This window comes from Anomalospiza imberbis, chromosome 17, assembly GCF_031753505.1.
Source record: "Anomalospiza imberbis isolate Cuckoo-Finch-1a 21T00152 chromosome 17, ASM3175350v1, whole genome shotgun sequence".
NCBI lineage: Eukaryota > Metazoa > Chordata > Aves > Passeriformes > Viduidae > Anomalospiza > Anomalospiza imberbis.
Genome location: NC_089697.1, coordinates 15,713,992 through 15,969,508, shown reverse-complemented (window position 1 = coordinate 15,969,508; position 255,517 = coordinate 15,713,992). Strand labels below are relative to the sequence as shown.

Here is a 255,517-nt window from a genome sequence, read left to right as displayed (position 1 = left end):
GGCATTGTCCAAGGCCAGCCTGGACAGGGCTTGAAGCCACTTGGGACAGTGGAAGTTGTCCCTGCCCATGGTTTATCTTTAAGGTTCCTTCCAGGCCAAACCATTCTGGGATTCTAAACAGTGGGAATTCCCAGAGATTGTTTTTCAAGAGTCAGTGTTGGGTGCCCCAGGCCAGCCAGGACAGGAATTCCTGTGGGACTCTGCCCTTATTGTGCCATTTGCTCACCCCCTCCATGACCTGGCTAGAAGCTGGTGAGCTGACTGTCCCAGGAGCAGTGCTGTTAGTGGTGGGAGTTCCTGTTGCTTCCCCAAGAATCCCTTTCTGTGTGTGCTGGGAGGGGGGAGCTGCCCATGCTGCCTTTTTGGGGAGGGTTCCCATGAGCAGCGTCCTCAGGGGCTTCAAATCCAATTTTGCTGGTCAAATTTGGCCGGCCGGAGCCAATGCTCGCTGCAGAGAGGGAATGCTGCTGTGTGCAGAGGGGTGTCAGAGCAGGAGAGGGACCTCTGGGTGGCTCCATCCTCACAGGTTTGGCAGTGGATATTGGGATTTCTGCATCTGAGCTACAGGAACGTCTCTGTGCTCCTGGTCTGTCCCTGTGAGTTCAGCAGGGAATCCTGGTGCCTGCCTAATACAGCTGGCAGGGGACAGCCCCACTGCAGCCATTCCAAGGAATTGTTATCCCGGGTGTGCTGTCCTGTGGCTGAATGCACGTCCTGAGCGTCCTGGGCATCCCAGCTGGGAGCTGGTGCTTCCCACGTGCCCCAGTTCCTTCTGGGGGAAGTGTGGAACCCTCCAGGACTGCCTGGTCCGTGGGCACCAGGGTGTTGGATCATACCCGAGATCATCCTCGAGACAGCAGCATCGCTGAAGGTCACAATGCTGGATTGGGAATTTCAACATCAAAACCACAAGAAATCTCACCCTTCTCATGAGACTAAAAATAGAAGTTTTTAAAATGCCTCTCAGTTGCCTCATCTCTGGGTCAGAAAAGAGAATAATCCAGACCAGGGCAGGCTTTGCACCACAGCCCAGCAAGAACCTGCATTTCGGGTCAGCTGCTCCCTCCGGGAGGAGCCCGACTGCTCCCAGTGACAGAAAGTGAATTATCCTTTAATAAGGTTTGATGGAGGGTTTTATGGGGCCACATTAATATGTATTCACCCAGTGCTGAAACCTTCTCTGGGTAGGTTCTTATGGCCTTCAGAGCGGAGTGAGCTGCTCACACACATCCTGTGGGATGGGATCCCCTGCTCTGCCACCTCTGGGCTGTGCCTCGAGAGCAGGGCAATGACACAAGGACTGTCTGACCACCTCTGTGACATCCACAAATGTCCCTGGAGTGAATTCCTGGCACCCGGGCAGAAGGGGGTGGAGACAGGATGAGCTGGCAAACCTTGGGAGAGGAGAGGAGTCAGGCAGAATGGCTGGGCGGCCCCTTGGGCTTGATTTTTCCCTTTGTGTGAAGCACAGCCTCCTGTCTGGGGGCATTTTTGTTTTGTTTGTCAGACAGCCACTTCAGGGTTTAAAAAGCATCACTTGAGAGTCTGCTGAGCTCCACAGACTTCTGAGAGACCTTGCCAGTGCAGTCAGTGCAGCAGGGAGCAGTTAAACACGTCACCCAGCTGTGCTGCGTGGTCACTTGGGGCCTCTAATGGCTTTATTTCATTAGCACCAGCTCGCTGGGGAGGGCTCTGCATGCTCAGCACTGCTGAAACTCCTCACTGCCCAAGAGTGTTCATTTAATGGACTGAATTTCTTAACAAGACCGATAACCAGTGTACCTAATGTTCCTTCTGGGGCTCTCACTCGTTTCATTCCTCAGCAGAATCGGGTAGGTCAAGAGCTCTCCTGCATTAGCAAAAGATGTTCCACCTTCCTTATTATCCACTGTTCCCTGCAAAGGTTATTTTAAACTCCCAAAGGAAAAGTTACCTTTGATTTACATTTTTTTTCCTTCCTCTCCCTTTCCTTCTTCAGTGGCAAAACATTTATTGCTGCTTCAAAAGACAACTCCTCTGATTGTGGCTGGGGTCCTCACCCAGCTCTAGTGAGACTCAACTCATCAGCCTCTCCACACCTGAGGCCTGGGAGGACATGGAAGGACATGGAAGGAGGTGATGGAAGGAGATGGAAGGTTTTGTCGTGTACCAGCAGTAAACCGTTTCTTTTCCCATGGTCACCACCCAGTTATCACTGAACCTCCGGGAAAAACAACAACTCTCCAACCACATTTTCAGTGTAAGAGGATCAAGACATTACTTCATTCTGGCCAGGATGTGCAACAGAAATAATTGCATCTACACATTGCCTAGGTGTGCAGAGGAAATCATTCCATCACACCTACATTTTACTAGAATTTTTACATACTTACACAGTCAAAACCCATAGAAATTCATTAGTTCAATGTTCATTGCTCCCACATTGCTCAATTCTCAGTATTTGGTTTCCTATTGCTTATAAATCTCTTCACTTTTGATGTTAATTAGGTTCTCATTCTTGGTTTTCTTATCTCTCTTTTCCCGGACCAGGCATCTCTGACCAAGCCAGGGGTGATGTTCGGTGTTGATGGTCCTTAATGGTTGCTAATGGTCATTATCTTTTGCGTACCCTCTATGCTACTTCCAGTCTGTTGAGTTTTAAGCTCATCAGACCTCGACTGCTGGACCAAAAGAAAGTCCAATTCCCTTCTCCCGAGCCAAGGGCGAACAAAACCTGACTAAAGCTATCAAACAAAGCATATTAAACTTGGTATATTTTCCAACACAGTGAAAGCATCTTTTGGTGGCTTTGCCTGTGGCCCCGGGAAGGTCGCTCAGCGCTGCAGCGAGGTGCTCAGGAAGGGCAGGTCCCGCGTGTGCCTCACAGCGCTGCTTTGGCTTTGGGCTCAGCTTCTCCCCCTGGTTCCGTCCAGTGCCCTCAGAACCTCCCCTCTCCTTCGTGCCCCTGCTGCCTGTTATGGATACATATTATAATACTGGCTCTTTGCAAATATTGAAATGGATTTTATATGTGTGGTGGTAAAGTAACTTTGCTATATAGTTTTTATTTCTGTTGTTAATTAAGCTTAGACATAGTAGTGAAATAGCTGATATCAGTGTGCCTGTGTTAAAATGCCTGCTGGGATGGGATAACATCCCATGAACACAGGATGAGGACACTGCTACAGATCTGCCAACCATCAGCACTCACCGTCTGAAGGCAGTGTGGACCAGGACCTAAAAACTGGAGCTGATAAGAATGGACTAAAACCACAGCCAAGGAATGTGCATGCTCTAAAAAGGCAGATCCAAGGAGCAGATATGCTAAACGGGTCTTGGAACACGTAAACTAGTTTGGGGGAAAAGTTTACTATGCAGAGGAGTTATGAATATGCAACAGGCTGATGTAATTAAAAGGTATTTAAGGGGTGTCCTCGAAGGTGACAGAGTGCTCCTGGCTGAGTGCCAGGATGCACCCGGCCATAACAACCTTTGCTCTATGGTCCTGTCTCCTATTGTCCTTTATTAAACTTTTTACGTTTTCACAGGAGAGTGAACGTGTTTTTCACACGGGTGAGGAGGGGTTCGAGTTGTTTCTGCTCTGCAGGGCGGAGGGGGAGGTGTTGGAGAGAGGAATCCCTGGGAAAGGCTCCGGGGGCTCTGGCTGCCCCCCGCGCCCCAAAGCGGGTGAGCAGTGCTGCGGCTGATGTGCCCAGGTGTCCCGGATCCAGAGCCGGCCTTGGTTTAGGTGTGAGCAGGGCTGGCTGCACCCAGCCCGGCTGCCGGGACAGGACCTGCTCAGCCTCCCTGTGCTGATGGTGACAAAGCCTTGTGGCCACCAAGAGACGCCAGCAGCTCGTCCTGCAGGGAGCGGGGCTGAGGGAAGTGCCCAGGAACGGGATGGCCCAGGCAGCTGCTGCCCGACCAGCGCTGTGCACCCTTCCCTTGTGGCTGTGCCTGGCTTCCAAAGCTGTTCCTCCCCCGCCACGGCCCTGGTTTCCCCCTCTGCTGCTCCTCCTGGCCCCTCCTGCTCCGTGACCCATGGGAGATGCAGTGCTGAGAGCTCTGCGTGCCCCCCCTGCCCCGGGGTGACAGATGAGTGATGCCAGGGTTGACTCCACAATTAAAGGCAAATATCATGTAGATGTGTTAGGAGAAGTTTTATGGATTTATAGTGATGTTTTACCCCCTTGTGTCGTTATCAGGGGTGCCCTGGGTTTGGGACATTTGGGAGGGTCAGTTTGTTACTCTGGCAGCAGCTGACCTCCAGTCAGGATGTCAGGAAGTGATCTCCAGCACTGGACAGCGAAGGAGGAGTCGATGGAGAGAACTTTGGGAGGGGCCAAAGGGTTAAAAGGTGAAACCTCCATGGTGCGGGTGAGCACATGGTGGGAAAATCCTTTGCTCCCGTTGCTGTAATATTTTCCCCATTCAGTTTTGTGCCGTATTTTTGATAAGGTTTTAATGAACCTTTTAAATTCCTGGAAGTGAGTATCATTTTTATCCCACCGGCCTGGCTGCCTCCCAAAGGGAACAGGAGTGGGACTGGAGGCTGTCCAAGGTACCTGCCCTCATCCACTGGCCCCTGGTGGCATGGTGGCTGCAGAGACCTGGCCCAGGCCATGTGCCAGGAGCCTGTCCTGTGAGATGGGACCCAGACGTGTGCCCAGCATGGTGCCACAGCACCCCTGGAAGAGCCCTTTGCCCCAGAGAACCCGCGGAGGCCACGGCAGCGATGGGGGCACACATCAGATCTGCCTCGCTGCAGGTTGAGGTGTATGGATATTCTCAGTTCAGTCAGAGAGAAAAGGAGAGAGATTTCTACCGGGCTAAGCCTGGGAAAGAGTCCGAAAGGAATGTAAACAATTTATTATCTCTCCTTCTGTTCATGTTGTTCATAGATCTGTTCTGCCACCGTGTGCTACTCAGAGTGCACCAGTGGTGTGAAAGGTTTTCACTTTGAGACCAATCATATTTCACCTTAGCAATCCTGGTTATAGAAATGAACGCTGCTTGTTAATAAAGCTCATTCTTGCCTTCTGACGATGGAGTCTCATTATTCCCATCCTGCCTCAACAGCGGCAGAGGTGCTGAGGACAGGAGGGCCCACGAGCTGGCCTGAGGAGGTGCTGGAGGTATTTTGCTCACTCCCAGCTTTGGCATCCCTGTGTGGCACCAGCAGCCCAAGAAAACAGCCAGTGGGATCTCCAGGAGAGCAGAGCCCCTGCAGGTCTGGGGAGCAGAGCAGTGCCTTGCTCTGAAGACCTTCCCAGATGGGGATGGTGGCACCAGGACCAGGAGAGGGTTTGAGGAGGTTTGAGGAATGCAATTGCTTGGATTTAGCAAGAAGACACGAGGAAGGCAGTTTTGGGGGATGTGTGAGGGGGTGAGGTGGGATGGGGACCTGTGTGGGCAGTGGGATTCGGGGCAGGCGAGACAGGGGGTGTCTGGCATGAGGAAGGACAGCAAAACCTGACAGGGCTGAATGAGGGGATCTCTGCCTCCAAGCCCACAGCTCTTCCTTCCAGGAGGTGCTGGGACAGGGCTCAGCACCGGGGCTGTGAGCAGCCAGGGAAGGGTCTCTGCAGCAGGGCCAGTACCAGGGGAGGCCCCAGTGCCACCCTGGGGATGAGAAATGTGCTGGTGGGAAGATGATGTGGGGAGCCAGGATCTCCCCCAAGGCACACACCATGAGGGGGGCTGGGAGCCTGTGCCGTGGGTGCAGCCCTGGGCTGGGGCAGAGCACCAGGGACATGCCCCTGCCAGCTGGATGTGCTCTGAGCTGGAGGTGACATGTGTGTAAGGAGTGACCCTGCCCCGGGGACACCTTGATGCTGCCCTGGACTCCCCTGTGTGCTGTGGAGGAATTGGGTGCCAAAGCAGGAGCAGCCCATCAGCGCCACAGGCTGTGCTGGGTCTGAGGGGTGCAGGCTGCCCTGGGGGCACCTCCTGGCAGGAAATGGGGGCGTTGGTGCTTCCCTGTGCCCTCCTGGTGGGCAGCAGAGGCCTGTGCAGGTGCCACGTGCTGTGAACACTCCAGAAATAATCTTTCCTGTGTCCTTCCCAGCAAGGAGAGCTCATGGAGAGGACAACAGGAGGAGCTTTTCCTTGAGGTGACCTTTCCTGGAGTGCTTCTGCTGCTTTCCTTCCATCCTGCCTGGACAACACCTGGTGGATTTTCTGTCTCTTCCAGCAGTGCCTGACGCTGCTCCTAGAGGAGTGCTGTGCTCTGGTGATGCTGATTGAAGGCAGCTCCAATATTTGAATGTGAGCTGTGCTGGCTGCTGTCCTCAGCCCTGTCCCCTCCCCAGAGGCCAGCCTGGCTCATGCCCAGCCCTGTGGTGGATTTCTCTCAGTTCTCCAGAGGAAAGAACTCTATGTGGTTTCCAAAATATGGGCCCTGAATCTCACCACACTTCGTGGGATATTGCCCATGGGGCTGCCCAGCATTTCTTTGGACTTATCTCAGGCTTTTTATCATCTTCCTATTAACCCTGCTAGTGGGAGCAGGCTTGCTATATCTGACAGAGAACATGTCTACCGTTTTAGAAGAGCTGCAATGGGAGTCGCTCTCAGCCCTTTTCTCCTCCATCTCTTCTCTCCTGCCCTCGCAGCCAAAATCAGCAGCAGCCGCTTTCATGTTTGGACTTTGCTGATATGGATGACTTCCTCCTTTGTCACCCAAACACTCATCACCTTAACACAATTGGCCACTCTGCGTGCAATTTTCTTCAAGAGCTAGGAGCACGGGTCAGCATGGATAAATCAACTCCTTCGCCGACGACAAGCATCAGATTCCTGGGATACAGGATCATCACCTGGAGCTTCCGGATGAACCACGGACTAATCTAAGACCTGTAATAAAGAAAATCGAAGGAATGAAAATATTAAAGGAATGAAGATTAAAGGAATGCTCCTCACTCGCAGCCCTTCAGCACGTTCCCTCCTTTCCCTGAGCCCCGGCCCCAGGCAGGGCGGGATCCAGGGCCACCCAGCAGGGCTGGGACAGGGCTCCTGCAGGGGGATCAGCAGCCCCAGGGCTCTGTTCAGAGCAGGGACTTTGCAGCTGTGCCTGGGAAGTGTCCTGGAGTGTCCCCAGCACTAAAAGCTCTGTTTGTCTGCAGCTGGCAGTGAGTTACACCTGCATTTCTCTGGGGACATGGGGTGACACCATCTCAGCTTGCACAGAGTGCCACAGAGCCAGGAGGAGCCCTGAGGCTCCTTCCAGCATCCTCCCAGCCTCTCCTGCCTCTGTCCCAGCAGCGCCCCAGCCGGGCTGTGTCTGACCGCTGGGCACCTCTGGCACTCTGTCTGTCACACTCGGGGCGTCCCGCTCAGGACGGGGGTGGCAGCGGGGCCGCAGGTGTCCTGTGGCCCAGCAGTGGAGCTGCTGGTCACTTCCAGACTCCTCAGTGTCACATGGGTCCGGGAGGAGCTTGTGGCCCTGGCCGTGCTGTGCTGCCAGCCTGGCACAGCGGAGGGTGTGCGTGTCCCCTGCCCACGTGTGGCAGCCCCAGGTGCAGGGGAGTCGGGGAGTCAGTAATTGCTGTGTTCCAAAAGGAGAAATCAATAAAGAGGCCTTTGCAAGACGTGTAATCTCCTGGGGAAGAAATTGCAGCTCTGCTCCACCCACACCATGCACGAGTGGCCTTGGAGCACTGACTCATTCCTTCCCTTCCCGGGACCGTGGGCAGGGCTGGGGGGCAGCAGGGCCAGCACCAGGGCTCCCTGCCCTGTGTGCCTGCGCTGGGCTGCCGGGGCAGCAGGGCACCTGTGGGGCCTGCAGGGCACCTCGGCATCTCAGCTCGGGGGGACTGTGGCCCTCCAGGAGCTCTCGTGACCACTCCTGGTCAGGTAACCCAGCTGGCCTGGACAGTGCCCTCAGTGCCGTCAGTCTGTCTGGCTGTGTCCCCCCCGGGGACCCCGTGTGTGCCGGTGTCCCTGCTGCTGCTCTGGAGCGGCTGTGGGGGGGATGGAGGGGGTGTGCCTGTGTCTCAGGTACCACAGGCACTGCTGAAACTGAGAAACCAGAGAGGAGTGGAGGAGAGGTGGGACCCGGAACAGCTCCCATGGAGCTGCTGGGGAGCACCTGGTGGCCTCGGAGCCTCCCTCCAGCAGCCCCAGGTTTGCCTGGGAAGCAGCTCCTCACAGGGTGCTGTAAAGACCTGAGCTATGGGAGAGAAAACTGCCAAGAGCATTGGGCAAACACCTGTGGCTGAGGAAACCCCCATAGGTGGCTGGCTGGGGAGAGTGCAACACCTGCCTTGTTCTTGTGCTTGGGGGGTCTGTGGGTCTGGAGATGGCCCTGGTGAGTCCTTGCCACCCTGCTCTGTGCTCGGCCAGCTGCAGGAGCAGGAGGACAGTCTGGAAGGTGCCAGACTGGACAGCCCCTGGGGACCGAGCAGGTTCTTCTGGATGCCTCTGTCCCGCACAAGGCTCTTCTCTTCCCTATTTGGATATTCAGGTAGGCAACTGTTCCTTGGCTAAAGGGGTTCTGCTCCAAGTGTGGCACCTGGCAGTGCCCTGGGAATTTGGGGTGAGTGGTAGAGGCCAGGCTGAGGCTCCTGCCCCAGTCTGTCTCTGCTCAGAACTGGCACCCTGCAGGTCCCCAGCTGTGCAGCCCCTTCTGTCTCTGCCTCCATCTCGTCCCAGGTCAGGAGAGGAGGGAGCTCCAGAGCCCTTTTGTGGCACCTGGCCCAGCTGGCAGGGTGGGCAGCCTGGCTCCAGGGGGGCACTGGGACATTCCAAGGGTGCTTTGCTCCCTGTGTAATGTGTCCTGGTTCTGGCAGCCTTGAGTTACACCAGGGGAGGTGTAGATTGGATATCAGGGAAAATTCCTCTGTGGAAAAGGTGGTCAGGCACTGTCACAGGCTGCCCAGGCCAGTGGTGGAGTCACCATCCCTGGAAGTGTTGAAGAAAGGTGTGGATGTGGCACCTGGGGACATGGCTTAGTAGTGGCACTGGCAGTGCTGGTGGAACGTTGGATTCCATGATCTTGGAGGTCATTTCCAGCCTAAACAATTCAGTGGCCCCTCCCAGGTACCCCTCAGGGACACACAGTCCCAGTGATGGCAGGAAGGGGAAGGAGCAGAATTCCCTTTGCTGCTCCTGCTGCTGGGCAGCACGGCCCTGGCCCTCAGCTGTGCCCCGAGCAGGGGCCACGGAGCAGAGCAGCAGTGCCCAGAGCCCTGCCCAGGGAAATGCCCGAGTGTGGCTGGGCAGGGGGAGCCCCAGGGAGGCCCAGGCCATCCAGCCCTCCCGTGTGCAGAGCAGGGGACTGGGAGCACGGGGAGAGGGCGGACAGGAATACAGGAATGCTGCTATGCTGGTGGCAACAGGAGCTCACAGCTCGCTCCCGACGGGGACAGCGTGTACCAGGAAATGAGGAGCTGGGCAATGACAGCAGGATGTGATCTGGGCTTGTACCAGCAGTGACAGACACAGCAGCAGCATTCAAGGAGCAGAGCCTCTCGTGAGAAAAAAAATAGACAGGGAGATATGGGAAGGAGATAGGGAAGAGTGGATCTGGCTGTGGTGGGATTGGTGTCTCCAAGTCAGGGCTAGGGATTGATCCATCCCTGGAGCACTGCATCCAGCTCTGGGGAATGGCTTCCCTCTGCCAGAGGGCAGGGCTGGGTGGGATATTGGGAAGGAATTGTTCCCTGGGAGGGTGGGCAGGCCCTGGCACAGGGTGCCCAGAGCAGCTGTGGCTGCCCCACCCCTGGAAGTGTCCAAGGCCAGATTGGACAGGGCTTGGAGCAACCTGGGATGGTGGAAGGTGTCCCTGCCATGGCAGAGGGTGGAACGAGATGATCCTTGAGGTCTCTTCCAACCCAAAGCATTCTGTGTTCCCATGGCAGAGGGCCCCTCCCTTTGGCTCCTCTGTCACACATGCAGGGAGGTGACAGTGCTGCTTGTCCCTCCTGCCAGACTCTGCTCTCCACTGGCAGGAGGGCTTGGACTGTTCTCCTGTTTGCTTTGAGTTTTGTGTTCTCAGCAGAACGAAGCCCTTAGACGTGCAGCCCTGGCTGTGCCAGCAGGTTCCCGCTGCTGCAGTGCCGCGGTGCCCGGGGGTGTTGGCTGGCAGGAGCAGCAGGGCTGGGGGATGCCACACACGAAAGCCCAGTGTGCAGAACTGACCCAGCATTGGCATTAACGATCAGCTGTCCTGGGTTGACTGTATGATGTTTTTATCCCCCGTCGCCTGTTCTGTTTATGCTGAATAATAAGTTTTGCACCTTTAAGACTTGTTCCAGGAGTGAAGGGGGGGAGAAGAAGCACGGAGTTTGTTTCCAGAAACTGCACTCACTCCTCCACGTTCCTGCTCCGGACTGCGTTGTCTGCGGACGGACAGACAGCGAGACAGAGCTCTCCTTTGCTTTTTAGTTAGTTTTAGCTAGCTGAGGCAAGGAAGTTCCCTGGACTGTGGCTTTTCCTTCACTTTGGAGCTGCTCAAACCTGCTCTGGGCTGAACACCCAGAAGAGCAGAGGCAGCTCGCACCTGTGGCTCAGCGGGCCGGGCCTGGGCCGCAACATTTCCACCGCCAGAAAAGACTAATAAAAGACTGAGTGAGCCGAACTGCAGCCCAGAGGGGAATTCTTCTGAGTTTGTCTCTCTTTTAGAGCAGCAAGAAGTTTTATTGTTTAAAATTCTTCAAGTTTTCTTGTTTAATAAACAGTTTTTTCCACTTTTCCCCAAAGAAGTATTTTTTCCCAAACCAGTTAGAGAAAAAAAAACTATTAAATCTGCCTTCTAAGGGAACCTCTTTGGGGGTTCTCTCCCAAATTTGCCCTGAACCAGGACAAATGCATTTATTGGCGCCCAACGTGGGGCCTAAGGAAGTGGAAAAAACCTTTATGGATTGCATGTTGGTTGTGCTTGCTCTGTAGTGGGTTACAGCAGTCAGCAGCCATGTTGCTTGAATTCGTAATGTCTCTTGGGGTGGAGGCCTTCATGTGGCTCTGGTCTCCAGGGTTCTTTGAGGTTTTAGTACTTTTTTGGTCACTAAGATTATTGTCCCTTACACGTAGTTTTTACAGTAGAGGAGCACAGATTAAAATAGCTACTGTGCTAGGCTTAGTGATAGTGACTTACAGGACATTTACAAAGATACTGGAGTTTAGAGGTTCTCTCCCAAATTTACTCTGAACCAAAACACCAACGGAGCCCAACCCCTGGCAGAGACAATGAGCACCAGGACTGCCCCTGGGGCTGCTGCAGGGCTCCTTTCCTCCCCTCATTTCCTTCCAAGCACCACTGGGGCATTTTAATTTTTTTTTTTTTATTTAAAGTGTATAATGTCACATAATAAAAAACTTAAAGTTTTAAAATATAGTAATATATATAAAACAAAATGGAAGTTTTAAGACAAAAATGTATCCTTCTTCTTTACCTTCTTCTTCACCTTCTTCATAAGTTTAAGTAGTATTATATAATTAAATTTAAAAATCCACATTACAGGAAACAAATAATTAGTTGTTGAGTTAAAAATAAAAATAATTTAAATATAATTTCTTAATTAAACAATTTAGCCTTAAAAAACCTTATAAAAATACATCTCTATTTTTACCACATTAGAATAAAATACTATGAAACTCACAACTTATAAAACTATAATACAAATAAAAACTAATAAACATCTAAATCCAAACCAAAAACAATACCATCTCACAATTTAATCCCAACCTTAACAAAAAAACCCCAAAACCAAAACCATTAGTGGTGCCAGTCTGGGTGAGGGATGAAGGCACCTCTGGACAGCCCCTGGCTGCTCCCCAGGGCTGCAGGAGCTCAGCCCAGCCCCTGGACCCCCTGCCCTGCCTTTCCTCCAGACACTGGGGGTGATTTCCACAGAAGTGGCTTTGGGACTGTATTTTCTTTTTTTCTCTGTTGGTTCCAGCTAATCCTGGTGCCTCTTTCCCTCTGTGGTTGGGCACCCCTGTAGTTCCTGCCCAGTCCCTGTCCAGGTTGGCTCGCTGGCACAGGAGGCACCAGCGGGGCTGGGTGTCTCCTGAAGGAAGCTCCATGCCCAGGTTTGGCACTATCCATGGACTGCAGCCCTGAGCTTACCCCAAAGGAGCTGATCCCGTGGGCATGGAGCCCGGGTCTGACCCCAGAGCTGTGCCACCAAGGGCACAGTGCCCTTTCTTTTGGCTGGAAAAGTCTTTAAGATCCTTGAGTTCAGCTGTTCCCCCAGCACTGCCAAGGGCACCGCTAACCCCTGTCCTCAGGTGCCACAGCCACACCCCCAGGGATGGTGACTCCACCGTGCCCTGGGCAGCTGTGCCAGTGCCTGAGAACCCTGTCTGGGAAGAAATTTCCCCTAATTTCCAGCCTAGATTTCCCCTGGTGCAACTTGAGGCTGTTTCTCTTGTCCTGTCACTCATTACCTGGGAGAACCATCTCCCTAAACCCTTTCTTTATTACTTCAAATTGTGGCCACTGTTGGAGGCAAAAACATCTGAGGACTTCTCTGAGAGCATCTCCAGGGAGCCTGGAACTCTGAGCAGCCACAGCCTCAGGGGCTGAGCCCCTGCCGGCACCTGAGTGCAGCACCCAGGAGTTTGGGAAACATTCCAAAACATCTCCCTCATCCCCAGGGATGGGGGCTCCCAGCAGGGCCAGGTGGCACACACTGTGGCATCCTCGGGGTCTGGGAGTGGCTGGCAGTGTGGGAGGAGTGGATGGGAGGGAGGGACTCGGGGAAGGAGGGCAGAAGCCCATCCCAGAGTGGCACTGCGAGGTGTTGCACACCTGCGCATCCAGCAGCGCCCCGGGCTGGGCTTTAGCAGGGCCCTGTGTGCAGAGCAGGGTTTGCCTCTGGGTTAGAGGTGCAGAAAAGTTGTGTCCCCTTGGCACCCCTGCTCTGACCTTTCCCGTCCTTTCCTCTGCAGACACCTCGGCCTTTTTTCCTAGGAATTCTTGAATTGTTTTAACCAGAGCAAACCTTCCAATTTTAGGGCTCGGAGGCAGGAGCTGCTTTCCTCCCTAATGGCTGCACTTGAGCAATCCTTCCTCCCAGAAAATGGGAGACTGAATGGAGACCATCAGCCCCTAATGCAGCCTTCCTTTCTTCTGCTAATGCTTCCCGGGGAGGAGGGAAGCTCCGGCTCCCGCCAGCCAAGCCCTGCACTTGTCATTAAAACCCTGAAGCAGCAAAATGCTGAAGAATATCTCTGAGGTGCTTTCCAGAGCCTGGAGTGAGAGCTCCCAGCTGCAGCACGAGATGCCTGGAGGAGCTCTCATCCCCAGCAGATGGGACAGGCAGGGACAAGGACAATATCTCCTTCGCCTGGGGACAGGACACATCCCGGAGGGCCCGTGGGAAGGGGCTGGGGAGGTGTCTGTGTGTCACTGCGTGCCCTGACAAAGCTCACCACGCACCTGGGCTTCTCCATCGATATCCTGAGGTTTAGAACCAGGCTGGGGGACACGTCTGGAGTGTGATGGTGCAACTGGGGTCCCTTGCAGAGAGTTCTTACCTTTCCTTGAGGAAATAAGGATGGTCACGTGTAGGATGTCTGTGGGATGTGCTGGGGCCCTGCTTCACATTCCTGGCAGGGTTTGGAACTCCCTGGGGGTGTGAGAGCCAGAGCACAGGACCAGGGGCTGTGGCTGCTGTGCCGGGGGGGCTGCACCAAGCCCTGGTGGGAGCGACTCAGGGACCCGCACCCAAGCCCCTGGGCATCTCCCTGCACCCCACAGCTCTGCTGCAGGGCAGCAGGGGAAGCAGAGCTGCGGGCAGCCCCTCGCCAGGCCCTGCCGTGCCAGGGAGGGGACGGGGGCTGCGGGGGCATCGCCTGTGCCTCGCGCCGCACTGCATCGCTCATCCTCTCCTCCCTGCTGCTGCCCTCGTTTGGCTGCTTTTTGTAGATGAAAAGTGGCCTTTAAAATATAGGACAAGGTCACCCTCCGCTCCCCGGGCGGGCGGCGCAGCCCCTGCGCAGAGCCTGGAGCCAGCAGCGCTGCAGCCGCTGCCGGCAGGCGCCGGGCTGGGCACGGACACCGCCCCGGAGCCCAGCTCGGCCTGGGCTGCAAGGGACCCTGGAGACCACCCCAGTTCACCCCTGCCATGGCAGGGACACCTCCCACTGTCCCAGGCTGCTCCAAGCCCCGTCCAGCCTGGCCTTGGACACTGCCAGGGATCCAGGGGCAGCCACAGCTGCTCTGGGCACCCTGTGCCAGGGCCTGCCCCCCTGCCAGGGAACAATTCCTGCCCAGTGTCTTATCTAAACCTACTCTCTCTCCATTTGAAGCCATTGCCCCTTGTCCTGTCGCTATTTGCCCCTGTAAAATCTCCGTCTCTCTTTTTTATAAGCCCCCTTAGGCCCTGGGAGGGGCTCCAAGAGCTGCCTGCTCCTCCCAGGATGTCCCCAGAGCCATGGCACCAAGGCAGGTGGCTCTGGAGTCACCCCTGGCCCAGCCTGAGCTGCTGCAGAGGAGAGTTTGTTTTCACATGAGCAGGAGATGTTCCTGCTGCTCCTCTGGTGCTGCCAGGTTCTCCTTCCGTGGTGTGAGCTGGTGAAGGGACTGGCACACCAGGAGGGTTGGTGGAGCCAGTGCAGTGCCAGAGGGGCACTCGAGGGTGCTGTCACCTGCATCAGGGTGGCCTGGGTCCATTTTATTGCACCTTCCTGCTCCTTGCCCTGCCACAGACGCTGTGGTCTGACCACCTAAACCCTCCCTGCTCTGACTGTCCAGCCTGAGCCAGCCAAGGCCAAGTGTGCAAAGGAACTTCCTGGGGAAGCTTCCAAGTCCTGTGCCCTCCTTCCAAGTATAAATACATGGAATATAAAAGGTTTGTTATTTCGAGGGGACCCAGGGGTCTAAGGCAAAGCCTCCCAGGAGCAAATGCTGAGGAGCAGCAGCCCTTCTTGATGAGAAGTGTCCTCCTGACTGTCCCTGATGGCTTTCCAGGTGGATGCCAGCACTCCCATAGTGCTTTTTGCTAATGGAGAAAGATAATCCTGATGTCCTGGCCAGCACTGTGTCTGTGCAGTGCCCAGGGCTGTCCAAGCTGCTGATGACTGTTCTGTTCCTTTGACCGCTGTGTCCTGCCAGGATCTGCTCTCTGGCTGCAGCCCCTGGTGCCCCAGGAGAGGACAGACTGCCACCCCAGGCCCGGGGACCATCCTGTTCTCAGGGGTGCCCCAGCGAGCAGGGGGGGCTGAGCCAGAGGTGAGGGGGCAGGAGGCCAAGGGCAGCCCTTGCAGGGGGCTGGCATGGAGCCTCCTACCTGCGGCCCTTCCATGCCAACCTCCTGGCAAAGCACTGCTGTCGCTGGAGAGAGGAGGCAGGTGCTCAACCCAAAATAACCAGATGGTGCTGGGCCTCTGAATGTAGGACAGGGGCACCTGTGGCTCCCACTGCTCTTGGGCAGTGTCTGAAGGGCTCAGAGATCTGAACAGAAGTGCAGGAGCTGGCCTGGTGCTCCAGCCCCTGCTCCAGAGAGGACCTGGGGAACACAGGGACCCGCAGCCATGCTGGGGACACTGGTGCTGCCCCAGGGCTGAACTCAGGCAGGCCCCAAGGAGCTGTTCCTGCACAGAACACAGCAGGGATGGCTTTGCTCTCTGGACTGGGGTGATTTCTATGCTGATTTCCGAGGAATGGAGCTGCATCCATGCCCTCACATCCCAGAGCCTGAGAAGAAAGGAGAGGTGGGCACCACAGGCTGTGAGTGCTGGTGGCACTGCAGCACACCTGGCAGGTGTGCTGTGACACCCATGTGGGTGTCCCTGTCACAAACCTGCACCATCGAGGGGAGCCAGATGAGACCCTGGTTGATCATTCCCCAGCAAGGACCCCCTGCCTCTGGCTCTGGCCGGCACTGGGAGATGCTCCCAGTCCATCTGGGAGATGGCGGCACAGTCCTGGGTGACTGCCCATGTCTAAGAGGTGCCTACGTGACTCTGCCTCGTGTCATTCTCAGGATGCCTTTGGTCCTGCAGCCCAGAGGCATTTGCCATGGACACCTTTCAAAGCCAAGAGCTCTGAATTCCAGAGCTGTAACTCCAGCAGGGCATTCTGTTTGCAGCCTTCCTCCTTTCCTCTCAGGAGATGAACCCGTGGGAAAACGTGTGTCCCTAAATAACTGCGGGTGTGTGCTGTCCCCTGGCAGTGCACAAAGCAGTAAAGCAGTGCTCCTGGCTTGTCCCCCAGCTCGGGCTGGGATTCCAGCTGGGGAAGGGAAATGACTGCCTTGCCCCTTCCCCACCCTCCTGCCATCTGGCTTGATCCATCTCAACTTGGAAATGACAAGGCTGGTGCCATATCTGAGCCCTGGCTGGGGTTTGTTATCCCAGGAGCTTCCTGTGTCCCGAACAGACGAGCTCTGAGAGCCCTTGGCTCCCAGACCTTACTGGTGGCTCTCAGATCTCAGCCATGAGGTGCCCAGGAAGGTTCTTCTCCTTGGATCCCATCAGACTGGGAGTCTGCCATGCCTTAGTGGAAAGCCCAGCCCAGCCTGTCTGACGTGGTGTGACAGGCTCCAGACCTGCTCTGGGTGTGCTGGGAGCAGCCCTGGGATGCCCATGGGCTGTGTGCCCATGGATGGGCTGTGTGCCCATGGATGGGCTGGAGCCTGGCCCGTGGCTCGTGTGAGGGAGCTCCTGAGGCCCTGAGTGGCTCCAGGCTGGCCTGGGGAGGTTTGCAGCCTGGATCCAGCCTGGGGCAGGGTCCCTGTGCTGAGGCTCTGCTCGGGCAGTGCCAGGTGCTGACACACTTGCACTGGCTGCAGCAGTTTAGGCTCCCAGGGGAGCACTGGTACACCCGGGCAGGGCCTCACTGGGCTGTGTCCTGTCCAGTTGTGTTGGCTCTCCCCACCAGACTCCTCCTGGGATGTAGGGACAGCATTTGCCTGGCTCTCTAACCCAGAGCAGCTTGGCTCAGAGCAGAACCCGAGTGTGTAAAACCCAGAGCACAGCTTTTCACCATGCTGACTCATTTGCACAAAATACCCACGAGTGCCCAGGATTTTCTCTGCTGTCTCAGGAGCACAGCTGTCACGTGGCTCACCAGGACTTGTTCCTCATGCTGACAGATCAAGTGAAAGAGGCAGTGGGGACGAGAGCTGCCTCCACCAGGGAGTCTGCCAAGGAACTCTGCTGTGAAGTTCAGGCACCATCAGCCTTTATTAAACAGCATTAAACTCATCCCCGCAGACTGACAACATGAAAATTTCATGTGGCTTTTAAGTAAGGCTGGGTGGAGCTCTTTAAACATCTATATCTTGGGAACAACAAGGAGAAATCTGTGCCAGGCTGGGATATGGGGAAGGAGCACACTGGAATCCAGCAGGAGCAGTTCAGGGCGGGAGGTGACCTGCAGTGCACTGCCTATGGCTCAGCCAAAACCACCTCGTTTCTTCAGCATCTACCTGATTTTGGGGCAGGGATTAGAGGCAGCAGCTGCTTGCTGCAGATCTCTTTGCCTTGGAGTGAGTTCAGAAGAGGCCAAAGAGCTGCTCCCAGGGCTGGAGCCAGGCTGGGAGAGCTGGGGGTGCACACCTGGAGAAGAGGAGGCTCCAGGGAGAGCTCAGAGCCCCTTCCAGGCCCTAAAGGGGCTCCAGGAGAGCTGGAGAGGGACTGGGGACAAGCCATGGAGGGACAGGACACAGAGAATGGCTTCCCACTGCCAGAGGGCAGGGAAGGATGGGCTATTGGGAGAGAATTGTTCCCTGGCAGGGTGGGCAGGCCCTGGCACAGGTTGCCCAGAGCAGCTGTGGCTGCCCCTGGATCCCTGGCAGTGCCCAAGGCCAGGCTGGATGGGGCTTGGAGCAGCCTGGGACAGTGGGAGGTGTCCCTGCCATGGCAGGGGTGGCACTGGATGAGGTTTATATTCCCTTCCAGCCCAAACCATTCCATGATCTGATGATTCTGTGATCTTGGAATCTCTGACTCAAGACGATCCTTTTGTTCCTGTACCTGTGAGGTTGGGGATTGAAGGTAAAGGGTTTAAAGGACACTTCTTGTCCTGGTCCCAGTGCTGCTGGCAGGAACACTTGTAAAAACAGGAGCCAGTCCATCACAGAGGGAATTCTGTCCCTGTGGGCAGGTGAAGGCCCTGGTCCCTCTCCATCCTGTCACTGACTGTCGATTCCATGAAATGGGACAGACCAAACCTCACAGCAGAACAGAGCTCCTGCCACTCAGGCCAGCATGAGCTGTGTTCTGCCTTCTGTGAGAGCTCCAGAGCTGAAAGGGATGGGTCCAAACTCCTCTTCTGGTTTCACAGCTCCCACTGGCATTGCCAGCCCTGAGTCTTTATTGGAGAAAGAGCCAAAAGCTGCCATCCCTCAGAACTGTCAGCCCCAGGTAAAATACCTGAGCTCAGGGCTGTTGTCAGAACTCCTCGAGCAGGAGGGGTTCACACCCAGCCCACAGGCAGGGCTGCAGGGGGGAGTGGGAGCCATGGGGGTGCTGAGCGGGCTCAGCTCCAGCCTGGGAGGAGAGCAGAGCAGCACAGTGGGAGCAGCTCTCTGATCACAGCAACAGACAACTTTCCCAGGCCTTTCTGGGATAAGTCTGTGAGAAGATCAGAGAAAAGAATGAGAAAAGAATGAGAAACAATTTTCAACTGGCTGCACCTGTTGTTGGGCACATGTGGAATGTGTCATGGAGATTTGTTTACCAAAGGGTGGTTTCTTAATTAGCCAGTGGTGATGGTGTTTGGATTGGAGGACCAGTTAGGTCCAGTTGTATCGTAACTGTCTGTAAAAGAGCAATGGGTTTCTTAATAAAGATTATTATTGATCAGCCTTCTGTAATACATGGAGTCTCTACTAATTACCCATCCAGGGGCCCGTCGTTGTGACAGGAGCCCGGCCCAGGCCATGCCCAGGATCCCCTTGGCTCTGGCAGCCTCAGCCAAGGCAGCTCCACAGCTGCTCCATCCTGATCCCTCCTCATGCACTCCAAAGCCTCCTCGGTTTGGGAGGATCTGGAAGGATCTGCTGCTTTGGCCCTGGTCATGCTGGCCCTGGGCCCCTCTGGAGGGCTGTGGGGACAGTTCCCCCACAGCGTGTGTGGCCTCATCTCCTCCAGAGCTGGGACGTGCTGGGCTCCCCCCAGGGTTTGGCACAGGGTGGGAAGTGGGGGAGGAAAAGAGAAGCTGTCTGGCCCCTGGTGGCCTGTGGCAAATGGCCCAAGTGTTCAGTGCCCTCAGACTGGACAGGTCCTCCAGACCCCAGGGAGAAGGAGAGGACAGTGCCCCCCCTGCCACACACCCCCACGGAGCTCCAGGGCTGCAGGAATGTCCTGGGGTGGGAGCTGGGCTGTAGGAAAGTTCCTGGGTGGGAGCTAACTCCAGTGGAAGTTCTGCCGAGTGCCAGAGTTGGGGGTTGAGCTGCCACCTGTCAATAATTAATGCAGCACTTCCTCTAATGAGTGCCACTAATTGCAGAAGCTCACCCCTTGTGTGTCAGGGCAGCCCTGCGGGTGGCCTGGGCTCCCCAGGTGGCACTGGGTGACACTGCCCTGTAACACAGGGGTCTCACAGAGGGTCCCCCCTGCAGCCCTGGAGGGGAGCAGGGCTGTGCTGTGCCCCAGCCCTGGGGATGCCACGGGAAGGTCACTCCGTGGCAGTGGCACTGGTGGATCAGCTGGTGCTGATCTCTGCAAGCACATTTGGCCTCTCCATCCCAGGAGCTGCCCCTTGTGGCAGCAGCTCTCTGGCCACAGAGAGAAACACAGCTTTCCCAGGCATTGTCCTGGGGCAGGCTGTGAGGAGATCAGAGAAAAGAATGAGAAACAATTCTTATCTCCACTTGTTGCACCTGCTGTTGTGTGCATGGGGAATGTGTCCTGGAGATTTGTTTACCAAAGGGTGATTTCTTAATTGGACACTGGTGATGGTGTTTTAATTAAAGGACCAATCAAGTCCGCCTGTAGCAAAGTAGGGTATAAAAGCACGAGTTTCTTAATAAAGATTATTAGTAGCCTTCTGAAATACCTGGCGTCTGTGTCACTCATTACCCGTTGTGCTGACAGCCCCTCACCCATCCCTGGCCCTGAGTCCTGTTTGGGGCTCCCTGGGCCTCTCTGGGGTCCTCCCCCTCCTGGGGCACCGGGCCAGAATCCCCAGCTGTGGCACAAATGCCCTAACGTGGGGGACAGAGAGGGTTTTGGCATTTCAGGGACAGAGCCAAGTTCCCCTTTAGGGCACAAGAAACAGGGTGAGACCCTCTGAGCACAGTGGGATCACTAAAGAACTCAGAGGAACAGGGAAGAGCCTGGGAAACAGGAGAACCTCTTGCAGATGTGCCTTCCTTTCACTCCCTCTACCCCTATCTCCTTGCCTGTGGAAAGCTCCCCAGAAGGTAAAAATCACCATTATTTGGTTTTTCCAGCCTGAGCTCTAAAAAAATAAATATTCCTGGTGCCGCAGTTGTTTCCAACAAAGGCAGCACACGGCTCCCGAGGTCCTGCCATGGGGTAGGGATTTGTGGAGGGCAGGAAGCCATCCTGCGCTGCCTTCAACATCCTTGCCCCACTGCCTGAGCTCAAATCCCTGTTTCCTCCAGGCCAAAGCTGGACAAGGCTGTTAACAGCCCTTGGCCGGACCAGGACCTTGTTGTGCCCCCTCCAGCCCAGCCTGCAGTGGTGCCCCAGCAGACCGTCCCCTCTCTGGCTGGCACTGAGGTGAGCAGAGCTCCAGGGCTGGGGGAACTCCGGGGGTGGCAGCTGATGGAGAGGGGAAGCAGGAAAGCTCCAAGGAGGACAGCCCCGAGGAGGGGGTGAGGGCTGCGACCCCCCAGCTCTCTGCACCCCTTGCTGTGGCCATCAGCTTCCTCCCTGCCCGTGCTGGGGTGGCACCTGCCTGTCCCTGTGCCCTCCTGGGGGGCTGCCCCTCACAGCCCCCTCCAGCTGCCATGCCAGGGCCCATCTCCTCCTGTACTTCCCGGGCTGGAATCCCCTCGGTTCCAGGCATTTGGAAATTCTGGCCTTGGCCTGTTCCTGCTGCCACCTGCTTCCCCCCCTTGTGCCCTGGGGTCACTCGTGCCCTGGCTCCAGCACCGGTGGATTTTCGTGTCCTCGGCAGAGCAGGTTCAGTAACTCCCCCTCAGAGGGACACGGGGAGGGAATCACGGTGCCCCTGGGGATCCACCAGGTTCCTCAGCCAAGGAGGGTGGCGGGGAAGCCATCGGTCACCCCAGTGCTGCTGCGAGCCCAGTGCGGATGGACAGGGCTCCCCGTGCTGAGCTGGTGGGCACAGGGGGTTCCTCGGGGAGCTCCTGTCCCCTGGCACCCCCGTGGGACCGGGCACCCCCCAGCCCCAGGGGGCAGCCCCTGGTGCCGCCGAGCCCCGCAGAAGCACGGCTGGGCCGGGGGGGTGTTCAGAACCCCCCCGGCTTCACCTGCTCAGCCACAACAGCCCCAGACATGCTGCCTTCCTCCCCTGCCCTCCGTGTGCCAGTGCTGCCCCTCCCCTGCCAGGAGCTGCTCACGGGCGGTGCCAGCCCTTCCCTGGCACGTCAGCCTGTGCCGGGGGCACTGCCGGGGGTCGGGGGAGGCTGCCCGGGCTGGAGGCGTTCGGGACAAGCAGCCTGTGCCCTGTGCCCTGTGCCCTGTGCCCTGTGCCCAGCCACGGGCAGGGCTGTCCCAGCTGCTGGCAGGTCACAGCGGGCTCGGAAAGGTCCTGTACCCCCTGCAGGAGCTCTGCCCTCCTGCTCCCGGCCTGGCACAAGGGGGATCCCACCCCAAAGGGATGCTTCTCGCCCAGGAGTGGGGCTGCCACCTGTCCTGCCTGCCCAGCACACAGCTGGGGACGTGTGAGCTGAGGGAATAAGTCCCCTGGAGGTGACACCGATGCCAATACCACCAGTGAGAGGTGATGGAAACCCTGCCTGTGCCTGGGAGGGGGTGCCCAGCTCCCTGGCAGCCTCCCTGCCTCAGTTTCCCCAGTTGTGCCATCCCTGGCTTTGCTTTAGGGTCCCACAATAATCTGAATTTTCCAAACCTGGGAGCAGATGTGATGTGAGCCCCCATTCCTCTCCTCAGCCTCCTGCCAGCTCTCCAGCTCTGTGCTCCCATGGCAAACCCCAAAGCTTCCTCCTCTTTTCGCTCTTCTCCCAGCTGCCAGAAGAGCCCAGTGCCCTGATCCAGGACCTCAGCAAGCTGGAACTGAGCTGGGCCTCATCTGTGCCTGTGCTGGGGCTGGTGCTGTGCTGGTCCTGCAGCTCCCTGGATGTGGGGAGCCAAGGGTCCCTGCTGGCCCTCCCCTGAGGGGAGGTTATTTTCTCACCACATCTCACTCGTGTTGAGCACCTCCCTCTATTCGTGGACCTTCTGAGCATCATTTGCTTCCCAGGCATTCTACCCCCACCCCCTTTATTTTTAAATTAAAAAGAAAAAAAAGCCATGTTTCCATAGGAACTTGGAGAGAGGCTGATCCCGACCTCATTATTTGCTCAGTGAAAGGAACTTTATTTTTATCTGTTTGTGTACATTGTCAGATTTTGGCTAAACCTACTTTCCTGACTTTGTACAGTGAGTTCTTTTAATCTTCATTTCAGATGCATTCATCCCGGGGCTTAATTTATCCTGTATTGTGATCAAATTTAGCTGAAAGCGATCTGCTTTGCCAATCCTGAATATTCATCAGCTGCCTCATTCATTCACTGGAGCGAGCCCTGCCCGGCGCTGCCCCAGGTGCCACCGGAGCTGCTCCCGTCCTGTTCCCGCTCCCAGGCTGCCCTCCCCAGCTCTGGCACCGCTGGATGTGGCCCTGGAGGAGCTGTGCTGGGCAGGGACAATCACAGGGATGCAGAGGAGGGAGGATGGATCATGGAATTCCAGTGGTTTGGATTGGAAGGGATCTTAAAGCTCCCCTGGTTCCGAGGGCGTTCTGAGGTATCCCTGGAGCCTTCTCCTCTCCAAGCCTAGCTCTCAGCCTTGCCTCAGGGGAGAGGTGCTCCCAGGGCCTAAAGGGGCTCCAAGAGCATTGAAGAGGGACTTGGGACAAGGGATGGAGTGACAGGACACAGGGAATGGCTTCCCACTGCCGGAGGGCAGGGATGGATGGGATATTGGGAATTAGGAATTGTTTCCTGGGAGGGTGGGCAGGCCCTGGCACAGGGTGCCCAGAGCAGCTGTGGCTGCCCCTGGATCCCTGGCAGTGTTCAAAGCCAGGCTGGACAGGGCTTGGAGCAGCCTGGCCAAGGGGACCCAGCAGTGCCAGGGGCAGCACTTGGCAGAGGAGCAGAGCACTGGTGCATCCCCTGCCTCTGCAGAAGGGCTGGGGTGAGGTGTCTGGAGTGAGCCAAAGCAGAAATTTGTGCCTAACACTACCTCCAAGCCTGCCATGGAATCCATCCCTCTGCATTAATGTCACTTTGCAGCTCTTCCCTTGGAGACTGCAGAGATTACTGGCAGGGAAGCCCTGGTGCTGTGTCCTGGCCCCCCAGCCCTGGGCCACCCCCACCCCCTGAGCAGCTGCACCTAATCTGGTTTAGCCAATCCAGCCCAGCAAAGCCCCTAAGTGGATTGGCTTATCTCTCCTCACTAACCCAATCTGCCAATTGGATCTGGCTGGGTTTGCCTGGTCTACAAGTCTTTCCTGGATTTATCCAGGAGATCTGCACAGATGCTGCCTTGGAGGCTCAGTGCCCTCCCTGAGCCCTCTGGCTGCAGCCCCCTGTGCCACCACTGCCAGGCCTTTGGGAGCACCGTGGGGTGCCAGTCCTGGGCTGCTGGGCATGGTGACATGGCTCTATCTGCCCCATCCCTGCAGAGCCACAGCACCTCTCAGCATCTCCCTTGGCTGGCTGCAGCCAGAGGAGCAGCAGGACGAGCCCCTGCATGGGTTCATTCCTGTCTCTGCAGCCTTGTGCAGGCTCACAAGCCTCCAGAGCCTGGGAATGCTGCAGGAGCAGCTGGGCTCTGCTCTGGCACTCTCCAGGACGGGGGGAGAGGGAGGGGTCAGCAGGGTCACTGCAAGGTGGCTGCAGACACTGGTCTGGGCAGCAGAGCCCACGAGTCTGTCCTGGTGGGATGTCCCTGTCCTGGTGGGATGTCCCTGTCCTGGTGGGATGCTCCAGTCTCTCCCACCCTTTGAGGGACAGGGCTGGCAAGGAGCACAGCCATGGATGCTCCCAGCCCTGGGGACAAACACCCAGCCCTGCCCCACCCTCCCTTTGCTCTGGCACCCCAAGGTTGCTGGGATGAAGACAGGGGGCAAGGGCTCCATTTGGGTCAGAGACCCCAGGCTGGGCCCCTGCAGAGGCACATCTGAGCCACAGTGCTGTGCCCATCAGCCCTGCAGGGCCCTGGCAAGGACAGAGTGACACGGAGCCACCTGCCACCACTGCTGCCGGCACGGCCCGGCAGCAGCCCTGTCACAAAGCCAGACTGAGGCAAAACATCCTGGACAGAAACCCACAGTCTATGTAAAAAAAGAAACTGCAGCTCAAAGCATTCTCCCTCCCAAGGGAAATGGGGAAGGAGGGCTCCAAAGCCCCCGGAGTCCCATCCCACCCCATCACTGTTCTGTCAGGGAGCGAGGGCAGGAGGGAGCAGGGATGTGCTCCCCGCTGTGTGCCCGTGATGCCAGGGACACGCTGGCACTCCTGCGGGCAGTGTTGTGGCTCCCAGCCCCTCTGATCCCTGGGCTCATTCCTTAGTCATTCCTGTCAGTGGCTGGTGCTGGCTTTTTGATTTCCCAGGCTGTTTGCTGGGCAGGAGCACATGGCTCACTGGAATCAAGTGAGTTGGGTTTGCTCCTACTGGGACAGACCCTTTCCTGGGTGTCTTAAAAGAAAAAGCTTGCAGAGACAGGTTAAAGATTGCTCAGCTCCTCAGGGCCTCAATTTAGATCAAGACTTTTTCTTGCTCTGAAGGGAAAGGTCAGCAGGGAATAGTTTCTGGCCAGCCCCTGAGAGCCTTTCTCCTCCCAGACGTGGCACAGTTCCCGTGTGGGTCGGGCTGCAGGTGCAGCTCTCAGCACAAGGGGCTGCAGCAGAGGGGACTCAGCCCTGCTTTTCTTCTGGCGGCGCCGGAGCCCACCGAGAGCCCTGCTCCAGGGGCTGCTGCTCTGAGCTGGGTGCTCAGGGCTGGCACAGCTCCCCCAGAGACCCCCGGTGCCCCGGCAGCGCTGCTGCTCCTGCTGTTGTCACTGTCCAGCGAAGCCTGAAAGCGGGGCTGACACACCTGGGGCCCACGAGCCTCTTCTGCAGCAAACCAGGGCTGGGGCAGCGCTCAGCTCTGACTCCCGGGGCCACCTGGGACCTCTGCACCTCCCAGCAGGTGCTGAGGTGCCCTCGTGCCCGTGTGCTCGGTGTGGCACGGGCAGGGCCCTGTGCTCGCTGCTGCCCGTGCTAACAGCAGGGCACCGCTGCCCTGACGTGATGCTCAGTGGCAGAATGAGGCAAGTGCTGCGCTTGGCAGGACCTCACCTGCCTTCCTCAGCAGTGCTGCGAGGAGGAGGAGGCACAGGAGGTGCAGGGGGAGGCACAGGAGGTGTCTGCTGCGGGCTGAGCACCCTCCCTGGCTGTTCTGGGGGATGCAAGAGGGAAGAGAGCTCGTGGCACACTGGTGGTGGCAGGGGTTTGATGCATCGTGGGACAACTAATCACAGCAACTGCCAATATTTAGTGATTGCCAGGGATTCGGGTGACCTTGCAGAAGGAAAGCACAGGAGGGTTCCAGGGTTCAGCCTGGAGCTGGTGCTGTGTCCTCTGGGGGAGCCAGTGCTGGGCAAGACTGTGGGGCTGTGATGGCTCTGAGAGCTCCTCCACTCCTGCGCTGTCCCTGCACGAGTGCCACGTGCCCTGGGCACCCTGGCATCAGCTGGCCCTGCCCAGGGCAGTGACGGGTGACACGTGTCCTCAAACACGCAGATCCTGCCACACGCTGCTGGGCACTCTGTGCCCGTGCCGGCTCTGGGGGCACGGGCACCGTTCAGTGTCAGCTGCTGAAGGACAGGAAGGCTTTGGAACAGGCTCCATCAATCCCAGGAGTGAAGTGGCCACCTCAGCCCCTCAGTGGGTCCTGTGGGATGGGCCGTTTGTGCCACTGCTCTGCTCAGGGTGGCTGTCCCGGTGCTCAGAGTGCCCCCAGCCCCGAGCAGAGCTGAGGGGCTGTTCTGGGGCACGTGGGGATGGAGCAGCTCAGAGCAGCCCCTGGCTGAGGCTGCAGGGAGGGACCCAGTGCCAAAGGCTTTGCTGGCCCGTGCCCCCATCCTGCCTGCCCACAGGGCATCCATGTGTCTGGCGTGGGGCTTCCAAGGCTCTGGAAAGGCTTCCCCCGGTGCAGCAGGGCCCAGGATGCCTCCCCTCAGCCCACCCCAAACCCTGCTGCTGCTGCAGGGCACTGCAGGGTCCCCCAAAGCAGGGGCTGACCCCAAAGCAGGGACTGATCCTAAAGCAGAGGCTGACCCCAAAGCAGGGGCTGACCCCAAAGCAGAGGCTGACCCAAAGCAGGGGCTGACCCAAAGCAGGGGCTGACCCCAAAGCAGGGATTGATCCTAAAGCAGGGGCTGACCCCAAAGCAGGGACTGATCCTAAAGCAGAGGCTGACCCCAAAGCAGGGGCTGACCCCAAAGCAGAGGCTGACCCCAAAGCAGGGGCTGACCCCAAAGCAGGGATTGATCCTAAAGCAGGGGCTGACCCCAAAGCGCAGGGGCTGACCCCAAAGCAGGGGCTGACCCCAAAGCAGGGGCTGAACCAAAGCAGAGGCTGTCCCCAAAGCGGGGGCTGACCCAAAGCAGGGACTGATCCTAAAGCAGGGGCTGACCCCAACCAGGGACTGATCCTAAAGCAGGGGCTGACCTCAAAGCAGGGGCTGACCCCAAAGCAGAGGCTGACCCCAAAGCGCAGGGGCTGACCCCAAAGCAGGGGCTGACCCCAAAGCAGGGACTGATCCTAAAGCAGGGGCTGACCCCAAAGCAGAGGCTGTCCCCAAAGCAGGGGCTGACCCCAAAGCAGGGGCTGACCCCAAAGCAGAGGCTGTCCCCAAAGCAGGGGCTGACTCAAAGCAGGGGCTGACCCCAAAGCAGAGGCTGATCCTAAAGCAGGGGCTGACCCCAAAGCTGGCACTGACCCCAAAGCAGGGGCTGACCCCAAAGCTGGCACTGACCCCAAAGCAGGGGCTGACCCCAAAGCTGGCACTGACCCAAAGCAGGGGCTGACCCCAAAGCAGGGGCTGACCCAAAGCAGGGGCTGACCCCAAAGCAGGGGCTGACCCCAAAGCAGGCGCTGACCCCAAAGCTGGCACTGATCCTAAAGCAGGGGCTGACCCCAAAGCTGGCACTGACCCAAAGCAGGGGCTGACCCCAAAGCAGGGGCTGACCCCAAAGCAGGGGCTGACCCCAAAGCTGGCACTGACCCAAAGCAGGGGCTGACCCCAAAGCGGGCACTGACCCCAAAGCAGGGGCTGACCCCAAAGCAGGGGCTGACCCCAAAGCAGGGGCTGTCCCACAGGGCTGATGCAACGGCGGGATCACCCGAGCAGGGCCAGGCTGCACTGCCGTGCCAAGCCCGGTGCCAGGGCTGATCCCGGTTCCCAGGGGCTGCAGAGGTGCCGGGGGGGCAGGGAGCTGGCACAGGCCTGGCCAAGGCGCAGCCCCTCGGGAAGGGCCAGCTGGGGCTGCCTCTGGGTCTCTGCCAGGTGGAGAGGAAAGGCTCAGGAAGGAGCTCCTCACCTCCCACACGGAGCACAGGATGTTTGTGATGCTCTCCATCAATCTAGGCGGAGGAAGATGATCATCACGGGGAATTATGGAAAATTGAGGAGTTCTGTGCCCTTCAGAAAACCCGAGGAGCTGGGCAGCACCTTTGCCTGAGTGCAGAAATCAGCATAGAGAATTTGTGGCTCTTGCGAGCCTGAGGAGGGAATGCTGCCAGGGCTGATGGATTCCTCAGAGGAGATGAGGCATTTTAGAAATTCAGAGATGAGGGAAAAGCTCAGAAAGCCACCAGAAGGACACAGGATAAACCCAAAACGATCAGGATTCGTTCCCCAAAGGTAAACACAAAACTGGCTCGTGGAGCATGAGTTGCTCCAGTGCTCCTGACCTGGCAGAGGATCTGTTTGTTCCAGAAAAGGACACGAGGTGGGAGTTTGCAAGGAGCAGCATGTGGGGCTGCAGGGGCTGCAGACACAGTGATGGATGGGAAGTGACTGGGAGGGGAGAGAGGGGGAGAGCCCTGAGGGGCTTCACATGAAATGGTGCATTCAGGAGAGCAGGGCAGGGCCCGGGGGCTCCGCTGGGACCTTTCCATCCAGAGGCAACCATCAGAGACACCACCACCCCACAGAGTTCTGGGAAGAGTCAGGAGGTGCAGCGATGAAAGCATGGAGTCAGTAAATAACATCTCTGGGGCGATGCTGGGCACAGTGAGGTGCCAGGCTGGGCTCTGAGCAGTCACTGGCAAACACCAGTGACATTAGTGACACCAGTGACACCAGCACAGGGAAGATCTGGCACTGGCAGAGCAGGCTGTGAGGGTGGGGACCTGAGGGATGTCCCCTCGTGTCCTGCACCTCTCCTGGCTGGTGCTCGCTGGGAGCTGGATCAAGAGTGGAGTCAGAAAGGGCAGGACAGAGCCAGGGCACCAACCCTGAGCTCTGTGCATTTCCAAACGTGCCCCCGCTGCCCAAGGTGCTGCCCTATGCCACCAGCCACCCCCAGAGCCACCTTTGGGGTGCCAGAGCTGGGTGCACTCCCTGCCCTTACCCTGTCACTTCACTGGGGTGGTTTCTCAGGAAGGTTCTGACAGCTCCCCAGGAGCTGCTGCTGCTGCATTAAAACCATTGGTCTTGAAGTAAAAACATTTCACCTGATTGCTACACTGGACTTAGGTCAGTGTGGTAGAACAGATCTATAAACAATGTGAATGGAAAGCAAGATAATAGATTGTTTACATTCCTCTCAGACTTTTTCCCAGGCTTAGCCTGGCAGAAATCTTTCTCTTTTTCTCTCTGACTGAACTGAGACTATCCACGCACGCTCACACACAGGGCGAGGCGATGGCCGGTCCTGCACAGGCTCCGGGAACGCGAGCGGGGCGAATCACCAGGAACACAGGCTGGATGAACACGGGGGCAGCGGCTGAGCACGGGCTGGAAGAGCCCTCCAAAGCCTCTCACAGTTCAGCTTGTGAAAAACACGTTCACTCTCCTGTGAAAATGTAAAAAGTTTAATAAAGGACAATAGGAGACAGGACCATAGAGCAAAGGTTGTTATGGCCTGGGTGCATCTTGGCACTGGGTCAAGACCCCCCTGTTATCTTCGGGGATCCCCCTTAAATACCTTTGGCTCCTTCTCTTTATCACTTCCAGTTCGGGCCTTGGTCCACACTGCCTTCAGACGGTGAGTGCTGATGGTTGGCAGATCTGTAGCAGTGTCCTCATCCTGTGTTCATGGGATGTTATCCCATCCCAGCAGGCATTTTAACACAGGCACACTGATATCAGCTATTTCACTACTATGTCTAAGCTTAATTAACAACAGAAATAAAAACTATATCTTTATAGCAAAGTGACTTTAGCATCACACATATAAAATCCATTTTTATATTTACGAAAAGACAATATTATAATATGTATCTATAACAAGCTGGAGTGCAAAACACGAGCCTGTCCCTGACGGAGGGCACGTGTGGGTCTGCAGGAGCTCAGGGATGCAGCTCCCACATGAACCCAGCCCACGCCGTGTCCCCCAGAGCAGGTGGCACCAACCCTGAGCCAGGCGGGCAGGGGAGGGCAGGAGCTCAGCTCCGCACTGCTCCTCCACCTCTGAGATTTCTGCTCTTAAAGTTGAGCCTTGTTGCCCTGATTTTTAAAAGAGTTAAGTTTTCTTTTATAGTTCTATTGAAAGTTTTAAAGTTCTCATAAAACTTCTTTAGCCTTCTGATAATGGTTCCATATTTCTACTGGAGTTTTCTTACACTTTTCATGTAAATAATGATTGTTTTGCATTCTTCTTTGTGGGAGGAGAGAATTGATGGGCTGTTGGTTTGACCAGTGTGGTTGGAGAGGTGGCAATTTCGTCCTCCAATCCACTCTCACTTTTGGAATTCTGTATATTGCGAGGTCAGAAATAAAAGTGGCTCTTTTTCTCTCTTGAACTCACCAAGCTTCTGTGTACTCATTTCGTGTCCAATAGCGACAGAGCCTTTCTCTGAGAGTCACTAAATGGGTATTTTCAGGCTGAGGACAATTTAAATTGTGCTTAAAATTTTTCATTTCTTTTCTATGCTTTTCCCAGGAATTAGAGAAACTGACAATTTTTAGTGAAAATATTTGTAAGATTTTGCAAGTATGTTGTGGAAACAGGATTGTTGTGTTCCTAGCAGGGGATGAAGAGCCTGGCAAAGAGCATCTCCATGTTCCGCTGCATGCTGGGCACTTCAAGTGGCAAAAAGGGACTTTTACAGGTGTAAAGGCAAGCAGAGAAGTGGACATAAAGGAAAAAGGGACAGGTGAGGGACAGAAAAGGGGAGAAATAGGGCAGAATTTGGGCAAAGCATAAAAACATTTAACTGGGGAAACAACAATTACACTCAAAATGAATTTTAATTTCAAGCCTCTCACTGTTGTTATTATTTTGATACTGGACTAGCACACGGATCCCATCCAAAGCCTCATCCCAGTGTATACAAGCACTGCTGGTAAATCCTGATGGAATTGTTCTGTAGTGAAATGCTTTGACATTTTGAACAAGATGGGAAGACAAGTACACAGCAAGTTTAATGAGAGGACCAGCAACTCTCAATATATTCAATAATGATTTCCAACAAACACAGAGCTATTGTGTCAAAGTATTTCATTAAAGCACAAAGCAGCACTTTGATCTGGAAAATAAGGTGTTTCAATCAACACTGAGTAAAAGCTGTTCTGAATGTTGTAAAACAAATACGGCAATGGGAATAAATTAATGGAAGAGCAGGAATCCTCTGCCCCACCATGTGCCTGGTGCATGTTACACAGCACTGCTGGGTGAGAGAAATGGAAAGAAATACCATTTGCATCCCTGGGAAAGTGAGGAGTCAGCACTTTATTCTAAATTTTGTGCATTTTATCTTAAAACGCAATTTGCACTTTCGTTTTCCCAATTATATCCATTTTGGAAATGCTCTCTTTATTGAACAGTTTTCCCCCTCGGCTGGGATTGAGGCAGGTTTCAAGTGGTGACAGTTCCTTATGAGATGCAGTTTCCAAGTCTCAGCCCATCAGGTGCAGCTGGTGCCACCCCCTTCACTGTTCACTGCTGTCCCTGAGGAGCTGGGGGTGTCCCTTCCTGCCAGCTCTGCTGTGACGCCGCTGTGGCATTGACCCTGGGCACATCCCCCTGACTGTGATTCACAGAAAGACTCTAAAATTCAAAGGCAAAGGAGTTATAAAGTAGGTATGTATTTTCGGCCGGGCGCATGCGGGATACCTCCGCAAAGGCATGCGCATCTACCCGTTCTCAGCGTTCTTTTTTATCCTCTAAAATGTTAAATATACATTAGATTTGGCAATACATCAATGCATGTTTATTTCCTGGCTCCACCTTGTCCCGCTTCATATGCTAATTATCTTATCAGTCCCTTGCGCTTGTGTCCTTGTCTCTGGTGGTCGTCTTGGGGGTCCTTGGGGGTCACAGGGGGATGAAGTAAGTAGTCTTCATCAGAGCTGACCTTCTCACTCCGTCTTCTTGCACATGGTTACTGATCCTTTGGTCACAGTCCAAACCATGAGGTTGGTTTCATCTAGCTGGGGGTTCTGAGGAGCCTTGTTATCTTGGTAGCCTTGTAACTTTGTCCTGTTTGATGAGCATCATCCTTCCCTTATCACACATCCCTGCACTCTTCCTTGTTGCTCTTGCACATATACCCTGTACCCCATGTACACCCTGTTATCCCTTTACAGGCAGTTAGCACAGTAAAATGCAGCAAATATTAAACAATATTTCATCTAAATACCTATTTTTAATCAACACCCCTCTAATTCCTAGCCCCATGTCTCAATGTGCCCAGCTGCCACCGCCTTACCCCTGCCACAGAGGGGCTGCAGTGGGGGTCCCTCCTCCCTTCTCTTGCAAGGGTGGGAGCACACGGGGGTGGAGCAGGGGCTGCTCCACATTCCCGGGCTCCTGTCCCAGCTCCGGGTGGGCTCCTGCAGCCAGAGCTGTTTGGGAACGCTGGGATTCCCCACAGACCCTGCTGCTGTTCAGGCAAACAGCATCCAAGGGAGCCGTGCCCAGCCTCTGCCATTCCCTCTGGACCCTAATTCTGTTCCTGGCTCCAGAGCCCAGGCCCGGCTCCACCAGGAGGCCCTGGTGCTGTTCTGGAGCTGGGGAGCAGGAGGGAGCCGCGTGTCCCTCGCTGTCACACGTTCTGCAGGAGCAGCGGGCAGCTGGGGCGGGTGGCGTGGCATTCACTCACTCCTGGCTGCTCTGGTGGCTCCTGGACATCCACAAAATCTCCTGCCAGAGCAGCTGTGGCTGTGCCATCCCTGGGAGTGTCCAAGGCCAGGCTGGATGGGGCTTGGAGCACCCTGGGATGGTGGAAGGTGTCCCTGCCCAGGGCAGGGGGTGGAACAAGATGAGCTTTAAATTCTCTTTGAGTACAAGCCATTCTGGGATTCTGGCATTCCCAGGCTGCAGGGTCACAGCTCCCTGTGCCCTTGCTTTCCCCCAAGACACAGCTCTGTCACTGTCCCCATCCTGAGCAATGCCATGGCCACTGCTCCTGTCCCAACACCTGCAGCAGCTCAGACAGGCCCTCACGTGGACTCTGCACCCAAAATGTCCAGGCCTGGCGTTTTGTTCCACCCGTGTTCCATGGAGGTGCTGAGCAGGTGGTGCTGCCAGGGGAACAGAGCCCATCCATCCCCACATGCTGGGATCTGTCCCTGCGTTCCCTCCTGCTTGGCAGGGTTGTGCCAGAGCCTGCTGGTGACACCTGGAGCTGGGAAAGTGCCCAGAGGCCACAGAGGTGTCAGAGGAGAGCTCTGATGGCCAGACCTGCACACAGGGAGGCAGAGCTGAACCTCCTGCACGTGAGCCCAGCCGGGCTCCTCTCTGCCCTCCCTGGGTGGGTGCCAGCCTGGGCACTACCTCTGTCCTGCTCTCTCTCCCAGATCTCAGCAGAACCACCCACAGGGGTGCCAGCCCGACCTTCCCTGCCCATGCTGGCCTGGCTCGAGGCAGGGAGCTCCCACAGGGGCAGCTGAGAGCCCAGGGCACAGGGACACCCCTGGCAGCCCCCTCGCAGCGTGGCACTTAAGGTGCTGCTAAAACAACCTTTCCACCTCGGCAGCAGTGCCTGCGGGGTCCCTGTCACTGCACAGGTGCCCGTGCAGGGCAGCAGCAATCCCTGTGCCCATGGAATGCCCTCAGGGCCATCCCTGGCTCCATCTGCAGCAGATGGGCACAGAAGGGCTGCAGCAGGCAGGCTCCCAGCTGGAGTGGCTGCACCCCCAGGGAAGTCCTGTGTGTCCTGTAGTGCCCTTGGAGGACAGAGCCACCTCAGGCTGTGCCCAAAGCCCATGGCTGCTGCCTGGCTGGGTGCCCCAGTGCAAAATGCTTTTGGCCCCACTGCTCCCAGGGTCACTCCTGCCTCACTGCTCACCCCCAGAGCCATCTCTGTGAACTTCCATGGGCCTTGGGCCAGGCCCTGCTTCTCCACAACCAGCTCAGGAGGGGCTCTGGGATGTGCTGAGCTGCTGCCATTGATGCACCCAGGGAGCAGCAGCCACCAGGAAATGCATGGAATATCAGTAAAGGAGAACAAATGGCTGGCAGGGAAGAAGTGTATCTGTCACAAAAAATGGCAAGGTAATTTAGGAAAATGTCCTTTGTGTCCTTTGGCTGTAGCATCTTGTTGGTGTCAGCACCTTGAACACAGAGTGGGGATTTCACAGAACAATAAAATCATAGAAGTTGTGGGCTGGAAGAGACCTTAAAGCTCATCCAGTCCCCTTCAGCTCATGGACTTCACAACACAGACCTGGTCTCTGGATATTCAAGACCAGGACTTAATTTATTGCCCATGGATTTAACTTCAAAATTATAATAATTTTGAGGGAGAGGGTTTGCATTTTCCATTTCAAGGAAGGCTCCTGCCTTCCTCAGCAGACACCTGGCTTTTCAAACCAGGACAGAAGGGCAGCAGGGAGCTGGACACAGGGCCAGGAGTCAGCCCCAGCTCCCAGGACAGCACAGCTTTTCCTTGCCTCCTGCTTGGCCTTCCTATTCCATCCCCAAAATGTGCATTGTGTGTTTTCTGTGCTTGAAAAATTAAAAAAAAAAACCCCAAACAAACAAACAAAAAAACCCATGGCATCTCCACACTGCAGGGAGATAATTAGACTAATAATGATCCGTGTTGTAAGTGATTTTAAAAACAAAGCACAGCTATTTCTATTTCTATTAGGCTTTTATAAAGCCTTTATAGGCTTTTATGAAGCTCATAGTTGGCTTTTTTGGATAATTAACTCCAGGCCTGTGGGATGCTGATGCTGCACCTGTGAAGCAGCCCTGTCCCCCCCATCCCATCCTGCCAGAGGACACCCCAGCATCCCACTAACAAATCCTCAGGAATAATGCTCCCAGATTTCCTCCTGCACTGGGGTAGGGCCAATTGCTCTGGGATAGTCCAGTGACCCCACTTGCTGTGTTTGCTCCTTACAGCCCCTGGAAATTCAGCTTCTCTTGAGGGAACTCCAGCCTGACACCTGGAAGCTGCATTTTCCTTCTCTCCAGATCTTTGCCCAGCTGTTGTTTCCCAAAAACCCTGTGAAACAAGGAGAAAATGCTGTTTTGTCTGTGCTTCAGCCAGGAATGGATTTTGAGAAAGAATTTGGAGATTTTAGAAAGGCCAGGAAGTGCTGAAGAATGAGAGTGGAGCAAACCCAGGATTAACTAAACCTGACTAACTAGGTTTGTCCTTTATGCACATGATGGAAAAAAGGTCCCACTGTTAACTATGGAACGCTTTGGCCTCACTAATTAAAGGATTATTTTATGGCATAGGGGATGTAAGACCCTGGGGGGGAAAAAAAGTTATTCTTGGTCTATCTATCAGTTGGAAAGGAACATAAATCCCAGGGATTTATGGGGCAGGGACACCTGCAGTAGCCCAGGTTGCCCAGAGAAACATCTCCCACCCTCCCCATCCCAGGGCTCTGCTCTCCACCTGAGGGAAATCAGGCAGCGAGGTCCTTTTGATAAGAAAGTCTTTTCCAAGGAAACTGGGAAAACTTCAAAGCAAATGTGTTTGGCATGACCTGCCAATCAAATGTCTCCTGAGATCAGCTGGAAGGAGACAAGGGAGGCAGAGGATGGCAGAGATGAGCCTGGTACCACACTGATCTGACAGGGTAAGCCCCCCAAAAGGGTCAGAGCTGCTGGCCAGGCTGTGCCCTGAGGCTGCTCCAGAGCCCATCTCCTTTGAACACCCCCCGTGGGCACTGGGCAACCACCAACTGGGCAAACTGGAGGTTCCTCCAGTCTGAACTGGGAAACCAACACCCCCAGCCATCAAGCAGCTGGAGCTGCCTGCCCACCCTGCCTGGCTCCATGGATGACAGTTCCATCGTTTTTTGAGCATTTTGGTTTGAATTCAGTCAGGTTGTAAAAATATTCATTTTATCCCTAGCTCAGATGTGGAAATTGAATGTCACTTGGAAGCAGAAACCCAGAATTATTCTGTGAGAAAATGCTAAAAAGAGGTTCTGCAAACTTCAAAAAATAAACTGCCTTCCCCGGTGAGGCTGTTTGCTTCTGTGAGCCCAGTGGTGGCCACGGCCTGCTTGGCAGGGGGGCTTTACTCGGGGGTCCCAGTGCCTTTCCTCCCTGTCCCTGTCATTCTCATGGAGCAAGAGCGTAGAAATACAAATGCTAAAGGTGCAGATACTATAGCCAACATTTGAATTTTTGATCTCCCCAAATTTGCAATCCAATGACATGGATTTAAAAAACTAATTTCCTTATTGCACTTTTCAGTTGGGTTTTTCATGCTTGGACTTTACCACGGAGTTGCTTTCTCCTTCCTGGAGCCACAGGGGCTGGATCTGTGTGGCCCTGCCTGAAGCAGAACCAGGGACCAGGTGCCCTGGGCAGGTCACTCCACCCTGAGACCCAGCTCCCAGTACTGCAAACAGCACTTCCCACCAGGAACACCAATTGGGCAGGGATGGATGAGATATTGGGAGGGAATACTCCCCTCTCAGGGTGGGCAGGCCCTGACACAGGGTGCCCAGAGCAGCTGTGGCTGCCCCTGGATCCCTGGCAGTGCCCAAGGCCAGCCTGGACAGGGCTTGGAGAAGCCTGGGATAGTGGCAGGTGTCCCTGCCATGGCAGGGGTGGCATTGGATGGGCTTTAAGGTCCCTCCATCCCAAAATATTCTGAGATTTGGGGATTTCCAGGCATTACTGCCCAGCACAGGCTCCAGGCCCCAGGGGACATACGGGTCCCCAAGGAGGGAATGTGGCCAGGCTGGCCCGGGGTGCTGGCAGTGCCCTGGCACAGGGGCTGCCTGCTCCTCGGTGGCCTCATCCCCACGTCCAGGCCCCAGCACTTCCATGTGCCACGGATTCCCACCCCACTGCCCTGGTTTCTGTGCCTGGCACCCTGGCACCCTGCCATGTGCTCCAGGGGAGCCTTCCTCACTCCTGTTTCTGGGTCACATCTTCTATCTCCCTTCTTATCAGCTGGCATCTGCTTTTTTTAGCTGGATGCCCTCCTGCTCAGGCCCTCCTGTGCCTCCCCTGGCCCCTCCCTGGCACAACCCCGGCTCATTCCCAGGTGCTGGCACACTGGGTGATATTGCTGTGCCCCCCCAGCTGAGAACAGGGTACAAAATCCCAGGCTTTGAGGGGGGTGTGCAGATTTTGGGTGCATGGTTTTAATTAGAAATTGACATTTCTAAGCCTGTGGCTGCCAAGCAACGAGCATCCAGCAGCTGATCTCTGCTGTGAGATGGAGGGACCCGTGTTCCCAGCCTGGGGAAGGGCCAGCCTGTCCCTCCTGCACGGGCACTCAGCCCTGGCAGTGGGCAGTGGCGCTGGGTAGCACGCAAGGCACAGTGGTGACCCAGGGCTCCATCCCCCCGGCACTGCTGGAGCTGCACAACTCAGTGTTCAGTTGGGTGGGGGTGAAATTCCCCAGCAGAGAAGCTCCAAGCCTGCAGTCTGATCCCCCATAAAGGAGCCCAGGATTCCCAGAGCTGAGGATCTTGGCCCTGGTTCAGGGGGCAAACAGGAGTGGGGGGGCTGTGCTGCCACACTTGGAGCCAAGGGGACAGGGCAGGACTCAGAGCACAGGGAGGTTTCTGCCATCCTGCTCTGGCCCCACCCTTACACAACAACCACCTTCCTGCTCATCTTCTCCTTCCAGGAGGGATTCCTGCCTCACATCAGCCACTGGCTCACTGCACTCCTGGCACTGCCCTGCCCTGGCACCTCCCCAGAGCGCTCTGGCCAGGCTGGCAGCACAGGGAGCACCTTCAGCCAGGCTCCAGAGTCAAAGCCCTGCAAAGCTCTGGTACTCAGGGCCATCCTGCAGGTGCTGATGGGCACAGCACGTCCCCCTGCCCTGCCCTGGTGCCCCTGGCCTGCCCTGGCAGGGAAGGGGCTGCAGCTCCTCAGGGAAGCTGCTCCCCAGTCCACGGCTGGGCTGTGCTCTGACTGGGGCAGCACCGTGAGCTCCTGAGCTGTGCATGGAAGACTGGAGCTGCCTTATTCATTTCCTTCTTCTTTTCTGGTACAGGCTCATTTCTCACAGATGCCACATGCTCCGGCAGCTCCTGAGGGGCATCTGGACAGTGTCCAGCTGTGTCCTCGTGCCCAGGTCATGGTTTCCTGCTGTAAAAACCTGCAAACATCCCACTGGAGCAGACTGGTGCCCTGTCTGCACGTTCAGCAGTGGTTCATGGCAAACAGTCCCAAGGAAGTCCTTAAATACACTTTAAGTTCTTCCCCCAGAGGGTGCTGGACACTGCCCAGGCTCCCCAGGGAATGAGCACTGCTCCGAGGCTGCCAGAGCACCAGGAGGGTTTGGACAGCGCTGCCAGGGATTGTTGGGGTGTCTGTGCAGGGCCAGGAGCTGGACTGATGGATCTGCTCTGGTTCTGGTGGGTCCCTTGCAGCCCAGGACATTCCTGACTCTGGGTTGCAGCCCTGCAGCCCTGCCCTGAGGGGAGGTCCTGGCTGCAGCAGGAGAGCTGCAATCCCTTCTTTGCTTCCTCCTGGGGCCTGACGTGGCTGCAGATGCTCCTCTGCTCCCTAAGCACCTAATCTTCCTCCTGAGCCTTCCTGAGCTCTTCTCTGCAGTTCTATTCCATTACTCCTCACTGTTCCTCCCTAACCAGAGACACTCCAGCCCTGCTGTGCTCGCTCCTTGGCTCATCGTGGCTGGAACTGAACATTTCACATGAGAGAGCTGGACTGGCTTCTATTTAGTCTCTTACCCTGCTGGGTATTCAGCCCTTGCTGTGCCCTATTTTGTTTGTTTTGTGTGTGCTCCAAGAATAGGGCACAGGACATTTTTTATTCCAAGATCTCATCAGCTGGAGATGATGCATTTTGTCTGCATGGAACATGTCTGTCCTCAGTAGGGCTGGTGGCCTCCAGACAGGGCAGGAGCCCCTTGATCTGCCCAGAGCTGCCCACAGAATAAACTCCCATCTGTGCTCAGAGGGAATTTCAAACCTTCAGCAGAGCCACATGGCCTAGAATGAGCCACTACCTGGTCAGGAGGAATTTTGGGACAAAGCCTAGCAGAGGCTGCTGTGGCAGAGGGTTCCTTCCTGTGGAACAGGCTTTGGAGGGGCTGCCACGTGGGAGTAAGGCAGGGACAGAGGCACACTGAGGTTCTGGGCACCAGGCTGCATTAACAGGCTGCTACTCACCAGTGTTTGACTGCAGTGAGGAGCAGAAAGGGCAGGATTTGACTTGTGAGAGATTTATGGGCAGGAGAGCAAAGCAAAGCAGGGCTGTGCTCTGCCTGGTGGGGAGGAGGGGGATGTCTGCACCCACCAGGCACACATCCCTCATCTCTTACAGCCCACCTCAGATTTTCTGCCCTTCCACCCCTCAGTGGTCTCCAGAGGTACCTGCAGCTCCCTGAAGTGCAGAAGGTTGTAGGATCTCCCTGGAGGGGCTCAGAGCTTGCTGAGTCTGGGGGAGCCAAGTGCTCAGTGCACGTCCCTGGTCCTGCCCCTCCGTGTGCTGGGAGCTCTGGGCCCTGGACCCTGCTCACCTGCCGTGCCCTCACCTGCCTTCACTCACCTCCTCCTCGTCCCCAGCTCCTGGGCCAGCCCTGGTTGTTTGTCCCATAGACCCCGCAGCCCCAGCAGTGCCTGGAGCATGCTCAGCACTGTATCCATCCCTGGGCACTGCCTCCTTCTCCTCTCACCTTCCACTCCACACATTTTCCCCCAGTCCCTCCCCAGCTTCCTGGATGGAGCCAGACCCATCATTTCTCCTGCTGGCATTAAAGATCTGGCCCGTTATAACTGAACTGGCCCCTGGCATGTTTGACCCACTCTGTCACCCCTGGAGACAGCAGCAACGCAGTGCCAGGGGAACTGTTCCTGCCTCAGAGCAGAGTGACACCCACAGCCTGTCCTGTGGGCTGCAGAGCCACCACCAGCTGAGCCCTGCCGTGCCAAAACTTGAAATAGAAGGGCCTTGGTGTGAGCAGGGGGTCACACACTCCCAGTGCCCATGGGGCAAACCATAACACAAGGCCCCAGCTAACTCCTCAGCTCCAAACAGTTCCTCTGGGATTTGCTTCCATCTCCTCCTCCCTAAAGGACCCTGTTCCTCTCAGCCCTCCCACACAGCATCCTTCATAAGGGATGCAAGAGCCTCTGAGTTGTCAGCCCTCACCCTCTTGTGCTGTGCCCTGCTGCCGTGGTGGGACTCTTCTGGATGCCTCTGTTTCTCCTGGCAACAGCCTCAGCTCCCAGCCACGGGGACAGCCTGATCACACCTTCCTCTGCTCTGCTCTGCTGTCCCCATAAGCAGTGCCAGGGCCCCTCAGGTTTGCAGCACAAACATCTCTAAGCCTGGAGAAATCCCCTTGGATTGCTGCCCCATCTCCCAGGCCTTCTCTTCTCCACCTCCACACTCACACTGTCCCTGCCTTCTGTCCCACCTGCTCAGCAGAGTCCTGGCCCTGTGTTTCTCCCAAAGGTTTCAAAGCTCTCTGATTTTTCTCCTGCTCTCCACACATTCAGCCATGCTTAGAAAGGCTTAGAAAGCCTCTCTGATGCCCTTCCCTTGCTTTCTACGTGCCTCTGTCATCCATGCCTGCCTTTGGCCTGCCTCCCTGTCCTGCTGGGTGCCCAGAGCCCGCTGTCCTGCAGCCCTGCCTGTCCCCTGTCCCCTCTGGCAGCCATGGCTGGTGATCCCCAGCACCCCCCTGCTCCAGCCACTATCACTATGGTGACTCTCAGCTCCACCGTGCTGTGCCAGACTCGTCTCTTCCTTCTCTCAAAAACCCAGCCAGCCCGGCTGGCGTTTCCCGGTGCAGGGGCAGCCCCTCAGCCCAGTTTTAGCACAGAGTCACTCACCCTGGCCCAAAGCCTCTCTGATCCCTGTGAGGACACGTCCCCTTTTCTCTCTGTCCCGCAGGTCTTCATGAGGGACAGCCCTGGAGCCCAGAGGGACACACGGCGCTCAGGATGCTGAGTCTGGCCTAGTGCCCGAGCCCAGCAAGCTGAGAGGTACGGGATGGCCCCAGGGTGGCTTTGGAGATGGCCCCAGGGTGACTTTGGTGATGGCCCCAGGGTGGTTTTGGAGATGGCCCTGCGGTGGCTTTGGAGATGGCCCTGCGGTGGCTTTGGGGATGGTCCCTGGGTGACTTTGGTGATGGCCCCATGGTGGCTTTGGAGATGGCCCTGCGGTGGCTTTGGTGATGGCCCCAGGGTGACTTTGGGGATGGCCCCGCGGTGGCTTTGGGGATGGCCCCAGGGTGGCTTTGGAGATGGCCCCGCGGTGGCTTTGGGGATGGCCCTGCGGTGGCTTTGGAGATGGCCCTGCGGTGGCTTTGGGGATGGTCCCAGGGTGACTTTGGTGATGGCCCCATGGTGGCTTTGGAGATGGCCCTGCGGTGGCTTTGGTGATGGCCCCAGGGTGACTTTGGGGATGGCCCCGGGGTGGCTTTGGGGATGGCCCCAGGGTAACTTTGGGGATGGCCCCAGGGTGGCTTTGGAGATGGCCCTGCGGTGGCTTTGGAGATGGCCCCAGGGTGACTTTGGGGATGGCCCCGGGGTGGCTTTGGGGATGGCCCCAGGGTGACTTTGGGGATGGTCCCAGGGTGACTTTGGGGATGGCCCCAGGATGACTTTGGGGATGGCCCCGGGGTGGCTTTGGGGATGGCCCCGGGGTGGCTTTGGGGATGGCCCTGCGGTGGCTTTGGGGATGGCCCCAGGGTGACTTTGGGGATGGCCCCGGGGTGGCTTTGGGGATGGCCCCGCGGTGGCTTTGGAGATGGCCCCAGGGTGACTTTGGTGATGGCCCCAGGGTGGCTTTGGAGATGGCCCTGCGGTGGCTTTGGGGATGGCCCTGTGGTGGCTTTGGGGATGGCCCTGCGGTGGCTTTGGGAGTCCAGAGGGGGCCAGGGGGCACAGCCCCGGCTCTGTGCTTGTGGCCAAGGGGCAGTGGAGCTCCTGCAGGAGCAGGCTGGGGAAGGGAAGCTGGGAGGGTGATTCAATGACAGCCCTCCCTCCATCTCCTGGTGAATCCTGCAACTCGCCCCTTGCAAAATAAAGTTATGAAATCTCCTGCCCGTTGTCCATCCCTGCTGTGCAGACACTGCTCTGCTCCACCTCGAGCTCAGCTACGCCTGAGTCCCTCCTGTTGTCCCCATCACTGCTGCCAGGTGTGTCAGTTCCCCAGGACAGCACTCCCCTGGGCTCAGGGACATTGCCATTGCACTGGGGCTGCCCTCAGCTCCCCGGCCTGGCAGGGAGCCAGGGCTCACCACACCAGCTCCTGGAGAGATCATTTCCCCTCTGCCTCGAACTGTGTCACCCTCGATTCTCCTCCCTGGATCACCAGGAATGAGAGCCATTTGTCTTCACTTGGAGAAGCCTCTGTAGCTGCCCGTGGCTTTCCTGCAGGTGTCCAAGCCCCCTCTTGACTCCAGTACAGCTGAGAAATGAGGCTTTGGGCTCTTTCACTGAAAAACCTCCCCAGCTGCCCTTCATTCATAGAATCCCAGAATTCCAGAATGATTTGGGTGGAAGGAACCTCCAAGAACATCTTTGTTACCACCCCCTTGCCATGGGCAGGGACACCTTCCACTGTCCCAGGTTGCTCCAAGCCCCGTCCAGCCTGGGATCCAGGGGCAGCCACAGCTGCTCTGGGCAGCCTGTGCCAGGGCCTCACCACTTTCACAGGGAGGAATTTCTTCTTAAATATTATAAAATAACTTATTCCTAAATGTCTTCCTAAATTTCCTTCTTCTCTTTTTCCTTCACATGGCCTTTGTTGGGCTGCTGACTGAAAGCCCAGCAGGGGCTCCTGCAGCCTGCCAGGGCTGCTCCATGCCCGCGGCACTGCACCTGCCTGGCCTGCTCAGGACACCGAGTGACTTTCCTGAGGAGCACCAAGACGCTCACGGTGAAATCAGCAGCACACATCATCACTTGTGCCTTCATTTCAAGCCCTTTCAGCCACTTGGAGCTGCCATGAGGTTCAGGAATAGGCAGAATGATGGCAAAGGCATTGCTCCTTACAGCCAAAAGGTTCTGGGCTGCCTGGTGCCCGTGCTGGGATCCCGACCCTCCGTGCCCTTGGCAGGGCTGGAATGCCCTGTCCCCCTGGAGTGCCCTTCAGCACTCACCCAGCTCCTGCTTTGGTTGTCCCAGTGCCTCTGCCCCTCAGGCTCCATCATGGACAAATAACCTGGAAAATTACAATTTAAGGGGAAAAAACGATACATTTTGAAGCTGATAGGTTTTCAGAGAGGGAGGGGTGGAAGTATGAGGAAAACCTTCACTGCCCTGCAAAGAGAGCCAGGCACCCCTGGAATTTGGGAGATGAAAATGCCAGGGTTGAGAAATACTTTGGAGGGTGCTGAGAGCACTGTGGGGCTCGTTGTTCCTCTCGCTGGGCCATTTCCCCTTAGGGATGAACTGAATGGTCAATTCTGTATTCAGGACTGGGAAGGCAGCTGCACTTTTGCTGAATCTGCTACAGGAAGGAAAAAAAATCTGTATATTTCCATTTTCCTTAGAGAATGAAGCCTCTTCCCCAGAAAGCCAGCTCTCCATTTGCAAAAGCACCAGGGCAAAGGGATAGGAAAATCCCCATGGTTGCTGCTCCCACACCGTGCTCACCCCTCAGGCCAGGCTTTAACACAGGGACTGCAGAGTTGTTTCACAGAACTGAGCAGTCCTGCCTCTGATCACCTCACTCCCACGGGGCAGCCCTGGCCAGGCATCCCAAAAAAGCAAAATCCATGGATTCGTAATCACTTCTGAAACCACCAACACCTGGATCAATACCTGGATCGCCCGAGGTCAGGCTGGGAATCCCTGGCAGAGGGAAATCCAAGAGCTCCTGCTCTCTGTCCTGCCTGGACCCATGAAAGCTCCTCACCTGCCCTGCACACGCCTCTAAAGGCAGCCAGAGAGAGAGAAGCTGTTCCCCCAAACAGGCTCCTCAGCCCTCCCGAGGACAGGACTCTGTGCTCTGAGCATGGGAATTCCATCCCGGCATGGGAATGCCATCCCACCAGGAGCAAAGCACCCTGAGATCCCAGAGCATGTCAGAAGCAGGCACTGCCCTGCAGCCCAGTGCTGGCAAGGTCACCGCCAGTCCATGGCAAGGTCACCCCCAATCCATGGCAAGGACATCCTAGCCCATGGCAAGGTCACCTCCAGCCCGTGGCAAGGACATCCCAGCCCATGGCAAGGTCACCTTCAGACCATGGCAAGGCTGAGCATGGGAATGCCATCCTGCCAGGAGCAAAGCACCCCCAGATCCCAGAGCATGTCAGGAGCAGGCACTGCCTGAAGCCCAGTGCTGGCAAGGTCACCCCCAGTCCACGGCAAGGACACCCCAGTCCATGGCAAGGACACCCCAGTCCACGGCAAGAACATCCCAGTCCATTGGAAGGAAGACACACATGCACCAGAGTGACCAAAAGCCCTGAGCAGAAAAGGAGCAGGAAGTGAACAGTTGAGCCTAATTTGTGCGAGGCTGTAAATGAATTTCACTGTGGCAGATGGTCAGTGGATTATTTTCCAGAGGGTTAGGCAAGACCCAGATTAGGAAAAGCTGAGAAATTTTGATGTGGCGTGCAGGACCTTATCCTGGGGCTCAGGACCCTGGTGCGTTTGAGGGGGTCCTGACTGTGTGTGAGGGTCAAGGGGTCCCGTCTGAGCAAAGCTGGGCTCTGCAAAAAGGGCAGGTGTGGGGCCAAGCGTGCAGCCCCCAAACACCAGGTTGGCAACACCACCAAAAGGTGCCCCCCGAGCTTTCCATGTCCTTAAAGCAAAGCTCCTGGCTGGGGAAGTTGGTGTCCCCCGTCTGGGTCAGCCCCATCTCAGTGGGGACATCTGGGTTCTGTAGGGGGACCGTGCCCACCGCCCGCAGCCCCCAGCCCCCGGCTTGGCATCCCCGGGAGCCGGGCTGGGGCTGCCGTGCCGGGCTGGGCGGGGGGTGCTGCGCCGGCCCCGCTCCGCTCCCTGCCCTGATTTCCTGGTGGAAATCCCAGAGTCTTCTCCAGATCCAGCTCTGGTTTTGGGGGCAGCCATCTCCCTCTCCCTCTTTCCTCTTCCCTCCTTCTGCTCTCCTTCCTCCTCCTCTCCCTCCCTCCTCTCCGCACTGTGCTCTCCGGGGGCTCTGGGTACCGCTGCAGCATCGCCAGCCCCCTCCATGCAGGCGGCTGGGGCGCGGGGCGGAAGGGGAGGGCTGCGGGGGCCAAGCTGAATGAATGGGCATCGCCTCGGTGCCGCTCGAGCCTCCGCATAGGGGCGAGGCGGCCGCACCGCGCCGCGGGCAGGGGGGCAGCGGGGCCGGCCAGCGGCCGGGGCCGGGGCCGCGGCCGGGCCGGGCCGGGCCGAGCCGAGCCGGGCCCCCCGCCCAGCCCGCCGGGGCGCTGCGAGCAGCGGGCGCTGCCCCGCCGCGGGACCCGCACAGCCGGGCCAGGTGAGGAGGGGCTGCGGGGGACCGGGAGCGGGGCGGGAGGGCGGTGCGGGGCGCGGGGATGGACGGTGCGGGGCCAGGGTACTGACGGTGCGGGGGACGGCTCGGACGGTGCGGGATGGAGGGATGGAGGGATGGAGGGATGGACGGTGCGGGGTGAAGGTCTGAGAGGTGCGGGAAGGAGCTGGCGGATGCGGCAGGGATGGCCGGACGGTGCAGGGTGTGTGGCCGGACGGTGAGGGCTGTGTGGCCGGACGGTGCGGGAGGGATGGCCGGACGGAGCGGGGTGTGCGGCCGGACGGTGCGGGAAGGGGCTGGCTGGTGCAGGGCTGGGCTGGCTGGTGCGGGAACGGGCAACAAGGAGTTAAGTGGCTGCGGAGCAACCGGGCTCAGAGCGTGTGTGTGTGTGTGAGTGTGTGTGTGTGAGAGACATCCCGCACCCCGGGGGCGTGGCTCAGCCCACCCCACGCGTGTCCGTGCGGGGCAGCGGGCGGCCGGCTGCCGCTGCGGGCTGCGGCGCGGCGGGGCCGCGGCTGCGCAGGGGTGCGGGAGCCACGGCAGAGCCCGGCCCCGCCGCTGCCTCGCTGCTCCCGCATCACAAATATCACAAATATGTGCGTGTGCGGGAACCCCCGGCCCGGCGCGTGTGCGGGGACCCGCTGCGGAGCCGCGCCGGCTGCGGGACCCACGGCGCGGGGCCGGGGTCGAGCTGCGGGGCTGAGGGTGGCCCCGATTCCCGGTGCGTGCCCTCCGCAGCGAGCCGTGGCGGAGGAGCGGCCCCAGCCCGGGCGTGCGGGTGTGCGCGGCCCGCGCCTGCGTGTGCTCCGTTCGGGGTGCGTGTGTTCCCCTTGGATATGTGTGTGCTCCGCTCTGGGTGCGTGTGCACCTCTTGGATGTGCATGTGTTCCCCCTGGATGTGCGTGTGTTCCCCTTGGATATGTGTGTGCTCTCCTTGGACGCGCGTTTTTTGCCCCTCTGGGGTTCGTGTGCCCCTCTAGGGTTCGTGTGCCCCTCTGCGGGTGTGTGTCACACACACGCGTGTGCAGCGGCCGCTGGTGATGTCCCTGCGGGTGTGCAGGGCGTGGGGCTGGAGGTGTGTGCCAGGGAAGGCACGGGGCTGATGGAGGGAGCGGGCACGTGTGGGGAGCTGCGTGAGCACACCCGTGCCGGGGCTGCCTGCTCCCACCGGGCCCAGCCTGGCTGCAGCCGTGGTGGCGTCTGGGCACCTGTCCCCATGTCACGCGTGGCCACTGGCACTGAGCATGGCCCTGGCCTGTGTTAGCTGTGCCTGGGATGTGCTCTGTCCTTCCCCTGGACCGGGATGTTTTGCAGTGTGCGGGCAGAGCTGCCCGACCCTCACCCCTCTGCCCGACCCTCACCCTTCTCCCAGCGGGTTTTCCCGTGTAAAGGTGCTCCAGAGCCAGTGGGGCTGTGGGCAGTGGAGCCGGCAGGGAATGGAGCTGGCTGGCAGCGAGTGGCCGCACCTGGCAGGTCAGTGCCTGCTGTCCCTGTCCCCGTGTGCCACCCCGGTGCCTCTCCATCTGCACCAAGGGCCGGGATCAGTCCCGGGGTTGTGGTTGGGTCATTGTGCTATCATCAGACTTTTGCAGGGGCAGGCAAATGTCCCCTCCCCGTGCCAGTCTCTGCCACGTGCCAGTCCCCTCCAGGAGAGAGGACATAACAAACTCTGCTCTGGGCCTTTGCTGTGATGCACTCGGAAGCTCCGCTCCAGGATGAGGCCCGGGCAGGAAGGGGATTCAAAGCCTTGTTGCCACCATTTCCATTGGAGCTTGGCACCAACATGCCTTTGAGGAGCAGAGCCTTGCTGACCTTCCTGACCCCGTGCCTGGTGTGGGGCCGGCACCCGCGGCGCCAGGAGCAGCCGTGTCCGTCCAGAGGCATGGGGCTGGCATTCCACAGGACCTGGGCAGCTTGGAACATTTCCTGCAAAATGGACTCTCGGGGCCTCGTGAATCCACCTCCACTGCTTCTCCTCCGAGGAAGCAGAGCACAGAGCCAGCCCAGGGGCTTCTTGCAGGAGGCTGTCACCTGGTAGGAGCTGCCACTCCTGCTCTGGGACACGGGGCTGCCGTTTGTGCTGGCAGGGAAATGGGGCTTTTCCAGCTGTGGGCTTGGCAGATGTGGCTCCGGTGTCTGCAGCAGCCCGGCTCCCTCACTCCTCTCCGTGTCCGTGACGCACGGTAGGGTTGGAAGCATGGCTGTGAGTGGTGAGGAACACAGCAGCTCCAGGGAAACGTGCCACTCTGCAGCAGGAGACTCCTGCCCCTTCCCACACCCTCGTGCTGGGCCCAATTTCACCCTCGGAGCATCAACATCTGGTGAGCCAGAAAAGAAATGTAAATCGAATAACCATCAGGAGTAATTGGAGACCCGTTTGGAAATTGGTTTGCTACCTGCATGCCTCCCAGGCAAGCTTTTCCCTGTTAACCATTGTGCATCTTTGCATGAAAAACGAGGCTTTATTTCCAGCCTGGGTAGCGGCAGCGCAGCAGGATGGGGATGAGCACGCTGTGTCCCCTCTAATCTGCCCACAATCAGCACCGAGCACTGCTGCCACGCCGCAGAGATGGAGAGCCCTGGATCCAGATGGCAGCTGCCTTCCCGCATCCTCCCCGTGCCATCCGCAGCGCAGGGCAGCAGCGCAGGGCAGCAGAGCAGGGGGCAGCCCGCCAGGACTGGCCCTGGCAGGGCTCTGTCCCCGACAGCCACCTGCGTCCCCCATTTGCTGCCCGGCTCAGGCCGGGGCCGCCAGCCCCGGGCGAGGCAGCCCTGGGCTGCCAGGAGCTGGGCTGGCTCCCGTTTGCTCCTGGACGGGCTTCAAGGAGCTGTTTCGGAACTCGGCGGGGTTTTTCTTGCCGTTTCCAGGGGGAATCCTGCCCAGGATCCACAGCTGGCTGTGCTTGGCCCGGCCATGCTGGGCTGGGCAGCCCCCAGCTGCAGCCCCACAGCCCCTCTGGGAGGGAGGGGGTGTGCTGGGCACCCGGGGCAGGCTGAGCACTGCCCACCTCCCACCAGGAGCCTGTTGGAGGGGGCCTCTGGTGGCACTCACTGAGGCAAAGAGGCTGCAGGAGATCTCAGGCTGTCACTGGGGTGGTCAGGGGCAGTCATTTTGGGCACTGAGGCTGCTCTGTAATTCTCATTTTGGGGGTGTGTTTAGCTCTGTGCAGAATAAACAGAGGTGAAGGTTCTGCTCAGGTCTGTGAGGGAAGCCCTTGGCTCAGGGTTTGAGGTGCTGAAAGCTGGGTCCCTACAGCAGAGTTTTGCTGAAGCCATGCTCCGGGGGCTGGCACCAAGCTCCTGCAGCCCAGGCTTGGCCTGTGCTGCTCTCCACGGCAGGGTTTGCAGATGTCTGTGTACCCCACCTCGTACCTGCCCACAGCTCTGCTCTGGGCGGTCCCCTGGGTCCCTCCATGGGCACAGATGGTGGCTGCACCAACCATGCAGCTCCCAGTGGACACTGCTGTGGGCTCTGTGTGGGACCCCCTGGTTTGGGTGTGCATGAGAAGGTCCTGAGCCTCTTCTTGCTGCAGAGACGTTGTAGAAGGAAGGTTCCAACCATGCTGAGCCCTCCTGTGCTAGCTCTGGCTCTGCTCAGGAAGGCTCCCATGGATGTCAGCCTTTCCTGTGCTTGTCTGGTGGCTCTGGACCATGGGTTGTCAGGAAAATTGTCTTTCCTGAGAGCTTTGCCCAGATGAGGCCTGGCTGCAGCTCTTGGCAGGAAAGCAAAGCTGCTGCAAGGAGGCACAGCACAGCTTCCAGAGCTGTTGTGGAGATCTCGTGGCCGAGGGTTGGAACTAGATGATATTTAAGATCCCTTTCTACACAAACCAGTCTCTGATCCCATGATTCTGTGGTCTTGGTGGGTTTATGCCCTCTGGGGGAAAATGGGATGGGGGGCAAAGGGACAGACAGCCCCAAACCCACACTGTGCTGGCTGTGGGCCAGTTTAGATGTTCCTGGGCCTGGCTTCTGTAGTCCCTGGGATATGTGGACCCTTCTGTACATCTCTTGATCGACTCCCACAGGAAAGGACCCCATTTCCTCAGGCCTCCAACAGCTGCCTTTGGGTTTGGTGTCCCCTGTGTCTCCCATGCTGTCCATAGGGCTGCTGCTGAGGACTTGGAGGAGCCGAGCTCTCTGCAGGAGCTCTGAGGTGGCACTTGTGCTCAGGAGGAGTGGTGAGGCCTGTGATGAGCATCATGAGAGTCCCCTTACGTCAAGTATTTAATATCCCGATCCCTGAGCTGTTTGTCTCCGTGTGTCTCCACAGGACAGGGACCACCCACACCATTTTCCCTGGCAGGTGACAGACAGGTGACAGCGCTGGGCTCCAGTCATTCCGGGGAGGGGGGCTGAACAGCCTGCCTGGGGGCAGGGAGGCTTGGGTTACCTCCCCACTGCTTCCCTCTCCGCTGGGCTGAAGGATTTTCTTCACCGGGTGTCTCAGGGCCTTGGTAGAGAGAGGAGCAGGTGCTGGAGGTGTCACTGATTCCTCACGTTGGTCCTAGGCTGGCCCAGCTGATGGCCAGGAGTCCACAGGGAGCAGCTTCCCTCCACTGAGAGTGCTGGGAAGTGCCTGCTGCGAGTGTCCCTGGGGTGTTCAGGGCATCCCCTCGTGCCCTGAGGAGCCTCTGTTGGTACCTGCTGTGGTGTGAGAGCCCCCTCTGTGCCTGGGCTCCCCATGGGGAGGCAGAGATGAGCTGGCTGTGTGTCAGAGCAGAGTCCTCGGCTGCAGCCACGGGCACCCTCACGGTGTGCTTTGGGAACATCCTCAGAGTGCCAGTGCTTCCCCTCATTCCCTTACCCCCGTGCTCCTGGGCTCAGCTCCGTGCCCCTGCGTCCTGCCCAGCTCTTGCCCCGTGCCCACTGACCACCTGCCGGGGTGGCACAGCCCTGCCGTGCTCTGCTGTCCCTCAGCCTCAGGCTGAGCCTTCCCGGGGTGGGCAGGGCCGTCCCGCTGCTCCGGCAGCACAGCAGCCCCCCTGGTATTTATAGGCACCGAAATGTTATTCCCCTGCCAAAGTCACGGAACAGGCTCAGCGTGTGTCACAGCAGAGAGGATTTAATGGCACCGTTCTCACTGCGGGAGCGAAGGTGACGCTCCCTCGCTGCTTGCCTTGACCGATTCCTCCTCCCCGTGCTGGAGCTGGGATGGCTGCTCTGGGGTTTCGGCTGGGGTGCCGTGGGCTTGGGCAAGTCCTGGACGTGGGCACCACAGCCAGATGGGACAGGGACCTGCTGCCTTCCCCCAGGACCACCTCCCTCCTGGGCAGATCTGCTGGGCAGCCGGGGCTCGGGGCTGAGGTTAGGCCTGACCCATTTGATGGACAAGGTCCTTTGTCCAGTGGTTTTCTTGTTCTGAACAGTTTGAGGCGATTTTCTGAACAATCAGAAAGGGCTGGTTTGGCATTTTCTAAATATCCCACCCTCCTTCAGTCTCAGCTGGGCACTGCTGCTAGTTTGGGCAGAGCTCAAGGCCCAGTGACAGCGCTGGGACGTGCCAGGTTTCAGCTGGCTGCAGAACGGAGCAGTTCTCAGCTGTCCCCTCACAGCCACTGGAACATTCCCTGCCTGCCCTGCCTGCTGCGGGGAAAGCCTCTGGGATGGGAACACGGATCTCGTGGCAGGCCAGGGTTTGGGTGGTGCTTTCCAAGCAGGGTGCTGGATCTATGGAGGGACATGGAGAGCCAGAGCTTCACAGCACAGCGCTGTGTCCTGCCCTGCTGAGCATGCAGTGACACTCCCTGAGGGGGAGCTGCTCATGGAAGGGATGATGATCCTGGTAGTTGTGTGCCCTGAGGAGGAGGCAGAAGGGATGGGCAGGGATGGGGCACCAAGCTCTCCATGAGCTCCTCAGTCCTTTCCTGGCCCTGGGCAGGCTCAGGAGTCCTGTTCCCAGCCTGAGCTGGGGCTGTGAGCAGGGGACAGCAGGTCCCCGCTGCCCCCATGGGAGCAGTGGAGGCCCAGGTGGGCTCAGAGTCCCCTGTGTGACCTGGGGACAGGAGGCTGCTGCGCACTGGGGCTCCCCAGGTTTGGGGCCCCAAGGAATGGAGCGAGGCCTGAGAGCTGCAGGAGCTTCTGCCCATGCGCCCCGTCACCCGTGTGTCTCCTGGCTCTGCCCGGAGCTGTGAGCTGGGATGGAAACCTTCCCCTCCTGTGGCACTGCCCCCTGAGGAGTGGGCAGCTCCCGGGGCTGCTGCCCAGCCAGGGCCGGTGGCCGGGGGGCAGTGGCTCCCTGCAGCCCGCTGGCCACGCTGCCCGCAGGCACGGCAGCCAGGCCTTGCCGAGACAGCTCGGGAACTGGGAACGGCTGATGTGGAGAAAAACGCTCTTCCCACTCAGCCCAGCCTGTCCTCCCCACTCGCTCCTCCCTGCCAGGGCTGCTGTGAGGAGCTGCAGCTCCCTGCCGGGGGCTGCTGCCCTGCGGGATGGGCACGCCTGAGCTCCAGAGGGTGCCATGCGTGCCCACAGGTCCCTTTGCCTCCTGCCCTTGGGGAGAGGGAGCTGCGCTGGGACTGAGGCACTGGGGCTGAATTCCTGCGCGCCCCTGCGGGGCTCCCAGCCCTGGCTGCCTGCCCTCGGCCCTTCCCCGGCGGCCCTTGCCCTCTCGGGTGGCTGCTGATCCTGAGATCAGTGCTGAGCGCTCTCCTCCTCCTCCTCCTCCTCCTCCTCCTCGCTGCACTGTCCCTCAGGAGGGACCGTTCAGCCTGCTCCTCCTCCTCTTTTTCCACTTCATTAATGAGTCTCTTTGCTCTAAGAAGTCGTGATAGCTGCCGAGGGACCCGGGAGGGCTGCGCAGAGCAGCGGGGAGGCCACAGCCCAGCTCCCGGCGTTTAGGATGCTGGGCACTGGGCTTGGGATGCTGCGGGGCCGCCTTGGTGCTGGCTGAGGCCCTGGCTCAGCACGAAGGGGGTGAGGGAAGAGGGAGGGGACAGTCGGGGCTCTTTTGCCCACATGCAGTGGCAGGAGGCAGAGAAAGCATCTTGGGGCAGCTCCAGCTGCTCTGCCATGCTTCTGTCCCATTTCTGGCATCCATGGTGTTCCTCACCTGCTGCAGGGCTCCTCCTTTGGGGCTGCCATGGGCAGGCGGTGGCCAGTGATGCTCCCACAGAGGCCTGTGGATCCCACAGGAGATTCCCATGGCCCTGATGGGGCCCGAGGGCTGCACGTGGCCGAGCGTGGGGGTCCTGGGCAGTCCCAGCCCCGCGCCCAGCGCCCGTGCCCAGCACGTGCCCGCTGGCAGCAGCAGTGTGACACCTACACGTGGTGCCTTACCAAAGAAGCTGGACTTTGCAAACACGTTCTGTGGGCATTGCTTTAATTTCCCAGCGTCTCAACACTCTCCCAAAGCTGAGAAGCTGAGATGGTTTCTCCTCTGCGGGGAGGGAGGCTCCTGTTGTCGCACTCTCACATACGCACGCATCGCACACTCAGAGACTCTGATTCCTCTCCCTTCCCACTTTCCTCCTCCAAATGACTTCAAACACTTTATGAAAATGTTATTTTCTCCCAAACTGTTGCCTTTCTGCCTTGCTCTCCTGAGAAGCCTATTGGCTTTCCCTGGGCTCCTAGTGTGCAGGGGTAGTGATGGCCCTGCAGAAGGGGGATGGTGCTGGGGGGGAACACCAAACCTGCCTGTACTTCCAGTGGGGCTCATCTGATCCTTCAAAGTTGCTCTGGATTGAATCACTGAATCCCAGAATGGGATTGAAAGGGTTGAAAAGACCTCACAGATCACGCAGCCCCTTCCATCTGCCTGCCACAGGCAGGGACACCTTCCAATAGATCAGGTTCCTCCAAGCCCCATCCATCCTGGCCTTGGACACCTCCAGGGATGGGGCACTGCCAGCTTTCTCTGGGCACCCTGTGCTAGGGCCTCCCCACCCTCAGAAGGAAGCATTTTTTCCAAAAATCCAATGCAATAGAGCAAGCCCCTCCTGCAGGGCAGTGCAGTGAGGACACAGCTCAGAGGTGCTCTCCACGCTGCTGTGGGGGTCCTGTTCTCCAGGAGCACGTGGGAAGATGCCCCCAGCCCTGTGGCAGCCTGAGTTCCCCAGGCAGGAGCTGTTTGCCGTGCCCATGGCAGGTTCTGCTGCCAGAGGGGCCCCTGGCACGCTGGGCCCGGCCAGGCCAGGGAGCTGCAGTGAACCCCTCTGCTGCCGGTGGCAGGGGCTGACTCACGGCGCTCTCCAGTCACAAGCAGATGGATGATTTGATCACCTAGCAACCAAAATAAGTCTCAGATTAAACCATCATCCCCCCAGATGATGGGGCCGGGCAGCCCCAGCCGCTCCCCGGCCCCTGGGCTTCCCTGAGAGGGGCTCGGGGCTCTCTCCTGGCAGCCCTGGGAGCAGGACCACGCCTGCCTCCCACACCCCAGCAGCAGGGGCTCAGCAGGGCTCAGCTGGGTGCAGGGAGGGAGGGGGTCCTCTAGGAGCAGCTCCCAGGGAGGTCCAAGGGGCATCTCCAAGCATGCACAGAGGGACCAGGTCTCTGGCACCCTTTGGACAGGCTGCTGATGGTCTGGAGCATCCAGAGAGCCTCTGTCAGGAGAGAGAGGCTTGTGCCAGGACTTCCAGAGTGAAGTTTCTGGGAGATTGAACACAGAGGACTTTGGATGGGATCCACTGCCCCCTTGTCACCCCCTCCACCACCAGATCTGTGCGTCCTTGGCTCCAGCCCAGTCCCTTCCTGGTACTGTCCAAGCCAGAGAATGATCCCAGCAGAGTGTGTTCATTGCAGTTGTTCCATCACAGGCAGGAGGGTTTTGCTCCTGGCAAAGCCCTGGTGCTGCCTGAGGCTCCACCTCCTCCAGAGGATCTTGGCACAAGGCTGCTATCCATGCCCCATCCCTGGAAGCATCCAAGGCGAGGCTGGATGGGGCTTGGAACAGCCTGGGACAGTGGAAGGTGTCCATGCCATGGCAGGGGTGGCACTGGATGGGCTTTAAGGTCCCTTCCAACCCAGACCATTCTGGGATTCTGTGATCCTACCACAGCCCTGAGGGGGATAGGCCCTCCTGGGGCACGGGCTGAGCTGAGCTGGAAAGCGAGTGCAGGGCAGGGAGAGGGGCAGGAGGAGGTGGGAGGGCACTGTCAAGTTTGGGGTGCCCATGGCATCCGTTTGGAGCCAGGGGGTCCCTGTGCTGCAGAGCCCTTTGTGGCTCCAGCAGCAGTGCCTGTGGGAGGTGGGCACTGGGGACACGCCTGCCCTGGCCACAGACTCCAGGGTCCTGTGGGAGGGCACGGCTGGGCTGGCTCCTGGCCCATGGCACCACTCTGGTGTCTGGACCTTGTGGCACTGTGGGATCACTCACAGCCTGTGGGGAGCCCAGCGTGAGCCAGGCCGGGGTGTGCAGGGTGGGATGGAGACCACCAATCCACCCCAAGTGCCCCAGAGCCAGCAGCCACCTCCTGCCCAGAGGGAAGCTCCATCCAGGCTGTGCCAGGCCGTCCTGGGTGCGGAGCTGTGCCGCTCCCTCCTGCACCATCCCAGTGCCAGGGCTGGTGCCAGCGCAGCGCTGCCGGCCCAAAGGAGGGCTCAGGAAGTAGGGCAGCCCGGGTGCCAGCTGCTCTCTGTGGGACACAGCTGATATAATTAGATGGGACGCCCTGTTCCGTGCCCCGCAGCCCTACTTTGGTGGCACTGCTCGTCCCAGCCAAGGTGAGCCACTTCCAGCTGGGAGCCCTGCCTGCTGGGCTCCTGGCTGGGGGCCACGTGTCCTCTCCTCTGCTGGGGTTTGGTGGCTTTGGGAGACCCTGTGACCTGCGGGAGAGGGTCAGGGAGGGGGTGGTGGGAGCTGGGTCAGACTCTCATCCCACCTGGGCTCATCCCACTTCCCTGTCAGGATTGAAAGGGTTGAAAGGACCTCACAGACCACCCAGCCCCATCTGCCTGCCCTGGGCAGGGACACCTTCCAGTAGATCACATTCCTCCAAGCCCCTCCATCCTGATCTTGGACACTTCCAGCAAAGGGGCACCCACAGCTTTGTCTGGGCACCCTGTGCCAGTGCCTCAGCATCCTCACAGGGAAGAATTTTTCCAAAAATCCAATGCAATAGAGCAAACCCCTCCTGCAGGGCAGTGCAGTGAGGACACAGCTCAGAGGTGCTCCAAATCCAGTGCCTGCCACAGCTCCAGGACATGGGACTGGCCTTGGAGCTAAAGCCCCACAGGCAAACCAGGGATTGGAGGGATCACTCTGAGTCAGGCTTTAACCTCAAAAGAAAACACCCCAAACTGCATCAGCTCTGCCTCTGGAGAGCCCTGTTCCATCCATCCTGGTGATCAAGAATGCCCATGCCTGAGGCACCCAGCATGGCTGTGCATCTCTGCTCCAGAGCATCCCACACATCCCGGGCTGGACCCTCCAGGACTGCTCATCCCCATGAGGATGAGCTGTAGTTGTTTGGGAATTACTAACAGGAGCTGTCAGGTGGGTTTAGGTTGGATCTCAGGGAAAGGTTCTTCCCCCAGAGGGTGCTGGGCACTGCCCAGGCTCTCCAGGGGATGGGCACGGCCCCGAGGCTGCCAGAGTTCCAGAAGCATTGGGACAGCGCTGCCAGGGGTGCCCAGGGTGGGGCTGTTGGGGTGTCTGTGCAGGGCCAGGGGTTGAACTCAGGATCGCAGTGGGTCCCTTCCAACTCAGGATATTCCATGGTTCTATAGGAACTCCTGCTTTGTGAGTCATCAGATCCATCAAACCCAGCCATTTTTGCCCCTGCCAAGAAGGCAGGAATGTGTTTGGCATCCCCATTCCTCCAGCCACTCCCACAGGGATGGGCTCAGAGCAGCCAGGTCCATCAGGATCCCTCTGCCAGGTTCCATTGTGATCTGGGGGGGATCTGGGGGTGCTCCAGGAGATCCCATGGCCCGTGGCAGGAGCGGCCATGGCTCTGTGGACAAAGGCAAATTTCAGAGAAAGCTAAGAGGAATTTTATTTCCACAAACATCTGTTTACACTGAGCTACTGGTTTCCACTGGGGCTGGGAAGCTGCTGTAACCTTCCCGCCTCAGAGGGGTGTGAGGGGACATTCCGTGTGCCTGGGGCTCAGGGCTGGGGGCTTGCAGCTGTTCTGGCAGGGAGAGGGGCAGCAGGGAGAGGAGCAGCTGCTTTGACATCTCCCCCCCACCACCCTGAGGGGTGCCTGGGGCAGGGGGCTCATGGGGACATTTTCCATGAGGAGAAGTCACAGCACATCGTGGCCTTGGGGGAGTTTGGTGGGAGGAGGAGCCCTGGGTGCTGGCCCTGCGCAGTGCCCTGAGCTCTGGGGTGCAGCTGGGGGCATCCTGCCTCACTGCTGGCACAGGAGGGGCCCTGTAGCAGCCTGTGGTGAGGCCCCAGGGTAGGGGGGGGTGCTGGGAACCTCCCAAGTTTTTCTGAGATCCACTGGGCTGTGACAGAGCTGTGGGAACAGCGTGAGAGGAGCAGGGGTGGCAGCAGGGTGGGTGCTGCTGGGGGCTCCCAGGTCACGGGGCATCTCCTGCCCTGGCAGTGCTGCCAGAGGCCAGGGCAGGCTGGAGGGAGAGGCAATTTTGGTTGGAAAGACAGAATGGTGGAGAGCAAAGCACCAGTGTGGCTAGAGAGGACTCGGCTGTGCCCTGGACCCCTCAAACGGGGTCTCAGTGGAGGCTGTGTGGGCAGGGACAGTCCCAGGCCATCCCCCATGCAGGGATCCCTCATCTAGGCCATCACAGGAGCCCTCAGAGCCTGCCTCTCCTGGGGGAAATCTGTCCTGTCCCTGGACATGTTGGAGCCTCCAGAGCCATTCCTGCTCCTCCCTCGCTCTGCAGGTGGGATGGGAAGGTTTCTGCCCAGCTGGACCTTTTTGGGGAGGTGGCTGTGTCTGTCCTCCCCTGCAGGAAGGAATGAGCAGCTCCCCAGGGGGCTACTGGCACTGAGACCTGGGCTGGCATTGCTGCATTCCACAGGATTCACAAGGAGGAGGGAGGAACAAATCCGGACCTGTGGGTTTGAGGAGGTCATGCCAGGTTTAAATTCAGCTCCAACTCTCCTGTTTTCCCCAGTGGTGGGAAAGGTGAAACTGGAAAGCAGCCAGAGAATCAAACCCAGGGCACCTGCAGCCTGTCCATGAGTAACAGGAGATTGGGAAAATGATCCTTAGCTGGCAAAGCAGGCAGGCACCTGCTGGAGGCAGCCCCAGCCCAGCCCCTGCTGAGAGAGCCTGGCTGGCACCATGGGCTGGGATGGGAGCAGGGGGGACAGGGAGAGCCCAGGGCCGGGGGGCTGTGCTGGGCAGGAGCTTCTCATCACCCCTCTGAGCACCTCCTCCTGCCAGCACCATCTCCTCGCCAGCTGAGAAAAGACAATATCTATTTTTTCACTGAAATTCACTGTTTTTCTAACTTTTATCATAATGAGAATGTAGAATCTTGCTTTTCCTGGAAGGCCATGGATTTCCACGTGTAACTGGCACAGTGGAGGGGCTGCAGCCTTGTCAGGGGATGTTCTTCCCCCAGCTGCTTTGCTGGGAAATAGGTGGCTGCAAAAACCGTGCTCAAATGCTGTAAAAATGTGGCTGCAGGTCCTGTTCTCTCTCAGTTCATATGTTTGTGGGCATAAAGAGCTTTTAGAGGTAGATTAACTTCATTAAAATGGAAAGCATTCATTAACGGCACTGTAACTCCTCTGGTGGTGGCTGGGCCAGGCTCTGTGCTGAAGCTGCTCCTCTCTGGGTGCCTGTGCCTGCACCCGAGGCTTCCCCCCCTCCCTCTGCCTTCCAGTGGCTGTGCAATCCTGTGCTGGGTGATGCTGTGCCAGGGCTGGCCCAGTGCCCAGGGGCAGCAGGCTGGGAGACCCCAGGAGGGTCCCAGTGGGCTGGAGGGCAGGGGGATCCCTGCCCTGGTGCCCTGGGGATGTGGTTATTCTGCTGGCTCTGTGCTCTGTCCTGTGAAAAGCCTTGGAGCATGTCGGGAGGGAGCTGAGCCGCCTGTGCCCGTCACTGGGCTGGGGTTTGGAAGGGCTCTGATGCTGGGAACTGGTGAGTTTTGGGAAGGCCAAGGCTGTAGAGCTGTTCCTGAGGTGTTCCTGGGTCCTCCCGGGCTCCTGCCTGACCCGGAGCAGATTTCTCACCCGGGAGAGAGGAGCCTGGTCCTGTAGGAGCTACAGGGGACACAGGGAGGGCTCTCCTGGGCTGGGGCAGTGTCCTGTGCCTGGGCACTGCCTGAAGGAGGGGTCCAGAGCAGCCCCCGCACACCTGGCATCACCCAAACCCTGCAGGCGGCTGCCCCCGTGCCATCAGGCGGGCACAGGGCTGGGGGCTCCTCTCGGAGCTGTGGCCATGCCTGGCTGCACCCCACGACCCAGGGCTCTTGGGGAGCTCCAGCCCAGCATGGAGCTTTGCTCTTGGAGTCCTTCCCAGCCAGAGCCAGCCTCTGTCACACAGCAGGCCAGGATGCCAAGGAGCTGGAGTGCTTCTGCTGCTGCCCAGCCCCTGGAGGGACTTCCCAGTCCCGGGAAGGAGGCTCCATGTGCCCCCAAGGCCGCTGGGGTGGCCCCAGCCCGGCGCCAGGCTGCCCTTCCCCGGCAGCAGCAGCAGCAGATCCGATTTGCCTGCCCTGCCTTCACCGGCCCCACTAAGCTGGGTTTAATTTCGTTAAATAAATACAGAGTAATGGCAGCGGGGCTGGGAGCCAAATGGCCGGGGGGCATCCTTGGGAGCCAGGGGGACTCTGCAGCGGGGCTCTGCAGCTCTGGGAGCGGGCATGGGGTCGGGCAGAGCTGCTGGCAGCAGGGCTGCTCCTGGGGGGTGCCGGGGTGGTCCCGGGCTCGCTGCTGCAGCAGATGTGGCCGTCACCGTGCGGTGCTCGCGGCCGCGCTGCCTTCCGAGCCATTTCTAAATGGCTGCTAAACAGCGCTGTCAGAAGCACACTCATCTTCCCGTCCTAATTAGTGGATCAGACAGTAATTTGTAATCCGTTTGAATAGGAGGATCGGAGTGTCTCGCCCTGGAGCCTGGGCAGGACAGTGGGGGTGGCAGCATGGAGCAGGGCAGGGACGAGGGCTGTGCCCAGGCTCCTCCTGGTGCCCGCAGGAATTGCTCTCTCCTCTCAGGCTCCATGAGCCTTCTGCTTTCTTCAGAGTTTTGGCATTTTCATTTCTCTTCGTGGTGCCCAGCACAGCATCCCCAGCAGCAGGGTCACAGGTCCTGCTGTCCCCGCGGTGGTGGCAGTGGCAGGGCACTGTACCTGGTCACCAGGGCCCTTTGCATCCCCGGCAAACCAGCTGGATAGGGCCACACTGGAGCTGGGATGGGCTTGGGCCAGGGTACCTGCCCAGGGCAAACCCATCCCAGCAGGGCTCTGCTCTTAGGTGTGATTGTGTTCTCAGTGCTGAGGATAAAATGAGACCTGGAGCAGAGGGGTGGAAAAAAAGGCAAAAAGTTGAAAAACTAGAAGTGAAAGAAGAGGGGGTGAGGGTGTGAGGTGCGCAGACAAGGCAGAGATCAGGAGCAGCCCCGGCTGGGATGGGCAGGGAGAGGCTGAGCTGGGCTGGCCAGAGCAGCCTATGGAGCAGGAGTTTGGTGTGAGCCACGGCTGAACCGTGCCAGAGCCTCTGTGTGGGCCTAGGACAGAGCTCAGGAGCACGGCAGGGCTGGGCTTGGAGCTGGGCTCAGGGCTGGGCATGGAGCTCCCAGGGCTGGGCATGGAGCTGGGCTCAGGGGTGGGCTTGGAGCTGGGCTCAGGGCTGGGCATGGAGCTGGGCTCAGGGGTGGCTCCCAGGGCTGGGCATGGATCTCCCGTGCCTGTGGTGGTGCTGGGCTCAGAGCTGGGCATGGAGCTGGGCTCGGGGGTGGGGATGGAGCTGGGCTCCCAGGGCTCCCAGCATCTCCCCTGCTCTGCAGGAGCAGTGGACGGGACAGTGGCTGTGGTGAGGAGTGGGCCTGAGCCCGGGGAAGGTGGCAGACAGTGGTGACAGGGTGGCCTCGGGTACTGGGCTCACAAATAGCTCTGGGCTCATGGGCAGAGGTGACAGGCAGCGTCAGGCTGTGACAGAGCCAGGGCAGCAGCAGTGGGACAGGGTCACGCTGCCCTCAGCAGGGTGGCACCGAGGAGCTCCGTGCTGGCCGTGTCTTTAGCATCAATTAGCTGGGGAAAAGCACAAGTGTCCTGCATGCATTGACCTTTAGAAACGCCGGGGTCCAGGAGCCGCCGGGAAGCTCAGGGGAGTGGGGCAGGCACGGCTCAGGGTGTCAGCCCTGGGGACACGGCCCTGGGGACGGCCACCCGAGGCAGGCGGGGGACAAAGCCGTCCCGGGTGGCAGCGCAGAGATCGCGGTGGAAGGCAGCAGCTCAGGCAGTGACTTGAAGGAGCAGCCCTCTCCCGCTGCATTTCCCAGCCTTTAGCAGTGTGCTAATGGCAGCAGTGACTCACCGCGCTTTTCTCACCGCTAATGACGAGCAGGGCTCCGGTGACTCCGGCTTAGATAAACCCAGCCTCTCTCCCACATTGCCATTAACTGGGCAGAGCTGTCTGTCTGGGGCGCTCCGAGAGGGCAGGTGAGCAGCACGGACAGGGAGAACATCATCTTGTCCGTGCTCCCCCCAGTCCCACACCCCCACATCTCCCCCGATGCTGAGGATCTGCACCAGAGCCAGAGGGAAAAGGAGAAAGGGAGCGATTTTGAGGGAGGCTGCAGTCACTGGAGCCTTCAGGAGACACATGCTCCAGTTTTGGAGCTTGTTCTTGTAACCCACCCCACAGCTGCGCCCCAAGACAGTGACCATGGAGGGGGTGGTGAGAGCCCCCAGCTCCTGGAGGAGCAGCAGGAGGTGTCTGTGGGACGGAGGGACAGCATGGCTGGAGCAGGGAGTGAGGAGCCTCAGGAGCTGCTCTCACTGCAGTCCCTGCTCCTACAGAAAGTTCTGGGTCAGGAGAGGAGAGCTCCTTTGGGGGTGAACTGGAAGACAAGCCTCGAGACAGGCCTGGCTGTGGTGGCTTGCAGGGGACAAAGTACAGGAGCCAGGTCACCATGTGGAGCAGGGCCACAGTGGAGCAAGGTCCATATCCAGAGCAGGGGCATCATGGAGCAGGTCTCTCTCCAAGGAGCAGGGTCACCACATGGAGCAGGGTCACTGCGTGGAGCAGGCTCACCACGTGGAGCAGGATCACTGTGTGGAGCGTGATCACTGTGTGGAGCAGGGTCACTGTGTGGAACGGGGTCACCGTGTAGAGCAGGATCACCATGTGGAACAGGGTCACCACGTGGAGCAGGATCACCATGTGGAACAGGGTCACCATGTGGAGCAGGGTCACTGTGTGGAGCAGGATCACCACGTGGAGCAGGGTCACTGGAACAGGGTCACCGTGTGGAGCAGGGTCACCGTGTGGAGCAGGGTCACCACGTGGAGCAGGGTCACCGTGTGGAGCAGAGTCACTGTGTGGAGCAGGATCACTATGTGGAGCAGGATCACTGTGTGGAGCAGGGTCACTGTGTGGAGCAGGATCACCACGTGGAGCAGGGTCACTGTGTGGAGCAGGATCACCGTGTGGAACAGGGTCACCACATGGAGCAGGGTCACTGTGTGGAGCAGGATCACCGTGTGGAACAGGGTCACCACATGGAGCAGGGTCACTGCGTGGAGCAGGGTCACCACGTGGAACACGTGGAACTGTATGGAGCAGGATCACGGTGTGGAGCAGGATCACCACGTGGAGCAGGGTCACTGTGTAGAGCAGGATCACTGTGTGGAGCAGGATCACTGTGTGGAGCAGGATCACCGTGTGGAACAGGGTCACCATGTGGAGCAGGGTCACCATGTGGAGCAGGGTCACTGTGTGGAGCAGGGTCACCATGTGGAGCAGGGTCACCATGTGGAGCAGGATCACTGTGTGGAGCAGGGTCACCACGTGGAGCAGGATCACTGTGTGGAGCAGGGTCACCACGTGGAGCAGGATCACTGTGTGGAGCAGGGTCACCCTGTGGGACAGGATCACCGTGCAGATCTGGGTCATCACGTGGAGCTGTGTCACAGTGTCACATCACCCCGGAGCAGGGTCACTGTGTGGAACGGGGTCACTGTGGAGCAGGGCCTTTGTGCCTGTCATTCCTGGATCCAGAGAGAGGATCAATGTCCAGCTCTGTGGCAGAGCCTGTGCCAACAGTGTGCCCAGCTCACTGCTGTTCGGTGCCTTCTGATGGCAGAAGGTCCCAGCCTGACCCCCGTGCCTGGGTGAGTGTCCCCCACACCCCACAATCCCCCCCTGCCAGGGCTGTGAGTCATGGAGCCGGGATGAGCAAGAGCCTGAGGCAGTCACACGGAGCCTCATCACTGCCGTGGGCTCGCCTGCCAGCCTGCCACGCTTGTCACGCTCCCCGGGGACGAGTTGGTGGCCCCAGGCATCACTGGCTGCTTTAGGCAAGCAGGGGCCGGCCCAGCGCAGGTCCTGCCTTTCCTCCCGGCGCTCCGGTGCGGCGGGAGCGCTGACAGCAGCATCGCCACCGGCTCGGATGGTCCGGGGGTGGGTGGGATCGGACTCCTCCTCCATGTGCTGCACAGGCAGCGCACGCAGCTCTGGCTCCTGCAGAGGGGCCTGGGGAATGGAAGGGGTCAGGAATGTGCCGGGCTGGTTGTGGAGCCACTGCAGGAGCAGGATGTGAGCGTGGAAATGGAAACGGTGCTGGGCTCGGAGGGGAGGGGAAGGACACTGAGCTCTGCCTGCTTTCCCGGTGCTGCTTCCCACAGGGTTAGGGGGCTGGAAGGGCTCCTGGGCCCAGCAGGGCTGCTCTGTCCATCCTCCACAGTCACAGCACGCCCCATCTGCAGTGGGGTGTGACCCTGCTGGCACCCAGGCCAAGAGCCAGGGGAGACCCGAGGGTGTGGGAACAGAATTCTGTGTCTGCCCATCAATCTTTGGATGCTGGATACATCCAAAGCACTCCTAGGATGGCTCCTGCCTGTGCTGATCCCAAGCTGTGTGGGATTGGAGGGGTCAGGGCTTGGTCCCCGGGGCTGGGGAGGTTTTTGGAGGCTGGAGCCAGGGCTGCTCCCATGCTGGCAGGGCAGGGCAGAGCAGGGGCTCATCGTCCATCCTAACCAGGAATGTGTTGGCTCACTTGGATCAGAGAAACCCCTCCTCAGTCAGAGGGGCTGGGCAAGGGGAACACTGGAAGGTTTCTGGGGGCTCCACAGGCACTGGAGCAGGGCTGGAGAGGGGTGTGGGATGTGGGGGTGCCAGACTCATCAGGACAGCCCTGGCACCTGCCCTGCCAGTGGGTGAGGGCTTCCTGTAAATCCATCCTCATGCTGCCTTAGGCCAAACCTGGGGTGGAGCTGCTTGGTTTGATGTAAGGGGGCACTTGGCAGCTGCCCCACACTCTGCCCAGGCTGCAAGGTGGCACTTTTGGGCACAGAGACCTGCCAGGACTGTCCCCAGGGCTCAGTAGGCTGGGGGTCAGTGGGACCCTGTACATCCCTGGCATTGGCCACCTGGGGGGCCCAGCCTGCCCAGACCAGCTGTGTGTGTGTGTTGGACAGCAAGAATTCATTTTAACATGTCTTTTTGCCCATTTTCCCCCTGAATTAGCAGATCTGGGACAGAGCTGGCTGGTGGTGTTTGTCTCACACACACACACACACACACACACACACGGCTGTCTGTACATTACCCTGACATCACAGGGATGTGTGACGTGTCTCTGGCAGCGCAGGCAGGAGGGGACATGGCTTTGGGAGACAGGAGGGTGTCATCAAAGGGTTACAGACAGCTCCTGGAAAGGAGAATGAGGAATAAGGATGTAGAGCACAGAGCTGGAGCAACAGTGAGGTGCTAGAGAAGCAAATTTTCCCCTGGTCTTTTCATCTTCCCTCTATTGCAGCAGGACAGGAGCAAGCCCCTCACGGCAGGGGCTTGGTTATTGTTTTTAGGCAAAGGAATCTGCAGATGTGATCGATGTCGAGAGATGGGGGTTGTTTGGGGAGGAGACTGAGGGAAACCCCCACACAAACACAGCTGTGCCACGGTGTGGCTCGAGGTGAAGGCAGCAGCCAGGCAGGAGGAGCTGCTGAGCTCCCCAGTGTGGGGACACACACAGTGACCTGTGTGGCACTGCCCGAGCTCCTGCAGAGCCCAGCACCTCCGCACCGGGCAGCCCAGGCCTTTGGAGGGGGCATTTCCCCAGGTGCCACAGGAGCTTGGGAAGCTGCTGAGCCTTTGGCAGGCAGGTCAGGACAGGAAGGTGTGAAACACCTGGCCAGGCATTGACCCGGCCCTGCCCCGGCTGAGGATGGACAGCCCCCGGGATCCCCATTCCCTGGAGTCTCTGAGCGTGTCCAGCCCCCAGCTCTGCCTGTCCTGCCCTCCCTCCCAGCAGGGCAGGGTGCAAGGTGCCGGAGGCATCCCCACGTCCCCTCCTCTGCCACAGGAGGGGATGCCCAGCTCGTTCCCACGCATGTCCCATCACTGCCCATGACCTCAGCTGGACCCAGTCCCTCTCTGGGGCCAGCCAGCCCCGCCTCCAGCCCCAGGCTCTGCCTGGCAGCCGTGTGCCAGCTGACAGCTCCCTCCCATCCTGGGGAGTCTCCCGGGGGCTCGGGGCTGTTCTGTGTGGTGTTCCCAGGGGCTGCCATCCCAGAGAGCTTCTGTGTCTGCCTCCTCTCTGCTCCACCTCTCTCCACACCAGGGAAGACAGGCTGTGACAGTGGCAGCGATGCCACCCCCAAGTCCCTAAGTACCCCACACCAAGCCCTTGCTCCTCCTGAAGCTCTCTACACTGAACCCCCTCTCCATGGCACGGCTGGCACGGGGATGCAGCCAGACCTGGCTCAGGGCTGTGCTGCCACAAAACCGGGGTGGGAAACTGCGGGAGAAAGATTTCCAAGCCTGAAAGTGGGAATTTCTGCAGGGAGGCAGTGCTGGGGGTCCTGGGGGAGGTGACAGTGAGCCCCAGCATGGGAGAAAGCCACAGGTCGGTGCCCCCGAGCAGGGAGAGCAGAGCTGGCAGCGGGGCTGGAAGGGCTCCTTGGGGCTGGAAGTGTTCCTGGGGCTGGAAGTGTTCCTGGGGCTGGAAGGGCTCCTTGGGGCTGGAAGTGTTCCTGGGGCTGGAAGTGTTCCTGGGGCTGGAAGGGCTCCTTGGGGCTGGAAGTGTTCCTGGGGCTGGAAGTGTTCCTGGGGCTGGAAGGGCTCCTTGGGCTGGAAGTGTTCCTGGGGCTGGAAGGGCTCCTGGGGCAGGAAGTGTTCCTGGGGCTGGAAGGGCTCCTGGGGCTGGAAGGGCTCCTGGGACTGGAAGTGTTCCTGGGGCTGGAAGGGCTCCTGGGGCTGGAAGGGCTCCTTGGGCTGGAAGTGTTCCTGGAGCTGGAAGTGTTCCTGGGGCTGGAAGGGCTCCTTGGGCTGGAAGGGTTCCTGGGGCTGGAAGGGTTCCTGGGGGCTGGAAGTGCTTCTGGGGGCTGGAAGGGTTCCTGGGGCAGGAAGGGTTCCTGGGGGCTGGAAGTGTTCCTGGGGCAGGAAGGGCTCCTCGTCCCTCCCACTGGAGCATCCTTGTCTGCCTCGGGGGAAGCCCGGGAGGCAGAAAGGCTCCTGCTGTCCCCTGAGCAGCCAAGGTCATTTCTGGAGCCAGTGCAGATGCCAGCTGCCACGTGGTCCGTGCCCTCAGGAGCGGGGGTAATTAGCTGGAAAGACGTTCAGGCAGCATGGGAAATGGGAAATGGGAAATGGGCAAGGAGAGGAGGGAAACGGTGGAGCCGAGCCTGGACTCTCCGCTCCAGAGGTGCCTCTCTTTGCCGAGGCCTTCCCCCCTGGGGCCATGGGGAGGTGTGGGCACGGGTGAGGTGTGGGTGGGAGCTGGCACTGGGTACCCACAGCACCCCGCGTGTCCCCACACCCTGCCCGTGTCCCCACACCCTGCCCAGCCTCCCAGGCCAGGTGGGGTTTGTTCCAGCTCAGTGCCCTCGGTGCTGTAGAGGAGGAGAGTCAATCTGATCCGACTGGGGGCATGGAACAACTACGCTGAGGGAGGGAACAGCCAGCGGGTCCGACAGCCATGGCAGTGCCCCTGCCGTGACAGTGCCCCACGGCCCTGGCAGTGCCCCGCAGCAATGGCAGCATCCCTCAGCAAGTACAGTGCCCATGGCGATGGCAGTGTCCCTCAGCAATGGCAGTGTCCCTCGGCAGTGGCAGTGTCCCTCAGCAGTGGCAGTGTCCCTCGGTAATGGCAGTGTCCCTCGGCAGTGGCAGTGTCCCTCAGCAATGGCAGTGTCCCTCAGCAGTGGCAGTGTCCCTCGGCAGTGGCAGTGTCCCTCAGCAATGGCAGTGTCCCTCGGCAGTGGCAGTGTCCCTTGGCAGTGGCAGTGTCCCTCAGCAGTGGCAATGTCCCTCGGCAGTGGCAGTGTCCCTCGGCAGTGGCAGTGTCCCTCGGCAGTGGCAGAAGTGGCAGAGCAGCTCCCTGGCGTGGTGCCACCTCCGCTGTGTCTGTGCCCGGTGGTTCCTGCCTTGCTGCTCCTCCAGCTCTGGAGTCGTCCTGCCCTGGGGCTGGAGCTGCCCTGGCATGCAGGGCTGGTTGTGCCCTGACCCTTTCCTGGTTACATTTCTATCAGGTTCCAAGGGCACTCTGGTCCAGGGGGCTCCACTGCCCTGAGACTCTGGCAGGGGCTGTGTCTGCCCTGGAGGGTGATTCAGACACCAACACCAGTGTCCCCAAGCTGGGCACGCCTGGTGCTGCTGTGCTGCTGTGCTGGCTGACTGGACTCCTGCAACATTCCAGCCCAGACTGTCGGTGCTCCGGCGGTGGTTTCAGAGATCCTGGGCATGGTGATCCTGGCAGCTCTGCTCCACGGCTGGCTGGGGGCTGCTGCCCCTCTGCTGTGGGCACCTCACTGCCCAGATCGTGCTGGGCACGGCCCAGGGCGTTTCTCCAGGTAATGATGCTGCAAGCCTGAGCACTGGAGATGGAGGCTCCTGGGCTGCTCCGTGTCCTTGTCCTCGTGTGTGGGATCAAGGGCCATGAGCCAGGGCTTTGGGAGAGCCAGGCACTATCCCTGGCTCTTCTCTTGGCTCTCTGGGATCTCTTTGGCAAGGCCTCACCCCTCTATGCCCCATGATGTCTACCTCCAGGCAGAAGTAGTGCTCACTGGACATGCTAGAGAAGGTCTTGGTGCTGATGACGTGCAGCGCTGGGATCTGCAGCGTGTGGGGGCATTCACAGTGTGTGGGGACAGCCTCGTGCCACTGTCCCCAGAGTGCCCACTGAGATCAGTCTGCTTGTGGCTGTCAGTCTGGGAAACCTCCTGGAGAATGCTCTGGGGTCTTGTGGGCACCCGGGGCATCCAGAGCACTGGAGCAAACTGTTTTTTTAAGGAAACCAAGTAGGACAGTGACCTGCAGGACCAGCTGAGTTTCAGAGCTGGCAGAGAATGGTTTGGGAGGCTCTGGCTGACGTTCAGGGATGAGGGAACAGGAATTGCAGCCTGCTGGAGATGCCTGGATCCTGAAAGAAAAGGCAGCAGAGTGTGGAGAGATGGTCCCTGGGCTGTGCTGGGAGGGTGTGGAGGTGTTCTGGTGGTGGCCTCATCTGGGTAGAGAGGGTGGCACAGCACTCTGTGCCTTGTGATGGGCTCCAGTGACAGCCACGGTGAGGCTGGCAGGGGGAGGGTCACAGAGGGGGTGTTGGGGTGGTGGGGCTGTGATGTCCTGCTCTTTCATGTCTGACCCTCCTCAGGTGGGCTCACCTTGGCTCCTCTGCTCCCCCCCACCATGGATGGGACCCATCCCAGGGCTCTGCCCAGGCTGCCTGGAGGAGCAGCCCCTGCTTTGGGTGAGGCTGGGTCTGCTCAGGCTATCGTGCAGATGGAGCAGTTGGGAATTCTTCTGTCTTACAGGAACTCAATTTATTTTTTTTCCCGACCCAAATGTCTTTCCCACCTTGCCAAGGAAGCATCTGATCAGCAGCAATTAGCAAAGCAAGCAGCAGTGATGTCTGGGCAGTGCCTCAGGGAACACTCGGCAGATGTTTGGGAGCTCTGCAGGGGCAGGGGCAGGCCCTGGCAGTGCAGGGGAAGAGGCACCTCTGGGGAGGCAGCACTGGCACCCGAGCACTTCTCCACAGGCACAGCCTCTGCAACCAGGGGAGGGGATGAGCCTGGGAAGGGCCCAGGGGCGGCTGAGGGAGCTGGGGGGTCTTAGCCTGGAGAAAAGGAGGCTTGGGGGCACCTTCTGGCTCTCCACAGCACCCTGACAGGAGGGGAGAGCCGGGGGGGTTGGGGAAGCAGCTCTGCTCTCAGGGAACAGGGACAGGAGGAGAGGAAATGGCCTCGAGTTGCACTAGGGGAGGTTTAGATGGGATATTAGGGAAAACTCTTCATGGAAAGGGTGCTCAGGCACTGGCACAGCTGCCCAGGGCAGTGGTGGTATCACCATCTCTGGGAAGTGCTCAAAAAACTTGTGGATGTGGCACTTGGGGCCATGGGTTAGTGGTGGCCAAGGCAGTAGTGGGTTAAGGGTTAGATTCAATGACCTTAGAGGGATTTTCCAGCCTTTATTTATCTGTGATTCCAAGCCCCCATGGCTGCCCAGGTTCTTGCATGGTTTGATCTCAGCTCACCTTGCCTTGCTGCTGCTCACCAGTGCATCCAGGGAGAAGCTGGACTCGGGCACTGCTTTCCCATCCATCAGCAGTAATTCTCTTTTCATTTACTTTTTGGGCTTCACCTTTTTAATCCAGCTGTCTCCTGCCTTACAAATGTTCTTCCCTCGATTACTTACACCAGGCTGCATGGCTGGTTCCATCCATCTCTGGCTGAGCTGGCGGAGCACAGGTGGAGCCACCCCAGCCACTGTCCCCTCATCACCAGCCCCTACTGGTGTCCAACTGGTCACCCTGGCAGGAGGGGCCTTCCCCCTGGGCTCTCAGCACTGAGCCCATCCCAGGTGGCTCCTGCAGGTGTGTGGGAGCAGGCAGCTCCCCTCAGCCTTCCTGGGGATGCAGGTGGACACTTTCCCTTCCCTGTCCCCCACTGCTGCTGTGGGGATTCTCTCTACAGGGACACAAGGCTGGAAAGGTGCCTGCCTCTCCCAAAGAGCGAGCTGGAGAGCAGGCAGCTTCTTCCTGCCTTGCTGCAGCAGCTCCTGTCCCATCCCCGGACATGGGCCGGGCTGGAGGTCACCCAGGGGAGGGTGGCTCAGAGGGAGGAGCAGAGCCCTGCCAAGTGCACTGTGCCTCCCGGCCCACATGCCAGGGAGGTACTTCCCGGAGAAGGGGATCCAGTGGCTGCTTGGGCTGAGGTGCACTCGGGTCTGGAAGGTGCCAGGTCCCCTCATGGAAGGAGGGGCTGTAGGACAGATCCCACCCTGCCCCGAGGTCCCACTGAGCACGGTGCTGTCCTGCCAGGCTCCTGTTACGTGGATGCTCTGTGTGCTGTGCCCTGTCCTGCAGCCATGGAGAGCTGCTCAGGTGTGGCAGGACGTGTGGCACCCTCCCAGGTGCCAGGGCATGGCACAGCAGTCTCCCTCTGCCAAATCCCAGACAAGGGACCAGCCGGACCATCCCCGCACCAAGGCTGCTTCATCCCCTCGTAAAGCTCTTATCTTGAAGGCTCCTCTCAGATTAAAGCCCCAGCAGCCAGTTCCCTCCCTGGATTTATTGCAATGCAGTTTTCTTCCCCTAATCTGATCCGGGTGTAAGCTGCTCTTTGGGAAGTGCATGGGGAGGACAGATGTGCCTGTCACTGCTGCAGCAGCCAGGCTGGCAGAGAGCAGCGGGGAGGTGCCCTGCCCTTCTTGGTGCCATCTCTGGCTCTTCTCAAGTCTTGAACCCCATTTCTCCTCAAAGTGCTGACAGCAGCTCTGTGGAGCCCCAGGTTGCTTTGGGCCCCTCACAACCAAAAAGACCTTGGGGGGCTGGAGCATGTCCAGAGAAGGAAACTGGGCTGGGGAAGGGGCTGGAGCACCAGGAGCAGCTGAGGGGCTCAGCCTGGAGAAAAGGAGGCTCAGGGGGGCCCTTCTGGCTCTGCACAACTCCCTGTGACAGGAGGGGACAGCTGGGTGGGGGCAGGCTGTGCTCCCAGGGAACAGGGTGAGAGGAAATGGCCTCAAGCTGTGCCAGGGGAGGTTTGAGTTCGGGTATTAGGGAAAATGTCTTCATGGAAAGGGTGCTCAGGCACTGGCACAGCTGCCCAGGGCAGTGATGGCATCACCATCCCTGGAAGTGCTCAAAAGGCGTGTGGCTGTGGCACCTGCGGACAGGGGCTAGTGCTGAACATGGTGGCAGTGCTGGATGACCTTGGTGATCCAAAAGGTCTTTTCCAACCTTAACAATTCTCTGCTCTGAGACAGGGTAGACACTGGGGTGCATCCACAGCTCCATGGGCTCACATGTGTGTTGTCCCTCCTCAGCCTGAGGCCCCCGGTGAGCGCGGTCACCGAGCTGCCACCACCCACAGCCAGCGCATGGGCCACCAGCGTCCCCCCGCCCCCCGTGGATGACGGCAGCGTCCTGCAGCAGCTGTGCCACCCGCGAGAGCTGTGCCACCCGCAAGAGCCACGTCCAGACTGTGAGTGCTCAGGGCAGGACTCCGGGGAAGGACACGGGGTGGCTCCGGGAGTTCCGTGGGTGAGGGGCACAAGGAGGCCGTGGATGCTGGGCATTGTGTCCTCTCGTGGGGTGCTGCTCTCTGCCCAGTGTGGCAGCAGAGGCACTGCTGGCAGGGCAAGGGCACAGGGCTGTTAAGGGGACAGGGCTGAGCTGCTGTGAGGTGCTGGCAATGCCCCAGCCTAGGGACAGAGGGTGGCTGGAGGACACTGCTGTGGACACTGCAGGACACTCTTATAGGTGTCCCTGGGGCAGGGAGGGCTGTGAGCAATGCCAGAGACCAGGAGCAGTGGGAGCAGAGCCCACAGGGAGCCCCAGGCATGAGCCAGGTGGGGAGCAGACCCACACCCCCAGCATGGGCTCCCTGGGGCTGCCCTGGCCATGGTTTGCCCTGGGCTCTGCACCCTCAGCCTAGGATGTGCTCCCTGAGTTCTGGGCTCGCTGTGGGCAGGCTGGGCACGAGCAGGGTGCAGCACTCTGACTAGCCAGAGGAGGCTCCTGCAGGGAACTTGCCAACCCACTGGAAGCCTGTGTTGCCCCTCAGGAAAGGGCAGGGCTTTGCATTTGGGCAGCGCTGTGGCAGCTGCTGGTCCTTGGGGAAGGGATGTGTTCTGGAAGCAGCAGGCAGGGTGGACACCCAGGGCAGACCTGCAGAGGAATAAATCCCATGGCTTTCCCTCATCAGGAAAGATTTCCCGGTGTGTTCTAGAAAGTGATACCAGCTCCATCAGCCCAGCCAAACCCAAACACTCAAAGAGTCTGGATTTGGCCTTCCAAGGGGAGAAGATGGGCAGAAAACCCAGTGAGCATCCAAAGCGTGTCGTGGGTTTGTCCTTCACAGCCTGGCAGTATCTGTGGGAGCCCGAGGGGTGGGAGTGGTGCCCTCTCCTGCTGTGGGTGCCCTGTCCTGCTGTGCCACCACCCAGAAGTAAAACACAGCTTCCCCAAAGAGCCCAGTGTTGGGAGCTCAGGGTCTCCCAGCACGGCACTTCCTCGCTGCCGCTGCTGCTGTGAGTTGTGTCACAGGGAAATCCATGGGGGTTTTAGCCAAGCTGATCTCTTTGCCCCACTTTGGGCCAATCAAAGGGGGTCTTTGTAGCCTTCTGGGCCGTTCTGGAAGAAGAGGCCCCCAGTTCTCTGCAGGCTGGATTCTGGAGGGCTCTCCCAACATCAAGGCCCTGGCAGTGGTGCAGGCCCGAGAAGGAGATTTGGGGATGAGGATGGGGGTCAGACATGCATCCATGGGGTGGCTGATGTGCTGGGGTGAGGATTCAGGTCCTACCCAACCCAGTCACAGCCCCTCTGTACTGCAGGGAAGCCTTTCCTCAGCCTTCCTCCTCCTCCCAGCAGCAAAGGGCACCAGTGTCAGCTGGGCAGTGCCTGGAGAAGGCTGGGCCACAGCCACACTCCGGGCAGCACCAGGGACAGGGACAAAGGACAGGAGGTCAGGTGGGTGTGGGTGTTCCCTGGAGGTGACATCAAGAGGGAGCGTGAGACAAAACTTGCTTTGGGCTTTGGGAAGGAAGACCTGGGAGCAAATGGTCCCAGTCCCCGTGGGGCACAAAGGTGAGAGGTTCACAGGGCAGTGATGTCCTTAGGGTGGGTGAAACCTCTGGGAATGCCACTGGGTATTGGGGGATCCCCACAACCCCTGGGGAGGACTCCCTCCCCTGGGGGATCCGAACACCATGGTGGGAGCAGCAGCCCCAGTTCCCTGCCCCCCAGCAGTCATCAGCTGCCTCCTTCCCTTCACTGCAGCTGCTGGATTTCTCTCTGGGCTGTTTTTTTTAATGTATGTGACACATGTTTGGTTTGAAGCGCTTAATTGCCTCTTGGGATGCATTTCATTTATTCATTAAGAGAGAAATTGGAGTTGCTTGGTTTGCTTTATTTTGCTATTTTTTCCTTCTGTTTTTTTCCTCTTCTCTATCCTGTAAAGAAAGGGTGAGGAAAAAATCTCCACATATGCCTCCAGCATGTGTGTGCCCAGCCTCTTTCCTCTGTGCCCCTCAGCCTCTGTCCTCAATGCCTTTCAGCTTCTCCTGTTGCTCCTGACCAGGAGAGTGGTGATCTCTCTCCAATCCCTCTCCACCTGGGACGAGAGAGGACAAGAGCCCTGGAGATGTCTTTGCTCATGCTGCTCAAGGGTCAGACCAAGGCTGTGTGCATGGGATGTGCTCCTGCCCTGCCCGTGCCACGGGGATACCCCTGTTGTGGGAATGGTGGCATTTCCTGCTTTGGAGCCTGGGTAAGGCCAGGGATGTTAAGGGTTGGTGTCTGCTGCCCTGGGCCATGCTTTCAAAGCAGTGTCCATGCAGGCAAAGCGCTGCAGATCCATCTTCTGGCTGGAGCCAAAGCAGGAGTCTCACAGCTTCTGCCCTGGGGAGAAACCCCCAGGCACACTGGAGTGGATAAACGGAGATTCTCTGGGATAAGCACTGATCCACACAGGCAATGGATTTGAGTCATGTGGAGATAAAAGAGGGATAGCTGGAGGACAGAGGCAGGCGGGGATGGAGGATGGATGGATGGATGGATGGATGGATGGATGGATGGATGGATGGATGATGGATGGATGGATGGATGATGGATGGATGGATGATGGATGGATGGATGGATGATGGATGGATGGATGATGGATGGATGGATGAGGGATGATGGATGGATGATGGATGGATGGATGGATGGATGGATGGATGGATGGATGGATGATGGATGGATGGATGGATGGATGGATTTGTCCTAAAGAGCTGCCTGAATCCAGAAAGATGAGGTGGGGGATGCTGTGGTGGGAAGATGGGGCAGAGCCAGACCAACAGGCTCCACTGAGGGCAGGTGGATCCTGACCCCACACATCGCTCATGGCTTCTTCCCAGAAGGTTTGGTGCCTGGAATCCTCCCCCAGGACCCTGCCCCAGACACGGCTCTGCTACCAGGGGTTGCTGTCCCTTGTTTTTAGCCTTTGATGTTTTATTCTTCCTCCTCTTCAGCTCTCATCAGCATGAACATTCCCACTAGGAATGGGTGGGCTGGGCCAAGCCTATGGAAATTTTCTGTCCCTTGTGAGAGGCAGCTTCCCCCTCCCTTCATCCCCTCTGCTCAGTGTCCCAATGCCCAAAGCAGGAGGAGCAATGGATTTTAGGGGCAGATCTTCTCCTGAGGGGTTCCCTACATTTCCTGAATCTGGGCTCCACAGTGCTGCTGCCCTGGGCTGAATCCCCTGAAGACTTCTCCCCTGGCAAGGGCCCGAGGACACAGTCCCTGGATTCCTCCATCCACCAGTCCCTGAGGGGCACAAATCCAGTCTCTTCCTGGAGAGTTGTGCCAAACATTTAGGTGGCTCCCAAACCCCTGGTAATGGGGGACCTCGTGCACCAGCGGATGTGGGGGTTGTTTTCCTGTGAGTTCTGGGAAGATGTCCCCGGCCAGCAGTGCCACGAGTCTGGGAGGAGAACGAGCTACCAGCGTCTGGCATTGTGGGGCTGCATCAGTAGGCTAGGATTGGCAGTGGATGCTTCCAGCATGGAATCAGAGCTCTGGGAAGGGGCAGCCCTGCTCCTGGGGGCTCAGCACAGACCCCGCCCTGCGCAGGTGAGCATCTTGCCCAACAATAGATGCCAAAATGGAATAGATCCCCCCACCCCAAGTCCAGGATCCTCCAGTCCTGGATCCATGTCCCCGTGGCCCAGAACCCCTGCAGTACCTGGCCCGTGCTCCCAGGGATGCTCCCCCCTTCCCAAAGCCCTTGTCCTGCTTCCAGCCAGCTGCCGCAGACCAGGGAGCCTTCTTCCCTCTGCCTTCTTCTCCTCCTCCCACTTCCCAGGTCTGGAGGGAGAGCTCAGCTGGGGCTGTCTGTGCCAGAAACAAGCACAGGGAAATGGGAACGGCTGGTGCTGCTCCCACCAGGCTGCTTGCCAGGGAAGCTCTGGCTTTATCTCCCAAGCCAGGCACCCTGGGAACGGAACCAAGGCCTGCCTGGGGCAGGAGGAGGTGCTGGTGCTGCTCCAGACCCCTGGGCTCGCTCCAGAGGGGTTGTTTTCCTTCCAGGCAGCACTGCAGCACTCACACGAGAAGGGATTTGCAATGCAGAGGAACCCTCCCACCCGCCACGCGGCAGCGTGGGCAGGGAGCGGAGCCGGGAGCGGCTGTGCTCCCACGGGCTGGGCTCCACACCCCTGCCCTGCCCCGTGCCGTCTCCTGGGCCAGTCCTGCCTCTGGCACCCTCTCCCTTCCAGGTGGGATCATGGACACCCTCTGGTACCGTGCCCTGAGGATGGGGCTCTGCCCTGGGACCATGGAGGTGATGCTCTGCTCCCCGCTGGTTTGGGGCTTCTGCCTTCTTCCAATGCTGGATTCCCTCGGCCCACTGAGCGGGGACGGGGTGGCTGGCACAGCTGGCATGGCTGGCATCACTGCGTGCCTTTCTTGGCGTCCTAGGCATGGAGAGCACTATGGGGAGGCAGTGCAGGTGTAGGACAGGGAGTTTGGGGTGTGTGATCCAGCAGATCCGTGTGTGACCCGTGGGTGGGTGTTTGGCAGGAGGAAGGGCCCCGAGGTGTCGCAGGTCAGTCCCACGTCCAAAGGCAGGACATGGCTCCTGGTGCCCTCAGGTCTTGCTGGGAGAGTGAGGGTGGCTGGTGGAGGTTGGTTTTGGAGGGACGGTGTGTGTCTGGTCCTGACTGGACCAGGAATTCCACATAGGACTGGTGGGAATTCCCACAGGCTGGGTGGGAGAGGGAACCATCCCCGGGTTTGGGGATGTCAGTCATCCTTTCCTGGGAAGGCCGCCACGCTCTACTCCCTGCAGAAGCTTCGGTGTCACCCATGGGGAGAAGGACCCCCCTGCCAGGCCCAGAGCAGCTGTTTGTGCCCTCCTCAGTCCCCTCATGGGGCAGGAAAGGTTTGGGTGATCCCAAGGCCACCCCTTTCCTGAGGCTGGGCTGAGGGACATCACAGTGCTTCAGGCTGCTGATCTTGGGAAAATGGTCTGTGGTGACTCCCATTGCTTCCCTCTGAGCTGAGGGGGGATGTGGGGTGATCTGTAGGGAATGCCTTGGAATTTCTGGACTCTGGGTGTCTTGACCCAGGCAGGACATTCATCCCTTCTGCAGGGTTAAGCAAGGAGTCCAGAGCACATCCCCATCTCCTCCCACTGTCATTGCCCCCAAACCCTGCTGAGCAGGGAGCCTGAGCCCCATCCTGGGCAGTGGAGGATGGCCTGCTCCCTCCTGTGCTGTCACCTGTGCTGTCACCTGTGCTGTCACCTGTGCTGTCACCCGCCCGAGTCAGAGTGGGAGCTGCAGGGACCTGTGCTGGAGCACTGGGGTCCCACTGCTGGGGACACTGCAGGACACCTTTCCATGGAAGCCTAGGGAGATGAAGGGGCTTTCCCTGTCCTCCTGGTTTGCCAGCAGCTGCTGGGCTGCTTTTGTCCCTCTGGACTGGATGTACATGGCAGGGGCTGGAGCTAGATAAGTTTTAAGGTTCCTCCCAGCCCAAAATATTTTGTGATTCTACATCGGGAGCTCTGCTCCCTCCCAAAGGTAGGTTGGCAGGAGGGGAGGAATTTCTCCAGCTTCTGAGAGGAGGCAAAGCCCCCCTTTGGAGAGCCCTGGGGAGCTGGGACCCCCGGGACTGCTCGGGAGGGCTGTGTTTTCCTGCTCAGAGCACAACTGTCAATGGCAAAGTCTCGGCACAGACTTCAGCACTGAGAAACACTGTGGGCTGGGACATTTTGGAGAAGATTTTTAGCTGCAGCAAAGAAATTTGGCAGCTTGGAAGCAATCTAATCATCCTCCTCCCATATGCTTGGTGCTATTTAAAAGGGAGCATGTACCCGATTCCTTCCGACCAGCACGCTGACATTTCCACTGTGCGTTTGGAAATAAATTTGGCATCCGCTGTCAGATCCTCAGCTTGAGCCCAGTGTGGCTAATTTGGGCTCTGAGTGCCTCTGCAGAGCACCTTTCCCTGCTCGCAGATGCCCAAGGAGCCACGGCAGGGTCTGCTTCCCAGGGGCACCACCAGGCTGTGGGGAAACAGGAGATTGGGGGCCTGGCTCTGGCTCAAGCCCTTTCCAGCAGCCCCTAAAGCTGAGGAGGCTTGGGGATGCTGGCTGTGCTGGCTCTCCTGAGGCACAGCACAGCACAGAGGCACATGGAGCTCTGAATGCTGGAGCTCATCCTGAGCCAGGGCTCTGTCCTGCCCGGGCTCTCCGGAAACCTCTCTGAAACCTCTCCTGCCCAGCACTCAGGCCATGGAGGGGCACCTGGGGGGCGTTTAGCGTCCCCCCAGCTCCCCTCTCCTGTCACACAGCTGGAGGGTCAGGAGATGCCTGAGGAGGGTGAGGATGGCAGCGCTGCCCCAGCTGTGCTGGGTGCTCCGTGCTCAGCTCCGGCTGCCCAGGAAAGGGGCAGGAAAAGGGGGCTGCTGCCACCTGCCTTGGGGGGACACGTGTGGGGACCCAGGCTCGACTGTCCCCATCCCGCAGGTGTGACAGCGAGGGGCGGCTCTGTCCCCATCCCGCAGGTGTGACAGCGAGGGGTGGCTCTGTCCCCATCCCGCAGATGTGACAGCGAGAGGCGGCTCTGTCCCCATCCCGCAGGTGTGACAGCGAGGGGCGGCTCTGTCCCCATCCCGCAGGTGTGACAGCGAGGGGTGGCTCTGTCCCCATCCCGCAGATGTGACAGCGAGAGGCGGCTCTGTCCCCATCCCGCAGGTGTGACAGCGAGGGGCGGCTCTGTCCCCATCCCGCAGGTGTGACAGCGAGGGGCGGCTCTGTCCCCATCCCGCAGGTGTGACAGCAAGGGGCTGCTCTGTCCCCATCCCGCAGGTGTGACAGCGAGGGGTGGCTCTGTCCCCATCCCGCAGATGTGACAGCGAGGGGCGGCTCTGTCCCCATCCCGCAGGTGTGACAGCGAGGGGCGGCTCCAGTTATGCGGGACGTTTGGAGGGCTGTGTCCAGTGTCCTGCCCGCCTGTCCCCGTGGCTTGGGTCGGGGTAGATGGGCTGTCCCTGGAGATTACACCAGGTGCCACATCTCTGAGCAGGAGCTGTCCCCTCCCCTCATCCAAAATCCCAGGTTCCCTCGGGTCCCCCAGCCCTGTCCTGGCCAGAGCTGGGACCCGAGGGGATGCAGGGCTCTGAGCCCACCCAGCCCAGCGGACAGCCTTCCTCCCCTCCTCTTCCTCCCGAGGGTTTCAGGGTCCCCCAGTGCTGCACTGGGGTGAGGGTGGAAGAGGAGAGCAGGTTGGAAACATATGGTGGGATGGATGGGAGTCCATGCCTGGGAGCCACCCGCGTGTCCCGCTCTGTGCCATTGGCCTCGTTAGCGCCGCTGGAGTGGGGATCAAACCCAGTGAGCCGTGAGCTGCGCCCGCCAGAGCCCTCTGAAGGATTCGGGTGAATTATGTAGATGGGAATCAGGCAGCAATCCAGGCGTGGACAATGTCTTGAGGGGGTGGCAGGGCTGGAGTTTCGCAGTCCCAGAGGTTTCCTGGGATCTAATTAATGCTCAAACAGCCCCTCCCGGACGGGGCTCTGCTCCCGCCCTCACCACTCACCTCCGGCTCTGACCCCGGGGACAGGGGACACGGGGTGGCAGCGGGTCGGGGCCATGGACACAGCCAGGGAAAGACATTAAGGCAGGAAAAGAACAGATCCCTCTGGCCCCAGGTAAGGAGGTGGTGGGAGCTGATGTCGCCCCAGCCCAGGCTGAGTACTGGGGCACAGGGACATGCTGGGGACAGGCTGGGGACAGGCTGGGGACAGACTGCTGCCCCTGTTCAGTGCCTAACAACCCCTGGAATGGGCGATGTGCTGGACTAGGAGCAGCAGTCCTGGTCTGGAGAGGAGCTACGAGTGGGGCAGACCTGCCCTGGAGCCCCTGGAAGGGCTCCTCCTTGTCACCTGGGGGTGACAAAGACCAGATCCTTCATTGCAGGGAAGAGTTGGAGCTTCTTTCATGGTCCTGATGCAGACCCACCACCTGGTGCAGGCCATCCTGGCCCAGCCCCTCAGGGTTCGTTCCCATGGACCAGGGCAGGCTGACACGGAGTTCTGCGCGTGGATCTCTCTGGGAGCTTCCTTCTTTCCCATTGCCCTGCAGTGAGATGCAGTGTGGGATGTGCTGACTCAGGAACAGTCCCAGCAGTGCCCTGACCCCATCCCATGGGCCAGAAGCACCTCAGCAGGGGCCCGCACCCCCCTCCTGCACCCTGGGCTGCTCTGTGCAGAGGATCCTGGCAGGTGCTGGGAAGGCTCCCCCAGGGCTGGGGCTGCAGCTGAATCCCTGCCAGGAACCAAAGCCAGTCTGGGCTGGAATGGGAGGATCCTGATCTTGGCCAGTTTAGTGTGTCCTTGGCTGAGGAACCTCTGCCAGGGCTTTGCTTGTGCCTCAGGACAGGCCTGGGAGCAGGCTAAGTCCTTCCTGATCCAGGAGGCATCTGAGCAGGGATTCAGCTGCAGCCCCAGCTCTGGAGGAGCCACAGCTGCTCCTCTGGACTGATGTCTGCTGGGGAAGCTGGGGCAGCTGCCCTGGAGAAAAGCCACCCTGGAAGGGCTCCCTGGGGCTGATCCCTTTGTCCTGCATCACCCCTGTGTGGGGGGACATCCCTGAGCATCCACACACCTACAGGACCCCTCACCCTCCACCCCCCTCTGCCCTGCATGGCTGGTCCTGAGCCCTGGGAGTGTCCCAGTCCCACCAGGCATGGCCCCACCTGCCACAGCAGACACAGCCACAGCCCCTGGGACAGCACAGGGGGCTGCAGTCACCTGGGGGTCACTCGTTCCCCTTTTTTTTCAGGTTGGCTGAAAGAGTTCAAGTTGCAGAGGAGTGATGAAGGAAAGTGGAGAATCAGGGAATTATGGAATCCCCAAATGGTTTGTGTGGGGAGGGATATTAAAGCTCATGCAGTTCCACCCCCTGCCCTGGGCAGGGACACCTCCCACTGTCTCAGGCTGCTCTAAGCCCCGTCCAGCTTGGCCTTGGACACTTCCAGGGATCCAGGGGCAGCCACAGCTGCTCTGGGCACCCTGTGCCAGGGCCTGCCCACCCTCACAGAGAACAATTCCCTCCCAGTATCCCATCTAACCCTGCCCTCTGGCAGTGGGAAGCCATTCCCTGTGTCCTGTCCTTGCAGGCCCTTGTCTCAAGTCCCTCTCCAGCTCTCCTGGAGCTCCTTTAGGCACTGGAAGGGGCTCTGAGGTCTCCCTGGACCTTCTCTTCCCCAGTCTGAACATCCTGAGTTCTCCCAGCCTGGCTCCATAGTCAGGGGCTCTGAGTAAGCTGGCTCTGGAAATGAGGTGGTGAAGCCCTTCATGTGCAACCAAGAAAAACATTGTGGGTCCAGCTGATCCCTGTGGGTGGATCAGACTCTGGTTCCTCATTTTCCCATGCCCCTACACCCTCTGCAGTGACCTTGGAAGAGCATCCTGCTCAGGTCTGTGGCCTCACACCAGTCCTGCAGGCCTGTACTGGGCGGGGTTGGGTGCCCTGGGCAGGGCGGGAGCTGTGCCCAGCTTGGGAGGCCCTGGCACAGGCTGCCCAAAGAAGCTGTAGCTGGCCCTGGATCCCTGGAAGTGTCCATGGCCAGGTTGGATAGGGCTCCAAGACCTGCCCAGCCTGGTCTGTTGGAAGGTGTCTGTGCCCATGGCAGGGGGTGGAACAATATGATTTTTAAGATCCCTTTCCACCCAAACCATTCTGGGAGCCCGTGGTTCTGAGGTGCCCAGCGGGTGCTGCCCTGGCTCCGTTCACAGGAGCCCAGCGAGGGCAGGGCAGTGAGGGCACAGCTCTGAGTCCTGGAGCCATGGAGCCCGAGGAGAGCCTGGGCACGCAGACACAGACGGGGCACACTGCCAGCCCTTCCCAGCTGTGTTACCCACACTGCACTGAATGCATCTGCCAGGATGCAGTGAGCACTGACACCTGCCCTGTGCCCTCATTCTTGTCACTGCTGGGAGCTGTCTGCCGTGCCCAGGCACTGGGGTGCTCCCCCTTCCCTGGCTGCTGGCAAAGGAGCCAGCCCCGGCTGCTCTTTGGGGGTACAATGGCATCAAAGCAGAGGGGAGAGCAAAAGCTGGGCTGGGCACACCCCAGTGGGGAAGGCCTGGGTGACCTGGGTTGTTTAACAGGCCTGGGTAGAATCGAGTGACAGATGTGGTTTCCATGACGACCCACAGCTGGCTGGGCAGGAGTTCCAGGGGCAAGCAAAGCCCCTGGAGGTTTCCCTCCTCCCAGGAACCCAGGTAATTCCAGATGCACTCAGAAATATGCATATCCAGGCGTGCTGGTGTTTTCAAACCTTTGGAGATAAGCGGATATGGGATAATCATCCCAAAGGCTGATCTGCTGGAGCTCCTGCCTCTGGCAGTGTGTGGCCATGGTCCTCCAGAGCTGGGCTGGTGGCTGGGGATGGAGGAGGAACAGGGGAAGGAGGAGGAGGAGGAGGAGAAGGAGAAGGAGAAGGAGGAGGAGGAGGAGGAGGAGGAGAAGGAGAAGGAGAAGGAGAAGGAGAAGGAGAAGGAGAAGGAGAAGGAGAAGGAGAAGGAGAAGGAGAAGGAGAAGGAAGGGCTGCCACTGCCAGCACACAAATTCTGTGGTTTGTGCTGTGTTGCTGCAAACTGGGGGGACAGGAACATGCACCAGGCTCAGAGCCAGGTAACAGCTGGGAATCCCAGGTAAATCCTAAAATGGCTTGGGTTGGAAAGGACCTTAAAGCCCATCCAGTCCCACCCCTTGCCAGGGGCAGGGATACCCTCCACTAGCCCAGGCTGCTCCAAACCACATCCAGCCTGGCCTTGGACAATGCCAGGGATCCAGGGGCAGCCACAGCTTCTCTGGGCACCCTGTGCCAGGGCCTGCCCACCCTGAGAGGGGAGAATTCCCTCCCAATAGCTCATCTGACCCTGCCCTCTGGCAGTGGGAAGCCATTCCCTATGTCCTGGTATTCCAGACCCTTGTCCCCAGTCCCTCTCCAGCTCTCCTGGAGACCCTTTAGGCTCTGGAAGGGGCTCTGAGGTCTTCCTGGATCCTCACCTTCTTCAAGCTGAACACCCCCCACCATCCTCCTCGGGAGCACCATCTCCTGATGGAGCTCTGCTCCATGGCTTCCTCCCAGCTGGAGCCCCAGTCTGAGGGATTCCTTACCCCGGGAATCCTTCCCGAGCTCTGCTGAGCTCTGGGGCAGCCGGCACAGAACCTGCCCCACCTTCCCTGGGGAGGGAAGGGGCTCACCAGCGAGGGGAGGAACACACAGGGACAGCCTCTGCAAACGCCCTGTGCCTGTTATTGCTATAATAAGTCTCAGTCATGTGTCTGGAAGGGCTGAAGGGAAAATCTATTTTTCTCCTGTTTCCCGGCTCTGCCGGCGACAGGGGCTCTGCGGGCACGGGCTCTGCGGAGCCGGCGCCGGCTTTTCCTGGTGTGTGTGTGGGTTTGCACATGGCAACGGCAGAGAGAAAAGCTTTTTTTTTTGCTTTTTTTTTTTTTTTTTAAGAAGAAAAAGCAAATGTGATTGTGAAAAGCAGCTCGAATTTGCAGGGAAGAACTGGGAGAGGGGCAGAACATAGACAGGGATGTGAGTGCGCTCTGTTCGGGCATTGCTGCGGTTCCTGCCCGTCCCACACAGCCCAGCCTGGGGGCTGTGCTCCGAGGACACCCAAAACCAGCCTGGGCAGGTTCCTCATGGCCAAGGGGAAGCAAGTCAGCCTCAGGCTGGAATTCTGCAGGGAATTTCTGTGCTAGAAAGAATTCGGGTTTTCGATGCCTCAGTCCTCAGGCTGTGCCAGGGAAGGTTTGGTTTCGGTATTAGGGAAAATTTCTTTGTAGAAAGGCGTTGGCACAGCTGCCCAGGGCAGTAGTGGAGTCACCATCCCTGGAAGTGTTCAAAAACCGTGAGGATGTGGCACCAGGGACAGGGGTTAGTGGTGGCCTTGGCAGTGCTGCCTTAAGGATTGAATTCAATGTCTCAGAGCGCTTCTCCAACCTTGATGATTCCATCCTTTGGGAAGCTGTGGTGGCAGAGGGAATGGAGAGGTCAGGCTCTGCTCGGGCCCCTGGAGCTCTGTGCTGAGCCAGCAGGAACAGCACCTCAGAGGTCTGGTCACCACTGGTCACTGCTGGGGGCTGTGGGGACAGTGCCACCACGGCCTCCCAGCTGCGCCAGGGCCACCAATTGCTCGTGCCAGTCTGCTCCTTCCTGCTCCTGCCCTGGAGCCCCCCACAGGCCCTGGCAGCCTCCCTGCTCCTGCCCACAAGGCTGCAGCAGCCCGCTGCTCCCTCAGGAAGCTGTTCCCAGCTCCGGACCATCACGTCCCTCCCACGACTGCTGCATGCGTCACTTTTTTCCCCTTCCTCACACAAGTGCCCTTTAGATATTTATACAGTGTTATCCTGTTCCCCTGCAGCGCTGGCTTTCTAGGCCATACAAATGAGATTCCCTCAGTCTCTGCTGTAACTCATCCTCCCCAGCCCTGCCTCCCTCCGGCTGCGGCGTCGGGCTTTTTCCTTTTTGCTTCTCCATGCCTGATGTCTCTCTCCCTGTAAGAGCCTCCCTGGGAATTGTAGGGCACGCTCCTACCACGGCATAAAAATAGGATTAGGAGCTGTTTTGTCCGGTGAGGGATTGTTCTGGGCTCCCACCTGCAAACCCTTCTGCGCTGTGTTCCCACGCAGATTCTTCCAGCTCTCCGTGGTTGCTCCGGAGCCAGCCGTGCTCAGCTCAGTGCCCACCTCCTGCAGCAGCTCCCGGGGCATTGGGGGATCTGTCACCCCACAGCTCTGTCCCTGTCACTGACCCTCAAGGGCCGAGCCCAGTGCTCCATGACCAGCTGGACAGGGAGACATCGCTGCCTGCTCCACTTGTGCCTCCAGTGCCCCACGCCATTCCTGGGCAGGCCCCACCCCAGGACAGCTCCCGAGCCTGGCTATGGTTCTTGTGCCCTCCAAGTGCACCTTGACCCCTAGATATGAGTCACAAAACCCGTCTGCCCCACATCTGTGGGTGATGGTGTCCCTTCAACCCTCATCTGTGGGCCCCTGCACCCCTCAGTCCCACACCTGTGGGGCCCAATGTCCCCCTGACCCCTATCTATGTGTCCTTGTTCCTCCTTAACCTCACATCTATGGGTCCAAACACCCCTCAGACCCAGTCTGTGGGGCCCAACGCACCCCTGATCCCCATCTGTGAGGTTCAAACCCCATCTAAGAATCCAAACCCTCCTCAACTCCCCACTTATGGATCCAAACACTCCCTGAACCCCATCTGTGAACACAAACAATACCCCAAAGCACATTTATGGGGCCCAAGCACCAATTAATGTGTCTAACACCCCCTAAATCCCCACTTATGGGCCCTGACCCGCCATCCATGCCATCCTTACGGCTCAGGCTCACCCAGGCCGTGTGGTCCCCCGGGTGGCACCCTGTTACTCAATGATGTTGGGGTGTCACAGCTTCTGCAGGGACTTCACCTCCTTGTTGATGTGCTGCCACTTCTGTGGGACAGAGCTGAGGGACACAGGGAGGGAAGATGTGGGGCCTGGGTGTGGGGTCTGTCCGCCTTCCTGGCTGGAGGGCCTTGGTGTGGACCCCAAATGCCAGTGTTGGTGTGCAGCCGTCGGGAATTCCTGCCTGCATCTCCCAGGGTGCCCTCCTGGCTTGAGGCAGCCCCAGGTGGCCCTGGGGTAGTCCCTCACCTGGGCTGTCACCAGGTGTGCCAGCATCCCCCAGTCAGTGTCTGGCACCCGGGGCACAGCAGAGGCTCCTCCCTTGTGCCAGACACCCTGGGCTCCGTGACCCTGGGGGGCTTGGGGCATCCTGGAGCCACAGTTCCAGACAGTTTGCTTGGAAGCATTTGGAGAAGGGAAGAGCTTGTGGAAGACAGGGCTGCAAGAGGCCAGCTGTGCTTTGGTGTCCCTGGAATGGCAGGGATTCAATCCCTGCACTCCCTGCTCCAGCCTCTGCCCCATGCTGCCAGTCTGGGGCAGTGGCAGGAGGGAAAGCACAGGAACATCCCCCAGCTCCGTGGTGTGACAGAGGTCACAGAGCCCAGCGAGTGCTCCCCAGGGGCTGAACCCATTCACACAGCAGCCACATTTGATTCCTATTTTCCCTGGAAAAATAGATTCCATCTCCAGTTGCTGCTGCTGTTTTCCCCTGGATGCGGAGCTGAGTGCCCTGTGCTCCTGGGGTGCCCACAGCAGAGCTGGCAGAGCTCCCTGCCTGGCACAGATCCCACCACTGCTCTGGTGGCCAGAGTGACCTCTTGGGAGAAATTTGGGCGTTCCCATCAATTGTAATTCTTGCATCCCTAATTCCTGGGGTTTGTCCATGTATTCTGACAGGCTGTGATTTCATCCAGGTCTGCTCCTGGGGAGCTGTCTGGGAGCTTGGCTGGTGTTATGGAGAAGGAGATGAGCTGGGGTTTGCACCCACTGTATCCCTGTCCCTTGTCCTGAAGGATTCTGCTCTTCTCCGGTGATGACTCCTTCTTCTCTCCATACCCTTCCCTCTGTGTGTGAGCTCAGGTGTCTCGTGGCTGTTGCCTGCAGGGTGTCCAGGCTCTGCACAGAGCTCTGGGGGATCACTCCACCCTTCAGCACCCTGCAACATTGCTCTGTGAGCAGCGACCCCAACCCTGGCACTGTGGGGCTGGATGTGATCACACGGACAGGACAGCCCTGGGCAAGGGGAGGACGTGTGGCCCAGCCAGTGCTGTGGGCCCTCAGGAGTCCCAGTGCCAGGTTCTGAAGACTTGTTCCAAGGCTTCCCCCAGCTCCCAGCAGGCAGGGAGGGCTCACCAGCACTCAGACCCTGTCACACCCCCGGGTCCCAGGGCTCAGACAAGGCTCAGGGTGCCCATGTCCAGCACTCCTGGTCCTGCCAGCACCTGCCCAGCCTGGCAGGGGCAGCCATGGACTCAGCACCAGCCTGGAGGAAGGGCTTGGTACCCCCCACCCCAGCACTGAATGCCCCATGGTGCCCTGGGCTCCCACACCATCCCTCCCCATCCCTTTCCAGCCCAGCAGCTATCAGGAGTGTCTGGTGCTCTGTCCCCTGAAATGCCACCATGTTACTGCCTCTCATCCCTGGCATGTCCATGTGTTCCACCTGGGAAGGGTGGAGATAAAGAAAGAGCCTCCCCTGAGGCTCAGGAGGGGACTGCAGAGGCTGGGTTAACACTCAGCTCCCTGTGCAGCCTCCCTTGGAGCCAGATTGGACTGGGCTGAGCTGCCCAAACTAGTGGGGACACGAGGGACACACACAGAGCAGCTCATGGGGCTAGGACAGTTTATCAAGGTGTTGGGGCAGTTAAGTGCTAATTATCTGAGATGCTCCAAAGTGTGCCTGTCACAACAACCTCGTGTCCCAGAGCCTGACTGCCTTATATTCCCTGAATTCACCCACCATCCGGGCAGCTGCTCCGTGGATCCACAGCTCGTGTTGTGTATTCAGCCCGTGGGCTGATGGATCCAACGGGAACGTGTGGATTTGGGGAGGGGCTGGAGTGAGTTTGGCAGTGAAGGGTTGGTTGAGCCGAGTGGGAATACAGGAGGGCACTGGTGGGATCCCAGGGCAGCACCTGGCTGTCCTTGGGGACACCAAGCACAGCCTGTCCCCCGTGGATGCTCCAGCCTGATCCCGGGGCCAGCAGACTCCCCTCCCATGCCGGGTGTGGCTCTGGGGTGTCGGTGGGGACAGACTTTGTGCCGTCCTTTGTGCCCGCAGCCCCACCTCACTCCTGCTGCTCTCTGCCTCTTCGGACCCCTGCAACCCTCGTGCTTCCATCCTCGTTTTCCTTGAAGGAGAAATCTCTGAAGGATTTGTCCTCTTTAAATCTGACAGGGACTCTGCTGGGACTTGGAATGTCTCTGCCTTCCCCTGGGTCTGACAGGGCCTTTGATGTCTCTGTTTAATTCCCTCAGTGATGCTGGGGAGGTTCCTGCCTGCTGGAGAGGGAAGGGTTAACCCCTTGATGGCCGTGTAAGCCTTTGGGAAGCCTTTGGAGCTGGGGACATTAATCCTGAAATGAAAAAACCTGCGTGGACAGGGCTGGCTGGAAAAGGAAACTGATGAACTGCTGGGAAGGCAGTGGAGCTGGGGGAGCACATGTGGGGCTGGGAGCCCAAGAACAGCACGAAGGGGATAGGATGTGTTTTCAAACTCACTGATTCTGATCTCAGTGTAGGATTCCACTTGGCAGTGAGGCTCCTGGGTGATCCCTGCCATGCCAGACCTGAATCCCTCTGGGTTTCCAAGTTGTGGTTCAGATTTCTTTCCCTGGCGCTTGTGCATTTCTGCTCCAGGAATAAGAGCAAAATGAAATCCTGTTTCCCAAGCTCTGGCAAAGCTGTCAGCAACAATGGGAAAAGCACCGTGTGAGGGCAAGGAGCAGGAGCCTGGAGACCTGGGCTCCAAGCTAAAGCAGTGCTCGGGCTGGCAGGGCACAGCAGGGCTCTGTGGGCAGCCTGGACAAGCACAGGGACACATCCTGTCTGTCAGGAACAGCCTGAGTGGGAGAGTGGCTCTCCATCCCTTTGGCAGCACAGTTTCACCATCCCTGGCCTTTTTTGGACATAAAGCATCACTCCCAGGAGTGGAGAGCTGGAGCCCATCACTGCACACACACGGGAAAAGGGATTTTCTGCAAGGCTGGTGTGGGATAACAAACAGTTCAGTCATTATAAACTGATCTGTGCCCCTAGGCCCCTTCCCAGCAGGGACAGTGTCCGTAGGGGCCTGAGCCTGTCCCCTCACCGTGGTGGCACCACAGCATCCCATCAGGGGCTGTGAGGTTTTCCAGATGTCTGGAGAAGGCTCCTCTGGGGAGGGAATGGGGACTAGGAGAAGGCCAAAGGCTCTCCATGGAAAACCTCAGAGAAGTCAGGGATATGTCCCAGGAGCATGCTCCTCCAGAGGCTGGTGAGAACCTGCCCCATCCATCAGGTGGTGGGAGAGGAGCTGGAGGTGGGCTCTGGAGGTGAGCTGGGCAGCTCTGTCCTCTCCCACACTGATCAACCTCTCTGTGCTCCCAGGATATGGGGAAGGGGCTACCAGGCTGGGCACAGCTGGTAGCACAGGCACAGCAGCCTGAGCTGACTCCTGGGCAGCGCTGGGAATGCTGGAAGGGACAGCTCTCCAAAGGCTGAGCGCTGGTCAGAGAAACCCTTCTCCTTGTCAGAGACAGGAACTGCCCTGCACTAAGGCCAATTAAATTTTACAGGCATCTAAAAATTTAATTTGAGTATAATCTCCTTTGCAAGAGCCACAAGTCCCTGATAAATATTTTATTTTCCTCCAAGTAAAGAAGCTTTGGGATAATTAAAGCAAACAATGAGTCCTCCTCTCCTGTGAGCCAGGGCAAGGCCATGGCTTGTTCCGTTCCCGGTGTTCCAAGGCAGGAGATGCTCCCTGCACTCTGTGTGCTGTGTGCAGCGCCTGGGAACACAGCTCCTGGGGAAACGGCAGAGTTCTGCTGGTTGCAGCAGCAGTAGGAGAAGAAGGAGTGGAAGGCAGGTGAGGACATCATAGCCTCCACTTCTGAGGATCCATTTTTCCATCAAGGGAAGAAATCGCTGCTTTCTCAGCCCCATCCTGTGTCCTTCGTTGGTGCTGCTCGCTCTCCTCCCAGTGGGACATTTAAACAAGATTCTTTTCCAAGCTCATTGCTGGTGGGAAATGCAGCAGCAATTGGAGATGCCATAGGTGGCACTTCAGACAAGGAAAGCTCTTCCCACCTGGCTAAGGCAGGGAAGGGTTTTCTGTGCACTCACAGCCGGGGTTCCTTGCCAGATCACTGAGCAGCAGTAGCTGCAGGAAGATGGATGTGGGAGAAGCAGGTGTTCCAAAGGATCCGTGTTCCTGGCCTTGGCACAGCTGGGCTCAGTGCAACGGTTTTCTCACAAACTGAGTGGCTGCACTGAGCAGAAAAATGGGGTTGGCAGGAAACACCATCAGGAGCCAGGCTGGGAGAGCTGGGAGTGTTCCCTGGAGAGGAGAAGAATCCAGGAAACTCCAAAGCCCCTCCCAGGCCCTAAAGGGTCTCCAGGAGAGCTGGAGAGGGACTGGGGACAAGGGCCTGGAATGCCAGGACATAGGGAATGGCTTCCCACAGCCAGAGGGCAGGGTCAGATGAGCTATTGGGAGGGAATTCTCCCCTCTCAGGGTGGGCAGGCCCTGGCACAGGGTGGCCAGAGAAGCTGTGGCTGCCCCTGGATCCCTGGCATTGTCCAAGGCCAGGCTGGATGTGGTTTGGAGCAGCCTGGGCTAGTGGAGGGTATCCCTGCCCCTGGCAAGGGGTGGGACTGGATGGGCTTTAAGGTCCCTTCCATGAATTATTCCACGATTCTGTGATTCTGTGAAAATATTCCACTCACCCGGGAGTCTGATTGTGCTAGAAAGGGTCAGAGCAGGATGGCAGGGATGGATGGATGGATGGATGGATGGATGGATGGATGGATGGAGGGATGGATGGATGGATGGATGATGGATGGATGGATGGATGGATAGATGATGGATGGATGGATGATGGATGATGGATGGATGATGGATGGATGGATGGATGGATGATGGATGGATGATGGATGGATGGATGGATGGATGATGGATGGATGGATGGATAGATGATGGATGGATGGATGGATGATGGATGGATGGATGGATGGATGGATGGATGATGGATGGATGGATGGATGGATGGATGGATGATGGATGGTGGATGGATGGATGATGGATGGATGGATGGATGGATGGATGGATGGATGGATGGATGGATGATGGATGGATGATGGATGATGGATGGATGGATGGATGGATGGATGGATGGATGATGGATGGATGGATGGATGGATGGATGGATGGATGATGGATGGATGGATGGATGGATCGATGGATGGATGATGGATGGTGGATGGATGGATGGATGGATGGATGATGGATGGATGGATGGATGGATGGATGGATGATGGATGGATGGATGGATGATGGATGGTAGATGGATGGATGGATGATGGATGGATAGATGGATGGAGGGATGGATGGATGGATGGATGGATGGATGGATGGATGATGGATGGATGGATCGATGGATGGATGATGGATGGATGGATGGATGGATGGATCGATGGATGGATGATGGATGGTGGATGGATGGATGGATGGATGGATGGAGGGATGATGGATGGTAGATGGATGGATGGATGGATGATGGATGGTAGATGGATGGATGGATGATGGATGGATAGATGGATGGAGGGATGGATGGATGATGGATGGATGGATGATGGATGGTAGATGGATGGATGGATGATGGATGGTAGATGGATGGATTGATGATGGATGGATAGATGGATGGAGGGATGGATGGATGGATGGATGGATGGATGATGGATGGATGGATGGATGGATGGATGATGGATGGATGGATGGATGGATGGATGGATGATGGATGGATGGATGATGGATGGACGAATGGGTGTCAGGGATGGCCAGATGGACCCCACTCTCCCCTCCCCCTGCATCAGCCAAACTCAGGACATGGAGCATAGGCAGACCCTGCAGGCAAACCAGGCAGCCAGCCCCCAGCTTCCTCCACCTCCAGACCTTCCTTTCTTCCCACCTGCCCCTCTCAGCACCCATCCATTGACATCCCCAGAGCTGTCACAGCCCCCAGTCCACATGGAGGGGCTGGTGATGGGGACAGAGCCCTGGCACTGTCCCCCAGGGCAGAGCTGAGGGTGGCACACTCTGGTCTGTGGCTGTGCAGAGCCAGCTCTGTGCACTATGATGGGGCTTTCTCTTTCAACTTTTTTTTTTTTTTTTTGGCTCTCTAGGATCCAGCTTGTAAAAACAGCCATAAAGAAGTTAAAACGCAATGTGCTGGCTCAGAGGAGTCGTTCAATATCCTTATTAAAGATCCGCAGTGCTGGAACTGGAACAGCTCCTGGCGCTCTGAGAACACCTTTCATCTCACGAGTTAGAGGCACTTTACAAGCGCTAATGAATTAAACTTCATAACAGCCCTGTGCACAGAGCCCCACACACCAATTATTCATCTGGGGGCAGAATGCGGGCATTAAATAAAAATAATAAGCTGGTTAATTCTGCCTCTGCTCCAGCCTGGGGATTGTCTCCAAGCTGATTTCAATTCTTTCCCATTCATCCAGTGCTAATGATCCCTGGCTCTCCTGTGCAGGGGAAGTGAGCAGGAGCTGGCAGCAGATTTGGCACTCGGGGTCTGAGCGGGGGCATCGTCTGGGCTCTGCTCTGCTCCAGCCAAGCACCAAACCTCAGCTCCTCACCCTGGCCCAGGAGAGCTCTCAGCAGGTGAATCATTTCATGTGAGCCCTGTGGGTGTCCTTTGCAGGGCCAGGAGTTGGACTCAATGGCCCTTGTGGGTCCCTTCCAGCTCAGGAGTTTCTGTCATTCACTGAGTTTGTGATTCTGTGATTCTTCCCTCTTGCATTGGAGCAGATTCTCTGGGGCAGTGCTGTTAGGGGCAGAGGGAGCTGGTTTGGTTTGGTTTGGTTTGGCAGCTGGTGGGGCAGACAGAAGGCCCTTGTTCCAACTCCTGAGCTCGAGGAGGGTGGTGCTGGCTCTGGGAGGAGGGACCTGAAGGCTGAACACAGTGGGGACATGACTGGGCAGCTCTTACCACAAAATCTGACAGAATCATGGAACCATTAGGGTTGGAAAAGCCCCCTAAGATCATTGAGTCCAATCATTACCCAGCACACACCCACATCCCCAAGTGCCACATCCACGCATGTGTTAAATCCCCTCAGGGATGGTGACTCCCCCCTTGTCCTGGGCAGCCCATTCCAACGCCTGGTCCTCCTTTCCATGAGAAATCTCTCCAGCTCCAACAAAGAATCCATGAACTGTCTTGACTTAGCTGTCACTGGTCCAGCTGAGGGTGTGACAGTAATAACTGGAAAACTGCCCCAGCAGTGCTGTACTGAGGTGTCCCCTGCCCCGTGTCTGTGTCAGCCAGGAGAAAGAAACTGGAGAACCAGGGAGTGATGGCAGAGGGCCCTGGTGGCACCTGGCGCCAAGAGCACAGGGCATCAAGGGCACAGCACATCTGGGCCAGCCCCAGGGGCTGTGCCACCCTGGGAAATGGGGAAATACAAATGGTCAGTGCCTGCCCAGGCCCCTATTCCTGGCACACATCAGGCTGTGCTGGAAGCTGGGATGGATGAGCCACAGCTGGGAGGTTGCTGGGATCTGTCCTTCCTAGCTGGCACAGGTTGGTGGGGAGTGTGGATATCAGGGATATCTGCCTGTGCAAGCAGGGGCTGGTGGATGTGCTCCAGGGAGGGCAGAGCAGCATGGGTCACAAGCCAGAGGCAGCAGTGAAGGGCTGAGAGCACAGCAGAGCTCTGTCAGCCCAGGCCAGGCTCAGGCTGTGCCCTCAGGGGCACTGCTGCACACCTGAAGGAAGATGTCCTTGCCCATTGCAGGGTGTTGGAATGAGAGGAGCCTGAGTGTCCCAGCCCAAACCATCCTGGGGTTCTGTGACACATGGATGTGCTCTGTGGTGGCCTCATGGTGTCCATGGATATGTGAGAGGTGTCCCTGCTCCATCCCCTATGGCAGCATCTCTGTGGGGCCAGGGTGTTACCCACAAGTAGCAATGGCAGCTCTGGGGACACAATTGCCCTGTCCCAGGAGGATGGCCAGCCCAGGCTGGCAGTGGGGTGGCAGGACCAGCCCTCTGTGGCCACAGGATCCCTCCTCACAGCTAGACAGAGTCTGGGTCCCACTCTCAGAGCCACCAGGGTGATTCCTGGGGACACTGGGTGTGGTCTTTCCCATCCCTTCCTGAGCATCCCCCCTTTCTCCTGGTTTCCATGGCAAGTTTTTGGGCTGTAATTACGAGGAGGGGGATTCTGAAGTCAGCGCTGTGTTCATTTGTGCCAAGGGCGCCATCCTCACACTGGCCATAATTGTAGCAATGAACAGCCAATAAAATAAATCTCCAGTTGGACCCTCAGTCTGGGGACTTGGAAGGGAGAAAATTAGAGGCAGAAGATCCCAGGAGCTGTCTGTTTTGCAGGGATGCGGGATACAGAAATGCTTTGTCTGGTATCTGCCATCTCCCTGTGAGCTGGAGGATGCAAGTGTCAGATTCCTGAGCAGTGTGGGAAGGAGGGACACGGCAGGGTTTGGATTTCTGGGTGTTCCCATTGCCAAGCCAGCCAGGAAGCACATCCCAGAGGGATGGTAAGCTCCACCCCAGAGGTAGGAGGCAGGAGCAGCAGCCCTGAGACACCAAGAGCCAGCAGCTGCCTTGGGATGGAGCAGATGTGTGTTCCTGGGCTGCTGTGGGGCCAGGCATGTGGAGGGAGTTGTGACATCACAGGGCTGTGCTGGCCCACGGGCAGCACGGGCTGGGGCTGGACACCTCTGCTCTGCCCCAAAGGATTTAAGGAATGCTGGGGAGCAGAGCCTCCAAATTGCATCTTGATTTTGCCTGGTCATTTCCGTGTCACTGACCAGAAACCAAAATCATTTCTGTGCCATTCTGAGCATTAAAAAGTGTTTGGGAGCCAGGAGCAAAGTGGGAGCAGAGGGTGAGTGAGTGTGTGTGGAAATAGCGAGAGATTAATTACAGGAGCAACAACTACGAGTGTTGATAAATCCCTCCCGTCAGGAGCGTGCCCGTGGTCCTGTAACTATCTGCCATTCTCAAGCTGGGATGAATGAAGCAGCTAATTGTTCGCTGTGCTGAGAGCAATCCCCAGGGAGCAGCACATGCCATGGAATGAGTCAGCTCCATGCTGGCAGGGCTGTTATCAAATATTAGAATATTTAGCTGGGCGATCTCTACCCAGGCTCAGCAGCTATGGGGAAGGGTGTTGTTTTCGTCAGCGTGTAAAGAAAGAAGGAAAGACATCAGATACTGTTTGTTTCCTGAGGAGTGGAGATCTGGCAAAAAGCATGATCGTTTCACTCGTTAGTGCACTTGTGAAATGAGTCATGTGTGCTTCAGCACTGCTTCCAGAAACTTAATTGAAAGTTCTGGTGTCTGTTGTTGTACAGGGAGAACCATATGCTAGTGAAAGACAGGGCTTGTTTTTTATAGTCCAGAACGATTAGAACTGCATCAAAATCCCAACTGTCGTGGCAAGGTGTGGGGAGAGCAGGGATAAATCTGAGAGGTTCTTCTGGAAGGATATCAAAAACCTGAACACAGCAACACAAGAGCGACTGTTTGTGAGAGCCCAGCTTTGCTGGGTGTGCGGTGCTGGGAATGGGCAGTGCCAAATGCCCTGTTCAGGGGGTGGGACACTGCCCCAGGCTGCTCAGAGCAGCTGCGCCTGCCCCATCCCTGGAAGTGTCCGAGACCAGGTTGGACAAGGTTTGGAGCAACCTGGGATAGTGGAAGGTGTCCCTGCCCCTGGCATGGGGTGGGACTGGCTGAGTTTTAAGGTCACTTCCAACCCAACCATTGCATGGCTCAGTGATTCAGGGCAGCCCCTCCAGCAGAGGATGGGATGTGGGACACAGCCCTGTTTGCCAGGTGCTTATGCTGCCAGCAGCCCAGGTGCTGGCCCATCTTTCACAGTCCTGGTTAATCATCCCATGTCATCCCATTCATCCTGTTTTATTGCTACTTGCAAAGCTCTTTTGGCTGGAGGATGGAGTCAGTGAATAACAGGCTAGGAAACAAACAGCCTTGGTGATGCCAGGCTCCAGCCAGCCATGGCTCCGCAGAGCACAGCGCTGGGAACACTGCTCCCCAGGAACTCATGGAAAAGCTTCCTGCAGAGGAGCTGGGGTCCCTCTGTGACCATCTCATTCCAGGCTGCCTGCAGTCTCTCCACAGAGCCTTGCAAGCAGCCCCTGCACCTTGATTCCGTGGCAGCAGCATGGAATCCTGGTCCTGGTATCGAACATTCCAACCCTGCCATGTGTGGGGTGGATGAGGACAGCAAAGAGGGCAGGGGGGATTTGTGCAGCCCCATCCCAGAAAGACCCAGCCCTCTCCCATCTCTGGGGTGGCCACAGGGACACAGCCTGCCAAGCATAAGGGTCACAAGGTGCTCATTCATCTGGCTGGGAAGGAGGTACACAGAGGGTTACTGATTCTTGGAGGTTTTCCCTGAAAGTGTTCAAAGACAGGTGGGTGGGACAGGGCTTGGAGCAACCTGGCATCCTGCCCATGGCAGGGGGTTTGGAACAAGATGAACTTTAAGATCTGTGGTTCTGTGATTTAGTTGGGATTTCAGCCTGGAGACTACTGACAGCTCCATCACTGTCACCACGACCCCCTCACATCCCACAGCTCTCCCATGGCTCCTCCACCCACTATTCCATGTTTAGTCCCTTCCGCCTGCGAGTCACCTTCAGCAAAGCTCTGACACAGGTGCAGGATCTCAGGTCTCTGCTGAAACCCCGAAAGGGCAGCACTTGCTTAGAGCACATCCCACACACAGTGTCCTGGGAAAGGACATTCCCATAGGGCTTCCCGGGCAGGATGGGGAGCTGGAGTGGCTGCAGGACCTGTCTGCAGGATGTGGTACAGGGGAGAGTCTTTGCAAGGCCCTAAAGTGGGTCCAGGATTAGGAACAGCCCTGGCAGCAGAGGTGACCTGCAAGAGCGCAGCCTTCCCCTAATTCTGTGTTTCCCTATTTATCCGTAAGCTGCACATTGCCTGTATCAGACATAAGTCCGTGTGGCATAACAATTTATGACATATAACTTGAACACAGGGTCCCTATGGTGAGAGATTTCTTCTTTCTTCTTATTTCTTCCTCTTTCTTTTCCTCCTTTTCAATATTAATGCAACCCAAAATCCTCACTTTCCACAAAGAGACAAGGCACTTGTGAGGCTTTCATTGAAAAATTGTCCAAGAAATTAATACAATGAGTGAAACTGGGGAAACCTGGCCAAAGGGTTTCAGCTTCCACAGAGGGTGATAAAAGAGAATACACTGCTTTTTCAGGAGGCACAGATGACAGACATCCTCAGGATACAAACCCCATGGAAAGATAAATGGATGCTCAGCACTTCTTTTATTTTGGGAGGATGTTTCTGACACTCAGAGACTGTTGCACTTGGTCCTGAGGTTATTTTAGGTACAGTTCACCTGTCACCTTAATAAGTCACTCTGAGATCTTATGGGAACTAAAAGGCTGCTGGTGTTTCTGGAGCTGGAATAGGACACCCAGCTAGGAGGGAAAAAGTTGTGAGGTTCTACAAGTTTTTGTCTCAGACAGAGGAGTAAAATGTCACCTCTGAAGGTGGGACTCTGGATCCCTGTGCTCTGCGAAGGTGGGGGGGCCTCAGGACCTCCTGGGATGGGCTTGGCAGGTTGAGTGATGACCAGAGTAGAAGAGAGAGTAACAAAAGCCAGGTCTGGCCCCGAGGGACAGGGCTATGACCCTGCAGGCTGCTCTCAAGGCAGGAGAGGTTCTGCTGGCTCTGGAAGCCCCAGATGCAGTTCCCAAGTACAGCTTTGGGAGCCATTGACTCCCTTGCTCCGCTCCTTTCATCCCATCCCTGTCATGCGCAGTGGCCAGCCCTGGCAAGGCCCCAGCTGCCATGCTGTCCCCCAGGCTGTCAGAGGTCCTCACAAATCCATCATTCTCCTGGGAAATCGAGCTTTTCCTCTTCTCATGCTGCCACAGAAGGGCTGGGAGAACTCATCTGCTGCCCCTGCCCCTGTGAGAGCAGTGGGAGCACCAGCAGGCCCAGAGGCAGGTGAGGAAAGCAGGGTTGTAATGACCTGGTGGGTCTCTGATTCCAAATTTATATGTATAAATATATATTACTGCCATCCTGAGCCATGGCAGTACTCTGGGAGCAAGGGAGGCCAGGGAAGAGACTGTCTGACCACCTGCCAATTTGGAGATCTCCCCCTGGGCCAGCTCTGTGCTGCTGCTGACCCAACAGATCACAGGAGTTTGGGGAGCTCAGAGGGGCGTGGGCTGCATATCAGGAAATCTCCCCAGGGAATGGACATGGCCCCAAAGCTGCCAGAGCTCCAGCAGGGTTTGGACAGCACTGCCAGGCATAGGGTGGGACTATTGGGGTGTCTGTGCAGGGCCAGGGGCTGGACTGGATGATCCCTGTGGGTCCAACTCAGGATATTCTGTGATTCTGTGATTCAGTCTGTGCTCCTCTGGAAGCACACAGAGGAGTGGGACCTTTTCAGGAGAGGTGCCAGTGACATCTGGCAGCTCTGGAGGTTCCAAGTGCTGCCAGGACTCCCATGGAGGGAGGGAGTTCTGTCCAGCAAGAGCCATCAGTGCCCTCCTGAGGAGCACAGGTGTGACCAGGAGCAGCTGAGGGAGCTGGGGGGGCTCAGCCTGGAGAAAAGGAGGCTCAGGGGGCACCTTCTTGCTCTCTACAGCTCTCTGTGACAGGAAGCTGCAGCCAGGTGAGGGTCAGGCTCTGCTCCCAGGGAACAAGGGACAGGAGAGGAGGAAATGGCCCCAAGCTGTGCCAGGGGAGGTTTAGGTTGGATATTATGGAAAATTTCTTCATGGGAAGGGTGGTCAGGCACTGGAAGGGGCTGCCAGGGCAGTGGTGGGCTGAGCAATCCTTTGTCCATGGTGCCAGGGCTCTTTCCCTCACTGCTTGGTTTATGCTTGTATCTTACAGTGGCTAGAAGGGAAAAATGAGCCCAAGTCCATCAGGAAACTGACGAGGTGAGAGTTGTGAAGGCCACAGGTGATCATTTCCTTTGCTGTTTACCACCCGTGCATTTCCCCCAGAGCTTCAAGACGATGTTCTTGTCCTTCATCTCTTTTGTGGTGAAACACTGAGAAATCACAAGCTCCAGCATCTCCTTGCTCTCACTAAACCTTTCCTGCTGTAGCTGATGCACACACAGCTCAGGGCAGAGGTTTATTGGCCATTTGCTGCAGGATCTATGGCCACTGTGATCTCTGGGTCTTGCTGGCATGATTGCTTGGTGGATTTGTGGAGGAGACCTAAGAAAGCAAAGTCCCTGGGAGAAATCACCTGGAATGAAATTACTGCCCATAGACAGCAAGGCAAAACTGCATTTTTGGAGTGGGTGGAGCAGGGATTGACAAGGAATTGTGTAAGGTAACGTTATTCAGTGATCAGCAGTGATGGCACCTGCCATCGATCCCACTGATCCCATTGATCCCACAGTGTTGTCCAGAGGCAAAAACACCAAATCCCTTCAGCAAGGTGTCTGTGCTGGGAACCCAACCTGGGAGCCCAGACAGGGCTCTGTGCCTGCCTGCAGCCCCCCAGAGGGCTGGGACAAAGCGTGGGACATGGTGCCATGGGGTGGGCTGGCTCTGGGGATACCTGGACCCTGGCCAGCTGCGAGCACAAGGCCAAGGTTTCTCTTCACTGCAGGGACTTTCTGTGGCTCACCAGGTGTTATGGATCTGCAGAGAACACAAGGAAATGCAGAGACCCAGGCACAGCTGCCATCAGCTGGGGCTCCTAGGAGGGAGGTCAAGCCAGAGCCTAAGCAACACTCCAGCACCTCCATCCTCTCTGGAGGGAGGTGGCCGTGGTTGGCAGGAACACTGGTGGCACTCACAGGCTGCTCTGGGGACACCTGAGTGCCTTGCTGGCTGTTTCTATGAGCACTGCCAAGTCCTGATCAGCAGGGTCTCGTGGGGATTGAGTCGTCCAGAGGAGCTCAGGGAGTTCTCCCCATAACCAGGACAGTGCAGGGCTCTGCCAGAGCTGCCCAAGCTCTGTCCCTGGGTGTTTGCTTGTGTTTGCTGCTGCCTCCTGCAGTGGTTTGAGCCCTCAGAAGGTCTGGCACCAGGTGAAAGTGTTGTGGCGTGAGCTGGAGGACCAGGGTGGTTATTTTTAGCTCTGTGGAGTTGCTGCTGTCACATCCCTGTGCCCCCTGACTGGCAGGGGAAGAGAGGCTCCACTCCAGGCTGGGCAGGGGCTGAGCTGGAGCCCACTCCTGGCCCTGTGTCACACAGCACAGCTGGCTCCCACTACAATAGTGCCTTCTGCTCACACTGGAACAGGCAGGGAGGGGCATTCCCGATGGAACAATCAGGGTACACCTGTGCCAGCAGGGCAAGTTACCAGAAACAACCAAGGAGCAGCTCCCTGGTCGGTCAGCACTGGGAATGAGGAGTGACTGCAGCTAAATGTGGGGTTTTCTTCCCATTTGTGAGAATAAACAGAAGTCCCTGAGCTCCCTGCTGCAAACTGTGCAAATGCAGACCTCGTGTATCAGAGCCTGTGCCTCTGAATGTCAGCAGACGTCCCTGGACCTGGTGAAGGATCAGAGGTTCGGGAGCCTCCGGCACCTCCTGCCCCCAGACCCGTGCAGTCCCTGCCTGCTCCCAGCAGCTCGGGAAGGTGACATTGAGCACGCTGTGACCCGTGCAGCTGGCACGGGCACTGTGGCATCCCGGGGACTCAGCAGGCAGGACCCTCGGGCAGGCAGCTGGCCACAGTCCCAAACGCAGCCAAGCAGGGAGCTAGAGCTGACAGGGGCTGCAGGGCCGGGAGCCTCGGGAAGGAGCCCCTCAGCCATCCAGGGAGCTGTCGCCAGCCCTGTGGCCTCTGGAGACTCCCAGGGCGGCTCTCTCCATGTGGAATGAGTTCCCAGCCATGCCGTCCCCTCGGGCTGCTCCTGGCATGTGGCACGTTCTGCTCTGGGGAGTCCTGACTTCTGCCCCAGTGCTGGGACTCAGGGATACAGCCCACACCTGCTGGGGAGCGTTGGGGACCAAGGATGGAGTAGCCAGAGGTGAGCAGGAAGAGCCATGAGAAGGTAAAGGAGAACTGGTGGTGCACATCTGGAAGGGCACCCTTGTTTCTGCTCCAGGAACATCAGGGCCAAGGCAGCTCCGTAGGGAGCTCAGCACTGTTCTTCTGGACCTGTTAATCCAGGGAATGAGGAAAACCAGGGATTATGAGGAGAGGCCAGTGCTCAGGACCAGCTGAGCGGAACTGGAAAGGAATCACCAGTTGTGGGAGAATTTGTGGCCAAAGCCTCAGCAGCTCAAAGCCACCCCCTCAGCAGGGCACTGGGTCTGAGGGGGCTGGAGGGGCTGTTCCCATTCCTGTGATCCCTCCGTGCCCTGCCAGTGGGAACAGAGGTGCTGGGCTCAGGATGGGATTCCTGGCAGCTGGTGGTGGCACAGAGCAGTGCCCATGGCACCAGTGCTGAGCCCGTGCCACTGCAGGATGCCAGAGACCCCGGGGCAGGAGCTGGGCTGAATGCTGCTGCAAGGGAGAGCAGGGCTGCAGGACTGGGGCGGGGCTGCAGGATCAGTGCAGGAATTCAGGATTAGTGCAGGGATTCAGGAACAGTGCAGGATTCAGGATGACTGCAGGGATTCAGGATCAGTGCAGGATTCAGGATCAGTGCAGGAATTTAGGATTAGTGCAAGGATGCAGGAACAGTGCAGGATTCAGGATCAGTGCAGGGATTCAGGATTAGTGCAGGGATTCAGGATCAATGCAGGATTCAGGATCAGTGCAGGATTCAGGATCACTGCAGGGATTCAGGATCAGTGCAGGATTCAGGAACAGTGCAAGGACGCAGGATCAGTGCTGGGATTCAGGATCAGTGCAGGGATTCAGGATCAGTGCAGGGATTCAGAATCAGTGCTGGGATTCAGGATCAGTGCAGGATTCAGGATCAGTGCAGGGATGCAGGATCAGTGCAGGGATGCAGGATCCATGCAGGAATTCAGAATCAGTGCAGGGATTCAGGATCAGTGCAGGAATTCAGGATCACTGCAGGATTCAGGAACGGTGCAGGGATGCAGGATCAGTGCTGGGATGCAGGATCAGTGCTGGGATGCAGGATCAGTGCAGGGATGCAGGATCAGTGCTGGGATGCAGGATCAGTGCAGGGATGCAGGATCAGTGCTGGGATGCAGGATCAGTGCAGGGATGCAGGATCAGTGCTGGGATGCAGGATCAGTGCAGGGATGCAGGATCCGTGCAGGGATTCAGGATCAGTGCTGGGATTCAGGATCAGTGCAGGAATTCAGGATCACTGCAGGATTCAGGAACGGTGCAGGGATGCAGGATCAGTGCTGGGATGCAGGATCAGTGCAGGGATGCAGGATCAGTGCTGGGATGCAGGATCAGTGCAGGGATGCAGGATCAGTGCTGGGATGCAGGATCAGTGCAGGGATTCAGGATCAGTGCTGGGATTCAGGATCAGTGCAGGAATTCAGGATCACTGCAGGATTCAGGAACGGTGCAGGGATGCAGGATCAGTGCTGGGATGCAGGATCAGTGCAGGGATGCAGGATCAGTGCTGGGATGCAGGATCAGTGCAGGGATGCAGGATCAGTGCTGGGATGCAGGATCAGTGCAGGGATTCAGGATCAGTGCTGGGATTCAGGATCAGTGCAGGAATTCAGGATCACTGCAGGATTCAGGAACGGTGCAGGGATGCAGGATCAGTGCTGGGATGCAGGATCAGTGCTGGGATGCAGGATCAGTGCAGGGATGCAGGATCAGTGCTGGGATGCAGGATCAGTGCAGGGATGCAGGATCCGTGCAGGGATTCAGGATCAGTGCTGGGTCACTGCAGTGCTGAGAGCATCTCCTGCACCCTCCCCGTGCAGGTCCTGCCGGACCAGGAGGGGTTGGCAGCTCTGGGACAAGGCCCAGCCCTGGCCGGGCAGGGGAGGGCAGGGCAGGACCTCACAGGGAGCAGCGGGTGCCAGAGAGCTTTGTCACCTCTGAGGGCTCACGAATGGCTGCTGAGGGACTGAGAGGGAGCTGTGCGCCTCTCTCTCCTGTGCCAGGCAGCAGAGGAGGCTGTCCTGAGCCATCCCCGCTGAGTCCCCCTCCCCTGCACACCCCCCACCACAGAGCAAACCATGGCAGAAAGTGATGCATCTCAGGCAGAGAGCTCTCACCCAGACCCTGAGTCTCCTCTGGAATGCCAAGCTGGCCTCCCTGTCTGGAGAGCTGCTGGAGCTTCCTGTGGGACACCACCCTCCCACCTGCACTGCTCCTCTCAGGAGCTGGGCATTTTAACAGGGATCCAGGACATTTGGTGTGAGAAAAGTATTTTCTACAGGAAGGAACTTTTAAAGCGCTTTGAGAATGAGGGTTGTTGGGCACTGGCAATGCCACAAACCTGCTCAGTGCATTCCTGTATGCACAGGCACAGAGAGCCCCAGGAGGCTGCTCTGTGCTGCAGCTGGTGCTGCACACCCTCCCAAGCCTGGTGCCACTTGACCCATTGCCACACCTCTCCTCCTCCTGGATCACAGCAGGCACAGGCAGGGATCCCACAGAGCCAGAAGCAGACCCTGGAGCCATCCCTTCCTGTGGTCTTTGGGATGCTGGTCCCTTGTTCCTCAGCTGAGGCCGAGGGCTGCCCCGCATTGCTCACCTCCCTGCCAGCCAGGTGTGTTCTGGTGCTGGTGGCTGGAGCCCACCTGTGCCACAACAGCCGTGGGAGCAGCCTCGGTCTTTCCCACACAACTCTGTTCTGCTCACTCAGCCCGCAGTGACAGGGACATGTCCCCAGCCCTGGCAGAGAGGAGGGGATGGGCTGGGCAATGTGAGCCTGGCAGGGCTCAGCCATAGAGAGCGTGGAGGTGCCAGACTTTGTCTGCACGAGGAGAAAAAGGCCCTTCCTGGGCCATGTGCTGGACAGGCTGGAGGCAGAGCTGGGGCTGATGGAGGGACTGGGCCTGACAGCAGGGACAGGGCTGGTGGCAGTGCTGGGGCTGATGGCAGGGACAGGGCTGGTGGCAGTGCTGGTGGCAGACTGATGGCAGTGACCCCAGTGACCCCTTTCCTGAGGCCATGTGCCTTCTGGGGCAGTAAGGGACCCCACAGGTGCCAGCAAACGTGGTGTCCCAGAGGGTCCCAGCACAGTGCCAGCCCAGGAGTGTGTGTGCTGCTTGGATTGAGACAGACGAGCACTGCAGAGTCAGCTCCAGAACAGGACCATCTGCAGGGGCCCTAATGGCAAACCAGGTTCCTGCAGGTGCTGAGTGATGCAGTGAATTAAACCCAGGTTGGGCTGAGGTTCTTCGGGAGAATTACCTTCTAAAATCAGGGCTCTGATGTTATTTGGAGAGAGGGAGGTGTTTACTTTCCTCCCGCCTCTTCTGATGCAGCTCAGGCACAAAGGCACAGTAACCCTCAATGCCCTGCCCTGAGGAGATGCTGCTGGGGGGCAGGGATGGCTCTTCAGGGGGCCCAAATTGCACATTCAAACCCTGCTCCCAGTCCTGGCAATTGGGCAACTGCAGGAGAGGCCTCAAGGCTTGTGCCAGGGGATGCTAAGCCTCAAGGCACTTCCTGAGGGATGCCGATTCTCAAGGCATCCCAAGGGATGCTGCTCCCCTTCAGCTCCCCATGAAGGCAGAGGCTTGCTAGGCACTAGAGCTCTGAGCAGAGGGTGGCTGCTGCCCTGCTGCTGTGCTCTGCAGAGACCACAAACCAGAGGAAAATTTAATGTATGAACTGGGGTTCCAGAAGCTCCTGAGTGATGGTGACACCAAGCCCAGGGCCAGCTGTGTTCACCCAGGCCCCAGCTATGTCAGATGTGGCACCGGTGTCTCTCTGGGATGGGGGCCCTGAGTGGGGGCTGTGTGGAGCTGGACTCAGACGGAGGCAGTGCTGCCTCTCCAGGAATGATGCTCTCAGGCTGCCACTGAGTTCAGCCCTGTCACTTCTCTGCCTCCAGTTCCAACATCAGCTTCTTCAAAAACCCCCCAGCTGATGGGGGTCACAGAGGCCCCCAGCCACAGCCCTTGGAGCTGGGGACAGGATGAGGCTGCTGGGGAGGCAGAAGGAGACGAGGGGAGGAGTGACTGCATGTCCTTGCCCTTTGCACTTTTGCACACTCCTGGTGCTTCCGACCGCCTTTGGCCATGCCTGGTGCTGGCAGCTGTTCCTGGATAACCCAGATGGTCGGGAAGCTGAGGCAGCTGCCAGCACAGACATCCCAGCTCTGCCCAGTGCTGCTGTTCCCCTGGTCCTGCTCTCCATCCCACCCGAGCTGGAGGAGACCAGGCAGCTCTGATGAGATGGCCTCACTGCCAAAAAACTACTTCATACTCTTGGTGGGAAAAATAATTCTTCCGAAGGTGCCTTCCAAAGAGTCAGGCAGTGTTTAGAGTGGGATGTAGTGGTGGGGTGTACAACTGGGGACACAGCCTGTCCCATGTCCTGGGGATGGAGCACACGTGTCCCCTGTGGAGGGAGGCGGTGGCTCTGTCTCGCTCATCCTGCAGATGGTTTGTTCGGGGCTTTTCGCTGATCAGGCACTCCTGACCATGTGTTTCCGCAGAGGAGCTGCATTAACAAGTGCCACAGGCTTTGCCTGTGTCCCCAGTGGGCTGTGAGAGTGTTCAGCAGGAGCCCAGGCTGCAGCAGGTCTGGAAAGAGGCACTTCGATATCTGTGGGTCAAAGACGAAACAGGAAAAGGAAGAAAGGACAGCTGGAGAGGTGCTTCTGAGTGGGTGAGAGCTGAAACGTCCCCTGCCCTGAGCGTGGCCTCCCTCTCACCTTTGCTGTGTTTCTCCATGCTTGGCACAAGCCCCACTCCCAACCCTCTGAGGGGAATAATGGCTCCATACTCAGCACAGGCCCCTCTCCCGAACCTCTGAGGGAATAATGGCTCCATACTCAGCACAGGCCCCTCTCCCGGCCCTCTGAGGGAATAATGGCTCCATACTCAGCACAGCCCCCTCTCCCAACCCTCTGAGGGGAATAATGGCTCCATACTCAGCACAGGCCCCTCTCCCAGCCCTCTGAGGGAATAATGGCTCCATACTCAGCACAGGCCCCTCTCCTGGCCCTCTGAGGGAATAATGGCTCCATACTCAGCACAGGCCCCTCTCCCAGCCCTCTGAGGGAATAATGGCTCCATACTCAGCACAGGCCCCTCTCCTGGCCCTCTGAGGGAATAATGGCTCCATACTCAGCACAGGCCCCTCTCCTGACCCTCTGAGGGAATAATGGCTCCATACTCAGCACAGGCCCCTCTCCCAGCCCTCTGAGGGAATAATGGCTCCATACTCAGCACAGGCCCCTCTCCTGACCCTCTGAAGGAGATGATGGCTCCATATTCAGCACAGGCCCCTCTCCCAGCCCTCTGAGGGGGATGCTGGCCAACCGTGCCTGCTCCGGCCTGGGGCTCCTGCTCCAGCCCGGGGCTCCTGCTCCAGCCCAGGGCTCCTGCTCCAGCCCAGGGCTCCTGCTCCGGCCCAGGGCTCCTGCTCCAGCCCGGGGCTCCTGCTCCAGCCCAGGGCTCCTGCTCCGGCCCAGGGCTCCTGCTCTGGCCCAGGGCTCCTGCTCTGGCCCGGGGCTCCTGCTCGCGGCTTCCTGGCACAGGCTGTGGGAGCCCGCAGCGTCACCCGCCCGTCTCGCCGTGCCGGTGACACTGTGGCTGCTGTGCCCACGCTGCAGGAGCTGTTCTGAGCTGGCTGTCAGTGCTGCTCTCCGGCAGATGCAGGCACAGACGCCCAGCACTGCCAGGAGCACATGCAGCACTGCAGAGAGGAGCAGCTTCCACCCTCCCAGCCCCTCCAGTGCCCAGCAGGACACCGGCTCTGGGATAGCTCCAGGCTGGAGGCGGGGCTGGACCTGGGTATGGGGACATGGATTTGCCCTCCCAAGTCCACCGGGTGCTTCCTGCAGGATCCCAAATGAGACATAGGCTGCTAAACCTGGGCAAAGGCAGGGTGGAGCCTCCTGCCCTGTGGGGGAGCTGGGAAAGGAAGATCCTCAGCAGTGGCGTGTGATGAGATGCCACATGAGCTCCCACAGGAACGTGGTGTCTCTGATCATCTCCATGTCTGCAGGGGCAAGGAGGACATGGTCAGGAGCCATTTCCAGCTGTGCTCTGTGGCATCCCGTTGTTAGCCTGGCTCTGGAGGTGTTCTTGGTGATGTCAGTTCACCCTGTCCTGCACTCCCAGCCAGCAGCATGAGCTGCCGTGATGACAAATGGTTCCAAAGGCAGGACTAAGGAGAGCTCAATAAATTCTCATCTTACATTCGCTCATCACTTCGAGCAGCAGCTTGCCTGGCCTGCTCACAGGGCTGCTGTGCCAGCCCTGTGTCACAGCCACAGCTGGGACAGTGACACCCCTGAGCTGCAGGACTCTCGTATAGCACCTACCAGCCCAGCACTGATGGGCTTCTCAGCCTCTCCTGCCCTAGGGGTGCCTGAGCATGTCCTTGGCCAGGACTGTTCCGAGTAGTTCAGTGCTGTGGGCTGAAGGTCCCAGGGATGTGGTTGACATAAGGAATCTCTTCCCAGCGCTGTGGCCAGGTCCCTGCTGGGCACGCACCCACAGCCAGGGCAGGAGGCAGACAGAGGCAGCAGGAACAGGCCCATCCTGCTCCTGAGGCTCACAGCTCAGGGAAAAAGTCTACCTGAGACTCCCTGGAATCTGCTCCCAGACCCTCAGTCTCCCCAGAATCTGACTCCAGCACAGCCTGCTGCACTCACAGGCCACACTGAAGTTCGTGACCAGCTCCAGATCACCACATGGGATGCAACAGACAGGAAAACAAGAAGGCAGGAGAGACTGAGTGCTTGTTCCTCCCCTTCTACCAGGATCCCTCCCTTTCCACACCTGTAACAAGTTTTGCACAATCCCCAGATTTCCCCAGGAGGCACTTGGTGCATCAGCCCCAGTACCCTCATCACCTTTTTGGAGAGTTTCTGCTGTTCCCCTGGGGGGGAGGAGCAAAGGGGTAAATGTTCAGTTGTGATATTTAGAGTTTTTAAGGTCTGAGGGTGGGTGTTTTAGGGGTGCCTTAGGGGCAGCTGAGGCCAGCACCACCTCGTTTCCTCACGCTGCTCTCTGGTTATTCACATCCTTACACAGCTATCTCTGGAGGACAGGCACATGGACACAGCAGGGGAAGTGTGAGAGGAGGGTGTTTTTAGGTGACCATCCCTCTTGTTTGAGGTGTTGTGCTTCTCCACAATGTAAATATGTGTGAACACAGGAGCACTGTAGCCCCCCTGCCTTGGAAGGGAGTTTTTCACCCATCCGGACCCCTTAGCAAAGAGTCTGTTGTCAGAAAATGGCACGAGGTAAATGGTGTCTGTGGGTGCCTGAGCTGAGCCCACCAGCCCTGTTACATGGGAATGGATCAAAATGACAAGGAGGCCTTGGAAGTGTGTGTGGTGTCACCCCTGCTCCCCTCCCAGCTCCAGGCACAGCAGCACAAAGCATCAGGCTCTGCTTGCCAGACACAGCGCAGTGAGCACATTAGTCCCTAATGAGCCCGGGCCCCACTGTGCCAGGCAGACAGAAATCCATATCCACAGACTTTTCCAGCCCTGCAGGGCTTATGAGCTCTCCCAGTAAGCCAGGCAGAGGAAATGGGATAAGCCTTGCTTTACCAATGGGGAACTGAGGCACCAAAAGGTTTAAGTGACTTAAAAGGGATTTGGAGAAGAACATCTCCAGAGCCCAGGTGCAGAAGCATCCCTGGAAGAAAGCGTGACCTTTTAGTGTCCACCTCATTAAAAACACCGAGTGGCACAAGCAGGAGGTGGCAGCAGCCTCAGAGGAGAATTGCTGCTGCCAGCAATTCACTCCACTGCTCCGTGTGCCCCCAGCTCCTCCGTGTGCCCCCAGCTCCTCCGTGTGCCCTCAGCTGCTCCATGAACCCCCAGCTCATCTGTGTGCCCCCAAGTCCTCCAGCTGCCCCCAGTTCCTCCAGGTGCCCCCAGCTCCTCCATGCCATGAGGCTGGTGGGGTGCAGGCAGCCCCTGGGCTGTGGCCAGGCAGGCAGCTGTGTCCCCTCCTGCTCTGCTCAGCTGTCCCTTGCCCCGTGCAGGGACACACAGGGACTGGCCCACAGGGCAGCAGCGGTGTCTGTGCCAAGGTTAGGAAAGCCACTGTCCTGCTGCCATCAGTGGCTTCAGAGGAGCAGCCCAGCCACCCCACAGCAGCTCCAGGAGCCACTGGAATGTGGAGGAGAGCTCTGGAGAGGGAGCCATGCCATCCCAGAGAGCCTGTATGCCAGGGGCTCTGTCATCCTGCGTGTCCCCAGCCTGCTGTTGGCACCTGAGCTCTCCTGGGCACTTGCCAAGGGGTTTGTCTCCCTCTCCTTTGCTCCCCCTTTTTGTGGGCACTGCGGTGGCTCTAGCTCTTTGTCACAGCCCGGGGAATTGTGTTAGCAAGTGCCCCATGCATGTGCCCATGTTAGCAGGGGTGTGCGGGCATGGGCACACGGGTACAATCCTGGATCCTGGATGCCCAGCAGCATCCCTGCAGGGTATGGCAAGGGCTGGGGGGGTGAGGGGCTCACCTGGAGCACGGAGAGTGCTGCCAACCGGAGCAGGGTCAGGCTGTGTCCCCCAGGGATCCATCCCTGCTGACATCGGGGGCAGAGCTGTGTCCCCAGGGACTGGCCATGCAGGTGGCTCTGGCTCTGTCCTCTCTGGCACAGCCCAGCCCTGGGCCCAGCTCTCCTGTGCTCTGGGAATTCAGGAGTTGCTCTGCAGAGGGGCACTGAGGTGGGTTTGGAAATGGGCACAAGACAAGCAGTGCTGGGTGCTGAGGTGTCACGTTCGGCTTTCTAGAGAGCCAGAGACTGAGGAATTTGTAAACACCATGTCGGGGTTTATTTGCTGCCTTCTGACTTTCCAAGCTGTCCGGCACCCCGTGGGAATGCTGGGATCAGGAGGCCAGAGCATTGCTGATTAAATACAGGACAGCAGGCTGGGGTGACCCCAGGAGCTGGGCATGGGCACCCCACACTGAGGGTTCATGCACCAGAAAGTGCTGTGGGGAGGAATAACCTGAGCTCTGAGCTGCAGAAAACGTTTGGCAATTTCCTGTGGAGGTGCAAAGTGGTCTTGCAGAGTGTGGAGCATGGCTGGAGAGAGGCTCCTGGCTGGCCTCAGGGGAGATGCTGTGCCCTGCCGAGGGGTTTCTGCATGGACTCGGGGTGTGGGGGCATTGCTGTGGTGCCCCAGAGGGGCTCCTGCACCCTTGGGTCTGAATTGCTCTGTGACAGAACAGCCCCTCTGCTTCACCCCTGCCCAGGCTGGGCAATCTGGAGGGGTCTCAAGGCCCAACAGCATCAGGCCAGGTACCCCCTCACCTGTGCAGCAGCGGCCAGCTCAGCTTTGCAAACCAGAATTTGCAAGCCAAAAAAAATATAATTCTGCTGCTGTTTTCTTCCTTTCCTTTTTTTCTGAAGGCCAGGTGGAAGGTGCTGTAGCAACAGTGGGGACAGGAGAAGTGGAGGAGTTGCTGAGAGCAGGTGTGCCAGTGTAGGTTGGGGCTGTGAATCCTGATTCTGAGACATTGTTGGAGGGATTTGAGGCACATCTGTTACAAATTTGGGGTGAAAGGGCTTTGGTTGTTTATAACCTGCCTGTCCTGTGAGCAGTCAGTGTCTCAGGTGTGTCTCAGTCTGTGGGAGCTGTCCCTGTCCTGTTGGGGTGAGCCCAGGGCTGTTTCTGACCACCCTGTCCCGTCCCTGGACCCAGTGGATGTGTGCCTGTGGCTCTCCATTGTCACTCACGGGGCTTTGGGGCTGGCCCAGGGCCTCCCCCAACACCTGCCTGATGTCGTGACTCCGGCAGAGCAGTGCCAGCCCTACAGGCAGGAGTGTCCTGCAAGCAGAACCTTGGGACACTGCCCAGTGTTCGAGGAGGGACCCCAGCAGAGCTCTGACCCCCAGGAACAGGGGAGGATTTGCCTGAGTAGAGGAGTTTTCACAGGGAGCTCCTGAGGCCCTGGGAGCTGGGCATGGGTGCAGGGTGCCCACAGACATGCAGGGCAGCAGCAGTGCCAGGGAGCCCTTCTGCCACCTCAGCAGCATCCCGGGACTCAGAGTCACTGTGCCAGGACTGTGCCAAGCACCCCGAGAGGAGAACCTCCCCCAGCTCCCGGGACAGGCTGGGGATGAGGGCTCACATGAATCCCGTGTGATTTATGGAGCTGTGTGCATGCTGAGACAGCTGCATCCCTCCTGCATCCCACAGCCTGTCCTCCCACCTGCACCTCAGCCCCGTCTGCCTCGCCCAGTGCTGCAGAGTCCCCGTGGCTGTTCCCAGGCTGCTGGGTGCCCACCAGTGGCTGCCATCAGCCTGCCCTGGCTGCCAGGGCTGCATTCCCCGGGCTCTAGCAGAGTGGGAGCCTGGGGGCTGGGGCTGTGATGCTCGCGCAGGCAGGCAGCAGTGGGAGCAGGTGACCCGGGGCACACAGCCTGCCCGCTCTTGTGCTCTGGAACAAGGAAAGCCATGGTCCAGAAAGGGCTGGTTGAGGTTCTGTGGCAGCTGTGTCACCTGTGGGCCTGCTGGCGGGTTTGTGACATCTGCAGTGATGCCTTCCCACAGGAACTGCTCTGGCTCCAGCCAGGGTGGCTGTTTCCTGATCCCCAAACTGGAGCAGAGGGGCAGGCTGGAGCCACCTGGGCAACCCAGACCTTGGGATTGTGGGCTGCCCACCTGGGGATGGGGGCACCGATGCTCAACCTGTGTTCCCAAAGCATGGAGGGGTCTGCAGAGGCTGCTGACGTCCCCACATATATTTTAAGACAGGAAGAAACTACCTCAAATTGTGCCAGGGAAGGTTTAGGTTGGATATTATGGAAAATTTCTTCATGGAAAGGGTGCTCAGGCAGTGGAATAGTCTGCCCAGGGCAGTGGTGCAGTCACCATTCCTGGATGTGGCACCTGGGGACATGGGTTAATGGTGGGCTTGGAGGAACAGATGGACTTGATCTTAGAGAGCTTTTCCAACCCTAGTGGTTTTGTGATTCTGTGACTCCATCCCCTCCCCAGATCACTCTCCTGCAGTGAGTAAGTCAGATCTTTTTCAGCTGCAGAACCCTGGGCTTTCCTTGGCCTCCCACCTGTGGCCTCAGCTCTGCTCCACTATGAGCTGCAGACACTCCAGGGGCTCCACTGCTGGTGCACCCCACAGCTGCATTTTTCCCATTACCTGCCATATAAGAGACTGAAACAGAGACTTCTGTCATCCTGGGCTGGCAGGACAGAGGCACTGAGGGAGCTGGGAAGCTGCACACCTGCATGCAGCACTGCAGACCTGTCTGGGTTTGCTGCTGTGCCTCAGTTTCCCCCTCTGTGGTGGGGGGACAGCTGTTCCCAGCTGTTTGCAGGAGGCATTGCTGCCACACAGGCACCTGGAGCAGGGGCTGAGCTGAAGAGAGGCAATGACAGACTGGTTTGGGTGGGAAAGGATCTTAAAACCATCCATGGGCACAGGCAGGGACACCTTCCACTACCCCAGGGTGCTCCAAGCCCCGTTCAACCCAGCCTTGGACAGGGATCCAGGGGCAGCCACAGCTTCTCTGGGCAGGTTGTGTAAGAGCAAATGGGTGACTTGGGCACTCCAAGTCCTTTGTAGAGGCCCCATGACCACACTGGGAAAGGCTCTTATTTTCCTGTGTCCCCTCCCAGATGGGACAGGGCTGGTGTGGGAGCAGAGGGGAGCCCCAGCACTGCTCTGCTGCTGAGCCCCAGCCTGGGCTGGGCTCTGCCCAGGTGACACAAAGGGGCTGTCCTGGCTCTGGCTGGTGCCTGGGGACCTTGGCTGCTGGATCTGGGTGTGCTTCGAGGCAGGAAATGGTAAGAATGGGATCAAGCTGCTAAAAAATGTCCTGTCAGAGAGAAAGGAGAGCCCACAGCTCCCTCAGAAGGGCCTCAGGTATGTGGAGCCTGTGTGCTGGGGATTTTCCTGCAGCCAGGGTCCTTCCCAAGAGCTGGCTGTGGGATTGCTGGATGCAGGGCACACCCTATGGATCAGGGAGTGGGATCCTGGCACACAGGGAGCTCCCCGAGGGTTTAGGGATGGAGGCAAGGAAGCAAAAATGCAGGATTCCAGAGAGGCCAGTCATGAGGGATCACAGGCAGGCTGCAAATCCCGGGGATGCCTGCCTTGTGTGAAAGGAAAGGGCTGCAGCAGCTGCCTATTGATGCATTCCTGGGTAAACACGGGGGTGGAGAAGAAAGAGCTCAGCTGAAGGACACAAGAACTGGTGCAGTGTTTGGGGATGTTCAGGCTGGAAACCCATGGTTTGATTTTTCAGATCCTCTGGGGAACTCACCTGCCGAACTGACCAAGCCAAAATCCATTTTTTAAAGTCAAAGTGCTTTCTCTCTACTTCCCTCCAGGATGCCTCAGCAGCAGAGTCAGAGTTTCCTTCCATTTAAGCTAATTTCACAATACTTACAAAATTCCATCAAAGCTGGAATTGGAAACAGAATGTCTGTCTGTCTGTCTGTCTGTGAGGACAACAGGGCTCATCTTCTTCTTCCCATTCTCATCTAGTTTTACTGTCTCTCTTATTTCTGCCACGGTCCCTGCTCTGTACTGCTCCCCTCTCCTCTGTGGCTGTGCCCCCTCCATCCCGGAGCACAGGATGATTCCTGGCACGTCCCCTGCCTGCCAAGCCCTGCCAGGAGCAGCAGGAAGAGCAGAGGAACTCCTGTGACCTGCAGGTTTTGCCTGTCTGGCATCTCTTCCAACCACCTTTTGTGTTTATCAGGTGTCTAGAACAGAGCCCTGTCGATGTCTCTTCCTCCCGAGAGTGTTGGGAGGATTAATTACTTGATGTTTGCATAGTGCTTTGAAGAGAAGAGCCAGGTGGGAGGGTGGTAGGAGCAGAACTGGATTCCTTCCTCCCCTCACTGATGGTGGCAGCCCCTGTGCCCTTCCTGTGCCAGCTCACCTGGGGGGACAGGGCTGCTCCATGTGCAGGCCAGGGGAGGGGACAGCCCGTGAGGGAAATCACTGATGGAGAAGAGATGAAAGAGCAGAGAATCATGGAAAGTTTGGATTGAAAGGGACATAAAGCTCATACAGTTCCACCCCCTGCCCTGGGCAGGGACACCTCCCACTGCCCCAGGTTGCTCCAAGCCCTGTCCAGCTTGGCCTTGGACACTTCCAGGGATCCAGGGGCAGCCACAGCTGCTCTGGGCACCCTGTGCCAGGGCCTGCCCACCCTCACAGGGAAGAATTTTTTCCCAATATTTCATCTAACCCTGCCCTCTGGCAGTGGGAAGCCATTCCCAGTGTCCTGTCCCTCCAGACTCTTGTCCAAAGTCCCTCTCCAGCTCTCCTGGAGCTCCTTTAGGCCCTGGAAGGGGCTCAGGGGTTCCCCTGGATCCTTCTGCCCTCCAGGCTGAACACCCCCAGCTCTCCCAGCTTTCCTCATGGGTGAGGTTCCATTCCTCTAATCTAATGTTTCACCCACAGGACCTTCTTTTCTTCTTTATTCCAATCTATGCAAAGGAAAACAAACTCCAGTTGTTTCACCAACTTCCTTTCAGTTGTCTGTGCCAGCTGTCCCCAAAGCAGCCAGTTCTGGGGAGATCCAGCAGCTCTCCCCATCCTGGAGCAGAGCTTTCCTGTTGGAGCAGGGCAAGTCCAGCATGCTGGACAGCAGGGCTGGAATTTCCAGCTAGAGAATTCCCACCAGCCATGGCCAGCCCTGGCTCCATCTCATTGTACATCAGTAGGGGCTGGCCTGGGCTGGGCAGTACGTGCTGGAGCTGGTGATGTTAATTAAGAGGTAACGAGCCTGATGGAGATTTATTTTCAGGCTGTGTACTTGGAACTGATTATGCACAACTGGGAAATGGAAAATTGACCTCCTGCTCATTTTCCTGTCTTCTTCACAGCAACAGTTAATTATTGTGGTGGGCAACACTGTCTGGACAGGCCTGGCAGGGAGCAGCTCTCCAGCCCAGCCATGGAACCTGGTCCTCAGCTCCCTCCCTCCATCCCACACCCTGATCCAGGCAATCCTCCCCTTCCTTGTCTCTTCCCCACTCCCAGCCTGTGCAGCCTCAGGGAGAGGGAGGCTGAGCGTGGATGTGGAGATCTTTAAGCCTGGAAAGGGAGGGCTGTGGTCAGCCTGGCAGGCAGGCGGGGCAGCTCTGGACTCTGCTCTGGGTGCTGGGTGTGCTGTGCTGCATCCCTGGGATGCATCCCTGCATCTCCTTCCCCAGCTGGGACCACGGGGGCAGGCCCTGGCAGAGTTCAGCAGGCTGGAGCTCTCTCCCTGTCTCCAGGCTGACCTGCCCCATCCTATGCCTCGATTTGCTCTCTGTGAAGCTGATATTTTGAGCAGGGTGATAATCTGAGGGAAGGTGGTGGGTTTTGCATTTGCTGGAGTTCATCCCTCTGCTGCAGCACTCTTTCCAGAACCAGTGGCTCCAGTGGATACAGGGTGCTCTGGTTTTCCACATCTGTGCAACGTGAGCCAGTCCTTGTCGTGTTTTCCTCCATCTGGCCTCACACACAGCCTTGCTCCCCATCTCGCTGCCTTGTGCAGCAGCCTGGAGCCACTGGCTGCCTGCATGGACCAAACTGGGCTGTGCTGGGAGCTGCCCTGGGTTGGTAGTCCCTGGGCTGGGACCCCTCTGCACCCCACACTGCTCCCTGCAAGGAGACAGATGATGTCAGAGGGGTCCAGGCCCCAGAGGAAGCAGCAGCTGCCTGGACAAGCAGGGAAGGGCTCTCCAGCCTGGCTGGCAGTGCCTCGGGGCTCCATCTGTGCCCAGCCTCAGCCAGCAGAAGACTGGGGGGAGAACAGGCAGCACTGGGGGGCAGCTTTAACCCTTGAGTCTCAGGTGATCTGCAAACACAGCCCACAGCCCCAGATAGCCCTCAAGTGGTGCTAGAGCCCAGCACAGCAGTCACCTGTACTGCTTTTATAATCTGCTTTCTTGTCCATGACTGTTCTCCCAGGAAAGGGAGGGGGAGGCATGATTAATTTTCATTAGCCTGGTAAATAATAAGCTTGCTTCCGCTACTCTTGCCCTGTAATTAGGGCTCTGGTGCCAGGGCCCTGAGAAGGAAGCTGGGATTTGCTGGTGACTCATGGGAAGCTGGGCCAGTCTGGACATCCTACCCTGGGCAGGAGAAGGGAAGAGGCTGGGGCCCCTCCGAGAGACAGAGCTTCCCTCCCTCCGGAGGGCAAAGGAGCAAGGGACAAGGTCCTCTGAGGGCAGAGGACAAAGGCCACCTTGGGAGACGGAAAAACCCACCCAGGAAGAGAGAAAAACACACCCAGGGAGAGGGAAAACCCATCCAAAAGTAGGCTATTGTTCAAGGGAAAATGAAAGCAAAGATTTTGGCCCAAGAGCTGGATCCTGATATAGATGTAGGATGAGCTCAGGAGTTCGGTGATGTGGAGTTGAGGAGGGGAAGGAGCACCAGGGTGTTTGCTCTGAATCTGGGGCTGGGTGACCCACAGCCAGCAGTGCCCAGGTGTGCAGAGCAGCAGGGAAACACCTGCACCATGAACAAACCTCTGCAGGTGAGGGCACCTTTGTGTCTGTTAGAGGGGCTGGAGCTGGGAAACAGAGCCTGCCCCACACAGGGAGCTGCTGCTTTGGGGACTCTGTTCCCTACCAGGGGACAAAGCATCCCAAGGGGATCAAGGTGGGATCCTCTTCCACAGGCAGAATTCCCCTGTGGAACTTGCTGCCCTGAGATACCAGAATCACAGAGCTAAGAACGTTTCAAAGGAGAAATTGAAAAGGCCAAAAGGGGTGTGGATGAGGAGGGTGGCCTTGCCTGCAGGAGGGCTGCTGGAAAAAGCAACGTCCAGCATGCCACCAGCACAGGACACCTCCAGGAATGCTTCCATCTCCGCAGCAAGGGGCTTCCCAAGGACGAGCAGGACCTGCGCCATGATCTGCACGTGAGCCCAGTCCCAGAGCTTCCACAGGAGGAAGCTCCTGCCAAAGAATGAACACACAGCCCCATCAGGGAGCAGTGTTTTCCCAAGCCAGCAGATGCAGCGAAAACCCTCGTTGAAAGAGCTGTTTGCTAAGGAAAAAACAACTGGCACGCTAATTAAAAGCGACTGATTAAAGGGCTGAAAGGGAATTACTCATCGTAATCGTTAAAAGCAGCACCTGCAGAGCTCTCCCTGCTCTCAGAACACGAGCATCCTCCGCACTGCCGAGGGGACACGGCAGGGGCACAGCAGCTCCGCGGTGACGGAGCTGGGGCAGCCCCGATGGGCACGGCACGTCCCCTCCTCTGGCAGGCACCAGCCCTACCCTGTGGCCATCAGCCCGACGCTGTGGCCACCAGCCCCGTGCCTCCCGCGGAGCTGCCGTGAATTGATGTCCGGCAGGCAGTGACATCGCTGTGACAGCAGCCAGAGCAGAGAGCCCAGCCCCAGAGCACAGCCCAGCCCAGCGGGGCGGCCCTGCCCTGCCTCTGCCGCAGAGCTTCTCCTCGGTCCATCCCTTGTGCCCAAGATGCAGCTGGTGGCCACCTCAGCGCGGGGCTCGGCCATCAGCACAGAGCAGGGACCTGCTCCAGGGACAGCCGGGTGTTTGCAGCTCCGTGGCACCCCGTGGGTGGTGCAGGTTCTCCCAGGAGTTACACCGGGAGCTTCTTTGTCCCTTCCCTGCCAGAGCCAGAGATGGAACACAGCTGAGGCTTCTCAGCACGACTGCACGAGCGTGGGGCTTTCTGACACTTGTGGTGGTGTGTCTGACCTGGCTTAGGGATTTTTAATTGAATTTGGTGTAGTTGTGTCAGGTTGTGCCCAGCCTCGATGAGAAATGCTGCCCTTTGTCCCTTGTCAGCAGACAGGCAGTGTCAAGGACAGGGAGTGAGGACAGGGAGCAGGACAGATCCTTCAGGGGTTCCTGCCACAGGAGAGCAGGTCAGTTCCCAGCATGGTCAGGACATGGGCACTCTGCAGACCCCAGGCAGGAGCAGGATCCAGGATTCCCTGGATCCTGCCACAGGAGAGCAGGTCAGTTCCCAGCATGGTCAGGACATGGGCACTCTGCAGACCCCGGGCAGGAGCAGGATCCAGGGTTCCCTGGGGGGGACAGACTGTGCCAGGCCTCAGGCTGGGGACAGGCTGGGCAGCACAGGAGGAGGCTCTGAGCCAGCACCTCTGGCCTTCTGTTCTCTCTGCAGCCACACTGCAGCTCAGACTGGCTGTCCCAGCCCGGAGTGCCCTGGCTGTGCTGCTCAGCCCAGGGCTGCAGTAAGAGCCAGCAGCGCCAGGGACAGTCCATGGCTGGGTGTAGGTGCAGCTGTAGGACTGGAAATAAGCCTTTCTTTGGCTTTAGGTCAATGTGCCTCCATTCTCCTCCACAGTCACTCAGACTGGATATTAGGGGAAATTCATTCACAGTGAGGGTGCTTGAGGCACTGGCACAGCTGCCCAGGACACTGGTGAAGTCACCATCCCTGGAAGTGTTAAAAAACCGTGTGGATGTGGCACCTGGGGACGTGGGTTAGTGGTGGACCTGGCAGTGCTGGGTTAAGGGTTCCACTTGGTGATCTCAGAGGGCTTTTCTGATTTTACTGACTCCCTGATTCTGTGACTATCCTCCCAGACACCAAGCTGCCATAAACGGACTCTCTTTTCCAGTAAGGCACTGTGGGTGCCACACACAGACAGGCCCTGCTCCTCGTGCCTTCCCTGGCTGAGGCAGGGTCTCACTTTAGCCATGATTCTGTACAGATGTGTCCAGCTGTTGAGCCACCATGCCCTGCACATCCCTCGGTGGCTCACCCTGGGATGCAGTGCTCTGCACAAGTCTCTCCCTTAGCAAGGGAACCTGTTTCCCCTGCAGATCACAGAGCTGCTGGCAGAGCAGCTGCCAGGCTGGGGAAGGCCCTGTGCATTCTTGCACCTTCTTCTGCCTCTGCTGGAGCAGATCTGAGAGCTTGGCAGGTGGGTATGACTCAAACTGCTGACCTTGCCTGCCGTGACATCTGATGTCCCTTTGTGCCCTCATTCCTCCCTGAAGTGTTGATTTTAACATTTGCTGGTTTTAACACTCCAATTATGTGATGCTCCCAGTCATATTTCAGGAGCACAGCTAGGTCAGATCCTTGTCCCTGTGTGAGCAGAGTGTGTTATCAGGCTCCCTGGCATTGGTGGGAAGGCACTTAGAGAATTTCTTCTCTCCAAGTCCCTTGAATTGACCAGTTTTATTCTCCACATCATGATGTCACTCAGGTGAAGGCTCCCAGTCCCTCCTGTGTGTTCTTCTCCCTCACTTTCAGGTCCTGTTGGTCTGTTCCACACACCCCTCAGAGGAAAGTCTTCCACCACAGGAAGCCTCTCTCGGGTCCTTGCAGTCCCGGTCAGCTCTGCCCCAGCAGAGCCTCAGGTGTGCCCTGCCCTCTCCTGGGGGCTCCTGTGCAGGGGTGTGGCACCAGTGCAGGATCCCTCCTCACAATTCCAGGCTGCCCAGCTTTACAGACACCCTCTCATGGGCCCTGAGGAGGGGACATGCCACCCCACTGAGGTCCCTCCACAGGAGCATGTGTCCTCCCTGCTGGGGGCACAGGTCTTTCACTGCCTGGAGGGAAAGGCTCAGCTCTGCTCCTTCCAGCTCCTTCCCCCATTCCTACACCAGGGATCTCAGGGTTGTTTGCTGCTGTTCCCATGCCAAGAACAGAATACCCCCACCCACAGTGCCCTCCCCTGCCCCCCAGGGCTGCTGGCCTGGCCATGCTCCCATCTCACAGAATCCTCAAGTTTGGAAGAGACCTTCAAGATCACCAAGTCCAGCCATCAACCTAGTCCCACCATAGGCACCCCTAAGCCACATCCCTGTGTGCCACATCCAGGTGGCTCTTGAACACTTCCACACCACCTCCCTGGGCAACTCATTCCTGTGCCAGACCACTCTTTAAGTGAAACTGTTTTGTGCAATATCTAATCTGAACCAGCTGAATAGAGCAGAGGTTATCTCAGTGTTCATTTAGTAAATTGGTGGCAGCAAATTTAATATAAGATCTTAGCAGAAGGGAGGGTGATGTTTCTTTCAAATGAAACATTTCAGGCACTCAAAGTCACTCTCTGCAAAGTCTTTCTCCTTTAGGAAATGGCTCCAAGGTCTAGCAGGTCCTCCTGTGTATAGAGTTAAAGGAGTGCTACTGTCAGGTCCCCACTCTGTCCCCAAGGTTCCTCTCAGTTGACAGTGGTGTGGGGTTTGACTTCTGGGAGTCATCAGGGTGGATCTTTTGCCTCAGCTTCTTGATGACTTCAACTTCCATCTTCGGCAGGATCGGTTCATGTTGTCCTTGTGTTCTACTGTCGGGAGAACAGGGAACAGCCCATTGTAACCTCATTTCCCTGCTGCCCTGCCCCAACAGGACCCTGCTGACAAGGCATCTGTGTGGGAGCCTTCTGGGCCTGGGGAGGGGAGCACTTTCCTCACAGCTCAGCAGGACTTCCCACCCTTCCCACCTTTGCTCAATTGTTCCCTCTGGTGTTTTCACACACATATTTTTCCTTCCGTGCCTCCTCAGAAGGATCTTAATCCTGTCTACAAACCTCCTCCCTTATGCTCAGCCATACCTCACTTGTGCTCTCCTCTCTCTCCAAGCAGCTTCTTGTCCCTCCCTGGAGGGGCTGCTCCCAGTTCAGCCCCCAAACATCCTCCAGGGTGATTCTTTCTGGGACACCCAAAGGAGCTCAATGCATTTGTTTTACACAGAGAAATGGTGCAGAGATTACAAGAGCACACATATATTTATTTTCATTAGTTCTCTTGCTGGATTTGCACAAAATGGTGTTATGGCCTGTTTCAGAAGGGTTGGCAATGTCTGTACCTGATCTTACAGTCTGTAAATCAGAGTGTCTAGTCTGGAGACAAGAGCAGGAGGGGACAATAGCAGTAGGGGTGACAGCAGGAGGAAGGGGCCCTTGTTCAGCAGCCCTTGCCAACACTGGGCATCTGCCTGTCGGGCTGTGCTCTGCTCCTCGCCCTTTCCCCTCTGCCCCTGTACCAGGCCTGCTCATCCCCCCATCCCTGCTGTGCTCGTGGGATCCCACAGGGACCCTCAGCCTTTTCACAGAGCTCTGGGTCCAGCGCTGGGCTGGCTGCCACGTCACTGTGCTTGCTCCCTGGAATGAGGGCTTCATCTCCTCTCAGGTTTACCAAAAGCAGCCATGGGTGGTTTGCTGAGGCTTGTCCAAACATGGAGGAGAAGCAGGAAGGAGCAGGAGGTGACAGCCCAGCTTGGGAGGGACCTCTCTTCTCACAGAGACCATCCCAAGATGCTGCTGTTTGAGCCTGTAACATTCCACTGGATTTTCCCAAGAATTAGATCCCAGCACACCTGCACCTGCCCAGCTCTGCTGGCCTTGCTCTGCTCTGGCTGTGACCACACCAGTGTGGCCCTGGACAGGCAGAAGGGGAAGGACCACCCTGCCCTCCTCATCTGCTCACTGGGCTGAAACCTCATTGCCTTCGTCAAGAGGCCCCAGCAGACACTGATGCTTCATATTTAATCACCAACCTGCAGCCACCTCTGAGGTTGGACCAGGAGCACCAGATCTGTCCTTTCAAGGCCTTCTCCAGCCACACAGAACCACCCAGGCTTCAGCAGGGCACGCTGTGGCCTCCTACCTTTGACCAAGAGGACAATAATCACCAGCTGGTTCTCCAGTGAGGCTTGGCTGTAGAACATCTGACTCCCCGTTCACCAAAATTGTCTTGAAGGGGCATCAGTTCATCAGCAAGACACCCCTGAGCAGAGAAGGATCCTGGATGGACCCTTGACTGCTTCCTCTGGCATCCTGTGCCCTCATTGCCTGGAAAATCAGGGCCCCAGCTTGGCCCCTGCTCCCCCACCCTTCCAATGGTCTGCAGACCCCTTCCCTGAGCTTACAGCCCCTCTCCTGTCCTTCCCTGCATCAGCTTCCATCCCACCCATCCCACCCCAGCCGTGAGCAACTTGCTCCTGAGAATGGCAGGGAGAGGGGGACAATGGAGGCAGGAGGAAAGGGACAATGGAGGTGTCTGGATGGTTGGTAACATCAGGTGGTTGGGCTGGTGACACAACTGTTCATTTGCATTTCCTTGGGCGTTGATGCTGATATTAATTAAAAGCAATTATGGTGCCATTTTCTCTGTGCAAGAACAGCATGCAAAGGGAAAAACAGTGTTCCACACCAAAATGCTTCTTCCCCTGGAGCTTCAGTGACCTTGTTCAGTTGGAGAAACCTGCTGGGTGAAGGGAGGCCTGGCACCCAGGCCCTGCTTCTCCCACCCATTGGGTGTGCCAGAGGGTGCCAGGACTGGCCTGTTCCTGGGGGCCCGAGGCACCCTGAGAGTGCTGGTGACACGCACTGACCTGACAGGTGCTGCCAGCTCTGGACAGGCACTTCCACCCCTACAGCCACCGCTGCTGCTACAGGTGCTGAATGCTTGTGGTAGTGCTTGTGCAGCCAGGAGGGTGCTGGGGGCATTCCTAGAAGGTGCTGGTGTCTTCCATGGTGGCCATCAGTGGCTTCAGTGGTGCTGCCTTACATCCCAGCACTGGTGGCATTAGAGCAGGGCACAGTGACAGTGGGTCACACAGTGGGTGACAGAGACAGGTAGGTGCTGACACTGGGGGCAGCACTGGCCATGGATCCTGGCTGTGCTGGTGTCTCTGCTGTCTGGATCATGGGCACAAACCCAACACAGCTCCCAGTGCTGGAATTCCCTTTCCCATGGGGAGTTGTGAGAGCGCTGGGCAGTGCCAGTGCAGTGCCAGTGCAGTGCAGTCTGTGGCACCTGGCCCTGCCACAGCTCATCCTGGCACAGCCAGGTCACAGTGCGGTGACTGCCACTGCAGGGACACCCCTGAGCCCAGGAATGTCTGCTTTGGGGTGGGGAGGTGTCCCTCAGGCTACAGCAGAGGCCTCCTGGGCTGGGTGAAGCCACATGTGCTTCACGTCTGTCTCAGCCATGGGCTCTGACCTCACAGCCCAGCAGCAGCAAGAAACTCAGGAGAGAGAGGGGTGTTTGGTGTAGGAGACAGGGGAGCTGTGGGGACACGTGAACGCCTTGCCTGGCTGTCCTAGGACACATCCCTTTGCTTTAGCCCTGCTGGGCCACGGAGCTAGTGGGAAGGTGATGAGGGTTTGTACCCAATTTAGGAGGCCAATCTGCTGACCTTCCCAGGCTTTCCATTCTTCTGTCTGTTAGGATATCCCCCTTGAGGGCCTTGGAGTGGACACAGTCCTCTTGTTCTCTGCCTGCACTGTGCCTCTCCATCTCTGCAGGCTTTGCTTCCCTGGGACAGGTTCTAGGAGGGCTGCTGGGCATGTCTGAGGAGAGCACAGTGCCTCTGCCACTGCCAGGCACCTGGGATGTGTGTGACCCCAGGCTAGAAAAAGCCCCTCTGTCTGGGTGGTGGCAGGTGGCACAGCGGGGTCTCAGTGCCCATCTCTCCATTCTTAGGACAAAGAAGTGCTGCCTCATCACTGAGCACCAGTTTGGTCATCTTCTGCAGTACCAGGGTGGGAGTCAAGCCCAGCACCTGGATCTGGCTTTCCTAGAAAAATTGCCGAGGTTTTTGTCCTTGTCCCAGCCTTCCATTTGAGCCAAGAAACTGGGGTTCACCTATTTTCACCCCTCTTTGAGTTCTCACAGACCTTCTCAAACCCAGATGGCTTCCTCCATTCAAGGAGGAATGAAAAAGCTGTCCTAGGAAGGCTAACTCCTCTTCTTGTTCCCATGCCATTCCCAGCCCTGCAGCAGGAGCTGCCCAGTTTGCCCCAGCAGCTCCCAGTGCAGGACAGGCTGTGTGTGCACACAAACCAGCCTGGGGTGTTCATCAATGCAAACCCCAACAGCATTGATTAGATAACTCAGGCCGTGTTCTCTGTGGGGTCAGTAGGGTTTTGGGGACACTAGGAAACATGGTGTGAGGGTTCCCCATATTTATTTAGCTGGCTTTTCACAGAGGGAGCATTTTTCCCGTGGTTTGCAGCATGGTTGAGTGGCAGGGAAAGAGGAACCACCAGGCTTTAGCTGCAGCACAGTAGCACCTAGTGACCAGATGGGAGACGTTGTGTGGGAGCTGCCGTGAGCAGCGCTGGAGCTAACGCTCAGAGCAGGTTCTGCAAGGGCAGTGCTGGGACACAGCAAGGGGAATACCAGAGGTGCCATCTGCCACCCTGGGCAGGGGGATTGTCCCCAGGATTGTCCTTCCTGCCTCCCCAGGCTTGGCTCAAAGGGGCCAGCCCAGAGGGTGAAGCACAGAGGGTGGCAGCCCCTGCCCAGACCAGTGGCTCCTGGCATGGCCACGGAGCGCAGGGGAATGAGTCCACGATAAACAAACAAGGGAAGGAAAGACAAACAGCACTTTCCCACAAAGGGGCTCTGCCCAGCCCTGAGCCCCCAGCAAGGAGCATTTTGGATGTTCTCCTCCCCACCTGGGTGGTCTCCAGCTCATCCTCTCAGTCCCTGTGACACCCAGAGGGATAAGGGGCCCACTCCCACATCTTTCCCTGTCCTGTTGGCACTGCCTCTGCCTCACTCTCTGCCATTTGCCTTTGCTGGACACAGCCTGGGTATCAGGCAGAGCAGTCAAGTGTTTGCAGCATTGGGTTGTGGCCTGGGATGTTTGTCAGGAACAAACTGATTCCAGGGATCACAGATGCCTCTCTGATCCCTGTGAGGACACGTCCCCTTTTCTCTCTGTCCCGCAGGTCTTCATGAGGGACAGCCCTGGAGCCCAGAGGGACACACGGCGCTCAGGATGCTGAGTCTGGCCTAGTGCCCGAGCCCAGCAAGCTGAGAGGTACGGGATGGCCCCAGGGTGGCTTTGGAGATGGCCCCGCGGTGGCTTTGGGGATGGCCCCGCGGAGACTTTGGGGATGGCCCAGCAGTGACTTTGGGGATGGCCCAGCAGTGACTTTGGGGATGGCCCTGAGGTGGCTTTGGGAGTCCCGAGGGGGCCAGGGGGCACAGCCCCAGCTCTGTGCTTGTGGCCAAGGGGCAGTGGAGCTCCTGCAGGAGCAGGCTTCCCTTCCTGCAGGGAAGGGAAGTTGGGAGGGTAATTCAATGACAGCCCTCCCTCCGTCTCCTGGCGAATCCTGCAACTCGCCCCTTGCAAAATAAAGTTATGAAATCTCCTGCCCATCGCTATAGTAACGCCACGCCTCCACCTGACCCACTTTGAGACAAAGGAAGTGTTCCCGAGCTCCGAGCGTGCGGAGCTGCGCACGGGCCCAGCCCGGGCTCCGAAGGGATGGCACAGGGAGCTGCTGACTTTTCCCACCTGCTCCTCTTTGCCCCGGGACCCTCAGGCTACAGGAGCTGCTTTGTTTGAGGCACTGAGCAAACCGAGTGCCAAGAGCATCTCCACCCTGCATCCCGAATGCAGGCAGGGCCCTGCCTCGCTTCATGGGGACATTCAGGCAATGGGAACATCTGCCCTGGAGCACAGTAAGGTCCTTGCTGAGCTGGTACTGCAGCAGTGACAGCCACGGCCTTTCAGAGCATCCTGTAACTACTCTGCCACAAACATTAAGGGCAAAGAGACAGAGAATCATGGAATGAGTTGAGTTGGAAAGGACCCACAAGGATCATCAATCCAACTCTGGCCCTGCACCTCCACCCCAACAGTCCCAGCCTGTGCCTGGCAGCACTGTCCCAACGCTCCTGGAGCTCTGGCAGCCTCGGGGCCGTTCCCATTCCCTGGGGAGCCTGGGCAGTGCCCAGCACCCTCTGGATGAGGAACCTTTCCCTGATCTCCAGCCTGAGCCTGCCTTGGCCCAGCTCCAGCCATTCCCTGTCCTGTCACTGGACACACAGAGCAGAGCTCAGCACTTTCCCCCAGTGAAGACTCCTGTGAAGTTGACCTCAATCTCCTCCTGTCCAGGCTGAAGTTCCTCCTCCTCAGCGTGGTCTTTGTGCCCTGGGAGGGGCACTGGGGCCATGGTCCCAGGGCTGCTGATGGCTCTGGCAGCACAGAGAGGCAGGAGGACTCAGTTTGGGCAGGGCGGCAACACAGGAGGCCAAGCAGAGTCTCTGCCTTGTCTGGGTCCCACGTTCTCAGTGCAAGGGTGGACACCTCCATCGCTGGGAGCCAGGACAGAGGCAGCTCAAGGGCAGCCGTGTTCAGGGCTTTGCATCCAGGGCCTTGCATCCCACACTCGCTCCATAGGGGCTGTACAGGCACTCCCTCACCCCCTCCAGGCCCCTTGAACACCACTGGCCAGAACAGGTCAGCTTTGGGCCAGAATGTTCTCATTAGCTGCTCTTCCAGCCAGCCAAGCTGAAACATGCCCCATGTGGTCACCAGCCTGTGCCCCAAGTGCTCTGCAAGGCAGCAGAGGCTGCAGGTGGGTTTCAAAGACAACAATCCAGCTCCCTGCCCTGGTCCTTCCATTCCAGCCACTTCATCAGCTGTCCTGCTCCCTTCCTGAAAATTCCCTTTCTTATCTGTCTCATTTGTCTCATTTGACCTACTTAATGCTTTGCAGTTCCTGATTCAGAGCAAATCCTGTCTCATGGAGAACTTTGGGAAACTTCTATTTAGGGATAGACAAATAGGTTGCAGAATTTCTGAGGTTTTGCTCCCTGGAGAGTTGATTATATTACCAGTGACATCTGCATGGAAATAAGTTCTCTGTCTCTCTCAGGAGTTCATCTGCTCCTCCAGCTTAGACAACACCTAAAGTCAAAAATCTTTGTCATATCACAACCTTTGACTTTCACAGCATTTGATTTTGCTGGTAGATTAAAACAAACAAACAAACAAACAAACAAACGAGGTAGTATTTAGAGTTCTTAAGATAAATTACTCCTTGTCATTTTGGGGTGGTGCTAGTCAGATCCCATCTCTCTCATCACCCCAGTGGGCACCAGTGGGCAGAGACACCCCTTGACCTGAAGAACAAGCAGGAGACCACTGGTGTTCAGCTGTTATGGGGCCTCAGGAGCTGTGTGTAGATCCCACATTCAAAGGGCACCAGCCACGTATTCCGACATGAGGAGGGATGTGGGGAAATCCTTCCTCAGGGACACAGCTGAGGGATCAGACTGCTGAGCTCAGGCTGGCACTGGGTATGTTTCAGCTGGCGATGGCTGCCTGGCAGGGCAGTGAGGATGGGCTGGGTGAGCCCCTGGACACCCTTAGGCAATGGGCAGACCAGCCCTCTAGAGGACTCCCTGTCCCCTAAGCAGGGATCCCAAAAAGGTGACACACTTGGCTTGCTGGAAGCCACTGTCCCCTCCATTGCTGTGCTTGGTTCTCCTGGTGGCACTGTCACAGTAGGTGGCATTAACTCTTCCTCAGGAGCCCCTGCCTTCATCTCAGGACGGGCAGTGCTTTCTGCTGCCCATCCCTGGGGACGGGCTCTGCCCCAGGACGGAGCTGTGGGGGCATCCCGGGAGCAGCGTGGCGGGAGGATGCTCTGTTGTGTAATGAATTGTTCCGAGCAGCAGCCAGCTATTTTTATCGGCCACGATCAGATTGTGAACTCTGAATCATCATTAATGCAGGGCTCTGGCAGGCAGCGGCCCCCAGCACCACATCCAGAGCTCCTGCTAATTCAGGGAACGCTGGGCTCTGCGTGGGCAGGAAAACGTCACCTGCACCACAGCTCACAGATCCTTTCAGCTTCCTGCAGCAGGAGAGGGGAGGCATTTTCCCCCTGCAGGTGGCAAATCATCTCTCCAGATTCCAGCCCATTGTTATCGTGCTGCTGGTTCCAGGTAAAAAAGCCTCCTCTGTGTTTGCAGCCAGCCTGGATGGCTGGGCCGGGGTTTGCCTGGGGGATGTGGAGCCCTGGAAGGGCTGATGGGCAGAGGGCAGGACCAGCTGACCCCAGAGGGTGCCCTCAGCCCTGTCAGTCCGGGACTTGCTTCCTCCTGGGGGATGTGTGCTCTGGGCAGTCCCGTTTTACAGGCTGCTGCTTCTCCTGATGTGGCACCAGCCTCTCCTGAGCATCACCCAAGGGGCTCCTAATCCTTTCTGGCCAGCCCTGCCTCAGTAGCACATGGAATCAGGGAACCAGAGAATTCTGGAATAGTTTGGGTGGGAAGGGACCTTGAACCACCCAGTCCCACCCCCTGCCAGGGGCAGGGACACCTCCTACTGTCGCAGGTTGCTCCAAGCCCCGTCCAACCTGGGCTTGGACACATCCAGGGATCCAGGGGCAGCCACAGCTTCTCTGGGCACCTTGTGCCAGGGCCTCATCTCCACTTGGAGAGCTCTTCAAGTGTCCTTTTCTGGGCCAAGGCATTGCTCAGCTGTGGCAGCCGTGGCTGCATGAGCAGAGCCGGGTAGCCAGGGAGGGGACAGGGAGTCCTAGCATGGCACGTGTGTGCCAAGGGCAGGGGCAAAGGCAGCAGGGAGGCAGCAAAGAGCTGCCTGTGGAGGGTGAAATGAGCCCCCAGCCCAGCACTCCCTGGTTCTTCAGGACCCCTGTAACACCCTGTAACTCTTCTGGCTACAGTCCCAATGTGCACATCCAAGGAGCAGAAATCTGGGTGAGTGTGGGGTGCTCTCAGAGCTCCCTGGGATCTGGCAGGCTTGGTGAGAAGGACTGAGCCCTGCCCAGGGCCACTGCCATGGATTGGGCAGGCAAATGCCAGCCAGCTGCAAAGAGAGATCCTGGAACAGATGGGAGCAGAGAGCAGTGAGGTGAGGCTGTGAGGCTCGTCCTGCTGGCCCCTCCTTGCTGAGAGAGGGCCGGGAGTCTGCCCTGTTCTCCGCCTTATCTGTGCCCTCAGGATAAACTGGTCCAAGGTGGATTTGCAACATTTAAGACAATAGCAATAGGGCAGCATCTCCTGAAATCCTGTCCACTCCAGAAGTTGAAGAGGAGGGGGCATAGTGGGCAATGGCATCAGTTTGCCCAATTCCCCTGTGGTGCAGAGCTCCAGCACAGAAGCTGATCACAGCCAGTGGTCCCTGTGGTCCCTGACATGGCTGGTGACCCATCCCTGGAAGTGTCCAAAGCCAGATTGGTTGGGGCTTGGAGCAACCTTCCAGGTCTAGTGAAAAGTGTCCCTGCCCATGGCAGGGGGTGGGACTGGATGGGCTTTAAGGTCCCTCCACCCCAAACCAGTCAGGAATTCTGTTCTGTGGTTCCAAGCCCTGCCTGGTGTCTGGAGCTGCTGGAGGTGCTGCTGGAGGTGGGTTGGGTGCAGCTCACCCAAACCTGCAGGCTGTGAACCAGGCCCAAGAACCTGCCTCTGGCTGGGGTCTGGTACACACAAAAGTGCCATAAATCAGCTCAGGTCAGGTCAATTCATCCCCTCTGAGCATCAGCAAAGCCACTGGGAAGAGCAAGGGCAGTCCTGAGAAAACAGACTGAGGGGAACAGATGTAATGGGGTGAAATCAGTCCCTTTCCATGCGTTCAGCGGTCCTGTCCTGGCTCTGGCAGACCCTGCTGTGACCTTCTGCTGGACAGGTCTTCTCCTGGTGCCCTCCCTGTGGTGCAGGGCTGACCACCCCTGCTGGGGTGTCTGGCTCAGGGCAGGGTCCCTGACACAGCAGGGACACTGGGCAACTGTCCAAGGAGACAGCCCTTGTCAGTCTGTGAGCTGCAGGATCATGGATTTGGGAGATTTAGTTTCAAGCTTTTTTCATCAAGATGGTGGGGAAGATCTTGCTGGACTCTTCCCTTCCCTGACCCCATGTCTCAACAAAGTGCCAGGGATTGCAGAGAGTAATTGAAATGTAAGAAAACCATTTAATTCATCTTAGAGGGAAACCAGCTGACAGAGGAGGCAGCAAAGACAGCGTGGTGAGCACTAGCACGTGCCCAGCAGCAGGGATGCACCTCACACCTCCCTTGCTGCCAAGGGAGGTGTTGGAGTAGGCAGGACAGGCAGGAGGATCAGCCCCTGTGGTAGCCCCACAGGACAAGGGAGCAGTGAACTCTGCCATAACAGAAGTGAGTGTCCACCCTTGGCAGGGGGAAGCCAGTCTGGGAAAGAGGGAGCACCCTGCCTTCCCCTGCTCTCACCTTCCCACCCTTTCTGCTCCTGCCCCTCCAAAACTTTCTCTTCTCTCTTTTTCCACTCATCCCCCAGCCCCTCAGGGTTTCCTCCCTGCCCCTCTGCCTCTCCAGCACCTGGAGCCAGCCTGACCCTGGCCCTTCTCCTCCTCCTGTGCACACTAGATCTTCACTGCATGCCATTGATCTACATTTCTTAATTCCATTTCATTTCCCTACTTCTTTTGATTCCTAAGGTAGTTTATCTGGAGCCCAGTAAGCACAAGGCTGCCTTAGGAAGAGATTCCTGCTTCAAATATCACCTGCTCTCAGAAGGCAAAGATGTATTTACTATCACTATCCAGAGACATCCCTTTGTGATCAAATCAGGGTGTGGAGTCTCCTCGGGGAGCCTGGTTCCTGTGAGCCTGGTCCCGCAGCGTCCCTCGGAGCCAGGATGGCCCTGGGCCCAAGGGAAGGATTTTACTGGGATTCCAGAGCTGGGGCAAGGAGGGGAGGGAGAGTGGCCGTGGCAGACAGAGCTGAGTCTGGGTGGTGTTCAGGGAGGATTTGAGCTTCTGCCTCCTGCAGGGCTTCCTCTCCAAGGTGTGCAGGTGGAGCTTGGTCATCCAAAGCCATCTGGAATTCAATTTCCTACACCCCATCCTTCCCTTCTGCCTGGAGGGTTTCCTCTGGGAACATCACCTGGGGCTCTCTGTCACTGCTCTGAGCACTGTGGGTGCCAGCTGGCACATCCTGAACCTCACTGCTGGCACCTCCCAGCCAGTGCCACCCCAGATCCACCAGCCCAGTGGGTCCCATGGGCAGGGGACTCCAGGGGGCTGATGCTGCTGGAGAGCACAGCGGGAATTAGGATTGCATCCACAGGGGAATTAGGATCGCATCCACAGGGGAATTAGGATCGCATCCACAGGGGAATTAGAATCACACTCACAGGGACCAGAAGCAGCTGAGCCCCAGTCAAGGCTAAGGCTGCATTTGGTGTTTGGGCAGAAAGTTCAGGTCTGGTGTCAACACTTCCCAGCTCAGGCCATGTCCCCATCCTCAAAAGGCCTGGGCACTGTCTGTGTGGGGGAAAGGAGCCAATCTTCGCCCCCAGAGCAGCACAGCCGAACAGGGGCAGGGCACAGCTTGGAGGTGGAGGCAGCCGGGGCAGCTCAGTGGCAGGAGAGGAGGAGCCACTCCCAGGGACCATGCAGCCTCTGCAGGGCCCGGGTCAGGACCGGACAAGCCCGATGGGGCCCCGGGATGCCCGGGAGCAGTGCTGGGAAGTTGCCATGGGTGCAGGGGGCTGTGGGCAGTGCCCCAGGGCAGGTGGGCTGAGGTCAGAGTGGGCAGGACCCTCGGAGCATGGCTCAGAGGAGGGGGACTGCGGTCTCCCTTGGGGCAAGATGGGAAGACCAGGCTGTGCTCGCTGAAGCTTTAGAAAGCCCAGCTTGGCTCTGCCAACCCACTGGGAGTGACAGTTAAATGGAGACTGCAACGCCCATCAAGCCATGGAATAAATTCCCCTTCGTTTTGGTTTGTTTTGGTTTGTTTGTTTGGGGTTTTTTGGTGTTGTTTTTTTTTTTTTTTTTTGGGGGGGGGGGTGGGGGCGGGGGTTTGTTTGTTTTGGGTTGTTTTGTTTTGTTTTGTTTTAGGGTTTTTTTGGGGTTTTTGTGCTTCCAAACAATTATTTAAAGCTCTGGCTGCTTTTCATTATAATACATTTTTCCCTGAGTGAGGAAGGCAAGCCTGTCGATTCCTGTCAGCCTGCAGCGGTCACTGACTCCACTCCCACACCACTTTGGCCACACTGCACATGGGGGACAAGTTCCTCGAGGAGACTGGAGACCAATTCATGGCTAAAAGGGAGAAGCCAGGAGCACAGACTGCCAACCCTGCTCCCCGCAGGGACATACCATCTGCATGTGTTAAAAGTCACTCTCTCTGTTTTGAGCAACACTCAAACTAAATCAAAAAGGAACTAAGAAACTAAACTATAAGGTAACAGGAAATAAGAGTTCATCTATACACTCTGTGATTTTAAGTGGGTTTTGAGTATGGAAAATCAACTTTTTGATTGACAGCTCAACTCATGTAAATGTTCATTGATTTTTCTTTTAAGCGAACCCAAAAGGTTTGTCATTTTTCCCTGTATAACACAGTAAAGATGAGGATCCCTCTGAACCGAGCAGGATGGGGCAAGACCAGTGGGGAGATGTTCAGTGAGGATCTCTCAGGGGATCCCTCTGTCCCAGCTGCCTTTCCACCACCCACAGGGATCCCGTACCTGCTGAAAGGAAGGGACCAAGCCCAGCCCCTCACTGTGGCAGAGGGCACAGAGGGGCTGGCTGGGAGGGTGGCACAGGTGACACAGCTCCCCAGGAGTGGTGAAGCCCAGCAGGAATCATCGTCTGAGCAGTCAACAGCTTCCCAGGTCAGGCCCTGAGTGCTCAGAAACACCTCAGCTCTTATGGAGCTGCTGACACACTGTGCTCCAGGGCAGAACCTGCCAGGAGGGCAGCACTGGCTGGAGAGGAGCTGTTTGCCATCATGTCACATTAGCACAGCTGTGGGAGCTGTGCCAGCCCCGGGATCTGTCACCTCAGTAACACCAGGCACCCTGCAAAGCTGGGGTGCTCAGCTCCAGACTGGCTGGGCTCAGCAGGACCTGCTGGGCTTTCACAGCAGGCTTTCCTCCAGCTCCCCGAGCAGATGGGACAGAGCAGGGACCTGCTGGCAGTGCCTCTGTCACGCTGTTCAATACCCACGTGCAGCACCAGAACAGCAGCAGCAGTGTTGTTGAGCAGCTTGTGGCTGAGCACTGAGGCACACGAGCACTGCAGCTGCAATGGGAATGTGAATCCTGCCCCTCCTCTGCTGGGCCCTGCTCTCTCCAGCCCCTGGTGTCACACCCCTTCTCCTCCCCTCCTGCCTCTTCCATCCTGCTTCTCTCATTGTCCCTTAACCGTGGTGGCATTTGCTTTCAGAGGGGAACAGGGATGTGCCCCCAGGGAGGAGTGGGCTGCCAGAGGGGCTCCCAGTGGACTCTCAGCATCCTGTCTCTTCCTCCAGCTGCAGGGAGGTCTGCGAGGGCTCTGCCACACCGTCCCTGAGCCATGGTCTAGGAAGCACTGGGACCATGAAGGGCTTAGGAGACAACAGGAGCCGCCATCTCTCCGAAAACCTGGACTCCCCTCAAGACTCTCTTTATGCCCCCCAAGACAGAAACCCTTATCTCCTCAGCCCCACCGACTCCTTCACCATGGATCCCCGATTCCCGGCCCAGAACACCGTCCATGGCGACTGTCTCCTTCCGCTCAACAACCAGATCTCCAACAGCAGCACTTTCCCCCGCATCCATTACAACTCCCACTTCGAGGTCCCGGATGACAACCCCTTTCCGAGCCATGCCCAAGCCACAAAGATCAACCGCCTGCCTGCCAACCTCCTTGACCAGTTTGAGAAGCAGCTGCCCATCCACAGGGATGGCTTCAGCACCCTGCAGTTCCAGCGGAGCGACGCGAAGCACCGGAGCGAGAGCCCGGGGCGCATCCGGCACCTGGTGCACTCCGTGCAGAAGCTCTTTGCTAAGTCCCAGTCTCTGGAGGGCCCCACCAAGGGCAACGTCAACGGGAAGAAGGGGGCAGATGATGCCAAGCAAAACCGGAGGAGCAAGAGCAAGGACCGGGCGAAGACCTCCGAGCCCAAGCGCAGGACCAGGTCCAACATCTCCGGCTGGTGGAGCTCCGATGACAACCTGGACAGTGACACCTGCAGCTACCGCAACCCCATGGGGCTGATGACGCTGGGCCGGCAGCCCGACCACAGCCAGCCAAAGTACTTCATGCACGCCTACAACACCATCAGCGAGCACATGCTGAAATCCTCCAAGAGCAATAACGACCTCAAGGTCACCCCTTGCACCAATATCCCCATCAACAACGACTCCAACTACATCAAGCGGGGCTCCTGGTCCACGCTGACGCTCAGCCATGCCCGGGAGGTGTGCCAGAAGGCCTCCGCCACCATCGACAAAGCCTTGCTCAAATCCAAGTCCTGCCACCAGGACCTGGCCTACCACTACCTGCAGGTGGGTGCCGCAGGGGAATACGGGGTGCTCTGTGCAGGGAGAGCACAGGAGATCAGGGACATCCTCTCGGTGGGCACCCGTGTGACCTTATCAAACATCTCCAGATGGTTCAGCTGCCACCTCGGGTCTCACTGCCAGGAGAGGGCTGGGGAGGGTCCTGGGAACAGGCCCCTTCTCCTCCTGTGGGGACACGGGTGCTGATGGGGTCTATCTCCCACAGCTGCAGCACAGTCCCAGCACCCCCACTCCCACAGCAGCATGTCCCAGTCCCTGTGGAGGGGACATGCCACCCCACCTCCTCTGCTGGGTGTGACCCCATTTCCTGCAGGCCTCCCACATGTCCCCACTGCCTGCCCAGGCCCTGCAGGTGCTGGGGGACACTCCTGGGCAGGTGGGGATGTAGTTGCCCCATGTGGTTTTTTCCCCTGAGTGCCCACACAGCCGGGAATGCTGAGGGGCTGTGAATGCTGTCCACGTCTCACTGGACACAGCTCCCCAGGCTCCCACGGAGACCCCTGTGCCATGGGCTGAAGGTCAGCAGCGCTAACTAACGCTCCCCCCTTATCTCCACGCATCGCAAGGATGTGCCAGCGTGCCCGGTCAGCCCCGCTCTGCCTGGCTTCCCCGGAGCACTGGTAGGACCCGCAGCCACCTCGCTGCTCACCCGCGGGGTAGGGCTGGGGCAGCAGGGCAGTGCCAGCCCCGCTTGCATGGCCTGCATGGCTGATGCTGGTTTGGAACCCCGGCACCCACAGCTCCCAGTCTGCGGCAGGCTCCAAAAAGGCGCTGGAGCGGCGTGAACCTGGTTGTGCCCTAGAGAGAGGAATGAAAACAAATAAGCCAGGCCTGGATGGGGGGAGGAGGGGACCAGTCTGTGCATGTAAATCTCTAGCAACCTTTTAGTGCAGAGGTGCCAGGGGCTTCCCTGGCTGTGCCCAGCAGAGTTAGAGGCTTTAAAAACTGATGAGTTATTGAAGCATACTCAGCTTCCGATACCTCACTGGCCACGGCTGCAAATCAAATTTCCAAGGGACCGAACTGACTGCATCAGGAACACCAGCAGGGAAAATGATCTTGGCCTGGTTTCTTTTTCTTTACCCCTGCTCCTTCCTGTTAAGCATTTGAGGTTAAAGAGCTGCAGCCAAGCTCTCCAAGGACCCTGTTCCCTCAGGCTGCAGCACCAAGCCCAGCAGGCAGCCCCGACAGCCCCTGGGCTCTGGGGGGCAAGGCTGCCCTGCTCCTTCCCCCCATGTAATGAGCCTCCATTTCTCGACAGCCTGACGCAGGGCTGTGGGCACAGCTGGGTGGCACGGGCCTGGCCAGCAGCTGGGCCGCCCCACCGCTCGGCTGGGAGGACACAGCTGCCCTGCGGAGCTGGGACCAGCCCCTCAGCCCTGGGCCGACCGACGCAGGCAGCGCCCAGGTAGGGATCGTGTTTTGAGGAGGAGCTTTTGCCCAGTTCCCTCCTGCTTTGATCCTCCTGGGACCACTGGCCGGGGGCTCAGCCAGCACCACCAGACTTGGAGCGGGCAAGGAGCAGCCAACAGCCACAACGGGCATGGCAGGAGGGGCACAGTGGGAAACCGGGGTGTGACCAACATCCCCAGTGCCTGGGGCAGGCCTCGTGCTCGGTTCACCAGCAGTTCACCACCAGAACCAAGACCCTGGGCACCCAGTCCCAATAACATGATGCCTGGTGCCCTCACAAGCTTGGGCTCAGGTGCTTGGGCTCACCTTGTCCCCAGGTGTCCAATGTCAGCCCCAAAGATCAGGACACAGGGCTCTGGCACCTCACAGGAGGATGGGGTCATTGTATCCCAGCCCCTCCTTAGCACAGGAGAGGCGATGGAGAAGTCACCTCTGGAGCCTGTGTGTGGGGAATGTCTTTTTGCAAGGCCACATGTCCCCTTCTCACACCTGGGGACAGAGCGAGCCCACTCCCTTTGTGTGCCAGGGGGAGGAACAGCAAGGATCTGCTTCCCAGTGCCTGGGGGACACGGGGGCCCTGCCCTGCTGCAGAGGGGGCTGCTGCCAGGCAGAAATGCCCAGTGGGTGCCAGAGGTGCAGGGACATGAGGAAGGGTGGGAGTGGGATGGGGACAAACAGGACACCCCAGCCTCCAATGCTATTCACCTCTCCTGCCCCATTTGAAAGGTCTGGGTATTTTGGGGATTCATCAGCAACTACTGGGGGTCCATGTGATGTTTCCAGGCCCTGGAATCATCCATACCCAGATGCTGTAGCTGGTGATTGCCTAGTTCCAGGTCCAGCCCTGTCCCATCACGGTAGGGGTCTCTCGGATCAGTCCCTAGGATGACACAGCTCCATCCTTAGAGTACAGTCTCCAAGGAGGGAGGCTGTGCTCCCCATCTCCTGTCCCCATGTGCCCCATATGCAGCTGAGAGCACAAGGAAAGAGACTGAGAAGCTCCTTGGAGTGGGAGATGCCCCAGGCAGGAGTGAGCAGGAGCTGTGGATCTGCAGACAGCACTGAAGGGACGGGCAGTGTGGTGGCTCAGAGAGGACAGTCACCATTAACCTGATGCATCATCCAGACCAGTCTCCCCAAGCCCACCTACAGTCAGACCACCCCAGAGCTTCCTTAACCCCCAAGGAGCCCTGAAAATAATTCATCATTCAGAGTGGGTGGCCTGTTCAGTGCCAACAACTCCACAATGCTGAGTGCCTCACACCAGCCCCACCGAGCTGCCATGGACCAGGAACACAGACCAGGTCCTTCCCAGAGGGTGCCCTGCCAGAGGGACAGCCCAGCTCCAGCTTGCTTTCTCGAGGACATGGCTGAGCCCATGGCTGAGCCCATGGGACAGCACAAGGGACATGGCCACCGAGGGAGCAGCACTGTGCCCGCAGCAGTGCAGCCTGTGCATGGCCCATGCAGCCCTGCAGGGCTCAGCAGGGCGTTCCTGTGCTGCATGTCTGTGTGTGCGGGGCTGGGCTGCATGGCAGAGCTGGCACTTGTGTGATGGAAACCCTGTTTGCTCCTCGAGTCTCTTCCCCGTGACCTGCCCCGAGTGGAGGGAGCGCTGCAGCTTCTGCCACAGCCCAGCAGTGGAACTTTCCCCATCCCCCCCTCCCCATTCTGTTAGGGCTCCAGGGACTGGGGGATGCCCCCAGGGAAACCTCCCCTGTGGCCCCTTCCTTTTTCCCTCCACGCTCGGCTCGGCTCGTGGCAGGAGAGCAGCAGAGCCAGGCGGTGCTGCTGGTTGGTGACTCTGCAGCACCTGGTGACAGCGCAGTGTGGTGGCAGCCCAGCTCCAGGGGTGGACACGTGCCTGGATCCCACATCCCTGCACCACGTGGCACCACATGGATCTCAACTGGGCACAAGGAAGGACCTACATCCTGCAGCCCCCAAGTTCCCCATAAAGTCTCCAGACCTGGGCATTCTCTTACTCCCGCTCCTTCCATGGCACCCAAAGCACGACGGGCAGAGCCAAGGCCGCACCTGAGAGAGCAGCAGGAAGGGCAGCAGAGCCCCACCACCTGTGAGGAGCTGCTCCGTGCCTGGCCTGGGTGCCCTCATGCCCACGTGGGCATGATACACCGTCTGTGCTCAGAGCCCCAGGTGTCACCTGCCAGGAGCTCTGCTCCCAGGAGGGGCTGCACTGGCCACTGTCAGGTCTGTCCTTGATCACAGAAGCTGCTCTGGGCTCATCACCCCTGTCACAGACCTGCAGACTCTGGGACAGGCTCTTCACATCCTCCTGCAGAGAAGCACCCCAGAGGACCCCGAACAGGACCCAAAGGATCTGCACTGCTTTTGCAGGGCCCCGAGGGCACCTGCTTGTCTTTGCAGATGTGACACTTAGGAAACACTTGTCCTGCTCGCTGTCCCACGGGAGTGAGAGCTGTGGCAATCCCAGTGGACAGTGTACAGGCAGAGGTGGGACATGCTCTGAAGCGGGGCAGTGGATTCAGGGGTGTCCTCCCAAGAACCTTCCTTCCCTTGACTGCTGAGCTGGAATGCAGAGCACCTTGAGAGCAGCTCTGTGTCCTGCTGCCCTGCCAAGGCACAAAGCAGAGGAGAGGCAGGGAAAGCAGGATTAAGGCAGCTTGGTGAGAGCCATGCACTGTTGTGATGCCCCAGAAATGCTGTTCCTGGGAGAGGGACAGGTCCCAGTGCGGCAGGCAGTGCTATGGCTGCACCAGCAGAGAGACACGCCCTGGAACTGTCTTTGTGCCTCTGTGCCTAGAGAACCCGAGGCCAGGGGGCAAATGCAGAAGCCATGGCAGAACTGAGCAGCCCCCAGCCCGTGCCCTCGAGCAGTGGCAGCAGAGCAGCTGCAGGATCCTGAGGTCTGAAAGCCCCCACTGCCCCACACCATCCAGCACTGGCCCTTCACAGGGACAGCCAAGCAGTCCCTGTCCTGCAGTCCCTGTCCTGCATGGCACATTTGGCTGCTGACTGGCCCTGCCCTCCTCAGCCAGGGGCTGCAGCCAGCCCTTCCTGCCCCTCACCAGCCCGGCCTGCCCACTCCAGCCCCATGCTGGCCCAGACCCCACAGGCAGGAGCTGCAGCTCAGCCTGAGGAGAAGGCAGGCAGCAAAATGCAGTCGCCAGTCAGAGCTGACACCAACGTGATCAATATAAAAGTGATTCTCAGAGTCCTTTTCTCCTTTAGAATGGGTGAGAGCCAGGCATCCCAGTGACCTGTGAGATCCTCCCAGTGGCAGGACTCAGCTGGAGCCAGCAGGGTCCCTCCTGGCCCCAAGACCACCAGTACAGACAGAGGCAGCACTCCACCCTGCAGGGAAAGGGTTCTCAGCTCTTGCATTTAGCAGGACCTGGCAGATGACAGCCACAGCCCCTGAGCTGGACAGTGCTGCGAGCTTGGCCTGGGAGTCAGGGCCAAGCATAAAGATGGCAGGAGCAGAGTGGAAAGAGCTGGGAGAATCCACACCAGCAGCAATGGGTCCAGGGAGGCCTGGCCACTGTGTGTGCCTCACATGGGAGACTCATTCCACTTGGGTCCCAGCTGGATCTCACACACCTGGATCAGCCCAGGCTCCGTTCATGCCCCCAGGAATGTGGGTGCTGGGTCGTGGGCACACTCCTGTCACCAAAGCAGCCCCAGGGGTGCTTTGGGGTCTGTTCCACAGAGTGGACACACAGAGCAGGCTGGTGGGACATGGGCTGAGTCCCTGCTCCTTCGGGAAGGAGCAAGTCCTCGGCTGTGGGCTGTGGATTGAGCCTGCACCTGGACACAGCCTGCAGCCTGCAGATCTGAGCCTCACCTGGAGGTGCTCCAACCCAGCAGCATCAGACACAGCCTCAGACTGGCTCTGGCTCCCACGGAAGCCCTGCTGGGAGCAGGGATGGGAACAGGCTCCTCACAGCTGCAGCACAGCCCTGCATCCCCAGAGCACTGTGTGAGCTACGGCTGCTCAGCCCCACAGCTCCCTGGGCAGCAGGGCAGGTCCAGCAGTTCTGTCCAGCACAACCAAGGTAGAATCTCATGTCAGCACAAGCTGTGCTCAGCACAAGAGCTGCCACTGCTCCCCATGATATCCCAGCTGCTGCCCCAGTCTGGGTGGCCCTGGGCTGCCCTGGTGTGGCATGGACATTGCTGCATCCTCACGTCTGACCTGGCTGCTCCTTGGCCATGTCCTCGAGGGCAGGACAAAAGCCAGCAGCAATCCAAGTGAGCCACAAAGCCAAGGCTTTCTCCTGGAAACCTGGACTTCCCTATCTTTCTCCTGACTTGTCCCACACCACATGTGGCTCATCCTGGTCAGTCCTGGGCACCTTGGCTCTGACTCTGGTCCCTCCCAAACCCTTCACAGGATGGGCAGGCAGGGTGGTGGCTACTGTGGCTGCTCAGTGCTTCAGGCCTCCCGTGGGACCATCAGCTCACTCCTGTCTAGTGAGGGAACAAGAGACTGTGTCTGCCTTAAATTAATTGTGCAGTTGTCATCTTGGTGAGGTTAGAAGTGCTTTTCATGCCCAAGGTGCTGCTCATCTCTCTGCAGAGGGGCCAGCACAAGGTCTGTGTGCCCAAGCTGCTCTAGAGGGACTGGTGAGAGCCTGACTTGGTTTCAGAAAGTAACTTCAGCCACTCAGAGTCACATTCAACTCAAAACCTTAAAGAGCCCATGAAGGTCCGGGCTCTGAGCCCCAAGCCCTGCTCCACAGCAGCACTTTTATATTCAGTGATGTGGTCAGTGCGGAGAACACCCAGGTCCAGCCCTGTCCCAGTGCCCCACACAGGCCCAGTGAGACCATCCCCTCCTCCCCCCGTTACGCCTGGCATCGTGCAGCTTGTCCTGGCTGTGTGAGCATGTCTGGGATGGAGGTGTCCAGCAGCAGGGAATGGCTGTGATGTGCTAAAACAGAGGCCAAGGGCTGCTTGGCATGAACTGGTAAGGGAGGGTGGTGAAGGAATTGTGTTGCTTATTCCCACTACACTACAGCAGAAGTACAACAATCTCCCCAGTTCCCCATGATCCTGCTGGTCCCAGGATCATGGGCGTGTGCCCTCCCTCACATCTGCTCATGCTCCCATTCCTCCTGCAGGTGCCTCATGGGGAGTGGAACAACACGCTGTCCCGGGACAAGGACAGCGAGATCCCGTGCCGGCGCATGCGGAGCGGGAGTTACATCAAAGCCATGGGGGATGATGATAGCGAGGACTCAGAAACCAGCCCCAAACCATCCCCGAAAACTGCAGCTCGGAGGCAGAGTTACCTCAAGGCCACCCAACAGTCCCTGAGTGAGCAGAGCACCACACAAAGGTAACGCTGGAGCTCCTCCGGGAGTTTTGCACAGGTCCTCAGGGCCACCCCTGGAGCAGTCCTTGGGTTGCAGCACCCCACAGAGTGTGGCATCAGAGCCCAGAAGGGCTCCTGCACCCCAGATCTAACAGAGAGATGAGGAGACAAGCAGAACAGGAGATGTGGCACCCCATCCTCGTGATTCCCAGTAGCCCTGGCATTAGGAGCTGCTTCAGGTCCCTGTCCCCTCAGCCATGGGGAGAGCACTCCTCTGATGGAGCTGTGGGAATTTCCTCTCCAAGCATCATCTGCTCTGGGGGAATGCAGAGATCCCAACCCCAAGAGGCCCCTTGGCCATGGAAGCTGCTCACCCAGCATGGCTGAGGTCACTCTGCCTGCTGGGGCTGTGCCTGGAGCTGCTCTGCTCCAGAGGTGTCCAGGTGTTCCACCTCTGGAACAGAAAGGTGGCACACTGGGCTGGAGGATATCCTGAAGAGCTGAGAGGTTCAGCACCAGGTATTGAGGGAGGAAGACCCACAGTGGTTTGAGCCAGACAGACAAAGCCAAGGGATCAGAGCAGGAGCTTTGCTGGGCCAGAGGCTGGTCCTGAAGGAGGGGCTCTGCATGACCCAGGCACTGATGCTGTGCAGTGTCCTCAGCACCTGCTCCACATCTGAGGACAAGGCACCTGGGGGCTGTCAGTGCTCTGGGCACAGCTCGGGCAGCTGTGGGTGGTACAGAGGGGCAGGGAGAAGCAGGAGCCGCTGGGGATGAATTGCTGAGGCTCAGCAGGCAGAGGGAAGTGGGGTGCAGGCAGTGTGGGGACACCTCAGAGAGCCTTTGCATTGAGACCAGGTGCTGCTTTCTGCCGGGACATGGTGACAAAATCAGCTGTGGGAAGTCCTGGAAATGCCTGCTCTGGATCCATCCCTCTTCCGAGCCTTCACATTCACCTCAGGAGAGCAAGGTGGGGTCCTGGAATCTCTGGTGGAAAACACCCACATAGAGAGGCTGGGGCTCCTTCTGCCCATCCAGCATGTCCGTCGGGATGTGTCCTGCCCTGAGCCGGGCCAGTGCTGGGGAAGATCTGGGGAGCGCGGCGGGTCAGGACAGCAGGGATGTGGCTGTGAGGGCTCCACGCAGGGCTCGGCCCTACAGGAGCTCTGCGGGACCCTGTCCGGGCCGGAGCCGGCAACGGAGCCGGAGCTGGAGCTGGGGATGGAGCCGGGACTGGAGCCGGAACCGCGGAAAGAGCCGGGCTGAACCAGGGACAGAGCCGAGAATGTAGCCGGGACTGGGGCTGGAGCCGGCAATAGAGCCGAGGGAGCCGAGAATAAAACCGGGGACGAAGCCGGAGCCGGGAATAAAACCGGGGATGAGGCCGGGCCCGGCCGGGGCCGGGAATAGAACCGGGGATGAGGCCGGGCCCGGCCGGGGCCGGGAGCGGAGCGCGGCCGCCACCTGGTGCCCGGCCCTCGCCGCCCAGCGCAGCCCCGAGCCCCAGCAGGCGAGGGACCCCGGGCTGGGGCTGGGACGGGGGCCGCAGGGCCAGCCAGAGCCAGGGTAAGGCACAGAGCCGTCCCTCCGCGAGGGTCTCCGCCCCTCCAAGGGCTGCTGGCCGCTCTGTGACTCGGTTTCCCCGTGGGCAGGCGGGGTGAAGGCCGGTGGGGTGGCACAGGGACGCTGCCCACCTCAGGACGCGGCTGGCTCATGGCATGAGCTCACGGACGAAACCCTCAGCGTGAGGGACACCCGGCAGTCAGCAGAGAGCCCAGGGCTAGGGATGTCACACGGCCCTTGGTCCCCAAGACCAAGGGGTGTCTCCTCCATCTCCCCTGGCAGAAGGGACAATTCCCCGCTCCCATCCCAGCCCGGGATGGACGCTTCAGAGTCCCTGTGGGATGCCCACATGCTGCACAGGGCCTGCCGTGCCCTCAGCTCTGCTGTCCCCAGGCAGGTGACATTCAGAACTCTGTACCCGCGGCCCTGGCGGACGTGGGGGAGGCAGCACCATGAGGGCCTGTGTTGGGATCACAGGCCATTCCAGAGGGAGAGGCCCCACAGCTGTCCTGGGCCACTGCGGCTGGCGATTCCCCCGCTGTGTGCACCCAGCCTGTGCCTAGGACTCCGTCACACAGGGTCTTGTGGTGGAACGGAGCCCCATCCTTCCCCATCCCCCCCTGCCCCAAGCTGCCGGGGTCTCAACTGAGGTCTGGGCTGGCTCAGGTTCAGTGAGAGCCCTGCTCTCCTCCTGTGCACAGCCTCCTGCTGTGCCCCAGGACAGAGCGGCATTTTCTCCAAGCAAAGCTGTACTGGAAATACTGATCTCCTGCTCATGCAGCATTCATTCCAGCTAGGTTCCCATTGGACTTCTTCCAGATAGTCTTTTGGGTTCCAGTGTACAAATGTAAATATACGTATCTTGCAGTTGTTTCCAATTGCAAAGTCCACAAAATACAAATTAAAAGTAGTTTTTCACCTTGCCTCTCCCCCCTTTTCCAGCAATCCAGGCAGTGCTGTGACTGGAGGCTGGCACAGATCCCACATGCTCCCTGGGGTTCTGCTGGACTAACTTGGCATCTGCAGTACATTTCTGGGGGCAGCAGGACCCAAAATTTTGCCCTTCTCCTTCCACTGCACCCAACAACACTTTCCCTGTGTGCCATGCCCAGCCAGGGGCTGGCAGGGTGAGGAACAGTTACCTTCTCCAGGAGCCGAGCAGTGGGCACCGTGCCCAGCATCACCTCAGTGCTGCCACACGTGCCTGTGCCTGTGCCTGGCAGAGGGGCCGTGGGCAGGGGTGATCTGGCCGTGGGCAGGGGTGATCTGGCCGTGGGCAGGGGTGGTCTGGCCGTGGGCAGGGGGGGTCTGGCCGTGGGCAGGGGGGGTCTGGCCGTGGGCAGGGTGGTCTGGCCGTGGGCAGGGTGGTCTGGCTCTGCTCCAGCACTGCCCCAGAGCTGCCCCTGCCATGGGGACACCCTCACACCCTCTCTCTGCTGGCAGGAGCCTGGACCGCCTGGACTCTGTCGAGATCCTCCTACCTCCAAAGTTCCCCACCTGGGAGGAAGAATACAACCAGATCTCTGACAGTGCCAACGAGTCCAGCTGCATCAACCAGGTGAGGTGCTGAAGTGCTGACCCACTGTGCTGGCACAGGCAGCAAGGGAGGAGGCCAGCTCGGGGGGAAGGAGCATCTTCTTCCTTCTTCAAAGCAAGGCACTGGCTGTGCTCCAGGAGCTGCACAGGCTGTTCCCTGGCAGCTTTACCAGTGTCATGGCCAGCTCTTTAATCAGGATTCCTATTAGACCTCCTTCCTGCAGTTTTGCCTCCTCTCACACTGCTGGTGCAGCCAAAATCCCTCTGTCACAGGTGTGGTAACCCAGAGGATGCCCCACAGTGCTGGGGGAAGCTCAGGGCTGCTCTGGGTGCTGGGTCTCTCTGTGTCACCCCCCAGAACCATCTGCAAGGCTGTTCAACCTTGCTGCAAGCCCCTCATGCCCACTGGGCTTGTCCAGAGCCAGGGCCAACCTCTCCTGCTGGTGTCCAGCCTGGGACCCTGCAGGTCCACCAGGGACAGTCACCCTGCTCAGCTCAGGACCTCACCCCTCGTGCAGCAGCCTGGACACAGGAACAAGGAGCCCATAGCTTGGGAGGCTGTCCTGCCAGCCAGCTGATGATGTCTCTTTTGGATATTCCTGGGCACCATGGCAAAGACAAGGATGCCTGTGAGATGCTGGCAGAGGGTGGCAAACCCCTTGCCACAAGGTGGGCTCATGCCCCAGCTGCAACATTTGGGATGCAGTTGATGCAAAATGGGTCTAACATCCCACACTATGGTCGTGGGATTGCTCTGGAGCTCCCTGGGGCTGGGATTGCTCTGGAGCTGCCTCCCAGGCTGGGAGATACCCGGTGCCAGGACAAGCCTTTGCAGAGGTCCCATGTGCTCATCTCAGCCCTTCCAGCGCAGGGCAGCGATGGCCCCACAGCCTTGCCCAGCGAGCCCTGTCACCCCAGGTCTCTGTCCCATCTGATCGTGTGCGTCTGCATGGGGAGCACCCCCACAGCTGCTCTGTGTGTGCAGGGGGCCCAGAGCAGCGGGGTGGGCACCAGAAGCCCTGTGGGAGGGGGGGAAGGGCATGTCCTGCCTGTGTTCCCATCCAGGTGTGGGGAGCTCTGAGCCCCTTGGCTGGGGTCTCCTGCTGTCCCAGAGCGGTCGGAGCCCTTGCAGGGGAGTTGGGGGGAGCAGGGGCGTTGCTGGGCATTCCTGTTCCCTGTGGCCAGTCCTGTCCCTTGTGCAGCAGCAGCAGCAGCAGCAATGTGCTGGGTGTCTCAGCGCACAGCAGGGTCAGGACCGCCATGTCCTCGTCCTTTGCGTGTCAGTCCGTGCTGAAGCCTCTGCAGGAGACCCTGGCTCTGTGCTCTATCCATGTCGAGAGCTGCTTCCAGGAGCTGAGTGCAGCACTCCCACGGAGACATCAGGAGGGTCTTGGATCTGTAGGGTCTGAGCAGCCCATGATGTGCCAGGAGCTGCACAGGCAGCCAGCCCAGAGCCAGGCTGGCGGCACTGGGATTGCTGGGGACACAGCGACTGCCACAGCACCCGCTCACACGGGGGGCTGCTGCCATCATGTGCACTCTGCCACTGTCCCCTCAAAACCAGAGAGCTCAGCTGCAGCTAGTCGGGATTGAGAGGCCTCCCACAAACTGCACGTCTGTTGATCCGGGATGGAGCTGGTTCATCCACCAGTGCGTGCTGGTCTTATCCATCCCAGTGCCAGAGGTAGTTCCTGCCTTGCCCTCACTTCGGTGTGACATCCACCACTTTCCTTATGTGTCCAGCCAGACACACGGTGTCTTCCCACAGGCAAACACCTCCAGCTCTGACAGACAAGTCCCCTCTACTCGATTTTGTCCCCACCCAGCTGCACCGTGCAGCCCTCTGGCAGTCTGGGCATCACCAGGTGCATGTGTCAGCGCCCCCTGTCAAACCAAGGGGGACAGAGCTGGTGACCCCAACACTGCCGTGACCCACCATGGGCTGTGCCCTGTGCAAGAGGGCCAGACCCTTTCCCAGAGTCAAGCCTCTTCCCTCAGGCACACTTTGAACCTGGATTCTCCCCAGAGGGTCATCCCGTGCAGGTGGTGCCAGGCAGAGGCCCAAGGGTGGAGAGGAGGAGGAGGAGGAGGAGGCGGTAGCCATGCTCCCGGGCAGCGCAGTGTCTGTCGGGGCTCTGTCAGTACGCTGAGTGTGTGCCGTGGCTTTGCTCTGCTGGGGAGGCAGAACAGCTTCTGTGTGGCTTCTTCTGGCACGGGGAGACAGCAGCGAGGTGGCCAGGCCAGCCCTGCAGGCTGCAGGACAGCTCCCCCCACACGGAGCACTCGGGCTGCCCACTGCTCTGTGGGCTGTGAGGTGCTGGCCAGTGCTGGGGGCTACCCAGAGGTGCTCAGTGGGAGCCATGGCCACCTTGTGCAGCTGCCCCTGTGTGCAGAGGGGTGTCCCAGCACGGTGTCCCCAGTGTCCCCTGTGGGTGTACACAGCAAGCTGAACGCTCAGCAGCTTCTCCCGTGGTTGAGGTGTCCTGTGGAGCTTTGCCGTGTCTGTGCCACTGTCAGGGGCCTGTGTGGCCTCGCTTGGCATCTTACGAGCTCTGCAGTTTGTACTGAAGTGTCAGCAGCAGTGGCCCCAGGGGACAGCCCCCTGCTCCCCTTGTGCTCAGTCCCTGTGCAGTGACTGTCTGTGTGAGGGGCTCCCTGTTCTTGGCCTTTAACCTTCTCCAACTCTTTCTTCCAGATCTTTGGACCCCCCTCACTTATCCCTCAGATATTTACCCATGGAGAGCAGGTATTGTCCCGCTGGTGTTTCTCTCATCCTTCCTCAAGGAGCTTTCTGGGGACAGCCTGGACACCCATGGCACGGTGTGACACGGGCTCTGGGGTCAGCCCATGCCCAGGCCAGCAGCAGGAGGAGAAGGAAAAGACGAGGAGAAGGAGACAGCACTCCTTACCCAGGCACTGCAAGGCAGCTGGAGAGCTTGAGTCCTGGGCCCAGCAGGGGCTTAGGGACTGTCAGTTTTAGGGGGAAAGCAGATGAACTTCTTGAGCCAAACCTCCTGGAGCTCATATGCCAATGCTGGGCAGAAAACGTGTCCTTGTGTGCCAGGAGAAAGAAAGGGCTAGGAGAGATGGATGTGAGCAACAGGGCCAGTGTCAGCATCTCTCACCTATATTTCAGAACGGTCTGCTCTGGGCTGGGTCTGGTTTGACCTGGCTGAGCCTCTCCCAAAACCAAGTTTGCCCAGCAGCTGCCACAGGAGAGCAAGGCAGTGCTGTAGGCAGGAAGGAGGAAGGTGGGGCAGTGGGAGAGCTGCCCCTGCCCTGCTCACCCCTGGCCACAGCCAAGCCCTCTCCTGGCACTCACCAGGGATGGGGCTGGGGTGGATTCCGAGACTCACCCTAGGCATGTGTGAGGACGTCTCCCCATGCTGGCCCCCAAGGGGCAAGCGTGCCCTGGTGCGCTCTCACACTGAGGCTGGGGCGTCCCAGCTGTGCTGGGACAGGGGCCCTGGCAGAGGCTGCACTGGGATTTTGGCCACATGTGCTCTCTGCAGCAGGACTGGGCGTGTTCCACAGGCACTGCACTGGTAAGTGTCCACTACTCCACAAGCTGGACTCCCTCGCCTCCAAGGAGGGGCCCCTCTTCTCTCTCAGCAGAGAGCCCCGGGCACCCTGTGCCCAGCAGCACTGACCACTGGCTACTGACCACTGACCAATGTACCTCCCGTCCCCTCTGCCGTGAGCGGGACTTCCAGGAGTGGCTGGAGGGCGAGGAGGAGGACGAAAGGGAAGGGAAGGGAAAGGAAGGGCGGCCGCAGGCAGGGGCTGACTGAGGCCGCCCTGTCCCCGTGCAGGCACCCGAGCCGGAGCTGGGGGAGCAGTACGAGCCCGTCTGCGACTCCACCTACAGCGAGGCCGAGTCGGCGGCTGCGGAGGTGCTGGACCTGCCTCTGCCCAGCTACTTCCGATCCCGGAGCCACAGCTACCTCCGCGCCATCCAGGCGGGCTGCTCCCAGGAAGACGACACGGGCTCCGTCCGCTCCATCTCCCCGCCGCCCACGGGCAGCCTCAGCGGCAGCAGGACCCTGCCCACCAACAGCAGTGAGTGCAGCGGCGTGCGGGGACGGGGACGGGCCGCGAGGCCGGCGGAGACGGGGGACACGGCTCTCACTGCCTGGGGGCGGTCGAGCATGCAAGGCGCTGGGCTGGGGTCCCTGCATCCCCAGCCGTGGTTGTTCATGACTTCGTGGGCGTGTGGGAGCTTGCTGTGTGCCTGAGAGGATGGGCAGCAGCTGGATGTGGGTGCTGGAATGGCAGACTGGCTCTGGGTGCTGGGTCAAAGGAGGTGTGACCAGCAGGTCAAGGGAGGAGATTCCCCCTGCTCTACTCTGCTCTCATGAGACCCCTCATGCAGAGCTGACTCCAGCTCTGGGGTCCTCAACACAAGAAAGATGTGGAGCTGGTGGAGCAACTCCAGAGAATGCCATGGAGATGATGCTCCAAGGGCTGGAGCCCCTTTGCTCTGGAGATAGGCTGAGAGAGGTGGGAATGTTCAACCTGGAAAAGAGAAGGTTCCAGGAAGATCTTAGAAGTTAGTGAGGTGCTTGCACAGGGTGCCCAGAGCAGCTGTGGCTGCCCCATCCCTGGAAGGCCAGGTTAGAGAGGGCTTGGATCAACCTGGTCTAGTGGAAGGTGTTCCTGCCCAGGACAGGGGGTGGATGAGCTTTAAGGTCCTTTCAACCCAAACCATTCTGTGACTCTGTGATGACACATAGAGAGAACCCAACATCCCTGGCTGTGGGGTACAAACAGGTTGTGCACTGAGTTTCAAGGCACCAACAAGCCTTCCCAAGCCCCAGAGCCCAGCATCCCTGTGCTGAGCAATGGCAGCATTTCCGTGATGCTCCAAGTCACTTGATCTGCATCACTTTGCATCATTTTCTCCAAGGCAACCTGTTCCCTTCCCGGCTCTGGCCAGCCCTGGTGCTCCAGGTGGGGCTTAGGTGTAGCACAAGATGTGAGGAGCTGACAGGTCCCATCCTGGGGATAATTTTGGGAACTGGTTAGCAAAGGTGATACCTTGGTGTTCCTGAACATGGTGGTGCCTGTTCATGGTGCAAGGCGATGCCAGAGCAGGCAGGAGGAATGCAGAACCCCCCCAGGGCTGTCTCTGGAGGCAGCACATCCCATCCCCATGGTCAGGCCCAGCAGAACGGTGACTCTCAGCACCAGCTCTGGCACCAAGGGAGGTTCAGAGCACCCTCAGCTCATCTGCTGTGGGCAAAGCTGCTACAGCACTAGGGTAGGATGGGATGGGATGGGGTGGGATGGGATGGGATGGGATGGGATGGGATGGGATGGGATGGGATGTCAGTGGGAGACAGCACATCCCAGCTCTGGGTAGAGTGGGGAATGGGGAGGAGACACTGCAGCCTTCCTGCCTGGCTGCAGGCCTTCCTCCCCAGGAATATGGGCATGGAACATCTCCCTTCAGTGGTCTGAGCTGCAGAGCCAGAGCTGCAGAGCTGTGGACCCAGTCAAGGTCCACAGGATGAGGCAGGAACTGGAGGACATCCCTGGGAGGGATGGGCTGTTTGCTCAGCCCTGTCCCTCCTTCCTGCCACCCTGTCTCCTCTGTTCTGTCCCACACTCCTCCCACCTGGCTCCCCCTGTCCCACAGCCCTCTCCTTGCTGGCTCAGTGCTGCTGAGCTCAGTGCTGCCACAGGTCCAGGCTGACACCGGGCAGCAGCAGCAGGCACAGCACAGAGGGGGCTTCCAAAATGCCTGGGTGCTACCTCTCTCTGACATAACCCAGCACAGTTCTGCTGGTTCCCAGAGCATACCCCAGCCCTTCACGTTGGCTGCTGGGCCTTGGGGAGGGAAAGAGTTTTGGTGGAGGATTGAGGAGCAGAGGGGAGCATCTGTGGTTGTGCATGCACAGGATGTGGGAGGCAGGAGACACATCTGGACAGCACTCACACCTCTAATCAGCCATCTGGACTCAGTTCCCTTGCAAATCATGGAATTATTTTGATTGGAAAAGACCTCTAGGATCATTGAGTCCTACCATTAACCCAGCACTGCCAAGCCCACCACTAACCCATGGCCCCAAGTGCCATATCCACAAGTTTTTTGAACACTTCCCATAGATGGTGACTCCATCACTGCCCTAGGCAGCCTGTGCCGGTGCCTGAGCACCCTTTCCATTAAGAGTTTTCCCTAATATCCAATCTAAACCCCTCCTGGTGCATCTTGAGACCATTTCCTCTCATCCTGCCACTTGTTACCTGGGAGAAGAGCCTGATCCCCACCTGGCTGCACCCTCCTGTCAGGGAGTTGTAGAGAGAGGTCCCCCCTGAGCCTCCTTTATTGCAGGCTGAGCCCCTCAGCTTCCTCCTGGTGCTCCAGCCTCTTCCCCATCTCCGTTTCCTTCCCTGGACATGCTCCAGCCCCTCAATGTCTTTCTTGTCACAAGGGGCCCAAATGGACACAGCACTTGAGGTGCCTCACCAGTGCCCAGCACAGGGCACAGTCACTGCCCTGGTCCTGCTGCCACACCATGGCCGGTACAGGCCAGGTGTCATTGGCCTCTTGCCCACCTGGGCTCATGTTCATCTGCTGTCAGCCAGCACCCCCTGGGCCTTTTCTGTGCATCCCTGAGGCTCTAAGTGGCTGGTGGTGTAGGAAAGGGGCCTCCTGAGCAGCAGGTGCCAGCTTGGTGGCATCAGCCTGGACACCTGGGGAGAAGTGGGTGCACTGTCACCTGCAGATGTAATGGTCACTCACAGCGTCTGCTCCACGCAGGGCTCTGGGATGACACCCTTAAGAGCCCTGACCCAGACACATCCCAAGGACATCTTTCTTCATCCAGCATCCATGCACCAGCCCAGAGGAAGGGGGACCATGGTGCTTTTGTCTGTGTAGGGACACATCCTAAAGAGGCACCAGCAGCAGCAGTTCCGGGGCCAGCACAGGTTTCTTGTTCCTTGAAGGCCATGTGGGGGTTGGGTGCTGAAGCAGAGGGACTCGGGCACTGTCAGAGGGCAGGAGGAGGGGCAGCGAGCTCCATGCGGGGTGTGTGGGGAGCACGGGGGAGCGCCCTGACAGCTGTCACGCCCCTGCCACGCCAGTTCCTCCCACTAATGCCTGTGTCACTGGCACGTTACAAGGCAATTAGCTCCCGTTTGACAGCCAGCGAGACAGATGATGAGCTGCCCTTGATCAGCCTTAAACAAAGCTTTATGCCTTGCACAGCTGGAGACTCAAAAGCCCCAGTGGAACCTATTCCTCTAATTGCCAGGCATGCAGTGACAGCCGAGCCTGCTCCCAGCACCACAAAGGGCTCCCCAGCCCCTGCTCCTGCTTATTAGAGGCAGCTCTGGGAATTGCTTGTTTAATAGACTGCTTGCAATGCAGAGCAGAGTATTTGATGTCCAGGGGAAACAGGAAAGCAGAGGTGAGCAAGCAAATACAGCAGGGAAAGCTCACACCAAGCCAGTTCTACTCGAGCTCTTCCCAGTCCTCCTTGTGCCGTCTGGTAACATCACCCTTGCTCAGAGCATCCTGCCCTGGGATTCAGCAGCCTGTTCCCGAAAAGCTCAGGTGTCCAGCTTCTTATCCTGTGTCCAGATCTCTTGCAGGGAGGCCAGGGCTGCACACACCTTGTGCCCTCCATATACCAGAACTTTTCCAAGCCCAGGCTGGGCAGGAGAGCACTACCTGGGAGAGATACTCCCAAAGGTCGGGATAGAACAACTGCCCTCTGTGTCCCACCTGCTTCCTGTCTTCTTTGTACTGCTTTTGTTTCCCTGTTTATGACTAAATTAGAGAGCTGGCTTCTGGGCCCATGGCTGTGCTGGGGGAAGGCACAAAGTCCCCTGGCATTGATGCTCTTGCAGGGCTGTGCTTAGGAGGAAGGACAAAGTGCCTGCACCACCAAGGGCTGGCTCACCGTGGGACGAGTTTCCACGGCTTCTGGGAAAGTCGTGTATCTTCCTCCTCCTTCTCCTCCTCTGTGTGCCGTGATCCCGGTCTCTGTGTAGGCAGGCCATTTCTGTTGCACTCCTCTTGGCTGTCATGGCCTTCTCTCCTGTGCGGGGAAGCAGCAGCGATAGGAAGGCACAGGGAGCTCACACCAGGCCAGGAGCCATTGCTGAGCCGGGGGGTGAAGCACCACTGTGGCCCCTCGCTAATCCCATCGGCCTGAGCTGACCCCACACGGCCTTTGGGAGGGACTGCTATCATTCCCTTCAGATTTTCTCCTTCTTTTTGACCTAGATTTCGCGTTCCAGAAATAGCTTTCTCTGACATACAAGCAGGAAAGGGATTAGAGGGAGAGCGTGTGTGTATGTGTGTGTGTGTGCCAGGGAAAGATTTCTGTTGCATGCTCCATCAGTGTTTGCAGAGGAAAAAAGGGCACGTACACACGTTCTGTGATGTATTCACGTGTCTGTGGGACAAAAAGAAATTCATGACAGCTGTTTCTGTCCACATTTGCCAATTCATTTTTCACCTCTGATCTTTCCCTTGTTATTATGGAAGCTCCACCACCGCCCTGTGCCCAGCCAGCGCTCCCTTTTCCCCCGGAAGCCATGCCATGGCCACAGCCCTGCTCTCTGCTCCACCCCCAAATCCAAACCATCCCTGTCTTTATGTGCCTGGTGCTCTTTGCTGCCAGGTTTCAGCACTTCCATGGGCAGCACCTGGCTGTGAGCTCGCTGCCTGCTGCAGGCACATGGCTGGCACGCAGAACCAGCTGCAATGGGTTTGAGCCCACAGAAATGCCCAGGTCCCTGGGAAGGGGGGAGCTGCAGCCACACTGTGGGATGCTGTGCTGGCACAGACAAGGGAGATGAGCGCAGCTCCAAGGTCCTGGCCCAGCCTGCCTTCTCCCAGCAGGGACCATCTACAAAGAAGTAGAAACAAAGGCAGCTGCCAGCATTTCCCTTTGCTGACATGGTCAGAAAGACAAAGGGAGTTGGTGCTGTCCTCGTGGGAGAGGAGAAGCCAAAGCACCAAGGGGTGCCTCAACTTACTCAGAGTCTCTGGGAGGGTGGCACTGGGAGTCCGTGCACAGTGTTGTGCTCTGCCCGTGAAGAGAGCTGGCTGGAGGGCAGTGTGCCAAGTACCCAGACTCCTGAGGTCTCTCCTCAAGCCAAGGGGCCTGGTGGGATCCCCATGTGCTGGCCATCCTTGTGACCCAGGTGGGCACAGAGCTGCCCTGACACCAGTCAGTCACAGGTGCCCCTTTGTGTCCCCTCTGCTGGTGATGCTCAGCCCCTCTGTGGCTCCCCATAGCCACAGGGCTTGTGCCATCGCTGGGGAAGTCCCGGCAGCAACCAAGGACAGCCTTAGCTGAGACAGACACACATGTGCCAGGAGAGCAGGGCTGGGTGGGGTTGAGTGAGGCTCTGAAAACAGCCTGGAGCATTTTCAGGATGTCAGACAGTGCAGGCAAATGAGGGTTTCTCTGTGTATGTCTTGGTTTGGGTTGCATTTCTTCTCCTTCATGCTTTCCCATTATCTTTTCCATCTACTGAGCCATAACCTGGGTATTTCTGAGGGTTCAGGAAGAGATTAGCAATTCAGAGCTACCTGGGAAACCCTGAACTGAAAACAAGTTTCCTTTTTCCCTTGGTAGACAGCGGAGTGGGGAGGCCCTAGGCTGAGGGTCCCAAGGCTCAGGGCTGACTCTGTGACCAAATTCTCCTTCAGCCCCATTGTGCTGCTGCTTCCAAGAGCGGAAGCAGCAAATCCGCAGCGATTCTTTTGCTGAATGCCGAGGGCGGCGGCGGCGGCTGGGTCCTGCCTGCGGAGCCGGCAGCATTTGAGCTCAGCGCGCTGTTTCCCACGGCGCTTTGATCGCTCCCTGCTGCAGACCAGCCCTTCTCCGAGTGCTGGGAGCCGAGCGAGCCATCAATAAATCCCAGCACCAAGAGTGATGGTAGCAGCGAGGGGCAGGGGCAGCACACGTTCTGCTGGCAGGGGCCACGCGGCAGCACCGGGGCTCGCACGGCCACGGCCCTGCCCAGGGCCCAGCACCGCCAGTGCCCGCACCACGCTGGGCTGGCGGGCACCCGCTGCCCGTCTCGGTCAGATGCCACACAGAAGCGACTCCGGCCTCGCAGAGCTGACTTCAGCCCCGGTCCAGAGGAGCCTTGTGCTCATCAGCTCCGTGTGTCAGTGCAGGATCTGAGGGATAGAGCTGGATGCTCCTGCAGCACCCGGCGTGGCTGTGCCCAGGGCGCAGACCCTGGGGTGGCTCTGCCCAGCAGGTTCTTCCCGCAGCCCGCACGCTGTGCCAGCCCTGCTCCCCTCCACACCTCTATCCTCCATCAGCCCTGCTCTAGCAGCCCTAGGGGAGGCACAAAACACAGCCCCAGCTCACCGCCCGCACCCGCTGAACCTCCGCTCCCTCTCCCCATGCCCAGCGGGGCAGAACTCCACCAGCAAATCTGGGACCAGGGGAAAACACCCACAAGGGAAACCTCCTCGTCCCACTTGTTCCTTTTCCATGTACATCCCTCTGCCCCGGAGGGTTCCTCTCGGCGATGCTGCAGGAGGTGCGTGGCGGCAGCGCTGCGCCCCTGCACCCGCCGCCCACGGGGGTCCTACCGCGCCCGCTCGGGGGCTGGAGCGGCCGGAGCGAGCGGGGAGAAACGGGACGGCTCTTTCAGCCAAACCCGCGTTTGCACGTGGGTGGGACCGCGGCCGCGCTGGGGAAGATGTCATCGCGGCTGCCGCGACAAGGAGACAAAGCTCCCGCGTGGGGTGGGAGCGACGCCCGCTTTGTTCAGCAGCGCTTGGCTCCCCCGCGGCAGCGGCGCTGAGGCAGCGGCCGCCGCCGCCCGTGTGCCCTCTCGGTAGTGCCGGGGGTCCCGAGGGTCCCGCCGCGTGTCCGGCGGGGCGGAGGGACCCGCGTGGCCGTGGGAGCGCGGCGGGGCGGGCCCGGGGCGGTGCCGGTGCCCGGGCGCGGGGCGGGCCCGGGGCGGTGCCGGTGCCCGGGCGCGGGGCGGGCCCGGGGCGGTGCCGGTGCCCGGGCGCGGGGCGGGCCCGGGGCGGTGCCGGTGCCCGGGCGCGGGGCGGGCCCGGGGCGGGGCGGCCGTTTAATGCGCGGCCCCGCCCGGGCGCGCGGCCGGAGCGGCGGGTGGGCGCGGTGAGTGCGGTGGCGGCTCCGCGCGTCTCCTCCCTTCTCCAACGGCGGCCGAACGAGCAGCCGGAGCGGCCCCGCCGGCGGCTCGTCCTCCTCTTCCTCCCCTCCGCGGGACCCAGGCCGGGCCGAGCGCCCTCGCCCCGCGCCCCCCCGGTCTCTCCGGTCCCCTCCGCCCCTCTTTGTGTCTCCCATGGCTTTGTGTCTGGAGCTCCTCAGGCAATGTGAGTGACCGCGCGAGCGGGGCGCCGAGCCGGGCCCTGCATGGCTGCGGGCGGGGGTGCCGCCCCCTCCCTCCCTCCTTCCCTCGCTGCTGCCGCTGCTCCGCCGCTTGCCGGGCCCGCCGCCCCTTCCGCTTCCCACGCGCGTCCCGGGCCTCCGTGGGAGCGCCGAGGCCGCCCCGCTCGGCTCCGGGCTGGGCTGGGCTGTGGGAGCCGCTCCATCCTCCTCCCCCGCATGCCGCCTGCGCCGCGGGGAGCCGGGCCCGGGCGGGGGTGGGCGCTGCCCGGTGCCAGCCCCGCTGTATCCGTCCCCGGGGGCCGCGCGGGGTCAGGCCGGTGCCCGGCCCGGTGCTTCAGGCCGTCACGGAGTCTCTGGGTGCCGCAGGGAGGGAAGCGGCGCTTCACGAAATGCGTTCCCCGCCGGAGGACACGGGCCCTTTCTTTGGACAGGCGTTCGGATTCTTCCTCCCCTGGAGAAGAAAAGGGAATTGTCTGGGCGAGGCACGGAGCTGAAGGCTGACATTTCGCAGCGCAGCGAACTGGCACCTCCCGGCCAGAGCTGGCTCTGAAAAGTCTCTTTTTTTAGCCTGGGAGAACAGGTCCTGGCTGAAGGTGCCTGGTGTGGCAGCCCAGCCTCGAGCTGCCCGCCGTGTGCAGGAGTTGAGGCTGAACCCCTCGAGATTTAACCGCAGGTGCAACCCGGCTTTAGTGTGCTTTGCAGGACGGTGAGGATGTTGCGGTTGGTTGTGAGTAGTCAGTAGATGTAGCTCTTAATTTCTACTCCAGTCTTGATTGAGAGGCTCAAAAAGTCGGATTGTTTGCAGGATGCTGTTAGTAGGACTAATATTCTTCAAAGACCTTGACCCCAGGGTGTGCGGGAAATGTCTTTGAGATGAGAATGGAATTAGGACCTCTGAATTCTAGGCTGTAGCTTGTCACTTGGGGGAGGAAAAGAAGAAAAGGGAGGAAGAAAAAAAACCCCACAGCATGTGGCATTGAATCCTAAAATAAATTCCAATCATGTGGGATGATAACAAGCCAGATTGCCAAGTCGTGTAAGTTGGCAGACTTGATTCCAGAGGGTCCAAATTACTTTGCTGGTAATTGCTCTTCCAACAGGCATTTGGTGCTGTGAAGTTACATGTTCTTGAAGACATGGAGAAAATTGTAACTATTGATCAAATTCAGTCTGTTTGGCTTTCAGATAAGTATTGCTGTGTGTCTGCACCCAGATATTTGGAGGAGGGTTATCTGCTGAATTTATCTGTTGTTGGCAGGTGTGGAAAACCTAAAAACTCATCTTTAAGGTGCAAATGCCAAACTGCCACATGCTAATTTTGCATCTAGTTTGCTGCTTTGTCCCACTACTGTCGTGGCAGTGTAACTTTGGGGTGTAGCTGAGGGCCCCAGGATCTGTAGTGTGGCCCTGGAAGTGCTACAGTATAACTGCTGTGCACTGTGCCAGCCTGGAAAGGACAAGGAGACCCAGGGCAGCAAAGGTGATAAGGGAAGAACTTGGTTTCTGTGGAGTGTGGGTTGTCTGGCTGTACAATCCAGTGGGATCTGGCAAAGAACAGTGTGCTGGGGGCCCCACAGGTCCCTGTGTGGAGATGTAGCCGGTGTCCCAGCACACACTGTCAGCTTGTTTTGGTCCCAGCTCTGTGTGTAGTGGTTGGGTGCTTGATCTGTGTGTGCAGTTTGGATTTGTGGACACTTCTGACTGCTGAGCTCACGGTTATTCTGCTGCTCCAGCCTGATGCACGGCAGTCCTGCTGCTCTGTGAGCGCGTTCCTGGCTGTGCATGCTGCCAGAGCAAGAGAACTGTGAAAGCTTTTAACGGGTAACTAACGATGGCCCGGCATTTACAAACAGCTGTGTGTCAGTTCTTGTCTCCTGTATGGATTTTCTTGTTGTTTGAGCCCAGATTGGGATGGTCTGGAATGAGCCAGTCACTGGACTGCATGAAAGTCACTGTGACACTTTAATTTTTCTCATAACCCACTTCACGCACACCTGCAGAGGGGAGCCTGCAGAGCCACAGTACAGCAGGGCCTGGTTGTACCTCTTCAGCTGATACTCCTGCTCTGTGCAACCTGCACAACAGCCTCAAATATTTTTTAGTGGATTGAGGAGGTATAATTGGATTCAGAGCAGTGCAAGTTACAGGGACATATGTGAGTTGGAAGGATTAAGGCTGTGCAGGCGGGTGGCCTTGTTCAAGAAAAATCCCCTGTAATTTCTGCAGTGAAAAGTTGTCAGTGTGTTTTCTATCAGAGCAGATTTAAAAGGGAGGGGAGCAGTGCTAAGTATGATTGCTGTTTGCTGTGAAAGGCGATTAGAGTTCAGGCGCTGGATAAAGTTCTGTGAAGGCTGGAGTTGGGAATGGTGAATTCGGGTCTCTCCAGAAGAGCTTATGGAAAAATGAATTTCTTTCCCTTCTCTCCTGGTCTCCCACCTGGAGAGAAGTAGTGTGGTGCAGAATGACACCAGGGTTTAACATAAGCTGCCTTTAAACGGGCAAAAGTTAAACTATTTGTAGATGGGCCAGTTTAGGAGAGGAGAAAATATTTAGGAATTCTGTCCACTTCAATTTGCCTTGCAGAATTAATTAATTGCTGGCCCTTTGGTGCAGATCGGTGCATTAAGTAACAGCCTTCCGTCCCCTGGAGAAGCAAGAGGAAGCAACTTCTGCTCTGCCAGGGTCTGGCTGGTGAATGCAAAAGGCACCACTGCAAAACTATTTGTGATTTTCACTGAAAACAGTGAGGTTAGTGCTCAGATCCATCTGCCCACGTGAGTCTAGTCTCTAATTAAATGGGCAGCATTAGGTAGGGCAGTCCCAGTGTTTACATAGCTCAATGTGGCTGCTAGTCCGCTATCACAGAAGGTGACAAGCATTGCTGGGGGAGTTAATGGTCCCTCAGGACTGGAGACTGCTCCATTTCTCTAGAGGACAGGGCTGTGGGTTATGCACTGCCAGGCCTCTTCCCAAATTTCTGTACATCTAGGAAGACAGCTGAGTTCTGATTCTCTCCTCCTCCCCTTCTTGGTGCTGAGCTTAGTCTTGCAGTGTGAATTGCCAGTAAAGGCAGAGGGGCACGTGCACCTGCTGGGACACAGGCAGGGTGCTTGATGCACACACAGGTGCTGCAGCATCACCTGAGCAGACAGTGCATGCAGAACTGGGTTATCCCCACTGCTCTGCTGGGTCTGGGGGAGGGGTGAAGTTTGTCAGTTTCTCTGGGAACACCAAGAACATGAAACCAGTCTCTAAGGGGACTCACCCGAGCCAGGCTGTAGCTTGGTGCATCAGACAGCAGTACTTGAAACAGTGAATGTGCATGAGTTTGAAACCTGAGCACGAGTATTTACATCAAGGGTGTGTTGATAGTCAGTCTTGTGTATCCCATTTAGTACTCTTCATTAAGACATCCAGGTTTCACTGCAGTGAAAATCTTTTCTGAACCTACTTCCAAGAGATCAAAGCTTAAGTTACTGCTTTGTGTCTCCAGTTTGAAGTTTGACCAAGAAACTTGAGTGGTGAATGTTTCAAAGGTAAATTCTTACCTGTGGTGCTGGTCTGTCAGAGCTGGAATTAAAGTGGAGATCAGAAGTTGCTTATGCCTTTCTGCTGATGTGCTGTCATAGTGCAAGGTGATGTTTGATGAAAGCTATTTAAGAGTTCATGAAAGGGAATTTTTATTACAAGTTGTTTTCATAAGATTAGTCAAACTTCTAAGTATTATTTGTCTTGTTTTGTTTCTATTCTGGGAGTGGTTGAGATCCACCTGAACAGGGCCCAGCCAGGCATCTGCTGTGTGCAGGAGAGATCTCCCAACCTAAACTTCTTATCCAGAGTGGGCATATCTACAGCTGCATTGAATTAGAAGCTAAAGTTGGGAAGTTGAAGTGTGGATGCTGCATCCCTCTTAGGCCTTAACACATAAGCCAGCTGCCTGCATCTGAAGCCAGAGAAGGTGTCCCAAAGGCTGCTGTGGGGTTGTCCCTGATGGAGTGCCTGGGCCCTCCTGGAGGCCCTCATTAGGAGCCGTGTCCGTGCTTGGCTGCCAGCCTGGTCAGTGCTGCTCTGTGGAGAACAGCGTGTGCGGGACAGCTCATGGGCCGTGGCAGGGCTCTCAGGTCACTGGAGTGGCTACTGTGCTGGGATCCCTCCTTTCCCTTGTTTGAACCCTGAGGCTTTTCAGTCCCTTAGCATGCCCCAAACGTGGGGTCCCGAGTCACTGCATTTCTGTGCAGGAACTCTTCCAGGCTTTGGTGCGCTCCGTTGAGCAGCTGCCAGTGCTGCCAGTCCGAGCTGCCACTCCAGCAGCAGGCCCAGACTGGGAATTCTGGCCTCTCAGCACTGCTGCAAGCTCCCTGGCAGTGCAGAGCTACTGTAATGCCCGGCCTTGTACAGCCTGGAACTTTCCTGGGGAGGAGGTGGCTTTGGGGAGATGGATACAGGTGGAATGGAGCTGGAAAACTTCTCCCAGTGCCTGAAACGGTGTTTAGTCTGATCTCTTGGAAGTACAAGGGTGTTGGGCAGTGCTCGCACCTCCTGAGCAGCTGGTTCTGGACAAAGCAGCTACTTTATTTCCGAAGTATTGGGTTTCAGTGATGCTCAGGTTTGCAGCGTGCCAAGCGCCGGGCCTTGAGCGGGGAATCCTGGATGCTGGGAAGCAGAGCCCTGCTCACCAGCAGCCTGTTGCCTTGGCCACAGTGCTGCTGCTGTTGGTCTTTGTTCTTGGCACAGGTTCAGTGTCAGCGTTGCTGTCACCCTGCAATCTCCTCGCTGCTGCCCTACCCGCAGTGTGGTGCCACACATTAACTTTTATCGCTGCTCCTTTGAGGGCCCTGCTGGAGATGAGTGCTGCACAGCACCCAGGTGCTGAGGGGACGCTGCCAGAGCAGCCCTCCAAGGCCTGCTCCCTGCCAGGAGCTGTTCTCACACGAGTCAAACACTGAACCAGGCTGACTGGGGCGATCGGGGCTTTGGGCAGGGCAGACAAAAGGCCCGATGGAGCTGTGGCTGCTGTCACCGTGCCCAGGTGGGTGCTGCTGTCAGTGCTGCTCGCTGTGACAGCTGTGTGAGGGTTTGCTGAACACACAGCTCTGACAGTCACATGTTCCCTGTGTGTGCCCAGCCAGAAGGGTTCCCTGCATTTTGGGTGTTCATGTGTGTGATGCTTTAATTCCTCTTTGTAGTGCATCAGGACTGATGAAATGTGCAGGCTTGAGAGATAAAAGGGAGAATGGCTTGAGTGGCATCCTCAGGGCAGCAGGGCAGGGACCAAGGACCAGCTTCTGCTCCCTGGCAACCAGCAACAGGGTGAGAGGACACTGTCTGTCCTTAAGCTGTTTAGGTTGGACATTAGGAGGATTTTCTTCACAGAAAGGGTGGTCAGGCACTGGAAGGGCTGCCCTGGAGGAGGCCAGGGAAGGACTGGCTCTGGCACCCATTGCTCTGGGATGGTGACCAGGTGAGGGTACATCACAGATCGGATTCGGTGGTCTCGGAGATGTTTTCCAGCCCAAGTGATTCAGTGACAGCAGGAGCCAGCTGGGCCCCGGGAGCCGTGAGCTGGAGCTGGGAGATGCCCAGTGCCTGCCTGCGAGACGGGCCTAGAGCGGGTTTCCCACGGGTGCACGAACACCGCAGGGAGAGCTGTAGCTGCTCCGGGGGCCGCAGCGGGAGCGGGCGGGGCGGCCCCGGGCGCTGCGGGCCGGGCCGGGGGGGGTGTCCCGGGGCCGGGCAGGGAGGGGTGTCCCGGGGCCGGGCCGGGGGGGGTGTCCCGGGGCCGGGCCGGGGGGGGTGTCCCGGGGCCGGGGGGGGTGTCCCGGGGCCGGGCCGGGGGGGGTGTCCCGGGGCCGGGCCGGGGGGGGGTGTCCCGGGGCCGGGCCGGGGGGGGTGTCCCGGGGCCGGGCCGGGGGAGGTGTCCCGGGGCCGGGGGTGGCTCCCGCTCGGCCCCGCGGCCCCGGGCGCTGCCTGCCCGCCGCCCCGGGCGCGCTTTGCGGCCGCCGCGCTTTGCAGCAGGGCCGTAGGGCGAGGTGAGCGCCGGCCGGGCCGGGCCGCTCCTGAGGGGCTGCCGGCGGGGCCCGGAGAGCCGCGCAGGGCCCGGGGCACAGCGCGGCCGGGGCCGGGTGAGCTCCGACTGCCGCTCCGAGAGCGCCCTGTGCTGTGTCAGCGTGCAGGGACACAGCCCCAGGCTGTCACCCCCGTTGTCCAGGGAAGGGAATGGGGCACCCGGAGCAGCTGCGGGGCTCAGCCTGGGGAGAAGGATCAGGGGCCTCAGCCGTGGATTACTCGACAGGATGATGTTCGGTCACAGGTCCAATCTCATCCATTCTGTACTACGGTGTGCTCTCCAAGGGGGACGGAGGCGCTGTCCTTTCCCCCGTCCAGGCTCTGCTCAGACCCAGAGGTCGCCGTGCCCGGCTGGCACCATCTGCCGTGCCCAGCACGCGTGGGTTGGGTGCCCTGAGCTCGCTGTGGCACAGCAAAGCAGAGCCCAGCCTAAGGAGGCTGCCTGAATGGAGCAGAACCAGGCCAGCCATCGCTGCTGGTGGCAGCAGTTACTTTGAAGCACTGTTTGCCTTCTCCTGGCAGTGCTATCTGGGCGCTTACCTTTGATTTGTGGTTTTTTTTGAACGGCTCCGAGTATCTTGGGTGTTGGGGGAGGCAGCTCTAAAAATAACTTTAGAAGCTGGTTATTTCCAAAGCCATTTTTCTGCCTCTGCCTGTTTCTTTCCCTTCTGCAGCTGATGGCTTTTTTTACTGCTGCAATGCCTGGTTCACACAGAAAATCATGTTTTCTGTTCTGTGCTGGTTCTTGCTCTGTTAGCAGACATGCTCTGGTGTGGCTGATGGTGTGTGCAGCAGCAGGTGCATGTGATTGCAGATCTGGGTGAAGGAGCTGGTAAAGCAGGAGCACGGGGTCCAGAATGTACTAAAACATGAACACAAAGGTCTTGAAGGGTCTCCACCATTTGGAAATTGGAGCCACTCGGGTGCAGTTCTGCAGAAGCCGTGTGCCAAAAGGTGTCTTCTTTTTGAACCAGCTGTAGTCAGAGGTGACAGTGGCTCGAGGAAGTCCCGTTGTCCCGTTTCTCAGGCGTTTGCCACAGGATGGCTCATTTTTAATGGTGAATCCCAGCAAGAGCCCAAGTCACTGTTAGTGCCTTACCTCAGGTTCTGCTGCTGCATGTGAAATAACCTCACCTGACGGATGCAGGGGCTGGTGCAAGGGTTGTGTACAAAAACTCTCACTTGAATGGATTATGACCAAAAATGCTTCTGCAGAGGTTGTTGAAAGCACCTGTTAAATCTAATTTTCCTAATTCTTATGGTGTGATGCTGTTCAGCTTTTTTTTTTTTTTTTCCTAAGGTGGCTCAGTTTTGGGCAGCTGTGCCTTTATCACAAAGCAGCTGCCAAGCAGATTGCTGCCCTGCCTCCACATGCTAGAAGTGTGCCAGTACCAGGGACCTGTGTGCTCTGCCTGCCCTGGCAGCATTGAATGCCTTGCTTTCAGTGGAATTGCAGGAGAGGAGCACAACAGGGCTGCTCCCAGGAGCTGTGGGAGGCAGCATTACCCGTGGAGGTTTAACTTCCAGTGTGTGCAGAGTGGCTTTGTTGGCTACTGCTCTCCTTGTTTCAGCTGCCCTGACTTTGTGCTGTGCCTCACACCTTCAAGCTTCCTTTCTTGGGAAGTTTGTGCTCAGCTGGTTCTTGCCTGCTGCAGCTTTTAGGCTCGATTGAGAAAATAAAAACATGGTGAGTGTACGGCATGTCACTGGTGTTTAATGGGTTGAATGCATGGCCACAGTGGAGGTGCCTCAGGCTGACAGCCTGACTGTGGAGCACTCCCAGCAGCTGCTCTCCCTGGGGAATTCCTAGAGCTGTGTGTTACTTCTGGCCACTCTGGAGCAATGGAGCAGCTGCCTTGTCTCTGGGACTGCAGCAAGTGCTTCCCGATCAACCTGTGCTGTAGGATGGGATATGTGGATCAGCTGGAGTCAGACTTGGCACTGTCATGGTGCTACTGGCTCTGGATGAGATTGCTCCTATGTGTCTCTCAGTTGAAGGTTGAAAACAAATGAGAGTAGATATTTAGAGGGTCCAGATTTTGTTCATGTCGTCCATTCTAAACCCCGAGTGTGCTTCATCCCTGAGGGTGGAGCCTTAGCTGCTGTGAGTCACTGTGCATTGCTGGCCTGGGGTTGGATTCTTTTGTGTGTGCCCCCGCACACGTGTGTGTGCTAATTGTGGCAGCCTGAAAGGCACCTCAGCTTGGGTGCTCTGCTGGAGCTCAAGGGCTGAGCAGCCTCCTGAGCATGTGAGCAGGCTCCTGTGGAGAGGAGAACTCGACATGAGGGGAGATGAAAAGTGATCTCTTGGATCTAGGCTGTGCTCAGCGTTCTGTGGACCTGGGAATGCAGCTAGTGATACCATGGGTTTCCTGGTCTAGAAGGGATTTTACGTGTAGATATGGTTCGGGGCTCACATAGCAAGCTAAAAGCAAGCTTTTTATTGTTACAACCATGTCTTTTTTATAACGGCTTCCCTTATTTCTGCTAATTACTATGGTTCCAGCCACAAAAGAGCTTTCTTGTTCTAATTGGCCTCCTCCTGTTTCAATTCAGTTGTGTTGCTGTGTCACCATGGAGACAGTCGTGATGTCACGAGATGTGGCATCACTGAAAAGTGGCTGGGAGGCAGTTGCTCATGTTTCCCCTCACCCCACCCACCCCAGTAATCAATAGCTGGAGCAGAAAGCAGAACAGCTCAATAGACTTCAGGCAAGATACAGAGCTTTGAAATGAGCCTCAAATACAGCTGTGATTTTAAGGCTATTACCAGAGTCGTGGTGGCAGAAAAGATCTCATATGCCCTCCTTCTCAAAACTGTCTCCATCTTCTCGTGTGTTGTTGAGCTTGCTTAAATTAATGCCTGGAAGCCCCAAATGTCCAGCAGTTGCTGTGCTGCTGCACTTGGGCCCTGTTGTCAAATGCTTGTGGTGCTAAAAACCCAGGCACCCACTGGGTCACATCCTGGGCACAGCACCACGCTTGGGGCTGCTGGGCTGGGGGACAGGTACACCAAGCTGTGTCAGCTCTGATGTCAGTCAGAAAAGCTGGTGTTTCACCAGGGTGTGACTTGGAAGAGCTTTTCTGGGGCCTCCTGCCTTTCCAGCACTCCTGAGACAGCTGTCTCCTCTGTGGAAAGCACCCAGTGGGGTGAGCTGGGTGATGAGACCAGGAGAGCCAACACAGTCTGTGTGAACTCAGCAGAGGCAGGGACTTAGCAGAGAACTGGGCTTATTTAATGGCTTAATTCTACTCTGCCGAAACGATGGGAACTCGCTGTTTCCTGAAATACCATGATTTGTCACCAAAACACTGTACAGCCTTTGCTGTGCATTTGTCTTCAGCTTTATCTTGTTTTAATTGTTTTGTAAGGAGTCTAGTTGAGAGCATGGCACAGTGTACTCGATCCTCTGTCTTGAGCTGTAATAGCCTACTCAAATATTAACTAACTTCCTCCTGATTAATGGGAGGCAGGATGGTGTCAGTGGCTGGCCTGGCAAGCAGGGAGCTGATGCTTTCCAGTTATTTCTTGTTTTTGATAGCGGGCTTTGTCATACCCATCACAGAAGCTTGTTTCCTGTTACTGTTCTGTTTGTAATGTTTGATACTGAGGGGTGGACAAGCAGATTCCCTCTGTTTGTGGGGTGTCTCTGGGTGAAATTGGGGTGCTCTCCTAGTGCTATGTGCTGGTCCCACTGCTCAGCAGGGACCTGTGCATGGCACCTGTGCAGTTTGCCTGGGGCTGCTCCGGGTTGCCATCTCTCAGGGTTGATGCTTCCTTGGCAAGTGTATCAGCTCCCTTGGAGAGCTTTGCTTGCTTTAAGCCACCTTGTATTCGGGCAAAAAGGACAAAACTTCGTGTAATATGGAAGCTCAAACAAGTTGACTTTTTCAATGTGAAAGAAATTTTTGTCTTTTCCTGAAAAGATCGGAACTATTTTCCAGCGGTTCTGCTGACAGATTCACTTTTTTTTTTTTTTTTTTTTTTTTTTCTAATTTTTCTTCTGGGTTGCTGGGTCTTCAGGATAAAAGGCTACAACAGCTCTTAGCATGAAGACAGAGGTTTTTTCACCTTGTCTGTTCCCTTTAAATATATGATACGTGTTCTGTTTAGGGGAAAAATGACTGAAAGGCCAGTTGCATTTGAATCATATTTATAGTGCTGCTGCTTTTAAAGTAGCTGCTGTCTGGCTAAAGATGCTAAAATCTGCTTAAATAAAAAACAGAGGGTAGGAGATGTTTTCATTCTCTCCTGACACTGGTCACATCTGTCCTGGTGGCTGCAAGGCCATTCCAAGGCTACTTGACTCTGACTTGAGCACTCAGGTTACTGTAGAGGAGAAAATAACTGCACAAACGTCTGGGATTGACACTGTTTATGGCTGCAGTGGGCAGACAGAGGCTGTTCAGGAAAGGAGTAAAAACCTCACCTACAAACTGTGCATGGTTTGTAGGTTTAGCTATATTGTAGCATGTTTTCCAATTTCAGTGTGTGTAGAGATCTACATTCATGGGGAAGGATGAGGAAGTTTGCCTTAATACAGCAAAACAACTAATTCCCAAGTATTTGGAGATTTCCACGAAAGGCTATGAGTAGGTTGCTTCCTGGAAGGAAACTAGTCCTCCTGTCCTTACTCATGGACTTGTTTAAACAGTTAACCTCATCAAATTCCTTTATTACATGAACAACTGTGAAATGGTTTATTCTCTCAGAATAAGGCTGTGTGGAGTTCCTTATCCCCCAAATTTGAGCCCTAGAGGATTAGCTGTTACCTGCTTTTCTTGCAGGACTGCACAGACCCCCCTGGGCTGCAGTGTGTTTTACCCTTGCAAATGCATTGGGTGATGTCCTTTCCCCTGTGCCAAACCCCTTCCCTCAGGACCTGCCCATTCCTCAAACCCTTCAGGTGAGCTCAGTTGGCCTCTGAAAAAGGAAAAGAAGGAAAACCTGAGGTGCCAACCAAGGCAGGCTGAGTGCTTGAGGATGGGAACAGAATAATAAAACCTAATATTCTGCAAATTAATGTGGTGTTCTGCTGAGTTCTCTGGACTTCAGACCTGTATTCAAACAACTTTTAAAATATGTCTTTGTAGAAGAGGGTCACCTACAGGGTGGTAAACAGTGTCCAGACTTAAAAGGGAAGAGTGAGTGGACACTGACAGCGCTTACAGAATAACTAGATATACAAGATACAAGGGAAAATTTTGTATACAAAAATATACAAGATACAGGGAAATGGTGTTCTTGCCTGAAAGATAAAGTGGTGAAAATTACTACAAGTCTCTCTGGGCATCTTCCCAGCACTGAAGTTTCCAGCATTCTTGCAGCAGGAACTGGTTCGGGGTTGTGACACCGAGTGTTTGTTCAGATTGCAAGTCAAGAGGAGATTGCTTGTCTCCAGGTCCTGGCTTGCAGCAGGCATCAAATTGTTGTGTATGATCTCTGATAAAGGCTGTGAAACCAGAGCTGCCTGATCCTGTTGCAGCCATGGCCTTGTGTACTCATTGTCCTGGTTCAGGGCAAATTTGGGAGAGAACCCCCAAAGGGGTTCCTCTAGAAGGTAGATTCAATTGGCCCCTCCCCCCAACCAGTTCTGGAAAAAATACTTCCTTGGAGAAAAGTGGAAAAAACTGTTTATTAAACAAGAAAACCTAAACAATATTAAACAATAAAACTTTTTGCCACTCCAAAAGAGGGACAAACTCAGAAGAATTCCCCCTGCCCCAGGCAGCAGCTCAGCTCACTCAGTCTCTTCTCAGTCCCTCCAGTGCGGCCCAGGCCCGGCCCGCTGAGCCACAGGTGCGAGCTGCCTCTGCTCTTCTGGGTGTTCAGCCCAGAGCAGGTTTGAGCAGCTCCAAAGTGAAGGAAAAGCCACAGTCCAGGGAACTTCTTTGCCTCAGCTAGCTAAAACTAACTAAAAAACAAAGGAGAGCTCTGTCTTGCTGTCTGTCCGTCCGCAGACAACGCAGTCCAGGAGCAGGAACGTGGAGGAGTGAGTGCAGTTTCTGGAAACAAACTCTGTGCTTCTTCTCCCCCGCCTTCAGTCCTGGAACAAGTCTTAAAAGTGCAAAACTTATTATTCAGCATAAACAGAAGAGGCGACGGGATAAAAACATCATACAGTCAACCCAGGACACTCATGTACAGGTGATGGCTCCTGCAAGTATCACCCAGAGCTGGAGGTTAACAAATATGGATTTGTGCTCAAAGCAAACAGAAGGACAGGCTGCAGAGCTGGCAGATAAGTAGAAAAGTGAAGTTACTGAATGTGTGGAAGCCTCAGGTTCCCATCTGAGCAAGCTGCCACACGGAGCAGGACTTTTCCCTTGGTGGCTCTTTACCTCTTGGTAACTGGTCAGTGAGTGGTAAAAGGCAAGAGAGTCCTTCCTGCTGCTTTGGAGAGAAATGCATTTGCTCTTTGCATTGTCTGCGCTTCTCTAGGCCCTCAGCTGAAGGAAGATAGTTCAGTGAGCCATGGTACCTATGCCTGAGCTCTGTGTGCTGATGTGGGGCAAGTGCAGAGTGGGCAAGGGTGGCACTTGGTTGCTTTTCAGTCTTAAAGATCTCCTTGTCCAGCCAGTGGCAAACTTCAGGCTGTGAATCACTTGTGTGTCAGTAATATTTGCATATTTTAAGCAGACTTGCTGCACTGTGTGTTGTGCAACACTGTGAGAAACTTTGGAGCTTGGAGGGAAGCACAGCTGGCAGTGCTGTCAGACACCTCTGTGCTCCTGGTGCTGAAAGCTGAGCTGACAATTTAACTCTCTTTGGGCTGACTGGTGCTTAATCCTCTTGGCAGGATTGCCAGAAATTGGGAATGGCTGGTAAACTGGAAAGCCTGCACACCTGGCCACAGAGGCAGAGCAGCCTGGGCTAGTGGAAGATGTCCCTGCCTGTGACGGGGGGGATGGGACTGGATGATCTTTATGGTTCCTTCCAGCCAGATCTTTCTGGGGTTCAGAGTAACCTCCAGAAGCCATAACCCATGCTTACCCCGTGCCCGGGTTTTCCAAGTGCTTTGAGGTTTTCCTGGAGAGGGAATGTATTCAGGAGGAAGCTGGTCTGTGCTGGTTTGGGAATACCTGTGTGTGCTGTGCTGCACCGTGGGCACACCTGAGCTCAGCTGTTCTGCACGTTCTCACTGTGCACTTGGCTTCAGGTTACCAGCAGATTTCTTTATTTGAAGGGTTGGTGGCTGCTGTTCAATTGGCTTCTTGTGCTGAGGTTCTCTGAGCCATCCATCTGTACCACAGCTGATTCCTGCCAGACCTGGCCCTGCTCTTGGACCATGGTACTTACGGCTGCCTAGATTTGGAGCTGGCCTTGTATAACGCATCAAGGTCCAGTGCACAGGCTTGGGAGGCTGCCAGTGGAGTTCTTTTGCTGGGAAGCACTGACTGCAGTTCTGAACTCTTGGTTGCTGTTTTCCTCCATCTCTAAGTGGAGAAGATTAGAGTTGGGGTTTTGAAGCCGCTACAGTCAGAATTGTAGTAAGGAAATAGTCCAGCAGGAAGCTGCTGAAGGGGGAACTCTGCATGTTCTGCAGTGGAACTTGTGCATATGGGGACTCTGACCTCTGCACAGTTTCTGCATGTTCCAGTGACTAAAAACTGAAGGTAAAACTCCTTTTTCCTCTTGCAGATGAGATCTATGAATAAACTTCTTAGCTGGCTTTATGGTGAACTCTCACTGATAAGACAAGCAGGTGAATTTCCTTAGTAAGGAGTTCTGACTGGGAGGTCTGATTTTTCTAGTATTGATAAAACATAGTGCTTAACACCTCTGAACTGCTACCTGGTATCCTGTTAGGCACCAAGGCATGAAAATCTGGGCCCATGTTCTCAAATGGGAAGTGACTCTTCATGTGGTGTGACCTGCTCCTCAGAGTGCAGCTGCTTTACGGTGTGTGCTGGTGTTGTGGTTGTTTCTGGTCTTGAGGGGCAGCAGGTGCTTGTTGCTCACCTTGGTGGGCTGCACAGAGATCCCCACAGTACTCATTGGCTGGAAGGGGAGCAGGGATGGGTTCTCTTAATGGAGGGAAGCCTACACTTAGTAGTGGTTGGGGAACTTTTGAGGTGTGCTCTCTCTCCAGAGTTTCAGGTTGCGCCTTCTTGTTTGCTCAGTTTGTCTTCTTGTTCCCTGGTACCTTCAGGGAGCCAGCAGGTCAACATCCCTCATCCAGGGGGATGCCAGTGGAACATGGCAGGACAAAGTCTGACTGAAACATGGCACAGCCAGACTGAAGGCTTTCACACTGCAGAATCAATTATTGTTCCTTGGCATTGCTCTTTGCACTTTATTGCTCTTACACCTAACAGTAACTAAGGATTGTTCTGACCCTTACAGAGAATATACAGTGTATGGGGAAATCTAAATGTCAAATAACTTGAGGGTTTTGAAACTCCTGGCATCTGTTGTACAAGAACCAAAGCCTAAAGCACAGGTTTAGGCTGGCAGAGGCTGCTGAATTAAACCATAAAGCAGTTCTCTGCTTAGATTCCTGAGAGCATTATTCCTCTGATAACAGCCTGGATAAGGAAGTGCAGGATCATTTGCTCACGGGAGCCCCTCTCTAGCTTTAGGAAGTGCTGTTGTGCCTTCCTCTGTGTTCAGGGTGCTACATGTATCGAGGAGGTGGGGCACAGGCATCCTGGGATGGAACTGAAGGAAGAAAAGGCAGCTGTGAATTAATACCCTGTTAAAATTTCCCATAAATCATGTTCGTGCTACAAAATCACGGCAGAAGTGAGCAAAGAGAAATCTCAGACTGAAGTCTGTAAGACAAATTCCAGAGTGCTTTTAGTTTAGAAGGGGGCACTCAGCCTCCCAGTCCATTCTTGACCACTCCCTGAAATGCTGTGTGCGTATCCGTGCCCGCAGAACTGGCGTGCACTGGTGCTCCTGTGGAAAATTTACCAGCTTAGCCAAAACTCCCAGCAGAGTTGTATCGAGATGTTTCCTTCAGCACTGCCATAGCACTGAACTCTGTCCCTGAATTCTGAACAGGGAGCACTTCTGAAACACTCCAACTGAGCAGTCCTGGGGGAGACACTGTTGTGCCAGGCACATGTCCTGCCAGACAGCAGCCTGAGAGGGTGTGCTGGATTTGAGATGTCATCCTGGCTTTCAGGACAGCTGGTACTTAACCTGACACAGTACTGATATTTGTATTGTAAATTGGAACACGCTTGCTTGGGTTCCAGACCTAGAGAAACCAAAAGTTACCTGGATCTTCTGTCCTTCATGAGTGGAATGTTAACGGAGCTCAGACCTGAGCCCCCCGTGGCCCCGCAGTGGGGTGGGGCTGTGTGTCCATCTGGCACCTGGGCATGGGCAGTGGCTGCTCAGCCCTGAGGGGAGTCAGTGCAGGTGGGAGGAAAAGGGCCTTGGCTCTGCTGTTCCCAGTTCTGCTGCTGTCCCTGTGGCTGTGACACTGGTGTGGCAGTGCAGAGTGCAAGCACAGTTTTATGTTCTGGATTGTGCCACCCTAATCTTGGGCTACTCTTTCCATTTTTTCCTTTGAGCTCAGCAGTTCTGACTGCACTCCTCTGTCCATGGATGCCATCAGAGGAATGCTGGCTGTGTTCCCTTTTGCAGAACACCCCTGTTGGTGCTGATGCCCTGCCAGCACTGCCTGCCTGCTGGGAGCTGCCAGGGCAGACACATCCTCCTGCAGCCAGGACGCTGTGCTGGCACCAGCTGTGGTGGCCTGCTGTGGCTGTGAGGTGACTCACTGCTGTTACACCCTCTCCCCACGGATAAGGCATTCCTGCTACAGGGAGAAGGAGACCCAGCTTCCACCAGGCTCTAGAGCAGCTGAGTCAGATGTCTTGTCAATTAATGTAATTAGCAATTAGCTGAGGAAATACCTCCTGTAACTGTCTCCTTGGTTGTGTCTGTAAGCGGCCAGAGTAGGAGGGGACAATCCTGTGGTACCCAAGGGAGGTGGCACTTCACGGATTCTCCCAGGCGTGTTGCAGCAAAGCTGCTGACATTGCAGTGCGTGGAATTTTCCTGATGGAGATGATGCAAACTGCTGGGAGCTTGCAGTGAAATAACCCTGCAAGTGCTCTGCTGCTCCCTCCAAACCTACTCACGTCCATGTTCCCACAATTAGATAACTGGCCACGCATCTGTTTACAAAGCAGTATCCAAAATGATGTGTTGCTGTTCTGTTTCCTCTGCTGGGCTGTGTGTCATAGTTACAGCTAAAGAATAGAATTGAATCTCTTGCTAAAAGGGGGTTGTTGGTGGGTTTTTTCCTATGGCTGCTTTAATGCAAAGCTGTCTTCCCCATCTCAAGCCTTGGGCTTGTAGGTATGAAGCTTGTCTGCTGTCATCTCATAGGCATCCTGTGTCTGCTGCATGTCTGGGGCAGGAATAGAAGCACCCCTGAGAACAGGATTCGTTAGTGTGATGGTGCTGCTGGAGGCACCAGCCATAGCATCTGGAGAATGGCCACTGTGGGAAGGGCTGGCCAAGCTGCTCTGCCTCCCTGAAAGGCCACAAGAGGCTAATCCTAGACCAGCTGGCACCTCCAATGGGTTTGGGATGTTCCTGGAGCAGGTGGAGCCCCACCCAGCAGCAGCGTGGGGGCCCTGTGGGGCGATGGCTGCCAGGCAGCAGTGCTTTGGGCCCCCCATGTTTCTGGGGCACACCAGCTCCCTCAGCCTGGGGTCCAGGATCTGCCAGCTCTTCACCAGTTCTGTGCCATTGGAAACAAGAGAACTCAGACATGAAAATTAATGCTCTTATTCGTTGATGTCCAACCTCTTTGCCTCCTGCATTTTACCATTAATTTATCTTCAAAAGCATTTGTGGCTGGTTTTGGCCTTGGAAATGATGTTGGAGGATAAAGGATTTTTTTTCTCTTGCTATCATATAGTGACGGAGCTGAGAGCAGACTTTTTTAGGTGTATTGAGGACAGTTACTCCTGCAGTGTGAGCTCCAGGTCTCCAGTAACCTGGGCTGCAATGGGAGTTTAAGCCCTCCCTCTTTCCAGCACTGGACTGGACTTCTCCCTGCTGGATCAGTGTCTTGCTGACAGCAAGTTCACAGTATTGGTCCTGCCTGGCTGCCAGAGCCCTACAGAGGAGTTGTCTGGTGGAGTCATCCTGTTCCACTGACCTTCATCTTCAGTCAGTATCTACTGTGTCTGTCTTGAGGCTTCTGACACGGCCCAGATCCAAGAAACTTGACTGGGCAGCTCTTCCTCTGAAACTGGGCCTCTGCTACGTAAACAACCCCAGTGTTTCCTTGAATGTGCTTTCCAGGAAAATGTAGCAGCAGGGATTGGGTGGGTTTTTTTCCCAAGGTGGTGTCCCAGACATCAGAAGTGACCCCAAGTGCACAGTCTCTGTACAGGTGACACTGGGACCACTGTATGTGCTGAGGGTCCATGCCTGGATATGCTCTGTGCTTCCCCCTGCAGTGACAAGGGCAGAGCAGTGTCCTTCGGTCCTTCCCAGCCACATGCCCCCCCGGTGGCATCGTGTCCTGCTGTATTTTGCCATAGTCTGATGAAGAATTCCTTCTGGCAAACAAACCCCTGGAGCAGGTAGTTGGAGAGCTGCTCCTTGATGCCACCCTTGTATCCCACAAGCTTAGTGCTGCTCTGGGGCTATGTTAGTGCTCACTGTTGGGTTATTTTTGGCTGGTGGTTCTTATTTCAAGAGGCCACTTCAGGTGAAAGCACTCACTGGACTCACCCCAAGTAGCTGACACAGTCAGTCTGTCCTGGGAGGCCACAGGAGCTGTTCTCAGCAATGCCTTGGAGCTGAACACACAGAGGCCGAGCTGGTGACTGCCCTGGAAAACCCTGCATCCAAAGATTGGCATTTCGCTGTTCCTAGGAATTTCATCCTCCAGCTGGTCTGGGGGTTGGACAACTGGCATGACAAGGAGTGGCTGCTTGAATGCAGTAATGCATTCCAAGTCTAAAATTGTTCCCTGGCCAAGTGGAGGAATAACTCCAGCCTTGGGCAATCTTTGCAGTTTGGCTGGGATTTTCACAGAAGTGTAAAGATGGGATTTTTCCTGGAGAACTGATGGCACCGTCGTTTCCTTGGTGTGTCAGCTCTTGGTAGGCAGGTTTTAGAAATCTTGAGCTGGTTCTTTCCAAAGCCATCTTGGCCTTGGTTGGGTGAGGAGGTGTCTGTAAAGAGCAATTTGCTTTGTTGCCTCCATCTGCCCTTGCAGGAAGAACTTGCCCTGTGTGCTTTGGAGCTGTAGCAGCTGCCAGAGCCCTGGGACCTGGGCTGGGAGCAAGGGAGAGGATGGGTATGGAAATGGTTAGAACGTCACCAGCCTGCTGAACCTCTCAGCTCTTGGGCAGGGTTGTAACTCTGAAGATCTGTAACGAAAGCCCCATAAATTCTGATCTGGAACGTCCCTTGGACTGATGTTTTCTGTTACACTGAGTCCAGCAGATCCCACATTTTTGCCATGGCCCCACTGTGCTTCCTGGTTAGATCACTTTAGAACTGACAAAGGCACTTGTTTGGAGCAGGGGTTTTGCATTCCTGAGAACCCCAGTGCTCCTTGTGGTGCTTGCTGTGGGTCCAGGTGCCTGAGAGCACCTGGAACGTGATGAGAGGGAGAGCTGAAGATGAGCAGGAAGAGGGAGCATTGTGGATAGGCTTCTTTCAAGGCTGCTCTTGATCTGTTTAGAGCTCCTTGGACTATGGAAATAGCTGGGCTGGTGTGTTTTCCAGCAGGCTCTGGAGGCCCTTCAGGCTCTGGGAGACCAAGTGAGCACTGTTTTGTGGGAAGGTCCCATGGCTGTGCTTGAGGAAGGAGTGTCTTCTTCTGAAGACACCTCTAATAAACTGTCTCTTTCAGGAACACTTTCAAAGCAGTCTGCCTGGATCATTCTCATCATCTTTCTTAAGCAACTCTAAATCACTTGTTACCTGTTCCCTATGCTGCCATTCACCCTCTACCATCCAGTGTCAAGCCACTGATCAGGAAAAGCCAAAATGTCTCTGCTTACCTGCTGGTTGGTACTTGGTGTTTACAGGTGAAGTCCTGGGAGGAAGCTTTTTAGAATATCCTGCAGAACACCCTTAGATGTCTGAATTTGGTGTGGATGGTTTTTATTTTGTAGCTGGAGTTACACAACTGCCAAGTTGAAAAGAGTGGAGGGAGAGGAGATCACTCATTTGGAAACAGGAATAAATATAAGCAAGATGGGAAATTAAGCCAAGAAGGCTTTTGGTACAAAACTTCCAAGGCAGGAGAATGATCTGTTCCACAGTGAGCAGGTTGCTGAAAGCAGCAGGGAATGCTCGGTGAAGTTTAATGCTGTTGCTGGAGGCTGGGCTTTACTGATAACCCTCCTTGGAAGGCCGGGGAGTCATTGTCACATCCTGAATTCCAGACAGACAGGGCACTGTCCCAGTGCCGTGGGTACAGCATGACTAAGCCAGTGCCTTCAGCTCTGTGGCCTAGAACTGAGTCTGTTCACTGGTGGTGAACAGAGCTGTGCTCTGGCCTCTCCCTCGTGTCCCTTCCCTAGCTAAGTCTCAGATCCTTGGCATACCTTCATGGCAGGTTCTGCAGGCTGGGGGGGCCGGGTGTGTGGGCAAACAGGTCCTGCACCCCTGAATCCAGACTTGCTACCCATATTTGTGGCTAAGTGGTGGTCTGGGCTCTGAACTTGAAAGCTTATGGCAACTCTTCAGGCCTGTGAACCAGGAATGTGGTGTTTTGGAGCCTGCAGGAAAAGCAGAGCGAGCTGTGAAGATGAAGATTTGGTGGTGGCTGGAAGCTTTGTGGGTCACAGATACTGGAGCCCCAGAAGAAGGCTCTGCGTGCACGCCTGGGGTCTGTTGTGCTCTCTGATTTCAGAGCTGGGGTTGCACAGTGGCTCTTTTGTCAATGCTTGCTCAGTTCCTGAAATGAAGTATTCCAGAAAGTGCCGGGTTTGCTCCGGATGCCCCCTCCCTTGGGGCATCCATTGTTCAGGGACTGCTTGTGATACTTGAAATTCTTCGGTACTCGGAGCCGGGGGCTCTTGGCCGCTGGGAGAAGGGTGTGAGCAGTGGCACTGGACAGCTCTGTGCTCTGCGGGTCCGTGGGGTCCGTGGTTAGTTCGGTGGGAGCCCTTGGCAATCCAAGCAATGAACACAGCTTTCCAAAGCTTCCTAGCACCCTACCCAAAGGGAATAAAAGGTTGGAATATTTGCTTAATTGCCTGCTCTGAGGACTTCCCTTCCTCTCCAGATCAGACCAGACTGTGCTGCAACAGCTGAACCACTGTCAAATTTAATGCTAATGGAGAGGGAGCAGTCTGCTTCATTTTTCTGTGTTTGTTCATGTGATTTTTTTTTAATCTTATGGATAATGCCATGTTAAACAATGAAATAGAATATGGAGTAGCTTTCTCTAACATGCAAAGCTTGTCCTGTGCCTCAGCCAACAGAAGTTTCCCAGCAATTTTGACTTTGATTCTTCAGTATTAGCATAATGTTGCCACATCTTGGTTTGTACATACTTAAGGGAGGAAATAGCTTCAACTGAATCTGGCTATTAAAACCTCTTGATGATTGTAGCTTTGAAGATGTAAATCTTGGATGCTGGCTGCCTGACAGCCACTGTCCAAGTGGAAAGAGTGTTGACTGAAGGCTGGAATTTTTCACTGTGAGATGAGTCCAGCCTAATGTCTTCCCATCTCCCGGGTGCAGAGACTGTTCAGTGCTGTCTCCTCAGCTGCTGACACGTGTGCTTTCCCTGGCCCTATGGCTACAGGGTGGGGTTTGTTTTCAGCTTGCAAAGAATCCCTCGTCATCTGGGTGTGGAGAGCGTTTTTCATAATGTCCTGGGAAAACCACTTCTGCTGTTCCTGGTGGCATCACTAAATGCTTGTCCTTGCCTAAAACAGCAGAATATCTTCCCCTGAGCAAGGGAGAGTAGCAGATTCGTGCATCAGGTGAAATTTGGGATACAGTAACTGAAAACTGTGGTAAAAATCCTGATGCTGAACAAAGTGATGGAGAAATTAATTCTTACCTTGAGGAGTGTTTTGTTGGCAGTGATGGTGGCAGTTTCTCAAAATTTTAGGTAGGCTGCAGAATTGTTGGTTGCTTGTGTTCTCGAGGATGCAGCAATTCCCTGGGAGCCCCATTTGTGCTGGGGAGCTCAGTGATTACTGCCATCAGCACAGGCCTGTTCCTGTTATCATGCTCTGTGCTGACAAGCTGCTGGCTGCCATCAGTGTTTTCAGCACCCTCTTGGCCAGCTCTTCTGTGAACAGTGTTTAGTGGCACACTTAAAATCACGGTGACCTCTCCACCCTGCTTCCAGGACTGTCCATAAGCGGGAATTGCCAGTAATGCCTCAGCAATTGGGTAGTGTTTGCAAAACCTTCCGTGGACCACGCTGTGGGCTTGGTTGTCCCAAAGCTTTGGGGGTGATTCTGCTGTAGGGGAGCAACTCCTTTTCCTGGAGCTGTTAAAAAGTCCTGGGCAAAGTGGTTCCTGGTGGGCTGGGGGAGGTCCCTGGGCTGAGAGGGAGGTGTGTGGGGAGTGTCAGTGCTGTTTTGCCATGCTGGACTGACACACTCACCTTTCTGAGATGGCAACACTTGGGATATTGCACTTACTGTTGTGCTCAAGGTGCATCTCTCTGCCTGTGCATGGAGAACTTGAGATATGTCTCCTGTGACACGTGAGCAGATGCTTGGGAGTGACTGGATTTGGGACTTCAGCAATCAGCATAACATAAATAGCTTGTTTTAACTGCTGAGCTCTGACACAGATAAGAAGAGATTCAGTTTGCTATGGTTTCCAGCCATTTCTGGCCATATGGATTTTGACTGGCTGTGACTTTGAGGAGGTGTGTTGAGATTCCCTGGACTTCTGCAGTGGTAGGGAAGCGAGCTAAAAGCATCCACATATGCCATCCTCCAAGTGATGTGGCAGTGCATGAAGTGAAGTGATGGTGAAGGGAGAGGATATTTCATGCAGTGCATCATTGGCTGGTGGAACTTTTTTCTGCAGGAGATTCTAGAAACTGCTAGCTTGGAGAAAAACTAAAAAGACCTCCCTAATTACACTAAACTTGGATGATTAATGCTAATACCCTCGGTGCACTTAGGAGTGGCTGCAGTACTGGGTGCATGGAGGATTTGCCATCATTCCTTACGTGTCTCCTCCCAAAACATCCCCTCCTCCCTGCAGTTTGCTGCTTTGCAGAGCAGCTGGAAACCATCCCACATGGAGGAGGGATAGGGGAGCAGCCTGTGACCTGGTGGCACTGGCTAATTCCTGTCTGGTTCACGTTTATGCCCTAATTCCATGTCTGTGCTGGATAACCCTGAGCAAACCTTGCAGAAAAGGCAGCATTTAACAGGGAGAGGGACACAGGAACTGGTCACTGCTGTGGGACAGGAATCCTGTGGCATCCAGTTCCCTTCCCCTCTCTGCCTGTTTTCCATGGTCTGGCATGTCCTAGAGACACTTGGGGCTGCAGAGCCCAAACGAGCCCAGACACAAAGCTGCAGAGTGCAGTTGGCAGAACAGACCCTGCAGTCCCAGAGTGACAGCGTCGACATTTTGGGACTGCCACTCAGTGTTTAAAAAGTGTTTAAAAGCAAGGAAGGATGGGGCCTGCTTGCAGTAAGTGCCCCTCCTGGGAGATACTCTCTGGAATGCAAATCTCTACATCTCTTCAGTTGTGTTTTCCCTCTCATGTTGTGCTGAGGTCCCTCTTGTCTCTGACCTGCTGACTGGTGGTGTTAGAGCTGCCCTAGGCACTGCATGGTTGTGCTGCTGCACTGACCACCTGTGTGTGTGGTCGAGTCCAGTGGACACTTCCTTGTGCTGCTGCTGAGCTTGATTTGCCACATCTGGATGAGATGCTTCAGTGCATCAGCTGAAAGGGTTGCTGCTCTTGTTGTGGCAGCACCTTTCAGCACAGCTTTTCTCACTGTCTGAGGAGCTTTTGGCTGATACGTGGTCACTGAGCTGTGGTCCACGTGGTTCTGAAGTGGTCCTGGTATCTCCTGGGAGTGGTGGGTGCTGGAGCTGCTGGGCAGGCTCTGTGAGGTGCCGTGTGCTCCAGTCTGTCCAGTCTTGTGTTCTCTTACCTGCCCCTGGCTGCAGGAAGGTCCACATGACCTGTTCTAACACCAGGGGCTGATGGAAGTGCCTGCTCTCTCTAGAAATCCCCTGTGGCATGGATGGTTCAGGGCTGACCCCCTTCCTGATGGCCCTCTGAAGAGGACTGGCTACTCTGTGCAGACGTGTAGGCAGGACATCTGCAGGGCTTCCTTGTCTTCTGCAGAGGCAGGAAAAGCAGCAGTGTGGCTTCTCTGTGTTCCCTAGTCCCATGTTCCAGTTGTGTGCACAGAAAGGTTCCAACCCCTCCATCCTGGCATCCCCACTGCTGCAGCCAGGGTCCTGCTCCCTCCCCCTGTGCCTGCATGGCTCAGGCTGGGGTCAGAGCCCTCTGGAGCTGTGGGTGAGGAGGGCCTGAAGTGAGGAGGAGGAGACTTGTAGCAAACAGGCTGCTGGGTGATGCAGCAAGTCCTGGGTCTTACAACTTGGTGGCTCCTTGGTACCGTGGGACCCCATTTCTGCACGAAGGCCAGCAGAGAGGAATGGTGTGGCCTTAAAGCCCATCTGGGTTCCTGTTTCCCAGAGCTTTCTACTCCTACAAAACCTGCCATGAGATCAGAACTGCACTGGCCCTGCTCCCATGGCCTCTGCTCACCATGCTGTGCTGCAGGGTGCCCGTGTGCAGGGGTCTGCCTGGGGAGGGGCTGTGCCTGGCCACCAGGACTGAGCTCCAGGCCTGCCTGGGTGGGCTCTCAGCTCCTCTGGCAGCCCTGGCTGTGCTGGAGGAGCCAGGCAGGATCTGGCAGCAGGAGGAGTCACTGGTGACTCTCTCGTGCCCAGCTGGCAGGACAGTCCAGGTGCTGCACTGCTGCTGCAGGGTGCTGGGCTGGGTGCACACCAGGAGTGCGGCTGTTGATCAGAGCTGCCTGGGCTCCCACTGTCTGTGCTGCTTCACCTCTTCGGTGTGAAAAGTCTCAGCCCTCATTAGTGAGAGGTTTTGAGGGGATAAGCCCATCCTGAGGCCCAGCACAGAGCAGAGGAGCACTGAACTGATGGAACATCCCTTCAGCCCAGCCCCTCTGTGGAGGAAGTGTGTGCCAGCACTAAGTGGGCACTGAGCTGGCAAGGCACCCCATCCCTGGGGATCAGGCACTTCCACCCAGAGATGCAGTTCTGCTCCTTCTGGGACTGGGCTCATGGTTTTTCTCCTCCCAACTGGTGACTTCTTGAGGCAGAATGGTTGGGCTTGGGGCCTTGGTGGTTGTTGTTGAATTAACTCCTGGGGCAGGGAATGCTCCTTTGGGCTGCTGCCCTGTGCTGGCTGGGTTGGAGACCTGTCTGAGCCCCCAGGACAGAAGGGACACTTGCAGGATGTATGGCTGGAGCAGGGTGGTGCTGCTCACCATGGCTTCAACTTGTTTAAAAACCCCTGACAATCACTTTGGGGAGGGTGGGGAGAAATCACAGTGTCTCCTGTAGCACACACAGCAGCCCCAGTGACAGCTGCTGCAGCTGGGGTTTGGGAGTGCCTGTGGCTGGCGTCCCCTGCAGCATCTGCTGTGTCCCTGCTGACTCTGCAGCAGGCTCTGCTGAAAGGAGGGATGGCCAGATCAGTCAGGAGCCAGCAGTGTGAGGTACCCTATTTTTAACCCTCAGCATTTTTAGGGGGGGGGTCTTCTGTTGCTTCATGCCTCTTGTAAATTGGTGACCTACAAGTGGCTTTTTTTTAAAAAAAGCAACCTGGCTTGCCTTCCCAGTGTAATAGTTCTCAGTGTAACAGTGCTTATTATCATTTCTGAGCTCAGGAATTCCAAATTGGAGCATCTCCATGATGCTTAAACATTGAAAAATAATAAGTCCCTCATGTAAAGAGTTCACAGCCCTCAGCCTTTCCTTCTCTGGTTAAATGTTCCCTCCCAAAGTACAGGGACTGGATCTGTGATTGGAGCTGGCTGCTGGGGCTCATGCAGCCCTGAGTGCCCCTGTGGCTGCCCCAGGCACCCCTGGCCACCTTGTATGGTGGCTCTGAGGTGAGCAGGGCTGCAGCTCTCACTGAGGGCATCTCGGTCACAGCTGGCCAGAGAACACAAATGGTTGTACAGAGCATTTTGTGGTGCATTTCTGGATGGGAGCTCTACTGTTAGACTATAAACACACAGCTGATGTTCAGAGGGAGCCTTTGCTTCTGCATTTGCTTCTGACTGCAGCATTTGAGAGATGCTCCCTTGAGTTTGAGGTCCTTTTTCTGCAGATAGGTCCAGTTCTTTCATTCCAGTGATATGCAGGAACGTGCCGTACTTGGAGTAGTCGGGCAAGTGCAGGGCAGTCCCTTTTTTCCTGACACCAAGTACCAGATGGATACATGCATGATAAAATACTGTCCTGCCAGCAGAGCCTTTGGGGTGTGCAGGAGTGCTGTGGCCAGGGTGAGCTGGACAGGAACAGGAGCAAGGGGTAGCAGACCTCTCCCAGCTGTGGCTGTGTGCTCGCTGCAGCAGCACATGGAGGTATCTCCCAGCTGGGCAGCAAAGACCTATTGGCACAGGTCTGTTAATGCTGGGACAGCCTCTCTGCCTGCTCAGGGAGGGCTCGGAGGGGAGGGCATTTGCTTATAGCTAAGAAGTATTTCTTTGTGTAACGAAATGCCAGCTTGCTGAAAGGCAGTGTGCGACCCCGGTACCGGCTGTGCCGGGGGAGCTGCAGCGAGGGGCTGGGTGGAGGCTGCTCCCAGAGGAGCCTCTGTGGGAGCAGGGGTACTCAGGAAGGGCATCTCCCCTCTCTGTGCTTTTCTCGCCAGTGAATTGATGCTGTTCAGGGGGAAATAGCCACTTCCCATGGGTCAGGAAAAGTGTCTGGGGTGTCATTCTGAGTGAGGGCTGCTCATCTTCTGTAGCTGCTGGTGGGAACAGCTGCAGTGGTTGGAGTGCCACTCTTGCCTTGGAGGGTCAGGGTGTGACCCCAGCCTTCTGCCCCTCACCTCTCCTCAGTCCCTGCTGCATCCCTCCTGCCCTCTGCTGTGCTCTGACACTGCTGGGATTCTCCTGCCTCTGCCTGCAGTCCCTGTGTGGTGAGGGTGTCCCGTGGCAGAGCCCAGGGCCTGGCTCTCTGTCCTGGGAACAAGAGGATTATATGGTGGGAGAAGTGACCAGCCTGCAGTGGTCCCCTTGTCCCAGCTGCCATTCCAGCCACGGGAGCCAAGCACTGCTGTTCTGCCTGAGCTGTGCTGGCGCTGAAAGCTGAGAATGAGGAATGTTGAATTTCTTCTCTGACCTTCTTCAGAAGTACTCAAGGTGATTTGGGTGTCTGGGCTGGGTTTATGCAGGGCTGTCACAACAGGTGAGAGGGCTCTTGCCTGGTGCTGCTGCCTGGGAGGAGCTCCTGGGGAATTCTCTGTCCATTCTCTATCCTCTGACTCACAAGCACAGCCTGGTTTGTGTGTGGGCTCTGTGACAAGCAGAAGCAGCTGGTGAAGTGTTCATGGTGTTCCTCGGGATCATCTGAGAGTTAAAGGGCTCTGCTGGGCTGGTCACTCTGCAGGGCTCCATGGGCACCACCCCAGAGGTGGCACATGCTCTGGGGAGCTGCTTATGCCAGGATGCTGCTGCTGTTGGGAGTGAGGGCTGGCAGGAGAGCCCACAGCCCTTCCCTGGCTCCCACAGCCCACTCGTGTATGTCTCTTACCTCGGTGTAGTATCAAGGTGAGATTTTTAGTTTTTCAAAGATCACTGCTACTGAGATTTACAAAGGCAAAGCACTGAGGTAGGAGGTATTTAGAGCATTTCCATAAACTGCCTCTCTGAACAGATGCAGTCACTTGACTTCATTTTCTGGGAGTTGTTTTGTTTAATCACTATAAAACCTCTTTTAAATCTCCTCCAGCTCTCTGAAGACATTCTGTCAGAGCAAGAGGTGGCACATTCACAGGCATTTCCCATCGTGCCTAGATGGAAATATATGGGACCCATATGACTTTTCACATGGGCAGATAGTGATAGAACAAGCATAAATTGTTTTAAAGTGAGATTTAGATTAGATATTGGGGGGGAAATCATCCTTATGAGGGTGCTGAGGCCCTGGCACAGGGTGCCCAGAGAAGCTGTGGCTGTCCCACCCCTGGAAGTGTCCAAGGCCAGGTTGGATGGGGCTTGGAGCACCCTAGGACAATGGAAGGTGTCCCTGCCGTGGCAGGGGTAGGAAAAAGATAAGCTTTAAGGTCCCTCTAACCCAAGCCTCTATGATTTCTGACTTGTATGATTTTCCTCTTGACTAACAAAATTTGGGTAGGCTTCTCAGCAGTGCCTCTAACTGCTGCAGGTATCTTGACTTTCAGTGTGCAGAAGGAGAAAAATCAGGTATGAAGTGATTCTTGTGAACCATAAAATCAGTGTGTCCATATAATCTTTGGTATGAATTGTCACTGGGGCTCATTTTCACTTGGACTTTCTACAAATAAAGCATCCTACAGTTCATTACAGCTCCAACCTTGAAGTGTTCCTCAAGATGATGAAAATCAGAGGTCAGGTCACTTGGAATGCAGCTGTTCCAGTTCCCTTTGCTGTTGGAAACTGCCTTCCAAAGCAGCTCCTTACAGCCAGGACACCCTGTGGAAAAGGCCAGCCCAAAGCCCTGCAGCTGGAATCTCCAAGGGGATAATGCCACTGATGCCATTTGCTGCAAGATTATTCTATGGCTGTTTTATTTAAAAGGCAAATGAGCTTGCCTTGTAGGAGAGATTATTTCAGAGTGTTCTGCTTTCTGTGTGAGGAAATTAGGTCGTTCCTCCAGCCCTTCCCAAGGGGAAAGGGGGATGTATGGGGAAGGACAGCATCCAGCCCTGATGTTTGAGGGCAGGGGAACTTGCCTCCACAGCTGACTGTGGCAGGGATTTAACAAAAATAAGGATGGTCTGAGTAGGTCTTTGAAGTTCCTGGAATGATTGGAAATGTCGCCAGGCTGTATTGAATCAGCAATAGCAGCAGAACACTGGCACTTGAGGCCAGACACACTTGTGGTGCTTAAATCTGACCCCAAATACCTTGGCTGTGATCCTGGTGGTGCTGCCAGGTACTGAGCAGGTACCAGCCTGGTGAGGGGAACAGGGGCTGGGTTTCACATTCTCTTGTGACTCTACTTTTAGTCTTCTGAGAAGCAAAGGCCTCTGGAAGGAGAGGGAGGGGATCCAGCATGCCCAGCTGGATTTTGAGGGTCCAGAGGACTCTCCAGTATAAGGCTCTGCAAACAGCTCCTGTGGCCAGGGCTGCATCCATGGGGATTGCCCAAGCCCCTGAGGGCAGGTGCAAGGTGCTAATTTGGAAACATGCTGCTTTCTAAAAATAATTACAGGAGCAAGATTATAAACCAACATCCTCCTCCCCAAAATCAATCATCCACAGCGTGCTGTGAATTCCAACTGCTTGCTGAAATAAGCCTTAGAAGATCCTGTGAGCAGGAAGAGCCTAGTGCTGCAAAACTGGAAGGTTAAGCATGACTTCCATACTCTCCTGTTGTTCCACACCTTTTTGGAGCAGGGATGATGTTCCAAGCAAACTGAGCTGATGGTCCTGCTTCAGTGCCCACAGGAGTTGTAGTTCTACGTTGCAGCAAAGCTGATTTTACGATATAAAAGGCTGTGACCTCAGCAAATCCAGAGCAGATCATGCCTGCTGAGCTGTAGCCCTTTGGAGGAGTAAGTCAGCAACTGGAATGCTCCTGACTGGTAAGATTGGCCTCAGAGGCAGGAGGGAATGCTGCCTGCTTCTCCTGTGGAAACACTGGGATGTTCTTGTCTTCCTCAAGATTTGTCTCCTCCTGCAGATGCAGGAAGCACTGACCCTTAGTTCAGTGTTGTTCTGAGGGCCAAGGACAGACTCTTCTGGATGGGCTTGCTCTGACTTTGGTTTTTGAAGCCCATTCTAAGAAGGTGTGCTTTCTGAGATTGCTGGGCAGTCAGAAGTCTTGTTTTATGCTTGCAGAGGACTTCAGTGGGGTTAATTTGCCGCTGCACTAATGCATCCCCAGTTCTTCAAAGCTCTTGATCCTTTTGTGCTTGTCATTTGCAATATTTCTTAGAGCCTTAGACCTAGTTTTATAGCTCAGGCAGTGAACCCTTTGAGCACAGGTACATGAACAGGGGTGTGTTTTGTTGGTGCTGGGTCTTTGCCTTCCAGCAAAGCCTGTGCTGCCCCTCAGCCAAGCCAGGTGGCACAAAGGGATCCCAGGACATTGCCAGGGGGACACTGTGGTTTCCCCTTTACCAGAGCAGCACAAACAGTTTTCGTGCTTTCTGTTGGTAAGTGGACAATGACTTTGGGTCTGGCTTACTGGCCTGGACACCACTGATCGGCCCCAGAAGCTCTGTGCTGCTGTGCCCTCCCCAGGCTGTTTGATGTCAAATAGCCATCAGTGTCCTTTCCCCAGTCCCAGTCCTGGCAGTGCCCACTGCAGCTGGGGAGCTGGGCTGGGCTCATGGTGGCCGTGCTAGCCAAGCCACCAAGGGCTGTGGCCAGTCCAGCTCCAAGCAGGACGGTGTCACAGGGGCTGTGGGTAGCAGGACACCCTGGGCACTGTCCCTGGAGAAGAACAGGGGCCGTGTGGAGGGATTTAACTGAAGGGACATGTGACATGCTTTCACCTCTGCCGGGTGGGGTGACTCTGGCTGCCCTGGCCAGTGGCTGCTGTAGACCTGGTGCAGTAACAGGAGTAACCTGTTGTTTTAGGGTGTAGGCACAGCTGATCCAGGGCTGCCTCTGCCATGGCTCTGGTCAGGCTGCTCCTACACTGCTCCACTGAGATGGGTTGTGTGAGTCAGGCCGTGAGGCTGGGCCAAGGAATTCCTGTTGGAGATGATGTTCCATGTCAGGCAGCTCTGGCAGGAGGCCTGTGGTCACCCCTCACCCCTGTGAGGCAGAGAGTGATGGGTCTTGCTCTCCAGCCATCAGGACACTGTTCAATTTGTGCTGGACTTGGTGTAGTGGCTTGAGGGAATTGGGATGCATTTGGTGCTTTATTTGGTGCTTTCTGAGCTCCAGAAAGCTCTGCTTTCTGAGATCCAGGCTGGAGGCAGCTGGGTTGGCAGCCCTGCACAGGCCTCTCACGTCTCTTCTGCCAGCAGCACCATTATGGTGCTGCTTAGCATCTCTGGGCACAGAAATGCTGCTGGAAACACAGATCTCCTCCTCAGTAATTCCTCCCTTTTAGTTCCTCTTTTGAAGTGGAGCTTTAGCTCTTAATATGGTAAATAGTGGGATGTGTAAACGTAGGCATGTCTGCATACTGTTAGTAAGGCTCCTGGGGCAGCTCTGTGATTGCCCCACAGGGAAGGTGCCTCCCAGGGATGCTCAGAACTGGCTCTGGCTGCGTTGGAAATGGTGAGGCAGGTGTGGTGTGGAGAGTGACTGCAGATCTCTGGGACTAAGGAGGCCGCTGGCAAGGGCTAGGATGTGTTGTCGGGTGCAGGGGGAAAGCAGTTTAGGATTGCACAGGACTTAATGGCAGGAACCAGAGGTAGGATAAGAAAGAGAGTGTAGTGACCTGGGGAGGACCGGGAGTACAGGGGTAGGAGGGGAAAGGGGGTCAGGTGTGCGTAGGAAGGTGACTGCTCAGTGTGTTTGGCCATTCCCTGCCTAGTGCAGCCTGTCCTGGCTGCACAGCAGCTGGAGTGGGACTGTGGCCTCAGGGGCTTTTATATCCTGGGCAGACTGAGAGCCTAAACATGGCTGCTGCAGCATTCACATGGATTTTACTTGTATTTTACATGTATTTGCACTGGTGGACTTCCATCCTGTCTAGCCAGAGACAGGAGCAGGTTGGGGCTGTAGTTGCTGTCCTGGTTCATGTGGCTAGTCATGTTTCTGTCCCTACGAGTGGGATATGTGTGTTCTGTGTCTGCTGGGCACACATCTCCAGCCTTGCTGCCACTTGGATCTGGGGCCATGGAGTAGCAGCCTCACCACTCTTGGGCTGTTGCATCCAGACAATGTCTTTTCTTCTGGCATGCAGCAGCTGGGCTTGTCAGGGGCTTCACGTGTGTGTTCCTGCCATCAACATCTAACAAATTTTATGGCTTCTTTCCATTTTTATAGGAAAAACCATCACCCTGATCCAGACATTGAAACTCGTCAACTGATGGGACAAAGAGCTGAGACACTTGGCTGTACTAGGACACTAAAACATAGGGTTTAGCTAAAGACTGTTTCCCCACTGTGGAGGCTTACACCTGCCAAACCCTGTAGCATTCTTAGGAGGCTTTTCTAGCCCTCTTCTCCTTTTCCAGATTTCCACACATCATGGTATTCCTTTTGACTTCCTTTGCAAGCTAGCTCTGGCTCTGCCTTCGCTTTCCCTATGCTTTGGTGTGGGTCCCCAGCGTGAGCTGCTGCCTGTGGGCTGGTTCTGCACCTCTGCCTCCAGCTGCTGCTCGGAGGCTCCTCTTGGAAGTTGTGACTGACCTGCTTTTTCTCTCTCTTCCACTGTATCTCTTTCCCTCCAACCTGTCTCCTGCATTCTCCGTTCTCCCCCTCCATCCCTGCAGGTTCATCATGCCTAGTGGCCTATAAAAGGACGCCACCTCCCGTCCCACCTCGGACCACATCCAAGCCGTTCATCTCTGTCACTGTGCAGAGCAGCACTGAGTCAGCCCAGGACACCTACCTGGACAGCCAGGACCACAAGAGTGAGGTCACCAGCCAGTCGGGGCTCAGCAATTCCTCTGACAGCTTGGACAGCACCAGGACACCCAGCGTCACCAGGGGCAGCGTCGTGACTCCGGCCAGAGACACTCCAGAGTTACCTCAGAAAAATGCAACTTTGAAAAGTGACAAAGGGACTCTGACTAACGAAGAGCCTAAAGTGGAGAATATCCCCAAAAGAAAGCTATCATCTATAGGAATACAGGTATGAAATAGTTTGTTCTCCTTTGTCCCAAGGAATGTCCTTGCCCCATCCATTTAGCATGTACCTTTTCTGTGACCAGGTGTGCATCTGAGCTCACTTAGAACAGCAACGGACACTCACTGCCTTGCCTGTGTTCCCAGACAGCAGCACTTTCCCTTAACAGCCCAGAAAAGACTAAGCTCTTTTGGTACAAATTTAAATTTGTACCAATTCTAGAGCAGAGGGGCCATGTTAAGTGGGGGACTCCCTCTGAGGAGGCCTTTTGCTGCTGGTCTGCCTGTGCCCTGTACTCTGTATTGCTTCCAGTCAGTCTGCTCCTTGTCCGTCATGGTTGTAGGGACAATTCTCCCCTGAGAGGTGGGCCCTTCTGCTTGATGTCCATGTGAGAAGGGCTGCTGCATTGCCAAATGGTCCCAGGGCTGCAGGCAAGAGGGCGCAATTCCTTGCTACCCAGTGTTCCCAGCAGGTTAGTGCTTCCCTTGCTGGAAGCATTTAACTGTGGGAACCAATGGAAATGAGCTGTGGATAACACAGTGAAATGAGAACCCAGTGAGTAGTGTAAATCCACGCTTTAGTCAGCAAAATGCATCTTCTGGGGCTGTGCCCCGCTCTGGGACAGGTTTCTCAGTTGCAGGTGGCTGGGAGCTCTGGTTCTGTCCCAGGTGCAGGGGAACTTGGGCAGCTCCAAGTGCAGGATCTGAGCTTTAAGTTGCTTTGTGTGTGCGGAACGAGTTCTCCATCAGCTTTACAGCAAGGCCAGCTCAGTACAGGTGACAGTGAAGGACTCTCTGCAAGGCTGGTGAGACAGAACACCTGAAAGGGCAGCGAGGGGAGAGAAACACACTGGAGAGGCTGACTCCCTTCCACTGCTTTTCCTTTTCTGAGCTGGTTCTTAAGTCACCTGGATTTCTTTCCTAAAACCTTCTAACCCTCTTATCCAGAGCCATGGAGGGTGTCAATCCCTGGGAGAGAGGCTTTGCTGTCAGTCTCAATCACCTCGCTGTCCTCCCTTGAATGCCATGGTCCCTGACTGTGGGATGCCACAGGCACAGGGGATGCAGCCCCAGCCCTGCAGAGCCCAGGGCTCCTGGCACAGGTGGTGGCAGCAGCCTGGCAGGACACAGCCCTGCTCCTGACGTGGGAGCAGAGCTGAGCAGTAGCCTCGTGCCTGTCCTTAGCCAGCCCTCCCGTGTGGTGTCAGCATGCTCTGGGTGTGCACACTCCTGGTCCACTAACGTGGATTCTGGCCACAAGTTCTTGTGTCTGTTTTTGTCTGTACTTTTTTTTTTTTTTTTGTTCAATAAGGTTGACTGCCTTCAGCCAGTGGCAAAAGAGGAGCCTCCTCCACCAGCCACCAAATTCCAGTCCATCGGGGTACAGGTAGAGGACGAGTGGCGGTAAGTGAGACGCAACTTGTAGTTTCCTTTTATTTTAAATTGTGCCTCTCCCACTTGTGTTTAGACCTTCTTCCCTGCTTTGTGCCAGTGAGTGGTGTTGAATGGGGCCCACGGAGAGCTCTTCCTCCACAGTGCGCACCTGCTGCAAAAAGCATTTGTTTTCTAACAGCCAAATCAATGGGAGCTTGAAATTAAATCAAAAATTTAAAAATTCCAAGCTGTAATTATAGTCATTCATCGTCAGCCTTCTCGTCTGAATGGTCGGCTGCAATAAGCAGGCAACCTTGTAATTCTGTCTGTGTGATGTGTGTGTGAGGAGGGGCAGGGAGAGGCTCTGCTGTGGCCATGGATTTTGCTGTCAGTGTGGAAGGCCAGCCAGGCTGAGCTCTGCTATTGAACGATGGCTTTTGATCCCTGCAGAAACAGCCACTCTCGCAGCATGTCCTCCAAACAGGACACAGACTCTGACACACAGGAGCCCAATAACTCCAGCTGTAAATCATCTGAGAGAAGCCTCGCTGAGTGCCCCCAGCACAACAACTCTGTTGGTGTTGATGCCTCCACCAGGCAACCAGCCAAGCCCTCACAGATTAAGAGAAACCTCTCCTATGGAGAAAACAACGACCCAGCCCTGGAGCCTTCTTCTCTCCCTCCTCCGGACCCCTGGCTCGAGAGCTCCTCCACGTCACCGTCGGAGCCGGCGCAGCCGGGGCCCTGCCGGCGGGACGGCTTCTGGTTCCTGAAGCTGCTGCAGGCAGAGACCGAGCGCCTGGAGGGCTGGTGCCGCCAGATGGACCAGGAGACCAAAGAGAACAATCTCTCTGAAGAAGGTGGGTGTGGGCAGCAGCCCAGCGGCCCAGCAGCTCCTCTCACAAAAAGGAGTTGGAGCTGAGTATTGGGTCACTTAAATTGTGGCTGCCCCATCTCTGGAAGTGTCCAAGGCCAGGTTGGACAGGGCTTGGAGCAGCTTGGTCTAGTGAAAGGTGTCCCTGCCCTTGGAATGAGATGAGCTCTAAGGTCCCTTCCCTCCCAAACCGTTCTGGGGTTCTGTGAAATTGCTGACAGCCCACAGAGCCAGAGCATGAGGATGGGATAAGAAATGCTTTTTCCTTGGAAAGGGTAATGTAGCTTTCTGTAGCAAATGGAATACAACATAATGCTGTGATGCAGCATGAAAGATGTACAGAGCATGGTGGGGCTTGTGACCATTCAAAACTGCTAAAAGCTTAAATGGATTTAATCTTAAAAAAGGTTAGATGGGAAAAGCTTTCAGGGAGGCTGTGGGATCTCTCCCTGCCTCACCCATTGTTCTCAAACAGGCAGGGGAAACCTTAGCTGGCAGTGGGATAGAAGGAGCACAGCTTTGGAGCTTGTTTGCTCAGTTCAGTTGATGAGCTGTCTTTATAGCAAAGAAGAGGTTTCTTCACATGAGAGAGCCCCACTGAATTCGTGCTGGGCACACCAAAAGCATGAAACAAGGAACACAAGGCAAGCTGATTTTATGGGGTTCAGTCCCAGCTGGGCTTGTTCCTCTATTTTCAAATGCCTTGGCAAAACCTGGGTTTTTTGCAGGGAATCATGTCTCTGGTGCATACAGAGTGACGGGAGTGGGTTTCGAGGCTGCAAAGGGCAGGATCTTTGTGTGGAGCCTGGTTTTGATAGTTTTAAAACCTGAGAAAGGTGAAACAAAGGTGAGGCTCAGTTTTAGCTCACTGTCACTGCTGAGTCTCCAGGAGCTAATCCCTAATCTGATTCCCTGAGGTGCTGCCTGGCAGGGAATCTCCCTGCCTCGGGGCTGGCCTGGCTTGACCTGTGGCAAGGAAAGATGGCACTCGCGGCTTTCCCGTGTTTTCCCGGACCCGCGTAGCTCCTGAGCGCCTGGAATGGCGTTGCTCTTCTTGCGGGACCCGGGTTGCTGCTCCTACCGGGCGGTGTCTTCTGCGCACCATCTGGGCTGGCCACGCTTTGTCGCCCGGTGCGAGGGCCGAGATAAAGAGTGAAGGAAATGTCCAAGTTACCCGTTTGTTAGGTTAGGAAGGTTAGCAAACCTTCCAGGTTCGCTGGAAGGCTTTTATTTGTCACGGGGAGCCGCGGGGAAGGGCCGCGCCTGCCCCCAGCGCCCGCGTGGGCAAAATGGCGGAGGGACCGGGAGGGCGCCAGATCTTATAGGGGCAGGCCGAAGAGGGCAGAAGCCCTCCCGCCCAATGGGCCCAGGCACCGTGGCGGTGACGTGGACCACGGCGACCAACGGGGACGCGACAGGGGCGTGTACAGGGTTGGGGCGAACGGGGACGCAGGGATGGGGTAACTGACAGGGAAGTTTCAGGAATGGACAGGGGGTGGTCACAGGAGTGACGTGGGTGAGTTCCAGTGGCAGGCAGCCTGGAGCGGACCATCGCGGGGCAAACGGGTGCACAAAGGGGGTACACAGAGCTGGTTAGCTAACATGGTACAGTCCCTAATCTGAACACAGTCCAGGATGCAACAGGCAAGACCTGCATGGCATTGTTCTGTGTGCCAGGAGCAGGCTGCTCAATTGTGTAACCACAGCCTCGGTGGGTGGGGGAACCCAGGGTGTGCTCGTCCAGCCAGGATCTCCTGAGCAGGCTCAGGGGCAGCAGCAGAGCAGGGGCAGGACTCAGGTGGTCCCTGTTGGTGGTGCAGATTGCAGGCACGTGGGGCTGTGGATCTGCCTCTGGGAGGGAAAAGCCCAGACTGTATTTTCTCTGATGAGCAGAGGAACATGTCCAAGCCCAGAGGCTGCTTGGAAAACCCATTAAGAGCAGCATAAAGTCCTGGGTGTTAATCCCTGCTGGTACAGGGAGGTTGGAGAGTGGTCCCTGTGTCACCTTTCCCCTGGGCAGGGCTGGGAGAGCAGGCTGGGATCTCTAAGCAGGTGCCAGCAGACCTCTCTGAGGTGGTGCTAGTGGCTTCTCTGAGGGGCTGAGGGCAGTTTGAGGAGCTCTGTGCCATCTTGTATATTGTAATGTCCTCAGCCAGGTCTGTGTTTGGCCTGCCATAAGGAACAATGGCAGACAAATGTAGTTTCAAAACATCTTGTTCCTGAGAGCAATTGGTGCCTTGAGGATCTCTGAAATTCCTTTTCTGATGACTCAGGTGTTTCTTTGCTCCAGAAATAATGTTGGAGCTCATTGCTACAATTAATAGTCCTCTCAACTCAGGTCTTTTTCTTTCTTTTTTTTTTTTTTTTTTTTGTCCCCCACAGTCTTGGGAAAAGTGCTGAGTGCAGTGGGCAGTGCACAGTTACTAATGTCACAGAAGTTCCAGCAATTCCACGGCCTCTGTGAGCAAAACTTGGTGAGTCTGGATCTCTTTTTCCTGGTTTCTGAGAGGATGCCTCTCTTTCAACAGCACTACAAGGACTTGGTCAGGTGTTAACAGGCTGCAGTCCTTTGTGAAAATGAAGCCAGTGCAGGCACAGCCTGCAGTGCCAGCCAGGGGAAGGCTGGGTTAGCGCAGAGGTGCCTGCTGCTTCTGAATGGCTTTTTGAGGCAAAGCCCTGAGGCTGGGCCGGATAGGGGGGACTGTTTGAAAAGTCTGCCCTTGACCACACATGCTCCCTTTGCGTGTGTGGCTGGTGACAGTGTCCCCAGGTCACTGGGAATTGATCTCTGAAAGCGAATGCAGGGTTTGCCCTTGCTCAGAGCTGACCTGGCCTAATGGGGATTGATGGAATCTCTGGTTTCATTTTCCCCTCAAGCCTTATGGTAATATGGATTTTGCAAACTTCCTCAGAGGTGAATTCCCCTTTAGATGTAAAATAATCTTGGAGAGACTTGAGGAGCAGGAGGGAGTAAAGTGCTGATCCCAGCTGAGCAGCAGCACCAGCAGAGCTTTGTGTGAGCTGCTCAGATCTCATCCCATGCTTTCCAGGGTCTGTGGTGGTGGTTCAGCTGTCTGGGAACTGGAAAAACCCTATTATTGGAAGAAACTTAAACTACTCAACATTTTTCAACCCAGCCTGAGAAGTACTGATGCTTTCAGGTTGTTTTGGGCAGAAATGTGGCAAAATAATTTTGCTCATGAAAGCTCAGTTTGTCTCCTTGGAGTGCTGCACATCCAAGCATCAGAGCTGGGTATCTATTTCCATTATTTCCCTCCCAGAAATGGGGGTCTCTGAGTAAGAAACCAGTGTTGTCACTCTGATTGCCACACTGGGCATCTGCTGTTGGAAGTTTCTGCTGTGGGGTTAGTGCCAGCACTGGGTGTCTGGTTCAGGATTACTCTGCTGTAAGGAGGAGAGCAGTCAGGACCTGCTTCCTGAGCTTGGCAGAAATTATTTGGGCTGTAAATGATGGCTTTGTGTGTCCATGCTCAGGACCGGTGTCTCATGTGGGTTCTCACTGGGTTTGGTTGCAGGCAGACATAAAAGGGGTGAAGGTGCTGTGCACGCTGCTGTGTTGGGTGTGTTCTTTCTGAAATGGTGTTTTTAATGCTCCCCTTCTAGAACCCTAATGCCAATCCCAGACCCACAGCCCAGGACTTGGCTGGATTTTGGGATCTCCTCCAGCTGTCCATTGAAGACATCAGCATGAAGTTTGACGAGCTGTACCACCTCAAAGCCAATAGCTGGCAATTGGCAGAGACACCGGAGAGAAAGGTGAGTGAGGGGCACTGGGGAGTGGCCAGAGCACCTTGTACACGTTTGGGGTACATGAGGTCTGGTTTGATCTGCAAACAGATGCTCCCAAGGGCTTTTGCCATCCTGCACTTGTCATCTCACAGCCTCACAAGGCACCAAGGCCATTCCTCTTGAGTAATAGTGGGAACAGTTTTGTGCAAGGAGAAAAGGTGTTGGATGGAGAGAGCTTGGAGTGGTGAGCAGTGGTGCAGGGGCCTCAAGTGTTCCTAGCACTGTGTGGATGGATTTAACTATGCCCAAGTAATGTGAAAAACAACTTGAACCTTTGGAAAGTGCAGGAGAGGTGTCCTGGCTCTGCCAGTAACGGTGGGGAGGACTGTGGCTCAGGACATGGTGGCTTATTAAAATTTTGCAGTTCCACATCAAGTTGTGTCTTCGTGCTGCCTGTGCTGTGCTCCGAGCTACAGCTGAACTAGACAGTCTCTGAACTCCAGGCCACTCCAGAGAACCCTGTACCATGGTAGCTGCATGGAGGGGAGGGTTAGACTGGATAACAGGAAAAGGTTCTTCCCCAGAGGGTGCTGGGCATTGCCCAGCCTCCCCAGGGAATGGACACGGCCCCGAGGCTGCCAGGGCTCCAGGAGCGTTTGGACACTGCTCTCAGGCACAGGGTGTCCTGCAGTTGTCTGTGCAGGGGTTGGACTTGATGATCCTGGTTGTGGATCATCAGCCCCTGGACTGTGGACTCCCATCCCAGGAAATGTCCAAGGCCAGGTTGGACAGGGTCTAGTGGAAGGCATCCCTGCCATGACAAGGGATGGAACTGGATAATCTTCCAACCCAGACCATTCCGTGATTCCGTGGTTGTTGTGGGTCCCTTCCCATTCAGGACATTCTGTGATTCCGTGAAATGCAAAATGGCTCCTGGTGGAAACAGAGGCAGTTGATTTTGAAGGGTGTCTGGCTGCAGAGCTCCTCTCCCCGACACCATCCCAGTCCCTCTGACAAGGCCCCACCAGGGCCGAGCCAGCACCCAGCTGCGCGTGTTTATATCAGGTCTGGGTTTTTCCTTACTGTCTCCCTAAAGGAAGAGAAGAAACCACCCCCTCCCGTGCCAAAGAAGCCAGCCAAGTCCAAATCGCAGCTGAGCCGGGACAAAGGCTCCGACTCGGACAAGCAGCGGCAGGAGGCGCGGAAGCGGCTGATGGCAGCCAAGCGCGCGGCCTCCGTGCGGCAGAACTCAGCCACCGAGAGCGCCGACAGCATCGAGATCTACGTCCCTGAGGCCCAGACCCGCCTCTGAGCACAGCTACGGCCAGCCCGTGGCTTTTATAAGTCATTAAATGGGAAAAAAATGGTTCTCTTGAAACTAGTGTGATTTATTCAGTCTAGAGACAATGAGCCATCCTTGAAAAGGGCTCCTGAGTTGGCTTTTTTCTCTCTCAGCTTTAAGTAATGAAGATTTTAACAAAAAAAATACAAACGAAAAAAATTAAAAAAAGAAAAAATGCCCCTTGTTTTCTCCCCAGCTGTGGTGTTGCTGAAAGGACTGGACAGACTCCTGGGAACTCCAGCCCCTCGACTTGGAACTTCAGTCTTTTTACTTGTTCTATCTCATGAGAATTATTAGCTTGTTTACAAGAAGAGGACAAGAAAACACGAAGCCTTGAGCACTTGCAATGCTGTGTTCTTCCTCCTCCTCAGATCTGTTCTGCCCTTCTCATCCTTTATTTTTCCCTCCTCCTGCTCCCGTTCTCCCACCCTTTGCATGGTTTCGGTTCCCGTGTCTGGACCCCCCTATCCCCACAGAGAACACCTGTGGTGTGTCACTACTGCTGCCCTCTCCAGCCAGCAGCCTGCTGGGCTTTGTGTTCTTGGGATGGGGATGCTGGAGTGGGGGAGGGGGACGGGCACAGGGGGCCCTGTCCTTAGCTTGTTGGAGGGAGAGGACACCGGGGCTGTGGAATGTGGGGTTGAAATGCAGCCCAGAAACAAAATGTGCAATAAAGCTGGTGCAGGGGATCCCGAGAGCCGGACCCCGCTCCGGGCACAGGAGCGGAGCTGAAGGAGCACAGAGCATGAGCCACATCACTTTGATTTCCCTCCTCTTCCCGTTCCCCCACCGTTGTCCTTGGCTGGCTGGTGGAGAGAGGAGCTGCTGCAGGGGGGCTGTGGGGTCAGCGTGTCCAGGAGGAGACAGGAGAGTGTACATATGCACATATACACTTAGTAGTACCTGTATAGTAATTCCTACACACGGATCCTGCCCACGCCGCCGCGGGGGTGGGCAGATGTATAGCATATATTTTTACATGTACTATATCTAGATGTGTGTCCAAGTGTGTGTAAAAATATATACCCTGTGTGTAAGCAGATGACTATTTTTTCCTTATCTCCCTGCTCTCTGGGTAGAGGAAGGATTGCTAAATATTTTTTAGCCCATTTTTTCTTCCCCTTTGTAGGTCTCCTTTCTGGTCTGGCTCCTTGGAGCCAGAGCTGCCACCCCCTGATTCTTTGTCACCCTCTCACACAGAAGGTTTTTGTCCCATCCTGAGGGATCTCGCTGGGGATTTTTTTTTTTCCTCTTCACATGTTTGAACAAGTTGGGAGATTGTGTGCTACTGTCAGGGGGGTGGAGGTGGAATCCCAGTGGTTTCAGTGAGAGTGTTGGTGATCCAGAAGGCAAAAAATAAATAAAAGTGAAATCCTGAACGATGCCTGCTGCATGTTGTGTCCTGGCTGGGGCTGTCTATGAACACTGCTCTAAGGTCTCTGCCCCCAGCCAAGGAATTCCCAAAGCTTGGCTGTGCTGGGATTCAAATTGAGCTGGAGGTGGGGGTCAGGCTCTGCTCCCAGGGGACAAGGGGAAGCAGCCTCAGGTTGCTCCAGGGAAGGTTTACATTGGATATTGAGGGAAAGTCCTTCATGGAAAATGTGGTCAGGGCTGCCCAGGGCAGGGGGAGAGTCCCCAGCCCTGGAGGTGTTGGAAAGGTCAGCGCAGGTGCCACCTGGGGGTGCGTGGGCATGTCGGAGTTTGGTAGCAGCTGGGACTCATCTTGGAGGCATTTCCCAAAACTAAAGATTCCATGGGGGCAGAGACTTTGTTGGGTTGCACTGTCGGATTTCGGGGCGGATGCAGCTTTAGGCAGAGAAAGGGGGAACACCAAGGAAAGGGGGAGCACCAAGAGTTAATTTATTTACTTTTTCATTTACTCTTCCCAGTTGCTGCTCACAGAGTGGTAAAACTATCCTTGCTGCAATGGGCTGGGCTTGCTCATAATATTTATGTTCTTATATAATATGGATTTGTATATGTATGTGCCTATATTTTAACATGTAAGTGAATTTATGAAGCTGTAAAAATTAATTTTAATATGGTTTTAATACAGTTTTTTATAATTAATATAATATTTTAAATTCCCCTAGATATATTAAGATACACATACAAATACAGAGGTAGAGTTACCTACTTCTATATGCATATACATGTAAATATGTGTAACACATGTACAAAAATGTGTTATACCTATTTAGACGTGCCTTTTATAAATATAAATACTTCAGAAATATTTTATAAATATAAATATTTTAGAAATATTTGTTGCAGATATTTAACACCCCTTTTGTAAATAATTTTATGCTCGTAGCCACCTGTTTATTCTGAGCCCAAAGAATGCGGGCAGCCAATCACGGGGCTGCCTGAGATCACGTGGGAATGGTGGTGTCACGAGATGGCTGCCTGCCAATCACAGCGCGGCATGACGTTTAGCAAAATGGCTGCGCCCTGCCATAAGATGGCGGGTAATACAAAATGGCCGCCCCCAGTGGATACAAAGGGTGAGGCCGTGTGTCACAGTACTTCCGGGCCCCGTCAACCAATCACAGCACAGTACGTGCTGCTGCGGCGTATGGCCGTGAGGCTGCTGGGAGAGGGCGGGGCTTGGAGCGGTGGGCGTGGCCTCCGCTTGCTCCGCGCCCCGCTCGGGCCGGCCGGGCGCGGGTGCGCAGGGCCCGTGTCCCCATCCGTGTCCCGTCCGTGTCCCGTCCGTGTCCCCGCCCGTGTCCCCGCCCGTGTCCCCATCCGTGCCCCCATCCGTGTCCCCGCCCGTGTCCCCATCCGTGTCCCCATCCGTGCCCCCGTCCGTGTCCCCGCCCGTGTCCCCATCCGTGTCCCCATCCGTGCCCCCGTCCGTGTCCCCGTCCGTGTCCCCATCCGTGTCCCCATCCGTGTCCCCGTCCGTGTCCCCGCCCGTGTCCCCGCCCGTGTCCCCATCCGTGTCCCCATCCGTGCCCCCGTCCGTGTCCCCATCCGTGCCCCCATCCGTGTCCCCGCCCGTGTCCCCATCCGTGTCCCCATCCGTGCCCCCGTCCGTGTCCCCGTCCGTGTCCCCATCCGTGTCCCCGCCCGTGTCCCCATCCGTGTCCCCATCCGTGCCCCCGTCCGTGCCCCCGTCCGTGTCCCCGTCCGTGTCCCCGTCCGTGTCCCCATCCGTGCCCCTGTCCGTGCCCCCGTCCGTGCCCCCGTCCGTGTCCCCGTCCGTGCCCCCATCCGTGCCCCCGTCCGTGTCCCCATCCGTGTCCCCGTCCGTGTCCCCGTCCGTGTCCCGTCCGTGTCCCCATCCGTGTCCCCATCCGTGCCCCCATCCGTGCCCCCGTCCGTGCCCCCGCCCCCGTCCGTGTCCCCATCCGTGCCTCCGCCCGTGTCCCCATCCGTGTCCCCGCCCGTGCCCCCATCCGTGTCCCCGCCCGTGCCCCCATCCGTGTCCCCGTCCGTGCCCCCGTCTCGGCCGGGCGCTGCAGCCCCGCGCCCTCCGGCGCCCGGAGCAGCTCCCGGCTCTTCCCGCGGCTTCCCCGGGTCCGGCCCCGGCCGCGCAGGGCCCATTCCCCGGGAGTCCCCGGGAATGCCCCGCGGCGCCGGCCGGGCTCGCTGTGCCTGGCTCGGCCCGCGCTCCAGCGCCTGTGCCCGGGGCCATCCCAGGACGGCTCCCGGCTCCGTCCGTGCCGCGGGGCCGGGCAGCCCCGGCCCGCGGAGCAGCTGCCCGGGCGGGTCCCGCAGCCTCACCCCCTCGTGGGCAGGGTCTAGGTGGCGGAGTAGTTGGAGAAGGAGGAAAGGCTGGGAGAGCTGGGAGTGTTCAACCCGGAGAAGGGAACGCTCCGGAGAGAGCTCAGAGCCCCTTCCAGTGCCTGAAGGGACTCCCGGAGAGCTGGAGGGGGGCTTGGGACAAGGGATGGGAACGGCTTCACATTATCCGACATCAAGGATCCATGGGATATGGGAAGAAATTCCTGCCTGTGAGGGTGGGCAGGCCCTGGCACAGGGTGCCCAGAGAAGCTGTGGCTGCCCCTCTCCTGGAAGTGTCCACGGCCAGGCTGGACATGGCTTGGAGCACCCTGGAGCAGTGGAAGGTGTCCCTGCCCATGGCTGATCCTGAATGGTCTTTACAGTCTTTCCAACCCAAACCACCCTGGGAAGCACGAGAGTGTCACGACAATGAGGCTGTTCCGTGTGCCCGGGTCAGAGCCCGGGGCCTAGGGGGCCGCAGGGCTGGGGGTCCCTCTGGAGGACCCCTCCCAGCCCCAGCTGACGCCCCGGGAGGCAATGGAGCTGGGTGTGGGGGCAGGTCAGAGCCGTGCCTCCCCCTGTGCCCCAAGCTGTCCGTCCCTTGGCACCGTGTCCTGAGCCCCCGGAGCTGCTGGTCTCTGCTGGAGCTGCCTGGGGTCCCCAGGCCCTGCTGGAGGCACGGACCCCCGTGTGTCGCTCGGGAGCTGTGAGGTGCTTCCTGGGGCCAGCAGAGCTGTGCTGGCCCCAGCTGTGACCCTGTCACAGTGCAGACACCTGAGCTGGGCTGGCAGACCCTGGCCTGGCTCCGGCCCCCCACTCCCCATGGGAATGTGCCCCATCCCACATCTCTCACCCCGAGCACAAAGCCCCAGCAGCTCATGGAGAGTGGGGGACACCCAGGGTGCTGTTCCAGGGTGGCCCAGGGGTTTCTCCCGGGGGTGGAGAACCAAGTGAGGCACCCACAAATGACACAGCTCACTCTGACACACAGCTCATATTTAAAAATAACAACCAAAACTAAAAAAACCTTTTATTTGACAATAGAAAAACAAACAAAAAGATATTTACAGTAGTTTGTTATTTCTCCATAAATTTAATTCCAATAACTCCTGCCCTCCCAACTCTCCGGTCCATCCCAGGGCAGCAGCAGCGGGCCCTGGCACAGGGGAAGGAAACCACTTGGGTTTGACTGGGGCAAGAGAGCAGGAGACCCAACAGCCTCTCCCTCCCCCCGACAAGGGACAGAGCTGCAGGGGCGTGACAAGGCGAGAGTCCCAAAACCGAGGGTTTTCCCTGAAAAGGAGGCAAAGGGCAAACGAAGGCTGGCCATAGAAATGGAGGTGGGGGTGAGAGGCACACGATGGGCACCCGCCCACCCCAGTGCCCCCTGGCACTGCACAGGGCACCTGTCCGGGCGACGCTATTGAGAAACCTTCCCACAGCAGCCTCTCCCGGCACCCTCCCTCTGAGGAAATGGGGGGTGGGAACACACCAGTCCCCGAAATCAGTGCTCTTCCCTTCCAGCCCCGTCCCCTCCGCTGCTCTCCCCCTGCCCCCCCTCCAGTCATCACCTCATCTGGCTAATTACCGAGGGGATTAGCGCTCCTCGGGCCAGGGCAGTCACCAACCCACATCCCACAGGGGCGCCTGTCCGGCACAGCGCGCAGGGACAGCCAGCGACACCCAGCCAGGAGCTGCCCCAGAGCCCAAAACCGCCCCGGAGCCCCGAACCCCGCCAGGCCCGGCCATCCCAGCACGCCCCAGTTTGTCACTAGAGGTCCCCAGCACGGCACAGCCACGCTGCGAGGGGAGGGGACAGGCAGCGACATCTCCATCCTCCCATCCTCGGCCCGCCCAGCGCTGCCTGCCAGGAACCCCGCGCTGCACTTGCAGGACGCACGTGGCCGTGCCCCCACCACGCCTCTTTCCAAAGGTTTTATGGAAAAAAAAATAAAATAAAAAAGGAAATGAAGTCGGGTACAAAATTCACAGTCTCAGCTCTGCCCGGGCTTGGCCACGCGCTCACTACTCCGGGCAGAGCGTGCACACATTCAGCACGAACCCAAGGGGAGCACGGGGAAGGTGTGGAAATGCTTACAGATTAAAAAAAAAAAAAAAAAAAAAAGTAATAAATCACAATTAAAGGGAAAATGTTTCAACAAAAAACTTGCTAAACAGCACCATAGAGATTTCTACTGGCAGCATCCACAACAACCTAAAAAGGAAGAGGAGGGTCCTATTTTTTCCATGATAAAATGCCACAGACTCCATGTTTCCAGTTCTTCTGTCCTTTGCCCTTCCGTGGGCAAGGCAGGCCCCCTGGCAAGTACCGGGAAACAGAAAGGCACTCCAAAAAGAAAAGGGGGGCCAGGGGGGAAGGTTGGGAAGGGGAAAGGATCAGAGATTTGGGAGACAAAGCTCTTCATCCACAGTCCTTACACTGGCATTTAAAAAACCAGGTTCTCTCTGTCTCCCTGAAGAAACGGTGCTGGCTGGACCCTTGTTTGCAGGAGAGGAGATGATCAGCAGGTTTTCCAGGAGAGCGCCAGTGCCCACTCCGGCCGTGCGGCAGGGACAGGGCACTGCCAGCGCTGAGGTGTGGGCACAGACCGGGGCACCGTCCTCGGCAGCCAGGGCATCTCCCTCGGGAGGATGGCGGGGTGGGACCGGCCTTCCTCTGCCGCCTTGGCTGCCGAGAGACAGCAGAGCCCCCGGGGGCAGGAGCCGCTCCTGGGATGGGCTGTGGGGGTGAGGCAGAGGCCGGGAGAGTCGGGCCCCCCGGGGAAGGGCACCCTGCGGGACCCAGCCCGGGGTTATTTGGAGGCTCCGGGGGGTTCGGCGTGGGGAGCCAGGGGCAGCTGCCCCCCCTGCTGCTGCCGCTCCAGCTCGGCCGCCTTCTGCAGGGCCACCTCCACCAGCAGCTGGAAGCTGCTGAAGTCGTCCCCGAAGAGCTCGGGGGGCGTCGGGGGCGGCGTGTTGAAGAGTCCGGGTGTGGGGCTGCCCGCCTCGGCCCGCGCCAGCAGGGTCAGGGTGCTGCCGCCGGGGCCCACCCTGGGCACGGCCTCGGGCCCGGGGGGCTTCTCCCACTCGGGGCTGTGGGCGCTCACCACGGCCAGCGCCCGCGTCGGGTGGCACAGTACCTGCGGGCACACCGACATCGACAGCACCTTGGAGGCGCCCGCGGGCGGTACCACGAGCACCCCGGCGCCGGCGGCAGCGCCCCGCGGCACGGCCGCATCGCCGGCTTTGCCCCCGCGGCGGGAGATGGTGAACTGGTTGGGGTCCTTGCCGTCCTTGCGCAGCATGTCGGGGAGCAGCCGCCGCCGGGCGTTGATGAACCAGTTACAGATCTGCGAGGAGAGAGGGGCGCAGCGGGGTCAGCCGGGGGCTGCAGCCCCGGGTCAAACCAGCAGCAGCTCCCCCAGACCCAACAGCAGCTCCCACACACACCCGGACTACCACAGGTCCCCCCTCAGCCCTGCACCTCCTTCCCGTGCGGCTCCAGAGAGGCACAGCTAGCGCTGGCACCCACGGAAACCCCAACGCCGGCTGCTTCCTGCCTGGCACCGCCTGCCCGGGCAGCCCCTTCCTCCCCGCGCCCTGGCCCGGCCGGCCCTGGCGCTGCCAGCCCCCCTGCGGGACCGTGCCCCGCGGCTCCTGCTCTCCATCGCTGCCCTGGGGCCGAGCCTCAGCAGCCCTGCCCTGAGCCCCGGGAGCTGCCAGAGCAGACGGATGCCAGGAGAGCAGCACAGATGGAAAACTTTAGAAACAATCAGGCAATGGAGCTGCAGCCCCTCAGCCCCTAACAGGGCCGGGAATGGGGCAGCAGAGACACCTTCCTGTGCCTCTGCTCACGAGCAGGGTCACAACTGACGCTTAAAGGCTTTCCCAAACAACTGCACAGCACAGAGGCTGCGCCTCTGGCAGCCCTTTGCCATTATTGAGCCTTGGCCATGGATTGTTTCAGCATCTTTATATAAAATGCTGCATTTAAACAACTGCGTTCTTCCTAGAAAACAATTAGAAGATAATAAATCAAGGGGGGAAAAAAAGTCTGATCTTTCCTAAATCAACAACTATGGAAAATATGTTCCCCAAGGAGAGAAAACTTGCCACAACTTCAGTCACAGCAGGATCTCAGTTGTCGTTTTTTTCTTTACGACAATATTTGGCATTCAAATCCTCGAATACACCAGTTTTACTCCCTTTTCTGTTCCAAACCCCTCCCTTGTCAGCCTTAGCATGACATGATCCTATGATGCTGTGGTCCCCTTGACACGATCCTGGCCATCCACCACTGTGACCCCCAACCAGAGAGATGGACTCCCAACAAAAAGCCCAACTCCTCAGTGCTGAGAACCCCCCAAAATCCTGCCCGTCCCCATCACCATGCTCCTTCCAGCATTCAGTTCCCATTGGAGAAGGAGGCACAGAGATGGGGACACACAGCCACTCTCACAGCAGGCAGTGTCACAGAGCTGGACATGCTCTGGCTCTGCAGCAGTTTATTGGGTTTTAGTCCATCCCTTTCCCTCCCACCAGCACACCCCGTTCTATCCCTTTGGGCTGTGTGTCCCCAGCACTGTGAGAGCAGCATCTCCTCCACAGGGAGGAAAAGCCCATCCATCCCACAGCAGGGCACAGGCTTGGAAAGCTGCTGCTGTCCAGGGAGCCTCAGTGGGAGCAGGTGCCTCTTTCCTAGGGCTGGAATTCCTGCAAGGGAGGCCCAGGGCTTCCTGCTCTCCCTGATCCATGGCTGCAGCGCACAGCTCCAGCTCCCCAGGCCACTGGAGCAGGCAGGGGGTGCACAAAGGAACACCTCGGGGTGGGTGGCCAGAGGCTGTGGCAGAGCCCTGCATTCCAGAGGCTTTTTGGAGGGCTCAGATCAGCATCACAGACTGAACCCCACAGCCACACCACGGGGTGTCCCACTCCTCCACCCCAGCAGGCAGAGGGAGCATCCCCAGGGATTCCTGCTGCATCCCCTCAGGCTGGCAGACACCTCGGTCCCAGCCCTCGGCTGGCACTGGGCAATGCCATCGGGCTGGGACCCCATGCACAGTGGGTACAGGGGGCACACACTGGCTGTGGGCCACCTGGGGCAAACAACAGCTGGCACACAGCAGGGCCACACCTCAACACGAGCCCACCCGTGTGCCAACCCCCTCCCCGCTCCCACGGGGCTCAGGGCACTGACAGCCAGGCACCTGCCAGTCCCGCCCGAGCCCTGGGGCAAGTCCCGTGTGCCGGGCACTGTCATGCCAGCCTGGGCCAGGACCAGCCCAGTTCCCACAGCCCCAGGCCTGTCGCTGCTCCCCCGACTCTCAGCCTCAGGCCCACCCAGGGGCTCCAGGCTGCCCCGGAGCAGCTGCTGGACACGGCTCTGTGGCACAGCCAGCACTCACAGAAGCACATTAAAATTAAAGAGCGGGTTTGCCTTGCTGGCCAGGAAGAGGGGAAGCAGACAGCCCCTGCCCACACTCGGTGTCTGGGCTGGGACAGTTGGCCAGGACTGTGCTGAGCCACAGGGAGAGGAGCCAGCGGTACAGAGGAAGCTCCAGGACAGGAGCAAACCCGCTGGCCCTTGTCTGCTGCCCTGCACCCCACTGCGCCCCAGACCCAGGGACCAGAGTGCAGCCCACACCCTGTCAGGCTGGAGAGGGGGACAGGGCCCAGGGCACCAGACCTGAGCATGGAGCACAGGGTCAGCAGCTGGGCAGGCCCGCCCAGACACCCTGAACACAGGCAGGGACCACACCAGAGCAGGAAGGACAAGCGCTGCTCACCCCCACTGCTGCCCAGGGCTCCTGCCTGAGCACCCACCACGGTGCCACATGGAGAACATCAGCCCACAGCTGGGATCAGGACAGGGAGACTCCTGGACAGGGCTCCCCTTAATGCAGCTGGTGTAACTGGGAGCAGGTGGGCCAGCCAGCACTTAACAGCCCAGGGGACTCCAAGTGCAGCCCAGCGTCTCCCTTCTGGTTAAAATCACAGAATATCCTGAGCTGGAAGGGATCCACAAAGATCATCAAGTCCAACTCCTGGCCCTGCCCAGCCCCAGGGCTCTCCTCTGCCCAGCTCTGTGTGCAGGGTCATCCTGCTGGGAGTGTGCAGGGGAACAGGATAAAGCAGCATCCTGCAAAACCCTCCCACCTGTGCAGCTTTTACTGACAACAGGGTATTCAGCCTGTCCGCACTCCAGTCCCTCCACCTTCTGGCTCCAGCAGAGCTGGTCCCTGGGGCTCAGACGTCTCCCCAGGGAAGAGCCTCCCTTCACACAGATGCCTTTCCTTCCCCAGCATCCCTTCCCTCGCCTCCTCACCGCCCTTCAGCGGTGAATGACCCCAGCCTGCCCAGACCTTTGGGATCCTCGGTGGGGTTCTCGTGTCCCACACCGCATGGCAGTGTCCCCAGCGGTGTCCCCAGCGGGCGGGGGCTGGCTCCTACCTGCAGCACGGAGAGGCTGGTCTGCCCCGAGAGGCTGAGCTTCTCCTGCTCCGAGGGGTAGGCGTTGAAGCGGTGCTCGTACAGCCAGTCCCGCAGGATCTTCACCGACTCCTTGGGGAGGTTGCCCCTTCTCTTCCTCTTGCACTGCGAGGCGTCAGGGGATGTGGCGCCGTCCTCGTCCCCCGGGTCACTGTCCGACATGGTGGAGCTGCCCGCGGGACCCCTCTGGCTGAAGCCTGGAGAGGGGGAACCAAAGGGAGCTTCAGGCGGTGTCCGGCCGGGGGAGGGGAACGGGCCTCCCACCGACCTCCCCCCGCCTCCAACGGGGGTCTCACCCCCTCTGGGCCCGCCTGGGGGGGAATCCCGGGGCAAAGATCCCCGGGGAGGGGGGGGTCAAACGACCGGCACCGGCAGGACAACAGGGACACCAAACAGAGCCCCGGGCGTGCGGAGGATCTCAGCGCACGCAAGGGGCTCGGGGGCACTCGGGGTGGAAAAAGGGGCGAAAAAAAAAAATCAAGCGTGGGGTGGGGTGGAGGAGGGGAAGTTAAAAACAAAAACAATCTCAGCAGGAGAAAGAGGCCGGAGCTGGAGAGTGGGAGAGGAACCACGCGGGGTCATTGTGCGGCGGGGATGGAGGCGGGGGCGGCTGTCACGGGCCGGGGCTCGGCCGGGCGCTGCGGGCCGGGGGCTCGGCGGAGCGGGGCGCTGCGGGCCGGGCCCCGCCGCCCCTCCGGCCGCAACAGGCAGCGAGGGGCCGGGGCCGCCGACACAAAGCGGGGCAGCGGCGGCCGCGGCCCCCCCGGGCGGCGGGGGCAGAGGAACCGGAGAGCGGCCCCCGCACTCCGCCGCCGGCCCCGAGTTGTCCCGGGCCGGGCAAACTCCGCCGTAACTCCGAGCGGCAGTGGGGGCGGGGGGACCCCCGGCCGCAGCTCCCGCAAACTTCGGGAAGCGCTGGCGCGGCCCGTCCCGCTCCGTCCCGCACAAAGGCGCGGGGCCGCCCCGCTCCCCCCGCGCCCCCCGGGATCCATCTTTGCGCTCACCCCCGGGCCGCCGCCGCCGCCTGGGCGCTCGCATGGGCCGCGCCGGGGTCTCGGTGCCGGGGCCGGTGCGGGGCCGTCCCGCGGCGGCGGACGGGCGGCCGGGCGCGGCGGAAAGTTTTGGGTGGGCGGCGGTGACAGATGCCGAGACAGAGTTCCCTTTGTTCCCGAGGAGGCAGGAACTCGCCGGGCCCCCCGCCCCCGGCCCCGGCCCCGGCCCGCCCGCCCCCGGCTGTCACCGGGCACCGGGGCCCCCCCGCCCTGCCGAGCCCCCCCCGCCCCGCGGAGTCCCGGCCGGTACCTGGCGCCGGCGCAGCCCCGGGCTCGGCCTCGCCGCCGGACACGGCCCCCGGCGGGAGGGGGCAGGGACAGAGGGAGCCCCGGAGCCCCCGCTCCCGCCCGGCCCCGCGGAACCCCCCCCCGCGGAGCTGCACCCGCACGGGCCCAGCCATGGCACCCACGTGGGGACAGGCAGCCCTGGCGACACTCACCCGGGGACACCCACTTTGGAGCTCTCACCCGCGCAGGGCTGCCTCACAAGGCACTGCACAGGTTCCTTCCCCCTGGCTGAATCCTGGAACTGGGCCCCAGGGGTTACCGGTGTCTGTGGCCAGGGGACGGGGACAGGCCTTGGGACAGGAGCTGCAGAGGCAGGTGTGGCTGACAGCCCTGGGGATCTCAGAGCACCTTGAAGTTCCACCAGGGCTTTGTTTCATCCTTACCAGATGGGAAATCAGAAGCCCAGCACATCACTGCTCCCATGGCAGAGGAAGGTGGTTCCGAGCAAAGGTGGTGACCCAGAAGGAACCACGTGGAGCCCTTGCTGTGCCATGGCCATCAGGCTGGCCAAGGTCTCTGCATGCCCTTCTGCTCTCCCTGTGCCTCTCCATGACCACAGCAGAGCCCGAGGTCACCTTTGGAATTTTGGAGATGAAAATTGCTCCGTTTATGTGATTCTGCTCCAGGATGTGGCGAGCGTGAGATTCCCCCAGCACAGCTCTGTGTCCTTGTGCGGTGTGGGGCTGGGTTGCACTGTCACTGTCTGCCAGGTGCTCAGTGGAGCCCGAGGGGATGTGTCCATCAGGGGTCCCCTCGAGCGGTGCCTTCATCAGTGGGAAGAAGAGAGAGGAGCTGCTCTGAGCAGTGGTGCCACATCCCAGCACCTGTGATGGACAAAGTGCCACCATGGGAACCCTGTCCTGCAGCCAGCCCAGAGCCCTGCCCCCTGAGACACCCCTGTCTTGGGAGGCATCTCTTGGGGATGTCCTTTTCGGGTTTCCATCCCCCGTCTTGGGCACATCCACGTTCGTCCCTGCCAGGCCGAGCACACGCGCGCGCATCCCCGGGACCTGTGTGCTGCTGGGGCACAGCACCCCAAACCTCACCCTGGCTTGATGTCCCCTGCCTCAGGGGCAGCTCCCCCCTCCCAGGCTCCACCACCTCTGAGCTGCAGCTCCCCTCCCTCCCCTCTTTGCTGCTTGCAGGGTAAAAGATGGGAATCCCTTCATGTATTGAAAAAAGCTACAAACGCCCTTCTTTTATGGTCGATTTTTGGTCTGGGAAAAGCAGGATGTGTGGTGCAATAAGGGATTAAATAGCAAAAGAAAAAGGAGAACTCCTTTAATCATTTATTTTGTTGCTTCTAAATCTTCCATGACCTGAGTGGAACTGTGCCCCAAGCTGCTATGGCTGCATTAATGCCAAGGCAGCAGGGCTGGTGAAGCACGGGTGGGCGTGGGGAGCCCTGGCAGCACCTCCCACCCTCTGCAGGGTCACTCCGGGCAGGGAGCATCCCCGGCCTCCTCTCCGGCCGGCTCCTGCCCGCTGTGAACCAGGACCATCACCGGGAGGAGTGGGCTCATCCTGCCTGCTCTGCTGCCTCTGCAGCCGCATGTGTGACACCCCAGACCCCCCAGACACCCCCGGAGTGCCCGGGCTGTGTCAGCCACAGTGCCCAAGCAGGACTGTCCTCCTGAGCAGTCTGCTTTTGCTCCCACCTTTTGGAAAATGCTGGTTTGGTCTTCTACCGAACCGAGACAAGCGGGAAACGGTCCCTGCGCTCAACCACCCGCCCAGGGCTGGGCCATGAGCCACCCCACGGATCCCTCTACCTGCCTTTGCTCCCTGCACTCGTAGTGTGAGAGCAACTTTGGAAAAATCCCATCGGGTGCCTGAGCGGAGCGTGGAAGGAGCCTGAATCCCTGGGCAAGCCCAGCCCGGCATCCCAGAGAGCTCCCGGCTGATGGGGAGTGAGGAGCCTCAGGGATGAGGGGCCAGGGAAGGGGCTGAGATGCCTCTCCCTGCCCTTCCCACCAGAGCTTGTCGGTGCTGAGCCCTGCCCGGGCCCATTGACATGATAATACTGTTAAACTTCAGCAATTTGAGCAACAATCAGCCAACAAGAGCCTGAGGGGGAATGCTGCAAACCCAGAGGGATTCTGGGAACCCCAGGGTGATGCTGGAAATCCAGGGGAAGCTGAAACACCCAGGGGAAGCTGGAATTCCCAGGGGAATGCTTGGAACACCAGGGGGATGCTGGAATCCCCAGCCAGCCTCCCAGGTATGGACACTTCCCAGACTGGACTCTCCATCCTTTGCCCACCCTCTGACACTCAATCTGCATTTTTAGCGAGGCAAATTGGATTTGTGGTTGGCTGTGCTGGCTGTTTGCTGCCACCCTGCCCTTGGGGCCATGGCTCCAGCAGCAGCTCCTGCTCCCTGCTCAGGGCCACTGGACCTGCTGCAGGCTGGGATTCCCCCAGTAGGACTGGTCCTGGGAGCTGGGCTCCAGCTGGAGCCCCTCTTTTGGGCACTGCAGTGCCTCCATCTCCTCCTGCCCCTTCCCACGGGGAAGCTCTGCTCTGATTCCTTCCTGGAGGCCGTAGGGCAGGACAGACCCTCTCAGCAGGCACTGCTGTACCCTTTTGCTCTCTGATGTTCCTCTAACCCACATCTCGACATGGCAAGAGGAGTGTGGGGACACCAGGATGGAGCTCACAGCACTGAGAAAAGCAAACACAGACCTGGCCCAGAGCTGGGCTGCCCAGTACAGGAGACAGGGACAGACTGGACAGAGTCCAGCACAGGGCCATGAAGGTGACGGAGGGACTGGAGCATCTCTGCCGCGAGGAGAGGCTGAGAGAGCTGGCACTGCCCAGCCTGGAGCAGAGCAGGCTCAGAGCATCTCATCCCTGGGGATAAATACCCGGGGGGAGGCTGCAGAGGGGACAGAGCCAGGGACATTCCAGGGGCCTCGGGCACCAAGTGACACACAGGAGGGGCTCTCTGAGCTCAGGAGGCACTTCTGCACTGGGAGCAGTTCTTCTAGACCGACCTAATGGTTCACCTAACCTGGTGTCCCCCTGCCCCAAGTGAACACTTCTGAAATGAATGTCTTTATTTTGCTGCTATTTCATACCTTTGAAAGGAGTCGGGTCAGGACCACCTGCTGCCTCTGCTGTTTCTGATGCAGCCCAAGTACAGTTGACTTTCTGGGCTGCCAGTGCCCATGGCCAGGTCACATCCAGTTTGTCACCACCAGCACCCCCAAGCCCTTCTCCCAGGGCTGCTCCCCACGCACCCAGCCTTGTGCTGGGGCTGCCCTGACCCAGGTGCAGGACCTTGCACTTGGCCTGGTTGAACTCCGTGAGGTTCACGTGAGCCCAGATAATTTTGGGGTTTCGTAGATTCATCGAATCCCAGAATGGTTTGGGTTGGAGGGGACCTTAAAGCCCATCTCATTCCTCCTCCTGCCATGGGCAGGGACGCCTTCGCCTATCCCAGGGTGCTCCAAGTCCCGGCTAACCTGGCCTTGAACACTTCCAGGGGTGGGGCAGCCACAGCTGCTCTGGGAAACCTGTGCCAGTGGAGTGAGTTTATTTACTCTTCCCATAAATACCCCAGCATCCAATAACAAATTTGTTCTGCTTTGCTGCCTCAGGGTTGAAAGTCCCACGGTGCCACCACAGCCATGCCAGTGAAAAGGCAGCTCAGACCAAGCAGTTTTGGCAGCTGCTTGAGGCAGCACCTCTGACAGGCCCAGGCTGGAGCCAGTGGCAGCTCCCAGCTCGGAGCAGCAGTGAGCCCATCCCACTCCTGGCACTGTGAGAATCTGGGCTGCTCACACAGGACAATCCCTTGGGGTCAGAGGGGCTGAGCAGCACTCCTAGATGCAGCTGCCCTGGGAGCTGATCTGTCCCCAGCTCCAGCATCAGCTCCTCTGCCCTAAAGTGATGTCTGTGGGATGCTCACTCTGCTGGGTGTCGCAGTGAAGGAGGTTTTATAAAGCATCCAGGCCTCCAGAAGCCTTCAGGCCAGCCAGGGAATTCTCGCTGGCTGTGGGAGAACTGTAGGATTTCCCTGGCACAGCAGTGAATTAGGGAAGAAGCTTGGTACCCATGAGGCTGGAGGTGGGCTGGTTTGGGGCTGCTGCTGCAGAGCACAAGCCCTGACCCTGGGGAACTCCCTGGAGATCACGGGTCACCCTTTCACGTCTGACAATTTAGTTCCTTTTTCCTGGTGTTAGTAGTGCCTGCAAAATAGGAGCACTGAGACCAAGGAGAAACTTTTCATTCATGGACCACCTCCCAGGTGAGAGAGCATCACCTGGGGCCTGGCAAGTCTCTGATGCCTCTGAGCCCAGCATATGCCCATGGAGCTCCCTCAGACCCTCCCCAAGCTTTCCCAGCACCAGTAGCATCTCTGCTGTGCACTATGCCCTCACCAGGTTCTGTAGGTTTGTCCCCCCATTTCAAATAAAGAATTGCTGGAAACTCATGCCTCCCTCTAGGGCAAGGCTTCAAGAAGCATTTTATGACCACAGCTTCACAAGGTGTCAAGGTGGGAGCGCCCCATGCTCCCACACCCTTGTCAGGGTGGTGACAAATAACCAAACCAAGGGGACAAACCTCCTCCCCATTTCTTATCCTCTCTGTCTCTCTGTCTCTTGCCCCCATGACCTGTCCAGGGTGACACAGAAGGACGGCCAAGCCCCTGGGACGCTGGAGCAGCTGATGTGGGGAGCATGGCTGGCACCTTGCCAAGTGTCTCAGCCCATCCTGACACAGGGGCTGAGCAGAACGACCTTCGGCCCACCAGCTAAGGCAGAAAATGATGCTCGAGCTGATTTTACATCATTTGAGAGCAATTTGGTTTCAAAACCAGGCTGCCCCGTTGCAAAGGGCCCTGGCTGACAAGGGCAGTGAAGTGAGGAGCTGCAGTGCCCAAACCTTCCCAAAGCCCTGGGCACAGCACAGGGGGCACGGGGTCACGAGGCAGCCACACACAGCACACGTCTGTCACACCCGTCAGGCTTTATACACCCCTCCAGCTTCCCGAATCCCTCAGATCTCAGGCTCTAAAGCCGTAAAACAGCCAGGGAGGAGGAACAAAGTGGGGGTTCTTTCCTGAAGGGGGAGTGAGGGAGGAGAAGGAGAGAGGCTTTTCTCTGTGCTATGGGCCTGAATGGGGCTCGCTCAGGCTGGACCCAGCCCAAATCCCTGCAGGTCAGCAGGGGATGCTCACCCCAGCCCCGGGACCCGTGGCATGGTGACATTGAGGGGGTCAGTGGCTGCTGGGGGGAGGTCACAGCAAGGCTGGGGCGCCCAGTGGGTGGGAGAGGTGATGGGAGGGGAAGGCTGGATGGGCACACAGCAGCACAGTGATGGGAGTGTGTCCCCTCCAAGCGTGTCCCGATGCAGGGTGATGGTCCTGGGAGGTGTCTCCTGCGGGAGGAGTCTGCTGTGGGGCAGCAAGGGGGGCCAAGGGGCGGGGGGTGTGCAGGGGATGGGGCAGAAGGGGTGAGTGGCCGCAGGCTCTAATCGTCCTTGTCCTTGGCCCCGTGCTTCAGGATGCGGGTGAACTCCACGTAGTTGAAGTTGCCCTTTTTGTCGATGGGCGCCTCCCGGTACATCTCATCCACCTCCTCGTCAGTGAACCTGTCCCCCATGGTGGTCAGCAGCTCACGCAGGTGGTCCTCGTGGATGAAGCCTGCAAGGAGGGCAGGGCACAGCGTTAGCAGGGGGCACCAGGAGGGCTGAGCCCAGCACCTTCCCCACCTCTCCCAAAGACACCCCGCTCTGGAGCTGCCTGGGGACTGTTCCCGAGGGTGTGGCCCAGCCCTGTGCTGGCTGTGGCAGAGGGGCAGTGCTGTACCCGAGGCCTCCTCGTCGAAGCAGGCGAAGGCGTTGCGGATCACGTCCTCAGGGTCGGTGCCGTTCAGCTTCTCCCCGAACATGGTGAGGAACATGGTGAAGTTGATGGGCCCCGGCGCCTCGCTCATCATCCCCTCCAGGTACTCGTCAGTGGGGTTCTTCCCTGCGGGACACAGGCAGGGCGTGGATGCAGGGCCCTTGCTCCCCCTGCTCCCATCCCCGGGGTCAACCCCGTGCAAACAGATGGAATGGCTTTTATCCATTGCAAATTGATCAGCTGGTTCTTGTTCATCCACCCCACGAACATGGGAAGGGAGTTTCTGCAGTGCCCAGTGCTCCCCCCTCAGCACCTCTCCTGATGTTTTCATCTACACCTGGGAACAAGCTCTGCCTTGGGGGAAATGCAGTAATTGATTTGGGGGTTACTGGAACAAAACCCATGGCTTTTCCCATCTCCCCGACAGCTCTGAGGAGAGGGGCAGCAATGTTCTCACACAAGCCTCGTGTTGCTGATGTCCCCAGCACTGCTCCCACCATGGGTGCGCTGGCGATGGTTCAGCTGCTCTGCTGAGGTCTGTGCCCCCAGCGCTGGCCCCTCTCTGCTCCCAGAGCTCCGGCTCCCTGGGAGGAGGGAGATCCCTCCCGTGGTCAGGCAGGACCTCCAGAACAGGTTTGGCTGCCAGGTCAATCATTGACAGATCTCCCAAAGCGCAGTGGAGGTACCGCTGGGGGTGGGAGGAGGGAGCCATGGTCTGCAGCAAAGGAGAATGGCTCAGGGCAGGCAGTGGGAACAGACCTGCATGTCTCAACTAGCCCAGGTATCACACCAGCACGGGGGACCTGCCTTTGTCACTCCAGCTGAGAGCAACAGGAGGGCTTTGTTCCACATGGGACAGCCCCAGTGACGTTCTGGGATGAGACTACTCAAACACTCCATGGCTGCAGCTATTGCTCCCAGGGCAGAGCTCCTCCAGCTCCCAGGGTCTCTTCCCTTCTGGTGAGCGCACCTGTGAGCAGCACACAGAGCTGCTGCCCTCGGATGCCTCACAAACACCCCTTCTGTCAGCTGGTGGAGCAGAGAAATCCCATCCCAGGCTTTGAGGCATCCCAGCACAGCCAGTGTCCAGCGCTGGGGGTGGGCTGGGTGCGGTCACCCTGCTCGCGAGGTGGTGCCGGGGGCAGAGGGACCTGCGGGGGCACAGGGGCAGGGTGTCCTCACCAAGGGAAGCCAGCATGTCGTGCAGATCCTCCTTGTCAATGAAGCCATCTCGGTTCTGGTCGATCATGTTGAAAGCCTCCTTGAACTCCTGGATCTGCGACTGGTCGAACATGGCAAAGACATTGGAGGTGGCACGCTGGGGGCGCTTCTTGGTGGTCTTGGCTTTGGCACGTTTGCTGGACATCTTGGTGGCTGGGGGAGTACCTGGAGGCAGGAGCATCAGGAGGGCTGGGGACAGGCTGAGCCAGGGGGCCAGAGCAGGGATACACAGGGACACACCGCTCCGGCACCTCTGGTCCTGTGCCTCAGCTTCCCCAGCTGTCACACACTTGGGCAACACGGGGAGATGAGAGAGACACAGGGTCAGACATGGGGATGGGCAGGACTTGAGCTCTGACGAGTTCTATGGGCAGTCACAGAGCAGGCAGTGCTCACTGCAGTTCCCCAGGACCAACCCCTAGGGCTGCAGGCAGCCCCCAAACCCACTCGCTGCCTGTCCTCTCTGCATATCCGAGCACAGGGACAGACGCCCGGCCCAGCACCCAGCTGGGTGCCAGTCCCGGGCCATGGGGATGGAGGTTTTGGCACTTCAGTCACTGTGGCCATGCCTCTCCACCTCCCCTCACTCCAACAGGCTCTCCAGGCCCAGCCCAGCTGCCAGGTTGGGGGGGTCACCCTCGCAACCTCTTTGTCACAGCACAGAAGCAGCCCCAGCAACCAGCATGAAGGGGTTATCTGCTCCAGGCACATTCCTCACACACCACTGCTTCCCATGTCCATCCGTCCATCCATCCATCCATCTATCCATCCATCCATCCATCATCCATCCCTCCATCCATCCATCCATCATCCATCATCCATCCATCATCCATCTATCATCCATCCATCCATCCATCCATCCCTCCATCCATCCATCATCCATCCATCCATCTATCCATCCATCATCCATCATCCATCCCTCCATCCATCATCCATCCATCCATCCATCCATCCATCCATCCATCCCTCCATCCATCCATCATCCATCCATCCATCATCCATCCATCCATCCATCCATCCATCATCCATCCATCATCCATCCATCATCCATCCATCCATCCATCATCCATCTATCATCCATCCATCCATCCATCCATCCATCATCCATCATCCATCATCCATCATCCATCCATCATCCATCATCCATCCATCCATCCATCCATCCATCCATCCATCATCCATCCATCCATCCATCATCCATCATCCATCCATCATCCATCCATCCATCATCCATCCATCCATCCATCCATCATCCATCCATCCATCATCCATCCCTCCATCATCCATCCATCCATCCATCCTCCATCCATCCATCATCCATCCATCCATCCATCATCCATCCATCATCCATCCATCCATCCATCCATCCATCATCCTTCCATCTATTCATCTATCATCCATCCATCCATCCATCCATCATCCATCCATCATCCATCATCCATCATCCATCATCCATCATCCATCCATCATCCATCATCCATCCCTCCATCCATCCATCATCCATCCATCCATCCATCATCCATCATCCATCCATCATCCATCCATCATCCATCCATCCATCATCCATCCATCCATCCATCCATCATCCATCCATCCATCATCCATCCCTCCATCATCCATCCATCCATCCATCCTCCATCCATCCATCATCCATCCATCCATCCATCATCCATCCATCATCCATCATCCATCATCCATCATCCATCATCCATCATCCATCCATCATCCATCATCCATCCCTCCATCCATCATCCATCCATCCATCCATCCATCCATCCATCCATCCATCCATCCACCCATCCCTGGCGGGTCAAAGACCTCTTGCTGCTATCCCGGTGGCCCCCACCCCTGCCCAGGGAGCCCATGGGAAGAGGCAGAGGGGAGAGGGGACCATTGGCCTCGGAGGGCTGCAGGGCCAGGAGAGGAGCCAAGAGCCCCAGGGCTGCAGGGCACTGAGGATGGTGCTGCTGTTACAGGTAATGAATGCCAGGAGAAGGGGGGCAGCAGTGGGACAGACCCACCTTTGGGGACATGGCTGGGGCAGTGTGTGTCCCATGGGGAATGGCACAGGGACCATGCTGACCAAAAGCACCGCTGAGGCAGGATGACAGCAGGAAAACCTGGTCCTTCCAAGGTGGGGGTTGCTGCGCCCAGCTGGAAATGGGGTCACCAGCTGCCAGACTGAGGGACGCACTGAGGGTTTGGAACACCCTGCTCCACTGACACTGCCTGAGAGGAGGATGCTCAGGTTTCTCCCAGGGGAATCATGCCCAGCAAAGCCCAGCTTGGTGGGGGACAGGCTGGGATGGTCCTGTGGGACAGGCTGGCCCGAGGCCAGCCCAGGGAAGGGACACTGCTCCAAGCCCTGTGTTTGTGCCACAGGCATTCCTCCCTCACACACAGCCCTGGCTCTCCTCTTGGCCAGTGTCTGGCTCCAGCAGCAGCTGCTGGGACAATAGCAAATGAATGGATCATTAAGGGATTCCAGGGTGGAAGAGCAGAGAATCAGTCCTGTGCTCTGTGTGCCCCATGCCTGATGGGCAGCAGCACCCGGGCTCCTCATCATTGCCCTGGAGGGAGTAATTCAGGAGCCACGTTCTCTCGTTCTCTCTCGTGGAGACACACCCCAGTGAGCTGCAGCAGGACTGTCCCTGCTGGGCTGCACACCCTGAGCGGGCTGGTCTGGGATCTGCTTCCCAGCTGGGTCCTTAGTGCTCACCCCAGGGGAACCATGGAGACCTGGGGAACATCCCCTGGTGCTGGCATGGACCAGAGCAGAGCAAACAACCTTCAGAGAGCCTTCCCCTGCCCTCCCCACACCAGACCCACTCTCCAGGGCTCTCCTTCCCCTCCTGTTATCACTCTCTCAAGGGGTAGCAGAGGTAGGGGCTGGGGCAGGGGCAGGGGCAGGGGACCACCAGCCTGGTCCTCAGCCTGCTGTGCTCTCCAGGTTCCCACAGCTGGGCTGTGCTGGAAGGACATTCCAAGGGCATCAGACAATGTCAAATCGCAGCCCAACACACTGTGGTGACCAGCCAAGCTCAGAGGGGGCTGGGCACTCTTCCCACATCCTGACAAGGCTCCCATCCCACTGTGGGAGCACCCAAGGAGCCCAGGCAGGGCCCTTCATCTGCAGGGAACATGCCCCATGTCCCCAGGAGTCCTCCCTCATCGCCCATATGCCCTCTGTTCCAGGATGGAATCCACACCTCCCTCAGCCCCCTCCCTTGTGCTGACCTCACCACCTGACAGCAGCCACCAAACCACCTCAGTCCCCTGAACTCTCCCTCCTTTCCCAGTGCCCACTAGGAAAGAGATGTTTGTCCCTAGCCAGCCAAGGGGAGGTGCAGGGCTGCAGAGCGCAGCTGTGCCCACACTGGGTGAGCAGAAGACCTCATCCCCAGTCCATCTCTGCCTGCTGCTCCCTCCAGCCCCACAGAGCTCTTTGCAGCAGGCCAGCCCCTCTCTGCGTGCCCTGCCAGGCAGCACCGAGCACCAGTGACACCCCCAGATGGCACCAGTGACACCCCCAGACGGAAGGGGCCAGTGACATCCCACGGCAGCAGCGTGGGAAGCTCAGTTCAACACCACAACACCACCAGGCTGAGTCAGAGCCAGAAATAAAAGCTCTGCTGCTGGCCCATAGCACCGGGCTCAACTTTCAAAACACATCAAATTATTAGCAGAATTATTAGCAGAAGACTACAGAAATAAGCAGGAGTTTTGCTCTCACCACATGAATTAATATTATCCAAATATTTACCCTGCCCTGACTGTGACCAGCAGCAGCACAGCTTGGCACCATCTCCACAGAGACAGTGCTCTTCAGCAGGATTAAGTACAATTTTGACAGCACATGGATCTGCAGTTTGATCCAAAATGTGCCCTGGAAAGATACTCAGTCCCAGGCTCCAGGTCTGTCATTCTATCTCTGCCGTTTGACAGCCGCCTTGGGCTGGCTGGGACTTGGGAAGAGATTTTTGGGTCAGTGCTGGGAAAGGTTCCTGTGCATGGATTCTGTGCAGGTATTTGCAGCAAGACCTGATTCAGCTGGAGCAGTCCCTGCTCTGCACAAGGGCTTGATGGCCACACTCCCCTGGTAGCCATGCTTTCTAGGACTCCCAAAAACCCAGTTCCAGGAGCATTGCAGGGAGTACCTGGCCATGATGCCCTGCAAGCTGGGCAGGACTCAGCTCAAACAAATGGTGCAGCCACCAAAGCTCCAGCTTCCCCTCAGCAAGAGGGAAACACATGGACACAGGTCCTGCTCCTGGCACCCCCTGCTGAAAGCCCCATCCCAGCACTGCTCCAGCCCAGGAACTGTGGATCCCGGGCAGCAGAGCCAAGGAGGTCAGTGCTGGGTCACACCATGACAGCCACACACTGATCTGGTCCCCAACTCCCCCTGTCACCAGCTGCCCTTGTTCCCTCGTCCCTCTGCCACTGTCCTGCCAAAACAATTTCCCAGCCTCCTGCAGTGGAGGCAAAATTATCTCCTGCCAGGCTTGTGCCTCCCCACCTGGGCCAGACCCAAGGGACCATGGGGCTGACCTAAAGAGTTCATAAATTAGTAAATAGTTTCATTTGAAAGAGGAAAGAACTCACAGTTATCAGTAATATAAACTGCCATGTGTTTCCTCCTTGGTAAAAACCAAGCAAGCAACTCCATCCTGGCGCTGCTTCCTGGCTGTGCTGGGGAGGGTGGGACAAGCCAAAGGGACATGGCAGAGCTGCCAGGGCAGGCAGCCTGTCCCAGCCCCATCCTTCCCCCTCCTGCCTGCTTCCACCCTGTCCTGCAGCTCCTCCTGTGCTGCTCCAGCTCACAGTCCCGGCGGGAGCTCACCGCTGCGCTGTGACAGGCTGGGTGGCGCGAAGGAGGAGTGGCAGGCAGGGGACAGGGCAGCTCCTCCGGCAGAGGTGGCAGCAGCCTGTCTCCAGTCCTGGGGTGTTCACATGGATCAGAAGCTATGATCTCCCAGGATATGCTGCTAAGAGTCTCCCAGGGCTGGCTCCTCAGAAGCTGCTCCAGCAGGAGCCACCTCTGGAAGTGCTGAGGAGGCTGCAGTGGGACTGCCCTGCCGTCCCTGGCACAGCCGGGCAGGGACATCTGCTCCAGCAGCTCCTCCACAGGATCCTGGCAGCGAGAGGCACGATGTGCCTCCACTGGATGCTTTGGGTCAGGGAGGCAGAGGGCGATTCCAGCAGCGTGGGCGGTCCCGAGGGACGGTCCTGCAGGGCAAACATTGGCTCCTCAGGGGGGACTGTGCTCAAACCTCTGCCCAGCGCTGCTTCCCAAAGAGACTTGCGAGTACCAGCAAGCCACGAGGCAACCGCATTCACTGGTGGGCAAGCACTGGCCCCCCCACCACGTGCGGCCAGCTCCGCACAGACAGCAGGTCCCACCCCTGCTCCAGGTGGCACGAGGACCAGCGGGGGAGGTGGTGCCTTGTGCATGCCCCTGGCACAGGAGGGGGGATCATCGTTCCACCCTAAACCTTTGCCAGCCGCAGGCACCTCTCGCAGCCCCAGGGCTGCTCACCGGGTGTCACACTGGGGGAGGGAGCAGGGAGCAGCTCATCCCCTCTGCTTCTTTCGTTCTTAAACCATCCCTTTCCTCCAGCACAGCCCTGCTCAGGATGCCCGTGGGATGTGGCATTACTCAGCTTCACCAAGGAGGGTTTCAGGTGCCAGGGGAGCCCCACTGCCAGCCAGAGGCACCCGGAGCTGCGGGAGGAATCCTCAGCCCATTCCACTGCAGGAATGCAGGCAGCTGCCATTCTGCTCCTTTTATGGCCCTTATTAGAAATGTGGGAAAGGGAGCCTGGAGGTGAGAGGAAAGCAGACCCTGAGCCCTGTGTCTCCAGTCCAGCCGCAGCCACCAGCACTGATGCCAGGGAGGAAGGGCCAGGGCAGCATCCGAGTCAGAGCAAAGTGTGCAGTGACCCCCGGGGAGGCAGAGCTCATCCCAGCCCTCCCCCAGCTTCCACCGGACACTGGGGACCTGGCCAGGTCCACGCACAGCTGTGGGGCTCAGCTGCAAGTTCAGCAGATGGTTTCTGGACCAGTTGCTTCCCACCAAGTTTAGGAGACAAGGAGCTCACCAAGTGACACACGCAAACCCTTCCAAAGTTCTGCGGCCTCCCAGGAGAAGCCCTGGCACAGATACCCTCGGTGTGCAAAGCGCCCAGCCCCTTCCATGCCCGGGGAGGCCGGGAAATGGACACAGGCACAAGGTCTTCACGGCCTCGGGCAGTCAGCATAACGCGTCCTGGCCGGAGTTTGCTATTGTCCCAGGGGAATTAAGGGGCTCACCTCGGCAGGGGAATGTGGCCGCAGCGCCTCGGAGGGGGGAGGTGACCGCAAACTCCTCCTACAACCGCACAAAGCCTGCCAGGGAGAGAGGAAAAAAATTCCAGCGATTGAAGGAACCCAACCATCTTTGGTCAGCAGCGGTGGTTGTTAACTCTTGGGGATGTTCCACTCCAAAAAATTCAGCTCCGGCCGCCGCCTTCTCCTACACATCCATGTTTTAGAGCTTGCCTGGCTTTTATCACAGTCGAAACATTTTGTACCAAAAGGGCATGCTGGGAGAGAAGCCAAAAGGACTTCAAGTTTTCATGGGAAAGACTAAACAAAACACAAGATCCCTCTGTGCTTAAGGCTGAAGGAAATGAGCTAAATAAAGCTTTTCTGCCTTAAAGAAGTTTATTGCCTGAAGTTGCTCCCAGGTCACTGGGGAGATATCTGGAGCATCATGCATGCATCCGGATCTTGGCTCTGGTCATCAGCAATAGGACTTGGAGGAAAGGCAGATGTTCCAGACTGGAACAGTCTCAGAGATCAGGAGGTGGGTGAAGCCAGTGGCAGCAGGATCTGCTCCTGCAGCTCTGCCATCCTGGGGAAGCCAAGATGTCCCAGCTCCAAGGCACTGCAGACAGTTACCCTCAGCTTGGCTCAGGATCCATCCCCACCTGCCCTTGCCGGGACATTTCTGCTGAGCCTGGCAAGAGGCTGCCCGGGTACAGGATGCCCGACAGGCCAACCGGGGATCCTCCTGCCACCTCGACCCGTCCCCAGGGCTGACCTCGGCACCAGCTCCAGCACTACAGAGGTGGAGGAACGGCGGGGCTGCCTCCCTCTCTCCCCGAGGCAGCCGGGCTAGCTCCCCCTGCTCTCCCGGGACGGCCGGGGCTGCTCCCCCTGCTCCCTTCGGCTCCATCCGTCCCGCTCCATCCCGCCCCTCTCTCCCCGCCGCGGCCGCTCGTTCCCGTCCCGGGGCCGCTCGTTCCCGTCCCGGGGCCGCTCGTTCCCGTCCCGGGGCCGCTCGTTCCCGTCCCGGGGCTGCTCGTTCCCGTCCCGCGGCCGCTCGTTCCCGTCCCGGGGCCGCTCGTTCCCGTCCCGCGGCCGCTCGTTCCCGTCCCGGGGCCGCTCGTTCCCGTCCCGGGGCCGCTCGTTCCCGTCCCGGGGCTGCTCGTTCCCGTCCCGCGGCCGCTCGTTCCCGTCCCGGGGCCGCTCGTTCCCGTCCCGCGGCCGCTCGTTCCCGTCCCGGGGCCGCTCGTTCCCGTCCCGGGGCGGTCCCGGCGGCGCCGCCTCACCTGTCCCGGAGCGGGGAGCCGCGGGAGCTGCCGGAGCTGCGGGACGCGGCTCTGCGGGGCCGGCGCGGCTCTGCGGGACGCGGCTCCGCGGGGCGGGCGGGCCCAGGGTCCCGGCCCGGCCCGGCCCGGCCCATACAAGGCAGAAGAATGCGGCGGGGCCGGGGGACGCCCTTATATAGACGAAAGCGGCGGCCCACGCGTGCCGCATCCCGCGGGGGGATGCGCAGCCCCGGGCGGCACCGGGCGCTGCGGACCCGCGGGCAAACCTGCGCGTCCCCGCCAGGCGATACGGGGGGGCACGCCCTGCGGGTGGCACTGCCAGGGCACACGGGCCGGGGCTCGCCCTGAGCTCCCCGGAGCAGCTCTGGCTGTGGCGGGGCACGCCCTTGCTGGTGGGGCTGCTGCAGGACCAGAGGCCCCCGGGGCTCCATGGAGAGGCCAGACAGGGTCCACAGGCGGCACCGTGGGCGGCCACGCAAAGGGAACAGCGGCCAGAAGGGTCAAGCATTCCCTCAAAGGGTCTCTAAAAAGTGGCCGGGAGCAGAGAACAGCTGGGGAACTGCCCCATTCCCAAGAAAGAATACAGAGCCTGGAGAAACAGGGATGGGGAGTTCCTCCACTCGAGGCAGGACTCACACTGATCCTGGGACACCTCTCCAGGGCAGCAGCTCTTGCTCACATTTCATTCCCATCAGCAACCCTGAACCTCATCACAGTCCTGCAGGCACCAAGAGGAGCTCCCGGTCCTGTGGGATCCCTCCTGGGAGAGTGATGCCCCTCCAGACATCATCCTGAGGAGGTTTATCTCTGTTTTGTGGGGTCCCACAACACCAGGGGCAGAATTCAGCCTGCAGAGGAGCAGGAAGGTGGAAGAGAGAGTAGGAGTACATCTGAGAGGGAGTGTTCTTCTGGGGACCCAACCCTGAGTGGGCAGCCAGAGCAGGACTGCCCAGCTTCAGCATTCCCAGGAGCTCCATCGCTGCCCATGGAGACGTGGGAAATTGAGGCTGAGGACCAGACCCTGATCAGAGGGGACAGCATGGAGCACACTGCACTTGCAGCAGCACAGATGAAGAACAGAAATGAGCACTGACACAAATTAAATCTTCAGCTGCCATTCTCCTGCAGGGCATCACTCCAAATAACAGCTAAAAAAAGCAAAAAAAAAAAAAAAAAAAAAACCAAAAAACCAAACCTGTTTCAACCCTGATATAAAAGCAGTGGCTCTGCCCTCTGGCAGGCTGGCCAGACCCTGCCCAAGGCATGGAGCTTGTCCCCACTGGCTCAGAAGACCAGTGACCTGCTCTGCCAAGAGCCTGCCTGACATGGGGACAGCCTACCCATGTGCCCGTGCTGCTAAGATGAAATCTACAGGACATTGCCTCCTCTGGGGGGCCACAGAGGCTCCTGACCCTTCCCTGGAAGCAGGTGTCCTGCCTGCAGCCCCTCTGAAGGACAGGCTATGGGCTCAGAAGCCAGCAGAATGCAGGAGTAGAGTTGGAAATGCTGCTGGATATTATGCCAGGGTGGAGACAAGCCAGGGAAAGCACAGAACCTTTGCCATGCCCGTGAGCTGGACAGGGAGGCCTCAGAAGGTTTGTATTTTTAATAAAAAAATATAAGGAAAGAGGGAAAAAACCAAAACAAAGCAAAACTAAAACCAAAACAAAACCAAAATAAACCCCCACAGCCCAATCAGGAGTCAGCCAGCCTGAGCTGCCACCCCGTGGCTGGTCCCAGAGTTTTCTGTGCTACAGAAGCCCAGCCTCAGCAGGGCCCAGGTGTTCCCAGGAGCCCAGCAGGAGCAGGACCCACCTGCAGCCCCTCTGGGGTGGCTGCTGTCCCTCACTGAGCCCTGCTTTCTCGCCACTGGGCAAGTGTCCAGCCAGACCCTGCGAGAGGAGCTGCAGGCACACGGCAGCTCCTCCAGCTCTGCAGCCCCTACAGCTGGGCCACCTCTGCTGTCCCTTGAGCCCCATCCAGCCCTTCCTGCCTTCCCTGTCTGTGCCCGGGGCTGCCCGTGCTATCATCCTCCTCCCCTGCTTCCATGTGTCTGCCAACACACATCCCTTACCAGGGCCTGTTTGTGCCCCCTGGCACCTCTCCTGCCTCCCTCCAGCTCTTTCAAGCCCAAATTTAATTTGCTTCTCTCTCTCTCAGCATCAGGCAATGGTAATGGTGTAAAGCAAGCCATTTTATAAAAGAGTGTGAATTTCAGTTCAGTTCCCTGACCCAGGTGTCTTCATCACCATGCAGGCATTTCCATCCCTGTGAACTGGGGACAGGGACACTGTTTCCACTCTACCCAAGCACCTGAGGAGTGTCCAGGGAGGAAGACTGAAGCCAGGACATGTCTGGCCTGGCCCTGCTGTGGGGGTCAGAGGCAAAGGAGCTGCCAAAGACCCAGCAATGACCCCACACTGCGTGTCCCCTTCCTGGCCATGCTACGAGGCTTCCTTGGCTTGGACCAGCCAAGCCAAGGCACATGCCCAAGGGGCTGGAGGTGATCAGGGCCTGATGGCCTTGCAGGAGCAGGGTAAGACACTCCTCCATAAGTCCATAAGTATCTCGTTTAATCTGTACTTAAATTACACGGCCCCGGCTGGACGTGATCAGAGCTCTGGGACTCCTCAGCCTGTTCCCTCTGTGCTGACCCCACACAGCCCACGCAGGGTCAGCCTGCTCCCGTGGGCTCCAGGTCCTGCTGGCAGCAAAGCAGCTCCTGCTGGAGCGCTTGGAGCTGCAGCCGGGCTCTGGAGATGCTCAGCACATCGTGTTTGCAGAACTGTGAGACAACAAGAAATGCAGGACCTCAGGCCTGGGGTTTGTTACTGGGAAAAAGGAACGGCGAGGCTCACGGTGCGCCAGTGGGACGTGCACAGCGGGGAGGAACGGCTCCACACAGGGCACCTGGGCAGGGCTCAGCCCCACTGGCACCGGTGAGGATCCCCACGCGAGCCAGGGCTTCCAGCAGTGCCCGGAGTGGCCCCAGCTGCCAGGGGCACCTGGAATATTGTCCCTAAGGCCCCTCTCTACCCACACAAACACGTGCTGAGGAGGTAACAGAGAGCGAGAGCCAACCAGACACCCTGGCAAACCATGCAGGAGCAATTCTTGTACGTTTTTCCAGGAGGAATGCAACTGGCCTGAGTACCACTGCTCCTGGAAGGCAAGAACATAAAAAAGAGTCAAATCTTTAGGGCTGCACATGTGATAACTCTATCCACAGCCCCCATACGTTCAGCCGCTCTAAGGCCAGGTGAATAACCAGGTAAGAAGCTGGACGACGGTGTGTATCCTCGGGGCTCCCAACCCTCCGGCCCCGTGGAGCCCCCCCAGGCAGGCTGTGCACCGGGACCCCCTGTGGTGGCCTGCTTGCAGGCTCAGCGACACTGCAGGGCTGCGAAGGGCCGTCCCCTCTCCCACCCAGCAACGCCGGGGCTGTCTGGCCCTTTCGCTGGGGAACGGCCCTGCCAGGCCGAGACTCGACTCGACTCGACTCGACCCCCTGCTCTCCCCTCCCCTGCCCTGCCCTCCCCGGCCCCTCTCGGCCGCCGTCGGGCGCGGCCCCGCCCGTGTCACGTGTGGCGGGCCCGCGCGGCGATTGGCGGCGCGCGGCGGGCCGGGCCGGTTCCGGGCCGGTTCCGGGCCGGGCGGGCGGATCCCGGCGCAGGATCCCGGCGGAGCGGGATGAGCGGCGGGAGGCGCCGGGACGAGCCGCCGCACCCGCAGCACCACGCGGTGGCCAACGGCGGCGCGGCCGGGCGCGGCTCCGTGTGGGGCAAAGCGCTGCGCAGCGACTCCGCCTGGAACGACAAGGTGGGAGCGGGGCAGCGGGGCGGGCTCGGGGGGCCGGGACCCGCCTGGCGCGGCGGCTCCGTCCCGCGGGGGTGCCGGAGGAGCCGCCGTCCCTGCCCTGAGCGCGGCTGAACCCCTGCGGGGACCCGCCGGGCTGGGGCCGGGGCCGTGCCGGGGCCGTGCCTGGGCCGTGCCTGGGCCGTGCCGGGGCCGTGCCGGGGCCGTGCCGGGGCCGTGCCGTGGCCGTGCCGTGGCCGTGCCTGGGCCGTGCCGGAGCCGTGCCGGGGCCGTGCCGGAGCCGTGCCGGGGCCGTGCCGGGGCCGTGCCGGGGCCGTGCCGGAGCCGTGCCGTGGCCGTGCCGGGGCCGTGCCGGAGCCGTGCCGGGGCCGTGTCGGGGCCGTGTCGGGGCCGTGTCGGGGCCGTGCCGGGGCCGTGCCGTGGCCGTGCCTGGGCCGTGCCGGGGCCGTGCCGGCGCTCGGCAGCGCCCCGTGCCCGCAGCCCCGGGAGCGGTGGGGCCGTCTGTGGGGTAAATGCTCGTAGCGGCGTGCGGCCGCCGCACCGCTGAGCGGAGCCGTGTTTGCCGGTCCCCCGTGGGCGGCACAAGGCCCGGCCCTTTGCTCTTTGGGCGCGGGGCCAAGGGAAACACCGTGTTAAGACACCTCCGTTACTCTGGGCTCGTGGTTTAAAGCTCCTCTCGGATTAAATAAAAACGTCCCTTGTGTGGCTCAAGGAACAGCAGAAACAGCTTTCCGGAGTTTCCCTGTGCCCGTCTGCCATGTGCTGCGGGCTCCTGCCCGGCGCTCCTCCCGTGCTGCCTCCCAGCAGCGCAGCCCGGAGCTGCCGCTGGAGCCCTGCCATGCCCGGGCGCACAGCGTGTGTTCCAGCGTCTCTGCTCCCTGGTGCTGGCTTTGCTTTTGGCGTGGGGAGGTGGCACGCTCTGTTTCCGTGGGGGTCAGACAGCAATCTGTGTCACTTTTTCCTTACCTGTGGCTCCCCGAACTGGTGGGGCTCGTGTGTCCCTGCCCCCTCGCCTCTGGCAGATGGAGCGGGAATTTCAGAGTCAGCAGGGGAGCAGGGACAGCTGTGCCAGTATTTTATACAATGAGACGTGAACTGAAGGCTGAGCTGCCTGACAAGTGCAGTGACCAGAAGAAGTGTCTGTATCTGACATGGATTCACATCTTCCACGTGGAGCTGAACAGCTGCACATCCTACAGGCTTTGGGGGGATCACAAAGGCTTTGGAGTCTGGGGGGTTGCTGGGACAATCCCAGTCCTGGGGAGGCTGGGAAAAGAGATGTGAGCTGAAGTGAATTTTATTAAAGTGTGAGCCCTGCTGCTAGGCTGCAGTAGCTACAGAAGTGTGTGCCCTTGGACAGAGGAATGAGCACAGCCCTGCTGCTCAGGAAGCACAGGAGTTCTCCTGGCTCCAGTGAGGTACAGCTGTGCTTTGGAGCTGCCCTGAGCCCTGAAAGCTCTTGGGTGCAGGAGGGCCTGGGCCAACGTGGGTAGAACACTCTCAAAGCATAAACAGTTCTTTAAATTTTTAGTCCAGGGGATTATTATTGCACCTTTAGTAAATAAGGGGACTAGAGACTTGTTGTCCCATTGGAGGACAAAACTGTGTGTTTCATGTGGAAGCGGAGGAGTCCAGGGTGCACAGTGCCCCAAGCTGCTTTATCTGTTCTGAGTGCAATATTTTATACTCTGAGTGGGGAACTAAGTGTTCAGTATGCTGAATTTTCACCTGTTAATTGTGTGGTGCTTAAAAAAAAATAAACTTAATAAATGCCAACATTTTTTCTTGTGCTTTCTCTCCTCAGGACGAGTTTTTAGATGTGATCTACTGGTTCCGGCAGATCATTGCGGTTATTTTGGGAATCATCTGGGGAGTAGTTCCACTGAAGGGATTCGTGGGAATAGCAGTGTAAGGTTTATTTCCTTTTCTGTCTCGTGTACATTCCCACATTTGGGCCGGCCCGGGAGCCTGTTTGAGGCTGTGCTGTGAATAGTGGGCTGGCTAAAGGCAGGCTCTGCCTGCTCTGTGTCTCACAGCCAGCATTTCATTCCATTGTTGGTTGCCATGAAATTCATCCACATCATAACATGTCCGTCAGTCTCTTTCTCCTCAGCCTGATTAATACTTCTAAAAATTATTATTTGTTTTGTTATTAAAGGGGGTAATAGCAGAAGAAGGGAACTAGCATTTCAAGTGACTTGGTGTATGTCCTGCACGAGTGGTAGGGGCTGGGAGTGTGGTGCCTGCTGTGATCACTCAGGAAGGAGTGTTCATGGGGGAAGGTGTGCGTGTCCTGGTCTTTGAGCCCTGCTCAGACAGGAGGCTCTATCAGCAGACAGAGGCAGCTGCTCCGTGAAAAAGAAAAGGTTTGCTCAGAGCATGAGAGGCTGCAGGTCCCAAGCAGGCACAGTGGCACTGGCACAGTGGCACCAGCAGAGCTCAGCAGCACTCCTGGCTTCCTGATATGGCCCGTTCCTGACACGGGGTGGGGAAGGCAGTGCCTGAGGGGGATGTGTGCATTGAATCCCAAGACATGGGAGCCAGGTCGCCTCCCCAAAGGTGTCTGAAGGCTGTAGTGAGTTCTGAAGAGAAAATGTGCTTGGCCCTGACATGTGCCTGGAAGTGTTCAAGGGCCAGCAGAGGTGGAGACACAGTCCTGCTCTCTGCACATCTGCTCTGGGAAGATGCTGGATCTGCTCTGGGGAGTCTCTGTTTGCAATTATCTCTGCCTAGCCAAGGTCTCAATAGTCAAGCTCCAGCCTCACAGCTTTTCTTAGGCAAAATTCAGTTGTCGTCTTGTCCCTCGTCCCATGTGTTCTGGCTTTGGCAAGAAAGGGGAGGGGTGATGCTCCAGCAGGAGCCCGGTTAGCTACAACCAACAGTTAAATCTGAAGTGCCCCCAGGAACAGTTCATTGCTCTTACTTAGCCACCATTAATTGACAAGGCACCTTCAGGCACCTAAGCCAATTCCTGTGCTAAATGTAAACAGGAGGGATTTGGTGTACAGTGGAAAACCAAAAGTTTCTGGAAGCGTGTGTGTGTGGTTTCTCTGTGCTGTGCAGTGACACAGCTGCTCCAGCTGCTGCTGGTCACCTGCTTTGTGTGTGTATTGTCATCCCACCCTTCCCACATAGCTTTCCTTGCAGGACACGGACCTGTCCCAGCCCAGGCTGCCCCAGCCCCAAGCTGGCCTGGTGTAAAGCCAAACCTGTCTTAGGACAAACAGAAGGTTGTGTTTGTTCTCTCTGCTGCAGCACAGACTGGAGAGCATTGAGGTGTCTCAGGCTGGACCCTAGTGCTGGGACTGCAGGGTACTTTTGAGTCTCTGTGGCTCTTATCTCTTCTTCCCTGTTTGGTCCTGGGATACTCACAGAGCTCTAACCCTGAGCATGGAGGTGACAGTTTTCCCTCTCTGCTGCCTCAGAATCAAGAAGCACACACAGATTCTCTGTGGAGGCAGAACTGCTGTCAGTCTGCAGGTCAGGAGAACCTGTAGTTTTGCAGATCTGAGGATACTTCTAGCTTTTGACATCTGCCTCTTGAGCCCTATTAGGAGTAGGTTGTGCCTTGTCAGGTGAACTTCATCCCAACCTGGCAAGCTCACCTGGAGGGGCTCTTCCAAGAAGTGAGTGAGCTACCTGGGAAGCACTGCAGGAAAAGAATTCCTCTTTGCTTCCTCTCTGCTGTGGATGGAAGATATTTCACTGTATGCTATGTGGGATACCTACAGCCTGTACCACTGCAATGATGGTTCCTAACCTCTCCCTGCAGATTCTGCCTGATCAATGCTGGTGTTCTGTACCTCTACTTCAGCAGCTTCCAGCAGATAGATGAGGAGGAATATGGTGGGACATGGGAGCTAACAAAGGAGGGATTCATGACATCTTTTGCACTGTTCCTGGTAATGCATCTTGCTGTCTTTAAGATGATTTGTGAATTGTGTTGGTGCACTTTCTGAAGTCCTGGGAAGAGAGCTGGGGAAGTGGCGAGAGAAGGCAGATCTGTTAGCACCAAGTGGCAGTAACTGGGATTGCTGCCTGTGAAATACAGTGCTGACACCTGGGATTTCTCTGTAGTAAAGGATGCATCAGCCACTCTCATCCTCTGTCCTAGATATCGTGGTGGAGTTCCATTCCATCTAGAACTAGTTACACCTGGACTGGTGTTTTGGGTGTCTTAGTTTTTCCCTTACTCCCCTCCCCCAAGTATCTGATCACAGCACTTGATTAGCTGGTGCCTCTAAATCCTTGGAGGGGCTGTGGTGGGATTTTAATGTGGAGAGCCTGGCAGACAAGTTGAATGCCACCATTTGGGGCAAGTGGTGATCCTAAGATCTCTCCAAGATCACCTCAAAGCTGGAATTCAGTCACCTCTTGAAAGTAAGGCCTGAGGCTCGTTTGCTGTGTCTGAGACCTCTCGAGAGGCATCCAAATAACCTTCCCTTCCTTTTCTCCCCACAGGTTGTTTGGATAATCTTCTATACTGCCATCCACTATGACTGACACAGTCTGCAGAATTTGCCTGTCAAATCAGTCATCAATAAATAGAGAAGGTTTTAATAAATCCTAGTCTTTAGTGGACTGATGGCAAAGTGGGGAAGTCAAAGCAGCTCTCCTCTGTACCAGTGGTCTGGGCAGCCTGGAGGAGCCCCAACTCTTCTGCTGGAAAGCCTGTCTCCATTTTAGATACCCGTGAATTATTGGAACTATTAAAAAGCCATTGGAATTTTTGGAAGTGGTTCAAGACTGTTCAAATTTGGAACTTTCTGTGACTTTAGCCAGTAACTCTTACCAAACTCCTGTGTGCCGAAGGTTGAATCTATTAATTTAATGTATGTATGCCCTTCTGTTTGAAATCTGTCATTAAACCCTGACTTGTCTTCCATGGTTGTCCTTTAGACAGTGTTTCAAAAGCAGTTGTAGGTATGTGGACAGAAGGCACAGCAGCACCCAGGACACGAGCTGGTGGCTGTCCTTAGCATGTTTTTGTAGTAACCAGGTCTGATTTGATTAAACAGACTGTGTTGTTACCATTTCTAATTTTTTTTTTTGTTTTACTTGCAAATCAGTTGTCGATCAGAATTTTTAAATGCTTTTTGCCGAAGACAAATTTTTAAGTGATTTTGCTAGGAAGAACTGATTCATTTGGTGAACCAAGATGTATTCAGGAGGCTTAGAAGCTCCACTGCACTCTGCCAGCCTGACTACCAAGTTGCCATCACATACCTCAGAGCTTCATAGTCTCAAAGGAGTCGTTCTGGAGATACCCTGTTAAATGTTAGTGTTTTAATTTGGTTTTAAGGTCTGAAATTCAACTGCTCTTTGTTCATAAATGCAGGACACAAAAACACAATCAAGGCAGCTATTATCTTAAATGCAGAAGTATCAACTTGCAAACTGGGCAGAGTATACAACCTCTGGTTTGGGAGGTGCTTGATCACTTCATAGCTCAGTCCCTCCCTAGTCATGCCCTTTTTGTGCATCAATGGGGAGTCTCTGCTTTAAGGTATTTTTTAAGAACGTATCTTTCAGAAATAGTTCTTGGGAAACACGCACAGTCCTTGTTATTGTCACAGGATCTTGTAGTCTTGTTGCCATGTGGTCCTTGCTTCTCTAAACAGCTCAGGCACCCGAAAAGAGTCCTGACCTAGTGCTGCCTTATAGTGAGGGGTTGGTAGTTAAGTGTGCTCTTGCTGCAAGCCTGCATTGCCTCCTCTCTGGTGGAAGTGCCACAGCCTGGCTCTCACTGGGAGTGCAAAGCCAGGGATCTCAATCTCCAAGTGCTGAGCCAGGGCGAGCCTCCATTGTTACCAGGGAAAATCTGTCTGGTCTTGGTGAAGAAACAGCCCTGGTTATTTTAGGTCCTTGGGATGCCAAGGGAAGAGTGCAATAGCAGACAGCTTCTGCTACGTGTTGAGTGGCCAACTTAAGTAAATTATCTCAATAAAAACTTCTTTATTTTCTCCTCCCAGTCCCCAAACTTCTAGTCTGCAACTTTCTCTTCCTCTCCTATCAGCTGAAATCATTACCTTCCCATGAGAATTGCATAGCCTGCTAGTTCTAGGTCACCCTTTCCTGTCCATCTGCATCTTAGCTGCTTACAGCCATCAGTAAAACCATTGTATACTTGAAATGCTCCAATAAATGTTGCCTGAATAATCCACTGTGCAGCTTCTGTGTCCTCTGGTCTTTGATGTTTTGTAAAATGGTGGGTGTGTGGGATTCCTTTCAGAGTCAGATTTTTTCTGGTAAAGTTTTTGGGATTCTTAGGTCTCTTGTGCTGCACTTTGAGAAGAGGCCAGAAGCATTTGCAGTGGTAGCTAATGCTTAGATGCATGCTTTGGCTAAGCCGTGTTGACTGCCCAAGCTGTTCTGCTCCTTTAGTGACTGTGCCTGCCCTGTGACACTGAGCCAGTGCTCCTTCCAGAGTGCTCAGGTGTGGTGTGGAGCAGGACCTGGAGCACTGCTGTGCAGAGCTGCTTCCCTGACCCTTTGCTCTTCTTCCTTGCTTGCCTGTGCTCCCACCAGCTCAGTTCCTTGGACAGTTCAGTGCAGTTCAGTGGCTGGAAGCTGAACCTGAGCCGAGGAGGATCATGACCATGAACAGACATTGCCTCTGGATCTCTTTAGGCTCCTTGTAAAGAATCTACTGACTGCTGTGTCCCAGCTGCAGGTTTTTCTCTCTTCACTGTTTTAAGGGGTGCCTCAGGGGCTAGGAGCTGGTATCCTCTGTGCTGGTCAGCATGAGAACTAAATCTTTGGTGCCTGCTCATGAAGGAAGGAGTTAGTTTTAAGAAGCTCAAGGGAATGTAGCAGCCAGCGGAAGGGAGCTGAGCATCTTGCAAACAATGAGAACTGTAAATACAGGGAGCACTTGCAGAGATTTGAGAGGTTGACACAATGGTCTAGCGGAGAGCATGGTTTGGTGCTGGCAGGACGGGAGAGCAGTGGCTGACAGGAGCAGGGCTTGGGCAGCACCCCTGCCCTCACAGTTCTACACTGGCGCAACAAGCTTGCTCTGCACTCTGCACTCCGTGGTGGGAAAGAGCCGAAGGCTGGTGGGGGTCAGTGCTGCCATAGCGCCTCAGCTCGGTGGTGGCGGGGGAAGAATGTCCTTCCTGCACTGGAGAGCTGAGCTGGGAGCCCCAGCTGTTGGGATACAGTTCCAGCAGCAGCTGTATCCTCACGGAGCTGACACAGAGGCTGCACTGCCCACAGTGGAGCTCCCTGCTAAGCTGCAGACCTGCAGAACATCACCTTGGCTTTCAGCAAAGAGCAGGCAGTCCCTGGCAGGAGGGAGAGAGAGATCCCCTGGCCTAACCTTGCTGAGAGGTGAGCAGCAAGTGTTTTGTGTGGCAGACCTGGTAAAGGAGTTTCTGGTGTCCTTGGCCTCCAGGCACATAATGTACTGACATTCATGCAAGTTACTGTGAGTGTTAAAGGGAGAAAACTGGGGTGGGTGCCAAGGGGTGTTGGAGGGCATCTCAAGTCCTGCCAATCCCAGCTGTCAGAGCCCAGCTAGACCTGCCTCTGGCACCGAGCAGTGCCTGTTGGGGTGGCAGCACCCCCCAAGGAGCCTCTGTCCTCTTCATGGGGTGTCACCATGTCTGCAGTTCCCCAGGTCAATTTCCAAGCTTGCAAAGACTGTGCTCACAGCTGTTGGCTTTCAGCTGCCCACAGGTGTCACAAAGCTTGTAATATTGAGACAATATATTCAAATAAACTTCTTTTCTAAACCAATTAATCTAGAGAAACCAATTAAATCTCAACCAACATTTGAATACAGATTTATGTGGGGAAGTAGAATTGGAACTACGTGACTGTACGAATTCTCAGGACTTTAGAAGGGTCCCCTGGAATGCACAATCCCTATGCAATGAGCTGAGGGCTCTCAGCCTCGAGGAGTTTAGTGCTGACCCTTGGGGAGAGTCCCCGACTGCTGACACGCAGCACTGAGGAGCGACTCCACTGCCCCCGCAGCGTGGCTCCTTCCAGAGCCCATGGGATCTGATCTGTGGCAGGACAGAGCCACGTTAACCTTCCCTGACCGGGGCTCTGACCTTCTCCCCCACCACAACCCCAGGGGCCGGTCAGGCTGGAGCCAGCTGTGACATGACTGAGCGGGTGGCACGTCCCCAGCCAGAGGGGCTGAGGTGGCTTGGGTTTGTCTTAAACACCAGAGAGGCAGAGGCTGGGTTGGTGGGCTGATCCTCTGCCAGGCAGTGGGTGGAAGAGGACGCAGTATGGACATAGCTCCTGGCCTTGGAGAGGATGCAGTGGTGGGGAAGAAACCCCCTCCAGCTGCTGGGGATGGGGAGAATGGAGAGATGCCTGAAAGTGGAGCAGGCTGAGACTGGTTTGCAAAAGCCAAACTATCCTACTCCTGTCCCTATTCCTATTTATTGATTTACTATAGCTGGCAATGGTCATGATGCCCTCGGGCTGCTGGAGGCACAACCAAAACCTTGCCAGTGCCTCAGCAAAGGAATATTTACAAGTCCCTGCGTTGAGGAGCACCGAGCCAGTGGAGTGGCTCATGCGGGGGATTAGCTGGCTCATTGGAGGATGAGAAAGTAGGACACGTACCTGTCAGGTGACCTCCCCAGATCCAGACAGCACTCCACACGCTCTGCCTCCCAAAACAACAGATGTCCAGGATACATTGGGGCAGTAGATGGATTTTTTCAGATCTGGCAGCCAAAGAGACAAGTTTGTGTGCCAAGTCGAGAGAGGCCAGTGTTGTTGCAGGGATAAGGAATTTTCACAATCTTGGACCATGGAGAGAAACAACATCTTCCAACTTGCAGTTATTTTACTGGTGTTTTTTAGGTCTATCTCTAGAAGAAGTGTAGGGGAAAATTTAAATGTTTCCGCCAATTTGATCTCAGAAACATCCATGTAACCCAGGCCCCTCAACGCATATAAGTCCTCTCTGCCAAATGGGAGCTGTTGGTAACCACAGCTCAGGCCTGCCCCAGGCATAGCTGGTCCTGTGCCCCCATCTGGGCTCCCCCCGGCTTTGTGCTGGCTCCCTGTGCTGCCCAGCAGGCTCAGCCCCTCCTGACACCTGTGCCGGTGCTGCTGGAGCCAGGAGCAGGGAGCCACCAGCGCCAGGTGAGCCTGGCCAGCTGCACCTGCAAACGGCAACCCAAACCCCCTGTGCTGAGGAGGGAACCACGGTCTCCAGCTCTCATCCCAGAGGGCCACTCGCACGAGCAGCCAGCGATGGAGCGAAGGCTGTGGGAGAGCAGACACCCGGCCGCTCTGGGGCAATGGCACAGCATCTCTTGCTGATGGTCCCACTGGGTGCTGGTGGCCCCTTGCCCCGTGACAAGGGGGGACACGTGAGCCCCCTGCTACGGGCTGGCTGTGGCAGCGACATAATGTCCATGCACATCCCCTGGAAAACTCTTCCAGCCTTCTGGAGGCGGACGAAGGAATCTCGGATCCAGCTCCCCGGAGGCTTGGCCCGGAACCCGCCTGGTGCGGTGTGGCCAGGGCTGATCCCCTTGTGTGGGTCAGGGGCGAAGGGGAGCTCGGGCCACGGAGCAGCCCCGGCTGGAGCGGGGCCCGGCTCCTCTCCTCCGCCCCGAGCCGCGCCCGACCCCGGGTGCCGGTGCCGGTGCCGGTGCCGGCGGCCGCGGCAGCACACACGGCACCCCGAGCGGCCCGGAGCGCCCCCAGCCCCGGGGAGGAGCCGCCCCTGAGCCCGGCCCCTTCCGGCGGCCCCGCCCGGCCGGCGCGGGGCGGCTGCGTTTGACCGGGAGCGCTGGGCCCGGCCCGGCGCGGCTGTGGCTCCCGGCTCGGCGTGACCCGGTTCGGGGTGGCCCGGCGATGGCAGTGCCGGCGGCGGCGGAGGCGGTGCCGGGCCGGCAGCGGGCCCTGGCCGCCGGCTCGCCCGTGGACTACATGAGCATCACCAGCTTCCCGCGGCTGCCCGAGGAGGAGCCGAGCGGCGCGGCCGAGAGCGGCCTCCGCGCCCGCAAGGAGGAGGACGCGTTCCTGGGCGAGCAGGACACGGGTGAGGGGCGGCGGCAGAGCCCGCCCGCGGCCCCCGGCACCCCCGGCCCTCGGCCCCGCGCCCGGAGCGGGGCTCCCCGGCTCCCGCCGTCCCTGCGCCCCGGCCCCGCCTTCACCCTGAGGGACGAAAGGCAGCCAGAGATCCAGGGGTTCGGCACAGAGGCTCCCAGGGTAGCCTGGAATGTGCTCTCCCACAGCCTGCTTGGCCTTCCAGCCTGGACCACTTGTGCGTGGCCTCCTTGCATGCTCCTTGAGCATCCCCCCCGCCCTGGGGTGCTCCTTGCACATCCCTCACTCCGGGATGCTTCATCCCCCCGGTGTTCAGCTGGAATAAAGTCAGGTGATCGTTTATGTGTAAGAAAATCCTCTGCCTATTTTTAACTGATTGCTTCCTCCTCCATAGTTGAGAGAAATGCTGTTTCTCCCCCATATCGTGTTTCTTCAAGCGGTATTGCCCTTCACCCCTGGGGCTGGTTCCCGGTCCCGTGCCTGTCAGCCCCCAGGCCCGTGTCTGCACAACCCCAGGCACCCCTTGCCCTCTGCCCTGTCCCACTGTGCCCACGGGTGAAGCTCCCATTGCCCGTTCCATCCTTTGCTCTCCTGACCATCGAGGTAAAGCCGCTGCCTGCAGGAGTGTGGGAGCAGCTCTCCTGGAAGCACGAGGCCTCTTGTCACACAGCCAGAATCTGGTGCAGTTTTGGCAATGCCAGCACCTGCAGGTGGGGTGGCTGGAGAAGAGAGCTGCTGCTCTCATGACACCTGTTGCAGGAGCACCTGCAGAGCCCACCAGCAGCTCCAGTCTCTGCTGTCTCCTCTGCAGCAGCTCCAGACCTGAGGTGGCTCTGGTTCTCCAAAGCATTGGCTCCCCATAAAGCCACGACTCCTTCACGGCCCCACGGAAGCCAAGTGGGATTTGGTGGCTTCTCTTTCAAAGCGTGCACGCTGGTGTTGGGATGGGCAGCTGTGCATTAGCTGTGCGGGTTGCTTCTGCTCCCAAGTGACCCCTTCCAGCTGCTCCCATCCCATCCCCACACCACAGCTCTGCTGTCCCTATGCAACAGTGCTCACAGAGACTAAAAATAGGATGTGTGTGGCAGAGAATGGAGGTGCTTCGTGGAGGGAGGGCTGTGGTCTGCCCTCTCCACAGTTGCTTCCTAGGTATTCGCGTCCCCTCGTGCCAGGCTGGCCTGTCACCAGAGCGGAGGGGTGGTGTCCTGGAGGGATTGGGCAGAGGAGTCCAGCTCATTCCTCACTGTTTCCCTGCAGGTGGGGCTGGGGCCCCACTCGGGTGTGCCAGGGGCTGTATGTGACATCCCATCCCAATGGCAGCCTCTGCCAGGCCAGTTGTGGCCCCCACTGAGGCCACCAGCCAGTCCTCCCACTCAGTCCAGCTCACTTAGACCAGATGAGCCCATGAGGAGCTCAGTGTGTGCACAGAGACTCAGGCTGCAAAAGCTGAGCCTTTCCCAGCACAAATGAGATTAAATTCACTCTGAGGGATTCCCTGGCTGTGGGAGTTTACTCCTGGTTGCAGCATCACTGAAATTAAAACTCCTTCCCTCCCTGGCCTGAGGAGAGCTGCAGCCAGGTCAGGTTAATGCCATGACAAGGACTGGGCGGGCAGTGCCCAGCACCTGCCAGAGCAGACAGACAGGCAGTTGATGGGGGATGTGGGCTTTCCTGCTCACTCCCTCTCCTTTTCCAAACATAGGAAACATCTGTATGGAGGGACATGTTTCTCATTTTGTCTTTTCCACTTGGTGCCCCTCTTTTTCCACTATGGATTCACAGAGTACTGCAACCTCTGAAAAAATTCTTCCAGGAGCCCTGGATGATGCCCTGAGCTACTTGGTCCCCTTCAGAGCCCATGAAGGATGGGCACGACCTCACAGTTGCCCCAGCAGCTCCGTGTGCCTGGCAGCAATGGGACGGGCAGGGCATCCTTAGCCAGTGTTCTCCCAGCACAAGGGCAGCAGCTGACACTCACAGAGATGCAAGGAATCTTTTAGAGCAAAAAAGAGACCTTTTCATCCTGCTGAGGCCCAACAGACCCCTGCCCCACTGCCTTGCCACCTTGGAGCTGGGTGTCCAGTGTGTGGCTTCATTTCACAGTGGGCCTCATCTGCCAGAGGAAGCAAGGAATTAAAGCAGAGTCCTTCCTGCAGTGGAGCGAGTGGATGTTCCAAGGCCTCCGGTTTGCAGGTTTGTCCTTGCTTCCCTAGAGGGATTTTCTGTGCCCAGGCCAAATGTTTTGCTTTACCTCTGTTTTGGTCAGGTGCTTTCGCTCAAACACAGCTCCAAGTAAAGCCACTGCCTCTTTTTTTATATCTTAATTTCCTCTTCTTCAGTCTCGCTGCATTTCAAAGACCTGTTTGCTGTGTTAAGAATCCCGCCAAATGGAGCATAAGAGTGGGCCTATGACTGAAGGCTGATGAATGGACTGAAATGGAGTAAAAAATCAAGGGTTTCTTGTCTCTCTTAATTTTCAGGGAAGTCAGTTTGGAATAACCAGAGGTAAAGAAAAGGATCAGTAAAATGACTCAAAGCAGTATCTGAGCCAGAAAGGCTCCTGAGAGCTGGGATCAATAGGGAAGGTGATAGCTGTGCTGGAAGGGGCTCAGTGTAATGTTAGTGCTGGGTAAACACTGCAATAAGAGCCCCAAGTTACTCAATAACTCACACCTGTTTTCTCCCTGTTGCCCACAAAGACCCAGACTCCTTCCTGAAGTCTGCGCGTCTCCAGCGCCTGCCCTCGTCCTCCTCAGAGATGGGGAGCCAGGACGTGTCCCCTCTGCAGGAGACCAGCAAGGACCCTTTCTCAGGAGACTGCAGCTGCCGGCAGGATGGGCTGACCATCATCATCACCGCCTGCCTGACCTTCGCCACAGGTGTCACTGTGGCCCTCATCATGCAGATCTATTTTGGGGACCCTCAGGTAAGACAAAACAGTGGCTATATGGTTGGGCTTTGGCTCCAAAGATGAGAGAGCTCCCTGACTTTCCTCCTGGTCAGCAGTTTGGCAAGGGGAGTATTGGGGAGCCATGGCTGGTGTCTGTGAGGCCCTGGGTCTCCCCCTGGCTCCACCCCAAATTGGATTGAAAGCCTTTTCCTGGCATAACCTGGAGGTTGTGCTTGGGGAGCTGAGCCAGACTCAGAGCTTGCCCCATGGCCAGGGTGTGGGGGAGTGTGTCAGACAGGTTTGGGGGTGCTGCTGGGGGGGAACAGACAACCCCACTGCTGTGACTGCAGCTGTGGTTTGAGCCAGATGGGACTGCTTTCAGAAAATAATCCTTAGTTAAAAAGTAGGCATCTTGTCCACTTGGACAGAGTTGTATGGATTATGGGCATACATGCCCAGATTCGCCTCTGGAAGATTGATCCAGGACTAAGCAGGGAAATAGCTGAAAATACAGGTGAACCTCCTGCTAATCTGTCCCATGGCCCAGTGCTAGACTGCACAGCCAAGGCAACATGGCCACGGGATTGGATCCTCCTGCAGAACCTCTGCCAGGGTCACAGTCAGCCAGGAGTCACCATCACCATCTCCACATGCTGCTGTGGCCCTTCTGTCATTGCATGTCCCCACGCCAGCCTGGCTCTTGTTGAGATGCTGCAATTTGTGTCATAGGGATGAAATCAACTCTTTAAAATATCGTGGGACTGCATTAGCACAGCTCTGGCACAAGGATGAGAACAAGCTGTGGTCTGGGGGCCTGCTGCATTCTTTATGGCTGTATCCCCGTTCCTGGTGACTGCCTGGCTGCAGCACAGGGACAGCTCTGGGCTTGTGAGGGGCAGAGGGAGACGTGGCCCCCCAGCCTGGCACACGGAATGTGGAAAGCTGTCTGAACTGGTGGCTGTGGCTACCTGCAGCTGCCCTGGAGCGGGGATGTGCCAAGGGACGTACAGTTCCCACTGGCATTTGTTGGATCAGCCATGGCCTCGGTGCTGGCCCCAGGCCCCAGGTGCCACATTGGTGGGTGCAGACCTGGGCAGGACCAGCACTGCCCAGCACAGCCCTCTTGTGTCCGGCAGCTGTTCCACCGCGGCGCTGTGGTGACGGACGCCGCGCGCTGCACCGCGCTGGGCACCCACGTGCTGGCCAGGCACGGCTCCTCGGTGGACGCGGCCATCGCCTCGGCCCTCTGCGCCGGCATCATCAACCCCCACACCTCGGGGCTGGGAGGGTAAGTGTGGGGCACTCGCCCTCTGCCCTTGTCTTCGGGTGTCCTCAAGGGAGTGGTTTCATGGAATCCCAGACTGGTTTGGGTTGGAGAGGCCTTAAAGCCCATCCAGTCCCACCACCTGCCATGGACAGGGACACCTTCCACTATCCCAGGTTGCTTCAAGCCCTGTCCAGCCTGGCCTTGGACACTTCCAGGGATGTGGCAGCCTGGGAACCAGTGCCTGGTTCCCCTACCAGCTCCCCTCACACAGAGGAATATTTCTTCTAAATACCTGATGTAAACCTGCCCTCTGTCAGTGTAAAGCCATTTCCCCTTGTTCTGTCACTATCTGCCCTTGTCAAAAGTCCCTCCGCAGCTGAGAAATGCCTCTGTGGCAGTGCCAGGCTCAGGGTGTGGTGCCAGGGCTCTGACATCAGGCAGTGGATGTGTCCACAGGACAGAGACCCCCAGGCAGGGAATTGTTTCTGCTGTCGTGGCTGCAGGGACCATCCAAGCTCCAGGCTTGAGAGGGCTGGCGAGGGGCAGAGGGAGACGCGGTCCCCTACTTACGTGAGCTGTGCCAGGAGCTACAAACAACCCAGGCTCAGTCCCAGTGCTTTCAGAGCCTAAGTCCTGCCTTCCACAAGCTCTGCTCCTGAGGCCAAGGTTTGAGCCCAGCTCCAGGAAGCTGCCAGAGAGGGGTGTCCTTCTCACAGCCCTCATTCCCAGGGTGGCATCCACGTGAGCCTGATGCTCCTGGCCCTGCAGGAGGGCTCAGGAGCGTTGCACAAACCAAGGCCACCTGATCACTGCTCCAGCTGCACCACCCATTGCTGCTGTAAGCAAATACCCTCTTTTGTTGCTCAGATTAGAAAGAAAATCCCAGATGATCCCAACCTGGCAGTGGAACAGAGCCAGTGGCTCCCTAGCCAGGCAGGCAGGGACTGCTCCAGCCTCACCAGGCTCAGCACACAGCTGCCCGTGTCCCACACCAGCCCTGCCTTGGCTGTCCTGGTGTGTGCCCTAGGGAAGGACAGCAGCATTCCCTGCTACTCCAGCCACCCCGTGGCCCTGCTGGGTCTGGTGACCTGCCACAGGGCTCCTTGTCTCACTGGACCGGCCCTGGCCTCAGTGTCCCCCAAGCAATACGGCCGCGGCTGTTGCAGGAGCAGCCAGTGCCACGCCCTGACCCTGTCTCGCCGCAGGGGCGGGGTGATGCTGGTCCACGACATCCGCAAGAACAGGAGCTGGGTGATCGATTTCCGAGAGGTGGCTCCCCTGGGCATCCCACTGGAAGAGGACCTGCAGCAGGACACCAAGGTGAGAACCAGTATCCCACAGCCCTTGTCTCCAGGGATGTTGTCTCCAGCTCTCCTCCCTCCAGCTCTCAGGCTGAGGGGCAGATGCCCAGCAAAGCAACAAGAGGTCTCTCTCATCATGGGAGATCCTGGGCCCTACAGATATGGAGAATCTAGGAAAAACACTTATTTTTCAGCCTCAAAATGCCTGAAGAGCTTTGGAGAGTAAAGAGGTACATCTCTGTGGCAGCAGGGTGCTGGGAGAACAAGAGCCCCAGGAAGGAGCATGATCAAAAGTTGTTCTGCTGAGTTATCTTTCCTGAACAAACTGGGTTGAGAACAAGATTGAATTCGCCCCTCTCCTTCCAAAATCTTTTATTCCGTAGTAAAGTGTGTTGCTGCAGACCTCTTCCTCTCTCCTAACTATGCAGATAATTCCAAAGTAAACATGATTTACATCTCCCCTTGCGGCTGGTGACCACGTCCTCATGGAAAGGAGACTACTCTCTTCCTTTTTGTCCTTCCTGTTTTACAGCCAGGTCTGCTCGTGGGGGTGCCAGGCATGATCCAAGGAATGCACAAGGCACACCAGTTACACGGCAGGTAAGACATGAGGCTGGCACAGACTGTGTCCTGGGGTCCCTGTGAGAAGCTGGAAGCACATGAGCCCTTGCCATCAGACCATGTTCTCAGCCATCAGTCAAAACCATTAGCTAAGAGGTACTTGGAGGCTTGTGTTGAAAGAGATGTTTATTTTTTTGCTATTTCATGTACAAAAGAGAAAATTCAGCTTGGTCATGTTTTCTGCAAAGTGAACTGTTGGCTAAGAAGATGTACAATAAATGTTCTGTTTGAGCTGCAGCACATGGCCTTGCATGTCTGTACATTTTCATTCTCTCTTTAGCTGGATCCTAAGAGGCGTGCCTGTCCTTGGTGCTCTGTTGGGATACGGAGGGATCTGAATGACTTGCTCACAACCAGAGCCTGGCTTGAGCTTTTGCTGCTGAGCCATCCCTTACCCCATCCATGCACTGCCATTCCTCTCTGGGGCACATCCTGGAGCACTGACATGATCCTGTTCAGGAGAAACACAAGCACTGAAAGCTCAGTGCTCCTTTTGGCCACTGCTGGCCCTGCAGCCTGGTCTCCCAGGAGCCCCTGACTGCAGAGCCAAGCCCTGTGTTTGCTTCCACCCTTCCCCACTGCACCCCTCCAAGGCCCATTTCTCCTTGTCCTCTCTCCCTTGGCAGACTCCCGTGGTCCGAGCTGCTGGGTCTCACGGCCGGTGTCGCCCAGAACGGCTTTAATGTCACACATGACCTGGGTGAGTACCTGATGGGCAGCTCAGGGCAGTTCACTGTGCAAAGCAGCTGGGGATGCAGGGGGTTAGTCATGGGAAATCAGGGCTTTGTGGACGTGGAGACTGGATGGTGTTGGGAGCTGAGCAAAGCATGAGCCACAGTCTGCCAGGAGACAGCGTGCTGGCGGCCAAACAGGAGCCCTTTGCCATGAGTAGCCAGTGCCAGGGCAGAGCAGCCACACTGGGCAGTGCCCAGGGCCAGGCAGGGAAGGATGCTGGGGTTTCTTTGGGTTTCTTTCCCAGTTCCAAAGGACCAATGATCCAGCTCCCCTCTAGGGCCTGAGGCAGCAGCAGGCCTCCAACATCCCCATCAGGTGCACAGTGACTCCAGCTACTTTGTGCCTTCCTGACCCCTGCTTTTTCTGGATGTCCTTCCCCTTCTCACCCACAGCCAAAGCCCTGAGTGAACTGAAGGACCTGAACTACTCGGAGCGATTCCAGGAGATCTTCCTGCCGGATGGGCAGCCCCTGCTGCCTGGCATGTTCGTCCGGCGCCTGGACCTGGCGGCCGTGCTGCAGCTGCTGGGGGCAGAAGGGGTGTCAGCCTTCTACAGAGGAAACCTGACCCAGGAGATGATCGCTGAGGTGAGCCAGGACTGCCTCTGGCACCTGCTGGCCTGGGGCTGCCACCTGCTTAAGGTGACAAACTGGAGATAAGCCAAGTAACAGCACAATGATGGGGACAGATGGCTCCTTTCCTGTCCCTGCAGTGGTGGGAGTAACACACAGGCCATTTCCACAGTTTACAGAAGTTAAACTTACATTTCCTCTATAACTAGGACAATCTGGAAGGAAAACAAAAATAATTTTGGGCTCTGGGCTCTGTTCACTTGGGTGACAAAGCCTTTTCCCTCAGAACAAGAGGCTGTTGAGAAACAAGTTGTTGTGGTTAATGGGACTGTAGGATACAGACTCCAGGAAGATGGTTTAAAAAACACTGAGTGTTGTGAGCAGAGGATTAGAAAGGCTTGGTCCCACTTGGGGTTGCCCTAGTTTAACTCCTGTTAGAGGTGCTCTGGAAAAAATATCAGAACAGACAAAGTAATTCTGGTAAAAAAACACCCCCAACAAACCATAACAACTTTTATGTCTGTGGCTGCACTCGGGGTAGTTGGAGCACCATTTTATTGAGCCACAGTGGCTCAAGTGATGCTCCTTCAATAGCTCATCAAGAATCTAGAATGTTTTCATTCCAGTCAAGCCTCAGACATCTGTGGGCTCTGTGTTTGGAAATCTACAGTTTACCTGAATATAGCAGAGGTGAAGGATGAGGAGCAGGAAGCGTCCCAAACTTGTGAGCATCCCCACAGCTAAACCCTGCTTTGTCACCGTGTTCCCCTGACCTGGGGGCTGCCGCAGGGAAGCACAAATTCCCTGTGGAGGAGCAAGGCCTAGGGTTGCCACACTGAAGACCCTGACAAGCTCTGGGATCCAGTGCACAGTTCCAGCTTTGGTTGCAGAGCAGAGTGCTGCTTTCACAGAGTGTTTATTGTTCCAGCACAGGGAGGGCATCCATCTGGTGAAATCAACAGCTCCAAAACATCCACTCTTTGCTTCCAGGCACAGGTGCAAAATAGTGCTCTCTGGGGAATTTGGGATGTCTTGCAGTGTGTGGCTGACTGGGACTTCTTCCCCTTTCTCTGCTCCTTGTGCCTCATTCCCCACTGGCTGGGTCTGGGGAGCCAGGTCCTGGCTCAGCACAGCCCTGGGGTTCAACCAGCTTTTTCTCTGGGAAGGAAACAGGGATCCCAAGTAGGAGAGACATCTTTAGCAGCTTTGGGGTTGCTTGACATTCTGGCCCCACAGCATGCCCTGCATTAGCTGTCCTTCTCCAGTGATTCATTCAGTTTTGCCAGAGGAGTTCTGCTGCCCATGAAGCTATCTGGGTTAGAGATCAGATCATGCAGGCATCTCAACAATCCTACCCTCTCCCTGAGAGCATTGTCCAAACACTCCTGGAGCTCTGGCAGCCATGGGGCCATGCCCATTCTCTAGGGAGCCTGGTCAGTGCCCCACCACCCTCTGATGGTCCTCCCTCATCTCCATCATGACTCAACCACAGAAGACCTGCAGTGGAGGGAATGGCCCATCTTTCCTGTACCAACCCTGGTGCATTGTACCTCTGACAGAAATCTTACAGGAAGACCAAGGCTACAGCAGACCCACTGTCAGCTGAAATAATTTCAAATAGGGTGGGAATGGTGATTTTCTTAGTTGAGATTTCTAGTGATGGCCACCTGCTACACACAAGCTCCTTGTCTCCTGGATCCATAACCCTGGCAGTATTCAATACCCCTTAACACACTCCTGTTTGCCAGCCAGGGCAGGGAAGGCTGCAGGACAGGACCAGTGCCCATCTTCCTGGGCAGACAGAATGTCCTGGGAGCACCATTGAGGTGGGTGAGCTTTTGGAGGGGAGTGCAGAGCCTTCCTGCGATGCTGAACAGTGAGCCAGGTCATCAGGGCTGTGAAAGCACAGATTTCCAGGGTACCCTAAGGAACCTGGCACTCGGCTCAGGAATCTCAGTGGAGTGTGTTTGACACTGAGGGGTGTGTTGCCCTGGGGCAACACGAGGAGCACAGAGGGCCTTGACCCAGCCTGCTCAGTGTGCACTGCTTTGCTCTCGTGCAGGTCCACAACTACGGAGGAGTCTTGGTGGAGGAAGATTTCAACAATTACAGTGTCACTGTGGAGGACCCTGTGCACACAATCTATCGAGGTACACCCTCACCCATCGCCGTGCAGTGCCAGGGGAAGGTTTTCTTCACTTTGCAAGGGGTGGCAACAGCATTGAACAAGAGTTGCAGGCAAAGCTGTGCTGAAATGTCTGCAGAAAGTCAAAGCTGTGCTGAAATGTCTGTAGAAAGGCTTTCCAGAGTTTCCTGCTATTCCCTGCTGACACTGATGCATCATGGGCAGTTCAGGAGATTTTCAGCACTTTGAAATGTTTTTTCCCTTGAAAGTCTAAAGAGGCAACATGGTCATATCTTGATGCAATATCTCATTCGAAGCTGGACCTACAGCTAAAGACAGTTCCCAAAGGGAAAAAAGCTAACTTTATCCAAGAAGTTTCTAAAATGTCATTCTTTTCTAGCAGTCCCTGTATTTACCCTCCTTATAGCTGTAATGTTGCAAATTTTTTAGGTAGCCTTCCAGTATGTAAAAGGGGTTTATAAAAATGAGGGAATGTGACTTTTAGCATGGGCAGATAGTGACAGGACAAGGGGTATGATTTCAGACTAAAAGAGAAGAGATTTAGAATAGATGTTAGGAAGCAATCTCTCCCTGTGAGGGAGGTGAGGCCCTGGCGCAGGGAAACTGTGGCTGCCCCATCCCTGGAAGTGCTCAAGGTTGGACAGGGCTTGGAGCAGCCTGGGATAGTGGAAGGTGTCAGGAGGTGGCACTGGATGACTTCTAAGGTCCCTTCCGACCTAAACCATTCTGGTTCCTTCTCCATTCTTCCATACTGCAGTCCAGAAACCAACAGCCAACCAATAAGAACTGAATTTCAGAAGTAAAAAAAGCATCCCTGTTTGGGCTTCCTTCATCCTTCATGAAGAAACAGAAAGATAGAACAGGGCTGTTCTGGGAAACTCTTCTCAAATCATGTTGTTTTCTATTATTTCCCCTCGAATCTGGAAGGGTTTCCCTGTCCTCATGGACGAGTGTTCTCACTGGATGGTGTCTGGCAAAAGCAGCTTCATTCCTCTTCTCTTCCCTCCACAGGGCACCTTGTTTTCACCCCCCCACCTCCACATGCAGGTCCTGCACTGATCTCAGCACTGAACATCCTCGAGGGCTTTAACATCACAAGGCAAGGATCCAGAGGGAATACCTTGCACTGGATGGCAGAGGTAAGAGGAGGTTCAACATTTGCCTGAATTGGTTGTGCTGCTAGAGAATGATTTATTTATTTTGTGGTTGTACAAAAATGTTTATAGGTAATTCCCAGAGGAGAATGAGCAAATAGACTGCTAATATGTAAAACTGGGCAGTGCTGCTGTCTCAGAGGCTGAGCAGGAGGATCTTTCCTGCTTAGGAAGAGCTTTTTCAGAGCACGCTGTGGCTTTGTCCGTTTCTTGTATACAATCATCTCTGCAGAATGACCCCACAGCACCTGAGGATGGTTCCATCAAGAGGTGGTTCCTCCACCTCTTAGTTCCAGTGGCCCTGGCCATTGCAGAGCATCCAAGGGCACTGCAAGGTGTGCTGCAAGAAAAGCCTCTACACGGTGATGACAAGGAAAACTGACCCAATACTTCACATATTAAAAAAGTTTTCATTTTTGCCCACCTCCTGATCTCTGAAGTCCAGAATTTTTCCAGTATTTAGGACTGTCCTGCCAAAACCTTGCAGCTTTCCAGGACGTTGAGCAAGTGCTATCATGTCTCCTGCTCTGTAAGCAGAGTTGTGGTCTTAGATGTTCCACAGATCCACAGCTGGGCTTTATGAGCTGGGAATTTTAACTGAGGATTTAACTACATCCTTGTAGCAGACAGGACAATGGGTGCTTGGAAGTGTCTCAGCAAAAATGCAGCAACTGGAGATGTTATACACTATGCAGAGGCACAGGAGGTTGACTCACCTGAGTCATTTTTGAGCTTTCTTCAGGAAGCTTTGGGTGAATCTCTTTCCTCTGCCAGGAGTTTCACCTGCTGGTTATCCTGGAGCAGCAACTCCAGCTCCAAGGCAGTCACTTCAGGAGATGTGTAACCCTGATTGCCTGGGTCCCACAGGTAAACATATGGCTGAGGTTCGGTGCTAGGCCAGCTTCAGGTATCCAGCCCTGGGACAACCAGGACCAAGGTTAAGAGCTCCTTAACCTCTGGAGTGGAAGTGCTCTGCTGTTTCCATGGAGCTCTTCCCTGGCCTCCAAGCTCTTGTTCCCCTGACACGGCATGGTAGTCAGGACACTGCTCCATGGAAATGCTGCCTTCTCCAGAGGTTTGTCACATTCTACTCTCCACACAGTTGATAACCAAGGAGAAGCTGTTGCTGTGTGGCACATTCCAGACCAGCAGTCACATCTCGCTGGCTGCCTGCAGGGGAGTGGGCTGTTCTGGATCCTGAGCGACCATGGCACAACCTGCCAGCTGAATGTTGAGTGTGTTTCTGCTCAGCCTTTCTCTCTCAAGGCTGGCTTGGCTGAGGGGCAGATCCTTATGGCTCTGCCCTGGCTATGCTGTGGTCCTAGAGCTGTGGTCCTAGGGCTGGATAAACCATGTCCTTTGAAATTGCATCTTCCCATTTTCAATGGACTGGCTCAGGCTGGATTCTGCATGTCTGAGAAACAAGATCTTTTCCTCCTTTTGCGCCAACATCCCCTGATGTGTGCTGGGACTGATGCTTTCTGTTCAAGCCCTTTGGATGGTTTACAGCCAGCAGCTGGGGAGCAGAACAGCTCATTTCACTGGTGCTGGGCCAGCAGAGCTGGGGTCCAGAGGCAGCAGCGAGCCCAGCACCCCCTGTCCCGTTGGGATTCAGTCTGGTCTCTGCTGTTGTGGTGACCACTCAGGAATGGAAAGAGAAGGTAAATGGCATCCTGGAGACCCTGTGTGCCAGGTGGCAATGAAGCTGAACCACTGAGCTGGACATCAGCTCCGGCCAGGGATGTTGCACTTGTGGCTTCCCACTGCCAAAGGGCAGGGTTAGATGTGATATAGGGAAGAAATTCTTCCCTATATGAGAATGGTGAGCTGCTAGCAGAGGTTGCCCAGAGAAGCTGTGGCTACCACAGCCCTGGTAGCATTCAAGACCAGGTTGGAGAAACATGGGAAGGTGTACCTGTCCATGGCAGGGGGGTGGAATGTGATGAGCTTTAAGGTCCTTTCCAACTCCAACCATTCTGTGATTCTGTGGTTGCACAAATGCTGCTGGATTCACTTGGCTCCTCCAGCACAGTTTGCCATGCTGGACTGAGGTTCCTTGGTTCCCATACTCACATGTGGCAGTCCTTTGCACTGAGGTATTCCCAGAACCAAGACGTCTGGTAATTTTTCTTCATAAGCTTTAGCCAACACACAGGACACCAGAAACCTCTTCTAGTTTGGGGGATCAGAAGTTGTATTTCCAGGGCCACATAAATATTTTTCCTTTCCCCTTCCCTCTCCTTTCCTCTCTTCTCTTTTCCTCTCCTTCTCTTCCTGCTCTCTTCCTCCCCTCTCTTTTCCTCTCCTTCTCTTCCTCCTCTCCTCCTCTTTTCCTCTCCTCCTCTTCTCCTTACTTTCCTTTCTTTCTTTAGACACTAAAAATAGCCCTGAGTCTGGCGAGCAACCTGGGAGACCCGTCTGGTGACGTGTCTGTCACTCACACAGCAGAAGGCATGGTGAGGTACGTCTGAGGAGGACAGGCAGGTGACAGTTGAAGGATGTGTGGGTTGGATATTGTTCCTGGGTGTGCTGTGCCCTGAGCTTTTTCTGCCTCTGTTTTATGAAGGAAAGGTCAGACCTTGAGTGTCCTCCCAGGCTCATTCTTTTACACGGGAAAGGATCCCAGCTGATCAGAGGCACGGGGCTCTGGGGATGGGTCACAGGATGTCCTCACTCAGAGGTTTCCTGGAGCCAGGTTGAGCTTGAGGGTTCCTCCCAGTTTGCCACACCTTTAAACATTCCCTTTGAGTGGGTTAGACAAACAGCCATCCCTGTGGGCATGGCCACACATGCCACTTCTGCCTCTCCCTGCCCCTCTGTGGGGCTCAGGGCCTTGCAGAACACCCAGATGGGCAGGAGAGGCCAGGCCTGGGCTTTCAGCCCAGCTTCCCACCTCAGAGCTGTCACCTTGGCCACTGGGGGTGGGTTTACTCCTGGTGAGGGCAAACAGGGGTGGACAGAGCCGTTGGAGGTTCATGGCAGACTGAGTGCCTGTCTGTGCAGACTGAGCCACCTTGTCACCCCTTCCTTCCTCGGGGTGAACCAAAGCAGCCCCTTGTCGTTTTGCAGCCCCCTGGGGACACCCGGCCCTAGCTGTGTAGAGCCACCAGGACACGTCCAGCTCCCCAGGCTCACGGCTTGCTTTCCTCTCTCCCTCCCTCCTTGCTGAAGTAAATCAGAAGCCAATTCCCTGCGCCAGCTGATCAATGACTCCCAGTCCTTCCTGTCCATGCCTCACTCCCCTGTGAAGAGCGGGGCCGCTGCCAGCCAGGTCCTGGTCATGGGCCCCGACGACTTCATCGTCGCCGTGGTGAGGTAAAGGCTTGGCCTCTTCCTTCCACAACAGCTCGGGGTGGGAGCAGGGAGGAGGGAGTAGGTTTCAGCAGGACAGGGTGGGATCAGACCTGGAAGAGCCAGGCTGCTCTGTCCTAGTCAATCCTGCAGCAGAGGAATGGAAGAGTGGGACTGAGATGTGTGGGCTGGTGCTGCTCTGCCCTGTGCAGTCTCAGAGCCCTCTGACAATGGAATATGGCTGCAGTGGCCTGTACCTGCTCCCTGGGGAGAGGTGGTGGCAAAGGTAGGGCTGATGGAGGCAGATCCATCACAGCAAGGGGAATCCTCAAACATGGGGAGGGACAGAGCTGCTGTGGCATACGTGTCTCCTGCTCCGAAGTGCGTTGGTCTCTCCTCAATCTCACCAGCCCTAGAGAACCATCAAAGAATCTCTGTCAAGACAAGGTGGGACAGAAAGTTGGAGCCCTGAAAGCCTTGAGGTGTACAAAAATCTCTGAGATGATTTTTATGAAATTTCCTTGTGTTTCTTTTCAGTTCTTTGAATCGTCCCTTTGGCAGTGGAATAGTAACACCCTCTGGAATCCTCCTGAACAGCCAGATGTTGGACTTCTCCTGGCAAAATACAACAATGAACCACTCCATTCCCAGGCTGGTAATGAATGACATGACAAATTCTTTATTTACCTTTTTTTTTTTTCAATTTTATTCTCATCTTCACAACAGTGGAACTATTTAATGCCTTATTAATAACAGAGACAGCAGCATGTAGAAAGCTGCTATTTTTCATTATATGAGCCACTGAAAGTGAGAAAACAGAGGGCTCTGTGTCCATTAGTTATTATTACCATGCAGAATTATCAAACAACACTGTTACCTACTTTCCCTGCAGCCCAGATGCACTTTAAGTTACAAGGTGGACTTGCATTAAGCACTTTCTTCATGAACTGTTGCTCTTCAGGTTAAAAAGTAACAAGTAGCAGGAAAAATATCTTCAGGGGTTGGAAAGAAACAAATGCAGGCTGTCCTGACGGCTTCCAGGGCTGCCTTATGCATTGTAAAACCCTCTTCTTTGGAAGAGGGTGATGAGCTCCATGTTTCTTCTGTGGGAGAGTTGGCTTGTTGACATTTTTTGGCGCAACTTTTCCTCAACTGCAGCAAAACCTCCTTCAGCCTCGGAAGCGGCCGCGGTCCTTCCTGCTGCCCACCATCGTGAGGCCCTCCGAGGGGATGTGTGGCACCTACCTGTGCCTGGGAGCCAACAACGGGGACAGAGGCCTGAGCAGCATTGTCCAGGTCAGTGCCGTGTCCTCCCAGAGCAGCTGCTCAGCTCAAGGCTGAGGAGGGTCCCCTCCTTTCCCTTCCTAATTGTCCCAGGCTGGGTCAAAACCGGTGGCCACAGGTTACTGGTTCAATCTTTGGTGTCACCAGTTCCACAATTTGGGTACTTCAAATCTCTAAGGGTTACCAGTTTACTTTTCTTGCACCTTTCCTAGTGGCATCACTCATAACTGCAGAGGAGGAGTGTTTTGGCAAAATCTATAATGGTTTTTGTCGTTCTAATACCTGTTCAAAACTCATCTTAAGGATGATTAAGGAAAAAAGGAGCATTTTTTAATTCAGCGAATTGCAGGAAACTGGCAGCCCTTTAGCCCTTTTCCACATGAAAAGCTCCTTTTAGGGCATTCCCAACTGAATTCTTCCAGCTCAACACTGAATATAAATTGGGCAGTTCCTCCTAATTTATGATTTGTAAGGAGGTGAAGTACTTGCCAAGAGCTTGATTGCATGTACAGCAGAAATGGATTGCTGAAAGGAAAAGCCTGAGAAGGGCTCCCAATTTCCTTACCTTTTGGAAAGCATTATTCAGAGCAAAACCAAAGCCAAGAACTGCTTCCAAGTGCTTTGTTTGGAGAAGTCACATGCTGAGCTTTGGCTGTAACAAACACTTCTTTAGAGCTTACATCATGTTCCAGACACACAACCCTGCTAGTTTAGCAGGAACTATGTGACAAAAAGCCCATGCTATCCTGAAAATGTCCTGCTTTACAAGCAACAACATACAGGCCACATTCCAAGGACCTCTTAGTGTGTGCACACCCCTGAAGCAGTTCATGCAGTTTAATAAATGGTTCAAAATCTCCTTTGCCTGCTGCAGGTGCAGATGTTGGAGCCACCAATTTGGGGGATGCTCAAGAAGTTGGCTTCTCCTATTCTCATAGCTTTTTTATTATTGAGGATAATTTATTCTCTTGCAGGTTTTGGTAAATGTTTTAACGTTTAATAAGAATCTGAGTGAAAGTTTGTCACTCGGTCGACTTCACCCCCAGCTTCAGTCCAACACCTTGCAGGTTGACAGTGAGTATGGGTGCTGGGTGGGGTGCTGCCTACAAATCCAGCAAATTTAGGAAATTAACAGGATTTCCCTAGCACACTGCAATGGAAGCACCACAGGTCACCATGTTCTAGGGTCCCCAGGGTTGTGGAGGGTTTTGGGGAAGACAAAAATCAGAATTCAACTTCTTCAAAGCTTGGAGCCTTTGTTGAGCCAGGTCCTTTCCCTCTTGTCCTGGAAATGCTTCCTGACCCCTCTGGCACCACCTCTCCAAGCTCTGTCAGGTGCTTCTCCCCAGCCTTCCCTCTGTCCCAGCTCATCTCCTGGCAGTGGCCTTGTCCTGTCCTTAAATCTTTCTGAAGATCAGGTGCCATGGACAATATCTAAATCAACAAGATTGCAGCCTCAACTTCACCCAGACGTGCTCAAATCTTCCTGCGCTTTATTCCCACTGACATAAATTATATTCCTTCACTTTTCAGTCCATGTCCCTTAAATCCAGCAGCTGGGAAGAAGGCAAGGCTTATGGAAAGGCCTGTAGCTTGAGAGTGCTGAAATCACAGCATCAGTGCTGGCACTCTGCAGTCTGTACTGTCAGCTCTTGTCCTTGTTACTGTAAGCCTTAGTCTATTTGGTGTTTTTCACACTGCCTCAAACTTCACCAGAGCCAACCATAAGTGAAATTTGGTTCTCATTCCACACCAAATAGCCAAAGTTTCTGGTCTTTCCCATTTCAGAGGAAAATCTAAATAGGATCTGTCCTGCAGTGCGCCCTGCAGACCTGGAAACTAAAATGGAATTAAATCTGAAACTTCACAAGGTCCTAATTTGTGAGTTTGGACATTGTGAAGGGGCAGCAGGCAGGTTCCCCCTACTGCAGGCCCCAGCAGTGCATCACTGGTTTCAGTTACCAACTCTTTTCAAATCCCTGCAGGTGAGTTTCCTGAAGAAGATATTGAATTTCTTGAGGCCAGGGGCCACCAGGTGGATAAAGTCCCCGTGGTGTCCCTGGTTCACGGGGCCAGGAGAACCAACAGTTTCATCATTGGCCTGAAGGACCCCAGGAGTGCAGATGCTGCCGGAGCCACGATCTTGTAGCAGCTCCCAGGGCCGTGTTCTGTGACCAAGGCTGACACACAGCCCTGTGATGTGCATGTTCTGAAGTGGCCCCTTCTCCAGCCCCCACAGTGCTGGGAAGGTGTTCTGCACTCCCCACCCCGACAGCACCAGAGGAGTCGGCAGCTGCAACATCCATCTCTCTTTTTATTTTTCAATTATTTGGATTGCAAGCAGCCCCATCCTTGTTACAGGAGTGGCAGGAGCACTTTTCTTTTGGCAGTCTTGCTAATAGTTCAGTCTTTCCAAAGCCCAGTTCTAGCCAGCATCTTACTTTTAGGGATCAGGAACATGAGCAAGGGAAAAAACAGCTGCTGCCGCTGATGTTATTATTGATGATGATTATCCTCATCTGTCTGTCTTTCCCAAGCTCCTTCTTTGCTTCCAGTGCAAGCCAGTAATTAATACAGCCTGATGTAGTGTTTGTAGATGCCTGCAGCTGGAATATTGGAGAGTCCTCTAATACTCCACCTGGGCCAGCTGATTTTTGCCAGCGTGCAGCATCCCAGGGAAGTTCCTGTGCCCATATCACTACATACCTTGAATTTTGGCAGTAAATATTTTGGATCCAGTTGCTGCGCAGACTCACTGGCAGTCTGATTTTGTGACCAGAGCAATGGTTTTCACCAGCTCTAACAACTTCTTCCTCTAACTTGTGCACCCCCCAGTAGTTTTCTTACAGAGGTTCAGCCTCCTCACTGGTGAATTTCTGATTAATGGTAGCAGGTTGAACTTTCTTAGACACTTTTTGAAGATATCTTAGCAGTACTCCACAGTGAAAAACCACAGATCACAGACTGAAGACCACATGGAGAGCATTTGGGTGGGTTCAGAGCTTTCCTTCCACTGCATTATCTCAGTCTGTTCCAAAAGCCTGGGTCCTTCCTGCAGAGAGGCTTGGGAATTTCTGCTGACTGAATTAATGGCTGTACCTTAGCTCTGTGTTTTAGTCCTAGTGAATCTATTGGAAAAGCTGAAGGGAGTGAGAGAAAAAGTACAAACCAAACCAAACACTACGGAGATAATTTTCTGTCCACAGCATGTAGTGAAAATAAAAGAATGCTCTTGCGTTTGGTGTCTGAAGTTGAGAAGGGAAGAATACCCCAGCTTACATTTGCACCAGGTCATTCAGCCCACATTTGGACATTTCCTGCTCTTTTTGCTGGCTAGTTAGAGACACTTGGCACTAAAAAAATCCAGAGTTTGATCATTTTCTGCGGTCTAAAATGTGATGTGCATGGTGCAAATGCACCCATGGCCACTGTACATATTATATATGTATGTATGCTTATGTTTGTCGTGCTCTTTGATTTGGTGATCACACCACTCACCCCAACCTCACTCCCCAGGCACCCTGTGACACCCTGTTTGTGCCACCCTCTGGCACTCGATGGCATGGGCTGATTTTGGGGTGGTCAGGGCCACAGGGCAGATAATTGGACTAATTGTTGCTGAGAGCTGCGGATCTGAGAACAGCCTGGTGAAGCATGTTGGGCTGAGTGAGAACAGAGGTGTTTTCGTGCAGCCACCCACCCTGGGCTGCTCCCACAGCAGGAGGACCGTCAACAACATGTCCCACATGACAGGACCGTCAGCAACCTTTCCTGTTCCAAGTGCCTCCATGCCTGCAGCTGGGGCAGGGGAAGCACAATGTTATATCTGTGACGTGTTCTGTGCCACCAAGAAGAGACTTTCTTCACCACAGGGACACCAAATCTATTTATTTCTCTGTCATCAGCACTAGAGTTGGTCACTGACCAAGGATGGAGAGTTTGTAAATGTGTCTTGGAGCAGACCTCTCCAGGTTCTGTGGGAAGGGAAGGAGGCAGTTTTGTGTATTGAACCTTTCTGGAGATGATCTGAGGGTTTCTGGTCTGTACCAGCCCAGATCTGTCCCTCAGGCATGGAGGTTCTCTATGAACAGCTGCAAAATACGTGGTTGAGTCATTGTCAGTGCAGAACTTTGCATGAAATGTCACAAAACACTTTGAAAGATGAATTTCCTCCTTATTAACTCAATTCGCCAACTTCTGATGCTGGACACTGTGTATATGTTTGGGAGTAAAAGACTTTGGTCTCGATTCAAAAGGGCACTCCTATGTCCCAAATTACAATTTCACAGCAATTATCCAGAATCTTAAAATAAAGCATGTTCTGAAGTGTTCTGCTGGATCATGGCCTGCATTGCAAAAAAAAAGAGAAAATTTAAAATAACCAGAAGATGAGACCTAGGCCCCTAGGTTTCAGCTAAAAGAAGTAAAGGTATTCCAAATTATTTCCTTTTTTTTTTTCTGTTTAAAAGCAGCATCAGTATAGCAGAGATGTATCCAACATGGACGCCTTTAATCTGCTAATTGGCCCAGTGTCTCTGGTATTTTGAGCCCATCTGTTGTGATCTGATGAATTCAACATCTAATGAATTTAAGATCTGATAAATTAAATATGAGGTACCAAGAAATACCTGATGTTTCCCTTGGTACAGGTGAGATGGGCATTGTGAAATAAAGGGCAGTATTGCAGAGATGTGTGTGTGCAGAGTACCTGTGCTGATTTCAGCCTGGCCCTTGCAGGATCTGACAGTTCTGAAGAAGAATTTGTCCTGAAACTTCATCATGGAAGTGTCAGTGTCAGTCTCAGAACACAAAATACAAAGGGGCTGGGAAAAACAACCATTTTAAAATAAACACAAAGTAAATACATTTTAAAAAGATGCCTTTACTAAATGTGACAAACTATGATCTGGAATGTGGCCAGCTTGTTTCTGCCCAGGTTTGCAGTGCTCCCTGTCAGCGTGCTGGTTTCACATGAGGATAAGCTGGAGCCAGGCTCTGCCATTGAGTTTCAGCAGTTTATCCGTGTTTTTCCCAAGGGCTGAACGCCCCTCTCGAGCACAGGTGACAAACTGCCTGGTGGCTCTGGGCACTGCTGCTCGCCCAGACACAACGAGCAGCCAGAGGGGGACGAGGCAGGAGCCAGCACTGCCCTCCTGCAGCGCGGGGATGAGGATGCTTTGGGGTTTGGGCTGTGCCCTTCTGCTCCCATCACTGTCCGTGGGTGCCCAGGCACGGAGCGGGGCCGGAGCCTGCCCTGCTCCCAGCGCTCCGGGTGGGGCAGGGGCCGCTGGGCTGGCCAAGGTGGCCAGTCCCTGCTGGCGTGGCTGGGCACGGGCCAAGGGACCCCTGGGCACGGCTGAAGAGCAGCCCTGGGCTGGGTTGTTCCCGCACTGCAGCAGCTCCAGCAGCGCGTCCTGCCCGTGCCCGGGGCGCGGGCACTGCCAGGGCAGGGAGGGCACAGAGCCGCCTCTGCTGGGCCAGCAGGTCTGGGTCCCCCGTCTCCAGGGCTGATGACCAGCATCCTGCCGCTCTGCCAGTGGCACCTGAGGGGTCCCTCAGCTGGGGCAGCAAGTCTGAAAGTGCCACCGAGTGTCGGCCGGCCGGGTCGCCTTCCGGGTATCCGCTGGAGATTCCGCCCTGATCATCTCAGAGCCCCTTTCCGCTGCTGCCCAGCTCGGCACGGCTGGTCCGAGGGACAGAGGGGACAGGCCTCGGCAGACACCCTGCCAGGAAACCTGCATCTCTTTTATCCACAGCAAAACCACCGAGGGTTTGGTAAAGTTTTGCAAAGAATCAGGTGGAGCAGGAAGAGCTCCTGTAACGCCCAGGTGTTTCCAGTGGTTTTGGAAAGCTCTTCCATACCTCAGTGATGGAAACTGGCCCCTAGCCAGGGAAAGGAGAGCTCTGACAGGCAGAGCTGGTTTCAGAGAGGCAGGCACCCGTCACGATCCGCTTGGTGAAAGGTTGTGATGGTTCTTTTCACCGATCCCAAAAGTGCAAAAAAGGCAAACAACAAGGGACTATCAGTGAATCACAACAAATGCACCTTTATTAGGGGCCAAAACAGTAAATGTGATAGTGGGGATCAGAAAGGAGATAAAAGGATAGAGAGAGAGAGAAAAGAGGGGGATGGGAATAGCTACCAACACAGGCGAGATCCTCAGTGGTCCGGACGATGGGGATCCGTCTGTCGTGTTGGGGAAGTCTTCAAAGTTCTGGTCAACTCAGGGGTCCAGTTCTAGTCCACAGAGGAAAGAGGGGGGAACATGCAGGACAATGAGAGTCCATTGTGATTGCTGCGGGGGAACAGGTGAGTCCACTGAAACCACCAAAGCAAGGCGAATACAATGAAGAATAAGTCCATTGAAATCACTGAAGGGAAGCAGGTCATGTCATTAGTGGTCAGACCACCAATTTCCCCCCCTCCCTGTGGTAGGGGTCTCAGTCTCAGTCCTTGGGAGGAGGGTTTTCGATCTCTGTCCGTCACGGTGGTAACGAGGCAGATGAGGTGTCTTCAATGAAGGACCACGGGAGTCGCCCCAAAAGTTCATTCGGCTTCAGGAGGAGAGTGGGCAAAGATGCATCAGGCCGTTCCTTGCTGGGTCCATGCCAGGTCCTTGCCGATTCCTTGCCAAGTTCTTGCCAACTCCTTGCCAACTCCTTGTTCGGAACAGCTAACGTAACGGTGCAGCAGCTGCACCTGCACTGCTGCTCTCTCCAAGCCAGAACTGCAGTGGGGGAAGGGGTTTCTCCTCGTGGCAATCGGTAGGCAAATGTGGGGGCTTCAGACGGCCTCTTAGAGCACCATTAAAAATGAAGCACCCTTGTGTGGAGGGCAGGTGGAGAAGGAGCACCAAAGCACTGACACACGCTGCCCTCGCAGGGCTCACCAGCGGTCACAGCACTTTCAGCAGATTGTCCCGGCAGAGCTGACCTGGCTGTCTGTGGGGAGCATCCCGTGTTACAACAGCTCCTGGGCAGCCACGGACCTTCACCCACCAGGAGTGTTCCTGGCCCAGCCAGGAGTCCCCAGCCAGCAGGTTCCACCTTTCCATATCTTTGGAGTCGAGGAGGAGAGATGAACTCCTGTGTAACCCTGCCTCACCTGTCACATCTGTGGCCAATTGCCCACCTCTCTCACCACACTCACTTTAACAAAACACCAGATCCAAAGTGAGAGTGACTGCAGTGCAACAGATCTGCCCTCCTTCTCTCCAAGTGAGCATTGTACCAGTGTTAGAGGGGAAATGATTTTGTTCAAGTCATTTTTCTGTGTAATACCTGTTGTTTGAAAAT

At 57.0% G+C, this 255,517-nt stretch overlaps 5 protein-coding genes and 1 long non-coding RNA gene across 20 annotated transcripts; 4 read left to right on the top strand and 2 right to left on the bottom strand.

Annotated features, from left to right (window-relative positions):
- Positions 1 to 44,642: 44,642 nt before the first annotated feature.
- DLGAP4 (DLG associated protein 4) lies at positions 44,643 to 194,276 on the top strand. Of its 13 annotated transcripts, none has more exons than XM_068208216.1 (15): positions 44,643 to 45,070; positions 70,434 to 70,591; positions 123,027 to 123,118; positions 131,351 to 132,368; positions 133,645 to 133,791; positions 138,902 to 139,119; positions 142,102 to 142,216; positions 144,890 to 144,940; positions 146,007 to 146,253; positions 185,198 to 185,559; positions 186,865 to 186,956; positions 187,377 to 187,786; positions 190,183 to 190,274; positions 191,425 to 191,577; positions 192,647 to 194,276. In XM_068208216.1, the coding sequence occupies exons 4-15, from the start codon at positions 131,418 to 131,420 to the stop codon at positions 192,860 to 192,862; spliced, it is 3,054 nt and encodes a 1,017-aa protein (XP_068064317.1). In that variant the 5' UTR covers positions 44,643 to 45,070; positions 70,434 to 70,591; positions 123,027 to 123,118; positions 131,351 to 131,417; the 3' UTR covers positions 192,863 to 194,276. The 13 variants fall into 13 exon arrangements, with proteins under 13 accessions (XP_068064317.1, XP_068064318.1, XP_068064319.1 ...); XM_068208219.1 differs by lacking the exon at positions 133,645 to 133,791 and adding an exon at positions 132,950 to 133,003 and having other exon boundaries at positions 44,648 to 45,070; XM_068208217.1 differs by lacking the exon at positions 70,434 to 70,591.
- LOC137484467 (uncharacterized) lies at positions 96,991 to 99,661 on the top strand. The gene is made up of 3 exons (XR_011004885.1): positions 96,991 to 97,020; positions 97,245 to 97,291; positions 97,977 to 99,661. It is a non-coding gene; the product is annotated as an uncharacterized lncRNA (long non-coding RNA).
- A 4,460-nt stretch (positions 194,277 to 198,736) lies between the features above and the next one.
- On the bottom strand, positions 198,737 to 204,512 carry TGIF2 (TGFB induced factor homeobox 2). 2 transcript variants are annotated; one of them, XM_068208207.1, is made up of 3 exons: positions 204,413 to 204,512; positions 203,072 to 203,307; positions 198,737 to 199,971 (listed from the first exon to the last, which is right to left on the bottom strand). In XM_068208207.1, exons 2-3 carry the CDS (start codon positions 203,270 to 203,272, stop codon positions 199,435 to 199,437), a joined length of 738 nt encoding a protein of 245 aa, XP_068064308.1. In that variant the 5' UTR covers positions 203,273 to 203,307; positions 204,413 to 204,512; the 3' UTR covers positions 198,737 to 199,434. The 2 variants fall into 2 exon arrangements, with proteins under 2 accessions (XP_068064308.1, XP_068064307.1); XM_068208206.1 differs by lacking the exon at positions 204,413 to 204,512 and adding an exon at positions 204,115 to 204,359.
- Positions 204,513 to 209,404: 4,892 nt separating this feature from the next.
- On the bottom strand, positions 209,405 to 219,262 carry MYL9 (myosin light chain 9). Its single transcript, XM_068208205.1, has 5 exons — positions 219,117 to 219,262; positions 217,834 to 217,908; positions 211,483 to 211,686; positions 210,265 to 210,426; positions 209,405 to 210,099 (listed from the first exon to the last, which is right to left on the bottom strand). Exons 3-5 carry the CDS (start codon positions 211,664 to 211,666, stop codon positions 209,927 to 209,929), a joined length of 519 nt encoding a protein of 172 aa, XP_068064306.1. The 5' UTR covers positions 211,667 to 211,686; positions 217,834 to 217,908; positions 219,117 to 219,262; the 3' UTR covers positions 209,405 to 209,926.
- A 3,484-nt stretch (positions 219,263 to 222,746) lies between these two features.
- Positions 222,747 to 229,095, top strand: RAB5IF (RAB5 interacting factor). Its single transcript, XM_068208203.1, has 4 exons — positions 222,747 to 222,935; positions 224,737 to 224,840; positions 226,705 to 226,834; positions 227,394 to 229,095. The coding sequence occupies exons 1-4, from the start codon at positions 222,807 to 222,809 to the stop codon at positions 227,433 to 227,435; spliced, it is 405 nt and encodes a 134-aa protein (XP_068064304.1). The 5' UTR covers positions 222,747 to 222,806; the 3' UTR covers positions 227,436 to 229,095.
- Positions 229,096 to 232,645: 3,550 nt separating this feature from the next.
- GGT7 (gamma-glutamyltransferase 7) lies at positions 232,646 to 252,407 on the top strand. 2 transcript variants are annotated; one of them, XM_068208201.1, is made up of 15 exons: positions 232,646 to 232,953; positions 235,661 to 235,887; positions 236,988 to 237,139; positions 238,324 to 238,438; positions 238,952 to 239,019; positions 239,667 to 239,740; positions 240,168 to 240,361; positions 242,409 to 242,496; positions 243,504 to 243,631; positions 246,019 to 246,107; positions 246,818 to 246,961; positions 247,475 to 247,592; positions 248,096 to 248,233; positions 249,196 to 249,295; positions 250,207 to 252,407. In XM_068208201.1, exons 1-15 carry the CDS (start codon positions 232,767 to 232,769, stop codon positions 250,368 to 250,370), a joined length of 1,986 nt encoding a protein of 661 aa, XP_068064302.1. In that variant the 5' UTR covers positions 232,646 to 232,766; the 3' UTR covers positions 250,371 to 252,407. The 2 variants fall into 2 exon arrangements, with proteins under 2 accessions (XP_068064302.1, XP_068064303.1); XM_068208202.1 differs by lacking the exon at positions 232,646 to 232,953 and adding an exon at positions 234,689 to 235,154.
- Positions 252,408 to 255,517: the final 3,110 nt, after the last annotated feature.

What these genes read in the sequence shown, in the direction of transcription:
- MYL9 (XM_068208205.1), bottom strand. Translation starts at nt 211,666, where the DNA reads ATGTCCAGCAAACGTGCCAAAGCCAAGACCACCAAGAAGCGCCCCCAG. An exon ending in CGACATGCTGGCTTCCCTTG is followed by an intron (nt 210,427 to 211,482) that starts GTGAGGACACCC and finishes TGTGTCCCGCAG; the next exon opens with GGAAGAACCCCACTGACGAG. An exon ending in CTTCGACGAGGAGGCCTCGG is followed by an intron (nt 210,100 to 210,264) that starts GTACAGCACTGC and finishes CCCTCCTTGCAG; the next exon opens with GCTTCATCCACGAGGACCAC.
- GGT7 (XM_068208201.1), top strand. Translation starts at nt 232,767, where the DNA reads ATGGCAGTGCCGGCGGCGGCGGAGGCGGTGCCGGGCCGGCAGCGGGCC. An exon ending in TCTATTTTGGGGACCCTCAG is followed by an intron (nt 235,888 to 236,987) that starts GTAAGACAAAAC and finishes TGTGTCCGGCAG; the next exon opens with CTGTTCCACCGCGGCGCTGT. An exon ending in TTCATCGTCGCCGTGGTGAG is followed by an intron (nt 246,962 to 247,474) that starts GTAAAGGCTTGG and finishes GTTTCTTTTCAG; the next exon opens with TTCTTTGAATCGTCCCTTTG.
- RAB5IF (XM_068208203.1), top strand. Translation starts at nt 222,807, where the DNA reads ATGAGCGGCGGGAGGCGCCGGGACGAGCCGCCGCACCCGCAGCACCAC. An exon ending in ACTCCGCCTGGAACGACAAG is followed by an intron (nt 222,936 to 224,736) that starts GTGGGAGCGGGG and finishes TTCTCTCCTCAG; the next exon opens with GACGAGTTTTTAGATGTGAT. An exon ending in GGATTCGTGGGAATAGCAGT is followed by an intron (nt 224,841 to 226,704) that starts GTAAGGTTTATT and finishes CTCTCCCTGCAG; the next exon opens with ATTCTGCCTGATCAATGCTG.
- DLGAP4 (XM_068208217.1), top strand. Translation starts at nt 131,418, where the DNA reads ATGAAGGGCTTAGGAGACAACAGGAGCCGCCATCTCTCCGAAAACCTG. An exon ending in CAGGTAGAGGACGAGTGGCG is followed by an intron (nt 186,957 to 187,376) that starts GTAAGTGAGACG and finishes TGATCCCTGCAG; the next exon opens with AAACAGCCACTCTCGCAGCA. An exon ending in CAGAGACACCGGAGAGAAAG is followed by an intron (nt 191,578 to 192,646) that starts GTGAGTGAGGGG and finishes GTCTCCCTAAAG; the next exon opens with GAAGAGAAGAAACCACCCCC.
- TGIF2 (XM_068208206.1), bottom strand. Translation starts at nt 204,148, where the DNA reads ATGCGAGCGCCCAGGCGGCGGCGGCGGCCCGGGG. An exon ending in GCGGCGGCGGCGGCCCGGGG is followed by an intron (nt 203,308 to 204,114) that starts GTGAGCGCAAAG and finishes CCCCCTCTCCAG; the next exon opens with GCTTCAGCCAGAGGGGTCCC. An exon ending in CCAGCCTCTCCGTGCTGCAG is followed by an intron (nt 199,972 to 203,071) that starts GTAGGAGCCAGC and finishes CTCTCCTCGCAG; the next exon opens with ATCTGTAACTGGTTCATCAA.